Consider the following 260,084-nt stretch of genomic DNA (forward strand, 5'->3'; position numbering starts at 1 on the left):
GTTTCTCCTCCAGGAAGCTTCTTCAGCTCTGTCTGGATGGTGGGGAATGGAGGGATTTATACTCCTTGCAGACAGCTGGTTTAAAAGAACGCAAATGACCAGCTGTCTGCAAGGAGCATAAATCCCTCCATTCCCCACCATCCAGACAGAGCCAAAGAAGCTTCTTGGATGAGAAGCGAAACGCCTTCAAAGAAAAATCAGGAAGTCCTGTTGCCTCTTGGGAAAAAAAGCACCTTTGGTCAGAAGTTATGCAAAATCATAAAAATTCTGTACCACGGGGGGGGGGGGGGTTTCAACTATGAAAACTTTATGCCCTGTGGACTCCCAACTCCCAGCATGGCTGGCTTAGGAATTCTGGGGGTTGAAGTCCATAAGGCGTACAGTTGCCATAATTGCCTACCTCTGACCTATACCGAGGTTGAAGCAGGTTTTTGAATCATTTTGAAAGGTGTTTTGAGCTTGAAATCATTCCAATATGACCAAAATGGGGCGTTTGGTATCCAAAATACCACAAATGGGAAATGTTCTGCATAACCATAGCATATTGGTGCAAGAAGGAAGATCCCAGTTGGCTATTCATTCTTGTAGTTTTGAAATTGTTCTTACACTTATCATAGTTCTTGTATTTTTGTTTTTATTACATTGCAATTGCTCAGAGTTGCTTGGGATAAGGAGCACTGTGACCCGACAAATGCGCGCATGACAAAAGCACACCGACAAAACCGCGGCGCTAAAACCGCGATGTCATCAACGCGCCGACAACAGCGCGCCGACAGAAGCGCGATTTAAGTTAAGGTAAGGGTTAGGGTTAGGTTCAGGGTTAGGGTTACAGCGCACTTCTGTCGGCGCGCTGTTGTCGGCGCGCTTCAGCGCTCATTCGTCGGCGCGCTTTAGAACTCGCGGTTTTTGTCACCGTGGTTTAGTCAGGCGCGCTTTTGTCGTTCGCCCTTTTGTGGGTGAACCAAGGAGCACAATAATAAATAAAACCAGAGCTCTCCTGCCCTCACTCTGAAAAGTGGAGCGATAAATCACTTTTATAATATTTGACGAACCATATGAATTACCTCTATTTTTTGCATCCATCCATAGAAGAGGGAGCAAGAGACTAAAAACTTAAGTACAGGGCGGGGCATAACCTTTTCCTAGGGGGTCACAGCAAGATCGACAGCAGTTTACAACTTCCGCGACACCTCATTTTAAAGCCCATAAAAAACTGAATTGAATGAGCTATTAAATGTTAAATTTGCTTTAAGAATGGCTGGAAAATTCGATTCGGAAGAACAAAGGATCATTGACAGAATAAAATGCATTGCCTTTCGAGAGGCTCGCGATGCTGGAGCCAGATCTCAATTCGCCAGATCTCAATCCGGCAGAGAACATTGGGGCCATAATTAAGGATGAAGTGGAAGCTCTGATGATTCAGGAGCAAGGTCAAAATCGATATTCGGTTGAAACTTTGAGAATGAATTTGGAAACTGTGTTGAAAAATCTGGAAAATCGAACGGAACTGTTTGAAGATTTGTTGTGTTCTTATCCACCTCGTTTGAATGCTGTTCGAAGGGCTAATGGTGGTCATACTGACTATTAAATCGTGTCAATAAACTCAGTTTTTGATGGGCTTTCGAATGGTGTATGAATTATTTGTGTTGTTATTACAAGTGTTGCTGTGACCCCCTAGGAAAAGGTTATGCCCCGCCCTGTATAGATATGAATAGGAAATGTCCTTTGTGCAATTGTCTAAGTCATTTGGAAGGAAGTTAGTCAAACCCAAAGGCTGCACTTTTATGAAACACAAAGAAGCCTTTTCTCTTCAGCATTGAGTGTGATTTATTGAAAGCACATGGTTTACTAGCCATCACGTGCCTGGCATGGCCATGAGATTCTGCTGACTCCCCAAAACCAGATCCTGCTGCCATGAAAAGGATCCACCTGTTGTGTCCCACTTGCATCCAGCAGAGCTGCCAGCAGAGTTGGACAGTGAGGAGGTTGGGGGGGAACATGGGCCAGTCCTGGGGGGCTGAGGAAAGCTCAGACGAGGGCTCTGCGTCGGAGGCAGAGAGGGAGCTAGACAGCAGTGAGGCAGAGGAACAGCTGGAGCCTGTTCCCAGTGCGCCCATGTGCAGAGCCGCCAAAAGACAAGACCAACTAAGAAAGCAGGGTCGACTTAGGAGTAAAACCACACCTTGGAGGTGATTGGCCCCTCCCATAGGACACAAAAGAAGAACCAATGGGGAAGGGGCTTTTGCAGGAAACAATTTGTTCATTCGGTCATTTCAAGAGTGGAAAGTACCGTTAGAGACTCTTTGCCAAGTGTTGCCTTGCTCTGCATTTGGAAACTAGTTATCTGGCAGAGATAAGGTTCGTGCTGATAGATATTCCTCTGAAAGACTGTTAGCCAAGCTTTGCTGACTGTGAATGAAAGGAATTCACAGCCGTGTATCTAATAGAGGTTTTGTCTGGACCAAGATTCTGCTCCTTGCTTTTTAAGGAAGCCTGGCTCAGAACACCACCCACAAATCACCAATCTTTGCTCGGTGGCACGGCTGCCTGGTGAGACTTGAAAATGTTGGCTGGGAGACAGGATCTTGTGATGCAGCCCTCATTTGGAAAGGGGGGGGGGCTGTCCCCAGGGGCCCAACCCAACTGAAAGTCTCGGTTTTGGGAAAAGGAGATGCCTCAAAGAGACGATCTTTGCTAACATCCTTTTCCCAAGCCTTTTCTCCCCATGCTTCAGATCCATTCACAGAAAGGCTAAAGTTACAAGGAGCTTCCTCCCTTTGGCGCGAGGCAAATTGGGGGGCGGAGGTAGCTCAGTCGCAGATGAGTCCTTTGCCTCCAAGGCGGGAGGACGAGCTGCCTCACTTCGCCTGCTTCTGCTTCTTCCGCCACGCCTGTTTTTTCAGCTTCTGCTGAAGCTGCTTCTGCTGTCTTTCCTGCAGGGTCTGGTGGACTTGGCTCTGGAACTTGAGCTTCTTCTTCTTAATCTTGGCCAGCTCGGCTTTCCGTTGCATCTCCAGATCAGGGTCCTGCCGGAAGCAGGGGAAAAAAAGAGATCCCAAGATGCCCAAAAGCAGACCTTGTATGCAGGAGCCCCCAAGCTGCCCCCCTTTCTCGAACCCTCCAACCCCAGCTGTTTACTGTAAGCATTTGCCTTAGAATAGAATAGAACAGGGAATGGAATTAGAATAGAATAGAATAGAGGATGGAATTCCCTATTCTATTCTAGTTCCATTCCCTAGACAGAATTGAGAAAGAGCTATCGATCTGTCAATCCTTTCTGTGTTTGGAGATAAAGTTGGAGACCCCTGTGAATCTAGCAGTTGCTCCTGATCTGCAAGCTTCCATTGATGGGAGGGTCAGGACTGGTGTGTGATTCCCACTTCGCCACTGCCTATCCTGGCAACAAGAGGATTCTTCCAGCTTACCTTTCCTTCCAGGATCATCTGCTTCCGCTTATTTATTTCCTTCTTCTCATCAAAATCGGTCGCCTCCAGTCTCTGAGATTTTTAAAAAAGAACACGTAACATTGTGGGATTCCTTGATTGATATATTTTGACATAGGGTCAGGAAAAGTAACGGATTGGGCCTATCAGGCTCCAAATCCTTACTTGTCCAAGGAAACCATTTGGGGCTTGGGATCCAACTCCTTCCCTCTCCCTCCACTTACGATCTCACATTCCCGTCGGACCACGTTCACTTGGGTGAGGATTTTCAGCACCTTTTGCTCCTCCGTGGAAAACTCCTGAAGCTTCATTTCTAAAGGAGGGGATAAGCCAGACGTTGATAGGGTTTAAAAAAAAAAAAAAAAAAGCAAAGCTTCATCTTTTCACCCCTTGAACATGAGCATCTCTGGCATTTCCTGCTAGGCGGGTAGTCCTCGACTTACAACACTTTGTTTAATGACCATTGGAAGTTACAATGGCAAATGACCGTGTCAACTTGTAAAGCGTTTCCATGACTATTATCAAGTTGACGTGGAAAAGGGAGCGAGAATTCCATGCATACCTTCGACCAGTGTCGAATCTCAGATTTTGACAGCAGGTGTGTGAGGTGCGAAAGTTCACAGCCTGGTGCAGCACCTCGTTGGTGGATGTGATTTATGACACAGACTGAGGGGAGGGGAGACACAGGGGTAAAGTTCAGACACCATTAACCGGAAATCAGATTCGGCTCCGCAGAAGAACATGCCAAAATGTTTCTCCTAATAAATGGCTGGATTTCTTTTGAACTTTGTCTCGAAGCTTGTAAGTTAATTAGGGCATCTTTTGGGAACTTCACAGACCGTTTTTCACACAACTCTTGCAGCATCCCCATAGTCAGGTGATCAAAATTCAGACACTTGGCAACTGACTCATATTTATGACGGTTGCAGTGCCCCGGGGTCATGCGATCCCCTTTTGCGACCTTCTGAGAAGCAAAGGCAATGGGGAAGGTAGATTCACTTAGGAATTGTGTTACTATCTTAACAGTTCACTTAACAACTGTGGCACGAAAGATTGTAAAATGGGGCCAAACTCACTTAACCAATGTCTCACTTAGCAAGAAAATGTTGGGCTCCATAGTGGTCGTAACGTGAGGATGGCCTGTAGAAAAGAACCAAACTGTCTGTCTCCAATGGAGAGAAAGACTTGGGTATTAGGAATATAATCTAATGTTGGGTTGGCAATATATACATCATGTAACAATGTTGTACCTGTTTCCTTAAATCATACCGTAAAATGTGATTGGTTGCTGTTTTCCTCAATCAGCCATAAGAGGGAGCCAGAATGACTGTTAGCTCTCTGTTCGTTAGATGCTGGGCTGATCTGATCTGAGTGTTTTGGAAGCTGGCCAAAGTGCCGTGAGCTATTGTAAGTTTTGCAACTGTTAGCAAACTTTGTGTATCGGACTATTTGTAGCCAAGGTGGCGCAGTGGTTAAATGCAGCACTGCAGGCTACTGCTAGATCAGCAGGTCAGCGGTTCAAATCTCACCGGCTCATGGTTGACTCAGCCTTCCATCCTTCCGAGGTGGGTAAAATGAGGACCCAGATTGTTGGGGGCAATATGCTGACTCTCTGTAAACCGCTTAGAGAGGCCTGAAAGGCCTATGAAGCGGTATATAAGTCCACTGCTATATTTATGGACTATGTTATTTGGATTATCCCTTAACTGAAAGACATTGATGACTGACTGTCTTATCCGTGTATGACTTGGACTGTTTGATGGACTCTGATACCTCTATTTCCACGAAAGTAAAAGCCTATTTAAACTGCAGTGTCTCTGTATGCTGGTTTGTGTGTTCTCCAACACAACTCTCACAACGCTTCGCTGAACGCACTCGCTCTCCCAACGGGGAGCTTACCTAAAATTGGGTTTCAAGCTCTACACACAGTGGATGTGGACTTCCATTTATTTATTTATTTGTAAATTTTATTTGCCACCTATCTCCCCCTAGGGCTCCTCTGCATGTAAACAGAAGTAAAATAATAAAACAATCAAATAATAGAACAATAAAAGAATCAATGACAAAAGAATGCAATGAGAACAAATACATCAACATGACAACCAAAAACATGGACAGGTAGAGAGAGCAGAGATACTTGTCTCAGTCACGGGGCTAAGGTGGGGCTTATTTAGCCATGCACAGATTCACACAACCATTATAAACCATGTGTCAGGCCTCAGCCCTCTTTTCTTTTGGATCTTTGGCCTGCCACACTTTCTATTATTCTACTATGCATTTTCTATTGTGGGAAAATGGGAGGGGGGATTGTACAGAGTTAGATGATATGTAGCCATAACAACATTCTTTCTAGAAAGCCAAGGTCATCCTTTGTGTTTGCACCTCTGCACCTGACTGGAGCTGGATGGGTGGAAGCTGCCAGTATGGCAGTGGGAGATTGGGCCATGTGATGGATTTGTGGGTGTGGGGGACAAGATCTTGAATTTTCAACTAGGTGGGGAAAACCAGGAAACTTTCAGATTCGGAGCTTTTCCCACATGTGCCAACATGGCTCTCTTAATAAATTGGAACTTTGAGCAATACTTTGCCTTGGAGTCTGATTTAATTTTGGATGCTATTTGGAACCCTGATACCATGATTTGCAAACAACAGTTGGGTTTACACATGAGCTGCCCATAACGTGTTGCATTTGGGCTTTACATATTTATTTGGATTTATATTAGAAACGGCCCACCTCTGTCGTAGAGCGACTCCGGACAGGGTACAAGTAGAAGTAAAAAATACAAAAGCTATATATAAATAAATATGATAATAGAAGGCAATCAAAAACAAGTATGAAATAAAAACTATGGATTTAACCCAGTGATAAGAATAAACATCTTCCTCTAAATCTCTAGCTTCAGTACTTTTTTGTGGTTGTTGTTGCATACAAATTTTTGGCCGAATGGAGGTGAGAACCCAGGTGTGTCCAACTTTGGCAAGTTTAGAGGCCTGTGGACTTCAATTCCCAGAATTCCACAGCCAGCCATGCTGCCAACTATGGTAGCAAGTGAAACTAGTATCTTGACATGTTTTTCCAGGCTCTCCACCCACCCCAAAACTTTCCAACGTTTTGCAACTTACTGATCTGTTCTTCAACCGCATGGATGAGATGGATGTCATATTGGGTCACCAGCGTGATGGCAATTCCATGCCGACCTGAAAAGAACGGCCAGGAGAGAGAACCTAAGTGGTGGGCACAGATAGTTCTTCCCCCCCTTCCCTTAAGAAAGCAAAAAGGTCATGGGCGTGATCAAGTGGTGACCCGCTTAACAACCTCGACTTGCAATGATAATTCTAGGTTCAATTACGGTCGGAAGGCGAGGGCTACCTATAAATAGCCTTGAGGTGATGAATGCAAAGAAAAAGCACGTCGGCACATTGAAAAATTCCAGCAAGAAGATTTCAGCACAATGTACAGAATAAACAGCATCTTTCCCTGGGCAAGTTTGCTCAAGGCCTTTGATTAGAAGGTGGGGAATCCCAGAGGGAGGCCTCTTTCTAAAGGCCAGTTCAAACATCAATCAAAGTGGGCTCTGAAGTCCCAGGGAGCATAACCCTTAAGGATTCCTGTTGCTTCCAAAGAGAACAAACCAGAGTCAGAAAGGACAATGTGGATTCGAAGCAATGAAGAGAATCCCCCTTACCAGCTCGGGCTGTTCGGCCCACCCTGTGGATGTAGATTTTGGGGAGTCCAGGGGTGTTGTGATTGATGACGACTTGGACAGTGGGAATGTCGAGCCCCCTAAAATCCGAAAGAAATTGAACGCAGAGAAGATGGTTAAGCTTGGCATCCTACCTAACCTGGGACCCGTGTTCCCTTCTGCACCTATTTTAGCCCCAGACTGGCTTCACTCACCTGGCAGCTACATCGGTAGCTATTAAGATCTTAAAGACACTCGATTTGAATTTTGCCAGCGCTGCAAAACGTTGTTTCTGAGCCCCCAAAAAGAGAGAAAGAAAAAAGAACATCACGAGAGCAGGAAATTGCTTTTATCAAGCTTGCTTTCTCTAGCAATGGTGTTGTGGCCCGCCAGCGGCCAGCGGAGCTGGTAGCAGAGTCGGACAGTGAGGAGGTTGGGGAGGAACCTGGGCCAGTCCTGGAGTCTGGGGAAGGCTCTGATGAGGGCTCTGTGTCGGAGGCAGAGAGGGGGCCAGGGCTGTCTGACAGTTTGGAGCTAGACAGCAGTGAGGCAGAGGAACAGCTGGAGCCTGTTCCCAGTGTGCGCATGCACAGAGCTGCCAGAAGAAAAGAACAGCTAAGAAATCAGGGTCGACTTGGGAGTAAAGCCACAGGTGGATGGTGAATGGCCCCTCCCATAGGGAATAAAAGAGGAGCGAAAGGGGAGTGGGCTTTTGCAGGAAACAATTCGTTCATTCGTTTCAGGAGTGTGAAGATCTGTCTGTGAATCTCAGAGACTCTGTGCCCCGTCTTTCCTTGCACAGCACTTCATTTGGAAAAAAAATACATGGCAGCTTCCCAAGCTAGATAAGTTCTGTGGTCATAATTTCACCTTTGGAAGACTGTTTGACAGGCCTTTGCTGAACGTGAATGAGAGGAATTCACATTTGTTTAATAAAAGGGGTTTTTGTCGACACCAGGAATCTGCTTCGTGCTTTTTGGGGAAGCCTAGGTGAGAACAATGGCCTCTTGCTGGGGATTCGGATGAGAAGAGAGGATTCTGCCGGCCAAAGGATCTGCTTGACATGAGATACCGGGAACTCAACCTGGAACTCCCTACATGTGAATCTGTTTTATTCATTGAGAGATGGACACACTCTCTCTCTCTCTCTGCAAAAGCACAATTGGAGATGCAGCTTAGAAACGTCCTTGGGATGGATGGAAAAAGAGAGGGGCTTGTGAACCTTCTTATGCCCCAGGAAGGCTTGGAGCTGGCATCCGTGGAAAAGATGCTACGTGACAAGGTGTTGCAGATTCGGACAGTGGGGAGGTTGGGGAGGAACATGGGCCAGTCCTGGAGTCTGGGGAAGGCTCGGATGAGGGCTCTGTGTCGGAGGCAGAGAGGGGGCCAGGGCCATCTGGTAGTTATTTCCTGCCTCTGGAGCCTGACATCAGCAAGGGAGAAGAACAGCGGGAGCCTGTTCCCACTGTGCGCATGTGCAGAGCTGCCAGAAGGCAAGACCAATTAAGAAAAGTGTTGTAACATAAGTGTAGGCATGCATAGCTATGCTGGAACACGTATACAACAGCAGTAATGATTATCCATACCATAAGGTCAGTAATACAAACTGCTGACTCTGAAGCACTAAGTAGGGCAGAAGTCACAAACTGTTAACTCTTAGCACTAAGTAGGTCAGAGGTCACAACTTGTTAACTCTCAGCACTAAGTAGGGGTCAAAAGTTTGCATGCTGACTCTGCAGTATTAACTAGGGATCAGAAGTTTGCATGCTAGTAAAAGATTTATTTGCTGACTATGGGCATTCTCTAGGTTCAGAGGTCTACATGGTAGTAAATGAGTTACCATATACCATAGACTTGTACAACCATGATTGGTCCACATAGACCATGTGACTCCACCCTTCCTTTGTGTATGCTCAATAAAAGAGTCATCCAGACTATGCTCTGGGTCGTCTCATCCCGGAGAAAGACCTGTGTCCGAGTCTTCCTTCATCATTGGCCTCATGGGCGACCCACGGAGAAATCGCAAAAAAGGGTCAACTTGGGAGTAAGGCTTGGAGATGATCGGCTCCTCTCATAAGACAAAAGAGGAACGAACAGGGCGTGAGCTTTTGCAGGAAACACTTAGTTCATCTGGTCGGTTCAAGCTTTGAAAAGTTCTGTTTGACTCTGTGCCAAGTTTGGCCTTGCTCTGCATTTGGCAATTTGGTTTCTGGCAGCATTCCCAGGGAGATAAGGTCGGTGTTTATTAACACTCCCCTGAGAGACTGTGGCAACTCGAGCAGACATCTGTCGGAACCTTCACGGACTGTTTGTGAAGCCTTGCAAACTTTTAATGACTACAATTTACAGTCGTATAAATAAAAGAGGGTTTGGGGGACTAAGACTGTGATTTATGCTTTCTCAGGAAGCCGAGGTCAGAACACAAGGAGTCAGTATGGCAGAAGACGACTTGAGGGATTTGGCCTCAAGCGCCAATCTTCCATCCTCTGGGCAGCTGTTGGGAGGCCATCGCTGACTCACCTGTTTCATCATTGAGTGGAGAGCCACGGATGGGAAATTGAACTTCCTGAGCATCATGTTGAGAATTTGACAGGTCCTAAAAAGGGAGAGCAAGATGGGTGGCATGTAAATTTCATAAAAAATGAAATAATAAAACCAGTCTTTTGCTTCTCTCGGGCAGGCAAGACAACTCTGCATCTGCTCAGAAACATCATTGCCCTGTCCATCTAAAAGGATGCGCCAGCTCCTGATGGGGTCCCAAGGCAAGTTTGACAGCTTGGTCAATGCAATTCTTTGAATCCACAAATGATTAAACTTGATAGGTAAGGTGCCAGGCCTGCAGCCATATTCCTTTTGGATATTTGGCCTGCCACACTTTCTGTTATTCTACTATGCTTCTTTGATTGTGGGAAAATGGGAGGGGGGGATTGTATGGAGTGAGATGCGATGTAGCCATAACAACATTCTTTCTAGCAAGCCAAGGTCATCCTTACTCTCTGCACCTGACCGGAACTGGATGGGTGGAAGCTGCCGGTTCACCGACAAATGCGTGCTCAACAAAAGCGCGCCGACGAAACCGCGCCGAGAAAATCGTGAGGTCAAAATTGCGCTGACGAATGAGCGCAGAAGCACGCCGACAACAGCGCGTCTTCAACGAACAACTAATAACAACCTAATAACCCTAACCCTAACTTAAATTGCACTTTTGTGGGCGCGGTTTTGTCGGCTCATTGTTGTGGGCCCGTTTATGATGTCACGGTTTTCTCGCCGCAGTTTCATCGGCGCGCTTTTGCCATGCGCGCATTTGTCGGGTCACGGAAGCTGCCAGCATGGCAGTGGAAGATTGGACCATGTGATGGGCTGGTGGATGTTGGGCAAGTTTGTGAACTTTCAACTGGGTGGGGAAAACCGGGAAGCTTTAAGATTCGGGTTTTCCCAGATGTGCCAACATGGCTCTCTTAATCAATTGGAACTTTGAGTAATACTTTGCCTTGGACTCTGATTTAATTTTGGATGCTATTTGGAACCCTGACATAAGGATATGTTTGCTAACGTTCCGACCTTGCACTGAGATTGGGACAAAGAGGCTGCATTCAACTTTCCTCTATTTTCTACTTAAGGAGAAAGGGTGGCTCACAATGAAATTGTTGCAAATGAGGCAGGGAGCTTTTGGGCCCATTATCCAAGTGAAATTCTCACTTGAACACATAAAGTCCAGGCTCCAATTTTCCTACTTAAGGCATATGAAGCAACAACCCGGCTCTCTGGAGAAAAAAATTCCAAGGCTGGGAAAGTTGGATGGAAAGAGAATGAGATGACCAGCAGCAAAGGGGGATGGGCCCAGTTATACGGTAGCAGATAGAAGAGATTACCGTATTTTGGGGAGTATAAGACGCACCTTTTTCCCTCAAAAGAGGCTGAAAATCTGGGTGCATCTTATACACTGTATACAGCATTTTTTGTCTTCTGAAACCCCCCCCCCCTCTTCGCCAAAATGGCCGTGCAGAGCCTTTAGGAGGCTTCCAGAGTGCTGCTGGGGGCTAGGGAGGACAGAAATGAGCAAAATTGGACCATTTTTTGCTCAATTTTGCATAGCCTTTAAGAGGCTTCTATAAGCCTCTAGGCTTCTAAAGGCTACGCATTCTCTTTTTTTGTCAAAAAACGGGCCATGTTTTTGCTTCGTACAGGCCGCTTTTGGAAAGTGAGGGGGGCTGAATGTCATCTCATAAAGTTGCCATGGTGAGGAAAGGAGGGAGGCGCGCATTCCATGTATACCTTCGGCTAGAGTTGGATCTCAGATTACTACAGCAGGCTTGGGAGGGGTGCACCTCGTTGGTGAATGTGATTTATGACACAGACTGAGGGGAGGGGAGGGACAGGGGTAAAGTTCAGCCATAATTCAAATGAGGCTTAGATCTGACTGCAATAGGGTATTGCCAAAATGGTGTTCCTAATGAATGACTGCTTTTCTTTTGAAACTTGGCTCGAGGTTCATGAATCAATTAGGGCATCTTTCGGAAACCTGACACACTCTTTATCACATTAGACTTCAACATCCCCCAGGTGCTTCCGGCAGTGCTGGATTCTGCACAGAAAGGTGACCTTTTCTTCAATACTTTCGATAGCAAAATCTGATTACCTAATCATTCCAGGAAGTGCTGAAGGAAAAGATATGTCTAGGAGAAGTCCCATCCTACTCAGGGCATAGCGGGTATTTAAAGAATTAAAGGTAAGAAAAGAGAAAGCTGCACTTTCTCCCGTATACAACCTCTTACACTAGATCAGTGGCAGTGAACCTTTTTGACGCTGGGTGCCCATACTGTGCGTGTGCGCATGCCCAAACTAAAAAGTGTGTGCACGCATGAATGCACGTGTATGTGTGAACATGCATAAATGCGTGCATGCGCAGCAGAGACCCGAGGACCAGCTGGCCAGTGGGAGGTGAGGCACCCCAACACTGTCAGCACGGCAAGAGGTAAGATCTTTTTCTTTTGTGAGCTTCTGTTTCGTCGTTTGCAGGAAAACAAACTCACGGAAGAAAAGCCATGGAGATCTGACCTGGGGTGACAGCGCATGTGCCAGCTCTCTGGGCTCTGTGTGCCCCCTCTGGCACATGTGCCATAGGCTTGCCATCATGGCACTAGATACAAACTAAGTCCACCCCACCTGCCTTCTTTTCAAAAAACCAGATTTTTTTTAAAAATCAACCTCAAAAAACTTTAATTTGAATTGATGGGCATGTTTTGGCCTGACTGGCGCAGTGTCCTCCCATTTAAGACTGGAATATCAGCTCTGGGCCAAAAGAAGGGACTGAAGAGAAGGAGAGAAAGCAGAAACGATGGAGGCAAAGATGCTCCGGACAAACTCACTTGCAAGTGTTGGTGAAGATGATGATGGACCAATCCTCGTGTTCATCTTGGAAAGTTTGCACAAGGTGGACCAAGTAAGCGTCTTTGACCTTCTCGGGGACCAGAAGATAACGCTGGTCAAGCTCTTCCACCGTCCGTACCCTGGTGGGATTTGGGGGATGGAGAGAAGGAAGAAGAGATCTTAGTGGAGGGAAGGCCTTCAAGGAGGGACAAGTCAAGAAATAAAGAGAATTGAGAATCTGACGTTTGTAGTCATTTGTAAGAATGACTACAACTTTATTGTTCTAGACCAGTGTTTCTCAACCTTGGCAACTTGAAGATGTCTGGACTTCGCTGGCTGGGGAATTCTGGGACTTGAAGTCCAGACATCTTCAAGTTGCCAAGGTTGAGAAACACTGGTCTAGACAGAACCCTGAAAGGCGGAACGAGCTTCCCTCTGCCTTCTGTTATACCAATACTATAGTTGTCAAATTTAAGATTTAAGATTTAATGAATTTGTATGCCGCCCAATCCCGAAGGACTCCGGGCGGCTTACATAAAATCATGGCAACTTTACGATTAGGCAGTCTACACCAGGGTGTCTCTGACCTTGGCAACTTTATGGCTTGTGGATTTCAACTCACACAATGCGCTGCGGTGGCTGAGGAACTCTGGGAGTTGGAAGTCCACAAGTCGTAAAGTTGCCAAGGTTGGAGACCCCTGGTCTATACAATGTTAAAGAAAGCTGGAGACTTCTGGGAATTGAAGAATTCCCAATCCACACATCCTAAAAGTTGGAAAGTTTGAAAAACGTTGCCTTATACCGAAGAGAAAAAGGGAGGGCAATCTTGAGTTTCTTTCTCACCCTTTCCTCTTCCAAGGGCTGAACTAATATTTAGTCATTCTTGTATTCCTTCCTTAAGTTTATCTCTGTACTCCTCTGCTGTAATACTATGTGGAATGACCTTGGGATAGTAGGCGGAGCTGCTGCCTAAGGAATGGTTAGATAAGAGACAGAGTAACCCACAACTGCCTAATGGTTGGGGCAAGAGACTCACCCTTCCTAGTTTCTTGGGATGGTAAAGAAGACAGGGCGAGGGGCGTGGGGGAATGTCCTTTCAGATTTGCAAGATTCTATCAATGCAGCTTCATAATAAAGTAATATTGAGGTAATTAAGGGCCTTGTTTCCTGGTTATATTAGCAATTAACGATTTTATTTGGTTTCACATACTGTTATTTTGTACTGTTTTAATTATTTTTATGTTTTGTGATACATGGCACCCAGAGTCACATGCTGAGATGGGCAGCTACATGTAGCCCTTGATTTACAACGGTTCATTTAATGGCGATTCCACGTTACAACGGCACAGAAAAAAAACAAAGTGACCGTTGCTAGCATCCGTTGCTAGAGTAAAATAGCACAAAGCTACTTAATTAACTTTATTAATTAGAACCGAGGTGGCGCAGTGGTTAGAGTGCAGTACTGCAGGCCACTTCAGCTGACTGTTATCTGCAGTTCAGCGGTTCTAATCTCACCGCCTCAAGGTTGACTCAGCCTTCCATCCTTCCGAGGTGGGTGAAATGAGGACCCAGACTGTGGGGGCGATATGCTGACTCTGTAAACCGCTTAGAGAGGGCTGAAAGCCCTATGAAGCGGTGTATAAGTCTAACTGCTATTGCTATTGCTATTTATTGATTGATTAGCCCTTTAGGCCATGTCGAAGTGCAAAGTTCCAGAAACAAATTATTACTAAAATTTGATAAAAGCAATTTAAAATGAAATTGGATAAAATACAATTTAAAATGGAATTGGAATAAAATACAAATTAAAATGGAATTGGGATAAAATACAATTTAAAATGGAATTGGAATAAAATACAATTTAAAATGAAATTGGAATAAAACTTATGACTGTTTTTCACACTTACAACCATTGTAGCATCCCCATGGTTGCCTGATCAAAATTTACATGCTTGGTAACTGATAAATTCACAGCGACCGTCATCAATTCATATTTATGACGGTCGCTGTGTCCAGGGGTCATGGGATCCCCTTTTGCGACCTTCTGACAAGCAAAGTCCATGGGGAAGCCAGATTCACTTAACAACTGTCTTATTAACTTAACACCGCAGTGATTCACTTAACAACTATGTCAAGAAAGCTCATCAAATGGGGCAGAGCTCACTTAACAACTGCCTCACTTAGCAACAGACATTTTGGTTGTAAGTCAAGGACTACCATATAGAAATAAAATAAAAGCAGTTCGTCTGGTGAGGACTGTTAGGAATATAATCTAACGGTTGGGTTGGCAATACATAAATCATGTAACAATGTTGTAACTGTTTCTTTAAAGCATACTGTAAAATATGATTGGTTGCCGTTTTCCTCAATCGGCCATAAGAGGGAGCCAGAATGGCTGTTAGTTCTGTTTGTTAGATGCTGGGCTGATCTGATCTGAGTGTTTTGGAAGCTGGCTGTTAGAAAGTGCCGTGAGCTATTGTAAGTTTTGTAACTGTTAGCAAACTTTGTGTACTGAACCGATTATATGTTACTGGATTATGTTATTTGGATTATCCCTTAATTGAGAGACATTGATGACTGACTGTCTTATCTGTGTATGACTTGGACTGTTTGATGGATACCTCTATTTCCACGAAAGTAAAAGCCTATTTAAACTGCAGTGTCTCTGTATGCTGGTTTGTGTGTTCTCCAACACAACTCTCACAACGCTTCTCTGAACGCACTTGCTCTCCCAACGGGGAGCGTACCTAACAAGGCGTTCTCTCTGAACCGCCCTACAATACCAGTATCTACTAAAGAGATTGACGTGAAGGATTTTTAATCGTTCACATCCAGGATTGCCTGGTCTTCTTCCTCCCGCCCCACCCCATCATATTCTCCCCCATGCCCCCCTCCAACAAACAGCTGGCTTCCCAATATAGGGCAGTCCAACAATGCTCCCTACCACTAAGGCCCTCCTTTGCAAGAGCAGCCATATTGCTGGCTGCAGATGTTATACACCGGCTTAACCTTTCCCATAACGGCCCCCCGTTCTTTGCAATATTCACTCACACACACACACACACCCAACAATACATGCAGCCCCCATTTTGCTGCAGTTCAATTATTTATTATATAATAAACAATTACTTCAATCTGGTTTGGGCTGCCTGGTTCATGTTTGTTTTGAGGATAACGTTGCTTTGCGCGATTAATTGGGTTTGACCTTGTTTACTCATTGGGGAGGGTATTTCTGTTGATCATGTCCACTGCACAAAGTCCTTTGGGACTGGGATGGGTCATAAATACCGTAAAATAAACAAAAATGAATCAATGCTAAAGAAGACTCTGCGTAAATTGCTCTGCTCACATGCAGCAATAAGCCCAGCTGCGGAAATTCTGGTTTATTGTTTATTGCAAATGGATTCCATTCGGCTTCGGCTGGTTGGAAGCGCCTAAAATGTGTGCTTTTATTTCTTTGACCTGTTGTAGTGATGTAGAAAATACACTCAAGTATTGGTTTGTTCAGTATTAAAACTGATCCAGGATTTCTGTGTTGTCGTTCTTAAGCAAAGTAGGACCAAAAATGAAGGCTCTGCTTTGGCTTTTTGCCAATACTGACATATCAGGAATCCTGGTTTAGGCTGCATACTGAAGGTTCCTGGTCTGTTTGGCTATTTCTACTGGCAAAAGAAAAATGGCATTAATGTGTACAGGTAGTCCCCGACTTACAGCTATTTGTTTAGTTAGAATAGAATAGAATAGAATAGAATAACAGAGACCTTGGAGGTCTTCTAGTCCAGTGTTTCTCAACCTTGGCAACTTTAAGTCCTGTGGACTACAACTCCCAGAATCCCCCAGCCAGCTGGCTGGGGGATTCTGGGAGTTGTAGTCCACAGGACTTAAAGTCGCCAAGGTTGAGAAACACTGTTCTAGTCCAACCCCCTGCTTAGGCAGGAAACCCTACACCACTTCAGACAAATGGTTATCCAACATCTTCTTAAAGACTTCCAGTGTTGGAGCATTTACAAGTTCTGGAGGCAAGTTCTTCCATTGACTAATTGTTCTAACTGTCAGGAAATTTCTCCTCAGTTCTAAGCTGCTTCTCTCCTTGATTAGTTTCCATCCATTGCTTCTTGTTCTACTTTCAGGTGCCTTGGAGAATAGTTTGACTCCCTCTTCTTTGTGGCAGCCCCTGAGATATTGGAAGACTGCTAGCATGTCTCCCCTAGTCCTTCTTTTCATTAAACTAGACATACCCAGTTCCTGCAACCGTTCTTCATATGTTTTGGCCTCCAGTCCCCTAATCATCTTTGTTGCTCTTCTCTGCACTTTTTCTAGAGTCTCCACATCTTTTTTACATTGTGGTGACCAAAACTGAATGCCATATTCCAAGTGTGGCCTTACCAAGGCATTATAAAGTGGTATTAACACTTCACGTGATCTTGATTCTATCCTTCTGTTTATGCAGCCTAGAACTGTGTTGGCCTTTTTGACAGCTGCACATGGCTGGCTCATATTTAAATGATTGTCCACTAGGACTCCAAGACAATCAAGATGGTGACTGTTTGAAGTTACAACATTGCTGAAAAAAGTGACTTATGAGTGTTTTTCATACTGACAACTCCATGGTCACGTGATCAAAATTCAGGCGCTTGGCAACTGGTTCGTATTTTGTGATGATTGTAGTGTCCTATGTGATCCCCTTTTGCCACCTTCTGACAAGCAAATTCAATGGGGAAGCCAGATTCACTTAACAACAGAGTTTATTAACAACTGCAGTGATTCACTTAAAAACGGTGGCAACAAAGGTCGTAAAGCGGGGTAAAACTCAAAATCTGCCTCGCTTACCAACAGAGATTTCGGGCTCCGTTTGTAGTTGTAAGTCGGGGACTACCTGTAGCAGACACCCGCAATCCGGCTTGTTTACCGCAAGCTAACTTTCTCCGCAAGACTGACCTAAGATCTCTTAAGGACGGTGAGATTGATGCCAGCTGTTAGCGGCAGGAAGTTTGAAAGCACCAGCCAACAATCAAATTTATAAAGAGTTATTTAAGCTTGGTCAAAGCCCATCAGAAACAGAAAGTCAAGAGATTCAAGTCATTACGTGGGGATTCGTTCCAAAGCATTCATTAAGCAGGAGCGGAGGGATATAGAAGAAGCTTAATTAAACATACAGGATCAATTGGTTGAGGACGATTAAGACGGAAATTGTGGCTTGGCTGAGATGTTTAAATAGGCTTATACGGAACCATTTATAAATAGCTTTTTAGCAACTGAATGCATCCTCCCTGCACTCCCCATGACATTCAATTCAGGGAAGGAAACAGAAAGCAGTTTTATTTACCCTGTGTGTATTGGACTTTGAGACGAGAGTGATCCCACAGGGAGCAGTTGGACAATCACTCTGTTTATGGTCACTTTGTGGGATCTATTTTCACCAGTTTGGCGTAGTGGCCGAGAAACCAGGAGATGGCGAGTTCTAGTCCATCCTTGAGGCATCAAATTTTGAGCCAGCCAGTCTCTCTCAAGCCCAATAGGATTGTTGTTGTGGAAGAAATAGGGCATTAGGAATGTTCATTGCCTTGACTAATTTATAAAGTAGTAAAGGCGAAATAAAAATCTAATAATGTCTCTCTCCATCCACCTCTCCATCCATCCATCTGTTCGTGACCCAGCTCTCCTAACCCTCTGAATTTAACTCAAGGATTCCTTAGGAGCGCCAGTAGCCCGGGCAAAAAGTTTCTCTCTCAATGCAGGCGAACAAGTCTGGCCAGTTGGAAGATGAATAGTTTGTCTGCCACATCTATTCATCTCCACCATCCCTGCCTTTTATCCCCAGAGTGAGTAGGGCTTTGCTCGCAGCGGTGGTTCTTCCTTCCCAAGGACTGGCCCATGGATTTCCACAGCTCTCCTCTCCTCTGCCTTCTGTGCATTCGCGCGTCAGGGACTGGACCCAGCTGTTCCTCCTCTTCTTCATCAGCCAACTCCAGACCTAGGGGTTGCTGACTCTCCATCTGAGGGCTGACGGCCGGCCCAGGCTTCGCCTCTGTCTCTCTCTCTCTCTCTGCCAGCTTCACTCCCTCTTCCCCCTCGGAGCTCACAGATTGCCTTGATGCTGACCCCGACTAACATGCCTCCTCTTCCTCCTCTTCCTCGGCTGTTGGGAGGGGCCAGCGGCCGATAGGCCATAACTCCATCCATCCATCCACCCAATTTAGGCAGCACCCATCTCACTATCCAATTTCACTACTAAAGTCTCCTTTCTCCGTGTCTGACATGGCAAGACAGAAGGAAAAGGATATTTAGACAAATTCTGCTGATGTGGAAGAGGAAGGAGCAGGACCAAAGACCCCGTATTCGTTTGATCTCTCTTAAGGAGTTAGGAAATACACCACTTTCATTCATTGTTTTGCCAGGGGTGCTGCGGTTTCTAACGGGCACTTGATGGAAGGTGGGTTTGGGTTCAAGGCCTCTCTAGGAAATGCCAGGAAGGGGTATGATTTGAACCCTGATAACTGCGGTGATGGGACCAAAACTACACAATTCAGGAAGTGGACTGTTGTCTTCTACAGGTAGTCCTCAACTGATGACCACAATCAAGCCCAATTTTCGAATGCTAAGCAGGCGGTTGAGTGAGTTTCACCCTATTCTGTGACCTTCTTTTTTGACACGGTTGTTAAACGAATCTAGCGTCTGCATTTACTTGGCTTGTCAGAAGGGCACAAAAGATGATCCCCAGAACACGGCAACCGTCGTAAATACACACCCAGTCTTTTGATCACGTGTCTATGGGGGTGTTCACGTGATCACGTGTCTACGGGGGTGCTGCAACCGTCGTAAGGGTGAAAAAACAGTCGCAGGTCACTTATTTTCAGTGCCGTTAACTTTGAACAGTCGCTAAACTAACGGCTGTAGGTCGAGGACTACCTGTAGTAAAATAAAGGAACTGCTAACTACTAATTTCACTGTGGTTTCCCTTTGACAGAGGGAGAAAAACCTCTCTCTCTCTACAGCACACAGTTCTGTAAGCCTCTCGGATACCCTCCTCTCGCCGGGCCCCAAATTCTTTCCCCATTAGAAGCCCCCCCCCCCCACCCCCCAAAGCCAAACTCACTCAGATATCGATTCCCAGAAGAAGGGTTTGTTCATGGCGATCTTCTTGAGCTCATTCAGTGTGTCTGTCAGGGTGGCGCTGAAGAGCATTGTCTGCCTGTTGGCTGGAAGTGCAGCCATGATGACTTCCAAGTCTTTGGTAAAGTCGGTGCAGCCTTGTTCTAACAATCGGTCAGCTTCGTCCAGGACCTAATAGAAAAGCAAAAAGGGGACAGGAATATTCTGACGTAAGCTTCCCTCAAATCATGAAGCAAATTCCTTGTCCCGACAAACCCCCCTTTTATTAAGTTACTGTGAATTCCTCTCATTCACATCCAGCGAAGTCTTTCAAGGGAGGATTTACAGTCACAGACCTTATCTGGCTTGGAGAGCTGACAGGCCGATAGCTGCAGAACTTGGCATTTATATTGCTTATAAATAATTCCAAGGTAGTGAACATACCTAATACTCCTCCCTCCTTCTGTTTTCCCTACAACAACCCTGTGAGGTGAGCTGGGCTGAGAATTACCACATAGTTTGGATTTTAATTAATTAATTTATTTTTTGCAACCAAATGAATATTTGTGAAGGTCAAGCTTGACTCCAGGAGTCTTTCAAGGGAGGATTTACAGTCACAGACCTTGTCTGGCTTGGAGAACTGCCAGGCCGATATCTGCAAAACTTGGCAAGGAGTCTTGGAGAGTCACAAACCAATTAAGCGAACTAATTGTCTCCTGCAAACTCCACTCCCCTTTACCTCTTCTTTTATTCCCTACGGGAGGAGCCATTCATCGTCCACCTGTGGCCTTACTACCAAGTCAACCATTGTTCCTTAACTGTTCCCTTCATCTGGCAACTCTGTGCATGCGCACAATGGGAACAGGCTCCAGCTGTTCATCTGCCTCACTAGTGTCTGACTCCAAAGGCAGCTGATAACTCTCAGACGGCCGTGGCCCCCTCTCTGCCTCCGACACAGAGCCCTCATCAGAGCCTTCCCCAGACTCTAGGACTGGCCCAGGTTCCTCCCCATCCTCCTCACTGTCCGAATCTGCTGCCAGCTCCACTGGCCCACCACAACAAGCAAGTGGCTGCAGCTGAACCACCAAAACCTAGTAAGGACCAGACCAAATAGTAAAGGCTGCCCTGAAAGGCAGCCTGGACTGGACCATGTCATCACTGGGGAAATACCTACATCAGAGTAAGACTTGCGGACTTCAATTCCCAGAATTCCTCAGCCAGCACCCTGGCTATTTCATGAAAGCTGACTTTCAGGACAGGTAGTCACCAACTTAGCATTGTAATTGAGCCTAGAATTACAGTTGTCAGTCATGCTGGTTGTTAAGCGGGTGATGACATACCACCAACCCAATTTAATGACATTTTTTGTGGTGATAGTTAAAGAACACCCATTGTCTGCAATGGGTGGGGTTTTTTTCAGTAAACAGGAAGTAAATGCCAGTTTCTGGCAAAATCCATCATAAATTGTGGTCACATGACCATGGGATGCTGGAAATGGCTGTGAATGCAAGCCAGTTGCTGAGCACCCAAAATGTGATCATGCAACCAGAGTGGGGGTTAGACAGCCACCGGAACTTGGAATCCAAAAAGATCACTTTTGGGATCCTTCATAACTTTGAATGGTTGCTAAACAACCAGTCCTACAGTCAATACCTGCATCAGTTCTTTGGTGATCTAAAAATCAAACAAATCCCGCTTTAATCAATGTGACTGCAGCCTAATGTGTTTTTAAAAAATGGACTTAACAAATTGTCTTCTTACAGATTGCACGATTTCAAAACAAATAGTGCTACACGGGGACAAGCTTGGGGAAAAGGAAGTGGAGTGAATAAACAATCCACCAGCAAAATATGTTGGGGCAGCTGTGTGGTCATTGCAGAATTTAGTGCCAGCAGTTTTGATCGAAGCAGAGAATATAGCAATAGCAATAGCAGTTAGACTTATATACCGCTTCATAGGGCTTTCAGCCCTCTCTAAGCGGTTTACAGAGTCAGCATATTGCCCCCAACAACAATCCGGGTCCTCATTTTACCCACCTCGGAAGGATGGAAGGCTGAGTCAACCCTGAGCCGGTGAGATTTGAACAGCCGAACTGCAGAACTGCAGTCAGCTGAAGTAGCCTGCAGTGCTGCACTCTAACCACTGTGCCACCTCGCTGCTAAGCCTTTAGGATTCCAAAAGAGAAACTGCAGGTTGTCCTTGATTTACGACCGGTTGCTTGGCAACCGTTTGAACTTATGACCTACATGAAAAAGGAGCTTGCTGCTCGGACCTGAAGTTCCAACAGTCCCGTCACTCCACACTCACATGACCGGACTTCAGGCCCCTTGCCCACATGTTGCATTTATGGGCATTTGCAGTACCCCCCATGGCCACAACTGCATTTCATAACAATTTTGCCAAACGGCATTTACTTTGCTTTTGGAAAAACCAAACCCAAAGCCAATCTTTAATTGGCTTAATAACCGTGGCATTTTTTTTTTACAACCAGCATGACTGTTTCAAAACTGCCACAAAAAGGTACCGCATTTTTCGGAGTATAAGACGCACCTTCCCCCCCTTCCCCCCAAAAAAGAGGGTGAAAATCTGGGTGCATCTTATACACTGAATACAGCAGTTTGGGCCTACCGAAACCCCGCCCCCTTTGCAAATATGGACGTGCAGAGGGTTTGGGAAGCTTGCAAACTGCTCCTGGGGGCTGGGGAGGGCAGAATTGAGCCCAAAACGGGCCATTTTTGCTTGTTTTTGCTCCCCTGCAGCCCCCAAGAGCACTTTACAAGCCTCCCAAAGCCTTTGCATGCCCCTCTTTCTTGTGAAAAACAGGCCTTTTTTGCTCGTTTTTGTCCCCCCCCCCCCGCCCCGAGGAGCACTCTACAAGCCTCCCAAAGCTTCTTTTTTTGCAAAAAACGAGGCGTGCACTGGGAGGCCTATAGAATGCAAAAACTTTTATTTACCTCTTCAAAATCATGTTGCGTCTTATACTCCGGTGCGTCTTATAGTCCGAAAAATACGGTAACCAAATCAGGCTGGACACGTTTTACAACTGTTACTATTTACAAGCAATAATGGGCAGCTTCCATTACAGTCATAACTTAAGGAGTTCTATATTTATGACTGAAATGCTCCGATTTGCCTAATAGTGGTACAAGCAGATTTTTCTCTCCAGCCTTTTGCTACCCAAGATCCTAATTCTAAATTCAGGCTCTATGCCAGTGTCTCTCAACCTTGGCCCCTTTAAGATGTATGGGGTTCAACTCCCAGAATTCCCCAGCCAAAACTCTGGGATTTGAAGTCCACACATCCTAAAGGTGCCAAGGTGGAGAATCCCCACTCTGAGTAAATGTGTCAAAAGTGCGGACAGTGTGGGTCCGGGGGAGGTGCTTGCCGCCGTCAGCAGCTTAATGAAGCTGCCCTCAGAGTTCTGGTTCGTATATCTATTTAAGATCTTAGATAACTCTTTTTCCATTAAGGAAAAAGTAGGGAGGGACCCTCAGCCAGTTAGAGTCCTCTTTGAAGTTCGTAGCCTTTTTTTTCTTTTTGGCTGCGAACGAAAGAGAGTGAATCAACGAAAGCTGAGTCATTTACTCCGGCCAGATCTTCTCAGCTGGTTTTTTTTTCAGCTCTAGGCGAGTTACTTCCCTCCCCAGAACAAGCCTTTGTAATTAACCCATTTAAGATTAATCCGGGCAGTGAACATACCTGTGAATTTTTCCTTTTTCTCTATTTAAAATACCAGCTTCAATTTTATAAAAGACTCCTTTTGTTTAACCTTTTTTTTTTCTTAAAAAAAAAATGGCGATTTTGTAACTTCCGCATTTGCTATAACGATATATCTTCAACTTCCTGGACAGACTTAAGGGATTACAAACTAATTAGCCCTGTTCCCTCGAAGATTTCTTTTTATTGATTGCCATTAACTCTGTTTGCTTCCCTTTTTATCATGGCACCGAAATCGAAACCCAGACGCTCATCTCAGGCATTTGTTACAAAGCCGCTGTCCTTGCCTTCTACGCCCTCTACTGGAGATTTGCTAACGAAAGAATTTCTTTTTGAAATCCTTAAAGAGTTCAGAGAGGAAATGCAAAAATTTATTTCAGACTTTTATGACAGACTTGATGCCAAGATTGCTCAAACAAAGGAGGATATGATCGAGGTTATGAATGTCATGACAGATTATATTGCTGGAATGGAGGATAAATTGGAACTTTTGGAAGAAGCTAATTCCAACCTGACATCTAAAATTGAAATATTACAACAGGAAATCCAAATTGCGCAAAAACAACTTGTCATGATAAATTATAAGAAGACTGAGTCTGCAATAAGAGTTAGGGGATTGCGTGAAAATGAGCAGGAGAATTTGAAACAGACCTTTTTTGAGGCTTTTAGTTGCTCGGTGGGAAGTCCGGGACTTAACTTTGATTGGCAGATTCAAAAAATCTATCGCCATAATTCGTACGTAGCAAAACAGCGACAACTTCCGAGGGACATAATTATATATTTCGCCACAAGAGAATCCAGAAACGCGATAATACAGGAGTTCTACAATAATAGGCTGCGAATTGATGGACAGGATTTGATTGTTTTCAAAGAAATACCACCTCAAATATTAAGAGCCAGAAGAGACTATGCCTTCTTAACTAAGGAACTCAGAAACTCTCAGATACAATACAGATGGGAAGTGCCGTTTGGTATTACTGTTACATTTGATAACCAAAAACATTGCCTCAACTCTGTTTGGGAAGCCCGAGATTTCTATTACAATATTCTGAAGGCGGGACTTCCTGAATTACCCGGACAGGGAGAAAGACAAGGAGAAGGAGAAGAGAAACAGCGGAACACGTGGCTACAAGGCGAGAGGCATTGCTTTCCCCCTCCGGAAGGGCAGAAGAGTAGAGAATAAAGACTTGGTTATGCTTCTAAAACATTTGCTTAATTTTTAATCTGAATAATACTTTGTGATTTCTGTCTTGGGTAAAACGGTATAGCTGCATACTGACGAAGAGACATTGAGACTGAAAGAGACTGAAAGAAGTGGCGATGATTTTGGAATATATATTGTATGGGATTTAAACAGGATTCGATGGATAACTTTGAATTTCTACTTTAATTGTTCATGATTTATTTTTTAGGGTGAGGAGAGCGGAGATCGTGATCTTCTTGGATTGTGGTTCGGGTTGAATGGAGCTGGGAAGTGTGGGGTAGATGGGAGGGTAGTGAAGGTTTAAGTAGAGTTTATTTTGAGACAGAAAGTAAGCTGATCTTTGTATAAATTGTTATTTGAATATAATGTTTGGAAAGATATACTTATAGAGTCTGCAGGAAGGTGAAGCAAATATAAGAGGAGTACGGATGAAAATAAAATATATATATGGACACGGGTAAAGGCAGGATGGGAGGAGTTGGAAAAGGAAACCGAGAGAAGTATTTGAATGTTTAAATGGTTTAATAGAGAAGGAGGTAAAAGAGATAAATCAAAGGTTTGGATATTTAGATAAAGAGATAAGGCCTTCGCTGGAATTCCATTTAATTAACTTACTTGGTTTCAATATAGTTTGAAATCCTGCAAGTAATAAAATAACTGAAATTAGGAATGAGGTACATTGTTTAAGATTTAAAAATGATGGGAAGCTGAGTTTAATGTAGAGAATTTGTTGATTTTTCCCGTTTTTCCTTTTTTTTGTGTGTGTGTGTGGTTTTTTTTCTTTTTTTACTATTTCCTTTTTTTTTTGTTTTTCATTTATTTTTTATCTTTTAATTCTAAAGTTATTTGATTTTAATATACTCCAGACTGTGCTTGATAAAGAGTTATGCCGGGTATGGGACCTGGGAAGCCGAAAGGGGGTTAGGGAGGGGGGTTTAGGGGGGGAGGGGGGAGGGTGGAAATACAGTCTCAATTTTCAGAACAATAAGAATGCACTTGTATACTGTTGCTCTCTTTTCTTTTTTTTTCTTTTTTTTCTTTTATTTTCTCTTTTTTCTTTTCATTTTTCTTAATTTTAGAGTAAAATATAAACTGAATAGATTAATGAATTGTAGAGATACACCAAAGTGAGGAGTAGAGGGAAAGAAGAGGGAGAAGTAAAGAGGGAGTGAGAGGGGAATGTAAGGAGGGTGAGATGGAGGGAAGGGGAGAAAGGAATGTTTGAGGGGGAAGGGAAGTAGAAGAGGGGAATGTTGGAGGGGAGAAATGAAAGTTGGAGGGGGAGAAGAAAGGGTGTATGGGGGATTGAAGTGCTATGTTGGTTTTCTATGGTGGAAGATGAGTTGTGTTCATTGATTTTCCTTTTTTTTTTAAATGCACAGTATATAAGTGATTGTATAAAATGAAAATGAAAATGAAATAAACAGTTTTAAAAGAGAAAAAAGTGCAGACAGTGTGACTATGTGAGACAACCCAGCAGCGAATACAGTAAACAGAAAATTTGCATTTAAATAGTGGTTTTATCCACAAAGAATATATACATACACATATTTTAGCCAGACCTTAAACAAACAGCAAGGAAGCACACATGGAGAGATCGGGCCCAAGAAGGTCTCTTCTTATTACAGGCTCTTAAACGTGATATCAGCCCAAAAACCTTGCTGACTCATTCCTAGCATTACATCATCATAGCAGCTGGTCAGCTCTTAAATCATTACCCTGGGAAAATGCCTTACCAAGAACTTGATGTTTCGAAGGCTGAAGGTGTTGGAACTTCGCAGGTGATCAGCCAGGCGGCCAGGGGTAGCAACGACAACATGGGGCTTCCGAGACAGCTCCAGGGCTTGAGAGACCATATCTGAAAGTCCATCAAGGGAGAAAATCTTAGCATCTCTTGTAAAAGATAGCATCCAAAGAGCTGGGGGTCTCATCCCAGCGTATAAAGTGGTCAAATAAATATTTTCTGCAGCTTCCCGGGGCTTAAGATAGCTTGTTTTAAAGGGAGGGGGTGAATTCTTGGTTCCCAAATAAAGTTGACGTACCCATTCCCCCGACAATGATGCAGTCCTTTAAACCCAGAGGCTTCCCAAGGACACGGAACTGCTCGGCTATCTGATAGGCCAGCTCTCTAGCAGAGAAGGGGAGGAAAAAGAGAGAGAGAGAGAAACAGGCTCTTTTAAAACATTTATCACCCTTGATTGCCAATATTAAATTCATCTTCCACTGGAACGAAGGCAAACATATGTGCCCCAGGATAATGTTGCAGGATCCAATCTGGGTTGGTAATTTTGGGACCAGAAGTTTTGTCTTCCAAGCTTTCGGATTCCAGAATGTCTCCTTCCTGCCTTCCTTACAGGATTAGGCCAGTAAAGTGGAAAAAAACAAAATGAGATTTCTTCCAACAACCGGTTCTCCGAAGTGCTTAGAAAGTTAACAACTGGTTCTCCCGAATAGGTGCGAACCGGCTGAATCCCACCACTGATCCAGATATTTCTAGAGAGAAGTTCCCTAAAGATGGGCTTCAGCACCAGTCCAAAAGCTCGGAAGACAAAACCCCTGGTCTCGATGGCCGGCTCAGATTGGATCCTACATCATATCCCACCTTTCTGCTTATATAAGCACTCAAGATGCCTATTTTGAGTTTTGAGGCCTCTTCTGACTATGTGTGGCTAGAACAGAATCACAGAATCGTTGGGTTGGAAGGGACCTTGGAGGCCTTCTAGTCCAACCCTCTGCCCCAATGCTGGTGTCTTCATTCCACTCTGGATAAAGGGCTGCTCAATCTTTTGACTGGCTCAGGCTTGACTCAGCCTTCCGAGGAGGGTAAAATGAGGAGCCAGATTGTTGGGGGTAATACGCTCACTCTGTAAACTGCTTAGAGAGGGCTGTAAAGCACTGTAAAGCAGTGTGTAAGTCTAAGGGCTATTACTGTTTCCTTAAAACCCTCCAGTGATGGGCAGCCACAATTTGCAGAGGCAACCTGATCGACTGCTTAAGAGTTCTTCCAGTCAAGTATTTCCACATTTGGAGCTCTCATTATAAAGCTTGTTTTACCCTCAAGGTGCAATGGAGAATAAACCTATTCCCTTTTTCCGTGACATCCCTTCATGCATCAGAAGACTACTTAGCACCCTTTTCTTTCATCTAAAGGAGCAAAGGAGCATGTTGTCATTCATATATTTTATTTAGACACGTTCCCTTGCCCTGCTTAAAACTGTTTGCAGAGGCAGAGCAGACCCTCTGAAGGCTTCCCCAAAGCCTCTGGAAAGAGAAAAATAGCCCAACACGCCAACCAGAAATCTGCTCTCAAACTTCCGGTATGCGCATTGGGTTGTTTTTTGCCCTCCGGAGGCCCGGCCAAAAATGAAGGCCAAAGTCAGCTGGAGCTGACAGGGCAAAGCCTTGCGTGCCCTAACAAATGGCTCCATGCGCCACCTGTGGCACGCCTGCCATAGGTTTGCCATAACGGCCCTACACCATTTCAGACAAATGGGTTGTCGAATCTCTTCTTAAAAACCTCCAGTGTTGGAGCACTGATTAATTGCTCTAACTGTCAGGAAATTCCTTCTCAGTTCTAAGTTGCTTCTCTCCTTGTTTAGTTTCCACCCATTGCTTTTTTGTCCTGCCTTCGGATGCTTTGGAGAATAGATTGACTCCCTCTTCTGGGTGGCAGCAACCTCAGATACTGGAACACTGCTATCATGTCTCCCCGAGTCCCTCTTTCCACTAGAGTAGACATACCCAATTAATCTTTGCTTTGTGCATCTCATTTAAGCACAGACCAAACCAAGAATCCACCTATCCCATCTCTTTGGGATAAGGGTCCTTTCCCAAGCTAGACCTTCCCCTACCTTGTTGGCGTCAAGACCAGGGAGAAGATGCCAAAAGGATCTTCGGAAAGTTTCTGCAAGATGGGGAGCACAAAGGCAGCTGTCTTGCCACTTCCTGTTTTGGCGCAGCCCATGCAGTCACGACCTTCGGGAGCAAGATGTAGAGAGTCAGCTCAATTCAAAGGCAAAAGGTGTGGTGCTGTCAGGCCTGCAATTATATTCCTTTTGGAATTTTGGCCTGCCACACTTTCTCTTATTTCATTATGCTGTTTCATTAGTATAGTTGATGGGAGGGGGGAATAGAAAGGAGTAGGATTGTGGAATGTGGTGTTGTCATTCTTTTCTAGAAGACCAAGGTCATCTTTTGTCTCCGCACTTTTACACCTGACCGGAAGCAGCTGGGTGGAGATGCCAGCGTGGAAGAAGATTAGACCATGTGATGGATTTGTGGGTGGGATTCTGATGTAAGTTCCAGAGTTTAGCAATAGCAATAGCAATAGCAGTAGACTTATATACCGCTTCATAGGCCTTTCAGGCCTCTCTAAGCGGTTTACAGAGAGTCAGCATATTGCCCCCAACAATCTGGGTCCTCATTTTACCCACCTCGGAAGGATGGAAGGCTGAGTCAACCCTGAGTTGGGATTAAACAGATATGCTAAGATGTCTGATTTATTAAATTGGAACTTTAAGGATCATTTTGCCTTGGACTCTGATTTAATTCTACATGATACTTGGAACGCTGACAGGTGCACTTTGTGTGTGGTCAGAGGCATCTGCCAAGTGGATGGATTTTGAACACCTGTCCATGATGCTGCAACAGTTATAAGGATGAAAAATGACCACGGGTCACTTTTTTCCAGGGCCACTGTAACTTCGGTCACTAAACGGAGTGTTGTAAGTCGAGGACTACCTGTAATTGTTCATGCTTGGCATACTGGGGGCAGAGCTACTATGGAGGGGATCAAAAACCGTTACAGGTCCGGTGAGCCTTCCCATTCCTTCAGATGGGGCACGACTCCTGTGCCAAATTTGCTACGAATCACATTGTGAAGACAACAATGAAGGTGTTTATAGGAAGAGGTGAAGGCTCTGGTGGAATAAAAGTCACCGGGTTCTAAATATTAATAAAGCAAAGGAAATCATTGTAAATCATTGTAGGTTTTAGAAAGAGCCAGCTTAGTCATACTCCACTGAGTATCAAGCATGCAGGCAGTCAATGGTATTAAGTTTCTGGGAAGTGCAGATAACTAACAATCTGAACTGGTCTCTTCACACAGCATCCTTAGTGAAGCGTGCAAACCAGCACTTGCATTTCATGCATCGGACGAGGAGAGCACATCTTTCTCCTTATGTCCTGGCCACTTTTTACTGAGGCACGATTGAGAGCCTTTTAACAAACAGCATCACTATTTGGTTTGGTGGCGGCAGTGCCTCAGATAGAAAGTCCATACAGAGAGTGGTGAGGACAGTGGAGAAGATTATAGGAAGCTCGCTTCCCACTATTCAGGATACTGCTTATAAGTGTTCTGTTCTTAGAGCTCAAAGCATTGTTAGCGACCCCACACACCTGCTTCACAGTTTCTATTGCTCCCCTCTGAGAGGAGGTTTCAAAGTATCTATAGCAGGAGTACTAGATTCTGTAATAGTTTTGTTCCTTATGCCATCTGTCTAATCAACATGCAACATTCGTTTTCCTTGCCATGTACATGCACACATCCGAACTAGTGTTCCTTCTCTGTTTCATATAACATATGTGGGTATATGCGTAATTTTTTATTTATTTATTTCATTTCTTTATTATTTATTTAATTATGGTTATGTAGTGTATATTGGAGGTGGAGACCCTTTGAGAGCTGTCGGCAATAAAATTTCATTTTAATATATGCCAATTAGTGTGCATTCAAAATGGCAATCAAGTTATTTTAATTTTTTTTTAATATAAAAAGTTTTTATTTGTTTATTAAATATGAACATTCCATCTTTTTTTAAACAGTGTGTCATCTGGGTACAAATGTCTCTGTGCCATAACCATCAGAGTTTACAACATCATTCAATATATTAATTCTCCAATCTTACAATTATAGTCTATTAAACAGCATAGTAAACCTGTTCACTTTTCCCTCTTGACCAGCGGTTCTTAACCTGTGGGTCGCGACCCCTTTTGGGGTCGAACGACTGTTTCACAGGGGTCGCTGAGACCAGCGCAACTCTAAAGTTTAGACTCCACCTCGTGTTCCTTGAAATCCCCGCGGATGGGCTCCAGAATGGCCGCGCAAAGTATAGCTGCGGTTCCATGTCATAAAAAACATAGGCGCATGCGTACACCCTGTACAATTAGCTTCGGAGACTTCGTAATGGAGGGAAAGTGTTCCTGCGAGGGAGGGAGGGGCTTAGGTGCTTCTCAGGGCTGTAATTGTGTGGGTCGTGCGTGCGGCTATGTTTTCCACGCCGCTGCCAGGTACTTTTAACTATATCTAAATCCACAACCAGACCTGTCATCAAGAGCCAAGCTCCGGAGCCCGAATTGACCCCATTCACACAATGAAAACCTGCTTGCTAAAAGTACCATAAACCATGCACAAAGGAAAAGAGCAAAAAAAAAAATAATGCAATGCAAGATAACAATTTAAAAAATGATACAAGTGGAATTATTATTAGAAATAAAATGTAACAGAGAAAATGATATGTATGAAAATATAAAGCTGGGTTTCCTGAAATGCTACACCGAGAACCCATCAGAAAAAGTAAATAAGCAAGGGCAACAACGGAAAGGAGGAAAGATGAGGAGGGAAAGGAAGAAAGGGTAAAGCAGAGGAAGTAAGGGAGGAGAATTAAGAATAGGAGAGAGGGTAAGAGGGAGGAGAAGAGAGGAGGGGAGGAAAGGGGAAGAAGAAGAAGGGAGGAAAGAGGAAGGAAAGGAAGAAAGGGTAAAGCAGAGGAAGCAAAGGAGGGGAAGTAAGAGTAGGAGAGAGGGTAAGAAGGAGGAGAAGAGGAGGAGGGGAGGGAAGAGAAGAAGAAGGAAGGAGAGGAGGAAAGAAGAAGGCAGAGAAGGGAGGTAGAGAAGATAGAAAGAGCAAGGTTGTTGCAAAATAAAATGGGGTGGCAAGAAAGTGACCCAAACTGTATATTTGTATATTTGTAAGAAAATAACGATTAATGATTAATGATAATGATATAATTAATGGTAATTATAAGTGTATATTTGTGAATGAACTTGAAAAAGAAAATAAAAAACCTTTTAAAAAAAATAAAAAAATAAACAATGCACGACGTTCGCCCAATAAATTAAGGTTAAGCTTAGCACCACCACCAAGATTAAGAGCACTCCTCCAAACAACCCCAAACCAGGTTGAAGATCCATCCAGGCAGGGTAAGCAAGTTTATGAATGCAGCTGCAGGCAACTTAGTTAAGGAGGCTGTGGGAATAAAGCCACTGTGTGTCTCTGTGTATGTGTGTATGATTGTATAGCAGCCGAGATTGTCCATCCTCCAGGATGTGATTCTTTTCAGACCCAAAATTTAGGAGCAGACAAGATGTTGGCTGCCTCTATAAAAAAGATGTGGAGACTCTAATCTAGAAAAAGTGCCAAGAAGCGCAACCAAGAACTTTAGGGGACTGGAAGCTCAAACATATGAAGAACAGTTGCAGAAACTGGGTATGTCTGGTTAAATGAAAAGAAGGACTTAAGGGTGATATGATAGCAGTCTTCCAATATCAATATCTACATTACGATTCACAACAGTAGCAAAAGTACAGTTATAGAGTAGCAAGGGGGAAAAAAATTATGGTTGGGGGTCACAACATGAGGAACTTGTATTAAAGGGTCGGCGGCATTAGGAAGGTTGAGAACCACTGCTCTTGACGTATCTTTTAATAAGAATATAATAATAATAAGCATAATAATCCTCCTCATCATCATACTAACAATTATCATGTTTACATCTCTATCTTAACATATTTTCTATTCTCCTTTAGTCTCCTTCCTCAAGTTTCCTTCTTTTATTTCCAACTTCCATTTTTATTCTCTAACCATGGATAAAATAATTAAACGGTAACAAGAGTTGGAAGGGACCTTGGAGGTCATCTAGTCTAACGCCCGGCTCACGCAGGAGACCTGTGCTAAGGATTCGAACCACCAAACTTCAGACCTTTGCTGATGGACAAGCTCAGTGTTTTAGCCACTGAGCCACCTAGTCGGGTGTCATATAAGTCAGTGTTTCTCAACCTTGGCAACTTGAAGATGTACGGACTTCAACTCCCAGAATCCCCCAGCCAGCATTCGCTGGCTGGGGAATTCTGGGAGTTGAAGTCCGGACCTCTTCAAGTTGCCAAGGTTGAGAAACACTGATATAAGTATCCCATATCATATAATATTCAGTTTGTTCTTTCTTGTTTTTTCAAGTTCTAACTCTTTCTCTGGCTCTTACCTTGCAGGGCGGGAGGGATGCAGGCTTCCTGCACCGGGGTGGGCCTCGACAAGCCCAGCTGCTCCGCCTGAGACGCCAGCCAGGGGTCCAAACCCAAAGCGCGGAAACCGGCCATCGCCCAGGCGAGAAACGGGGCAGCAAACACGCCGACGGGCTAGAAAGAAGAGAGAAATATCCCAAGATGCCCCGCGACGGAGACGCGTCTGATGACGTCACCGCGTTTCTTCCAAAGGGAAAATGTGACGTCATTGTCCAGCGCCGGCTCATCTCTCAGAAGCCATGATGGTTGGGACTACAACTCCCAGGCATTCTCGGCACCGTGTAAGAGACTGCTCGTAGATTTGAGGGAAGGTAGATCTACATAAAATGTAGACGTACCATCAGTAGAGCTACCCGCAAAGTTCCCGTAGAAGCCTGGTGGACATTTATCAACCCAGCGCAGAACTTATAAAAAGTCACGAGGCTACGCTAAGCGAGGAAGATTGTCAAATTTAGTATTTTTGAAGTATCTCTTGGATATTCTTGAACATGAGAAAATGTCCATTCAGGAGCCGACAGTAAAAAAACGAAAATACCTTCCTTATGAACTTCCTCCACCCAAAAATATTATTTTTATTTTTAAAGGCTGTCAGGGGAACAAAATCTTTAAATTCATTAAGTTTTCTTCTTGCTAATGCCGTAACCCGGTTGGAGTATCACTCTAATTTATATCTCTATGCGCCGGGTGAGGGTTAGTCCTTCTTGCCCGACTCCAATTCCCAGGAAGCTTTCCGCCAATCATCCTTTCTTCTCTTTCCGATTGGTCCGCCTAGAGCACTCTCTTCCTCGTGCCAGGCGGGGCCAAAGAGAGCCAGCCAATCGGCGTTTCCCACAGTGCCTTGCGTGGGAAGAGCGAGGAAGGGGACTACGTGTCGTGTTTGCGGCCGGCTGGAAAGGGACGCGGGCGCGATGGCGACTCCCGCGGGTTCCGGCGAGGCCGACGAGCTTTTCGACGTGAGGAACAACTTCTACATCGGGGCCTTTCAGGCGGCCATCAACGAGGCGCAGCGAGTCAAGGTGAGGCCCGGGGGGCTGAGCCGGGTTCAATTCTGGGGGGAAAATGAACCAAGGAAAAAGGCGCCACCGGTTGAACCGCTGCCTGCAACGAGCGTTTTCTCATCCACCCGCGCCCACTTGGATGTCCTCCGGCTGCTTTTTCCGAGTACAATACAATACAATACAATACAATACAATACAATACAATAGCAGAGTTGGAAGGGACCTTGGAGGTCTTCTAGCCCAACCCCCTGCCTAGGCAGGAAACTTTATATCGTTTCAGGCAAATGGCTATCCAACATCTTCTTAAAGACTTCCAGTGTTGGGGCATTCACAACTTCTGGAGGCAACTTCTGTTCCACTGATTAATTGTTCTAACTGTCAGGAAATTTCTCAATGGTTCTAAGTTGCTTCTCTCCTTGATTAGTTTCCACCCATGGCTTCTTGTTCTACTCTCGGTTGCCTTGGAGAATAGTTTGACTCCCTCTTCTTTGTGGCAACCCCTGAGATATTGGAACACTGCTGTCATGTCTCCCCTAGTCCATTAACAAAATCCCAGACCTGGAAGGGACCTCAGAGGTCATCTAGTCCAACCCCCTGCTGAAGCAGGAGACTACCATTTCAGACAAGTGGCTGTCCAATCTCTTCTTAAAAACCTCCAGTGATGGGGCACCCAAATAACATAACCCTATTATTATTATTATTATTATTATTATTATACAATTTTATCACAGCGGCCAGTTGTTTCGCCGGATTTGGCATTGGTTACTAGTCGGGCCCCACCCAGGGGCCTAGGACGTCGTAACGTATTTTCGTAATATGCGTGCAGATCCAAGCAGTGCGGCTTTTTGCATTTGGCTGATGGTGATTTTGTCAATTTTTAACTGTTTTAAATGTAATTCCAGTGCTTTTGGAATTATTATTATTATTATTATTATTATTATTATTATTAGAAATGCTATTGCTTCCTTGTAGTCGTTAATTAGGTTATTTTATGGCTTAGTACCACCTGATCCGGGTTGCAAAAATCCTAGCAACAGAGAAGAGGCAGAAAATCATCTTCAACCAGTTGATGTCACTTGTAGTTCAGTGAAAGGCCTCCAGGTTCAGCGCGAGGATGGGGTGGCAATAAAATGAAGACTAAATAGAAACAAGACCCAACAAATAGCAATAATAGATAGCGGTCAAGAAATGAGCTTCAGAACAAGGACTTGATGGAGTAAATATGGAGGACTTGGGAAATAGGCAGGTAATCCTCAATTTACGACCACTGGGGCCAACATTTCAACAGCAGAGGAAGTATCAACAGATGAACTGCTTTTTTAATTTCATTTTTATAAATTAGTCTTTGACTTACAACCAAAATTTCTGTTGCTAAGCGAGACAGTGCTTAAGTGAATTTTGCCTCATTTTACAACCTTTCTTGCCAGAGTTGTTAAGTGAGTCACTGTTGTTAAGTTAATCAATCAGAGAATACTTTTACTGTTGTTTGGTAAGAGGACATCCATCCACAACTTTTAAATTATATTAAAAATCACTGAGCTACCGTATGTTTCCACATCTTTAAAGACATGTCAGTTACCCTGCTTGTTAACTTGCCTCTTTATGTCTGTGTCAGAAAAGTAAACAAAGTAATTGTTTCATTCAAAAACTGCATTTTTTTTTACAAAGCAGTTTTGAGTAGTTCAAAAATCTGATTTAAACCATATAAAGTGTATTCATTTTTATCCCCCTTGTTTCCTGTGCCTTAACCTTTGAGCTGGCCTGAGGTTGCCTTTTTCTGCTTTCATGTTTACTAATATTTAAAGAGCTTATCAAATGGCTAAGGAACATAGTTCTCGCCACAGGCTTATAGTACTCTGAAATGGGGCTGTGTGGTTACAGGAACAAAAAATGTGTGCTGTTCTATGATATCTTAATTTAGTCCAGAGTGAGGGCAAACAATGGCTTTTTGAATGTTATAACTACAAATCCCAGCATCCATTGTTGTTCTCCATGGTGGCTATGGCTGCTATGAAATTGAAAGAAGGTATCTGGAAAGCACTGCATCCAAAAAAGAGACTTTTTCTATTTAAGTTGATAAAGCAATAATGATGTTGATCCCGACGTGTTCTGAGACTTTGAAGGAATGAGGGTGAGGTCATGCTTTATTGTGCATATGTGTGTATCGTTATGGAAATAATTTTCTTTTCTGTTTTTAGCCATCCAATCCCGAAAAAGAAACAGAGAGGGACATCTTCCTGTATCGTGCGTACATTGCACAGGTAGGCCAAACTTATCAAATGATTTGAGAAACTGCAAAAATGGCAGCTGCCAGGTTTACCTACTGTAGTCTTCTATACATGTGCCTTGAACTGAAATGGGCAGTTTTGTGTTTTGTGTGTTGTTTTTTTCCATTCAGTTTCAAACAGAATTTAACTACCTCAATATAATTGTGATTAATAGCAACAGAACCTTAAATCCTATATTTTGATGATAGCAGCCTCCTTTGATTACTAGCTATTGATCTAGATTCTAGGTGCTTCCTCCAAACTGGAGAATCTGTTATTCTCTGGCTGCAGTTTCCATTGACCCCATGAAACTTGCTCAGTCTATTTTACAGAGCCATTTAAACTAGGTTAGATGTCCACCGCGTATGTTAATGAAGTCAGGATGTTGAGGCAAAGATTCTATTGTACCATCATGGCTACCATCTTGAGTTTTTTTTACCATACCTGGCAGATGGTCCTAGACGGAGGGATTTATAGTTACAGTAGTTTAGTTTAGTTGACTTTATTGTCATTGTACATTGTACAATGAAATTAAATGCCACCTTCAGTGTATATTATAACTAAAAATAAAAACACAAACACACATCCTTCACATGCTATATAATTGAGATTGAAAACCCGATATTGCATTAATATTGCACTATACCGTAGAATTCAATATAGTTACTGCCCTGGGATAGAAGCTGTTTTTCACCCTGTTTGTCCTTGTTTTTATTATCCTATACCGTCTGCCAGATGGTAAAAGTTCAAAAAAAAAGGATGCCCAGGATGAGATGGATCTTTAAGAATGTTTTGAACTTTCTTAAGGCAGCGGGAGCTATAAAGCTCTTCCAAAGAGGGGAGAGGGCAACCAATGATCCTCTGGGCAATGATGTTAACCCTCTGGAGCACTGTCCTATCTGCCACTGCAATTGGCAAACCATACACAGGCGCAGTAAATTAAAATACTCTCTCTGGTGCAACGGTAGAAGGTCACCAGCAGTTTTTCATTCAGTTGTTGTTTCCTGAGAAATCTCAGATAGTATAATCTCTGCTGGGCCCTTTTGACCAGTATTTGATTATGGACCAGAAGATATTCTAGGGTTGGAGTTGGGTTTACATGGCTGTAGTTGTTACAATTGTTGATTCCTTCTTTTTAAAAAAAGGTGGCTTTTTTCTAGGCTCATGTGGTAGTTGGGTAGTTTCAGGGACATATGCATGAAGGGGGTACAAAATGAGTGTGACAACATGGTTATGCCTTAATATTAAATTCATATTAAACTCAAACATGTCATTTTTCCTGGGACCACAAAACCTAATCCTAACTTCTGAAAGATGCAAGAAGAATTCGCAACACCCTTCTGAGGCCCTGTTCTGCTTTGAATCCAAATCACATTTCTCTTATATGTGCTGCATTGTTCCTCCCTGAATAGTCAGAGGAACAAGCCACAGTGTGTTTGGTTCTCTTCTAAGCTTCTTTGTTCAAAATTGATACTTTGTGATCCTGGTTCACATGACATACTGACAAACCAAAGGTTTAGCAATAGCAACAGCACTTAGACTTATATACCGCTTCAGAGTGCTTTTACAGCCCTCTCTAAGCAGTTTTCAGAGTCAGCCTCTTGCCTCCAACAATGTGGATCCTCATTTTACCAACCTTGGAAGGCTGAGTCAACCTTGAGCCTGGTGAGATTTGAACTGACAAATTGCTGGCAGTCAGCAGAAATAGCCTGCAGTACTGCACTCTAACCACTGTGCCATCATGGCTCTTAGTGTCCATTGTTTGTTTGTAAGCAAGAACAAGTGCAACTGAATCATAAATTTTCATTTTGGGTGTTTACTCATTGCAAAGGCAACTTCAAACTTAAAGACTTGAGGGACTACCTCAGTGATAATGTAGTTTGGATAATGAAACGTTTGTAAAAAAAACAACCAAGCTCAGAGAGCACCAAGTATCCCTCATTTCAATCCTGAGCTACAAATGTTATCCTTTATTGATACTCCTTGTCTTGCCTGCAACATTCAGTTTTGCTCAGGGTAGAAATGAGAATCTCTTTTTTCCTCCTCCTTTGCACAGCGCAAATATGGTGTGGTGCTGGATGAAATCAAGCCCAAGGCTTGTCCAGAGCTCCAGGCCGTCCGGATGTTTGCCGAATACCTCTCCAAAGAGAGCCAGAGGTAAGTCTGTGATTTGAGTGTTATATAATCTCCTAAGAGGATCATTCTTTTTTAAAAATATATATATATACATTTTTATTGTTTAAATATGAAAATAATGAATACAGTGCAATTATTCTGGTATTCCACTTACCATAAAACAAAGATAAAAAACAATCTAACATATATACTATTTTAAACAGTGCTAAAGGTAAAGGTTCCCCTCGCATATATGTGCTAGTAGTTCCCGACTCTAGGGTGCAGTGTTCATCTCCGTTTTAAAACAGAAGAGCCAGCGCTGTCCAAAGACGTCTCCGTGGTCATGTGGCTGACATGACTAAACGGCGAAGGCGCACGGAACGCTGTTACCTTCCCACCAAAGTGGTCCCTATTTTTCTACTTGCATTTTTACATGCTTTCAAACTGCTAGATAATAGAAGCTGGGACAAGTAAACGGGAGCTCACTCTGTTACGTGGTGCTAGGGATTCGAACCGCCGAATTGCCAACCTTTGTGATTGACAAGCTTAGCATCTTAGCCACTGAGCCACCGCTTCCCTTTTAAACAGTGCTAGTGCTGTACAATTATTTCTGACAATCATATTCTAGAGTATCACATTATCCTGCAAGGATAATTCTGGTGTCCTCTTCACAAAGCTGCAGGAAATTTTAGATCAAAACGTATTTTGGCCGGTTAAGCCTGGGCTGATTCTTTTGTGAAGTATAATCTTTGTTAAAACATTAAAGCAAGACTGCAAAGACTTGAAAGAGAAAAGATTGCAGTGAACTTGCATGGAACTTAATTAAAAAAAGCCTTAGATTCTATATAGTGGCAGTTGTTTACTATCTGGAGAAAAGACCAATATAAATGATGTTGCAGCACAAAAAAGAAAAGGAATTCACATTGCAGATGATTATGCGAGAAATTCAAAAAATACAAGTAAGAACAGAGATCATTGAAAAGAGAATGGAGAATATTGAACAAAGAACAGGAAGAATAGATGAAAAAATTGAGAATATTCACCAAATGATGATGAAATACGAGGACAGATTTCAAAAAATAGAAGAAAAAGATGAACAAAGAGATAAGAAAATTGAAAATATTGACAGTAGATTGAGCATGGTTGAAAAAGATAAGAGTGGAATATTGGAATGGGAGAGCGATAGATCAGATTTTAACCTCAGATTCCAGAATATAGAATAAGAAAAGGGAGAAAATTTGGCAGAAGTAATTATAGAAATTGATAACCAAAGGGAAGTTGATGGAAGGAAAAGATGAGGGGTTTCGAGTCTTTACAAGATATGCAGTGAAAAACAAGTTGCCCATACAAGATCTACCAAGAAAGCAATTAGAACACAAATACTAAAAATAGCAAGAGATATAAGATTGCACTACTATTGGATGGATACAGGATGATGTAATGCAATGCTATAATAAAAATTAATTTAAATTTAAGAATATTATGCATAAAATGAAGTAATAATAGTTATAGTCAAATAAATGATTAACAATGATAATGTATATATATACTGTATATATACTAGATTGATAATATGAAATTTCATATAAATTGTGAGGACTATGGAAAGGATGCACAAAAGTTTTATAACCAAAGATAAACAATTTTATACAGAATACAATTTAAAGATGTAATATTACTGGATGGTTTTGGGATGATGTGACGAAATGCCATAATGTAAATTTATTCTAAACTTAGAATATCTCACATAAAAGGAAGTAATAATGGTGGTAGCTAAATAAATGTTTAATAATGATAATAATTGTATGCATATATACTGGATTGATAATATGAGATTTTATATAAACTGTGATGACTGTGTGAGGAGGCACAGAGGTTTTGTAACCAATCGACACACTGTATGTAACTGGAGGATGGTTTTTATGTTTTATGTTTGGTTGTTTAAAATAAAAAAAAATTGTTAAAAAAAAAGAATGTTCCATGTTTTTAACATTCCTTCTGCCAAATTTTGCAGGAGGAGGTTTGGGTCTCTGAAAAGCTGCTCATGGTGAATTTGGTGGCTGCTCCCATTTTGGATTGTGGGGGGTTTGGACATTGACATTTATTTGACACCCCCCCCCCTTTTTACAGGGATGCAATTGTGGCAGAATTAGATAAGAAGATGAGCAAAAGCATGGAAGTCACTAACACCACTTTCCTGCTGATGGCAGCTTCGGTCTACTTCCACGACCAGAATCCTGATGCGGCGCTGCGGACCCTTCACCAGGGCGAAAGCTTGGAATGGTAAGCGGCTTTGGGCCTCCCCCCCCCCCTCATTTTCTCATTTCCGCCATGTGCCAGCCTTGATCCCATTGTTGCTTCCCACCAGTTTCTTTAGAACAATTGTTATCTTCATAAGGAAGAATTTATAACTCATCCCATCGATAGGATCACAATCTATACACCCGATTGTTCTCATTCTATATCCCAGTGATGGCAACCATTTTCGGGACTGAGTGCCTAAAAGGGAATGTGCATGTGGGGCACCAAATGCCAAAAAGGGAGCACTTTGCATGCGTTTGTCTGGGCCACGGCCAGGAAAAGGAGCTGCCCTGGGGGCATGTGTGTGCTGGAAAATGAACTTCTAGGTTTCCTGCGTGCGCATGCGCACCAGCCAGCAAGTCTTCCGGTTACTGCTGCGCACATGCTGAACAGCTGGCCAGCACACATTCTCACACCGGAAAATGGAAGAGCAGCTCCTCCAGTTTCTGGCACTGCCGCACACACAAAGGCCAGCTGATTATCACATGCACATGAACACCAGAAACCTGGAAGAGGAACAGGCATTGTGCGTGCCAGGCGACAAGGTTTCAAAGTTTATTAACATTTGTATGCCACCCACTCCCTAGAGACTCTGGGCGGCTTTGCATGCCCCTTTGAGCACACATGTCATAGTTTCGCCATAACGGCTATATCCGATTGATAAGAAACACTTTCTACTCCGAACCGGAAACCTTATATACTCAAATAATGATACACTTCTCTTGGGAGAAGATTCTTTTTTCCCCTCTTAATTTAGTTTGTGAATCACCAAGTAGTCCCCAATTTACGACCATTCATTTAGTGATAGTTATGATGGTGCTTAAAAAAAAGAGAGGTTTACGACTTGTGTTTATAACCATCGGAATTCCTCATGGTCACACAATTAAATTAGGGCAGATGGCATCAGTCACCCTTTTAGAGCAATTTTGTCTCCTGATATCCATTTGTGACCTTCCCAGCTGTCTTCTGACAAAATCAATGGGGGAAGCCAGATTCACTTTGCCACAGTGTGATTCCCTTAACAATAGTATGATTCGTTGAACTATGTAGTGATTCAGCTAATGATCGCATCACTTGGCAACAGAAGTTTAAGTCCTGATTGTGGTCGTACATCAAGGACTGCTTGTAGTACGACAAGTCAAAGGTCAGAGCTAATAAACTACTGACGTGTGAGAATCCATTAATTGATCTCCCATTCATAGAAGGAGCTCAGTGCACAGGATTATTAGATTTTTATGCCACCCATAGTCATAGGGGAGATGGGTAGCATAATAAATAGATTACATAGATTGTATATTATATCATACTATATTATATCATATTATATAGTATTATAGATGTGGTGGCTCAGTGGCTAAGACGCTGAGCTTGTCAATCAGAAAGGTCGGCAATTCAGCGGTTCGAATCCCTAGCATTGCGTAATGGAGTGAGCTCCCGTTACTTGTCCCAGTTTCTGCCAACTTAGCAATTTGAAAGCATGTAAAAATGCAATTAGAAAAACAGGGACCACTTTGGTAGGAAGGTAACAGCGTTCTGTGCGCCTTCAGCGTTTAGTCATGTTGGCCACATGACCACGGAGACATCTTCAGACAGCTCTTCGACTTTGAAACAGAGATGAACAGCGCCCCCTAAAGTTGGGGACAACTAGCATGTATGTGCGAGGGGAACATTCTATTATACTATACTATACTAATAGTATACTACACTACACTAACGTATTTGTGCAAAGGCTGCTGGCTAGCCATGGTTCCCACCTGCTCCTTGAGTACAAACCCCAATGTAGAAGGATTGTCTCCGGGTACCGTTCCAATACGGTGCTCCGGAGGGACCACCTGCCCGAGCTCCTTACCTGTCCTCTAAAGCCTTAGGCGCTTCCACGCACAGCACGTATAGCGCCTGTGCGACGCTCCACCAAGCAGCTGAAGCGTTGCGGAGGTGTCGCTCGAAGGTATGACGCATGTGCGCGTGCCGCGTGGGTTCATGTGGAGGACGCTGAGCCCCGTTTCAACTGTACTGGTTGCAACGGGATCCAGAACCCTCCACTGCATCCCTTAATTGTATACCAGAGTCATTGATTAAGATGGGCAGCCATAGAAATTGAACAAGCAAACAGACTCAGAGTGCATGTAATTCCCCTGTGATCTGCTGCCTCTTAAGGCCCTAAAATGCTCTCTTTCTTTCCAGCATGGCCATGACCATCCAGATCCTACTAAAACTGGATCGTCTGGATTTGGCCCGGTAAGTTTCCCAGCCTGTCAGCATCACTCCTCCTGCCTATTTTTTAAAAAATTTATTGAAATGAATTGAAATATTTTATTAGAAGGGATGGGTTATTTCCTAAATCTTTAGGTAAGGTTCTCAAACTTTTTGAATCAACAGCAAAATATTGAATGTAGCAGTCATTCAATTATAGCAATAACTGAATTATAGCAGTCAGAAAATTATAGACAGTATACATATTTTTAAGACATGGTTTCAGAGGAAATTACACATTTTTTTAGTATCAATACTACATTGACTATATGGGTTATTCAGACTATACATAAAACAAAAATTATTTGAAAAAACTAACATAAGAGAAAAATCTTGTGGTATGCTAGAAACAAGCCCACGGCATACCTATGTGTCATGGAATGCTACAGTGGTGAAAACCTTTTGGGAAAAGTATTTTTGAAGTTTGATGGCTAATAACCACTATTTTTGGAGTAGTACCATAAAATTATATATTGATGGAATCATAATTTAATCAAGAATGTAATGCAACAATGTTTGTTATCTTTATTCTATGAAAGTTTATAGCCAAATATAACCAGCAATAAAATCCAGTTGATAGAAGCAATCATTCAATCTTGGTTTCACATTATAACAATTATTAGTGATAACATTATAACTAAAAGACTTGGTTCACTCCATGGGAAGATGTTGTAAGGCCATAATTCATGCTAATGGTTACCAAACTAGGTATTAACTGACATGGTGATAATTTTTGTATATCTCATTTTTTCTATGGTGATAATTTTTGTTTATCTTATTTTTTCTAGGTGTTTTACTTTTCTTCTTTATAACTGCTATTCTGAAAGCAAATCCTTCATAAAAGTTATTGCATTGTATTCTTGATTAAATTATCTTTCCATTGATATATAATTTTACGATACTACTCCCCCAAAAAGTGGTGTTATTAGTCATCAAACCTCAAAAATACTGTACACTTTTCCCAAAAGGTTTCCACAATTTTGGCCACTACTGTAGTTGAGAATCCCTGCTCTAGGAGACAGCCTGGAGTCAGTAAGGAGAGGCCTAACTTTGCAGTTCCCTGTTTAATCAGACTGAAGACGCTCCTTGGATAAGCAGCGAAACCTTTCAAATCAAAGTGACAGGTCCAGTTGCTATGACTCAACTTCCAGACAGCCCCGTTCAATCCCTCTTCTTGCCCGTTTTAAATGAGGAGGTTGCAGGCAATGAATCGGCATAAAACAGGGCGTCTCCCACGAGTCGTTTGTCATGTGACACCCCACATCTTGCAGACAGACCAGCAGGAGGTTTTTCACTCAAGTGCCTCCCTCTTCTTTCTTCTTTCTCTTCAGAAAAGAACTTAAGAAGATGCAGGAGCAAGATGAGGACTCAACGCTGACGCAGCTGGCAACTGCGTGGGTGAACCTTGCGATGGTAGGTGCCATCCGTGGCAGTTGGCCATTAAGGGAAGTGTTGGACCCAAGAACGACATGTGTTACCTAAGACTAGCTGCCTTTATTATTCTTCACCTGTAGACAGAGTCTCGCCAGATTAAAGCAACTATTTGCATAACTATAGCTATACTGTAGAGAAAGCAAGGGAGGAGCCATTTTAACCTCCTTCCTATCAGCCAAATTTTCCAAGCTCCGCAGCCTCTTGCCTTCTGAAAAGCAGTCCCTCCCACCCACCTGGGAGCCCAGACTACATTCCACCCACCTGGAAGATGTAGCACAGGTGAACCTTTCCAAAGCAACTCACTAGATCCTGCTGAGACCCAGGCAGAAATTTGACCCAATTATCAGCCACCTAGGGAATTTAAACGGTGGAATATAGCAGCTACTAGAATTGCCATGGCTGGGCCATGCTAGCCAAGAATCTTAGGAGAGACATTCTGTTGTGGCCAGCCAGCAGAGCTGGCAGCAGATTCGGACAGTGAGGAGGTTTGGGAGGAACATGGGCTACTCCTGGAGTCTGGGGAAGGCTCGGACAGGGGCTGTGCGTCAGAGGCGGAGATGGGGCCAGGGCCGTCTGACAGTTATCAGCTGTCTCCGGAGTCAGACATCAGTGAGGCAGACAAATAGCTGGAGCCTGTTCCCGGTGTGCGCATGTGCAGAGTTGCCAGACAAAGAGAACAGCTAAAGAACAAGGGCTGGCCCCGGGAGTAAGGCCACAGATGGATGGTGAATGGCCCCTCCCATAGGGAATAAAAGTGGAGCGAAAGGAGTGGAGTTTGCAGGAGACAATTCATTCATTCCTGCATTCTTGCCAAGTATTGCGGCATCTGAAAGATATCGGTCTGGCCATCCTCCAAGCCTGATAAAGGTCAGTAATTGTGAACTATTTTGAAAGACTGTGGTAGAGGAAAGACTTTGCTGGAGAGGAATTCACTGTAAATTAAATAAAGGGTTTATCAGGATGAGGACTTGACTTTGTGCTGCTGGGTTAGCCTAGGTCAGGACAGCTGGTAAAGCTCCACCCCAAACTTTCCTGAACACAGCCGCCCAGAGTCAGTGCAACACAGTCTAACCAACTAAAGCCAATAGTCACCAGAGCTGATTTCACAAGGCAAGGGGGGAGTCTGTAGTTCAGAAACAAGATGCAAAGTCCGTAAGTCATAAACAAGGTTCAAGGTCCACAGGTCAAGATCTGCAATCCAACAGGTAAGGCCAGAGTCCATAGGGGAGAAACACAATTCGAAGCAGAGTTTACGAAGGCTGAGAAAGTGTGTGCCAAAGCAAAATAATTGTTCCCAACAAAGACACATTTGTGAGGGCAGGCAGTTATCTTTCCCCAATGCTGGTGGGGCCTGGAACAGCCTCATCCTCTGGACTCTCCAGACTTTCCAGAGGAGATATGTCAAACTTGGATGGTCCTGATTCCAATTCCGCCTCCAAACCGGTGATTCAATGGGGCAGAGACAGCCAGCTTACTATTGTAATGCTGGGTACAAATACTTATTTCTTGGAATTTGTTTCAATGGGGCAAGGGGGAACAGCTCTGCCAAAATGAGTGGATGAGTTACAGGGTGATTTACAGCAGTGTTTTTCAATGTTGGCAAGTTTTAAGACGTATGGACTTCAACTCCCAGAATGCCCCAGCCAGCATGCTACGTCTTAAACTTGCCAAGATTGGGAACCCCCTACCCTAGACCATCATAATTCTCGTCCAGCTGATGTTAGTTCTGTCAGCGAAAGTATTTTCACATTTGGTGATCATTCTGAAATGGTTTAAATCCTCACCATTGAACTTACGGAGTGGGGCATTTCTTTTTTTTTTTTCCTTTTAAAAAAATGTTTATTCATAAACACTTTTTTGAAAAATAGTGCATTATCCAAGTGTACCATTGACAAATAAAAAAGACCAAAAAAAAAAAAAAAAAGAAGAGTGGTGTTAAACATTGACATACAAGCCAATATCAATAATAATATAGTAACAATAGTAATAATATAACCAAAAATCTTTTAGCTATGTTTTTCCTTAAAGTATTTACATTTTGGTTGATTATTGTAACTGTAATTATTTATCTTCTTATTCAAGTGCTAACATTTATGGTTTTACTTTTCTCTAATTCCTACGTCTTTCTTCTATCCATTCATAGAATTTATTCCAAATCATATAATATTCTGTATCCTCTTGATCTTTAATTTTAAAGATTAATCTGACCATTTCTACAGTCATACATGTTTTGGATTACAGTCTCCTCTGGTGGTGTATTCACATTTTCCCAATATTTAGCATATATGATCCTTGCTGCTATCAGTATGTGTAGAACTAAATATGTGGTCCCTTTATCATAGCCCTCTGGTAATATACATAAGAGACATATTCCTGGTTTCAACTCAATCTTCTGTTTAATTATCATTTATGGTGTGGGGCATTTCTAAGGCACTAACTGCTCATCATGAATATGCATGCCAACTGTTTAAAACAATGTTCTTCCTTCTAAGGATTTCCCAATGTTTCTCTCTGCAGGGTGGCGAAAAGTTGCAGGATGCTTATTACATCTTCCAGGAGATGTCGGAGAAGTGGTCACCCACCCTGCTGCTCCTGAATGGCCAAGCTGCCTGCTACATGGCACAGAGCAAGTGGGAAGATGCCGAAGGGGTGCTGCAGGAGGCTCTGGACAAGGTGGGCTCTGAAATCTGGCTGAAAGGCAATCCTTGCAAAGTCAGGGGGTGAGAACCTTGTGGTTCAGTCTCTAAGACGTGTCCAACTCTTTGCGATCCCATGGACCATAGCAGAGTGTTACACCTCGACACCGTCCTCCACTGTCTCCTGAAGTTTCTCAAATTCATGTTCCTTGAGTTGATGACACTATCTAACCATCTCGACATCATCTCCTGTCCCCTCCTCCTTTTGCCTTCAGTCTTTCCCAAGATCAGGGTTTTCTTTTCCCATGAGTCCTCTCTTCTCATTGGGTGGCCAAAGCATCTGAGCTTGAGACCTTTCGCAAGCTGCTATAGCATCAAAAGTTCCAACTGAAGCCATTGTGTGAATTATGCCATTGTGTACTTGCATTAACATTGTTAATGCATCGAAGTCATGATATATATCACATATCCATGCAGATTCCCATATATATATATGGAAAAGACCTGAATCCTATTTCTGGTCTGCAGTTTTACCTACTCCTTGCAAATTGATGACCTAATCCATTTGTTAGCCTGATTCCTTCCATGATGGGTGGGGTCAGAGGGGAGATATTTGATCAGCCTGCAGAAACACTGAAGTTCAATTGCTAGTATCAAGTTCCCAGTTTATAGGACAGGAGATACCTGACTGGACAGTAGGAGAAGTGAAGAGAATTAGTCAATCAAAAATGGATCATTGATAGCAATAGCAATAGCAATAGCAGTAGACTTATATACCGCTTCATAGGCCTTTCAGGCCTCTCTAAGCGGTTTACAGAGAGTCAGCATATTGCCCCCAACAATCTGGGTCCTCATTTTACCCACCTCGGAAGGATGGAAGGCTGAGTCAACCCTGAGCCGGTGAGATTTGAACCGCTGACCTGCTGATCTAGCAGTAGCCTGCAGTGCTGCATTTAACCACTGCGCCACCTTGGCTCCGACATCACCTGGATTGATCAATCTATTGCATAGCTGCAAAAGAAGCAAACACAATTTTAGGTTTTATTAGTCAAAATATACCTCTAAAACCACTTTTCAATCAATCTTGATCAGATCCCTCTTGAATACTGTATCCTTTTTTTTTGTGGAAAACTTCAAGAATCTAAGAATATGTGTTGAAAAGGTCAGTGAGGTGCTTCAGAAGATTGAAAAAATGAGTTTACAAGGGGTGCTGGAGGAAAATGGGTATGCTTAGTTTTTCCTTATTTTATTGATTGGGTGCAAAAATAGCAATTGCAATTAAAACTTATATATGTACCACTTACTCATCATGAAATCTCCAGAACCGTAAAGCCTACAAACTTGAAATTTGGCATGTATGTTCCTCTTGGCTTCTAGGTGCTCGCTAAGAGAGGATTTTTCAAAATGACCATCAGATCATTAGTATTTCTTATACAGTAATTAACACACTCTGATGCTAAGGAGTTCTACTCTCCCTCCCCACCTGAAAAGAACTCTGTTCCAACTGCCAGTTGCTTCACATTCCGTTACCTCAGCTCAAACTGGCAGACATTCCACTCCTTCACTCAGGAGCAGTCTGGGGCTCCTAACAGTACTAAACATCAGAACCTCACCACAATGTCTACGCCTTCCACTTATGGAACTGCTTCCGGACACAAGGCGGCGGGAGCGATATTCCCTTATGTGGTTTCAATCACTGACCACCACTGAACTAACAGATTGAACCAGATTTCTCCCACATTGCCCGATCACATAGTTTCATCGCGAAGCATGAGTATCCAGCTAGTATACCATAAAGCACTTTGGAGCACCAGTACTTTACAGCCCTCTCTAAGCAGTTTACAGAGTCAGCACCTTGCCCCCAACAATCTGGGTCCTCATTTTACCGACCTCAGAAGGACGGAAGGCTGAGTCAACCCTCAGGTCAGGCTCAAACTTTGAGCAGTGGGAATGCAGTTAGCCTGCAAAGAAAGTATGAGCAAACACACAGGGCACCGAGTCATAGATACATGTGATTGATAGCATTTTTCAGGTGTCAAAAAAGGTATTAGAAGATCCAAAATCAAAGTTTCTCAAACTTATTACCCAGCCCCTGGGGAGTTCTGGGAATTTAAGACCGCACAATTTAAAGCTGCCAAGGTTGAGGAACATTAGATTTAAATAAAAAAAGACAGATTTCAATTGAGTAGTGGGGGGGGGGGGACTCTAAGGATCCGTGGAGTTTAGTAGTAGAAATCAGCCTTGAACAGCTGTCTGAGACAGCTGCCTGGTGGAGGATACTTATTCTTGGATTTCTGCCCTGGGCGGAAATTTTGATGGCAGAAATAATCCCCTTCAATTATAGGATTGTGGAAGTTTCAAATATGGAACCTTTGGTCATTGCAAGCATGATCTGTTCTTCATTGGAATAAATCCTAGCCAGGGGGATCAGATGAGTGGCTAATCCAGTTTGAGTTTTTGCATATCGCTTGTCTGAAAAATGAAATAGTGGCTGCTTCCTTACTTCCTGGCTTGCAGAAATTCTTTGCATCTGTGGTTCAATTTCATTACCAGATCAGTGGCGGATAATTTCTCTGCTCTTGAGTCCTCCAAGACAGAGACTCCTCTGCTACCTCAACCAAGAGCAATGGTGGCGCAGTGGTTAGAGTGCAGTACTGCAGGCTACTTCTGCTGAGTGCCGACTGCCAGCAGTTTGGTAGATCGAATCCCACCAGGCTCAAAGTTGGTTGAGCCTTCCATCCTTCCGAGGTGGGTAAAATGAGGACCCAGATTGTTGGCGGCAAGAGGCTGACTCTGGAGATGGCTTAGAGAGGGCTGTAAGGGACTGTGAAGCAGTACATAAGACTAAGTGCTATTGCTATTGCTAACTTGATGAAGGAACTTCTGTTTGGAAGGCAGCATCATATTGTGGTCCTATTTGTTGCTGATTTTTGTGCTTCTCTCCCCTTTCAGGACAGCAGCCACCCTGAGACCCTGATCAACTTTGTAGTCCTCTCACAACACTTGGGGAAAACTCCAGAGGTAGGCGCTGCTTCTTTGCATTTATGGAGGTGGAGCGGGAAAGCATTTCAACTCTTTTGACCATAGAGGTAGTCCTTGACTTATAACCGGTTGCTTAGCAACCGATCAAAGTTACAGCGGGGGCCCCCAAAAAGATATTTACGATCTGGTTCCCAAGTTCCAACAACCACTCCTGTGGCAACATGGCCACATTTGCAGTATCCCGCACTCACAATCTCCAATTTATGACATTTTCACCAGAAAACAGCATTCGCTCTCAGTTTCTCACAAAACCTCATCGTGAACAATGGGTATCCTTAATAACCTGCCACAAAAATGGCCATACGATGAGGTCAGCCACGTAATGACCTGCCTTATGACTGTCATGACTTACAGCTACAATTACCAGGGACTACAGGCAGTCCTCGACTTACAACCGTTCATCTAGTGACTATTCAAAGTTACAATGGCACTGAAAAAAAGTGACTTATGACCGTTTTTCATGCTTACAAGCATTGTAGCATCTCCATGGTCATGATCAAAATTCAGGTGCTTAGTAACTGGTTCATATTTATGACGTGTGTCTCGGCATGTGATCCCATTTGCCACCTTCTGACAGGCAAAGTCAATGGGGAAGCCAGATTCACTTAACAACCAGGTTACTAACTTAACAGACTCAATGCTTCACTTAACAACTGTGGCAAGAAAAATCATAAAATATGGCAAAGCTCACTTAACAAATGTTTCACTTGCCAGCATAAATTTTGGGCTCAACTATGGTCATAACTCAAGGACTACCTGTAGTTGTGCCTACAACCATCTCTTTTTGGCTAGTATAAGAGTTTCAAGGAGCTTAAATAATTCTTCATTTCTGACCAACCATTTCAGGAAAGTTTCCAGATTCAAAATATGCCATGTTTCCCCCAAAATAAGACCATGTCTTATTTTTCTTGGACCCTGAAAAAACGGCTAGGGCTTTTTGGGGGGGAGGTCTTATTTTTTGGGGGTGCAGGAGGTGGCGAATGCGATCACCTCATGGCTGATCCAGCGAGTGGGGGTAGTTCTGTCTCTCCGGGGACTGTCCTGGAGATGTTTCTGGTACATTCTTGTCAGCCCTAGCCCTGTTGACCTGGGACTGGGGAGAGGGGACAACTCCAGGCGCCCGGAGAGACAGAACTACCGCCCCTCGCTGGATCAGCTGATCCACTGCAGTTAAGAGGCCGAGGAGCTATGAGGTGGCCAGGGAAGGGAAGGGCTGCTTCCTATGCTGGTGACGCCCACACCCTTCACTAGGGCTTAATTTTGGAGCAGGGCTTACCCCCAAAAATCAGGCTAGGCTCTACTTTTTGAATAGGTTTTATTTTGGGGGAAACACAGCACCATCTCTTTGGACAGAGCAAGGATAGACTACTCACAGTTCACAGTTCTCTCTTTTATACTGCAAAATAGTATTTGGGATTGAAAATGAAACTGAGTCCTGCAAGAAAAATGCCAAGGAAAATTGAAATACATTTTTAAAAAAAACATTCTCCAACTCCAGATGAAAAATTTTAGCCATGCAGAATTTGCAGAGGCAATCTTGTTAGTTTTTAATCATTGTTGCCGTCATCTATCTTCTCCCCCCCCCAATGTTACATTTAGCCTTAATCACTAGATAAGAGGAGAGAATAGAATAGAATAGAATTTTATTATTTGTATGCTGCCCTTCTCTGGGAGGACTCAGGGCGGCGAACAATTCAAGGGGGAAAAGGGGAACATTAAAAAAAAAAAAAATGTCCTGATGTGATGTAAGCCAGGATTCTAAATCTCTCCTTCAATCTGTGAGTGATTTCTGCCTCTTCAGGATAACTATAAGCCTCTTTAGCTGTGCCCCCCCCCACCCCCAAATTCTCTTCTACCCCAAATGGGTGAATCCAACATGTTTAGAGACCCCTCACATTCTGGATATAAATTGTTTCAACTCCTACCTTCAAAACGACGCTATAGAGCAGTGGTCCCCAACCCCCGGTCCGCGGACCGGTGCCGGGCCGTGGAGTACCTGGCACCGGGCCGCGCAGTGGCCGGGGGCCATGCAACGGCCGACTCTTCACTCATGCAGCGCCGTCGCCGGAGGGGGGGAGCTGCGCGGAAGCACAGGAGCAAGTGAGGCGAGGAGGAAGAATCCCCCGCTACTACACCACCTCCGCCCCCTCCCCGAGTCAGCCGTCCCCTCAGTGAACGCCTCCGCCTCTTTCTCCTTTCTCGCCTCAGTCGGCTCGCCTGGAAGCGAGGCGAGGAGGGGGCGGACCATGCGCTGGAAGCGGAGCCCTTGGAGGCCACTCTCTTTCTTTTTTCGGTCTCGGGAGCCTCGGGCGCCTCTCGGCTCTCCGCAGGGCCTTCCCTCCGCCGAGGGCGCCCGTGGCAGGCGGGGCTGGACGGCGTCCTCCCCCCTCTCGCCGCTTCCCCCGCCACAACACGCCCCTTCTCCGCGAGGAGTTTCTGCCTCGTCGCCTCCCTCTCCCTCCCTCCCTCTCCCCGGGCTTCCACGCCGCCTCCTGTTAAGTTTCATCAGCGGAGACTTTGCTCGGCTCTCTCCCGTGGAAATTAAAGGGAAGTAGCGTCAACACGACCAAGTTGGTGCGGGCGACGAGATAATGTGCTTTTATACCCATAAATCCGAGTTCCCTTCGGTTTCCTCCACTGTGGGCTGTCCTTGAATATATATATACACTTTTTGCAGTTCAAGACCTCCCCCCCCCCCCGCCCAATCTGTAATATATTTCTATCTTTTGTATATTTTGTACATGCTGATATGTTGCATATGTTGCAACCCTTTTTGCAGCCCACGAGAATGCCTGGTTCTGAGCCTCAAAAAACGAGAGTTCTCTTAAGGCTGCAAAAAAGGAATATACTTTGGTCCTTGAAGCGCTTTTCCTGTTATTTGGACATTATATATATACGTACGTACATACGTACGGTATGTATATATGCATGTATGCATGCATGTATGTATGTATGTATGTATGTATGTATGTATGTATGTATGTATATATATATATATATATATATATATATATATATATGTCTGTAGTCCATAATATAGTGATGATTTAAAAAAAAATTAGTTGAGCACATGGAATCTTTTTTCTTTTAGTATATTTTGGAGGTGGGGGCTCACTTTGTTATTTAAGATAGTATCTCCTTTTATATATGGTAGTGAAGATACCTAATACTCCCACCCCCTATTTCCCCCACGACAACCTTGTGAGGTGGGGGGGCTTAGATAGAGTGAATGGGCTTAATACTGTATTCTTTTTACATTGCTATCCTCTGGCTTATTTAATTTTGCCCTTGCTCTTTTTATCTTTGACCTTGATTAATTCAGCTGTTTATTCCTTAAAATCTACATACAAAATGGAAGGTGGGATATGATTCAGGTGTTGAATTGGGAAGGTGGATTTAAAAAGTATGTTTGTATCCCCCCATTTTCGCCCCCCCACCCCTGCGCGCGCTCAGCGGGCCACGGTAAAATTATCAAAGGCTGACTGGTCCGCGGCGATAAAAAGGTTGGGGACCACTGCTATAGAGCACATCAAGCCACAACTAGACACAAGGACAATTTTTCCCTGAAACGCCATTTGAATAAACAACTAATTGCCTCAACACTGTCGAACTATGTACTAAGTCTGCATTACTATTACTCTTAATCTTCTCATCGTTCCTATCACCCATCTCATCCCACTTATGACTGCAGGACTGTAACTTTGTTGCTTGCATCCTTACGATTTTTATAGATTGTTTCCTAGTATTCGATTGCTTATTTGTATCTTATGACTATCATTAAGTGTTGTACCTTATGATTCGTGACAAATGTATCTTTTCTTTTATGTACACTGAGCGCATATGCACCAAAGGCAAATTCCTTGTGTGTCCACACATGGCCAATAAAGAATTCTATTCCCTTTTATTCTATTCTATTCTGTTCTAAAGAGCAGGGCAAAATCACTCTCTTTAAAATCCAACAAATCAGATTATTTTTCCACGGGTGGAAAAGTCAAACAACAGGACAAGTATCATTGAATACCATTTTGCCTTTGAAAACCTCCTCCCAAACATGCAAATTGGGTGAAGAATTTCAAGGGTCTGGACATTCCTGCGACCAGAACAACACAGTCTCCAGGTAGAGCCAAAAATAAAATAAAATTCATCCTCCTTATTCAAAGGAGGACTTGTTAACTCACCTTCTCAAGGCACTCAGTGGGCACATGGATCAAGCCAACATCTCTCTCTCTGCATCCAGGTGTCTTTTCAATCCTATTGTGCCTTCTTCTTCTTCTTTGGCAAGATTTGTGTTCAGGAGTCATTGGCTGGATGACTTTAAGCTGGTGTTTTTCAACATTGTCAACTTTAAACTCCTCTTAGAGTTGTCCAGGGTGAAAGGCATTGTTCTGTCTGAAGAGCCACTTATGCAAGTTGCTTTAGTGGATTCCTACACACGATGAAATTAAGGCCTTAAATGACTCTTTCCAAGTCTAGAATCCTCAAGACAGAAGAGTAACTGATTAGGGATAATTAATTGCAGGCCTGTCCTTGACGCGCTTGGCTCCTCTCCCCACTGCTATTTTTGGCACGGGGAGCAGGAAGTGGGAACTCATCCCTTCTATCCCTTGTTGGAGCCCTGGCCGTCTCTTTCTCCCTTGACCCCGGGCCACAAGACACTCATATGCAGCCAGCTGTTGCAAAGGAAATGGCTAGGAAAGTTTTCCTTTGCTGTTCCATCAATGATCCTTCCAGCTTCCTCACTGATCTCCGCTCCTAGCCCTCTTCTTCCCAATCCATTGTGAATTTCTCCTGACCTCCTTCCTCTCGTGGCCACGTCTGTTGGGAGTCCCTCCTCTGCGTGGGAAAGGTCAGAGTCGCCCGGTTCTCAATCAGCCTCCCGCTGACATAGGATAATAGCTGGCTGGCTTTTCCCATTGCCTTGTCCTTGACCTCTGGGAGCGGAATTTGCTCTTCTCCTTTTCCGCAGATTTTTCTTTCCCCTTGTTTTTGTTGTTCATCACTTGGTTTCTGTCTCCTCTTCCTTCCTTCTTTTAGGTGACCAACCGTTACCTGTCGCAGCTCAAAGATGCCCATAAAAGCCATCCGTTCATAAAGGAGTATCAAGCCAAGGTAAAGCATCTCTTCTCGTTGGCTTTGCCTCCTGAGAGAGGGGAAGGGAAAGGGAGGGAGGGAGGATTTTTTTTTTAAAAAAAAATGCATTTTTGTTGTTTGTCAAACATTGCAAATTGTGGTTAAATCCTCCATATATTGCTATAAAATACCGTATTTTTTGGATTATAAAACGCTCTGGAGTATAAGACGCACCTTAGTTTTTGGGAAGGAAAATAGGGGGGGGGATTCTGCCTACTAGGTATTCATCTGGTTAGTGTCCTTCACAGCTTAGCACAGCTTCAGCATGTTAGTTTGCTGGTTGTGAGTTTGTGTGCTCTCGTTTTGGTCACACATGCCTCGTTGGTCTGAAAAGCAGCTTCTAAAGCACAGCTGATCATCGCAGGCAGCTGCAATTAGTAAAGCAGGCGAAGCGCGGAAGAGGTAAGAAGGCAGCGGCTGTTCTGGGTTGCCATTTTGGGCTCCGTGCCTTGTGTTTTCAGCCTCCAAACGCTCCGATCACCCCCTGAAAACATGATGCGCAGAGGTGGCGATCGGCGGCGATGTGCTCTGGCAATCCCAGCAGCCTGGAACGAGTCTCAAATGGAGCATTTGGAGGCTGAAAACACGAGGCGTGGAGCCCAAAAATGCAAGCCATTGTCTGTGGTAATCTCTGCAGCCAGGAAGAGGACGTACGGAGGCTGAAGGGTGGGGGCCTGTGGATGGTTGGGGTTACATTCAGAATATAAGACGCACCCAAATTTTCAGACTCTTTTACGGGGGAAAAAGTGTGTCTTATACTCCGAAAAAATAGAGTAAGTGTTTTCATCAGATTCAAGTATGGGAATAAATGATTCTTTTTTTCTTTTTACGACCCTTTAACCCATGGGTGTCAAACCTGCGGCGTCATGTGACATATCGCGACGTTTTCCCCCTTTGTGGAGCTGGGGTGGGTGTGGCCTGCTTGTGACTCACCTGGCCCGCAGGCTGCCAGTTTGACAGTCCTGCTTTAATCCCTTTGTTTCAAGGTGGAATCAAGATGACTGAGTGGAGCTGAGCATTTACTGGCCAAGTGCCTTTCCTGACACCTATGTGGAGTTTGCAGCAGATATTTTCTCTTTGCACCCTGATAGAGAAAAAAAATCTGCTGGTTGCCTAGGAGCAAACTCTCAACCTTCCTAGTTGGGAGGTGTCACTCATTGGGAATAAATGAAATAACGGTTAAAATTTTCATTGAATGCATTCTTGCAGGAGCCCAGTTCTGGGGATTGCTCAGGCAACAGAGAAGCAATACAGGTAGTTCTCGAGTTATGACCACAATTGGGGCCAGAATTTCCATTGCTAAGCAAGGCAATTATTAAACGAGTCGCAGCTGATCTTACAACCTTTGGGCTATATCCCTGCAGTTGTTAAACAAATCATGCAATTATTAAGCGACTCCAGCTTCCCCCATTGACTTTGTTTGTCAGAAGCCTGCAAATGGAGATGACTGTTTAACCACCACGGCTAAAAAGGTCGTAAAATGGGATGCGACTAACTTAACAACCACAACTACTTAGCATTGGAAATAGGGGTCATAAATTGAGGATTACCTGTATTAATAGATTGCTATCATACCTCTTCCGTTTTGCAAAGTAAATGTATCAAGCTCCCTTCAGTGTTTCTTCAATTTTTCTATGTTCCTTTAAAGATGTCATGCCCAGAATGGGACACGACACTCCCAACTGTGAAATAACCAGCGTAGACAAGTGGGACTGCTAGTGTCCTTGGACGAGGACACACAACTTGTATTCATGCAGTTCAAGATTTTACAGGTAGTCCTCGACTTACAACCACAATTGAGCCCGGAATTTAGGTTGCTGAGAAATTTGCTGAGTTTTGTCCCATATTTTGCTTTTCTCGCTGCGTTTGTTAAGTGAATCACTGCAGTTGTTAGATTAGTAATAGTTTTGCAAGTGAATCTGGCTTCCCCATTGATTTCGCTTGTCAGAAGGTTGCAAAAGATGATCACATGACACCCCCCTCCCCCCAGGACACAACTATATGAGTCAGTTGTCAAGCATCTGAGTTTCACACAACCATGGGGATGCTGTAATGGTTGTAAGTGTGAAGTAATGGTCGTATGTCACTTTTTTCAGTGCCGTTGTAACTTTGAACAGTCACTAAATGAATTGTAGTAAGTCAAGGACTGCCTGTATTGCCCTTTTTAGCTGTTGCATTGTGGATTTGACTCTCCCCTTAGAATGTAAATCTATTTTCTTTCTTTCTTTGTGTTTTGGGTTATAAAGGAGAATGACTTTGACCGCCTGGCACTGCAGTACACTCCCTGTGCTTGAGACCTCAAATCTACAAGCATCTTTAGAAGTTGGATTCAGCCCAAGGATCTTCGCAGGAATCTCTTTCTCTGCCCCTAGCACAAAGTGGACATTTCCTTGAGTGGGCCGCAAGCAGCAAAGCAATCCGGGTTTTCCAATGCTGTTTCTCCAGTATCTTTGGGCTCCTGTTTTAAGCAAAGACCGGGTGGAATAGAGACTTGAAAATGCCAAACCTTTTCAACATTCCCAATAAATCCTCCATTAGACCGTTTCCCACTTGAAAATATGAACTACTTTTCTGTCAAAGTATTGATCCTGTTAAGAGAGCCTGTTCCTTTCCCAGGTGGCCCCCGCAGTGGTTTCTTTTGCATTCTTTTCACAGACGTGCATGTTGAACATGGGGGCGGCACGCTTGAGTCTCCCTGGGTATTTTAAGTTCTTATTCATTCATTCGCAATTGAAGCAGCAGGTTCCTTTATGGTGAAAAAAAACTAAGTGATTTTGCAGACATCTTAAGATTTATTTATATCACACCTTTATTATATTTATAAATAACTCAAGGCAGCAAACACACACACACTGCTTTTTTCCTCACAACAACCCTCACAGGTGGGTTGAATGGAGAGTGACTGGCCCCTCATCCAGCCAATTTTCACTAGAACTCACTATATCCTGAGGATTAGCCCAGTCACCCAGACAGCTTTTAGGTCTAAGGTAGGACTAGAACTCCCAGTCTCCTGATGATTGGCCCAAAGTCAAAGGTCGCAGTCGGTGTTGGTGGGGGGGCAGAGATCGTCCCTGAGGCCCCTAACTTATGGGGTGCCGCAGGGGTCGGTCCTATCCCCCCTACTATTTAACATTTACATGAAACCGCTGGGCGAGATCATCCGAAGGCACGGGATAAAATACCACCAATATGCGGACGATACACAGTTGTATCTGTCCGCCCCGTGCCAACTCAATGAAGCGGTGGACGTGATGAACCGGGGTCTAGAAGCCATTAAAGACTGGATGAGAGCAAACAAGCTGATACTCAACCCAGACAAGACCGAGTGGCTGTTGTGTTTCCCTCCCAAAAATTTGACCAACATACCAGCACTCAGGCTGGGGGGACAAAACTTACACCCCTCAGAAAGGGCCCGCAACTTGGGAGTCCTCCTGGACCCACAGCTGACTTTTGACCACCATCTCTCAGCTGTGACCAGGGGGGCATTTGCCCAGGTTCGCCTGGTGCGCCAGTTGCGACCCTACCTGAATCGGGAGGCTCTCACAACAGTCACTCGAGCCCTTGTGATCTCCAGGCTGGAATACTGTAATGTGCTCTATATGGGGCTGCCCTTGAAGAGCATCCGGAGACTTCAGCTAGTCCAGAATGCGGCCGCGCGAGTGATTGTGGGCGCACCACGGTTCGCCCACATAACACCGATCCTCCGTGAGCTGCACTGGCTACCTGTCGATCTCCGGGTGCACTTCAAGGTTCTACTCATCACCTATAAAGCGCTCCATGGTAGTGGATCTGGCTATTTGAGAGACCGCCTCCTGCCAATTACCTCCCTGCGTCCCATCAGATCGCATAGAGTTGGCCTCCTCCGTATTCCATCCGCCAGTCAGTGCCGACTGGCGACTACTCGGAGGAGAGCCTTCTCTGTTGCGGCTCCGACACTATGGAACAATCTCCCCGTGGAGATTCGTACCCTCACCACTGTCCAGGCCTTCCGCACAGCCCTCAAGAACTGGCTAGCCCGTCAGGCCTGGGGATAAGTTTACTTGTGCCCCTCCCGAATGTTGAGTGAATGTTGAGTTTTACTATTTAATTTACTTTTGTGCACATTTCTTTTTGTATTGTCCTACACTCCCTTTCCTTTTTGACTGTAAGCCACCCTGAGTCCCCTCAGGGAAAAGGGCGGCCTATAAATGTCTAATAAATACAAAATACAAAAAGTCACCCAGACAGCTTTTAGGCCTAAGGTAGGACTAGAACTCACAGTCTCCTGATGATTGGCCCAAAGTCACCCAGACAGCTTTTAGGTCTAAGGTAGGACTAGAACTCACAGTCTCCTGGTGATTGGCCTAAAGTCACCCAGACAGCTTTTAGGCCTAAGGTAGGACTAGAACTCACAGTCTCCTGATGATTGGCCTAAAGTCACCCAGACAGCTTTTAGGCCTAAGGTAGGACTAGAACTCACAGTCTCCTGATGATTGGCCCAAAGTCACCCAGACAGCTTTTAGGTCTAAGGTAGGACTAGAACTCACAGTCTCCTGGTGATTGGCCTAAAGTCACCCAGACAGCTTTTAGGCCTAAGATAGGACTAGAACTCACAGTCTCCTGGTGATTGGCCCAAAGTCACCCAGACAGCTTTTAGGTCTAAGGTAGGACTAGAACTCACAGTCTCCTGGTGATTGGCCTAAAGTCACCCAGACAGCTTTTAGGCCTAAGATAGGACTAGAACTCACAGTCTCCTGGTGATTGGCCCAAAGTCACCCAGACAGCTTTTAGGCCTAAGGTAGGACTAGAACTCACACTCCTGTTTCTAGCTTGGTGTCTTAAGCACTAGATCAAACTTACTCTCATTTTGCAAGATGATAGAAGTTCTAGTCCAAACCGTCTGCAGAGCTTGGAGATGTTTCTCTTCAATTTCCTCTGGTAGATGAGGTAATGGCATGTGAAGAGTTAACATTTTAAGAGTGGCTGCGCTTCCATGATAATCCTGATTAGCCCGAACCATGATGAGAAAAGGTTTGTGAATCATCTAGCATCTTGCAGCATCAGGGGTCACAACATGATCTAAATGTCTGTTAATAGAGAGACTGTTAAGTAAGGAACACTTTATATACAAATACTGCACTTTATCATGTCTTTATTAAAGCATAGAAGCCTCCTTCCATCCAGGGGTATGTGACATACATGATACATTGCACTAAACTTGTTGGCTACTCTACAATTTGGCATTGTTGTGGCCCGCCAGCAGCCAGCAGAGCTGGCAGCAGATTCAGACAGTGAGGAGGTTGGGGATGGGCCAGTCCTGGAGTCTGGGGAAGGCTCTGATGAGGGCTCTGTGCCGGAGGCAGAGAGGGGGCCAGGGCCATCTGACAGTTATCAGCTGCCTTCAGAGTCAGACATCAGTGAGGCAGACGAACAGCCGGAGCCTGTTCCCAGTGTGCGCATGCGCAGAGTTGCCAGATGAAGGGAACAGATAAATAACGGGTTGACTTGGGAGTAAGGCCACTGGTGGATGATGAATGGCCCCTCCCAGAGGAAATAAAAGAGGAGTGAAAGGGGAGTGGAGTTTGCAGGAGACAATTAGTTCGCTTAATTTGTTCGTGACTCTCCAAGACTCCTTGCCAAGTTTTGCAGCTATCGGCCTGGCAGCTTTCCAAGCTAGATAAGGTCTGTGACTGTAAATCCTCCTTTGAAAGACTTTGCTGGGTGTGAATAAGGAGAATTCACAGTCAAGAAGGACAAAAATTTGCTTCACTCTTGGGAAGCCTCGGTACAAACCTAGCTACCGATTTCACACATTCTGCTAATTCACAGTATGGTTCCTTTGGCTTAATGGAGTAAGTGCATTCCACCCGTTTGGCGTGTAAACTCTGGTTTACAGCTTAATTTGTGATTTCAGCCAATTGGGGTTTACTCAGTAAAATGAGATAAAAATCATAGCCCAATTATGTGGCAACTTCTTACAAACGTTAGTTCACCTCACAAACCTAAACATGGCTAATACTTTAATGGAGAATCAATAAACCAGGAATGTGGGAAGATTGGCAAGTTTAGAGATAGTCACTGCGAAAGGATTTCTCTACTGTTGTTCATAAGGGTGCTTGGAATCAAGCTTGACCTGAAAGAGACTTCACAAATATTCATTTGGTTGCAAATAAATGAATAAATAAATAAATTAAAATCCAAACTATGTGGTAATTCTCAGCCCAGCTCACCTCACAGGGTTGTTGTAGGGAAAACAGAAGGAGGGAGGAGTATTAGGTATGTTCACTACCTTGAATTATTTATAAGCAATGATCAAGGTGGGAAGGAAGATAGGTGGATAACAGTGGTGGGTTTCAAAATATTTTAGAACCTCTTCTGTAGGTGTGGCCTGCTTTGTGGGAGTGTCTTGCTGGCCATGTGACCGGGCGGGCGTGGCCAACTTGTAAAATGTGGTGAAACTCACTTAACAACGCTCTTCCTTAGCAACTAAAATCTTGGCTCAGAAACTGGCATTTGAAGCACGCAAGTCTTAAAGCTGTCAAGTTCCAAGACCCTTGCACCCCTAACCCTTTAGAAAAAAAAAAACCCAGGGGTGTTCAAACTTGAGAGCTTTAAGACTTGTGGACTTCAACTCCCAGAATTCCTCCTCCAGTCATGTTGGCTCAGGAACTCTGGCATTGAAGCACACAAGTCTTAAAGCTGTCAAGTTACAAGACCCTCGCACCCCTAACCCTTTAGAAAAAAAACCCAGGGGTGTTCAAACTTGACAGCTTTAAGACTTGTGGACTTCAACTCCCAGAATCCCTCCTCTCGCTCTTCATCTTGATGATGTGCGGACGGGCAGGGGAGGGTGCTGGAACCGGTTCTAAACAGCACTGTAGATTTGTGGAACCTCTTCTATAGAAGAGGTTAGAACTGGCAGGAACCCACCCATGGTGGATATAGATAGATTGATAGAGCAATGATACCCTGTTTCCCCAAAAATAAGACAGGGTCCTATTTTCTTTTTCCCCTCCCTGAAATAAGCACTCGGCCTTATTTTTGGGGAGGTCTTATTATTTTTGAGGTGCAGGAGGCACCGAGCAGGGTCACCTCATGGCTGCTGCTGTGTTGCGCATCGCTGGGCCTGCTGCTCTTTTTTGCGGTAGCCATTAGCGTGACAGAAGGGGCACGCTGGCTAGGGTTGCAGGAGCAGCTGTTAGGTAAGGGCATGTGGGGTGTGTGGGGCATGTTCCCCCCCCCCCCGGCCTCGCCTCCTCATCTCATGAGCAACCAACCAGAGAAAATAGCAGGGACCGGTTGTGCATGCATTTAAATATTTTCAGGGAGGGCTTATTTTTGGGAAAACAAGATAAATATAGATGGACATGGAATGCTTGATGGTCCTCAGATGGAAGGCCACCGGGAAGAGCTAGGAATTACATTGGGAAATGGAGGGGGGGAAACTGTGAAGAATACCGTGGCCAACCACACCCCTTTTCCTGCCACGAAAATACTGCGAAATATCCATGCAAATATTTGGCCCTCAGGTTCAGCTTGGACCCTTCCAAATTATGAGCCAACGAAGCCATTTCAGAACACAAATCCTCTTAAGGACCAAGGTGAGGAATTCGAGTCCAGTAGCAAATCATAAAAAGAGAAGGGTTTTCATTTCCTGGCGCAGAAGACGTCTCCCCCCACCCCTGCCCCGCACCCACCCCCTGAGCCCTCCAAGCACTGGCCTTAGCAGAGGGCTCAGGATTTTTAAAAGGGAATGAGGGGATGGAACTCAAAATTCTTCTTGCTAAGCGAGACAGTTAATTTTGGCCCACTTTACGATCTTTCTTCTTGTTAAGCAAATCACTTCAGTTATTAACTAATTACTAACATGGTTAAGTGAATCTGGCTTCCCCTTTGACGTTGCTTTTGTCAGGTCGCAAAAGAGGATCACATGACCCCGGGACGCTGCAACCGTCATAAATATGAGTCAGTTGCCAAGCCGTCTGAATTTTTGATCACGGGTCTGTAGGGCTGCTGCAAAGGTCATGTGGAAAAGTGGTCATAAATCCCTTTTTTTCCCCAGTGCTGTTCTAACTTCAAACGGTCGCTAAATGAAGTACCTGTATACTGATCTGTTCTGACCCCCCTCGTTCCACACCAAAGCACACTCCGAGCCAAAGATAAGTTACGGCATTTAATTAACAGACAGACAGGTCCTTGGAAGTAAACCGGCACAGACAAGCTTGGGCAGCAATAAACAGAGATGAGGCTTGGCAGCAATCCAGCCTGCCAAGCTCATAACAATATTCTCCGACATTCGTTCCTGCGTTGACTTCTACAAGAGGGGAGTGTGCACAAGTAGTCTTTTTATAGTCTGGAGAGGAGCCTAATGACCACCAGCTGAGTGCAATTACCTCCTGTAACTGCGCAACTGTTCCTGACGCCTATTAGGTGCCGTACATCCAGGAACAACTCACTACTGGCTTCCGGCTCACTCTCCCTTGTCTCCTCCCCACTGGTCCAAGGCTCAGGTGCCTCCTGGTGGCCAACCAGACTCTCTGCGCCCTACTCAGAGTCGGAACCCTGTGCAGGGTCCTCCACATCCTCCAGAGCCGACTCATAGGGCCCCTCGCTGTCGGAGTCTGGTGGCAGCTCCAACGGCTCCTGCTGGGCCACAACACTGATCCAAGCAATCCTCCACTCCCTCGGGGCTAACCTTGAAAATGGCTTTGAGGTGCAGAGTTAAGCCAGAAAGCCTCAAGGAGACAGGCTGAGTGAGGCTTCCTCTCTGCCCCACCTTCCTTGCCTGCAAAGCTGCCCCCTCATTCTGCAAAGCAAAGTGCAAATTGAGAAACAGGGCAAGCCAGTCCCACGAACCGTCCCAGATGGCCAAGCCAAACCAAAGTCCTTCTGTTGCCCAGAATGGAATAGAATAGAATTCTTTATTGGCCAAGTGTGATTGGACACACAAGGAATTTGTCTTTGGTGCATATGCTCTCAGTGTACATAGAGAAAAATAAAATAGAATACATTCATCAAGAATCATAAGATACAACACTTAGTGATAGTCATAGGTTACTAGAGCCGAGGTGGCGCAGTGGTTAGGGTGCAGTACTGCAGGCCACTTCAGCTGACTGTTATCTGCAGCTCAGCGGTTCTAATCTCACCGGCTCAAGGTTGACTCAGCCTTCCATCCTTCCGAGGTGGGTAAAATGAGGACCCGGAGTGTTGTTGGGGGCGATATGCTGACTCTGTAAACCGCTTAGAGAGGGCTGGAAGCCCTATGAAGCGGTATATAAGTCTAACTGCTATTGCTATTGCTATTGCTACTAATAAGCAATCAAATTCTACTAGGAAACAAAACAATATAAATTGTAAAGAACAAACAACATAGCAATATAGTCATAGGTGGGAAGAGATAGATACTAGGAAGGATGAGAAGAATAATAGTGATACAGTCTAAGTAAATAATTTGACAGTTGTGGGAATTAGTTGTTTAGCAGTGTTATGGCATTCAGGGGGAAAAAACTGTCCTTGTGTCTAGTTGTTCTGGTGTGCAGTGCTCTATAGTGTTGTTTTGAGGGTAGAGGGTGAAACAACTTATGTCCAGGATGTGAGGGGTCTGTAGGTATTTTCACAGACCTCTTTTTGACTCGTGCATTATATAGGTCCTCAATGGAAGGCAGATTTGGTAGCCATTGTTTTTTCTGCAGTTCTAATTATCCATTGAATCTGTCTCTGGCTTGTTTGGTTTCAGAGCCAAACTGGGCAGTTATAGAGTTTTTTTTTTAGTTTAGTTTCATTTTATTTATATGCCGCCCTATTCCCTACGGGACTCAGGGCGGCGCACAAACCCAAAGGGGGAAAGGAAAAACACAAAAACTACAAAAGTACAGGGCATTTAAAAAACAACCAACAGCCACACGATTCGAGTGGGGAAGGGAACTCATCGATCCCAGGCCTGCCGACACAGCCAGGTTTTAATGGCTTTTCGGAAGGCCTGGAGAGAGGTGAGGGTCCGAATCTCTGCGGGGAGCTCGTTCCAAAGGGCTGGAGCTGCCACAGAGAAGGCCCTCCCCCGGGTAGTAGCCAGATGACATTGGCTGGTAGACAGAACCCGGAGGAGGCCTAATCTGTGTGATCTAATGGGTCTTTGGGAGGTAATTGGCAGCAGGCGGTCTCTCAAGTACCCAGGTCCAATACCATGAAGGGCTTTATAAGTGACGACTAGCACCTTGTAGCGTATCCGGAGACCAATTGGTAACCAGTGCAGCTCGCGGAGGATAGGTGTAACGTGGATGTACCGAGGTGCACCCACAATCGCTCGCGCAGTTGCATTCTGGACGAGCTGAAGTCTCCGAATGCTCTTCAAGGGCTGCCCCATGTAGAGCGCATTGCAGACGACAGACTCAAAAATTCCTCTGTAGAACAGAATCAGCAGCTCTTTGGGCAGTTTGAGCTCTCTGAGTTGGCGCAGGAAGAACAGTCTTTGCATCATGGCTCTCTCCTCTCCTTTGTTGGCATTTAGTTAAAAAGGGGTGGGTGGACAAAAGATGGCATGGGAATTTAGTAGCCTGCCTCTCTCTCTCTCTTCCCCTGGCCTCTCTAGAGCAGGACTGGGGAGCAGGAGGAGGGGAACGTGAAGGGAGGGGGAGATTTAAAACTCCCCCCACGCTTTTGTACCTGACTCACTTGCAGCATTTCTGAATGGCTCCATTGTCATGTTCCCTGGGTTGGTTTTTGGGGTGGGAGGGAGAGCCATGCTGTTCTGGGCGAGAATTGGCTGGTTAGTCCGAGGGTGAGGAATGAATGTTTCCTTTGTCTGCCAGCCTCTGGGCCCTTGGTTAAGGGCCTGCAAGCAATGAATGAAGTTTTAAAACCAGGGAAACAATGGGGACGTGGGCTGTCTTCTCTTCCTGCTGGGGCGATGGTGCAGGAGGCCAAAATTCCCCCTTGTTCGGGAAAGAGAGGTCTCCCGAAGCCGCAAAAAAACAACCCAAAAGCGTTGGCAAGTTTTCCTCTGGATGAACAAGATGAAGAGAAGAGAAGGACCAGGAGAGACATGATAGCAGTCTTCCAATATTTGAGGGGCTGTGACAGAGAGGAAGGGGACATACTATTTTCCAAAGCACCTGAAGGCCAGACAAGGAATAATGGATGGAAACTGACCAAGGAGAGATTCAACCTGGAAATAAGGAGGAACTTTCTGACAGTGAGAACAATCAACCCATGGAACAGAAGTTGCCTTTGGAAGCTGTGGGAGCTTCATCACTTGAGGCTTTCAAGAAGAGACTGGACTGCCATTTGTCAGGGATGGTGTAGGGTTTCCTGCTTGGGCGGAGGGTTGGACTAGATGACCTATAAGGTCCCTTCCAACTCTGTTAATCTGTTAAGATGATTTCATGCCCACAGCAACAAGCCACCAGCCCCAGTTCTTCGGCCTGCTGGAAGTTAAATGGGTGTTTTGTCCAGCCTAAATGGCAATCTTTGAAGGTCATTTCCTAACTAGAGACTAAAAGCTTGAAAAGGGAATGTGAATTCGGATGCAGAATAAATTTGGGGTTTTACAGTTCATTCAAACAAACCGACTTGCGAATAACAACTTAAAGGGTTGGTTTTGAGGATTCCATTAGAGCGGTGTTCTTCAAATGTGGCCACTTCTAAGATGTGTGGACTTCAACTCCCAGAATTCCCCATACTGCATGGCGGGCGGAATTCTGGGAGTTGAAATCCACATATCTTAAAACTGGAAAAACACTGCAATTAGACCTAAATGTGAATGGAATGTATAAAATGGCAAAGGTTTTTTTTTTTTTTTTGCTGCCTCCAACATCATTTAGATGGAAGTTCATTAAATCAAGAGTTTACCGTACAAAAGTTTGACAAAATAGGAGAAAAACATACTGTTCTACCTTCCTGCCTTTTTTGTGGATTTCTTAAGCAATTTAAATCCTTCCAGATGGGCTGTAAATTGCAGAACAGTGTTGATGATGATGAATAGGACAACACAGTAATAGCCCTCCAAGTCTCCATATTAGGAACAGCCCACCTCATGCTATTCTGAAATATCTGGAAATTAAAACGCACAAAAAAGAGAGGATTCATTCATCTAATTTACCATGAGAGTACAGGCATTCCTCAACTTACAACAGTTCATTTAGTGACCGTTTGAAGTTACAACGGCACTGAAAAAGTGACATGACCATTTTTCACACTTACGACCGTTACAGGATCCCTATGGTCACATGATTTATATTTGGATGCTTAACAGCTGGTTCATATTTATGACGGTTGCAGTGTCACAACAAGCAAAGTCAATGGGGAAGCCAGATTCACTTAACAACCGTGTTACTAATTTAACAATTGCAGTGATTTACTTAATAACTGTGGCAGGAAAGGTCGTAAAATGGGGCAAAACTTACTTAACAAATTTCTCACTTAGCAACGTAAATTTGGGGCTCAATTGTCATAAATTGAGGACTAGCTGTAGTTGTTACTGGAGTTTTGGCTCAGCATGCCCTGTAAATGGAGCTATTCTGGTTAAAAACCCTTGATCATGATTTAAAATGTTTCCTGAACCAGCCAATGCTAGCTTATCCCACAATCCGCAGTTAAACTTGACAATTTTCCTGAAATATCATGGAATTGTACTCAGTGGAATTTGGTTCTGTGTAGAAATGCCTCCTGCCGCGTACACACACACACACACACACATCAAATAAATCAACATCAGCTTTTCTGTCACATCTCCTTCCCTTCTCCAATAAGTATACAAAATAGAGAATTCAAAGCCCCATTTTAGAACACATGTTTATTTTTACAATCGTTGGACCTATGTGCATGTTTAAATCGAGAAGTAAATTTTTCTGAATTCCGGAAATGGAATGCATTTGAATTAGAATTAGAATAACAGAGTTGGAAGGGACCTTGAAGGTCTTCTAGTCCAACCCCCTGCTTAGGCAGGAAAAACCCTATACAGTTTCAGACAAATGGGTATCCAACATCTTCTTAAAGACTTCCAGTGTTGGGGCGTTCACAACTTCTGGAGGCAATTTCTATTCCACTGATTAATTGTTCTAACTGTCAGGAAATTTCTCCTCAGTTCTAAGTTGCTTCCCTCCTTGATTAATTTCCATCCATTGCTTCTTGTTCTATCCTCAGATGCTTTGGAGAATAGTTTGACTCCCTCTTCTTTGTGGCAGCCCCTGAGATATTGGAAGACTGCTCCTCTAGTCCTTCTTTTCATTAAACTAGACATACACAGTTCCTGCAACCGTTCTTCATAATCACCTTTCCCCTAATCATCTTTGTTGCTCTTCTCTGCACTCTTTCTATAGTCTCCACATCTTTTTTTTTTACATCGTGGCGACCAAAACTGGATGCAGTATTCCAAGTGTGGCCTTACCAAGGCATTATATTTTGCCCGAAGCTTAGTCTGACTCTTAAACTGAAGAAGGCAGTTGGCCAAACCCGAAGCGTCCTTCTTCCCCTCGCAGTTCACACCTCGCTCTACAATCAAAGTCTCCGGTAGGCAAGTTGGCTCGTACCTGAACCCCTCCGCAGGTTTTGCATCTCTCGGGAGGATGTCGGGGCCGGAGAGCGTCTTCCAACGGAGAACGGAGTGGATTCCCCTGCAGCCGCCGGGCAATCTTGGGAGACCCAGGCAGAGCAGATCATCTAAATCCGATTTAATCGCGGATTTTCCTCTTGCGTTGGAGTTGAATTAGCAGCAGTCCGACGCATGCATACGCGTGCATAAGGCAAGCCCGCCTTAAATCCAGGAGGATCTTGAGAAGGAACCGCGATCAGCCTCGCCGCTTGCAGGGGGCTGCGATCCACCCGCGCCTTTACTCGCGAGTCAGCCCCGCCGGGGCTCTTTTGACAAGCGTGTTCTTCCAAAACGCAGGCTTTGCCGGGCGCCCTCTAGCGGTCGCACCGCGCGGGCGGCCAGGTGGGCTTCGCTTTTTTCCCCCGCTAGTTCAGGTCCTGCGGTTGCGCAGAGCGGGCCCGCCGCTGTTTCCAGCTGCCAACAGCTGGCGCGGGACCGGCGCGCGCGCTGATGGGCGGCTGCAGCAGGAGGCAGCCTTGCACTTGCCGCTGGTGCTTGCGCGACGAAGCCGCGAGCGGCCGGGGAAAAGGATGCAGGCGGCCGAGCCTATGCCGAGCTACGAGCAGCTGGTGCGGCGGAGTTACCGGAGCCTAGTCGGGGCGCTGCGGAGCTGCACAGATTGCGGCTGGGAACTGTCCCTCCGGACGTGGGCCGAGAACGCCCGGCTGGCCTGGACGGAGGCGCTGCTTTTTCTCCTTTGCGCCTTCGGTTGGACTCTAGCGCGCAGCGCAGCCTCTCGCTACCTCTTTCGGGTCAGTGGAATCCAGATCGAGGAAGGCAGGCAGGAGGGGGGGGGGATTTTCTTTCTTTTTTGGGGGGGGATTATCCGAAAAGCTCGCTGCATTACATTGCAATCTGTCTCGTTGTGTGTTTGTGTTGGGGTGGGTGGGGGGGAAGGACACTGCGAGGGAGCCAAGTTGGTCCATGCTTGCAATGGCTCGCGGAATCATTTTATTGATTTGCCTTTTTGGGGGAGAAAAGGCTGCCTTGCCATTTTTTGGTGTGTGTGTGTGTGTGTGTGTGTGTGTGTGTGTGTTGAATTCTCCCCTGCACCATGTAAAGAGATCTCTTATTTTGGTTGCGAACGAACCTGGATTATTCACTGGGAGCCAAGAAATGGGGGGGGGGGGTTTGCGTATGTGGTGTCTGTGTGTCTGTTGTAATGCGTGCAAAGAGAACCGGGTAGCAAGGATATTGTTGGTCCTTGCGTTGTTTTTGCTCGGGGAGGGGGGAAGGGGGAGGAAATCGGCCTTTGCCGGTCGTGCATGCACGCCTGTGAAGACGGGGCGAAATGAGGTTGTGGGGAGGGGGGATCAAAATTGGCCGTGTCATTGCATTTCAAGGTGGGGCGGGGGGGGGTGCGTATGTGGAGAGAGAAACCGAAAACTGCGGAGTGCTTTCGAGGACGCGCAACAAGCCACCGGCTCGGCTTTGGCGAGGATATAAATGGCCCGTTGGATTGCATTGGTGGTCCCCCACCCACCCCCAGAATTGCGGGAAGGGGAGGCGGTGGGTCGAAATCCAATTTTGCGCGGCCTGAGAAAGAAAGAAATGAACGGTAAGCGTCCTGGCACTATGTGCGTGTAAGCGAGAGAATGTCTTTTTGCGCATATATGGAATGGGCCCAACTGGTCACCGCGATTTGCGTTGCGTTGGTAAAGTGGGAGAGGGCAGAGAAAGAATCAGAGGCCCTTTTTTTGGGGGGGGGCATGGTCTTCGATGTTGGTAGGTGTGAAGTGCTGTATGCCCTTCACTCAAAAGCCCTAAGCTTCGCTCCAGATTTTAACAGATTTTAACAGTTGGAAGGGACCTTGTAGGTCATCTAGCCTAACCCTCTCCAAGCAGGAGACCCTACACCATTTCTGACAAAGGGCAGTCCAGTCTCTTCCTGAAAGCCTCCAGGGATGAAGCTCCCACAGCTTTCCAAAGGCAAGCCATTGGTTGCTTGTTCTCACTGTCAAAAAAAATGTCTCCATATTTCTATATTGAATCTCTCCTTGATCAGTTTCCATCCGTTAGTCCTTGACTGCCCTTGGTAAAATTGGCTTGACCCATTTGGTCAATTTAGCAATCAGGATTGAAATAAGCCATTTTTCTCCCAACCTCAATAAGTTCAAATTAAAGGTTTAAGGTTCCCCTCACACATATGTGCTAGTCGTTCCCGACTCCTGGGGGTGGTGCTCATCTCTGTTTCAAAGCTGAAGAGCCAGTGCTGTCTGCAGACATCTCTGTGGTCATGTGGCTGGCAGGACTAAACGCCAAAGGAGCATGACACATTGTTACTCTCCCACCAAAGGTGGTTCCTATTTTTCTACTTGCATTTTTACATGCTTTCGAACTGCTAGGCTGACAGAAGCTGGGACAAGTAATGGGGGCTTACTCTGTTAGGCGGTGCTAGGGATTCGAACCGACGAACTGCCGACCTTTCTGATTGACAAGCTCAGCGTCTTAGCCACTGAGCCACCGTGTCCCTGTTCAAATTAATTGGCATTTAATCTGTCAGATGGGATTATTTAGAGCAGTGTTTTCAACCTTGGCAACTTTTAGGATGTGCGGACTTCAACTCCCAGAATCCCCCATCCAGCCTGAGGAAACCACTACTATAGTCCAAATATTTTCCTTGGTTAATTTTAATCCAGGTTTCCCTCTATACTTTGGGGGGGGAAACATCAATCAGGAAATAGCAATACTGATTTAAAACGCCCTTGTAAAACTCCTAGTGTACAGAACTGGGATCTAAAAATGGTGACTGACAGGAATCAGAGTTTTGCTCAGGCTGTTACAGTTTTTAGCAATGCCAGCAGTAGTTTAAGGCAGTGTTTTTCAACCTTTTTTGTGCAAAGGCACACTTTTTTCATGAAAAAAATCACGAGGCACACCACCATTAGAAAATGTTAAAAAAATTTAACTCTGTGCCTATATTGACTATAGGCAGGTGTTTTTCCCACGGCACACCTTACACTATGTCACGGCACACTAGTGTGCCGCGGCACAGTGGTTGAAAAACACTGGTTTAAGGTACCAGGCAAGAAACTGGGAGACATTTTTTGGGAAGGTGATCTGATCCAGGTGTCTCCAACCTTGGCAACTTTAAGACTTGTGGACTTCAACTCCCAGAATTCCTCAGCCTTTGCTGGCTGAGGAATTCTGGGAGTTGAAGTCCACAAGTCTTAAAAAGTTGCCAAGGTTGGCGACCCCTGATCTGATCCTTCATTGCAGAAGACCTACCTCCTGAACGAGATGTGCTAGATCAGACAACCTTGATATTCAGGTAGTCCTCAGTGGCTGTTCAATGGTGACAAAAAAAGAAACTTTCCAACAACCATCCTTGCGTTTACAACCTTCAGAGGTCTGTAAAGCAAGTTTGTAAACAGTTGTGGCTTCACTTTCAGACTGCTTTGCTTAAGGACCAAGTTGAAGGTCCCAGTTGTGGTCACTAAACAAGGTCAGCCTGTATCCCAGTTTAGATTTACTTGATCATGAAAGCCACAGTTTCATGCTTGATTCTCTAGGTGGACATATAGTTAATAGATATATAAATTCATTTATTTCCCGCCTTTATTATTTATACAAGTAAGGCAACAAATATATCCAATACCCCCTATTTTCCCAAAAACAACCCTGTGAGGTGAGTTTGGCTGAGAAAGAGGGACTGGCTCAAGGACACCCAGCTGGTTTTCATGGCCAAGGTGGGACTTGAACTTATGGTCTCTTGCTTTCTAGCCTGGTGCCTTAACAACTAGAACTTTAGCCTACAATCCCGTTTTCATAGTCCCCACTATTCTAAATGGACTAATTAAACTAGTAATTAAAAGCAGCTATCCCAGCAGACAGAGGCAGCTAGTTGACCTTGGTTGAATTTAAAAGATTCATCAGGGTTGGATTTGAGCGGACAGGAGACCACTAAGAAACCCCAAGAGTATACTGCGTACATTGGTGGTAATGGTGGTCCCCATTGTTGCCAATTCCTCTCTTCCACACAAATACAGATTATGGAATAGAATAACAGAGTTGGAAGGGGCCTTGGAGATCTTCTAGTCCAACCCCCTTGCTTAGGCAGGAAACCCTACACCACTTCAGACAAATGGCTATCCAACATCTTCTTTAAAATTCCCAGTGTTGGAGCAGTCACAACTTCTGGAGGCAAGCTGTTCCACTAGTTAATTGTTCTCGTTGTTAGGAAATTTCTCCTTAGTTCTAAGTTGCTTCTTTCCTTGATTAGTTTCCACCCATTGCTTCTTGTCCTGCCTTCAGGTGCTTTGGAGAATTATGGTTGATTCATCTTTTCTGATTCCCTTTAATAACAATTGCTTCATTGGAAAAGGTGGCAAAAGGCCAGAAGTGGGCTAATGCCGATTCGGGCTGGTACCAAGAGTTCCGACCAGCGACAGGAATCCGCCCCGGAGCTAACCCGTCCTATATAATCGCCGTGTGTTTGACGCCGGCCACATGCTCGCATTTTCAGTCCTGGACGAACCGATTGTGACGCCCACCTCTGCACAAGGCCGTGATTCTTTGCCTTCCCGAAACATAACAAAATACGTGATGTATCCCTGCTGAGCATAAAGGCTGCTCTGAAGAAGAGCAGATGTGGAGAATTGGAGAAGAAGGTTGAGGGAAGCAACCGATGCTGGAGGATGACAAAAATGCAGAGGAAGCACCTAGTCGAGGTGGCGCAGTGGTTAATGCAGCACTGCAGGCTACTTCAGCTGACTGCAGTTCTGTAGTTCGGCTGTTCAAATCTCACTGGCTCAGGGTTGACTCAGCCTTCCATCCTTCCGAGGTGGGTAAAATGAGGACCCGGATTGTTGTTGGGGTCAATATGCTGACTCTGTAAACCGCTTAGAGAGGGCTGAAAGCCCTATGAAGTGGTATATAAGTCTAACTGATAACTGCTAACTGCTAGTCAAACTCCCCCATCCTTCTATGCGCTTGGCTGGGACTCGGCTCTTGGCCCAGGCAGAGAAGAGAACTGGTTCCTTAAGGTAGAAAGCCTTGCTTAGTGGAAAGGAGGCAGCAGAGACTGTGGTGTTTCTTACATGCCCACAACTAAGCCTGGAGCATTTACTGAGAGCATTGGGTATAAGAACAAGCCTCTAATTGCCGCTGTCAGATGTTGACCTTGGATAAACCCTTCCAGTCTGAACCTGCAAGGAAGTTCTTGGGTTGGACCACTGGGGCTCCTGGCCTCTGTTTTGGTTTTAGCCTCTGTCTCTAAATGGTTCAAGGCACTAGGGCAGTGGTACCCAAACTTGGCAACTTTAAGACTTGTGGACTTCAACTCCCAGAATTCTCCAGCCAGCTGGAGAATTCTGGGAGTTGAAGTTCACAAGTCTTAAAGTTGCCAAGTTTGGGAACCACTGCCCTAGGGAGAATGAACGTCTCTGCATCTTTTTTTAAAAAAAACCAGTGTTTGCTTTCTGTTCCTCAAAAGTCACCTGTCCACAAAGGGTAGTATTCAGCTGGTTCAGACCATTTCGAGCAAATCGCTAGAAGAGATCGTGGGTAGGCCCACCCACCTGCCCTGGCTTTATGTACCGTATTTTTCGGAGTATAAGACTCACCTTTCTCCCTCCCCCCCCATTCCCAAAAAAAGGGGTGAAAATCTGGGTGCATCTTATACACTGAATACAGCATTTTGGACCTTCCGAAACCCTACCCCCTTCGCAAAAATGGATATGCAGAGGGTTTGGGAGGCCTGCATAGTGCTCCTGGGGGGCTGGGGAGGGCAAAAATGAGCAAGAAACGGGCCATTTTTTGCTCGTCCCCCCCCCCCCCGTGCAGTTCCCAGGAGCACTCTATAAGCCTCCTAAAGGCTATGCATGCCCTTTTTTGTCAAAAAATAGTCGGTGGCTATGATGCTGAATTTGTTGATCAGAAAGGTCAGTGGTTCGAATCCCTAGTGCTGCATAATGGAGTGAGGTCCCGTTACTTGTCCCAGCTTCTGCCAACCTAGCAGTTCGAAAGCACGTAAAAATGCAAGTAGAAAAATAGGGATCATCTTTGGTGGGAAGGTAACAGTGTTCCGTGCGCCTTTGGCGTTTAGTCATGCTGGTCACATGACCATAGAGACGTCTTCAGACAGCGCTGGCTCTTCGGCTTTGAAACGGAGATGAGCACCACCCCTTAGAGTAGGGAACGACTAGCACATATGTGTGAGGGGAACCTTTACCTTAATATGTTCCAAGGCCTGGATTTAGTACATCTGTGAGTATCCCTGTTGTGTTTTTGTTAAGATAATCCAGCAACTCTGTTTTGTTCCTTGCTTTTCACTGCTTTGAATGTTTAGATATTGTAAGCTGCTCCAAGACTTTTAGGATGGGTGACTGTAATACATTTTAATGATAACAATGGTAATAGGTGCCTTGGGTCCTCTCCCAAAACAATCAGAACATCCCTTGAACACCGTCAACATTGACAAAAGCAGCTTTATCCCTTATCCCCTCCAAAAGAACATATATTCTTGAGTAGGTTTATTCCCTTTGCCCTTCACCAACACTGTTTTTATAAAATCCCCCCATATTTCATTATAATTGTTTGCTTTAATCATCCTTTTTAAAAATTTAATTACTGTTGTTAATTTATCATTTGTTGCCATACTCTAAATTTCATTATACCACCCCATGCCATTTCCAATCTCTTCTTAAAAACTTCCAGTATTGGAGCATTCTCAACCTCTGGTGGCAAGTCGTTCCACTGATTAATTCTTCTAACTGTCAGAACATTTCTCCTTAGTTCTAGGTTGCTTCTCCTTGATTAGTTTCCATCCATTGCTTCTTGTCCTGCCCTCAGGTGCTTTGGAGAATAACTTGACTCCCTCTTCTTTCTGGCAGCCCCTTAGATATTGTATCATAAATTCAGATACATTTGATCACCAAGCCAGAGTTTCCCAAATTGATTTGCAAAGGAAAAATCCAGATTTTTCTTTTTTTTACTTTGCAAAGAAATATCGTTCCTGTTAGCCTATTCAATTTATTATCAGGCACAAGAACGGACTGGAACCAAAATCCCATCCAGCCTAGTTCGTGAGATTTGAAGCTTTTAAATAAATTATTTATGTGGTGGGAACGTTGAAAACGTTGGCGGAAGAATAAAATATCACATTCAAAGAAACCACCCAAGTAGATTGAAAAGGAAAGCTTTCTGTGGAGAATTTGGACCCGCAAAATTTCCAGGGTCACAGCTCTGCTTATATGGCCTTGAGAGAAAGCCAAAATCCTCATAGGTCACTTTCAGTATAATAAGATTACTGATGCTTGAAATAAAGGCTTTGGTATCGTAGAGAAGAGCTGGCACTGAAGCTTCTGCCTCTGAATTATCGCTTAAGCTCCTTTGATGTCATAGAACAGTGGTCACGCGAGAAAATGTTGGTAGTCTGCAGAAAAATCTTTGCATTTTTGCATTTTTTTTATATTGCACTAAATCAAGGCTCCTCAAACTACAGCCCATGGGCCAGATACGTCCCACTAAAGCAATTACTCCCGCTCGCTGACGGGATAAGGTCCTTCAGGCACTTAGCTTGGCTGCCTTAGCTCCAGCCCTTCCCTCCCTCCCTCGGAGTCCAGGCACTTCAGTAAGAAACTTCGGCCGGCCTTCTCAAAAGAGTTTGCAGGGAGCAATCTAGTGCCTGGACTGGCTACAAAACAAACATTCATTCTTGGCCATATGCGAGATTCCTAGCTGCAACGTACAGCAAACCTAAGGATGACTCTGGGTGCTTCTCTCCGCTAACAGGCAGCCAAGTTAAGTGCCTGAAGGACCCCATTGCATCACTAATTCATGTTAGTGGTCCACGCAGCGAATGCTGGCTGGGGAATTCTGGGAGTTGAAGTCCGGACATCTTTAAGTTGCCAAGGTTGAGAAACACTGGGTCCACGGGATTTAAAATTACGAATTTAGTGGGCCCTGAGGTCCGAAAAGTTGGTGACCCCTGTCATAGAAGATATTTCATCAACCTCTTCAGAACCTCTGCCCTGTTTCTGGAAGAAAGGAAGCCTACATGTAGCCCTCGACTTACGACCACAATAGAGCCCAACATTTCCGTTGCTAAGTGAGGCATGGGTTAATTGAATTTCGCCCCATTTTTACGATCTTCCTTTTCACCATTGTTAAGCGAATCACTGCCGTTTGATAAGTTAGTAACCTGTTTGTTAAGTGAATCTGGTTTCCCCATTGACTTCGCTTGTTAGAAGGTCGCAAAAGTGGATCGCATGACCCTGGGACACTGCAACCATCATAAATATGAACTGATTGCCAACATCTGAATTTTGATCACACGATTATGGGGATGCTGCAAAGGTCATAATTCTGAAAAATGGACAATTTGGAAGGTCACTAAATGAACTGTCGTAAGTCGAGGACTATCTGTATTCCACAATCTGTATTTGAGGACTATAACTATATTGGTGGGAATGTGCAGGTAGCCCTCAATCTATGTCCACATCTGGGACCAGAATTTTAGTTGCCAAGAGAGACGGTTGTCAAATGAGTTATGTCTGATTTTACAAGCTTTTTGCCCTGCTTGTTAATCGAATTACGGCAGTTGTTAAGTGAATCCTGCAGTCATTAAGGAAATCCAGCTTCCCCCATGGCATTTGCTCTGAGAAAGTCGTGAATGGCTATCACATGACTCCAGGACACGGCAACACATATGCTGGTTGCCAAGCATGCCAGTTTTAGTCATGTAATTGTGAGGATGCTGTGATGGTTGTGAGTCATTTTTTTTCAGTGCCTTGAAGCTTCAAAAGGTATCTAAATGAATGGTTGCAAGTCAAGGATCACCATATTTTTGGAGTATAAGACGCACCGGAGTATAAGACGCACCAAGGTTTTGAAGAGGCAAATTAAAAAAAACACAGGTTTTTGCACTCTGCAAACCTCCCAAAAACGGCTCATTTTTTGCAAAAATGGGACTGTTTTTATTTTAAAAAAGGGCATGAATAGCCTTTAGGGGGCTTGCAGAGTGCTCCTGGGGGTTGGCCCCACATAGACGAGCAAAAAACGGGTCAAAAAAATTGCATGCATAGCCTTTAGAGGTTTATAGAGTACTCCTGGGACCTGAGGGAGGGGGCAAAATTGAGCAAAAAATGACCCGTTTCTCACTTGTTTTTGCCCTCCCCAGCCCCCAGGAGGTCTCTGAAAGCTTTCTACAGGCTCTGCACGGCCATTTGGTGAAGGGGGCAGGGCTTCGGGAGGCAAAAAATGCTATATTCAGTGTATAAGACGCACCCAGATTTTCAGCCTCTTTTTTGAGGGAAAAAGGTGTGTCTTATACTCTGAAAAATACGATAAATGGGTATAAAATCAAATTCATGTGAAGAATGCCAATATTTTCATGATGTTTTTTTAATAAAGGGACAGCTAGTGGACTCAATAATTTGAATTGCAATTGCACAACTGTAATAGAAACCTATTTGATAGGAAAGTTAAGAGAAAATTGCTTTACATTACCAACCAAATGTCTTTATTTTGTAAAAACAAGAAGATGGAACAGCATCTTTCTATAGGATTTAGATTTAATACTATTTTAAGGGATTGAGGGAGTTCAGTGCTAATGTTATGAATTTTTAAACCTTAAATTCTAAAACTCAAGCTTTAAAAACTTGAACTATAATTGCTTGCTATAATTTTTCTCACTGTTGTCACTGTCATTTTATTTTTATTATATTTCAATAATTTAAAAAAAGCAAAAAGATTATTAAAAAGATTACCAACTTCTTAGCGTTTGAAGAAAAGTAAAAGTTTCGAACTTTGCATTATTCCAACTGAGAAATTATTTATGGTATATAATTCTACATATTCTATAGGACTTGCTGCAGGCAGAGGTTGGATTTCTCTTAAATAAAAGGCTTTAATAAATTTGGTATGCTTTAATCCGTTAAATAAAAATAGAATTCTTAAACTAGATAGACACTCTTGTTAATAATTCAGATTCATAATATACGTTATATAGGTTAATTCTGAATTTTGAGTAATATTGAATATTGGCTTGATCTTAATAACGGGTTTGAAGTTGGATATTACTTTGACATTTTTACCCAATTTTCTACAACTTGCAATTCACTTAAATGTTTTTTTTCTGCACTTCCTCTTGGTAGTGTTTTCAAACATCTACCAAAATGATTTTTAAAACTAATCTAGATCTTCCTTCTTAAATGGAGTTGCTTTTGTTTGACGTATTTAATACTTTCTTTATTACAAATCTCTGTGCAGTCCAAATGTGGTTTTACACCACATCCTTTCTAGTTTTCTTACAGGTGGGATGAGTGTTTAGAGGACTAATTTTCTATATGCAATGTTTTCCTGTCGTGCCTTTTTTTCATTTAAAAAACCAAATCAAGCTTATCGCAACCATGATGGAGCTGGATTTGAAACCAGTCTAAGGCCTTAAAATTATGATTTTAAATAGATGTATAGAAGAGGAACTTTAAGAGAAGTAATTCCATATTGCACCCCGATAAGCAAGAAGAGTAGCAAGCTGTATCTTCTCGCTTATTTTAATTTATAGATATGGCAAGCAACACATTTTAAAAAATAAAAATCTATTTTGTTGTTGTTAGTTGCAAAGTTGTGTCCGAGCCATCACAACCCCATGGACAACATTCCTCAAGGCCTTCCTGTCCTCTACCATCCTCTGGAGTCCATTTAAGCTCAGGCCTGCTGCTTCAGTGACTCCATCCAGCCACCTCCTTCTCTGTCGTCCCATTCTTCTTTTGCCCTCCATCTTTCCCAGCATGAGGCGCTTCTCCAGTGAGTCCTTCCCTTTCATTAGGTGGCCACAGTATTTGAGTTTCATCTTCAGAAGATAGATAGAATGATAGATAGAACAATAGAACAATAGAACGATAGATAGAACAATAGATAGAACAATAGAGATAGATAGATAGATAGATAGATAGATAGATAGATAGATAGATAGATGATAGATAGATAGATAGATGATAGATAGATAGATAGATAGATAGATAGATAGATAGATGATAGATAGATAGATAGATAGATAGACAGACAGACAGACAGACAGACAGACAGACGGACAGACAAACGATAGATAGATTTGTTGTTGTTAGTTGCAAAGTTGTGTCCAACCCATCACAACCCCATGGACAACGTTCTTCCAGGCCTTCCTGTCCTCTATCATTCTCTGGAGTCCATTTAAGCTCAGGCCGACTGCTTCAGTGACTCCATCCAGCCACCTCCTTCTCTGTCGTCCCCTTCTTCTTCTTTTGCCCTCAATCGTTCCCAGCATTAGGCTTTTCTCCAGTGAGTCCTTCCTTCTCATACTGGTGTTAAAAGATATTACACTTCTCATCTCATGTTTTAAGCGCAGCTGTGCCTAAGGACTAGAAACTTATCTCCCATTGTAAAAACAAGTGTATTTTTTTTTCTAATTCCAAAAATATCCCTTTTTTGAGAACTGCAGATTTCTGACTTTATTTTTTTCTTTCTGTGGCTGGTTTGGTAAAGGCGGCCTTCCAGGTTCTGTGCAAAGGGATAAAGGATGCTGAGAGACAGCATGGTGCAAGGCGGGAATGTCACACTTTGCTTCCTTGCTTCCTTGTTTCCCTCTATCCTCTTAGTAGTGAAAAAACAAGCGTGCAGGTGTGGTAGGAGGAGAGCTGGGTTAGTCTATGGGAGCAAAACGTCAGGAGTCTAGGAATACACCTTTTCCAAGGAGCCAATACCCAGAAGGACTGTTCTCAGTAATTTGCTAATTGCTGTTTTCGTTTTGCTCTCGCCTTTCTAGTAACTAATAGATCTTAGGCACTGGGTAAGCTAGACATGGATTTTTCTCTCTAACTCAGAGAAAGGAGCTGATGTCTCACTTGCAACAAGGGAGAGTTTGCAACAACAGCGTGAACCCCGGGGTGAACCCTTTTCCTGTGGCCATTTCAATTTGCCTTCCGCCTGTACCGCTTGCCAGAAATGGTAGCATTAAGAGAAGCCAAGCTGCGTTTCAGAAATGACTTTGCAAGAACTAAGCGAGGCTAAATCTCTGAGAAGCTTATGAGTCAGTAGGAAGACAAATCACTTGACCTACCATTGGCCTCTCTCTGACCAGCTGGCCCTTGAGGATGACTGCTGTGGAGAATGGAGGCTTTAAGGGCCCCAGATCGCTGAGGACGGGTTGCATACAAACATATTTACGTTATCTGTGCAAAGGATCAGCCCATCCTGAATGAATGTTCCATTCATTGGCGCAGAAGGCAAATGCATCAGTTTGGAAGAAAATAAAATGTGCCCTCTGAAGAAAACATACTCGGTAAAAATTGGGCAATTCCAGTACGGGGCAAAGGCTGCACACACGTGCCCGTTTGCGTGCCAGGGTGGGTATTTTAAAGACGTAGGGAAGAGTTCTTCCTCTTCAAGAGTATCGGATGTCGATGCCCTGACTCTCCAGGGTTGAGGGTGTCAGGTATCAGCCGTACCTGTGAAAGTCTAGGTTAAATAAGTCATGGTGTGTCTTAATGGGGAGATCAAAGAAGGAAAAGTCCACATTTGGAGATTGTCGTGTTTCTTTTTTTTTTTGAGGGACGGTCTGTCTCCCATAACATTTCTCCGTCTTCACTCAGTTCTGCTGGGTTGGTTGGTTGGTGGATTCTGGATTTCTTCCATTAAACAATGTCATTTTATTGGGACTCTTGGAAGCAGACTTTCTCCGTGGCAGTGTTTGCCCTCTGCAATGAGGACCCCCTCCCCACCTCATGGGCAAGATCTGGGTGGCCCCCTACTCTATCTATCTATTTATCTATTTATTTATCTATCTATCTATCTATCTATCTATCTATCTATCATCTATCTATCTATCATCTATCTATCTATCATCTATCTATCTATCATCTATCTGTCTGTCTGTCTGTCTGTCTGTGTCTGTCTGTCTATCTATCTATCTATTTATCTATCTATCTATCATCTGTCTATCTGTCTATCTGTCTATTTATCTGTCTATTTATTTTATTTATTTATTTATTTATTTATTTATTTATTTATTTATTTATTTATTTTAGTTTTCAAATATGTAAAAGATAACAGGTATAAGTATAAACATCACCCAGGCCTTTGCCCCCTGGGAGAGTGAGCCCCATTGCTTCGTTCCACCTGGTCTGCCACCCCCTTTGCTTCTTTCATTTATTTTATTGCAATATTTCTTCATTCGTAGTCCCTGGGAGTCAAACGGATCAAGATCATTACATGATCGCCGTCTTCTCTTTCTGGTTTAAAAATATTTTATTTCCTTTTTCATAACACACACTCTTCTCTTTCTGATCAAATTCTTGCCTACATCTGCTTTCCTGTTGTTGGATTTTTTTATGGACTTTGAGCCAAGGGCGTGGATGTGTGCTTTTTTTCTCTCTTTTGGGGTACCGTTTCCATCCTGCAACACTTATCTGCTTTTTTATCTTCCTTATTTTTAAAATACAGAATTACTGACCTTTGCCAGCTGAGCTCAAGAAGGCTGCCCAGGATAGACAGAATCAGAGGTGGCCAAACCAAACCCTTATCAAAAGGAGAGTGATCAGAGAAGCCCATAATATAAAAAAGTTGACAAGCCCAGAACTATAACGATAAGCTGTACAGTTTTATTTGTTTTGTTTTGATTATTATTATATTATATCATATCATAACATATCGGTAAATTTGTGTAGCCCTCCCATCTCACATATATCATAGCAGTACTACTTAGACATATAGCACTCCATGGTGTTTTACACCACTCTGCCTGGGCAATTTACAATGTCAGCCTATTGCCCCCAACAATCTGGCTCCTCATTTTTCCGACCTCAGAAGGATGGAAGGCTGAGACAACCTTGAGCCAGTCAGGATCGAACTCCTGGCTGTGGGGAGAGTTATCCTGCAATATTGTTGCTCAGAGCACCAACAATCCCTTATTTCAACCATGAGACACAAATATTGTCCTTTGTTGGTTTCATAGGCTGAGTCAAACCATTCATTCATTCATTCATTCATTCATTCATTCATTCATTCATTCATTCATTCATTCTCTTGGGGACATTTTGTTATCCAACCTTTTCTTCCCTCTGGTTCCACCCAAGAACCTTGTGTGGCCCCCAAAATCTAAGAGGATAGTTGCTGGATCAGGTCCCACTTCCTATACTGGGTACCTAAAATGCTGTAGCTTTTTCCAGGTGTGAATCTCCAGGGAGGCACCGAGCACATTAGACTTCATCTGAACATGGAGGTTCTCTTTAGCTGTTGTCACTAACAGCCCTGGATAGAGTTTCTCCTCCATAATTTTGAATTAAAGCCATCTAAAGTAGTGATGCTTGCCACATCCTGACTCATAGAGTTTTCTCTTTGCGAAGCTGTGTAGTCCTTTGTTGCTCCCAAATTGCCATCTCATACCAGAAGGGATGAAAAGTTTTCAATCTGCACAGTACAAAATTCTTAGATTTTTTTTCCACTTCAAGGGTAGAGAACTTACTCAACTTCATGGATGTAACTAATAAACAGTGAGAAGCCTTTCCCCCCCCCAGATATGTCTTTAAAGCTCATATTTTGCCCAAGCTAAAAGTTGCAATCTTCTTGTACTAGAGCAGGGGTATCAAACTCAAGGCCCATGGGCTGGATTCGGCCCTCAGGGTGCTTAGATCCGGCCTGTGGGGTCACCCTGGAAACAGCGAAGGACCGGCCCCGTGGTGACTGCTGGTGAAAATGAAGCTCGGGAGGGCTGTGCATGACCCTCCCAACCTCGGTTTTCAGCTGTGACGGCCCTCTGCCAGCAAAAATGGAGCTTGGAAAGGCCATAGGCCCTCCCGAGCACCGTTTTCACTGGCAGAGTGCTCGGGCCACCACAGGCGCTCCCGACACCACGAGTGACGTCAAGCTGGCCGTGCCCCTCCTGGCCACGCCCCCTGAGGTGAAACACAAACCTGATGGCGGCCCTCAGTGAAATTGAGTTTGACACCCCTGTACTAAAGATTAGTTCTTAGTGACTGCAAGAATGGGGCCCTAAAGTTTGCTCAGGTAACCATTGTCTTGCAACCATTCATTTGGCAATTTGCTCAAAATTACGATACCACTGAAAAAAGTGACTTGCAACCGCTCCTCACACTTATTGTAGCATCCCCATAGTCACGAGATCAAAATCGGGATAAGTATTTATGATGATTGCACTGTCCCGGTGCCACATAATCGCCATCTGCCATCTTCCCAACTGGCTTCTGACAAGCAAAGACAATGGGGGAAGCCCAATTCACTTTAACAACCACATGATTCACTTACCAACTGGAGTGATTTGGTTAACAACCTTGGCACAAAAGCTCATGAAATCAGGCATGACTCACTTACCAGCCGCTTTGATTAGCAATGGAAATTCTGACCCTACTTGGGATCCTAAGTCGAGGACTCCCTGTATAGAAAGGATTTCCAGTGCTATCTGAGAATTTTTTCCCCAAATCCCAGACTAGCCTCCAATCCTGGGATCTCCTGGTGGTCTTTCATCCAAATATTAAACAAATCTGACTTTGCTTTAATCAACCTGGGGCTGCCACCTGATAAAACACTGGACTCCAAGAATGTCAATGTGTCTTTCCTTCTTGAAGTGATAACTTGCAACATCCTGGACAAGTTTTGTACCTTCTCTTTTCTAATGTCTCTTTAAAGTGAGACATAAAATGGCTTGCTGGACATTTTGGGAAGTTGTTCAAATGGGCAAGACTCTGAAAATGGGAAAGGAAGTTGAGAGACGTAGGCTGCACATGTTTTACATGTCAAATTAGTAATGAATCTGCAGAGGTTTCTAGTCCACAAGATTGTTTGCTAAGCTAAAAAGTAAATCTCCAAGTTGAGTTTGATTCCGGGGGATTTGTTGAGTGAGTCCTGTTTTGTTTCCTCTGCAGTAATACAGAAATGTTTCCCCTTGGCCATCTCCCAAGATATTTCCTATCTTAGCCCAGAACTCTTAATCTCTTGGTGGTGTCCCATCCAAATGTCGACCAAAGTTGGCACTCCATCTGCTGGTGAAGGGGTGGTACTCTCCATTCTCTGACCAGTCATACGGAAATGTTTCCGAGAAGGAGAAAAGAGTGGGTGTTCTGACCGAGGCTTCCCAAGAACATGAAACAAACTCCTTGTCCCGACAAAAAACCCTTTTATTAATTTACTGTGAATTCTGCTCATTCACATCCAGCAAAGTCTTTCAAGGGAGGATTTACAATCACAGACCTTATCTGGCTTGGAGAGCTGACGGGCCGATAGCTGCAGAACTTGGCAAGGAGCCTCGGAGAGTCACAGGCTTAAGCGAACTAATTTTCTCCTGCAAACTCCACTCCCCTTTTACTCCTGGGAGGAGCCATTCATCGTCCGCCTGTGGCCTTACTCCCAAGTCGACTCCTGTTCTTTAGCTGTTCCCTTCATCTGGCAACTCTCCGCGTGCGCACACTGGGAACAGGCTCCAGCTGTTCTTCTGCCTCACTGATGTCTGACTCTGAAGGCGGCTGATAACTGTCAGATGGCCCTGGCCCCGTCTCTTCCTCTGACACAGAGCCCTCATCAGAGTCTTCCCCAGATTCCAGGACTGGCCCATCCCCAACCTCCTCACTGTCCGAATCTGCTGCCAGTTCTGCTGGCCGCTAGGAGACCACAACCGAGGTCTAGAGCCGAGGTGGCGCAGTGGTTAGAGTGCGGTGTTGTGTCTTTCCGACGCAGCCGGCAGGCGGGACCAGAGCCAAAGGATCCTGATTGGCCTGGGCGCACCTGCTGGCTGGCGGGACAATCACTAGCCGCTGATTGGCCAGCCGCCTGACAGCTGTCAAGTATAAATAGCTGTCAGGCGGCCCGCGTGCTGTCCATGTTCTGAACTAGTTAGTTGCTGTTGCCTGTTAATAAAGACGTTGACTTTTACCTCACGCCTCGTACTTTAAATGCAGCACTGCAGGCTACTTCAGCTGACTGCAGTTCTGCAGTTCGGCTGTTCAAATCTCACCGGCTCAAGGTTGACTCAGCCTTCCATCCTTCCGAGGTGGGTGAAATGAGGACCCGGATTGTTGTTGGGGGCAATATGATGACTCTGTAAACCGCTTAGAGAGGGCTGAAAGCCCTATGAAGCGGTATATAAGTCTAACTGCTATTGCTATTGCTACAACATGAGCAAAGACAAAAGACTTGGGTGCAATTAGGTGTGACATCCAACACTTCCTTGATTTGCCTCTGAAATGCAGAAACAAGGCCTCTCAGCATGGGAGGGGGAAGCCATCTTGCTGCAATGGATGTCATTATTTCTCTCCACACACATACTTCTACATGGTGCAGCTTCTTCAGAAACGTCACTCCCTTTAAATATAGGGTAGGGTTTCTCAAACTGGAATGACAGCAGTGGGATGCCAGCCCACACCCGTTGCCATAGCAGCAGCACAGGAAGACCTCTGTTGCCATGGCAACCCAGACTGCAGTGGGAGAGGCAAGTTCCGATGCCTTCTTTCTTGCAAGCAAGTGCAGAAATTTAAGGGGAGATAAGATTCTTGTGAATTGGAAACACCCTTTCTCTGCCATTTGAAGAATGCTAACTTTACAAATTTAACCCTTCTGTACTCAGAATCTCTCAGTTATGTTGAAAGGAAGGATAAGAAATACAAAAAATAACAAAATTTCAATAGAATTCAACATAAATTCAAAATAATTCAACAAAATTTCCTTCCTTCCTTCCTTCCTTCCTTCCTTCCTTCCTTCCTTCCTTCCTTCCTTCCTTCCTTCCTTCCTCTCTCTCTCAAAACTGAAGAGACTTCTTGCCAAAATAAGCAAGATAGTTTGGCATCGGAACTGCAGTGAACAATTCGTTTGTCTGTTAGATTTATAGCCCTTCTTTTTTTCAGCAGCTCAGGGTGTCAATTTACTTGCTCAAAATTGCCAAACTCACCCAGCGGTAAATGAATTTGCTTATCCGAGTAGAAAATTTTCCAGAGTTGGAGAAAAAAGGATGGAGACATTTGGGGGTGGGGAGTGCAAACATTGGTAGAAAAGTAATGAGTTCTTGAGCAAAGTCAATGTTTTGTTCAAAGAGCAAATGTCAAAAAGAGTGCATTTTTGCTTGTGCCATTATTATAGACGTGAAAAGTGTGTGTTGAGATTTTAGTACATGTAGTCCTGATTTATGAACATACCTGAGCCGGGAATTAAAAGTTGTAGGTTATGGTGGTTGCCAAGCATCAAATGACGGGTGCCTGATTTTACAACCTTCTTTGCGTTAAGTGAATGCCAGGGTCGTTATGCAAATGCATTGTCCACAATGGGCAGGTGGGGTTTTTTGGGGGGTGGGGTGGGGGGAAAACACTTAAAACCAATCGTGATGTGACTGTGAGACGCTGCAAACAGTTGTAAATGCGAGCTGGTTGCCCAGTGCTGAAAATGCAATAACGTGACCGCAAGCGATGGGGATGTCGACAGCTGTCAGAGCTTCAAAATTGAGTCATTTAGTCCCTTTATCGGGGTCCATTGCAGCTGCCAAGGGTCACTAAGCGACTGGTCATTAAATGAGAACTGCCTGTGATGTAAAACTCAATGGAACGCTTTTGGTTAAACAGGAAGTGAGAGGATGATGAAGAATGAATGGACATTAAATGAATGTGGATGATGCAAGAGGGTTTACCTCATAAAGCGAGAATGAATAAGGAATACATGGACAAGGACATACATGTGCAGTAGCCCTCGTTCTATGACCACAATTGAGCCCAACATTTCTTTTGCCAAGCAAAGCAGTTGCTAAGTGAGTTGTGCCTCCTTTTACGCAGTTGTCAAGTGAATTGTGCGGTCATTAAGCGAATGAGCAATTTCAACCAAACTTGGTACACAGATGATTTACTTTCTGGAAAACAAATACTGTGGAGGTAAGACATCCCGAGAAACTCTCGGGGGTGGTGCTGTTCTGTTAAGATACAGCCTGTTGTGCCTTAAAATGGCATCTACTGCATTGCCGTAAAATGGCTTCTACTGTACAGCACAGTGGAGTTGCAATGATAACTTCACAGTACTGCACAAGGGGGCTCCTTCTGGTAAAGGGAAAATCCAACATTAGAAATTACGTTTGGTCCGGACATTTCCCCCCTATAAATAAATACCTGGGCAACGCCGGAATATCTGTGTGTGTGATTGTGTGTGTGTGTGTAAAATATATCTTAATAGAGGGTTTGGGACATGCTATTGCTTAGGACAAACTTTTGATAGACCTTTTTCAGACAATAGAAAAGAAGCTCTCAATTACATGTAGTTTCCTAATTAAAATCAGGCAGTAATTTTTGTGTGTCATTGAAGGGGAACATGAGGCAGAACCAGACATCTGGGCAATGCGCAAATATATTTCTTTATTGTAAATGCCAACCATTGAGATCGTAACCGAATCCCGTTCACCTCCCTGCCCTAATTCCTGTCCTCTGATGGGGAGGGAATTTTGAAGGAGACGTTCAGAGGATCCCATTTTTAATTTTATATCAATCCAGCCTCTTTATGCAACGGATGAAGTGAGCTCCTACTCACGAAGGCCGATGCCTTTATTTTAGTACATCTTATTAAACATTTTACAAAAAGTATAAAAAACTAACAACTCAAACTAATAATAGCAGTTAGAGCTATTGCTTTAGAGCAGGGGTCTCCAACCTTGATCACTTTAAAGACTTGTGGACTTCAACTCCCAGAGTTCCTCAGCCAGCAAATCAAAGCTGGCTGAGGAATTCTGGGAGTTGAAGTCCACAAATCTTAAAAGTGGTCAAGGTTGGAGACCCCTGCTTTAGAGCAGTGTTTTTCAACCACTGTGCTGCGGCACACTAGTGTGCCGTGACATAGTGTAAGGTGTGCCGTGGGAAAAACACCCGCCAGGTGTTTTTGCCTCGGGACATCTCTGTGTGTCCCGAAAGTTGCTTTCAGGACACAGGGATGCCTCTATTAAGTCCCTGCGGCCCCGCGTTTACTTTAAAAACGCGGGGACCGCCGGGAGGTAGCGCACGCAGGGATGTCACTGATGTCCCATGCGTGCGCCCATAGCAACAATCGCGGAGGATTCAAGAGAATTACTTTATATATAGTCAATATAGACACAGAGTTAAATTTTTTAACATTTTCTAATGGTGGTGTGCCTCGTGATTTTTTTCATGAAAAAAGTGTGCCTTTGCACAAAAAAGGTTGAAAAACACTGCTTTAGAGCACTCTCTAAGCCAGGGGTGTCAAACCCATTACAGTCACATGTGAAAACCAGTCAAGTCACTTTTTTCACTGCCATTGTAACTTCAAATGGTTGTAAGTTGAGGACTACTTTTACAAAAAAAGAGGGGGTAGGGGAGAGACGCAGCATTTTCCATTTTTTTTCCTAATCATCAAAACCACATTTCCCCCCATTTCATGCAACAAGTCTGTAAGTCAACCATAAACATAGATATCATTTTTTCCCCCTCCAGAGAAGTTAGGAAAAGGGGAAGAGAAGCATTGGCTTCCAACTACTTTTGATGCAGTAGAATAAGACAGTAATATAAAGCCTCAACTTTGCCCTTTTGTACGATAATATATACTAGCCATTTCTGTTAATAACAAACCTGTCAAATCAGCAAAACCCAAAATCAAAGTTTCATATTTTTTCCCACCTTAGGCATAAAGTCCTAACGCGGTTTCCAGTTAGCAACAACAGGAATAGTGTTCTTTTCTTTAATAAAAGCACTCGAATTAGCACTGTTTAGCTACGTTCTTGTAGCAGGGGACAAGGTCAGTTTTATTTAAATCAAGTCGGTTTAAATCACGATTTAAATCGTGATTTAAATCACTAGTAAAAAGGCTTGTTTTAAATCAACGTGATTTAAATCCTAATTTTTAAAGAGCAACTGTCATCTCTGTCCCGCAACAGCTCCACCTCTGACCCGCTGTTGACTCACCGACAGTCCCATTCACTTTATTTTTTTTATAAGTAATTTTTTATTAAACTTTTTACAAAACAAAACATAAAAAACCAAATTCAACATCCGTTCTTCCCATTCCTAAGACATCGGTATATACAATACAATAGCAGAGTTGGAAGGGACCTTGAAGGTCTTCTAGTCCAACCCCCTGCCTAGGCAGGAAACCCTATACCGTTTCAGACAAATGGCTATTCAACATCTTCTTAAAGACTTCCAGTGTTGGGGCATTCACAACTTCTGGAGGCAACTTCTGTTCCACTGATTAATTGTTCTAACTGTCAGGAAATTTCTCCTCAGTTTTAAGTTGCTTCTCTCCTTGATTAGTTTCCACCCATTGCTTCTTGTTCTACCCTCAGGTGCCCTGGAGAATAGTTTGACTCCCTCTTCTTTGTGGCAGCCCCTGAGATATTGAAAATTGCTATCATGTCTCCCCTAGTCCTTTTTTTCATTAAACTAGACATACCCAGTTCCTGCAACTGTTCTTCATATGTTTTAGCCTCTAGTCCCCTGATCATCTTTGTTGCTCTTCTCTGCACTCTTTCTAGAGTCTCCACATCTTTTCTACATCGTGGTGACCAAAACTGAATGCAGTATTCCAAGTGTGGTCTTACCAAGGCATTAACACTTCACGTGATCTTGATTCTATCCCTGTTTATGCAGCCTAGAACTGTGTTGGCTTTTTTGGCAGCTACTGCATACGGCTGGCTCATATTTAAATTGTTGTCCACTAGGACTCCAAGATCCCACTCACAGTTACTTTTGTTGAGCAAGTTACCACCTATACTGTACCTGTGCATTTAGTTTTTGTTGCCTAAATGTAGAACCTTACTCTCTTCACCAGGGGTAGTCAACCTTTTTATACCTACCGCCCACTTTTGTATTTCTGGTAGTATTAGAATTTTCTAACCGCCCACCAGTTCCACAGTAATGGTGATTTATAAAGTACGGAAGTAACTTTACTTTATAACATTTATAAAGCAGACTTACAGCAAACCCCTACCACCCACCATGAAAGTGGAATGCCCACTAGTGGGCGGTAGGGACCAGGTTGACTACCACTGCTCTTCACCATTGAATTTCATTTTATTAGATAGTGCCCAATGTTCAAGTTTGCCCAGATCCTTCTGTATCTTAAGCCTTTCTTCTGGAGTGTTGGCTATTCCTGCCAGCTTGGTGTCATCTGCAAATTTGATGAGTTCCCCATTTATTCCCTTATCTAAATCTTTGGTGAAGATGTTGAAGAGTACTGGGCCCAAAACAGAGCCTTGGGGTACTTTTTTAGATTTTAGATTTTATTTGTGATTTATAGGCCGCCCTTTTCCCTGAGGGGACTCAGGGCGGCTTACAATTCATGGGAGGGGGAGTGCAAGACAAAACATAAGACAATACGTGAATAAAAAATAAAGCAATAAAACACAACTTTCATTCAACATTCGGGTGGGGGCGAATTAGAATCTTATCCCCAGGCCTGACGGGATAGCCAGATCTTAAGGGCTGTGCGGAAGGTCTGGACGGTGGTGAGGGTGCGAATCTCCACGGGGAAATCGTTCCAAAGGGTACTCCACTCCATACTTCCCTCCATGAAGATGCAGTTCCATTGAGGACTACACGTTGAGTGCGGTTGGTCAGAATCCATCTGGTGGTGATGCTGTCTAACCCACATTCTTCTACTTTATCTAGTAGTAGGTTATGGTCTACCTTATCAAATGCCTTACTGAAGTCCAAGTAAATTATATCGACGGCATTCCTCTGGTCCACTAATTTTGTCACTTTGTCAAAGAATGCAATAAGATTAGTCTGGCATGATCTTTTTTTGACAAACCCACGTTGGCTTTTGGCTATAACTTTGTTTGCTTCTAGGTGCTAATTCATTGCTTGATTATCTTTTCCAGAACCTTTCCTGGTATTGAGGTCAGACTGGCAGGTCTGTAGTTTTCTGGATCAGTTTTTTCCCCTTTTTTGAAGATGGGAACCACATCAGCTCTTTTCCAGTCCTCTGGTAGTTCCCCGGTGCTCCAGGATCTCTGAAAGATATAGTTCAGTGGTTCTGAGATCTCGTCTGCCAGTTCCTTCAGAACCCTGGGGTGTAATCCATCCAGTCCTGTTGATTTGAACTCGTCCCTATTTCAACTTGTGTTCCTAATCTGATTTTTGTGGTGCTGTTTTTGATTTTGTTTTATCCCTTTGTGTAAAGACAGATGCAAAACATGAGTTAAATAGTTCTGCTTTCTCCCTGTTGCTTGTCACCTTCTTGCCACTTTCTCCCAGCAATGGACCAATTGTTTCCTTAACTTTTTTCTTGTTTTTAACTTGTTGGAAGAAGCTATTTTTTGTTATTTTTTACTTTTGTGGCAAGCCTTTCTTCATTGTGAGCCTTAGCTTTCCTCACTTCATCTTTACATGTTCGGGCTATTTGCTGATATTCTGCCTTAGTTATGTTCTCCCCCCCCCCCCTTTCCACTTTTTATACTTATCTTTTTTGTCTTTCGATTTGTCATTTTGTTTATCATCTTACATACTTTCAATTTGTTTTACGTTTACAATTTCCTGTATAATTCCTACAACCTAATATTTACATGTATAAATATTTTACTTTCATTCGTTACTCCTATTCTGTAACCACTGATACCACTTATCCCATACTGTATAATATTCTTTATCTTCTTTATCTTGCAGTTTAAAAGTTAGTTTGACCATTTCTGCGCAGTCCATTATTTTTTTTAATGATCGTGTTTTTGGAGGTATGCTGTCTAATTTCCAATTTGGGGCGTAGTGTTATTCTTGCTGCTGTCCCATTCACTTTAATGGGGTGGCTGGTGATTTGGCAGTGACACAACAAGGTGAGGGACCTGGCGGGGCAGCAAGTTAGTGGATGCCCTCTAACAGCCGCTGCCATAATGGATCTGCAATGACAGGTGCTCTTTAATATATTTATAACCTGCTTAGAAGGTTTCACTTTCATTTTTACTGCTTGCCCTTCCTCCTCACACTTAGAACCTGGTGATATGGATGCATTTCTGCACAATCCTACAGTTTGTAGTGTACGTAGAGTTGCAAAACGATGGGCTAAAGGAATATTCCTGAACTTTGTTTTATGATTTATCTCATGGTTACAGGGAAATTGTGTGAATACATCAATGCGCAGTGCGTGTTATCTCAGCTTGCAGAGCTTGGATTCATTGAATGGGTTTACCCAAAAAATGTCAATATTGCAGAATATACAGCCTCACGCTACATAACTAAGCTCCATTTCATGCTGCATAAACTAAATTATTAATGTATCATAAATAGAAAAGTAGATAGATTTTTACTCCAAAAGCACTTTATTAAAATAAATTTGATAAAAATCTGATTTAAATTTTAAAAAATCTATTTCATTTTTTTTTTAAAAAATTAAATTGATTTTTATCCACCCTGGCTGAGGAGCAATTCTGGTTCACACTGATGCAGCCTGTGGATGTACCAGCAAAACCTGAATGAACTCAGCCGAGAATTGCTATGAACTCAGTCCAGGTTGTGGTATCCCTGTGCTTAGCAGCTGGGATCTTAATATAGCCTTGTGAGATGGAGCCAGGCTGGGAAGTCGCTGACTGCTTTTTTAAAATTTCCTGCTCCTCAGGTTTCACTCTCAGCTACCAGCTCTGTAAACATTTTTATTTTGTTTCAGGAGATGAGTTGACAAGAATGGAGGACTAAGATATTGGGGTGAACTGGAAGGAGGGCATATCGGGAATCAAAGTAAACCCTCAAATGTTTATTTTCCTTAGGCTGGCAAAAATGATATGATTGTTTATCTAGTAGGCTGAGATAATGTACATTGGAAAAAGCAGTCACACACACACACACACACACACACACACACTACACACACATATAGATGACTTACTCTCTGGAAAAAAATACTGTGGAAGTAAGACACCTCTAACACCCCTCGGTGTGTGTGTCTGTGTGTGTGTTCCAGCATAACTCTGGAATGCCTGGGCCGCTGAAATGAAAAGGAATGAATTATATCTATAGCAGTGTTTCTCAACCTTGGCCCACCTGAAGATGCGTGGACTTCAACTCCCAGAATTCCCCAGCCAGCGAATGCTGGCTGGGGGATTCTGGGAGTTGAAGTCCACGCATCTTCAGGTGGGCCAAGGTTGAGAAACACTGATCTATAGTGTCAAATCACAGTAGTTTTGACAGTATAGTGTGCACTTTGGATTCAAGTTCTGTTAAGATACAGCTTGCTGTGCCTTAAAATGGCTTCTACTGTACAGCAAAGTGGAGTTGCAATAATAATGGGCTCACAGTACTCCACAAGGGGGCTCCCTTTGGTGAGGGGGCTTTGTTCCGACTTTTCTAGAATCCTCCATGATCTCTTACATTTTTCAACATTTCAAAACAAAGCTGTTTCTATTACACCGTTTCACCAAAACCCTTGCAGTAAGCACCCTCGTTATCATTGGGAATAAGGCCCACTATTGTATCATCTGCATACTTCACGGTACCGTTGGTGGCAAACCAACATGACCCCAGGAGTCTGCCACCGTCATAAATGTGAGTCGGTTGCCAAACATTTGGATTTCGATCATGTAACCAGAGGGACGCTGCAAGGGTGATAAGTGTGAAAAATGGACATGTCACTTTTTTCAGTGCCATTGCAACTTCGAATGGTCACTAGATGAATGGTGGTAACTTGAGGACTTCCTGTACCATAAAAGCAGTCAAAGTAAATCATCAGTTGCAGCCCTCCCACTCCACAAATACTTTAGGGCAGTGATGGCGAACCTTTTTCACCTCGGGTGCCCAAAGCACGTCCGTGCGTGTGCCCACCCCCATAATTTAATGCCCCCATCCATGCAGTGCCCCCTGCACATGCGTGTGTGAAACCCCCCCTCCCGCTGTCCCTTGCATGCGTGCATGGCTTTCTTGGAGTCTGGGGAGAGTCAAAATGGCCTCCCCCACCCCCCAGAGCCCCTCCGGAGGCTGGAAACGGCCCATTTTCTGACTTCCGGTAGGCCCTCCGCAGTCTCTAGAGGCATTCTAAGAGCCCGGGGAGGGTGAAAACGGTCTCCCTCCCCAGGGGCCCTCTGAAGGCCGGAAACGGCCTACTTTCTGACTTCCAGTAGGCCCAGTAGGTCTGTTTTTTCACCCTCCCCAAGCTCCAGAGGCTTTCTAGGAGTCTGGGGAGGGTGAAAAACAGCCCAACTAGAAGTTTGGGAACAGACTTTCGGGTTGCCCGTTGGGCCATTTTTTCTCCCTCCGGAGGTTTCAGGAGGCTTCCCTGAAGTCTTTGGAGGGTGCAAAACAGCCCAATGTGCAAACTGGAAGTCCGTTCCCGAACGGCAGAATATCAAGGCTGAAAAGGAGCTGACAGTGCAACGCCTCGCTCCGTGTGCCATATCTTCGCCACCACGGTTTTAGGGTGGATTAGTTCATCAGGGAGCTTTGTGGCAAAACATGTTTCGAACCTCTTGGTCCAATTTCAGCATTCTGGACTCCAGCAATTTCAAATATGTTTTAAGGCACCAGGGGCTTCCTGCAGCAAATGTCTTCTTTTTATATTTTCTCACTTATCTAATATTCCAAGCTGACATTCCAATTTAATTCTGCGGACTCGGCATAACAAATGAAGCAGAGAGGTAAGGCTTCCATTAGCAATGACGTCAAGGAGGCTGCCTGGTGGCTGCCAGAAAGCCAGTTCAGTGACTAAATAAAACATGAAAACTAGCTAAATCAGAGAGATGGGTGACATTAAACGGAAGAGTGTTGGAAGGGACCGTGGAGGTCTTCTAGTCCAACCCACTGCTTAGGAAACCCTAAACCATTTCAGACAAAGCTGCCCAATCTCTTCTTAAAACCTTCCAGTGTTGGATACCCACAACTTCTAGAAGCAAGTCGTTCCACTGATTAATTGTTCTAACTGTTAGGAAATTTCTCCTCAGTTCTAAGTTGCTTCTCTCCCTGATTAGTTTCCATCCATTGCTTCTTGTTCTACCCTCAGGTGCCTTGGAAAAGGTGGCGCAGTGGTTAAATGCAGCACTGCAGGCTACTTCAGCCGACTGCAGTTCTGCAGTTCGGCTGTTCAAATCTCACCGGCTCAGGGTTGACTCAGCCTTCCATCCTTCCGAGGTGGGTAAAATGAGGACCCGGATTGTTGTTGGGGGCAATATGCTGACTCTGTAAACCGCTTAGAGAGGGCTGAAAGCCCTATGAAGCGGTATATAAGTCTAACTGCTATTGCTATTGCTAAAATAGTTTGACTCCCTCTTCTTTGTGGCAACTCGTGAGATATTGGAAGACTGCTGTCATGTCTCCCCTAGTCCTTCTTTTCTTTAAACTAGACATACCCAGTTCCTACAACCGTTCCTCATATGTTTTAGTCTCCAGTCCCCTAATCCTCTTTGTTGCTCTTCTCTGCACTCTTTCCAGAGTCTCCACATCTTTTTTTTACATTGTGGCTACCAAATCTCACAGTTACTACTATGGAGCTAGGTACCACCTATACTATACCTGTGCATTTGGGTTTTCTTGCCTAAATGTCTGCCTTCTCTTCTGTATTTAAGTAGTTCTCCACTTACAACACAATTGGAACCGGAATTTCTGCTGCTAAGCAAGATGGTTGTTAAGTGAGCCGTGCCCGATTTTGCAATCTGTTTGGCTGTGATTGCTAAGGAGTTCACTGCAGCTGTTAAGCGACTCATGCGGTGGTTAAGCAAATCCATTCCCCACCACCACCAGTGAACTTCGATTGTCGGACTCCGGCCTGGAAGGTTACAAATAGTGAACGCAGAGGCTGCAACTGTCATAAATTCATGCCAGTTGCCAAGAGCCTGAATTTTGATAACACCTCTTTATGGGGATGCTGCAGGAGTTGTAAGTGTGAGGACCAGTTATAAGTCACTTTTTTCTGTGCTGTTGTAATTTCCAATAGTCACTAACTGAATGGCTGTAAGTCATTGACTACCAGGAATACTAATTAATATATCTTTTTGTAAGGATAACATTACAGGTGGTCCTCAACTTACAGCAGTTCATTGAGTGACCGTTCAAAGTTACAACGGCACTAAAAATGTGACTTAGGGCCATTTTTCAGTTACGACCTTCATGGCATCCCCATGATGTGTGATCAAAATTCAGACACATGGCTACCGGTTCTTATTTATGGCCGTTGCTGTGTGCCCAAGACCATGTGATCCCCTTTTGCATCCTTCTGACAAGCAAAGTCAATGAGGAAGCCCAATTCACTTAACAACCCAGGTGACTAACTTATCAACTGCAGTGATTCATTTAACAACGAGGGCAAGCAAGGTGGTAAAATGGGGCAAAACTCACTTAACTTAATTAACCGTGGAAATTTGGGGTTCCATTATGGTCGTTAAGTCGAGGACTACCTGTATCTTGTGAGGGGTCCTTGGTGCTCTCTGAGCTTCCGTTTTCTTGCAGAGGTTTCACCAGCACTGATGATGTTACCTACCTGGGTAACGAAACGTCTGCAAGATTCTTAGGGAGCACCATGGATCCCTCATGCTACAAATATTCTCCTTCATTAATAAGATTACTGTAGTTTTGCAGTGCTGTTAGCGGCCTGTGTTTCCTTGGCGCTCATCCAATGGAAACGTCCAAAAGTCTTCGCTTGAGGCTGGCTTCCCTAAGAGAAGCTTTTGGAAGAACACAGAAATAAATGCAGTAGCACATTGCAGTAAAATCAGCATGCCTCAAGCTTTTGTGTGCGAATTCCCCCCCCCCACCTTTTTTTTTGTCTAGTGCAAGCAGAATCACGAAGTATAAAATGACGTCTAAGGATTCTGTCTGCGCTAGCAAAAAAACCCCCCAGAAAACCAGATTCTGCACGCACAAGGCAACTCGTACCAATTTTACAGCATTTGCAGGGTGGGGTGGGGGGGTTCCCAAAGAAGGCAACTCTTTCTGGTAAGCTACCTTGTTTCCTCAAAAATAAGACTTCCCCGGATAATAAGCCCAATCAGGCTTTTGAGCCCATGCACTAAAACAAGCCCTCCCCAAAAATAAGCCCTCCCTGAAAATATTGCAACGCAGCAGCAACCATGGGCTGACCACGCTTGCTGCCTCCTGCACTTCAATAATAATAATAATACCTCCCGAAAATAAGGCCAAGTGCTTATTTTGGGAGTCAAAAGAAAATAAGGCCCTGTCTTACACGATATATGAAAGGCTGAGCCCCAAAGAATGGAGGCCTTTGAAGTCTTCTTCTGGAGAAGACTCCTGCGAATCCCTTGTACTGCAAGACGATCAAACCGGTCAGTCCTAGAGGAGATCAACCCTGACTTCTCTTTAGAAGGCCAGATCCTGAAGATGAAACTCAAGTACTTTGGCCAACTAATGAGAAGGAAGGACTCCCTTGAGAAGAGCCCAATGCTGGGAATAATGGAGGGCAGAAGAAGAAGAAGGGGACGACAGAGAATGAGTTGGCTGGATGGAGTCACCGAAGCAGTAGGCCTGAGCTTAAATGGACTCCAGAGGATGGTAGAGGACAGGAAGGCCTGGAGGAACATTGCCCATGGGGTTGCGATGGGTCAGGCACGACTTCGCAACAAACAACAGTATGTGAGCATCTGTGCCATTATCTTGGCAAAAGTACGAAGTGCTTTTGCTGTGATTTTATATTCCTGGTTGATTTTTTTTTTTTTTACTTCTGTTGGAAGACATATCCGTCTGGATCCCGTTCCAAGTGGGGAGAAAGACACTGGAAATATGGGAGGCTGATTGGAAAGATGGTTTATTGAGGGACAGGACGACACGGGTTTGAAGTCCTGGGCAGCTGAGCACATGGAAGAGAGAGAGAGAGAGAGAGGTATTTATACCCTCTCTTGGGCCTTGCCCTTGAGCTTCCTGTTCCTTTGGAAAGGGCATGTATTCTATTGGTTGCTGTCAGACTCCCATGCAGGGTTTATGCAGAGGTCATAGGATGTCTGAGCTCCCAGGTTTGGTTGAAACTTGGAGGGTGATGTAATGTTCCCAGGTGATGTGCTGATAGATATTCCTATAGCAATAGCAATAGCAGTTAGACTTATATACCGCTTCATAGGGCTTTCAGCCCTCTCTAAGCGGTTTACAGAGTCAGCATATTGCCCCCAACAACAATCCGGGTCCTCATTTTACCCACCTCGGAAGGATGGAAGGCTGAGTCAACCCTGAGCCGGTGGGATTTGAACTGCAGAACTGCAGTCAGCTGAAGTAGCCTGCAGTGCTGCATTTAACCACTGCGCCACCTCGGCTCCTTATGTCCTGGAGGGTCATGTCTTAATCCCATCACCCTGGAACTGAAGGCATAATTGTCTTGTAGATAGGCTGGGCCAGTGTTGCTCAATGGGCACCAAATACCTGCAGGGAGCTGCTCTTTTCTCATCCAGGGAAATATAATATTCTGCCTTTTTAGTATTTCCTAGAATATTTCATTCTTCTAGGAGAGCGGTAAGTGCTAATTTTCTACACTTCCCAGTTTAGCCTAAAGCCACAGGTGTCTTCCATCCAAGAATGAACTGGGATTCAACTCTATTTAGTCTTTTAAAATCAAAGTTGGCTTGATGCTGCCTCCTGAGCGCAGGCTATGTGTTGTGGCCCGCCAGCCGAACAAGTAGCAGACTCAGACAGTGAGGAGGTTGGGGAGGAACCTGGGCCAGTCCTGGAGTCTGGGGAAGGCTCTGACGAGGGCTGTGCATCGGAGGCAGAGAGGGGGCCAGGGCCATATGCCAGTTATCAGCTGCCTTCTGAGTCAGACATCAGGCAGACGAACAGCTGGAGCCTGTTCCCAGTGTGCGCATGCGCAGAGTTGCCAGACGAAGGGAACAGCTAAAGAACGGGTCAACTTGGGAGTATCCACAGGTGAACGATAAATGGCCCCTCCCAGAGGAAATAAAAGGGGAGCGAAAGGGGAGTGGAGTTTGCAGGAGACAATTAGTTCACTTAATTGGTTTGTGAGTCTCCGAGACTCCTTGCCAAGTTTTGCAGATATCGGCCTGGCAGCTCTCCAAGTCAGATAAGGTCTGTGCCTATAAATCCTCCCTTGAAAGACTTTGCTGGATGTGAATGAGCAGAATTCACAGTCAATTAATAAAAGGGGTTTTTGTCAGGACCAGGAGTTTGCTTCATTCTCTTGGGAAGCCTCGGTCAGAACACTATGTTTAATAAGGGAGCATCTTTACTGTTAAATATATCAGTGTTGCACGAATGCATTGCTTATATTCAGCACAGGTATTCCTGTGGAGTCCCTGATATTCTGTGAGATTGGTTAGTTGCTGATGATGCTACCCTGTAGATAGTCCCTGACTTACAACAGTTTCATTTAGTGACCGTTCAAACAACCGAAAAAGGTGCCATTTTTCATATGACCATTTTTCACACTTGTGACCCACGCATGGTCTCCTGATCAAAATTCAGATGCTTGGCAACTGACTCATATTTGTGATGGTTGCAATGTCCCTGGGGTGTGTGTGACCTTTTGACAAGCAATGTCAAGGAGGAAGCCATATTCACTTTACAGCCATGTTGCTAACTAAACAACTGCAATGATTCAATCAACAACTGCGGTAAGAAAAATGGTAAAGGGAGGCAAAGCTCACTTAACAATTGTCTCACTTCGCAACATTAACTTTGGGCTCAATTGTCGTAAATCGAGGAGTGGTTTTAGTTAGATCATGAAACATCTGCAGGCAAACAGCTGTGACAGCACCAAGGATCCTATAGTTCAACCCGAGCTATAGGGATTCTTTTCTACTGCGACAATATACAATACAATAGCAGAGTTGGGAGGGAGCTTGGAGGTCTTCTAGTCCAACCCCCTGCCTAGGCAGGAAACCATATAACGTTTCAGACAAATGTCTATCCAACATCTTCTTAAAGACTTCCAGTGTTGGGGCATTCACAACTTCTGGGGGCAACTTCGGTTCCACTGATTAATTGTTCTAACTGTCAGGAAATTTCTCCTCAGTTCTAAATTGCTTCTCTCCTTGATTAGTTTCCACCCATTGCTTCTTGTTCTACCCTCAGGTGCCTTGGAGAATAGTTTGACTCCTTCTTCTTCCCTTGAGATATTGGAAGACTGCTATCACGTCTCCCCTAGTCCTTCTTTTCATTAGACCTGACATACCCAGTTCCTGCAACCGTTCTTCATATGTTTATATGATATTTATTCCTTTTCTTATGATTGCTGTTATTACTGTATGATATACAGGTAGACTTTGATCTTCAATTTGTTTAGTGACCGTTCGAAGTTACAGTGGCACTGAAAAAAGTGGCACATGACCATTTTCCACACCCATGACCATGGTCACATGATCAAAATTTGGAATGCTTGACAGTCGGCATATACTATTTTTGATAGTTGCCATGTCCTAAGGTCATGGGTTCTCCTTTCGTGATCTTCTGACAAGCAAAACCAATGGGAAAGCCAGATCCACTTAACAACGGTGTTTACTAACTGCAGGAATTCATTTAACAAAAGTAAAATGGGGCAAAACTCACTCAGCAACTGCCTTGCTCAACAACAGAAATGTGGGCTCCATTGTGGTCGTAAATCGAGGACTACCTGTATCCACAGATAACACTCGGGTGAGAGCCAGTAGAAGTCCCAGTTGTAAACGAAGAGTTGAAGATGAGAAATCAACTGGTCCCACTGATCTTTTTCTCTCTTTTAGCCCATCGCTGAGCAGTGTCACTTGCCTTCCAAGGATGCTACTAAGATGCCCGAAAGTGCCTGGAAGCTCTCTTTCTACAGCATCTCCTGGTTATACGGCACTTACTTGCTCTTCTTTGCTGGATACCCATTTTTCCATGATCCACCGTCTGTCTTTTATGGTATGGTAAGCATTGTGGCCATATTGGGGGTTGGGATAGGTGGGAAAGCTTTTGTTTAGGGTAGCAGTGTCCACCCTTGGCAACTTTTAAGACTTGTGGACTTCAACTCCCAGAATTCCTCAGCCAACATGGCTGGCTGGAGGATTCTGGGAGTTAAAGTCCACAAATAGCCTGGCTGGGGAATTCTGGGAGTTGAAGTCCACAAAACTTAAAAGTTCCAAGGTTGGACACCCCTGATTTGGGGAATGTTTGATGTTGGGTCATTTACATTTGGTAAGTTAGTGTCTAATTCTGCCTCTGCAGTTTGAAAGGAGTCCTCATCTATATATATAAAAGCCAAATACCACTCACTCATCACAAAATCTCCAAAACTATAAAGCCCACAAATTCAGCATGTATGTTCCTCTTGGCTTCTTGGTGCTCGCTAAGAAAGGATTTATCGAAATGACCATCAGATCATCAGTATTTCTTATACAGTATTATATTAACACGTCGATGCTAAGGAGTTAGATGTTCTACTCCCCCTCCCCACCTGAAAGGAACTCTGTTCCAACTGCCAGTTGCTTTATATGGGTGTGGCCAGCGTGTGATTCATCCGGCCTGGCCGCATCACATGGTTTTTTAGCAAAGCACAGGCATCCAGCTAGTATAGAAGCCGAGGTGGCGCAGTGGTTAGAGTGCAGTACTGCAGGCCACTTCAGCTGACTGCTATCTGCAGTTCGGTGGTTCAAATCTCAGCGGCTCAAGGTTGACTCAGCCTTCCATCCTTCCGAGGTGGGTGAAATTAGGACCCAGACTGTGGGGGCAATATGCTGACTCTGTAAACTGCTTAGAGAGGGCTGAAAGCCCTATGAAGCAGTATATAAGTCTAACTGCTATTGCTATATAATGTAATCCAGGAATTTGGAAGGAGACCTGCCATGTAGCCTCAAAACCTTGTTTGTTTCATCTGACATGCTTCTGGGCTTAATTGCGGGGGGGGGGGAATGGATGGGGAAGAGAGCATCCTTAGAAACCAGTTCCTCTCATTCAGGAGAGCTCTCTCAATTTGGAAGCTTTACACCAGCAAGTTTTTGTAGCAGAAACAAAATTATTAAGAGATTTGTAATTTAGTCTTCACATTTTTAAAGTGAAGTTGTGCCTCGACAGGGTGCCTGATTTATTTTAACTGTAAGCTACTAAAAGTTTGCAGAGATAAAAAATAGATAAATATACGGATCCCTTTTACAAAGGCATTTTTTTCAGGTTGAATGCTGCTCTTTTACTTAAGAGTAGACAAGGAGAGTTAATAGGGTTTTTATCTGAGCTACCTTCCAGAAGTGTTAGATTTCCAATGAGATGAGGTTGCTTAGCTGAGCAGGATGGGATTTGTAGTGCAGGTTAGAAGTATTTCATAGAATAACAGAGTTGGAAGGGACCTTGGAGGTCTTCTAGTCCAACCCCCTGCTTAGGCAGGAAACCCTACACCACTTCAGACAAAGGGTTATCCAACATCATCTTTAAAACTTCCAGTGATGGAGGATCCACAAGTTCTGGAGGCAAGTTGTTCCACTGATTAATTGTTCTAACAGTCAGGAAATTTCTCCTCAGTTCTAAGTTGCTTCTCTCCTTGATTAGTTTCCACCCATTGCTTCTTGCCCTGCTCTCAGGGGCTTTGGAGAATAGCTTGGCTCCTTCTTCTTTGTGGCAGCCCCTGAATGGCTTGTTAGTCTGAAAGGAATGAAACCAACAGTTCTTTCTTGAGGAAATCTCTATTTATTTAGTGTAAATAAATGAATAAAATGGCCATAAGCAATGCAACATGGCTGCATTTACATCCATCTGCAAGGTCCCACAGCCACATGACTGTGCTTTATGGCGGTTTTGCTAAAAGCCAGCACTTGCTTTTGATTTTTGGCAAAAGTGTGCCGAAATTAATGAATTAAAATAGTTGTTTTAAGCAAGGAAACTTTTTTATTTTATTTTTTTAAACACCAATAATACAAACAGTACATATACAAACTGGGTACAAAAAAGAAAGAAAGACAAAAGACAAAAAAGGGAAAAAACACATATTACCCAAGAAAATTGTAATAATAAGCTTAGGTATTTGTTCTGACCCCCTCTGTCCGGTGATTAACACCAACACAGGCTTAGTAGTTTGCCACTCTTTATTAACAGCAATTACAATCTTGTTGGCTGAAAGCCCAAACACGACTCACAGGCAAGACGTTGGCAGCAACCCAGACTCCAACAGACACGGGAACACAAGGCAGACCAGACAAGGAGCTCTCCAGATTAGTACGAACGGTTGTGTCCTGCAAAAGGGCTCCTCCCAAAGTCTCTTCTTATATACTCTCTTGGGAGGGGCCAAGCCACAACCACCTGGGCTTGATTATCTCTTATGAGTCTGCCTCCGTAACTGCTGCCTCCGTTTCTCCGCCCTTCTCTGTCTGGCGTCAGGGACCAACTCTCTTTGATCTTCCCCACTGCTCCATGCCTCAGGCGCCTCCTGGTGGCCAACCAGCCTCTCTGGTCCCTGCTCTGAGTCTGAACCCTGCCCAGGGTCCTCCACATCTTCCATAGCAGACTCATAGGGGTCCTCGCTATCGGAGTCCATCGGCAGCTCCAACGGCTCCTGCTGGGCCACAACAGGTATTAATGGGCTAAGCGATTGGTCGTAAGTCGAGGACTGCCGATACCTACTTTTGCAAATGAACGTTTGGTCCTGATCAAAGCAATTGGGAGGAAACTTTGCTGTGTAACAGTAGCCTAGAGGGCGCTGCTCATCCCCAGTGAGGGAGTTCAGGTCTACGGTCTGGTGTCATTGTCATTCTGCGCATTTTGGATGCTGCAGGTGTGTTGAGCTCACCTTCTCTTCTTTTTCTGCCTGGCTTTCCAGATTGGGAAAAGGGAATGCAGGTGCCACTGGATATTGCCCTCGCCTACCTAACGCAAGGCAGTTTTTATGCCCATTCTATCTATGCCACCCTTTACATGGATGCCTGGCGCAAGGACTCCGTCGTGATGCTTATTCACCACGTGGTCACACTGACCCTCATCGCCTTCTCCTATCTTTTCAGGTAATTCTCACGGCTTTTCCCGGTTCCCACCGTTGGCTGCTCTGCTGCCAACGGGCTGTCCTCATTGGCTGAGCTTTTGTGACATCACAGTTATGCTCGCACTACAGGTAGTCCTCGACTTACGAAAACAATTAAACTCCAAATCTTTCCAAAATGGAAGCCAGTTGTCAAGTGTCCAGATTTTTAATCACGTGCCCGTGGGAATGCTGCAACGATCCTAAATGTGAAAAATGTGGTTTATAAATCACTTTTTCCAGTACAGGTAGTCCTCAACTCACAACAGTTTGTTTAGTGACTGCTCAAAGTTACAACGGTACTGAAAAAACCATGACTTAACACCGTTTTTCAGTTGTGGCCTTTGCAGGATCCTCATGCTCACGTGGTCAGAATTCAGATGTTTGGCAACTGGTTCATATTTATGACGGTTGCAGTGTCCCCCGGGGTCACGTGATCCCCTTTTGCGACCTTCCGACAAGCAAAGCCAATGGGGAAGCCAGATTCACTTAGCAAGCAGGTTGCTAACTTATCAACTGCAGTGATTCACTTAACAACTGTGGTGAGAAAAGTCGTAAAATGGGGCAAAACTCACCAAATGTCTTACTTAACAACAGAAAACCTGGGCTCAATTGTGGGCATAAGTCAAGGACTACCTGTAATGTTGTAATTTTGAATGATCACTCAACGAATGGTTGTAAGTCGAGGACTATGTGTAGAGGGCAGATCAGGGTTGAAATACTCCCAGTTCAGTTGGGAACTGGCAGGGATGATTGGCATCAGTTCTCCGAACCGGTTGCAAAATCTCTGGTGGCCCCGCCCATGCTCACTTGGTCGCCCAGTTGCCGCTCACCTCTTCCCGCTGCTCGCTCGACCCTTCCGGTTGCTCGGCCAGCCCACCCAATCCAAACGTTTCTCCCTCCATTCACAGCCGAGTTGCTGCAACCTGTCCCTTTAAGATAGACCCAGGGAGGGGTGGGGGGGCATAAAGGGAGCAGCAGCTCCGCTGTGAACTGTGGGAGAAACCTCCGGATTGTCTCTGCTGCATTTAAGATTGAATTCTGTGGCAGAGAGAATCCAAATGTTTTCCCCTCCGTTCACAGCAGAGCTGCTGCAGCCTGTCCCTTTAAGGTACTCCGACCCCTGGGAGGGAGGTTTGTCAGGGGGACCATAAAGGGAGCAGCAGCTCTTCTGTGAATGGAGGGAAAAACGTTCAGAGTGTCTCTGCCACAGAATTTAACGTTAAATGCAGCAGAGACAATCCAAACGTTTCTCCCCTCCATTCACAGCAGAGCTTCTGCAGCCTGTCCCTTTAAGATACTTCGACCACAGGAGGGTGGGGGGGACCATAAAGGGAGCAGCAGCTGCACTGTGAATGGACTTATACAGACATTTTTTCCTACAGGGTTTTGATGATGGTGGGGGCATGTGACTGAGTGGGCATGGCCATGAGTGAAATCGAGTTAACCACTCAGTCACAGGACCCCACCACCAAGCCACACTCAGTGCCGAAAAGATTCGCCATCACTGCTATAGGACATTCTCTCATTTTGTAACAAGGAATGATAATCCTCAGTTCATGACATTAATTGAGCCTGGAATTACAGTGGTAGGTCATGCTCATCTTTTAGCAGGTTACCACATGACTCCCAATTTTGCGACCGCTTGTTGCATTGGTCATTAAGCAAACACCACGGTCATTAACCAAACCTACTGAATTCAATGGGCGTTTTGTTTTTGCAGCAAACCAAAAATATACATGACCAATTGTAAGTTGAGTGTCAGCGTTCCAAATATCATGCAGAATTAAATCAGAGTCCAAGGCAAAACTATCCCTAATGTTCCAATTTAATAAGACAGACATGTTGGCAACAAACTGTGGAATCCCAAATCTAAAAGCTTCCTAGGATTCCACCCAGTTGAAAGTTCATGATCTTATCCCCACACCCATAAATCTATCATATGGTCTAATCTTCTTCGGCCACGCTGTCATCTCCACCCCGCTAGTTCCGGTCAGGTGCAGAGGTGCAGAAACAAAAGATGACCTTGGGCTTCTAGAAAGGAATGACAACAACACATTCTACAATTCTACTCCTTTCTATTTCCCCTCCCAATTACTATACTAACGAAACAGCATAGGAAAATAATAGTGTGTGTGTGGCAGGCCAAAAATCCTAAAAGGAATATAACTGCAGGCCTGACATTGAGTATACAACTCTCCTACTTGCCGATGCCAAGTCTAGCATGTCCAGTACTGTAACAAGCCTCTGTATTGTTCTGTTTTAAAACCTGCTGTCCAATTAAGATGCACTGACGTGATTTTTGTCTGGGTTGTTGGAGGAAGGAAAAATGACAGGCCTCTCGCATCTGCGGCCTGCTGAATTGAAACGCTTGGGCCTTTTCCATGGATAATAATGGTGCTTTTCTCTTCCTCACAGATACCACAACATAGGGATTCTTGTGCTCTTCCTTCATGACTTTAGTGACATCCAGCTGGAGTTTACCAAACTCAACGTTTACTTCAAGTACCGGGGCGGCATTTACCACCGTTTAAACGACACCCTTTCCAATGCTGGCTGCGTCTCCTTCAGCGTTAGTTGGTGAGTCTGTAGGGTAGCCTTTATTGCAGTGGTGGGTTTCGGCTCCCGTAGCAACCGGTACGCTGCACCACAGGCGTCCACGCTGCGCATGCATGCGCACCCACCGCCTACGACGCTCCAGCTGCTCAGCGGAGTGCAGGCACTGTATGCTGCGCGTGCGTGCACAGATCGCCCGTTTCCTTCAAATACAGGTAAGGAACGAGGGCGGGCGGGCCCTCCAAAGTACCGTTCCGGTATGGTGGCTGCTGCTTCTGGCAGGCACTGGTACACGCATAACGGGGCGTACCACCTGCAACCCTCCACTGCTTTATTGTCATTGTACATCATGTGTACAACGAAATTGATTCTGGTCCTGAGATCTAACGGGACCCAGCCTAGAAAAGAAACTGGAGGGGATATTATGAATTATTGCAGGTAGTCCTTGATTTACAACCACAGTTCAGCCCAAGATTTCTATTGCTAGGCAAGAGAGTTATTAAGTGAGTTTTGTCCCATTTTACCTCCTTTCTTGCCACAGTTGTTAAGTGGATCTGGCTTCCCTGTTGACTTTTGCCTGTCAAAAGGTCGCAAAAGCAGATCATAGGACACTGCAACCATCATAAATATATGCTAATTGCCAAGCATCTGAATTTTGATCCCATGTCCCTGGGGATGTTGCAATGATTGTAAGAGTGAAAAACTGCCATAAGTCAGTTTTTGTGGTAGCCATGAACGGTCACCAAATGAATGGTTATAAGTCGAGGACTACCTGTATTTGGCTGTTGCTCCAGTTGAATCTTCTGTAGAACATGGTGGCCCTGTCTTCAACTCCTTTTAAAATAGGCTGCTCTTAAGGAAAAAGCTTTCTGGTAGCTGTAATTGTCACCAGTCTTAATTCTTAATTCAAAGCCCAAACCTGCTTCTGAATGTTTGGGGAGAAGAATATGGCAGCCACAGAAGTGACAGTGCAAAAAGGGTTAATGATAATAAGAATATTAAGTCCAGTAAACAGAGAAAGCATGAGAAGGAAGCTCAGAATGGACTCACCATAATTTACTGAGGTATACAGTAAAGAAGGGGGCATGACGGCTTTACAGTTAAAACAGTGGGCTTATTGGCTGGAAAGTTAACCGCCCAGATTTGAGACCCAAGCACTGCGGAACATGGTGAGCTCCTATTCCTTGCCCCAGCTGCTGCCCATCTAACAATTTGAAAGCATGCAAATGTGAGTAGATAAATAGGTACCACTTTGGTGGGAAGATGCGAGTAGATAAATACGCGCTACTTCGGTGGGAAGATGCGAGTAGATAAATACGCGCTACTTCGGTGGGAAGATGCAAGTAGATAAATAGGTACCACTTCGGTGCAAGTAGATAAATAGGTACCACTTTGGCGGGAAGATGCGAGTAGATAAATACGTGCTACTTCGGTGGGAAGATGCAAGTAGATAAATAGGTACCACTTCGGTGCAAGTAGATAAATAGGTACCACTTCGGTGCAAGTAGATAAATAGGTACCACTTTGTCGGGAAGATGTGAGTAGATAAATACGTACCACTTTGGTGGGAAGATAACAGCATTCCATGTGCTTCAGCATAGACATGCTGGCCACATGACCACAGATGCATCTTCCAACACTGCTGGCTCCCTGGGTTAAGGAATGGAGATGACTACTGCCCCCTGGAATAGGACACGACTGGACAAGGGAAACTGTTACCTTTACCAATGCAGTAAGGAGATAAAGGAAAATAGGCTTTTCTGATTGAGGTCAGCCCTTCCAGAAAGGTGAAGTCAGGTCAGGAAATCCTGACTCCTCAAGTTCAGCTTGTCGGATGTTTGGAGCAACCTACGAGCCCTCTCAATAAATAGCAATCGGAGAAAAACTAAAATTAAAATGTCCATCATTTAAACCAGGGTTGTCCAACCTTGGCCACCTGAAGACTTGTGGACTTCAGTTCATGGCTGGCTGGGAATTCTGGGAGTTGAAGTCCACAAGTCTTGGTCGGATACTCCTGGTTTAAATCTCTGTTGGAATGTTACAGCTTTCTTCTTAAATCTGGCAAACCACCGTGTGGTTTGGTGCACTTTTTCCCTTTCAACTGAATAGAACTTGGACTCCTATCACTTTGGCAGCCTTTATCTGTAAGATTGCTTATTTTAACTACTGTGTTTCCCTGAAAATAAGGTGGGTCTTATATTAATTTTTTCTCCAAAAGGTGCATTAGGGCTTATTTTCTGGTTAGGTCTTATTTTGGGGAAAATACAGTTTTCAGGCTACCGAAAAAACGCCCTAATTGATTCATGAGCCTTAAGCCAAGTTTCAAAAGAAAACTAGTCATTTATTAGGAGCACCATTTGACGACCTTATTGCAATCAGTTCTGAGCCTCGTTTGAATTATAGCTGAACTTTACCCCTGTTCCTTCCCTCCCCGCAGTCTGTGTCATAAATCACATTCCCCAGTGAGGTGCACCCCTCCCAAACCTGCAATAATTTGAGATCGGACTCTAGAAGAAACTGTGCGTGGAATGCGCCCCCCCCTTCCTTATCATGGCAACTTTATGAGTTGACAACAGTACTAAATGCATCCCTCTGGCTGACAATCTTAACTGGTGCTTATTTTGGGGGTAGGGCTTATATTAGGAGCATCCTGGAAGATCATGCTAGGACTTATTTTCTGGTTGGGTCTGATTTTCGGGGAAACGGGGTAGCAACTGACCATCCTAGGCATATGAGAGCCGAGGTGGCACAGTGGTTAAATGCAGCACTGCAGGCTACTTCAGCTGACTGCAGTTCTGCAGTTCAGCTGTTCAAATCTCACCGGCTCAGGGTTGACTCAGCCTTCCATCCTTCCGAGGTGGGTAAAATGAGGACCCAGATTGTTGTTGGGGGCGATATGCTTGCTCTGTAAACCGCTTAGAGAGGGCTGAAAGCCCTATGAAGCGGTATATAAGTCTAACTGCTATTGCTATTATTGCTATTGCTGCTATATGTACAGAGAGGTCCCTCCTACCCTGGTCTAAATTTGCGTCCACTGCTTTGCTGTCTTTTTTCAGGTTCTGGTTCCGCTTGTACTGGTTCCCCTTGAAGGTGCTTTATGCGACCTGCCACACCAGCCTCCAAACTGTCCCCAATATCCCATTTTATTTCTTCTTCAACGTGCTGCTGTTTATCCTCATGCTGATGAATATCTATTGGTTCTTGGTAAGTAAAGGGCTCCTGTCAGAGGCTAGCCCAACTTTTCACCGGCTCCACATCAACCACTGTGAAGTACAGGTAGTTCTTGACTTATCGCCATTCATCTGATGACCATTCAAAGACAACGGCATTTTAAAAAAGTGACTTAAATGGCTGATGAAGTCGGGGCGGCTCCAAAACGGAAGGATATGGAAAGAGAAAGTGTTTTCAGCTGGTGAGAAATTTTTACTGCTTTAAAAGTGACTGCCTATAAAAAAAAAAACCCTTAAAATTAATTTAAATTAGAGAACAAAAGAAATAAACGGCGGAATTAAATTTGGACTGGTTTTGAACAGTGGGTTATCCTACCTTTTAAAGGCTACCTTTACGGATGGAATTTATGCAAGCCTTTTAAAACGAACGGATTAAGTTTCCTCCTCCTATTTTTTTTTCTTTGACTATTCTCTGTAATCTATGGACTAAAATTCTCTTTCGCTACTATGGGTGTTTTTCTGGTTCCACCACAAAAGCGCGGTAGACAAAAGCGCGCTCGACGAAAGCGCGTACGTGACGTCATCACAGCGCGACAAAAACATCGCGCTGTGATCGATAAATGTAAAATTAAAGCGAAAACCTTACCCTAACCCCCCCAAACCTAACCCTAACGCTAAACCTAACGCTAACCCTTAACCTAACGCTAAACGTAACCCTAACGCTCTAAACCTAACCCTAACCCTTAACCTAACCCTAACCCTAACCCTTACCTTTATGTGAATCGGCTTGCTTTAATTTTATTTTTATTTCAATTTTTAATTTTTTTTGTCGCGCTGTGATGACGTCACGTACGCGCTTTCGTCGAGCGCGCTTTTGTGGACCGCGGTTTTGACGGGTCACGGTTTTTCTAACTCATTTAAGAATCGGACCTTTTTTTTAACTTGAAATACAAAAAGATACAAAAAGAAACAAAGAAATGGTAACATTGTAACATTATAACACTGCTACTCAGAGGCTAGAGGTTTGTGTATTGGAAACGAAATACTTTTTTCACTGATTATCCTGGCTTGGCACTTCAAGGACTCACAGCTTGTTTATAGAGTGTGTAGTATAGTCCTAGTAAATATAATAGTGCTCTTTTCATGGGCCTTTTACAGGCAGTTCTTGACCTGCGACCACAATTGAGCCCAAGATTTCTGTTGTTAAACAAGACAGTTCCTAAGAGTTTTGCCTCATTGTACGACCTTTCTTGCCATAGAATCGCTGCAGTTCTTCATTTAATAGCCTAGTTGTTAAATGCATCTCGCTTCCCCTTTAACTTGGCTCGTCAAGAGGGTCGCAAAAGGTGATCACACAATTCCAGGATGCTGCCATTGTCATAAATATGAACCAGTTGCCAGGCAGTTTATTCCCGTGACCGTGGGGATGTTGCCACGATCATCAGTGTGAGAAATGGTCACATCCCTTTTTCAAGTGCCATTGTTAGCTTTGAATGGTCGCTAAATGAATGGTTGTTGAGTTGAGGACTATCCGTAGCCAGTTGTTATTTCCAGATTGTTTTACATTCACACAGTTTTGCACAGAACTACTGTTCTCACAATAGTTCTATGGAAACCACTACTGTTGGGCTGCAGTGGTCTAAAACACACGTGTTAGGTGTGTGTCTTGTCTTGGATCAAATTTCCTCCTGCTGCAGACTGATTCTAAATGCCCCGATCACACATTATCCTCACATCAGCCTTGGGAGGTAGGCTAGGCTAAGAGAGAATCCTAAATCCTTCCATACCATTGAATGTAAACCTGAATCTGAGCATGAATATATCCCCCCCCCCCCCATGTGCTAAGTTGAGCCAGCAGGCTGATGAAGCAGGTAAAAAGGCCAAAAAGTATGATGGCAAAATCTGTGATCCAGCAAAGCTGATTGGTTCCTCCTCTTCTTCTCTCGGCAGTACATCGTTGTTTTTGTGGCCAAGATTTTGCTGGGACAAGTGCAGGAAGTGAAGGACGTACGGGAATATGATACTGATGCTGCTTCTAAGAAGACAGGCAAGGAGCTTCATCTCCACAACTCTTGGAAGGAAGGGTAAGGACGTCTGGAAGCGATGGAATTCTCTTCTTTCTTTCCCTCAGTGTCAGGGTTCCAAATAGCATCCAAAAGTAAATCGGAGTCCAAGGCAAAGTATTGCTCAAAGTTCCAATTTATTAAGAGAGCCATGTTGGCGCATCTGGGAAAACCTGAATCTGAAAGCTTCCCAGTTTTCCCCACCCAGTTGAAAGCTCAAGATCTTGACCCCCACACCTGCAAGTCCATCACATGGTCCAATCTCCCACTGCCACGCTGGCAGTTCCACCCATCCAGTTCCGGTCAGGTGCAGAGGTACAGAGACCAAGGATGACCTTGGATTTCTAGAAAGAACGTTGTTATGGCTGCATAGCATCTCATTCCTTACAATCCCCTCTCCCATTTTCCCACAATAGAAAATGCATAGTAGAATAATAGAAAGTGTGGCAGGATCTAAAGATCCAAAAGAAAAGATGGCTGCAGGCCTGAAACTCAGTTTCTTCCTCCTAACAATGGCCAGTTGGTTGCTTCTGAGTGGCATACAAAAACAGCGTAAATTACAACTTGAGTCCTGTGATACTGTTGTGTCCCGCCAGCGGAGCTGGTGGCAGACTCAAACATTGAGGAGGCTGGGGAACAACATGGGCTAGTCCTGGAATCGGGGGAAAGCTCTGATGAGGGCTCTGCGTCAGAGGCAGAGATGGGGTCAGGGCTGTCCATCAGTTATCAGCTGCCTTCAGAGTCAGAGATCAGTGGGGCAGAAGAACAGCTGGAGCCTGTTCCCGATGTCCACATGCGCAGAGCTGCCAGGAGAAGGGAGCAGCTAAGGAACAAGGGCCAATTCGGGAGTAAACGCAGTAAACGCACAGGTGGGCGGAGAATGGCCCTCCCATAGGGAATAAAGAGGAGCAAACAGAGTGTTAGAGTTTGCAGGAGACAGTTTGCTTAATTAGTGTGAAGATTTGTTCAGACTCCTTGCCAAGAATTTTCTTGTACAGGGTTGCGTTTGGAAGATATCGGCCTGGCAGCTCTCCAAGCCTGATAAGGTCTATGGTTGTAAATTCACCCTTGGAAGACTCTTTGCTGGATGTGAATGAGAGGAATTCACATTAACTTAATGAAAAGGGGTTTTGTTGGGACAAGGAGTCTGCTTCGTGATTTCGTGATGCCTAGGTCAGAACAGATACCAAATACTTTTCCAATTCCTCCAAATAATTCCCTTTGCGCCAACCCAGGTCCAATACAACTAAAATTTCTCCAAAACAGATTGCAAATACGCTACGTTCTGCACGGAAAGAAGAAATAGGGAGGAATAGCGAGTCTTATAGGCTGACGGAGACCATAAAAAGCATCACTTCCATTGTTAATTATGGAATCTAGCTCTGGCCAGATCCGTTTTTTAGGGAGCAGTGTTTCTCAACCTCTGTAGCTTTAAGGCTGACTGGGGAATTCTGGGAATTGAAGTCTACATAGCTTTGAAGATGCTGAGGCTGAGAAACACTTGACTTGAGAGCAATGGACTTGTTCTCACGTAGGCTTCCCCAGCAGCACGAAGCTGAGTCCTCGTCCCGATAAATCCTTTTTATTTAATTTACAGTTTCCTCTCCAGCAAAATTTCCTCTCCCAGAGTCTTTAAAAATAGGTCACAATTACTGACCTTTATCAGGCCTGGAGAGTGGCACCACAATACTTGGCAAGAATGCAGGAATAAATTAATTGTCTCCTGCAAACTCCACTCCCCTTTTGCACCTTTTATTCCCTATGGAATAAACTTCTACCTGTGGCCTTACTTCCAAGTCAATTCTTGTTCCTTAGCAATAGCAATAGCAGTTAGACTTATATACCGCTTCATAGGGCTTTCAGCCCTCTCTAAGCGGTTTACAGAGTCAGCATATCGCCCCCAACAACAATCCGGGTCCTCATTTTACCCACCTCGGAAGGATGGAAGGCTGAGTCAACCCTGAGCCGGTGAGATTTGAACCGCTGAACTGCTGAACTAGCAGTCAGCTGAAGTGGCCTGCAGTACTGCACTATACCCACTGCGCCACCTCGGCTCTTAGCTGTTCCCTTTGTCTGGCAACTCTGCGCATGTGCACACTGGGAACAGGCTCCAGCTGTTTGTCTGCCTCACTGATGTCTTGACTCTGAAGGCAGCTGATAACTGTCGGACGGCCCTGGCCCCCTCTCTGCCTCCGACGCACAGCCCTCGTCAGAGCCTTCCCCAGACTCCAGGACTGGCTCAGGTTCCTCCCCAACCCTCCTCACTGTTCAAATCTGCTGCCGCTCTGCTCTGCGGGCCACAACAGGACTTAACAACCTTTTAAATTCTACCCTCCTGAGGTGAAGACCAAGAATAGTATCTGTTTCAACTACCCTTCCTCTTTCACTTTCTCAAGGAGGCACTTAGTAGGAAACGGCCCGCACATTTCTTTTAGAGCTGCTGCAAATGATGGAACAGATTAAGGGGGAAGAAAATACTTTCTTACTCAGAAAGTATATTTAAAAAAATAATAATATTTAAAAGTACTGTACACAACCTCAGAGTTAAAAACCGCTGCTTCAATTTCATTCTGCAGTAAATGGGAGAAACTAGTTATTGGGTCTTTTAGGTTAAGCAGGAAAGCCTAAAAGCAATATGACCAGAAATGTCTGAAAGGTGACTTAAGCCAGTAAAAGTCAGGAGTGGAGAATTGGACAATGGAGAGGATATTAAGCTCATGTAGGAGAAATGCCAAATGGTGGAGAAATCCTGTCACTCAGGGCCAAAGACTCCACCCTCTTACACTTTTCCTGAACACCAGAATGATGTTCATTGACAGCTATCTCCGGATTGATCCACAACATACTGCACATTCCTTGGATTGTGGCCTTATGTATCTCAAGTATGGACTTCAGACACTTATTTATGAATTACTAGCCGATAACCCGGCATTGCGCAGGTATTTATTTATAGGGGGCAAATATCCGGACCAAATGTAGGAGTTTTTCCCTTACCAGAGGGAGCCCCCTTGAGAAGATGTTACTATGACAACTCCACTGTGCTGTACAGTAGAAGCCATTTTACAGCAGTACAGTATAAGTCATTTTAAGGCACAACAGGCTGTATCTTAACACACACACCCCTGAGGGGTGTTAGGGGTCTTTTGCCCCCACAATATTTTTCTCCAGAGAGCACTCCCTTCTGTTCCGTTCATGTTAGTAAGGACTTTCCTTATCCCTCCATCTGCTGCCTTCAAGAGGTTCTGAATTCAAGGGGTCCCATATCCCGGTCACCTATTTTATAGATCACAGTGTATCATCAAGAAATCAGTTGCCCTTCCCTATTAGCCCCGGTTCCTACATTAATATACCCTCCATTATTAAGCAGGTTACAAATCAGCTACGGTTTATCCATCCATTCCAACCAATTGTAAGAAATGAAAATAGACCTTGATTTTAAAAAATACTCAATTATATACTTATGGATAGATATGTACAGCTATGCCATACTGGTAGTCCTCAATTCATGACTCCAGTTGAGCCCAAAATTCCTGTTGCTAAACAAGACAATTGTTAAGTGAGCTTTGTCCCATATTACGACCTTTACTGCCAGTTGTTAAATGAATCACTGCAATTAAGTTAAATAACACTTAAGATTCACTTAACACAGTTATTAACAACCACGTTGCTTAGCGACTGAACGTTTTGGTTCCAACGGAGGTCATAAGTCAAGGACTACTCGTATGAGGGGCGATTCCAGGGCCATGCCCACTCCTCTGCATAGCCACGCCCGAGGCCAATGGTCAGAAGGCACGACCGAATAGTAAAAGCTGATTTTTCCTCCCCCACCAATTGTCCTTTTGTTTCTCCTCCATAGAAATCACTTAAAGAACGGCATCGTGAAAGACAAGCGGTTATAGAGGCACTCGCAGAACCACAGAGCCGAATTCTGGAGAAACCCGCAAGGAACCATTCATTCAAACTCCAGCCTGTTCAGGGGTGAACTGAAGAGCTGCCACCCTATTCCGCCCAGGGTTGACAACCAAATTCTAATTGAGGAGCAATCTACAAATTTTCTTTTTTCTTTTAAAAGCCCCCTGGAGTTGGATTTCAAGCTGGATTTCCATTAGCAGTGATGGAAACGAGGAGGAGGAGGTCCATGACGCGTCGTTTAGCCGAGTCAGATTGGAGCAGGGCATTAACACACACACACACACACAAAAATAGCTACTTCCATCCTCTGGTGCATCAATGGCGCCTAGTAGGAAACATTTCCCATCAGGATAGAGGGACGAGGAACTGACAAGTTTTCTGTGGCTTCTGCGCAGCAGGGCCTTCTCTGTGGTGGCCCCAAGAAGGCAGAACTGTTTTCCCCCCTTGGTTCAGGACTCCTGATTGGTTGAAGAGCAGGATGGGCGGAAATCCCTTCAGGATCTCCAGGTGGCAAAAAGCAATGATAGAAAAAGCACATGTGTGAATCGATGAATTTTCAGCCTTGCAAGTTGGGGTTGGAAAGGAGTATCCCACAATGCCCTGCGGCACTTTTTACCCCTGTTCCTTTTTCTAAACCCTGTTTGTTTTCCCCCTTTGTTCTGGTTGGGAGAGGAAAAAGGCGGCAGTACTGTTTTGTCTTAACTGCGTGTATTTGGAGAAGTTGTATATAAAATAAGGCTTGGATTCACAAGATGACGCTTTCTGAATTGTCTTTGAAAACAGGTTTTTTTCTCTTTTGTTTATCTAGCAATATTTATAGTTACACTATACACTGATAACCCAGTGTTGCCCGGGTGTTTATTTATAGGGAGAAAATGTCCGGACCAAACATAATTTCTAATGTTGGATTTTCCCCCTTACCAGAGGGACCCCCACTTGTGGAGTACTGTGAAGCAGTTACACTGTACAGTAGAAGTCATTTTAAGGCACAACAGGCTGTATCTTAACAGAACACACACCACAAGGAGTTTTAGGGGTGTCTTACCCCCACAGTATTTGTTTCCAGAGAGTAAGTCATCTGTGTACCAAGTTTGGCTGGAATTGCTCAAGGCATTCCAGAGTTATGCTGGAACACACACACAAAACACACACACATTTTAAATGTATAGATGATGACAGAGGATGCACCAATCCATATTTAGTTTTCATTTCACAACTCCTGTCGATCACTGCAGTGTTTTCCGGGCAGAGTGATACTCTCTGTCAGAGGCAATCTCTCTCTCAAAATTGAGACATAACTTGGAATAGGAGAGAACAAGAAACTGCAAGCAAGCAGACCTGGAACCTCATTGCTGGGTGATTTTTTCCTTGGTGCCATTTAAATGGTTGGATTGGTTTATTTTAACCATGCTGGCTGAGGAATTCTGGGAGTTGAAGTCCACCCATCTTAAACTAACCAAGATAAAGAAATGAGAAACCGTGCGAGGATGATGGAGGTATGCGTTGCAAAACTCAGAGTGGCTACAATCGTGATTGAATTTCTACTTCCCTCTTTATTTATTTTTTTAACCCAAATCATAATATGACAGGGTTTCAACTGCGTGATTGTGGAACTCTTTCTTGTAATTTTGGGCACTTTTCTCCCTGGACATCCAAGTCTTAGAATCTACTTTTTTTTTTCTTTTTTTTAGAATGAGCTACCATATCCGGAAAGTTTAGAGCAGTGTTTCTCAACCTTGACAACTTTTAAGATGTAAGGACTTCAATTCTCAGAATTCCACAGCCAGCATGATTTTAAAAAGGGAAAGATTCTAATATCATGCTTTCCCAAATACGCATTACAGGTTTTTGGCAGCAGAACAGAAATTGTTTTATCATTGCTTTTCTGGGGTTTTCATACAGCTCTCATACAGCTAAGTTTTAACCTGGATAGTTACATTTTTTCTCTTGCAACCAATGAAATCGATGCCATCTGCTATGGTTTAATCCATATGTATTTAGAATTTCCCATTTCACACCAGAATGCTACTGTGAGCATTAAGGCGTTGAGTTGTGCTTAAAGATGAACATATGTTTACTCACAGCCATGGAATTTCAGGGGCCAGTCTTTCTCTTCGTTTCTTACCCATTATAGCACTGCTAAAAGGTTGAAATCGTAGAATGTTAGCGTTATGCTGGGAAAAGGGGGGGGGGGATTTCAATAAAATTTTGGAATGTTTCCAAAGATTATAACAACTGCAACATGATACAGTTAAAACTGCACATCTCAACATAGACAGTATTTGCATATTACTCATTCAATTCACATGCTATCTCAAAAACGCTTTTTCCAAAAGGCAATTAAGACTTCTTGGGTTTTTTTTTAACTTTTCATCCAAGATGTTTCTTCAGTTCTGAAGTTTTTAATTGAAGAAGTGAAACATTTTCAAAGGGAAAAAAAAAACCTCAAAGATGTCCAGTTGTCTTTTGGAAAAAGCACATTTGGAATAACCATGACCTGGATGATTTGAGAATCTCCACAGACGTTGTTGTTGTTAGTTGAGAAGTTGAGACGTTCCTCCAGGACTTCCTGTCCTCCAGCATCCTCAAGTCCATTTAATCTCAGGCCTACGGCTTCAGTGACTCCATCCAGTCACCTCATTCTCTGTCGTCCCCTTCTTCTTTTGCCCTCCATCTTTCCCAGCATGAGGCTCTTCTCCAGGGAGTCCTTCCTTCTCATCAGGTGGCCAAAGTCTTTGAGTTTCCTCTTCAGGATCTGCCTTTCTAAAGAGCAGTCAGGGTTGATCTCCTCTAGGACTGACCAGTTGGATTGTCTTGAAGTCCAAGGGACTCAGAGCAGGAGTCTTCTCCAGCACCAGAGTTCAAAGGCCTCCATTCTTTGGCGCTCAGCCTTTCTTATGGTCCAACTTTCACAGCCATACATTTCAACTGGGGAAACCATAGCCTTGACTATACACACTTTTGTTGGCAGGGTGATGTCTCTGCTTTTTAGTATTTTTAAAAAACATTTTTTTAGTTTTTGCCCTAGCTTTCCTCCCCAGGAGCAAGCGTCTTTTAATTTCTTGGCTGCAGTCTCCAACTGCGGTGACCTTGGAACCCAGATCCAAGTCTGTCACGACCTCCATTTCTTCCCCATCTATTTGCCAGGAATTGAGAGGGCCGGATGCCATGATCTTAAAGTTTTCTTAATGTTGAGTTTCAAGCCAACTTTTTTTCACTCTCCTCCTCTATGAACATAGATGATTCATATCCTAGGTTTTTTTTAAAGGAGCTCAAGGAAACTTACATGGGGGGGGTCCTTTTTATCCCCACAAGTTTTGGGAGGTAGACTCTGCTGAATGTGTTACTTTAACCTTCTGTACTTGAGAAGGATTTGAACCCAGAGGATCCCACTGCCATCTTTCCCTCTACATCTGATTGACTGAGAAGGTGGGGCTGTCCCAAAGTCAGCCAATGAACTTCTGTGGCTGGAGGGGAGCGGGAATTCAACCTGGATCTCCTCCTTTCTAGCATCCCGGAGAAATTTTGTCCTGCTCTGCTTTATCTTCACGTCGGCACTGTAAAGTTGCCCAAAGAGTTTCACAGATTTTTCAAAGCATTCTTAGTTTCTCCAATAAATCACTTAGCTTTGTGGCTTAATAGGAACAGCCGTTAAGCAGATACCGAACTGGCATCCCTCCATAACCAACCAAAAATACTGGTGCAGCTGGCTGCAACTACACTTTTTTGGGGGGAGGGGGGGCAGAACCGCACCAGGGCCCCAACCCCAGAGGTTGACAGGAAGATGTTCTTTTGGCGAGACTTCCACAGGATGGAAAAAAAATCCCGACTTTGATGTCTGCAAAAGTTAGGTGAGGTAGATTAGATGAAAAGGGGTGGAGTGGCAGCAAATTTGCAATCTGCAAGATTAGGATCACAAAGAGCTTTGAAGTGCATAACTAGAACATTTTTTTGCATGAGAACTGGTTGCATCAGGGGGATGTGAAGATTCACTGCAACCACCACAAAAAAAGGGGGGGGGTGTCGTCAAAATGGCATTTCCTGAGACATTAAGGTGGGCAATTCCTTTTCGAGGCTGTGAGGTTGATCAGGAAAGATGCTGGATTAGGCGATGGGAGGTGTAAATTGCAAATCTGTCCTCAACCATAGAGAAACACTGCCTCCCTCCTACTCCAACTCACCTCATGGGATAATTGTGAGGAAAAAAATGGAGGATGAAATACAACATTCCTTTGCTTGAAATCTTGAACTATATGACATCTAATCGAGTTTCTGAAACCTACTGGCCAGTTTTGGCAAGCATTTGCAGGCAGAGGGATGTTTACAGATATTCCTCGACTTACAACAGTTCATTTAGTGACCATTCAAATGGTCACTAAAACCATGGCATTGAAAAAAGTGACTTATGACCTTTTTTCACACAGCCAATGCAGCATCCCCATGACCACGTGATTAAAATTCAGAACCTCGGCCACTGTTTCATATTTATGACGGTTGCTGTGTCCTGAGGTCATGGGTTCAACTTTTACAACCTTCTGAAAAGCAAAGTCAATGGGGAAATCAAAGTCATTTAACAACCATATTACTAACTGAACAACTGCAATGATCCACTTAACAACTGTGGCAAGAAAGATCTTAATTTGGGGCAAAGTTCACTTAACAAACGTCTCACTTAACAACAGAAATGTTGGCCTCAATTATTTTGAGGACTACTTTTAATTTCTTTTAGGAAGATGGAGGAGGGGGGGATGATGAGACTGGAGACTTGATTTTTCTCTGGTTTGGGGTGATCCATTTTTAGAGATTAATTTTCATTTTTCATGATCTTAAGCCTTTGAAGAAAAAAAAATATCGCTGGAAGCAATACTGCAAGAGTTATAATGCAGTCTCGAATTACCACTTCCTTATTTAACTAAATTATATACCGACCATTTCATTGTTTGGGGTCAACTCTGGACAGCTTACAATTTTAAAAAGAGAAATATAAAAATTAGGAGTGCTGTGGGTTAAACCCACTTTTTGTTAATGCCTCTGGTGTTTCTTCAGCAAAAGCTAAATGAAGGCAGGCAGGAGAGGCCTTTGTAATGCAAATAGACGTACTTCCCCTTCAGGCAAGTTCAGGGTTTTAAAAAAACTACTAAGGTTGTTGCAGAAAAAAGAAGAAGACAGACCTCTAGAAAAGATAGTAATATATCTAGTCAATCAATGTTCATGGCATCACGTTTTTCACAAGAGTTTAGTTCACAAAAGCCTTTCAGGGTGCTGGATTTGAATAAGTCTCTGCAAGATCCCTGCAGCTTTCTTATCAAGCATTGTCCTTTCTTCATCTTTTCTTTCCTTTCCTTCAGCCACAACTGTACATATGTAATTTTTCCTTCCTCTGGATGATGTTCTATCTAAATGCTCTGTGATTTGCAAATACTTTATCCAATCAGTATTATTGAGGTGTGAAGTTTCCACAAGATCCTAACCCTCCAGAGTCCTCAATGTGACCTTCTCCTATTTAATCTCTTTTAAGATTATCTGAAGGAAAGATAAAGTGGGAAGCCAGCAAAAGCTGCAAAGTAAAAACAGCCTCAAGCACACTCTGCATTTCTAAAGTGCTTCAAAGTTCTTCAAAAAGTTCCATCAGGATTTTAAGGGTTTTATTTTCACACAAGTCACTGGACCCAAGTTTATTTTTCGCTCACCTTATTTTTACAGGTAACGCAAGCTGGCAAACATACCTAGTACTCTTTCCTCCTCCCATTTTCCCATAACCCTGAGAGGTTGTTTGGGCTAAGGTGACTGGTTTAAAGTCACCCAGCAGGCTTTTATGCCTAAAGTGGGGCTAACAGCTTCCAAAATTCAGGTCTGGTGATTTAATCCCTAGGCCAAACTCTTCACAGAATGCACTGGCCAAGATATTAAAAAAAAATAATACACTTAAGTCCCAACCAGGATGCAAGACTTGGCTTTAACCTTGGTGTATTATTGTTACGTCCATGGAGATGGACTATGGTCCAATCATCTGGACTATGGTTTTTTTCCTCCTATGAACATGTTTCGCTTTTCTTCTGAATTGAAGAAGCTCCTTGGATGAGAAGTGAAACATTTTCAAAGAAAAAAAACAAGGAAGTCTAGTTTCCATTTGGAAAAAGCATCTTTGGGACAACCAGACCTGGATGGTTGAGAATAGACATAATAAAGGTAAAAGGTTCCCCTCACACATGTGCTAGTCATTCCCGACTCTAGGGGGCAGTGCTCATTTCTATTTCAAAGCCAAAGAGCCAGCGCTGTCCAAAGACATCTCCTTGGTCATGTGGCCAGCATGGAACGTTGTTACCTTCCCACCAAAGGTGGTTCCTATTTTTCTACTTGCATTTTTATGTGGTTTTGAACTGTGAGGTTGGCAGAAGCTGGGTCAAGTAACGGCAGCTCCCTCCATTACGGGGTGCTAGGGATTTGAACTGCCGACTTTTCTAATTGACAAGCTCAGCATCTTAGCTACTGAGTCCAATTAATCAGTGGAATGGCTTTCCACTAGAACTTGCAGGTGCTCCAATACTGGAGGTTTTTAAGAAGAGCTTGGACAGAGCTTTGTTTGAAATTGTATACTGTATAGGGTTTTCTGTTGGAGAAGGGAGCTGGACTAGACATAATACACCAAGGTTAATTCCAAGCCTTGCATCCTGGTCCCAAGGTTAATTCCAAGCCTTGCTTTCATAAGTGAATGGGAGACCACCAGAGTCGGAGCCAACACTCTTTTTGCCAAGGAAAGGACACATGTGGTGTCAGCACATAGGCAAGGGCCAAGCTCTGTGGACTGTATATTTTTTAAATAAGCACTATGATTGATGGGTTAATGGTGGATTAATCTAGATTGTTTTTCCTTGATTAGTTACCATCCATTGCTTCTTGTTCTGAAGGCAGAGCAAGACACCATGGGTGGAAACTAATCAAGGAGAGAATCAACCTAAAACTAAGGAGAAATTTCCCCGATAGGGAGAACAATTAATCAGTGGAATGGCTTTCCACTAGAACTTGTAGGTGCTACAATACTGGAGGTTTTTAAGAAGTGCTTGGACAGAGTTTTGCTTGAAATAGTATACTGTATGGCAGTTGTCACCATCTGGTGGTCTATGGCAGTGTTTTTCAACCTTTTTTCATGAAAAAAATTACGAGGCACACCACCATTAGAAAATGTTAAAAAAAATTAACTCTGTGCCTATATTGACTATATATAAAGTAATTTTCCCACGGCACACCTTATACTATGTCACGGCACACTAGTGTGCCGCGGCACAGTGGTTGAAAAACACTGGTCTATGGACCACTGGTGGTCCTTGAGGAAACTTTGGTGGCCCGCAGCAAAATTATTTGCATTTTAATAGCACTAAATATACTATTTATCTTCTTTAAAAAATTCATATCAGTGGTCCGCAGGATTTAAAATTTATGAATTTAGTGGTCCCTGAAGTCCAAAAGGTTGGTGACCCCTGCTGTATAGTGTTTCTGGTTTGAGCAGGGGGCTGGACTAGAAGACCTCCAAGGTCCCTTCCAACTCTGATATTCTAACCCCCACCTTCATAGATTGAGGTTTGCCTTTATTTTAAACATTGGTATCTGTTGGTGGCCTTGAGGGCCTCAGAGGAAGCCAAGCCCCACTTTCCCCTCCCCCATCTTACCTGAAAGCCACCCCTGCTGGGGAGGGAGGCCTGCCCGTACATTCCCTCAGGGCCTGTTCTGCCCCTCCCCAGAGACCCTTCGGAGGTGGTGGTGGGGAGGGGGTCCACCTCCAATGCTTAAAAGGCTGGATCTCTCCTCCTCTCTCACTTTCTCAGATCGCCTTCCTTCCACTCTCCAGGAAGGTCCTTCCCTGCCCAGGAGCCCAGCGCGCCTCGGCCTTTCCTCTCCAAGCCGACGCCATCGTCCTCGCCTTCCCTCATGGGAACTCTGGGCCTGGGAGTCCTGTTGGGGCTCGGGGTGCTGCTCTGGATCTTCCCGGGGGTAGGGTCGGCGTTGCACCCTCAGGAAACGGTGCTCCTGAGATCCCTGGGGCTGAAAACCAGGCCCAGCCCCAGGTCGCCTGCTCCGGTGCCGCCCTGGCTATGGAAGATGTTCCAGACAAGAAGCGAGGCGTCCAAGGAGTCCCGGAACCCGTGTTGGGTGGAGGAATTCCAAGTCCCTGGAAACGTCATTCGGGTTTTCCCCGACCAAGGTAAGCTCAGGGGGGGGGAACCGGGATGGGAGGCGATTGTAAAAACGTGCGAGCGCGCGTTAAATCCTCACTCCCAGCCGGGCCTTTTTCCTTTAATCCAAGGAGTAGCGCTGAAGCGATGGAGCGCGCGCGCGCAACGCGCTTGGTTGCAAACCCGGCACGTGGGAATCTGCTTTCTGACCTCGTGGAACCCCGAATCTGTGGTCGGATTTCCCAGAAACTGACCCAGGGGAACCCCTGAGTACGTGCACTGCGACTTGCAACCGCTTGATCCTTTCCTTTCGGAGGTTTATTTAGGGGGGAACCCGGGCGCGCGCTTGCAGAAAGATAAGCGCCTTCTTTATTACCTTTGCATGCTTCCCGGTTTTTTTTCTCCCCTGTTGCAAACCGCTTGATTTTTTTTTTTCCTTTCTCGGGTTTTATTTTAGAGGGAGCCCAGGCGCGTTTGCAGAAAGAGAACTCCTTGTTGATTAAATTTACATGCCTCCCGGTTTGTTTGTCCCTTGTTACCCTGAGTGCGAGCAGTGCGCCTTGCAACCCGCTTCATCCTAACTTTCCGAAGTTTTAGAGGGAGCCCAGGCACGTTTGCAGAAAAATAGCGCCTTATTTATTAAATTTACATGCCGCCCGGTTTCCCCCCCCCCCTTCCTGTTTCTGGATTCCGGATGGCTAGTTCTTCCTTTTCTTTACGGGGATTTGCGCTTCGTTATCTCAGCCTTCCAGTTACAAAACAACAAATGCCACGTGAAATCAATGAAATTTGGGCGATCAGTGCCCAGCAAAATATTAACGGTCAGTTGTCCTTATCAGTGGCATGGTTATGAAGCTCGGCTATTCCTATTGGGTTGCGGCAGTTGGTTTCCAATCAAGTTGGCGGGTAGGGAGAAATGATTGGATTTGGAAAAGTTTTCCTTTGGAACGTGCGTACTTGGTTTGCAACTTGCGTGGGAAGCTGAAGGAAGCGGCCGTGGCACTTGTAACAAAAATGGGCGATTGTTTTTAAACGAATTAACACAGAGGAAAAACAAGGCGGGGGTGGGTGGGGGGGAGGAAGCGGTCACAGAAAAACCCACAATATATTTCTGTAGGTGACAAAAGTATACCTTGGGATACAATTGGAACTGCTAATATTTGAGCCGTTTTAGTTAACAAGGAGAAAATGGAGTGGGGGAAGGAAAATTAAATTAATCCACATTTCAAATTAGTCTTCTAAATGAGGATTCCACCAATAAGATTTTTTTAAACTCTACTTGGAAGATGCGATATTTCTATTCCCCCAATGTTATCACTTTGAGATCCCAAAGAGGAAAAAGTCTCAAGCCATCTCCCTGCCTCTTGTTCCATTCATTCCTTGCCATTTTTTTAAAAAGTCACTTTTAACGTTAATATCTACAATTTTAATGTTTTTTCGTGTTGTTTTTATTTGGTGGTAAGTCCATAGAGTCACCTCTAGGCGAGATGGGTAAGCATATAAATTTAATAAAAACATAAATAAAAATGTAACAAAGGAATAAAATTCTCTTTTTGAAGGGTAAAGTTGTAGCTTTAAGAAGGTACCTTTCTAATTGCTGCTAAACACAGCTCCTGAAATCTGCATTAGGGCAGCCCTAATTAATTCAATTAATTAATGGATTAAAAGAAAAATGCTCAGCCAGAATAGTTTTCAAATTGGCTGGATTTCCTTTATTTTTTTTCCTTTTTCTTGCATCTGGCCAACTAAATTCTCATTTCATGAGTTTCCAGCATTGTGGAATGTGCATCCAACTTTTTCCAGAGAAAGACCAAACCAAATTCAAACCCATTGCTTGACTAAATGACCTTGGTGACTAGGTCATAATAGTGGAACTAGGACAAACTTGAGCTCTTTCTAAGAAAAGTTAAATCAACATACAGGTAGCCCTCGACTTACAACAGCTCACTTAGTGACCTTCAAAGTTACAGCAGCACTTTCTGAGTAACCTGTTGCTTTTTTTGTCACCATTGTAGCTGCAAATGGTTGCTAACCCATCAAGTTACGTTAAGTTGGGTGGCTTATACATTTTATAAATAAAATAAATGAGGTAGTCACTAAACCAGGATTACAGGTATATTTACAAGGGATCTCTTCCACCTTAGTTTTTCAGAATGACTTTGCCTCTCTATGGTAGGCTGGGATAGAAGACGGATTAAAAATGTTAAGGTGCTAAAAATAAATCAAATTCTTTCAGTCCTAAATGTTTAGTGAGGGACATTGTTGTTTGTCTGATAGTTGCTCCCTTCTCCCCTTACCCCAAATGCTTTCTGTCTGGTAACATTCTGATAACCCCAAAGTGCTTTTGATTTCTACACCCACTCTAGGACAATTGATCCACCGAGAAGAACCCCCAAGTTGGATATGTTTACAAAAACGGCTATATTTTAATTTCTCTGCCCTGGAGGAAGGGGAGCAGTTGACCCTGGCCCAGCTGGAGATTCAGTTCAGCCACAACCAGTACCAGGGTTCCAGCTCCGTTCATCCCTTCGAGTTAAGCCTCTATCGGGCTCCCCAGATGACCTTGCGTGGCATGTCCGCCCATACTTACAGCCGCCAACTCCTGGTGGAGCAATCCTTCGTCCACCTGCGCAAGTCCTTTGCCTTCAACCTGACCGAGCTGGCGAAGGAATGGCAGACTCCATCCAAGAACTTGGGCTTGCTCCTTGAAATTAGCCTCCCAGCGTCACCCGAGAGAAGCTTATGCTCCAAGCTCCATTCCATGCTCAGCACCTCCCTGTTGGTGGTTTCCCTCACTCCTGGGCAGTGCAAAAGCCCCAGGAAAAGGCGCAGCGCTTACTACAGGCCAGTCTCCGCCAGCAACATTTGCAAACCCCGCCGGTTGTACATCAGCTTCACCGAAGTCGGTTGGGAGAATTGGATCATTGCTCCACAGGGTTACCTGGCCAACTACTGCCTCGGCGAATGCCCTTTTCCCCTGACCGAGGAACTCAACAGCACCAACCATGCCATCTTGCAAACCATTGTGCATTCTCTGGACCCCGCTGGGACCCCTCAGCCTTGCTGTATCCCCGTCCGCCTTTCCCCAATCTCCGTTCTGTACTATGACAACAATGATAACGTGGTGTTGAGACATTACGAGGACATGGTGGTGGATGAATGCGGCTGTCGGTGAGATGATTCACCAGATTCTCCTTGGTTATTGCTGTTTCATCAACCTCTTCCTGCTGTATCTTTAGTTGAGCCACCAGATGTTCAGTTATGGTCATCTAGTTCATAATCTCCTTATGAGTGGCTAGAGGAGCCACATAGTTGAGGGGCATTAAAGTGGGATGTAAAATGCTTTTGTCCAAAATTGCTGGAGTTGTGTACAATTTATGGAGAGGCTATGTCTTACAATTTATCACATACCATTTATTTTTAGATGCAAGTTAAATAATTTGTTAATTGTTCCTAGGATCAAAGTCATCAGAATTGGTTTTACAAAAGTAATATATTATTTTAAATCGCTGTACGGTTTATTTTTAAAATTTCTTTATCAATGATCTTGGTTATTAAATAAACAAAAACTGTGAAGCTTGTGTTATTTAGGATTGTCCTTCAAACCAAATTCCATCAAATTTGCTTGCGTGGGAATGCTTGATTTCTAAAACAAGACCAAACACTTATCAAAAGAACATGGGAAGAATCTGCTAGACCAAAGTCTTAATAAATTTGTGTACAGTGCAGCTGATACTTTTTTCTATGTGGGGCACATAGTATTTGATATTTGATAGTATTTGATATTTGCATTATTTCTGCAAATGCAGATGCTGCCATCTAGGGCTTCTGCTGTATGCATTTCTTAAAAGCTAGCAGCCACCATAATTGGATTATATGAAAATTCTGAAATTTTCATGCTAGATGTGGAGGGCCACTAACAAATGTAGAGTACATGTTTTTTGGATTCTGAATCTTCACCTTTTACTAACTAGTAAATGCATTCTGAAGAGAGACTGCAGACAGGACTGGATTTTAAAACTGTGATATAAAGTGAAGCATGTCCCTAGTTAACAAAAAATCAGGAATGGCCAATGTTAAAAACACAAATTATTCCTGCATATACATTTGATGCAGAGTAAAGTAGTGCACAATACTGTGTAAGAAATTCCAAGAGAAACTTCTTCCTTTGCCCCTGAGTGCTGATTGCACGAATATGGTATGCTCTTGTTAAATACCTTTCTTAAGAGGGGGATCAGCAAAAGCCAATACAATTTTAAAAAATACAGAATGAATGTTTGTGTGTGTGTGTGTGTGTCATATTGAACTGTTCTGACTGAAAGACTCCTTGTAGGTTTATTGCTAGACATCTTAACAACTAAACATCAGAATGTTGAGTCCCCAGGCACAGAATGCAAGCATTTTTTATTAATTTGATGAGAAACAGATTTTAAAACAAACTGAGACAGGAAAAAAAAATCAGCACCCCGCTAGCACTGATGTTCTGGTGGGGTTTTGCATTGAAACTCAGCATTTTATAATCGCTACAAAGGCGGGCGGGCGGGGAGGTCAACACAAAGAGGCAAGCATTTGCTACCTAAGTGAAATGTGAAGAGGGAAGGGGAAGGAGGTGAGGAAGACAGTGGAAGGACGAGGGAGCTACATTTACTCAGTGGATTGCATTGCACAGAGGTTTAGCGCTTAAGTCTAGCTCAAAAATCTACACGGCCACACAGCGAAGGGGATGGCAGAAGAAAAGAAATTTAACAAGCAGTTCTCCAACAGTCTGAATAAAGATTCCACGTTTCAGGCAGGAAGGTGGCCTGTCTCCCTTTCCCATACACATGGTAGAAGTCTAAACTCTGGAGACATTTTCAATTAATAAGAACAATTGCAGATTTTCAATTCATGTGTCCCCCTCTTCCAGAACCTGCAATATAAAGCAAGGCCCAGTGAATGCTAAACAGGCAAAAGAAGCCAGATAGGCTTTCTTGCATAACGGTATTGAGGTTGTGGTGTTTTTTTTTTTTTGGGGGGGGGGGGGGAAGGGCAAAAGTGGGAATGAACATTATACAAAATGTCCAATTTTTTAAAATAAAAAGGAGGTGGTTCTAAAGTTCATCCATGTAAAGCTAGGGTGGGGGGATTCTTCAACATATACAAAAAGTTAAAATGGACGCTTACAGCCCTTTGGTTGGAAAAGAAAGCTAAATTAATTCTGTTTTTTTGTTTTTAAATCGCACAACTGGGCAGTTGGTCAAAAGTGTCTTGGTTAAAGGAAACCCCACCTTTGGTGGCAAGAAAAACCAAACCAATCATAGGCTAAAGAGGCCGGCGGTCTCAATATTTTTAATGCAGAGATGCATGCTTTTCTGCTGTGAGCCAGGGTGACTTCTTTGTGGGTGTTTTTTCTTTCATTCTTCAAAAATTGCCCCTTTTTCCAGTTGGGATTTGAAATGATAAAATCTGACTGAGGGTCCTGCACCTTCATGTGGTCTCCAGCTTTGTTTAAACTTCTGATGCTCATTCTGCAGCTGAACGTCAAGAAAAAAAAATAACCCTCCATGCCAAAGATAGATTTTTGCCCCAGAGTGGCCACCCCTTAAAATATCTGCCTGCTCTTCCTCCCCAAACTATCTCAATATATCATCAGAGAAGCTTTACTTCAAAACCAATATAATCCCCTGTTTCCACTACAGTTTTCCCAATGTCGGCAGCAACTAATAAAAAAAAAAGCAGATCAATCCCAGCGTTCTTCCTTCTCAGGGGCCAAAGGGCACACGCTCCTCCTCTCCCTTCTGTAAAGCAGATACCTTAAACCAACAGCCCAGAGAAGAGCCCAGGCAGGAACCAATTAAAACTTGACAAACACCGTTCTCATTTCTCCACTGCACTGGCAGGATACATTGGGTTCCTTGCAAAGATACGCCTCTCCCCCAAGAAGAAGAGTTTGATTGACTGAAATCACACACAAGAGATTGGTATTCCTACTTGCGTTAAAACGTACAGATATAGATAATATATATGTATCTTTTATGGTTTCGTTTGTTCTTTTTTTTTAAGCATCTCAAAACAAGGATTTTCCTCCAGGTCCACTACTAAATTTCAGAGACAAACTTCTAAAAAAAAAAATATCCAGTGCTTCTTTGAATTTCTTTTAAAAGAAAAAAGAAAAAAAGAACCACCCCATCATCTTGCCATTCGGACTGTGGGTGAAGCCGCACAAGGCTCAAAGCCAGATCTTGGGACAGCAAAACCCACATCATCTCAGAGTCGAGTACCAGTCACAGCTGGCTTCCCCACAAGCTTCAGGACGTTTTCTCTTGGATGGTGTGCTTGTTCCTAAAAAGGCCAACAAGGTCTTCCTGCCTTCCTTCCTTCTTTTCTTTCTTTCCTTCTTTTCTTTCCTTCTTTTCTTTCTTTCCTTTCCTTTCTTTCTTTCCTTCTCTTGAAAACAAAAAACCTGGAGAGATTGGTACATGAACAACTCTGAGATGGGGGTTTTTCCTCTTCCCCACCTGTTCTAACTGTGAAACCCTGCTTGCAATACGAACGGAATGAAATGATTCTTCTAAGACCCTTCCTCTCTTTCTCAGTGGGTGTGTTGGTGGCAGGGGAGGGGACAGGGAACTTCGCTGACCACTCAGTTCTTCCAGGGCGAGTTAGTTCTCCCTCCCAGTGAGGTGCCAGTTGGTCCTCCGGTGCTTCTCTTCCCATCTCCGGTCAGTCTCCTTGCCTCAGTGAGCTAGCAGTGGGCTCTCTTCTTTCTCTTTCGCTCTCTCGCTCTTCTTTCTCCTCCTCTCCGTTGGTTTCTCTCTTTTTATCCCTCTCTCTCCTGTTGCTCTCACAGAGTCGCTTCAGTTTTAGCAGTGGAAAACAGGTATCCATTTTATTTTATTTTTATTACCCTGAATAAATTGCTGTTGAACTAAGCTCCACATAAGCTTAGCTCTTCTCCTTCAACCTAAAGGAAAGACAAAGGGGTCATTAACATTGCAAGGTCTGGGTTAAATTTCTGAAAACTTTCTTTATCAAAAATAGTTCAATGAATTGAGCATAGCCGATCCATAATATATTATCACTGCCATAACAATGCCCAGAGCCATAACGGGCTGGGACAGCCTATAAATGTTATCAATGAATTAGTAAAACTACAGTTAAATTTTAAAAACCAAGAAGACAGTGCCACTGCTTCCAAAGTAGCACTTTCTCATTCATCTTACTCAAGATTTTCTTCAAGAGGCCCAAACATACCCAGAAGCAAATCATAAACTAAGTTGTTAGTAGAATGTTTGTTTTCACAGTTGTAAAGAACCAGGCCCTTTACACAATAGGTAAAGGTAAAGGTTCCCCTCGCACATACAGTACTGTGCAAAAGTTTTAGGCAGGTGTGAAAAAAGGCAAAGGGTGGTCACACCAAATATTGATTTGATTTAGATTTTTTTTGTTCACTCACTTTGCATTTTGAAAATTGACAGAAATAAACAATCATTATTTATATTTCTGAAAGCATTCTTTGTTTACAGCATTTTTTCATACCTGCCTAAAACTTTTGCACAGTACTGTATGTGCTAGTCATTCCCAACTCTAGGGGGCGCTACGTATCTCTGTTTCAAAGCTGAAGAGCCAGCACTGCCCAAAGACTTCTCTGTGGTTATGTGGCTAGCATGACGAAACGCCAAAGGTGCATGGAATGCTGGTACCTTCCCACCAAAGGTGGTCCCTATTTTTCTAATTGCATTTTACATGCTTTCAAACTGCTAGGTTGGCAGAAGCTGGGACAAGTAATGAGAGCTCACTCCATTACGTGGCGCTAGGGATTTAAACTGTCAACCATTCTGATCGACTACCTTAGAATCTTAGCCACTGAGCCCTTACTTTACCCAATTAAAAAACCCAAAATGATAGAAACAATTGATATGTGAGTCTTGCCTCTACTTGCATTTAATATGGAGAAAGAAACTGCCTCTCATCCTGACAATTCCATTCAGATAGCCTGATCAACAGCCATTGTTTAAATGCCCATCTATTAAGGTTTTCAATGTTTGAAAGATGGTCTGTTTATTGATTTTTGTCAGTTTATTAGCTGTCCAACTCCAATGGAATATATGTTGTGGCACAATGCCTCGTATGAAATGCTTCATTTGATTAGACATAAATTTACCCATTCAAATTTCACAGGGGATTCCCAAACAGAGACTTAAGAGACAGAGAAAAACATTTTGTTTTGTTTTTTTCAAATCTCAAAAATATGATAAAAGCAAGGTGTTTTTCTCAGCAGAACCTAAACCCGAGGTTGCATTGCATCTGAAGAAAAAAAGGGGAATGTAATTTTGTGATCTTGGAACTTTTTCCTAAGTTGGGGACTAAAACTCAAAGCGAATTGGAAACTAGTCAAGGAGCGAACCAGCCTAGAACTAAGGAAAAATTTCTCAACAGTTAGAATAATTAAATGACTTCCCTCCAGAAGTTGTGGTGCTCCATCACGGGAGATTTTTTTAAAAAAAGTTTGAACAAACATTTGTCTGAAATGGTATAGGGTTTGCCTGAACAAGGGGTTGGGTTAGAAGACCTCCAAGGTCCTTTCCATGTCTGTTATTCTGTTATAGCCCTCAGCCTCTTTCTGTCTTCCTAAAGTAGTTGAATGTTATTAGCACCTTCAAAGCTACAAATTAAGTTAGCAATCTTAAAGAAGCAAAAAGAAGCAAAACAACCTATTTACAAACTCCTCTCATGTATGGGAGGCTTGAGTGCTCAGAGCAGCTGAGAAGGCAAGAGATACTGATGAGACTATCAAGCTATTTTTTACCCCTTAAAGCACCTTACACTCTAATACTGTGACAGCCCCGTCACTCCATGTTGATATGCGCGTTCCCCCTGGTAAGTTGAATCCTGCGACAGGGCCACATCAATCTGAGATTTAAACTCATCACCAAGGTAACTATCCTGAAGAGAGAAAAAATGAACAAAATTTTAAATGTGCATTTTTTTTTCATCCAGAAAGATCTACTGAGCTACGAGGTGAGGGATACCGATAAAACTACAATATAATACACTATATCCCAAGTCTAGTACACAGCAACCGTTTTACGGAAAGAATGAGGAAACAAGCGACTCAGAGTCATTCAAGATAAAAACTGTTGATTGATGATTCAAAACTGTTTTAAGAACCAGCTTAGCAGATAACTGGAGAGCTATTTCATAATTCTGATACCATCACAATGGCTTATGATACTTTAGCCAACTTGTGCAGGATAGTGAGTAAATTTCTCAAATAAAAAATTGGTTAGAGGTGGTTCTTAAGCACTAGTCACAAGGCAATTTGAGGCAGTCTTCCCAATCATGTACTCTTCAGATGTCAGGTTCACAACGCTCTCTACATGGGGCTGCCCTTGAAGAGGACCCGGAGGCTTCAGTTGGTCCAGAATGCGGCCACGTGGGTTATCATGGGGATATCTAGATGCTCCCATGTTACATCCCTTTTAGGCGGCCTACAATGGTTGCCGGTTGTTTTCCAGGTGCTATTCAAGGTACTAATTATGACCTTTAAAGAGCTCCATGGCTTAGGCCCAGGGTACCTGCGAGACCACCTACTGCCACCAGTAGCCTCCCACCCTCCAGTGCGATCCCACAGAGTTGGTTTCCTCAGGGTACCATCGGCCAGACAGTGTCGGCTAGCGACCCCCAGGGGGAGAGCCTTCTCTGTGGGAGCACCTTCCCTCTGGAATGAGCTGCCCCCGGAGCTTCGATAATCCCCGAACTCCGGTCTGTCCGACACACCCTAAAAAGTTGGCTTTTCCAGCAAGCCGGTCTGGCCTGAACAGAATAAAATAAATGATTAATTTGTTAATTTTAATCTAATTTTTAAATTTTTATTGTTAATATTAATTGGGTTTGTTTTTGGATACTTAACTTTTGTAATATGTGTTGTTGTTTTTTTAATGTTGTATGCCGCCATGAGTCCTTTGGGAAAAGGGCGGCATATAAATCCAATAAACAGCAAACAACAGCAACAACAACTAGCATTAATGGGGGGCAAATAGTCTTAAGGTATCTTGCTTACAACAGATAGCAAAAGATGTTTGGCCTTTAGAGGAAACCTCTCTTGGATCTTAAACCAAGAAGATTGTGCTACCACTTAGGTATTTTTCGGAGTATAAGATGCTCCAGACTATAAGATGCACCTTAGTGGGGAGCAAAATAAGAAAAAAAATTCTGCCTCTCCCTACCAGCATTCATGGTATTCAGCTGACTAGCTTCCTGACTTGGAACACATGTTAACAAGGTCAGCCAATAGGCATAGCAACTGTCAGCCAATGAGGGCTATTTGGACTCTGAAACAGTATTTGCCATGTGGGTAACAAGGAGACAGGAAGGAGCCTGGCTTAGCTGAGAACTGAAAGTGAAACTGCTTGTGTTTTGCTTGTATTTACTGCTACCTTGGAAAACCTGTTTCTGTTATTGTACTGTATATTATTATTATTTTGAATCCTGCTTACTTGTGTGTGCTTTCTGAATGTGATTGCTACTGCAAACTCTTACCAGCCAGGTCAGCTTCAGAACTTATTGCAGCCTGATTCAGCACAGCTGATTGGCGGGTGGATCAGACTGCGGGAATAACCCCAATCAGCTGTTCCAGGCTGCAGGGATTGCCACAGACCATCGCTGCCTCCATGCCTCATGTTTTTGGCCGTGTGTGTGTGTGTATATGTGTGTACACATTCGGTGTATAAGACGCACCCAAATTTTCACCCTCTTTTTTTGGGGAAAAAGGTGTATCTTATACTTTGAAAAATACCCAACATCTCCGTAGAATTTACTCAGAATCCCTTCCCCAAGCAGCACCCGAGAAGCAAAACTTGTTACCTGTGACAATTCTGGCTGGGAGAGGCCAGGCTGGCTCATCTGTGAGGGTTGGCTCATGGAGATGTAACCCTGAGTCAAGGGGCCCTGAGAGAAAGGCTGGGAGACCACATCTTGGCTGGCCTGGCTGTTGGGGAGGTTCGACTGGCTGGCTCCCGGAATCCCAAAACGATTCTTCTGTCGCCCACCACGGCCAGTTTTGCCTTTCAGGTTTCCACGTCCTGCAAGGGCAACCAAATCTCAATAGGGGCAGTCCTTGACTTACGACCATAGTTGAGCCCCACATTTCTGTTGCTAAGTGAGATATTTGATTAACTGAGTTTTGCCCCATTTTGCGACCTTTCTTGCCACAGATGTTAAGTGAATCACTGCAGTGGATAAGTTAGGCTTGCAGTTTGGGAAAATTAATTGCCTAGAAACTCCCAACTAAAAATCTACCTTTCCAGCTAAAAAGTTACATACAAATCTCTTAAGCAGAATATGTTGCTGAGTGTTAACTTCCCTCCCACACACAGCAATTGTCAGCGATAATTTTATTTCTCTGACAAAACATAAAAGAGTTGCTTTCTGGTTCTGAAGTAAGCAAGATCAGAACAAGTCAGCTGCACAGAAATTTAAGAGTTGGCTTCATTTACAAGGGCCTGCTGATGGAGCACGATGCAACCTTGGGGGTAAACCTCCTTCAATGACCATGTATTTTATTTCATATATATCACACTGTTCTATTACTTCTGGAGGGCATCGGAGTTGTGATGCCCTTCAATGATTTATAGCAGAGGCACCCAATGTTGGGAACTTTAAGACTGGTGGACTTCAACTCCCAGAATTCCCCAGCCAGCAAGGCTGGACACCTCACTTATGGTGTTTATTTGTTTTTTCTTATATATTTTTTCTGTACTTTTTTTTGTAAACGGATACTGCTGAGAATTCAGAGATTGTGGTGGAATGAAAAAAAATTCAGTCAATTGATCAATACATACATGTGTACTGAACATGATGAATGCACAGCAATCTACAGACATGATATTTAATGACATCTGCCAGAGACTGCAAATTACAATCCTTTCTCTCTCTCTCTCTGCCGCCATCCCCCCCCCCCCGCCGCCACAAACACATTCACTTGATGGACATATAACAAAATAATTTGCACCTGCAAACATCCCACCTGCAGCTGGTCCATTGGGCTGTCCAAAGTACCCTGGTGGTGGCATGGGAGGCATCACCAAGTTGAATGGAATAGGAATGTTCATGGTGGTGACATGACTGGGCCCAGCACTGATCATCCCAATCTGATCGTGTGTTTGGAAATACATGTTGGATGGCCGGCCTGAGAACATGCGGAGAAAGATGTTGAGTAGTTTTAAGATAAGATAGCTACTCTAATATATTTCTTTTTACCCGGCTCTTTTTCTCCTAGCACAAAATGGGATAAGGAATTATTTGCCTCCTAACTTTTGATTTGGAATGGCATATGGAAAATCCATAGTGTGTATCCCACCGTATCTACTGGCCAAAGGCGAGTTGCTCTTGGCAAGCAACCCCACTAAACAAACTAACAAATCAGAAGGCAGAATATGACTAGTTTAGGAGTTTAGCTATTTTGTGCCTAAGAGCCAATGTATCACTTATCTGGCTTACAGAAAGTCTTAACACCTCTTACCTTGGCTGCTGCGATCATAAACTGATCCAGGGATAATAGCTTCACGGGCATCATACATAGCAGTTGTCATAAACCGGGCTCCCTAAAACAGAATGCAAATTAAAATTTATGAAGAGGAAACCAAAACTATTTTTGTTCTGTCACAAACATCTGGAATAGCTTGAGAGAGAGAACTTCTTGCCTCTAGGTGAGATGGGCGGCATATAAGTCTAATAAATAAACAAACAAAATTTCCTTACAGGATTGTTGAATACATTTACAATGTGCTGCTATATGGCTTTCTTCCCAGTTCTGCAAAGGGCTAGAATTTTGCTATAAAAGATACATAGGAGATGCCCCCAAAGTTGCTGCTGGATGCTGCTTTATGTAAGATGACTCATGATCTGAATCAGCTTAAAGCAGATGTTTACTTAATTTACTGATTATATGGGTGGAGCGACTAACTTATCATGTAACAGAAATGGAAGGCATTCTCCAAGCCACTGAGTCCAAATTCATCTGTTTGAGTATGTGGAGTCCTTGGTGCTCTCTGAGCTTGGTTGTTTGCAGATGTTTCATTACCCAACTAGATAACATAATCAATGCTACTAAATGGAGGTGTGGGTTTACTCCCTGTTTATATATAGTAGTTTGTCCTAATAATGTTGTTGGGGTGAGGGTTTTCTCCCTCGTAGTTCCTTCATTAAGGCACAGTTTTTTTTGCTTGATTGTTTTTCCTGGTGTTAATATCCATTTATCTGAGTATTCGCTGATGGACAGGATGTTCTCTGGTGTTTTTTTGTTTTGTTCTTAGTGTTGTCTTTTGAATGGCATGTAAATGTGACTTATCTCTATGTGTTTATTGATTTGTCTGAATGGCAAACTTCCTGAATTCCTTAGCATTTTTGCATTCAGCTTGGTCTAGGATGCTTATAGTTTCCCAGTTGAATCTGTCCATGTGGACTTTTCATCCTATCTTCTGACAGTATTCTGCCGGTCTTCTGCCTGCACTTTGCTGGTCTTCTGCCTGCATACATAGAAGTTGTGACAGTTCTTACTATATCATAGATGATCTTCTTCTTGGGCTACTGGGTCTTTTGATTTACTAAAGATGTTTTCAATGGCTATAGCTGGTTTGCATGCTATGGTGATGCCATCTGTTTGTAATAGTCTGTTGGTTATTTCCGAGATCTTTTTGACGTATTGTCATGTTATTCTTTTCACATCTTGTTAGTTTTGCTGTACTGGGCTGAGTGATCAAGAAGAAAATAGTACCCTAATCAAGGAACTAGTAAGGAAAAGATTACACTTCCCCAACACGCAAAAATTTAATCCTGAGCTACACAGATTCTATTTCTTGTAAAATGTTTCTTGGATAAAAAAGTATAATTTTAACTTTCTGCTTAAGTAATCATGGAAGTTTCTCTTTCAAAATTTCTCTGTATGGTAATGATGGCTGATTTTAAAGTATTCCATTGGGCTACAATGCCCTAGAGAACAGTGTTTCTCAACCTTGGTGTCTTTTAAGATGTCTGGACTTCAACTCCCAGAATTCCCCAGCAAGAATTCCAGGAGTTGAAGTCCATATATCTTAAAGTAGCTAGGGTTGACAAACACTGCCCTAGAATACAATTCATCCAAGCCTGGAGATTTAAACTTATTCAAAGAAAATAATCACGGCTTGTTTCTTTCCATCCAATGTTCAAGCCTAGTCCTTGATCTCACTTTTCATAAGTGCTTGTGGTGGCTGTTGCTATATTGTTTTCCTCTCCCCTTTATTTTGAACATATAGAATTTCAAAAATCTCTTTAGGATGTCCTTGGCACCTTTTGCCAATCCCAGCTAATTCTGAATTTTAGCTTACTTGAAACAACTTTGACTCTCCCAGGTAACTTAACAAGCATTCTTGCTGGTAACTTGTCCTTCTATTTTTTCTTGTAAGATCTTCACAAAGGTTTTTGCACAGCCACATTTGCACTTTCAGTTGTCTTCCCTTCCCCCCCCCCCTCATTGGAATTCTCATTGTCATTGTGTAATTATATTCCTTTATAATAGGGTCTTCATCCCAAGTTGAGTCTTTTCCCACTTCATGAAATCCTGCGACTGGTTATGGGAAGCTTTAATAATCCTTAAAATATATTAAATAGTTATTTCCCCCCACTTTTCCTATCATTTTCATTTCAGTCAAGTCTTCTAATTGAGTTAGAATCAGATCCAGATTAGCGTACCCACTTGATTTCTCCTCACTGCTATTGTTTGTTTGAAAAATCTGTACTTTAAAAAAAATTGGAGAACACTACCTTATCTTCTCCTTAGTATGGTGTGTATAAATTAATATTAATAGCAGACTGACTTATATTTGCTTCTTGTTGTAGCCCAGATATTCCCAATATCCCTATTTGCTTGGATTTCTGAGCAAGACTGGTTATTTTAACATACATTCCAATTCTGTCTTTCTACTTCAGTAAACTGCATTCTTAACTGCCATATTCCACTTGGAGAATTCCATCTACCAACTCTCTAACTAATAAGCAATCTCTATTTTTCACTGAGCATTTTGGAAAGCCTCATTAAAATTGTGCATCTTTCTAACATTTGCTAGTTTTATCCAAGTTCCTTATTTCAAGACTTTCAGCTTCAAGCCACACCAGTTAGTTTAAAATCTTCTCAATCAAGTTCCCTGTGCTTTAAGCTGAGCAGTTTTGATTTGAACGATGTGACCCAACTTCTACCACAGGGTCTCCCTAACTTGACAACTTTTAAGGCTGGGGAATTCTGGGAATTGACATCCATGCGTCTTAAAGTTGCAATCTTTGGGAAACCCTCTTTTATCAGCTGCCTAGCTAGTCATTCATTTGCAAATATTCCCTTTCTGGTTCTCTTCCAGGGACTGGGAAGATAAGAGGCGGCGGCAACCCATGCTTCCAGGTTCTTGAGCGTCCATCTTCAGAGTTCTAGCAGGAGCACTGCGCATCTTACATGGATTAAGGGGATTACGACGAAGGGATAACAGTCAGCAGACTTGATAAACTTTGGAGGTTGCCATGTCACATGCCTGGAGTCTGCTTTTAGCACACAGAAGATTATGAAACATACCTTTGCTTATTTCTAGCACTGGTGAGATGGTATAAAAGCAAGTATCATCAGTGCAGTATTAATGTTGAGTTTTAGGTTGTCTGTACCCTCTTTTGTATGCCCTTGTACACGTGGTCCTTGACTTACAACAGTTCATTTAGTGACATCAGTGAAAAAGTGACATGATCGTTTTTCACACGACCATTGCAGCATGCTCATAGTCACATGATTTACATTCGGATGTTTGGCAACAGATTCATATTTATGACGGTTGCAGTGTCCCAGGATCACATGATCCCCTTTTGCGACCTTCTGACAAACAAATCAATGGGGAAGCCAGATTCACCTAACAATCATGTTACTAACTTAACAACTTAACAAATGTGGCAAGAAAAGTCATAAAATAGGGCAAAACTCACTTAACAAATGTCTCACTTAGCAATATAAATTTTGGACTCAATTGTGGTCAAGGACTACCCATATCTCATGGTGCATTTCAAAATACACAAATGTGCATGTTGCTTTGGAGGGATTTTTGCTGAATTTTATGTTTGACTGATCTCCTGTCACCTGATACTAAGGAATACACATGAGTTTTGTTCATTAACTACATGGCCTAAGGACACCACCACAAGATAGGTATCATCCTTCACAATTGATCTGGGGCTCAGTGACTTGCAGTCCATGGTACTGTTAGCAAAGGTAAAGATTCCCTCGTGTTAAACCTAAACTCTGGTGATTACACCCATTCAAGCTTCTTGAAATCTCTCCTCCTTTTCTCTTGTTTTTTCTCAAGGTTTGATTGTATTTATTGATTTAGAAAATTTTCACAATTATAGGCTATTATTGGAATGAGGACTGCTAATTCTTTTTTTTTTTTTTTGGTCAGTGAAATATTATCACTCTTAATAATCTTATTTAACTTTATTATCACTTTCCCTTTATTGCTTCTATTTCTCCAGCATACTAACCAACTTTTATAAACTATTCAAAATCACAACAGCACTGAAAAAAGACATACAACCAATCCTCTAAATTGTGGCTATCAAAACTTTATGTGGTTACAAGATTGGGATTCAGTAGCTTGGCAACTAGGAAATATTTATAACAGCTGCAGCATCCCACAGCTATATGATTGCCATTTGTAACCTTCACAGCTTGTCTCCAACAGCCAAAGTCAAAGGTAAAGCCAGTAGAAAGTCACAATTGATGGTCATGTGAACATTGCACTTAATGATCATAGGTGATTCTAATGACCAAAGCCAGAACTGCTGTCATAAGTCAGGCATGGTCATATGACTTTTCATTTTATGACAAGTCACTTAGTGAAAGAGTTACCAGTCTCAATTGTGGCCAATAAGTGAGGACTACCTATATTCTTAAGCCTAAAAAAACAAACTGTCACTTTTACTTGTTTGGTCTCATTTTTAAAATCAGAAAAACTACAGGTTGAAATTATTTTTTGTGTTAAAATTTAACATTATTCAATATGTTCACCATCCAGTTTTTACTTTCATAATGAGCTCATATGAGTTCTTCACTTTCAGTGAAGTTGTATCATCCATACAACAGCTGTGTATGGATTCCTACTTTGATTCCAGCTATCATCTTTTTCCACCCTAACTTTCTTATAATAAATGCACTACACAGGAAAAATAAACACAAAGGTAGTATTGTCTTAATCACTTTCTCCAAACTCAGTTCTTAAAGCCATTTATTCTTTATTGTAGGGGGCCTCTAGAATAAAACAGGTAGTCCTCGACTTACAAACACAATTGAGCCCCAAATTTCTGTTGCTAAATGAGACATACATTTTTTTTTTTTGCAATAAGCTCAAAAAGAAGATTGCTCTGCATGAAACTTACTGGATTGATAGTGTTGACCAGTTTTCGGGGCTTGCTGAACTGCATGAGGCTCTCACGGAGATTGTTCAATGGTCCCTCCACCAGGACCTTTTGCTCCTTGTAGTAGTTCAGAAGGTGATTCCAGAGAGGTTGCTTGGAGAGTGCCTTTGGATTCCCAACAATAATGACCCCATATCTAAAAAGACAACAGTAAGATATTATGAAGGGTTATTTGCCTACCAACTCATTCACACTTCAAGTTACTTGTTGTTAATGTTGTTGAAAGGATGACCTACTCTTGAATATTGCCCATTTTATTTCCTTTAAGTCAGGCAGCTAATAACTACAGAGATATGGAAACATCATATATGGAAATGCCTTCAGGACCTTCTTTGCCTGGGCCTTCCAAAAATATCACCTAAGCTGATTTTAATCTAATGGTAGTATTCTTTCTCCTACTTTTAGTATGTACTTTGATTTTGTTATTTTTGTAGGCCTATCATACTATTTTCTTTGGTATTTGATTTAGATTTATTCAGCACTGTAGCTTTAACACTAACAGCTTGTCCCTGGCTTGCAACCATTCGTTTAATGACCAAAGTTACAACAGCACTAAAAAAAAGTGACTTAGGACTGTTTTTCATACTTTCAAACTTGCAGCATCCCCATAGTCACATGATCAAAATCTGGATGCCTGACAACTGGCTTATATTTATGATGGCTGCATGTTGCAGGATTATACAATCACCTTTTGCAATCTTCCAACAAGCCAAGTTAATAGGGAAACTGAATTCATTTAATAATGGTGTGACTAAGTTAATAACAACAGTGTTTTTACTTAACAACTCTGGCAAGAAAGATTGTAAAATGGTGCAAAATTCACTTAACTACCTTGCTTAGCAATATAAATTCGGGGTTCAACCGCTGTCATAAATTTTATAATTTTAAACCAGTTTTTATATTTGCAATTGTCAAGTGTTTGTGTGTTTTATCTTGTTGTAAGCCATTCAGCGTTGCCTTGAATTGTGAGATGGGCAGCAAACAAATTTGATAAGTAAAAATCACAAGCATGTCTTATACATTTACCCATAAACACTTGAGAAAACCAAAGAAATATCACACACATTCTTGTCTTTTTATCTTTGATTTTGCAAATAACTCTCAAGATTGCTTAGCTAAATAATGTATTTAAAATGAATATGAGGTGAAATAAATAATACACCTGAAGTTTAAAAAATTTGGTAGAGCTACAATTCGTAGCTGCCTGAGCCAGTGAACTTTTTTTTTCAACTTGAAAAATCTCTTTTCAGATTGAAAAGCGTTTTTTTTTTCAATTTAGCTCCATCCAAAATGTGTAATTAAGAAATTCCGAAAGCAGAGATTCTATCTTGGATGATTCTGGGAAGTCCAAACCTTGCTCTTGTGAGAGCCACATTGAGACGCCGGGGATCATTCAGGAAACCAATGCCTTGATGCTCGTTGGCTCTAACACAGGAGAGGATAATGAAGTCCTTCTCTCGCCCTTGGAAAGCATCAACACTAGCGATTTCAACTTCCTGTAAAAGGGGGGAGGGGTAGAAGAGAGAAAGACTTCTCAAATTTCTCATTCTCCCACATTTCAGTAATGCTATAGAATACTGTTGTTATATATTGCATGAATACGGAACAGCTCTTCAGGATTCTAACTTTGAGATTCAGTATTTCAAAACACGCTGGAATCCCTGAAATAATTTCATCTTTGGGGGTGGGGGAAGTGAGTGCACCCGCACATTAGAAAATGTTTTATTTCAATCAATAAACCTGAAATGGAGGGGAGGGACGGGTTTTCTCTCACTGGATGAAATACAAGCCTCTCTCCAAAGCAAATAAGAATTACAGACTTAAATAGTTATCTTTTCTAGGTGGAAGTTAAACTACATAAGTTTCTTTTTTTTTTTAAAGTTCCTAACTATACCACTTCAAGTAAAATATTTGTAAATATAGCACACATGCTTTGAAACAAATGCAAAGACCAAGTGGTTTCTGCAAACCTGGGAATACAAAGAATCAAGAAAGAAAAGCACAAATGACTACCTGATAAAGCTTGGTATGCAAAGATCCACTAAACTGCATGTACTGCACCAAATATGAACGCTGGCCCTCATAAGGGGTGATGATACCAATCTGATCTGGCTTTGCACCAGCCTTCAGTAGCTTTGTGGTTATTTTCTCCACATTGGCTGCCTCTGTTCTGTAAGATAAGGGAGGAGAGGAAAGAAGAGTCAACACAATTTCTCATCTAAGCTCATATAAAGTTTGTATGTTTATTCAAATATTGCAAAGCATTTTCCCAAATATTAAAATGAGGAAGGGACAAGATTTTATTTACTACATTTTCCCTCACTTTTATTACTTTGTAAGTAATTCAAGGTAATGGACTTACCTTTCCTCCTATTTTCCCCAGAACAACCCTGTGAGGTAAGATGGGATAAGAGCGAGGAACAGGTCCAAAGTCATTGGCTTTCATGCCTAAAATAGGATGAGCCTCAGTGGTGCAGTGGTTAGAATGCAGTATTGCAGGCAACTCCTGGGGACTGCTGGCTGCCTGCAATTTGGCAGTTCGAATCAAGCTAGGCTCAAGGTTGACTCGGCCTTCCATCCTTCTGAGGTGGGTAAAATGAGGACCCAGATTGTTGGGAGCAATAGACTGAGTCTGTAAACTGCTTAGAGAAGGTTGTAAAGCACTGTGAAGCGGTATATAAGTCTAAGTGCTATTGCTATTAAAATACACATTCTATTGCTCAAGGTTACCCAGCCAGTTTTCATATCTAAGGCAAGACTAGAACTCAAGAGTCTCCTGGCCTCTAGTCCAGCATTTTAACCATGAGACCAAACTGGCTCTCACCATTAATAATGTTAATCTTTATCTACTGACTTAATTGCATTCTCCTGTTTTTTGAATAGATGGACTGTATTAACTTTAAAAAGAGAGATGCCTTGCATGGCCTACCAAGAGATCAACCGAACCTCTGCCTTCTTTCGCATACATTGGTTGCCACTGACCTTTCTTTCTTTCTTTCTTTTTACCTGTTCAAATAAGAAGTGCCAGAACTTGCAATTTCTTCTTGTCCTTGGGTCACGTAGAAAAACATGGGCTTGTCTGGCTGAGGCCATTGGAAGTCAAACCCCTTCTTCACACGGTCTGCTGCAGGAAAGATGGGACTCATTCATCAGTATAAAGGTCTTCAGTGAATCCTATTTCATTTGATTAAAATGGAGGTTTTTCAATCTCAAAGAAGCATCTCAGCAGCATCAACCCCTTCCCCCCCCAATAATCAACTGTATCCTAAGGTCAATACCAGCGTTTCTTAACTATGGGAACTTTAAGAGGGATGAACTTCAATTCCCAGAATTCCCCAGCCAGCATAGCTGGCTGGGGAATGCTGGGAATTGAAGTCCATCCCTCTTAAAAGTTCGCACAGTTGAGAAATGTAGGTAAATACAATTGACAGAGATGCTTCTTGGATACTAAAGCCTGCCCTATACTCATAAATTCCCTGAAATCTAAATCCCCTCTGCACACATATCCAAAAAAACCAAAAAACACCATTTACCTGCAGTGACACCATTCTGAAGTGACCCTTCGTAAAAGATGTTGGAAGGAAAAGCACTCAGGGCTGGGTGCATGCGGTACTGGACTTGCAGGCGAATGGGCCGAATGCCCAACACCACCAGTCGCTCAAAGAGGGACTGTGACAGACCTGCTTTAGCTGCCTTCTTGCACATTACGACAGGGCCAAGCTGGCAATGATCGCCCACCAGGATCAACTAAGAAAAAAGGGAGATCCGGTCAATGCACGCACACACCTGCCATCTGCAGAAAGCCTAGATACTGAACATCAGGTGACAATCGAAAGGCAAGGACCGAAAGCAGCTTTGAATGGTCCATGTTTCCAAGCGGTAACGAGGAAATGGAGGAGCGTTCCTGTTCATCCGCCTTTGATTTACAGGTGGTCCTCGACTTATGTCCACAACTGAGACCAGAATTCCCGCTGTTAAGTGAGTCACAGCCGATTTGATGACTTTTCTGTTACAGTGTTAAGCAAATCACTGCAGGCGTTAAGCGAATCATTCAGCTGTTTCAGCAAAATCTGGCTTCTCCCTATCGACTTTGCTTGTTGGAAGGCAGCTGGGAAGGTCACAAATGGGGTCACATGACCATGGGACATTGCAACTGTCAGTTGCCAAATTTCGACCATATGATCCTGGAGGTGACTGCAACACTTGTAAGTGCAAGGACCAGAAATGTCACTTTTCTCCCATGCTATTGTAATTTTGAACTGTCACTAAATGAATGGTTGTAACTCGAGGATTAATGCCTCAGCAATTGAATGGGTGGCCTTCACTTATGCCTGTTTAATCTCCTGACATAGAAATCCAGAGTCACCCTATTGCAGAGATGGGCAGCATATAAATTTAATAATTTAAAAAATAAAGCTACTTATTCTTCTTCTCTACAACCATATCAGTTCTACCATAGCCTTTGGTTTTCTTCTCCCCTCTCCATCCAATTTCATACTGTTTTTCAGACTTTGTCAATTGCCTCATTCTGGATTCCCCTTTCCTCAAGCAGCACACCAAATTTTAATTTTGACAGAAATTTTAAAACAACAATTTAGCATTCGCATGCGGGCAATTGTGCAATGTGCCTCCGTATCTAAAATCTCCCTTTCAAACAATCTGAATTCTTTTCCTGAAGCTTCATGCAGGCCCATCCATTAAAAAAAAAACCCACACATAACCAACCTGCTCAGTACAAACAAAACTCAAAAAGAAAAAAAATACTTAATAAAAAATGGAATTTCTAAATGTTTATTTACTTATTCCTTTATTAAAGTTCTTAACTGCCCATCTCCCTCATAAATGGGCTCTGGGAGGTACGCAATTTATTCAATGAAATTAAACTTTAAAAACCCAATAATTTAAGATTTAATTTTTTTAAGCAGCCTACCTGTTTTGCCCCAAGAACAACAGGCACCATACACTCTGGCTCAGTGGCCTGTGTGCTTTCATCAATCAAAATGGAACGAAATTGCATTTTAGCAAGTCTTGGGTCGCCAGCTCCAACACATGTGCAGCAAATGACATCTGCATTCTAAGGGCGATAAAACAGAAGTGTTTCAGGATTGTTGAACCCCTGCTGGCCCGGGAATCAGACAGGGCCCCTGGCCCGCAGAGTAGGAGGTGCGGCGCCCCAAAGGGCTCTCCTATCCCATGCAAGACAGAAACAACTGTCCCTAGGGCAGCAGCTGAGATAAATTTAGCAATTTAGAATATCCAATTAATCCAAATTTTAGTCAGGTTAACAATAATTTTTCCTACCCAAGAGTCAAAGCAGTGCTTGGGCCAAAAGATTGAGAGGAAACCCGGAGCCAATGGGAAATGGAGGAGTATTATTAGAAATTTCCCCCAGTCTATGGACCAATCAGGCTGTGACAAAACCCACATGTAACCCCTCCCTCGATTCTACTGGAAAATATGGCATATTGCTACGACCAACTGTTCCCAATTCTCTATACCAGTGATGGCTAACCTTTTTGTCCTCACGTGCCCTACACCCATAATGCAATGCACCCCACCCCTCTGCGCATGTGCACATGACGCTCCCGCACATATGCCCTCCCCCGCACCCCGTTTTGGGCCTAGTAAGTCTCCCTGAAATCTCCTGGGACCAAAAAAATGGGGCACGGGGGGGGGGACGACATCGCACCTCCCGCCCTCCCAACGCATGTGCGTGATCCCCACCCCACGTTTGTATGACACCCCCCGCACGTATATGCGCATCTCCCAGGCGCAGAGATCCAAAAATCAGCTGGCCACCAGTGGAACTGAACTGGGCGACTGCTCAGGTGAGGGCCCTGCATGCCACCTGTGGCATAAGTGCCATAGGTTCGCCATCACGGCTCTATACTAAGCTATGATACGGCTTCCTTGCATTGTGTGCTGTACCCGCCAGGATTTCATTGCTGAAGAGTGTTTGGAGATAGGATCACTCTTTGTTTTTGCTGCCCTGAAGATGAACAAGGACACAGCTTACCTATCTGCATCAGAGGAATCTTGAGCACAGAGTAATCAAGTCCTGTGAGGAACCAGGACAGCAGCTAAGTACAAGGAAATGATTACCATTAGCAATTCCCGCTCAGCTGTTCGTTTAAGTGCTCGGTAGCGCTTCTCATCAGCGGATGACAGTTCCCCAGTCTCATCTTTCAGTTGCTGCAGTTTCTGGAGCTCTGGCATGCTGAGAAACAAAATATGCACTACTTAGGATGCTGTAAGGGCAGGAAATGTTACAACTATCCTTGTTTCATCAAGTTGCATCCTGCTTTTAAGGTATCACAATTCAAAGGCAACAAGAACAAAACACTGAGGTGTTAGCCACAATAGGAATAAAGGCAGTACTTAAGACAAAAAATAAATGCAATCTTCGGTCTCAAAAGCTAATCTGCAGACACAAAGAAATTCTTTCCTTTTCATAAACTCAACCCTAGAGCAAAGAACTCTTAGCAGAATATCTAAAGCTTAAGGCTTGTGGAAAATATGAAAATATGATCCATCAGATAATACACTTGATCTTAGCCAAAAGGCTGAGAAGTGAATGAATGAATGAATGTAAGAATAAAAATACCGGCAAGACCATTTCCAGTAATGTCTTACCTATCCATATTCCTGATCTGGTTATGCAGTGCTAAGAAAGAGACAGGTGAATCAATGGCCTCGCGGCTCTTTGCACACAGACGCACCACCTTCAACCCCGTCTGATGTATTTTTTCGGTCAGCTGGTCCACAGCAATGTTACTTGGGGCACAAACCAGCACAGGCCTTTGAAAACAGCACGAAACTATGATTAGGTGAAAAACTGAGAGCAAACAATTCCATCCAACCAAAACGTTCTCCTTTTTTATTATATTTGGGTAGCACTTGCAAAAATATAATTTTAATGCAAATAAAGGACTAATAGAGATTACAAAAACAGATCTGCCAATATTAGATTTTTATCTTGCCTTTATTACTTGATAAATAATTCAAGGCAGCAAAAGTACATAATACTTCCTCCTCCTCCTATTTTTCTCACAACCACTACCCTGTGAGGTGAGCTGACCGAGAGAAACTGGCGCAAAGTCACCTAGCCAACATTCATGCCTAAAAGGGGACCAGAACTCACAATTTCCTGATTTGTAGGCCAGCTCCTTAACCACTACACCAAAGTGGCTCTTATTAAGGACAGCACACAAGCGTCCACAATGAAGATTAACAGATTCATGGTTGAGTGAAAAATGCAACCACACTTAGCCCATCTCTGACCTCTTGGCATCTGAACAGAAGCATTTAGACTTTTTGAAAGTTTTGATAGGATGTCAGAGATGGCAGCTGCATGGTCAAAATCCCATCTCCTTTTATGAGTGTCACATCCACATTCCAATGCACAGATCTTTAATCATAGATTACAGTAAATCTATTCTGCCCTCTGGGTTGTGAACTAGTGTGTCCTTTCTCTCTTACCCATTCCCTTGCCTTGCCAGGTGATACACAATTGTGGCTGATGTCACAGTCTTGCCTGTGCCAGGGGGCCCCTGAATAAGACTCAAGGGACGCTGCAAAACAGTCTTCACTGCATACACCTGACAATAAAAGGAAAGAAGACTGTGAAGTCAAACAGGTTATAAACCCAACACCTGAAACTCTTTAATTCCAATTCCTGGGTTTGCTGTGGAACAGGACAAACCTGAGAATGGTTGAGATCAGGAAGTCCTTGTGCTGTGAAGCGCTTTGGCAACTGACATTTAATTATAACGTCTTCCACCTCATGACCCAGAAGTTTGTGATAGATGTAGCCAGAAACTGATGTTTCATCCACAGCAAATGTTTTTAGGGCACTCTGCATTCTGAAAAAGAGAGGCACAAGTGTGCACTTTGGCCGTCTCACCCTCTCCCAAAAAGCAAAATCAAGAGTTGCTCCCCAACTAAAACTGCACCAACCTATCAAAGGATGTTGATTTCCATACAAAATCCACTTGGAAATTGTGAGTCACTTCCACAGGAGCACCAACACTACTTCTCAACTCAATTGCAATTTCATCACCGTAATCTACGAAAGCTTGTTAAGCAGTAATTTCAGAAAAATATAAGGCACTAGGTGCCTTCTCATTGCTGCACATAGACTGATACATAGCTTTACAGAAACATATTTTATTTATTTAATTCATTATTTACATGAAGGCTCATAGTATATTATTAGAATCTACAACCACTATTAATGGCCTGGAAAGATAACCAGGCAGAGAATTATAGCTAAGTTGAATGTTAACAGAGGCAAAACCAACAAGTTAATTTAATTTAATTTTTTGCATGACCATCAAGTTCTAAGATAGTGCAGGGAAAAAAGATATTGTCATTCACAATTCTACTACAAAAATCTGGCAGTAGATCCATTTGCCAGCTAGTACATTCTCATTCTGCATCTTCCTCCATCTTGTGAAATTAAAAAGGATACTATCAGGAACTTTAATCACATGGCCAATTCCTTTCCACAGTGGGGCCAAGTCTCCTTTGTATCTCAGGCAGATCTCATCCCCTTGCATCAAACGCATATCTAAGGAGACAGTAAATAACTTTGAATATTTTTTGAAGATAGCACTGTATATGGTATCATCTGCCCACTGATTTTTATTAACCCAATCCACTTCTTTAAATTTATTGATATTGCTAATTCCAGTCTGACCTGAATCAGTCTTTGGCAGGGTGAAGTAGGCAATCCTTTTCTTGTTCAAACCAAGATCCCATCTCACAGTAATGTTGTCTTGAGTCTAAAATAAAGAAAGATTAATTCTTTATTTTTTTATTCTTTAACTAGAATCAAAGCTAATATGGCCTTTTGTCTCCTATTTTATTCCAATGAATGGATCACTTATATAAAAAGATTTGTAATCTTCTTTGCTGACTTTTTTTTTGAAATATGCTCACTTCAATGCTTGCTGGAAGATTTCAAATGCATCGGTAAGAACAATATTAAGGGGACTGATTAATCTGATTAATCCAGTGGAGCTGCTTCTCATTCATAGATAACTGCTCTTTTCTTTTCCTATTCACTGTCTAGTTGTCTTCTTCTCATTTGATTATTTGCAAACGCACAGAATCCACATGCAGCTTTAGAACTATCAGACTGCCCACTTCTAATCTATTAATAGCCCACCTTTTTGCCAGATTATATTTGCTGCAATGCCTGTTGCTTTCTACTGAAGAACAATACACGCATATAGCAGATCACCCTGTCTGTACTCAGAGACTTTAAAATAGAACAGAATACAAATTAAATAATTTGGAAAAAAATATTCTTCAAGGAATACAGAACAACTCTCTCAACAAACCACTCATCAAAAGCAGCTCAACTATAACAAAAACAATCTGTAAAAAATATAACACTGAAGCTACCAATAGAGGCCCATGTATTCATGATGCTGAAATGAACATGTAACCATTTACAATGCCCAGTGCAAGCAGATAAAGTTGCATTACACAAGTTGACATTTCCATCTGTCAAGATACAAGCTTCACCTATTTGTCTTACAGTGAAAGCTATGGCTTTCTCAGCAGTAATGCATGGCTGTGAGAGTTAGACCATAAGGAAGGCTGAGTACGAAGAATTTAGGCTTTCAAACTATGGTGCTGGAGAAGACTCTTGAGAGTCCCTTGGACTGCAAGGAGATAAAATTAGTCAATCCTAAAGGAAACCAACCCTAACCGTCCTTTGGAAAGAGTTGAAGCTCAGATGCTCTGGCCACCAAATGAGAAGAGAGGATTCATTGGAAAAGACCTGTATATTGGGAAAGATGGAAGGCAAAAGGAGAAGGGGACAGCAGAGGAGGAGGTGGTTAGATAGTGTCATTGATGCAATGAACATGAATTTGGGCAAACTCTGGAAGAGAGGACAGGGGAGGCTGGCATTCTATGATCCATGGGTCTCGTATGGTATGGGAGCAGCTCTGCAGCGGACAAAAAAGCTCTACAGAGAATCATTAAAACTGCCCAGAATATCACGGGGCTCCAGCTACCAACCCTGGATGACATCTTCGCATCTCGCTGATTGAAGAAGTTGCAAAACATTCTCAGGGACTCTTCCCATCCTGCTTATAATCTTTTTAGACTGTTGCCTTCTGGCAGAAGATACAGAACAATTAAAACTAGGATCACAAGTCTTCTGAATAGCTTTTATCCCAGAGCTATAATTGCACTCAACAATGAATTCAATGGCCACCATCAGTGAGCTATTGGACAGCACTACTTGGTCTCTTGTGTGGATGCTTGGGTGGTTTAGGGGCAGGAAAGTTTTTTGATGGGTGGGTGGGTGGGGGTGTGTGTTTGGGGATTGTGTGTGTTGGGCCTGGTCTCTGGGTGTTATGTGAATTTTGTTGTATGTGTAAACTGTGTATATACGTACAATGACAATAAAGTAAAGTAAAGAGTTGGACATAACAGCAACTGATCAAATCTTCTGCTTAAAAATTATATCAGACAAACATAGTAATAACTACCCAACATCAACACCAGGACTCAATGACTAATGGAACTATGGATATGGTGCTTCAAAATATTTATATCAACTATATTTCAAATCCCTTCTAAACTTACAGTCTTTCAAAAGCTTACTCTCACAACCCACCCACCCCAACATACTGTTCAGGGTCACCAATCCAAACTATTTCAAGGGGCTGCTTCGTTTTATCCATTTTACCTGAGATTCCTTCAATTTCTTGTCATAGTCTGCTTCAAGCTTGACCAGAGGACCAAAGATGTTCTGGTATTGATAAGCATCTTCATATCTAAGGAGGACATGCTGTGGCTCTTCATCAACCCCAGGCTTTTCCAGGTCCTCCAAAGTAGCAGATGGGTTCTCCTGCAATCACAGACAACAGGATGCTAAACCCAACTTCTCCAGCTGGTTTATGGGAATCCTTCTAAGATGAGGGAACTAAATACTAGGAATATCTTATCACATACATTAAATCACAAAACAATGAAATGCAAAGCATGCCCATTTAAATTACTAAATGTAAGGATATTTCAAAGAAAAACAGGCCATATCCACTTTTGACAAAAAATCACCCAGAAATCCTAATTATATACTACAGGAAAGAATACTGTTGTGCAGATTGTGCAAATTCTCCTCAATCTGCAGAATTCATCTTTTGCTGATTAGGATGAAGGCATGAATCTAGACAAAGCTTCAAACCCCCAACAACTGGTCTTCTTATTTAACCACCTTGCTGGTTTTAGTATTCAAAACTTTAAGAGCATTCTTCACAGTCCAAAATCTTGATTTAAAAAGAAACCAAGGATACTCAGGAAGCTGAATTCTGAACCCAGTATTATCTGTCTACCTGTCCCAAATATATCTGCTTTAGCTCCCATTTTCTCTCCATTCACAGCCTGAATCTCTCAAACACACCTTCCACAGTTCTTCTAGTTTATTAATTTGCTGAGCTGTGATCTGCCGGGCCCTCAGTTGTTCCTGTTCTGAAGGAATTTTGACTAGCCAGGAAAGGAAGCAGCGATCCTGAATCAAAGGCTGCCACTGTGAGCTGTCCCAATTGATGTCCTTTAAGCTGCTCTGGCTGGCACAAGGCTGCCTGCACAATTAGGATATGAGAGACATATATTAGACAAACACAAAAAGTATAACTCAATTAAAAACTACATTAAAATATATACTTAATAGTTTCTTGTGATCATCATTCAAATAATTTATTTCTAAAAAGCAAAAATTCTTTTACCTGCATAACAAAACGACCACAGAGTCAGCTTTGGCCGGGATGAAGCCAAGAAGAAACACATTACGGCAGCCACAATTGTAGCATTCCAAGACAGTCTCGCCCAGAGGACCATCCTTATGAAGAGTCACTTCTTTGCACTTGGCTCTCACAAGATGGTTCACAATGTGACTGACAAAAGACAGAAACATTGCAAAACAATGATTGCACAACAAAAGTTTTATTTGAAATGTTAGCAGAAAACTATTTATATTGGAAAAACAAAATAAAGTACAATTCAGAGTAAAAGAATTGGAAGGGACCTTGGAGGTCTTCTAGGCAACCTCCTGCTTAAACAGGAGACTCTATGCCATTTCAGACAAACGGCTGTCCAGTCTCTTCTTAAAAGCCTTCAGTGATGGAACATTCTTCACAGTCCTCAACTTTTGAAGGCAAGCCATTCCACTGACTAATTGTGATGTTAGGAAATTTCTACTTAGTTCTAGGTTGCTTCTCTCCTTGATTAGTATCCATTGTTTCCCGTCTTGCCTTCTGGTACTTTGGGAAATAGGTTGAAACACACACACCCCTTCTTTGTGGCAGCCTCTCAAATATTGGAAGATTGCTATCATGGCACCCCTAGTCCTTCTTTTCACTAGACTTTCTTCTTTTCACTAGAATTCAAGTAAAGAGGATATTTATTTTATATCCTGTCTTGTTTTACAAATTAACTGGGTAACAGGAGGAACAATGTGAAGGTCTTACTGAACTTCCTGAGACAGTCATGATTAGCAAGATATATCAGCCAGCTGATACTCCATGTTCTAGTCCTGCCTTACCCATGAAAGCCAGCTGAGTGACTTTCGGCCAATAGCTCTCGCTCAGACCAACCCACTCCACAGGGTTGCTATTGTGGGGAAATAGGAGGAGGAAGGAGTATAGTGGATGTTCAACACCTTGAGTTATTTATAAAAATAATGAGGAAATATAAACAAATAACATGTGGCAAGTGAAGCCTTCAGAGATATACTTTTCCTCAGGCACTTATGCACTACCACCATTCAAGTTAGATGATTTAACAGAATTTACTTGCAAATGCCTTTGGAAGTAGTGCTTAATGCAATTAGCTCAGCTGTTCATGGAAAACTGGCAGCTAAACCGTGTGACACTAATACAGTATTCATTGCATTGGTTATTGATGTATCTTCAGATCCAATTCAAAGTGCAGTTTTTGATCTTTAGAACCATAACTGCCTGGACCCCAGCTCTCAGGCCAGCTACATCTGTGTCAAGAGTCTTGCTCTTAAAAACCTTCACAAAGGCCCTACTAATGAAGAGTGCTAGTGCCAGCAATTTGATAGTGTTGAAAAAGGGGGCTTTTCAGTACAATCCCCATGCTCTAGTATAAATTGGTATGTCCATCTCTGCAAACTTTCAACAGCAGCAAAAACCTATTTGCTTTGTGTTGTTTCTTGACTACTACATGATACATATACTGTAGTCTGTTAAGTTGTTAATTTTAACTTGGTTCACGACACAGGTAGCCTTGATCACAATTGGGTCTGGAATTTCCACTAATAAATAAGGCAATTGTTAAGCGAGTCATGCCCAATTTTACCACCATTTTGCTCTGGTCATTAAATGAATCAGTTATTAAGTCCACTCAAGTTCCCCCGTAGATTTGTTTGTCGGAAGCCAGCTGGGAACGTCACAAATGGCAACCTGACCCAACATGTTGCAACTGTCATAAATATATGCCAGTTGCCAAGTGCTCAAATTTTGATCAAGTGATCATGGGGACAACGCAATAGTTACAAGGGCAATGAGCGGTCATGTCATTTTTTTCAATGCCACTGTAACTTCAAACAGTTGCCAAATGAATGGTTATAGGTCAAGGACTACCTGTATTTAAGTCAAATACTATTCATTACTGATTCCTACTGCTATTGTTATTTCTCTATATTGTATTTATAATACATTAAGGGATTATATGTTATGAAATACTTTTGTGTACATAATAGAAAACACCCTTATGGGGACTTAGCTCTAACAAGTGTGCCCTACTAAAATGTTGGTAAAGTTAAAGCCATGTTGTAGAAAGCATTTTGAAGCGAGACTGAATTTTTGCAGAAACTGAGAAGTCCCATAATTCAACAATAGAGTACAAATACTTATATTCAACAGGGACCTAGGATCAATTGGCACAAGTTCTCCTTCAAGATTTTAAATAGTTGCTAACAGCGAAAGTGGATCAATTACTTGAATTAGCACCTGAAAACTTTCTATGTTCATACATTTAACAGAAGTGAATTATGTTCTCTTTGTGAATGTGAATATTTACCTGCCAGAGGTATTCCCACGTCCATTGCAGAACCACTTCTTGCTGGTGTTACAATAGACCACGCAAGCTGGATCATGGATGCCACAATAGCTAAAGAAAACATAGAGGGACCATAGCTGTAAATCAATTCTACTTCAAGGAAAGGAAATCAATGACACTCGCCCATACAAACTGATTAAGGAATTACAAAGACTACTATGTCACTGTTTCTGAAAGCTGGCAGCAGCATTAACAACGTTTTGGACATTATACTATCCACAACATGCCCTCTATGGCAATAAAGCTCCTTGTGATCAATGCCAAACATCATAGCATAGCATCAGTGGTGGGTTGCAGACAGTACACCCCGGTGTGCGCATATCGGAGCCAGCCCGGAGCACCGGATACCATTCTGGTACAGTGCTTCGTAGGGCCCACCCGCCTGAGCTGCTTACCGGTGTTTAAAGGCTTCTGCGCTTCCGCGCAGGCGCATACAGCACCTGCGTGATGCTCCGCGGAGCAGATGGAGTGTTGCAGAGCATCACACAGGCACTAAGATGCGCGCTGCGCACGTCCATGAGGACGCCGTTGGCCCCGGAACCACTGCCGTTGGCCCTGGAGCGGGATTTCAAACCTACCACTGCATAGCATACTTTATTGGCCAAGTGTGATTGGACACACAAGGAATTTGTCTTTGGTGAATAAGCTCTCACTGTACATAAAAATTTATCCATCAAGAATCATAAGATAAAACATTTAGTGATAGTCATAGGATACTAAAAAAAACCAAATCATACTAGGAAACTAAATAAAACAATATAAATCATAAAGATACAAGCAACAGGGTTATAGTTGTAAGTAGGAGGAGATAGGTAATAGGAAGGATGAGAAGAATAGTAATACAGTCAACATAAGCACTGCAGCTTAAAAAGTATGTTCAGACATTCAAAATGCATTGTTAAGAGAATTCCACTTATTCAGCTAAACACTGCAGAGTATGGCATAACCAAACCAATTTAATCTTCCGAGCTTCAGAAAAACAGAATAATAGAGTGGGAAGGGACCTTGAAGGTCTTTTAGTCCAACCTTCTGCTCAAGCAGAAAACTATACCATTTCAGACAAATGATTGTCCAATCTCTTCCTAAAAATCTCCAGTGTTAGAGCACCCACAACCTAAGGAGGCAGTAAAGCATAAATGCAATATTCTTAGAGAGCCAGAAGCAAGGTGTTAGAAAATGATCTGATGCACTAAGGCATCTTAAAGGTTCTGATATAAAACTACATAAAACATAGAATAAGAGCATTTAGGTTCAAAAAAAGGCAACAGCAATCCCATCTGAATAAAGGACTGGACCTCATACAAGATCATTAATTTTAATATAACCTAACAGGAACCTACTGTAAATCCTTTAATCGACTGATAAAAACCATTTTCTCAATCCCGGCATACATGTGCAGGTTCTATGTGAGGGCATAAATATATCCCAGAAGCCTAAGGAGAGAGTCACTAGATACTGGTTCTAGATTATGATGGCAAAATGGCATGGGAAATGAAAAAGTAAATCACTCACTAGCCACAGGGAGAAAGCTTCCCCAATGTGTTAAACTGATGCCCTATTCTTATAACACCAGCCTCTACTATCTCACCTGCAGGCATGTACAGGCAGGTCCTTGGTGTAATAAGTGTCTTCCTCGTCTTCTTCAAAATTGAGCTCAGCAAGAAGTTGGCTGGTTTTAGGCACATTATCATCCACTGCCCCATTCTGGAGGATGCCATCTGGTCCATTTACCTGGAGTTACAACAAAACAAAACAAAAAGTAATATATGCAACTGTAATTTATTTTTTTTAAAAGCAAGTCATACAGGTTTTTTTTAAAAAGGATACATCATACATCAACGCCAATTTACAAGCATGTGTACAGAATCTTGAATTATGTTCAATAAACATTGTGATAACCTTTCAAGAAATGCTATTTTTTAAACAGAAGTGGAAAAAAAGTTTTCTGAACAATAGCAACATTTGGTTCTGATTACTGCCCCTTTGTTGTATTTCCTCTTCTATCAGCAGTTTCAAATCCTACCTTTTCTTAAAGTATCCACAATACACTTTAAGAATTATGCCACTAAAAGAAAAACAGTCTCCTCTTCAGGCATCTATCCTCTTCTAAAATCACAGAAAGAGATTTCACCAGGTTCTTCCTTAATTCTATTGCTTTGATCTACCCCGTCACAAGGCTATCTAGAAAGCCCCAATTCACAAGTTTCCTAAGCAATGATATAGCATCACTGAAAATTTTGAAATCCACCCATAGATTTTATGAGACCGGAAAATTTTTGCCTTCTAAACAAGCATGGGAACATCTGCAATTATTTAAACATTTGTCTGGTATACATTTTTTGTCTGGTCACTCAGAGTTAACAGAACTGAAGCAATGGCTAAAGTGCTAACAATATTGACTTATTCTTCCCAATTTCTTTAATCCCCCTCACACCCCAGTACGTGAAGGTTAGCCCTTGGGAAAGGCCCCAATTTAGGAACCCTAATCTTGCTGGTGCATAATAATGATTTCCTTCAGAAACTCTCAACATAAGTGGATCTACCAATGTTTCATATATTCTTCAATGAGAAATTTGATTTCTGCTTTCATCTCTTATATGGTAAGTCATTCTGATTCAATGTGTGGGTGGTCCTGGAAGTCAAATAAATACTAGCTATCACTAATGGCAAAAGGAGGAATCTCATTATTTATATACATACATACATATATAGTTACATCTTCAATAAGAGATTGGGTCAGATCTTTTAAAGGATTATAGTCTTAGAGAATACTATATTTCAAGAGGCTAATAAAGGAATAATTATCAAAACAAATAACCACTAGAATTATAGGAGGGGGAGAGAACGTAAGGCCAACAAGTGCCATCCTTAATGCCAAAAGCTCTCCATATTCATTTAAAAAATTAAACAAGTGTTAGTATCAGCTTTGTGGTAAAATATCCCTAGGTATTACATAGGCTATATAAGTATTATTAATTATAAAAAGTGATGGTTATCAATCTTGTTTGGAAATACCAATTAGATGAAGTCACACTAAGGTGTGCAGGATCAAATCTACATATATTCATTAATGGTCTTGCAAACCATTTAAATATGTTCTTCAAAAAAAAAAAAAAAAAGGAGCCAGAAAAACTTCAGCACTGCAGTACCATTTTAAGAATCAAGGGCGCAGCAGCAGTACCAAATTACATGAACTTAAATATCATTTTACTTTATTACATATGCAACTCCAGTCCCCCCCATTAAACTTTCTAATACCTTCCCCAAGAAACATGATTTTTTAAAACCAGCATGGACTTACTGTTGGTCCATAACATTATGCACCATAACATTATTGTGCAATAATGTTTTTTACAAAGCTTTTCCAGTTCAGGAAAATATTGTTAAGAAAATTAATAATAATAAATGGCTGTCAAAACAAATATATTATGTAGATCTGGCAGTTTCAAAGTTTAATCAATGTTTTTTAGACTACTTCAACGAAGTTAGGAGAAAAACATGTCATTATGAATAAAACTACAATAGAGTTAGAGAATAGTAATTCCTAAAAGTTCATCCTGCAACTTAACATATATTTACTTAGAGAAAAAAATTGAACTAACTTCTAAATAAATATGTTCCTCAAACATCTACAGCATATGAAGTTTCCAAAAGAAGCAAGACAAAACAGTTTATAGAGCAACCTATGATTGCTCCTTCGGCAGGCAAATCTAAGAAGGGACAGCACCACAAAACTCAGGTACAAGATATAATTACACATAATCAGATATATGGAGACAATGGATGATCCAGAAGAGATTCAGAATGGCAATGGATGATCTCAGTTTCTAGCAACTGCAATAGCTACAAGTCTGCAGGCACAAAACAAAATTAAAATATTGTAGAAAACAAATGATACTTTACTAGTTTACTAGGTAATTCTTAAGTTCAAAATTATGTCTCAAGCCCATCCAATCTTTAGTCATAAAACACAGTAATCTGACAAATCCATTTGAGGAATACAAATGTATGCATATGTAACTATAATTTCCATATGTAATTTACATAAGCAAACTATAATTACATGCAAAAGCAAAAAATTGCTCAAACATGGGGCTCACTCTTTCCCTTCCATACAAATAAGAAAAATAAACTAAAATCTAATATGTTGCTGTATATTTGATGAACACTTTTTGGTGATGATAGACTGCAGTTAACATTTTTGGATAGTATATTAAGAAACATGGTGGACAGGGTATTCTGGAATTTTTCTTTCATTTTTTGGATTACCAATATAATTAAGCCTATTTTAAGATTCATATTACAGATCTTTGTCTAAATTTCTTGTCAAAATAGTAGAGTAGCCCATGTTGGATTGGGCTCTTCAGACCACAAAAAAGGATTTAGTATCACAGATTGCCTATTTCCTTCATGATGAACAGTAGGCTATAAAAACTGCCTGCTTCCCCCCATCTGTTTGAGAAAGCCATAATTATCTTTAAAACAGATTTTCTAATCTTATGTAAAGCTAAATAAAGACTCTTCTAACTTGAAAACCAATTTATTTTTTCCCTGTTATGTTAGGTAAGGAGAGTGAAAAGCAATATTAGAGTTCTGAGGACATCTTCTTGTTCATATACATAATATTGCAATTTTGTATTATATGCAATTCAGGGTAATATTTTCAGTTTAAAATAAGAACATTTTGTAAAAATATTGCCCCCATGATTTTTAAAGGATTATATCTCTCAGATGCCTTAGCCTACACAGCTAATTGATCAAAACCATCCCTTAAAGCCTCAGCATCTGAAGTGACCTACACCGACCTACCCATAACCATGAATATTATAACCTATTAGTGTAAGAAAGCCACTGAAGTAGTTATTTACTTGATTTTCCAGTAGTGAAAAATTATGGAGAAGATCAAAAGACATGTAGACATAACATGTTGAATAGAAAGCTGTGCGCCTAAGTATTTTACTTGCAGGGTTTTCCATTCACATTTTTTATGAGCCAGCAAATATAACAATATGTTTAATTCTTTCCATGTTAAGGCAGAATACATGCAGAAGTACTATCTGTTACTTATACAGATGTAGTACAGAAAATAGCAGAAGTTTTAAATTTCTGAATCTTGCAAACAGCTGTTGCTAGGTAAATCAAACACCAGTATGTTTATTACCCTAACGTAACCAGATTCTAATTTTTAAAAATTATTTCAAGATTATTCAGAACCGATTCCTAACTTAGTCTGGAGTACTCATGTTGAAAAATACTGGAAAAGATAGACTGAAGACTTTCAAAATCAGAAATAATCCAATTCTCATTCTTTACAGAAATATTTTTTCCCCAAAAGGATCTTTGAGAAAATCACTTTCCCAGAATGAATGTCTGAAAAATTACTTAAATGCGAATATATTTCCCATTCCAAATGTTCTGACAGCCCAGGCATGGGAATCTCCTTATTTCCATATTCAGCTATTCTGTAAGTAGATGGAGATTTTAAGACTGTGATGGGAAACTTGCTCAGATCAACACCAGAAGCCATAAATATTGTGACTATATGTACCTTCATCCAATTCACAGAGCTAACACTTTTGTTTTGGTAGGAGGCAACACAGAAACTAAGCAGTGATAGGTTTGGTTAGCATCTCTCAGTCCTCTAGGGCAAGCCTCGGAAGTAAAACAAACATCCTGGAAGAAAGCAATGACAAGCCACTTCTGTATGGCTGCCCAAAAAACTATTTAATGAAGACAAAGGTGATTTTCCTTTTAACAGGAAACAGTACAACACCATGTCTTGTGTTACTAACACTTAAAAAATATACCTTTCATCATTAGCCAACCTGAAGACCCTTTTTATTAATATAGCAATAGACTTTCCACAAACAGCATACAACTGCTTTAAGTTTATGATGGGTTTCAATAGTGAAATTGAGTTTAGAGAAAGAAAATAACCAAGAGTAAGGAAAAAGAATATGCTACATATAGTCTCTTCTTGACCCTGACGTCCCCTACACATTTCAAAACCCTCTTCTGGGGAATTAAGCAAGCATACTATGTTTTGAATGCCATTCCTATTTTATTCCTATATGGGAATTAAATCTGGCGAAGAAAATGAGGCAATGTTCTTCATTACAGCAGTGAAACTACAAAACAGAAAATTTTAGAAAGGCACCACAAACCTATGGCATATCCATAAAACTCACATCTGTATGGAATTCTATCCTTACATATTCGCAAAACTTCAAATGACTTGTCCAGAACAAGATGATTAAACCACCTAAAGGAATTACATTAGAGAAAATCTGACCTAAGATGCAAAACTGAGTACTACACTCTACTGTTAAACAGAACAAAGGACAAAAATGCAGATTAAAATCATCTCTTTAACAAGGTGGCATTTCCTTGGAAAAGGTGTTAATTATACATGTACACACCTTGCCCCCAGTTGAGGCCTCACCCAATTACTCAGAAGTTAAAGTACTATCTTATGCTGTTCTAGCCACAATTAATACCTATGATAGAACACCTTATCCTTAATTGAGAGATAAATCTTCCCTTAATCTATAAAGAACTTCTGTGGGTACATATTCTACTGCCACTTGTCTAAAATTATGTTTTTCTCCTTTTTTAAAAAATTGGTCAACCCAAGGCGGCAGGCACACTTTATACTACAATTTTCCTTACCATGATAAAATATTTTTATCACAATACATATACATTTTTCCATTTTCCAAGTATATACATAATCCCCAGTTGTGTTTTTACTGCTTTAAGCACTAAACGTTTAGAGTTTAAATCCAGATCCTACATTCTGTCCCAAAGATGATTTAACAAGTTATCTTTACAAGAATTCTTAAAAAGGCCATGCAAGAAAATCACAGAAACTGAGAATTTTCCAATCACTTTCTTGGAAACCACTATGCAAATTCAATGCCTCACTGACTTCAATGCAGTCTTCTGTCAAACAGGTGCACATAATGCTACTTTAAAGTGTACAAAGAAGGTACAAGTTAATAACAGCTTGAAGACAAATGATTTACACACCAGCCTGAAATCAAACTTAGTTGCCACTAAGACTCATTGAAAAGCCATTATAATTCTAGCATCTAACTAAACTATTCCAGCCAATTTTCTCACTACTAAGCTTTGCCTCTTAATCAGGGGAATGAGTTTTTTTTTTAATTTAGCAACTTCCGCAGCCTGAAACAGTTTGAAAGTCACTGGCGCAGCAAACAGGTTCAATGTATCATTGGGCCCTTTTCTTTTGATAAAAGTCATAGTTACCCAACTGAAACACGTAGATAGGTGTAACTGGCAAATACACATAAATCTACACATATCTGAAAGCAATTCATTACTTTCATACTTAATCATATCATGCATGGGCATTATAATTCTGTAATGCACGTTGCCCGCATCTGTTCCCTTCCTAGAAAAGGCTACTTTGAGCAACAAAATATAAAAAAATAAAATAAAAGAGGTTTTATCGGGACGAGGAGTCTTTTCATGATCTTGGGAAGTCTAGAACAGAAATATTAGTCTGACGTGGCAGAGTTCTCTGCTTGAGCAGAGGGTTGGACTAGAAGACCTCCAAAGCCCCTTTCAAGCTCTGTTATTCTGTAAATGTACATACGAGGAATATCTCTCTGGCGTATTCTTTTCAATAAGCACTAAGGCTAAAGTTACAGGCTTTCCTATTAAGCTCTGGGGCAATTTTTAAACAAGTCTAGAATCCAAGCTTCTAGAAGCAACTCAACCTCTTTGCCTCTCCCACTCGGGACCTGCAAGCTGTCCTTTTATCCCGCGCCAAGTGCCACACATACAAGACGTGGAGTTTAAAAGTTAGCCTCCCACTCGTCCCTTCCCCCCCATCTCTTCCCCGCCTGGCGGTTCCAACTCTTCCTCACCCTTCGCGGGCCTCACCTGGGCATCCAGCTGTCCCGGAGCGACGACGGAAGGCGCCCCCCCTGCGCCCACTCCGACGCCACCCCCCGGGAGTCCCGGGGTCCCTGGCGCGACGACGCCTCCTCCGCTCCCGGAGCCTCCTCCGGGCGGCGTTTGAGTCTGGCTGGGCAAGGTGAAGTCGGTGAACTCGAACTCGGAGCCTTGCGTGTCAGCGCCCAGCAGCTCGGCCTCCTCGGTGTCGAGGAAAGTCAACGTCTGCGAACTGGGCCCGTAGGCTTCCACACTCATGATGTCGGAGGCGGCCGTTCCAGGTCTTCCTCGGCCCTTCTTTTCTCTTTTCCCCTCACGGAGGAGGAGGTGGAGGAGACGACGGCGGCGACCGCGTTGGCAACGGCAAGCTTGGCGGGTTTCCTTCTTTTTCTTGAGGCCCCGTCAGAACGAGCGCGAGGCTTATTACCTTAGCCGCGTTCTGCGCCTGCGCAGAACTTTAGGCCTCAACCGTCGACCCGAGCCAGACGCTCTAACAACGGATGAGCCAATGAGCAGGCGGCTGACCGTACGCCCGAGAGCCGCGAGCTGAGATGAGAGAAGGGAAAAAGATTAGCCCCCCCCCTTCCTTAGTGCGCACGCGTCTTGGGCTCCGCGCGCCTGCGCCAACTCAAACTGGCTGAGAAGGCTAGTGAGTACAGTAGGAAAAGGAGGTTTTGAGAGGTGGCAGCCGCGCAGGTAAAAGCAGCGGAACGAGGGGAGAAGGGGGCGACACGCTCTTTTATAGCTCCGCCCCGGCGCGTTGACGCACACGTCGACTCGCCAATCAAACTCTCACTGGGGGGGAAAGGAGTTGTCTCCGATGGCCAATCAGAACAGAATTCGAAAGTCAAGAAAAGCGGGGTGAAGGTAGAAGATCGATCCACGCGGAAAAGGGAGAAAGGCGGGAGAATAAGCACCGACTAGCCAATTAGGACGCGCGAATCCAAGAAGCGCGCGTATGAGACAATATGGACACGTCCTCCCAACACGCCAATCAGCTTTGCCCCGCCTATTTTATCCCCGCTTCCTCAAGATTAAAAAAAACCCACCTATAACATGAACTGTTTTTAACTTTTATTAAATAAACATCATGACAAAGCCAGAAAGGTCGCACTATGTCCAATGTTTTAATGTAACATGAACTTTTTTGACCGCAAAAGGCCACAGTGCCAAACGGTTTGGAATCTCGTCAGACTGGATTTGCTTCGAATAAACTTACTTGTGGCTTTTTAGCCACGTTAAACTCTGGCCGAGAAGCGGGGGGGGGGGTAAAAAACCTCCACGAACTTCTAACGTAAAGACGTACAGCGCGCGTGGGTTAGTACACGCCTCAGCGAAATAGAAAGCCCCACAATGCGCATGCGCTAGATCACGGGGCGGCGCGAAGCTGAACTTTCATCAGTTAGACTGTTAGAAAAAGCTTCCTGGAAGCCACGCCCCTTCCCTGACGAGCCAAGTGAAGTTGGGGGAACACGACACAAGCTGAAATATGATTGGCTAATTAACGCTATGGCTGTGTTTCCCAATTTTGGCCACCTGAAGATAGGTGGACTTCAACTCCCAGAATTCCATAGCCAGCATGTTCAAAGTTGCTAAGGTTGAGAAACGCTTAGCAACGTTTAATGTAATTTAAGGGTTGCTCCCGCTGCTCTGTTGTGGAAGGAAAAAGTTAATAAGGCAGTTTTTGACTTATGACCACAATTAGCACCGGAATTTCAGTTGCTAAGTGATGTGATCCCTAATCGCATCATCGCAGAACCAGATCCAATTTTATTATTATTTTTACCGCAGGCATTAAGCAAATTATATAGGCATTAAGCAAATCTGGCTCCCCCTATTGACTTTGCTTGTTGGGAGCTGGCTGGGAAGGCCGCAAATCACTTGATCACAGAACACTGCAGTCATTAACCTGCAGGCACATTGCCAAGCGCCCAAATTTATCCCTTGACTGTGCGGGTAGAGTACTGGTCATAACTTCGAGGACAGGTCATTTTTTTTAGCACTGTTGTAACTCTGAACTCTTAAACAAGACCTAACTGTAACTGATTCTAAGAAAATAAGACAAAGATAGGAATATATCGATATTCGGTATAGTGGATGGATGGATGGATGGATGGATGGATGGATATTAACTCCCAAACTGGGTACTATCCTTGAAGGGGGAAGTGCAACCCTATTCTAGATCCATGTCGGTATATCTCCAGATGCATGGGATCCTTAGAGCTCTCTGAGCTGGTGGTTTTCTTGCAGACGTCTCTTTACCAAACAAGGTAACATAATCAGTGTAATTGGTAGGACGGAGTCAAAGATAATTCCTCTCCATCAAAACCTGTCCAGCCTCAGGGCACTGAGATAGGATACTTGTTTGTTGGCTAGGGAATTCTGGGAGTTGAAGTCCACACATCATAAAGTTGCCCCGCTTGAAAAACAGTGCTCTATGTAAATGTGTAGCATAAGTAATATCATAAGTTTTGTTTTTCATGCAGCAGGAATGGCCGGGGATGGTGCATTTTTTTCACTCACCCAAGCCAAATTTTTGTCTTGGACATTGTGCTAAAGACTCAATTTTTGTGCAGGATATTCCCCCCCCCCCCAGGCCTTTTGTATCCAGCAAGGGGAGGTTGCTGTCTAAGGTGCTGAAGCTGTGTGATGCCAAAACCCACTCCCCCCCAGCCAGGCTGCCCATTTCCAACCGGCACTGTAGTTCAGCTATGGGGAAATCAGAACAGAACAATCAGAACAATAAATAAAATATTCCAGGGAAATGTTTTAGTTCCACTCATTGTCTTGATTTATTTCATCTATTGTATTTATATCTTTTTGCATTACTTCCATTTTTATGATTCTGTATCCAGCAAAAAGGACTGCACCGCCTTTCCTAATAGAATAATAATTGGTTCTACTGGGAGAATTAATAATTGGTTCTACCAGGAGAACAGAATAACAGAGTTGGAAGTCTTCTGGTCCAACCCCCTGATCGAGCAGGAGACCCTATACCATTCCAGACAAATAGCTGTCCAATCTCTTCTTAAAAGCTTCCAGGGTTAAGAGCACCCACAACTTCTGGAAGCAAGTCATTCCACTGGTTAATTGTTCTTGCTGTCTGGAAATTCCTCCTTAGTTCTAGGTTGCCTCTCTCCTTAATTAGTTTAGCAATAGCAATAGCAGTTAGACTTATATACGCTTCATAGGGCTTTCAGCCCTCTCTAAGCGGTTTACAGAGTCAGCATATCACCCCCAACAACAATCCGGGTCCTCATTTTACCCACTTCGGAAGGATGGAAGGCTGAGTCAACCCTGAGCCGGTGAGATTTGAACAGCCGAACTGCAGAACTGCAGTCAGCTGAAGTAGCCTGCAGTGCTGCATTTAACCACTGCGCCACCTCAGTTTCCATTCACTGTTTCTCATCCTGCCTTCAGGTGCTTTGGAAAATAGGTTGACCCTCTCTTTCTTGTGGCAGCCCCTCAAATATCACTCCTGGTCCTTCTTTTCACTAGATTAGACATACCGAATTCCTGCAACCATTCATCATGTGTTTTAGCCTCCACTCCTCTAACCCTCTTTGTTACTCTTCTCTACACTCTTTCCAGGGTTTCAACATTAGGAAATATTTAGGAAATATCTGGCCACAGCGGGGAATTGGATATTCACAAGACTAATAGTTGTCTTCCTTGCCCAATGGGAGCAGGAGCAGTTGCATATCTTGTAAAAAACAGAATCCCACAATTAGCAACATCCACAGCATAGGACAACAAAGTCATGATGTTGCCTGTGACTACACAATAGAAAGCTGCATCTTAACGTTTTTGCTCCCGTCCCCTCGAAAGCTTCCACCAACATTATATCTGGAGTACAGCATCATAGGGAAAGCTGACTTAGATTTTTCATATATTTTCTGAAGTTTAAACGCTGGGTTTAAACCTTAGTGTTACTAAGGTTCGTAAACCCTTACGAAGGGTTAAGGAAACAGCCAAACACAGAGACGGTTTGAAAATGGAGTTTGTTTTCCTCCTGCACAAACTGACCAACAAAGCACTTAAGGCAATGAATAAATGGTCTGAGCTGACATCCGAAAGCCATCGCAGTCAAAAATAAACATCGAGCTGGCCAGGCCCCTCCCCAGCCCCCAAAGGCCAAACACAACCCGGATGCAGCCCTCAATGGAATTGAGTTTGACACCCCTGGTATAGAGTGAGGCCTTCAGATGGAGTACAACCCATGCTCATCTCATCTATTTTTATTTATTTATCAAATTTGGAGACTGCCCATCTCACTCACGGAGAAATTCTTGAGGATTCCCTACAGATCAGGAGTCTCAAAACCTAACAACTTTAAGACTTGGGGATTTCAATTTTCAAGCTATTCTGGCTGAGGAATTCTGGGAGTTGAAGTTAACAAGTAGTAAAAGTTGCCAGGTTTGGACACCTGCTGTAGATGATGCTCCAAGCTCTAGGTCCTGGAGATGTTGGTAGCTATCTGCTCACCTCAAATCGCTGAGCAAAACCTGGGAAATAAAGATTTGAATCCAAAATTCCCTGCTCTGCTCTGCTCTGAATGGATCACATTTGTGACTTTGCCAGATGGAATAAAATTATAGTTCCGTTGAAGTGGGATTTATAAAGCAAACATCCATATTCCTGCTCAGCAACAGTGACAGTAACATGACCAAGCATGTAGACTCACACAACCCATTAAAACATGAAACTGGGTTAACAAAACACAAATGTTGGGTTCATATAACTTCAATGCTCAAACCAACCCAATGACAACATTTATGTGATGGCTTGGTTCCTCCAACATACTAAAACCACAAGTTAGACTACATAGTCCTTCTCTTTTTCTTTCCACTTTTCGCACATTATTCTGTGGTGGCACAGTGGTCAGAATGCTGTATTCTTCTGACTGCCAACTGCCAGCAGTTCGGGAGTTCGAGTCTCACCGGTTCAAGGTTGACTCAGCCTTCTATTCTTCCGAGGTCAGTAAAATGAGATTGTTGGGGGGGGGGGGGGGGCAATATGCTGACTCTGTAAACCGCTTAGGACTGTAAATCCCTGGGAAGCAGTATATGTCTAAATGTTACTGCTATTGTTAAGTGCTATTCCACCAATTCCACATTAAACTCTCTTCTTCAGGGAGCTTGGTCTTCACAGTATGTGTCCCAAGTGGGATAATTTGAGCCTAGTCATTTGTACCTTGCGCGAGAATTCTTGGTGGATTTATTCAATTATCTATGAGTTGTTGGTTTTTTTTTAATATTGTTATTATACATTTTCCTTTATGATACGTCACATTTCCAGTTTTGCAACAAAAGTGTGCTGACTGTACAAAGTCCTTTTTAAGTAAACATAGTATTATACACCCTGATTGTCACCATTGTTCTTGTAATCATACAGTGTAGTCTCTTTTAAATACATAATCTTTTATGTCATAGTTATAACTTATATTTTCATAGTTGTACCATAACAGTCTATACATTTGTCACTCTGTACTTTTTAATCTATAGTCACGTACAGTCCAATAGTAATATTGCTTGCAATATACATACATACATACACACACATTGTTGATCTTCTTTTGTTATTAAGTTACTAATCTTTGCACCTGTTATCTAACCATTATGAACAATAGCTGCAGGGGTGAAGTCGCTACTGGTTCGCTTCGCTTCGACATGCGCACCACAGGTGCTAAGAAGCCTTTTCGGAATCTGCAAAGGTAAGTAGAACAGTGAGAGGGGGGAGCAGCTGTGCTGTGTGATTTAGATTTTGAAAGCAGGATTTCCTGCTTTCTAGCTAATATAAATCATATGGCACAGCTGATTAGAAATAGCAATAGCAATAGCAGTTAGACTTATATACTGCTTCATAGGGCTTTCAGCCCTCTCTAAGCGGTTTACAGAGCCAGCGTGGCACGACAAAACCGCGAAGCCCTTATCCGCGGAGACATAAGTGCGTCGCTAAAGCTGCGACGTCATCACCGCGCGTCATCACTGCCGCGACAACAGCGCGGCAACAGAAGGGCGCTTTAAAACGGCACCGCGGCAGAAAGCTGATTTCAATTAAAGTAAGGGTTAGGATTAGGTTTATGGGTTTGTTTTAGGGTTTGTTTTAGGGTTTGTTTTAGGGTTTGTTTTAGGGTTTGTTTAGGGTTAGGTTTAGGGTTAGGTTTAGGGTTAGGTTTAGGGTTAGGTTTAGGGTTAGGTTTAGGGTTAGGTTTAGGGTTAGGTTTAGGGTTAGGTTTAGGGTTAGGTTTAGGGTTAGGTTAGGTTAGGTTAGGTTAGGGTTAGGTTTAGGGTTAGGTTTAGGGTTAGGTTTAGGGTTAGGTTTAGGGTTAGGTTTAGGGTTAGGTTTAGGGTTAGGTTTAGGGTTAGGTTTAGGGTTAGGTTTAGGGTTAGGTTTAGGGTTAGGTTTAGGGTTAGGTTTAGGGTACTGAGTGCTTGGGAATGCGCGATTTTGCCCTCCGCGATTATGTCATCGCGGTAGGGTCGCGTTTTTCCTTAGCGCTTCGAACGGCGCGAATTAGTCTTCGTGCTTATGTCTCCGCGGATAAGGGCTTCGCGGATTTGTGGTGGAACCCAGAGCCAGCACATTGCCTCCACAGTCTGGGTCCTCATTTCACCCTCCTCGGAAGGATGGAAGACTGAGTCAACCTTGAGCCGGTGAGATTTGAATTGCTGAACTGCAGATAACAGTCAGCTGAAGTGGCCTGCAGTACTGCACCCTAACCACTGCGCCACCTCGGCTCTTCTTGTCACACAGCTGATCGTAGGAACATTTGTTTTTCATTTTTTAAGCACTTTTTTACTACCTGTTCTCCTGAATGCTTTAAAAATTTTTTTTTAAAGAAGGAAAGAGTATAGAGCAGGGGTGTCAAGCTCAAGGCCCATGGACTAGATCCAGCCCATGGGGTGCTTAGATCTGGAAACAGTGAAAGACCGGCCCACGGTGACTCCTCCAATGAAAACGGAGCTTGGGAGGGCCGCATGTGGCCTGCTGAGTTCCTTTTTCACTGGCAGAGGGCTGCAGGAGGCCGTCGCAGTCGAAAACAAACATCAAGCTGGCCAGGCCCCTCCCCAGCCCCCAGAGGCCAAACACAGCCCTCAATGGAATTGAGTTTGACACCCCTGGTATAGAGTGAGGCCTTCAGATGGAGTACAACCCATGCTCATCTCATCTATTTTTATTTATTTATCAAATTTGGAGACTGCCCATCTCACTCACGGAGAAATTCTGAGGATTCCCTACAGATCAGGAGTCTCAAAACCTAACAACTTTAAGGCTTGTGGATTTCAATTTTCAAGCTATTCTGGCTGAGGAATTCTGGGAGTTGAAGATAACAAGTAGTAAAAGTTGCCAGGTTTGGGCACCTGCTGTAGATGATGCTCCAAGCTCTAGGTCCTGGAGAAGTTGGTAGATATCTGCTCACCCTAAATCACTGAGCAAAACCTGGGAAATAAAGATTTGAATCCCAAATTCCCTGCTCTGCTCTGCTCTGAATGGATCACATTTGTGACTTTGCCAGATGGAATAAAATTATAGTTCTGTTGAAGTGGGATTTATAAAGCAAACATCCATATTCCTGCTCAGCAACAGTGTCAGTAACATCACCAAGCACGTAGACTCACACAACCCACTAAAACATGAACCTGGGTTAACAAAATACAAATGTCAGGTTCATATAACATTTTTTTTCATTTTTTTAGCATTTTTTTACTATTTGTTCTCTTGAATGCTTTAAAAACATTTTTTTAAAGTTCCGATGATCAGCTGTGCGACAATTAGCTGTGCTGCGCAATTGTCGCAACTTTAAAAAAAAACATTTTAAAGATTTTTTTTTTACTACCGGTTCAGGCAAACCGGCCTGAACTGGTAGCATTTCTCCCCTGAATAGGTCCCAAATTAAGTAATATTCTGTTTCCTTTTTATCCTTAACCTCCATTGTTAACCTGTCCATTTCAACACATTCTAATATTTTCTTTATTAACTTCTCATCTATAGGTATACTTGCATTTTTCCAATTTTGTGCATATGTGATTCTAGCTGCTGTTATTACATGTAACATTAAGTATGTAATTCTTTTATTGTATTTCCCCGGTAGTATACCTACTAAGAACAGTTCTGGTTTTAGATCTATTTGTTTTAGATCTATTGGGGTCCTCCTTTTTATCTTCAACCAATATTTTTTTGCCGTCAGATAGGTCCACCACATATGATAGTAGGACCCCAATACCTGCTTATATTTTGATCTATGGGTTTGTGTTGTGACTCAGCAGACGTCTTCTGTGAGTCTTTTCAGGATGCAAGGTCAACGATGCAGCTGGGGCTCATTAGTGGGGTTCTGGTGATAAAAGAGCGGATAGTGCCACGCCCTGGTTGCAGGAGTCAACGTTCATACCTTGGTTCGTTCAACATTGATTGATCATCGGTCGTGGTTTATGTAAGATACACTTGGAGAAGTTCTTTGTTTTGCTGTAACCCTGATTCAAGGATACACTTGGAGAAGTGCCTTGCTTGTAAGAGTTTTGGTTTGGTATTTTGATATCTTGTTAGAGACTTTATTTATGTTATTTTTGGGCTCGCAGCCAGACTGAGCCGAGAACTGATAAAGAGAGTTTCTTTTAAGTTGTTTGCCTGTCGTCTGTTATCGAGCCGAGAAGGGGGGACAGAACAGGTTTGTTTTCTTGGCTGTCCACAGGATTCCCAGAAGTCTTCTCCAATGTTCAAAAGCATCAATCCTCTTCGTTAGCAAAGCTGATTTTAGCCTAGTTCAGGGTTCTTGTGATGACCATATGACATCCCATAAAGAGAGGGGGCCTATCAGCACCTCTCCATTTAGATAATTAGGAAAGAAAGACCACGAGACTCCATGCGTGGAAATCAAGTGTACTTTTACTAATTAAAAATGATTAAAGGCATAGCGAAGCGAAGTCTGATTATTTAGGCACGAAAGCGATTGATATATAGAATAGCCCATTCCCCACCCCTTGGCATCACAGTTACAGTCCAATCATAATTCTCCCAAGTGTCAGGTGCGAGATAACTTCAAAAGGCATCACGAAGATGGAATGTCGGTGCCGTTAGTCCTGGCGGGAAACTCCCACGCATGCGTAGTCCGATCAGCCGGTGAACTCCAGAACCTTCCTCCAGCACAATGAGTAACCCCTCCCAAATACCATGCCCTCCCTCCCCGTTTCATGGCAGCCGAAGCAACAGCAAAGCAGAGGCTGACAGGGCCCTTTAAACATGGTATTCAACTTACAACCACAAATCAGAAAAATAAATCTGTTGCTAAGCAAAACCATGTTTTGCCCCATTTTGCAACCTTTCTTGCCACATGAATCACTGCAGCTGTTAAATTAGTAACATGGTTGTTAAGTGAATCTGGCTTCCCCATTGATTTTGCTTGTCAGAAGATCTCAAAAGTTGATCAGGTGACCCCCCAAAAACCCTCCCAACCGTCATAAATGCATGTCAGTTGTCAAGCATCCAAGTTTGGTCACATGACCACAGGGATGCTGCAACGACCATAAGGGTGAAAAACAGTCATAAGACATTTTTCAGCGCCATTGTACCTCCGAGAGGTCACTGAACGAATTCTGGTCACTTAACAGCAGTGGCAAGAAAGATTGTAAAATGTGGCAAAATGCACTTAACCGCTGCCTTGCTTAGCAACAGAAGTGTTGGGCTCAATTGTGGTCGTAAGTCAAGGCCCACCTTGTATATTATCAGGTCATGCACCTGTGAACCTTTTCAGTGATGGCGAAACAACAACCTTCATCATTCTTCCACTAGAGGGCGCACTGAAACAATATTGTAAGAAGAAATTTCGTGCCAATTTTATATTTCACTCCCTTCTCTTGTCTCTTTTCCTTCTTTCCCTCACTGCATTCAAAATCAACAAGGGACAAAAAGAAAACTCAACAAGAGAAGTTTTTGATTGTCCTCCGACTTTTTCTATCACACCGCCGCGCTTCCCTTTGGTGGGAAGCAGCAAAGCAATTTTCCTTTGCAGAAAACTTTAAACCTTGGCCTGACCCAGCAGAGCAGTGCCTGCTCCAGATGTTAACCTGCTCATCCAACACATACATGAAGGAGCCATGTTAGTTTAGATCTATACTAAGACACACTCCGTCATGAATAATTGTCTGGTTGCGGTGGGGAAGGGGGGCGGTCAGCAATCTGTACTTTGCAGAATAGGAAGGGGGTTTATTTTTAGATGGATATATATATATATTTATTCCACCTTCATTACAGGTAATTCTCAAATTACAACAGTTCATTCAGTGACCATTCTGTTGGAAGAAATGTCCATCTGGGTTCAGTTCCAAGTGGGCAAAAAGACACTGGAAACATGGTGGCTGCTTGGAAAGTTTTAATCAGAGGTGGTATTCAGCCAGTTTTCACCAGTTCGCACGAACCGGTAGCAGAAATTTGGCATGGGGTGCTGAACCGGTAGCAATCGCTGGCTGGCCACGCCCAGTTGACACTTGCTCACCCCACCCCGCCTGCTTGATGCTCACTAGCCTCACCCACCAGCTCGATGCTCGCTCACTCCTCCTGCCTGCTCGATGCTTGCTCGGCCCATCCGCCTGCTCGACACTCACTTTAACGCTCGCTTGCCCCACCCATTCGAGCCCTATATATGTTGCCTTTGCTTCGCCACATGGCCCAGCTACATCCCTTGCCAGTCGCCTCCGTGCCTTGCCCATTCTGCTCAGATCACCAAAGGTAAGTAAGCATGCCGCCCACTCGCCCTTCACCTTGGATAGGAGGCCGAGACCCCAGGGAAACACCATTCCCCAAGGCCCCAGAGCCCCTGCCCGCTTGCTGCCCACTCACCACCTGCTTGCTGCCTGCTCGCCGCGCACTCACCATCCGCCCTCCGTTCACCAGATGCACGGGTCACCCCATTTCCCCTCCTTCAGTGGGCCCAGCCCTGGCCCTGCTTCCTCCCCGCCACCACCTCTTTGTTCAGACTGCTTACCTTCCTCTTGCAGCAGCTGGTCCAGACTCTGGAAGGCAAGTTGACCTCTGGTAGTTTTCGGCAGCCCCCAGCCAGCCGCCGCTGCTGGGAAGCAGCTGTTGAAGAGGAGGCAGCTGGCCGCAGGCCATTGAAAACTACTGGAGGTTACCAAAAAAGTCGCTGCTGTCGCCATCCTGTTCTTCGTGCACACGCATCCCATTGCAAGTCTGAGCCAAGCAACACTGGGCTGGGGGCCGCTGAAAACTACCGGAGGACAGCTTGCCTTCCAGAGTCTGGACCAGCCACCGCAAGAGGAAAGTAAGCAGCCCAAACAAAGAGGCACGGGCTGGGGGAGAAAGCGGGGCTAGGGTCGAGGTCGCTGAAGGAGGGGAAATGGGGTGACACCAGTGCAACTGGTGAAGGGAGGGCAGAGCGGCATGCAGGTAGATAGGCAGGAATTCATAAAAAAAAACCTACCTTTTTCTGCAGGCGTGGCTTGGTGGGGAGGTCATGTTACTGAGTGGGCGTGGGTGTGAGTGATGGTAAATTTGGCATACCCACTCAGTCACATGACTCCCACCCCGCCTAGCCACGCCCACCCAACTGGTAATAAAAATTTTTGAAACCCACCTCTGGTTTTAATGGAGGACAGGATCACCTGCTTCAAGATCTTGAGCGAAAAGGGAAGAGATGCTGAGAGTGCTCTGGGCTCTTGAATTTGAGCTTGTATTCTGATTGGCTGTCAGACTCCCATAGGGCCATGCAGGGGCAACTCTGTGGGCTGTCCTGATTGGGTGATGATGTAATGAAAGGGATTTGGGATTCCTATTATGGCTCTGCCTGAAGGGGGTAGATTTTTGTTATGTAGAATAGACTGGCCCAGGCCTTAATGGTGGGTGGGGTGGGGTCAGTGGTGGGTTTCAAAAAAAATTCGAACCTACTCTGTGGGTGTGGCCTCCTTTGTGGGAGTGGCTTGCCAGACATGTGACCTGGTGGGAGTGGCTTGCCGGCCATGTGTTTTCTTTCTCTCTCTCTCTCTCTCTCTCTCTCTCTCTCTCTCTCTCTCTCTCTCTCTTTCCTTCCTTTTGTCTCTCTGTCCCTTTTTCCTTTTTTTCTTTCATCTTTCTCTCACTTTTTCTTTCTTTTTTTCTTTTTTCTTTATTTATTTCTTCCTTTCTTTCTCTTTTTCTTTCTTTCTCTGTGTGAGTCTGTCTGTGTGTGTGTGTGTGTGTGTGTGTGTCAGTGGTGGGTTTCAAAAAAGTTTGGAACCTCTTCTGTAGGTGTGGCCTGCTTTCCGGGTCCACTGGTGGAACCTCTTCTAACCGGTTCGATAGATTTGACGAACCGGTTCTACTGAACTAGTGCAAACTGGTAGGAACCCACCTCTGGGTGGGGTGGGGGGATGCGTTTCTGCCTCCCCTTTCAGGGGAAATATTCTGCCCTTTTAATATTTCCTAAAATATTTCAGTTTTCTAGCAGAGGGGAGATATTTATACCTATTTCACTTTTAGGGGAAATGTAATATTCTGCCTTTTTAAAATATTTCTCCAAATATTTCATTCTTCTAGGAGAGGTATATGGGGGGGTAACTTTCTAGGAGATGGATGGGCTTCTTCCAGATGTTGATCCTCATTTACTGTATATTCTCAAAAAGGAGGTAAGTTTTGAGATGAGGATGAGCCACCAGATCCATGCCAACCGGCAATTGGCCCAAGTTACCCAATCACCTTCCATGCCTAAGACAGGACTAGAACTCAGGGTCTCCCGCTTTTTAGACTTTTGCCTTAACCACTAGACCACCTTGCTTAGCAATGAAAATGCTGGCACAATTGTGGTCATAACCTGTGTGTCTTAGGAGAATAACAGATGTGGTTTCTGTGCCTTTATAATGGCAAGGAAGCAATCAAGCAAGGTTGGGAATGCCTTCCATGGAGTTCAGAACAGCCCTTTTTCATATTCAGAATAGCATTTTATTATGAAGAGCCCCAGTTGGCAGGTTACGTCAAAATCTGGACTCCATATGTTCATTTATATGTTTAATTTCCCAGTTTGCCTCTTGTTACATAATAAACTGACTTAACTATTAAAAATGTAATTGTTAATGAGTAGGAATAGATATCTAAAATGTAAAATGGAATGAAACAGAATAGAAATGGAAGAAATAGAAATAGAATGACAGAGTGGGAAGGGACCTTGGAATTTCTCTAGTCCAGGGGTGGGTTGCTGTCAGCATTACTGCTGGTTTTGTGCCGGTAAAAATTTAGCTCCCCGCGTATGCGCATTTGCACATAAATAGGTCTGTGCACGAGCAAAATGTTAAAAAATGGGTGCGGGGAAATTGCAATGAAAATTGCAATTGCATCGAGATGCCGCCGTCGTAGGAGAATCGATCTGAATTGGTAGGAACCCACCACTACTCTCATCCAACCCTCTGCTCAAGCAGGAAACCCTACACCATTTCCAATGGCTGTCCAATTTCTTCTTAAAAGCTTTCGCTCTATGGTGGTTACATCCACAACTGCACCCACAACTTCTGGAGGCAAGCTGTTCCCTCAATTAATTGTTCTTACTGTCAGGAAATTTCTCTTTATTTCTCGGTTGCTTCTCTCCTGCCCTCAGGTGCTTTGAAGAATAGCTTGACTCCCTCTTCTTTGTGGCAGCCCCTCAAATATTGGAAGACTGCTATCATGCCTCCCCTGGTCCTTTTTTTCATCAGACTGGACATATTCCAGCAAGCGGAGAGCCTTTTCATCAGACTGGACATATTCCAGCAAGGAGGAGAGCCTTTTCGGTAGTAGCTCCGACCCTTTGGAACGAGCTCCCCGTGGAGATTCGTACCCTCACCACCGTCCAGGCCTTCCGCACAGCCCTCAAGATCTGGCTATCCCGTCAGGCCTGGGGACAAAGATAATCGCCCCTCCCGAATGATGAATGAATGTTGCTCATTATTTTTACTCTATGTTTGTCTACGTTACTGTTTGTACTTCCCTCCCCTGAGCTTATGTAAGCCGCCCTGAGTCCCCTCAGGGAAAAGGGCGGCCTATAAATGTTAATAAACTCTAAACTCTAAGCGTTCTTCATATGTTTCAGTCTCCAATCCCGTAATCATCTTCGTCGCTCTTCTCTGCACCCTTTCTAGAGTCTCTGCATTTAAGTGAATCACACGGTTGTTAAACAAATCTCACTTCCTCGTTGACTTTGCTTTCAGAAGGTGTCTGGGAAGGTTGCAAATGGTGATCACATGACCCCAGGACATTGCAACCATTTGTAAATACATACAAGCTGTCTTGCCAAGCACCCGAATTCCGATCATGTGACTGTGGGGATGCTATGATGGTCAAACGTGCGAGTTGTAGGTCACTTTTCTTCAGTGCTGCTGTAAGTTTGAACTAAATAAAGGCTTGTAAGTCGAGGACCACCTGTAACACGCATTGGAAGCTAAAGCTTCTTACCGTAGCTGTTCACAACCTAAAAGTAGAAATCTTGTGTCCTGATTTTGCGGCCTAATCCTTGTGGGGGTGTATCTGTGTCCCGAGAAGGACAAAGTATTCCCTTATCCAATTTCTCCAAAGGCATATCTTATGTAATGTTGAAGTTCTTCTGTAACTTTTGATACCGCCTCCTCCCCCAAAAAAATCCATTAGCCCTTCTAGCATTGGTGACGTTACCTAGCTGAGTAATCCCAAAGGGGCTTTTTCAAAAGGCAGCTGCACTTTGTTTTTGCTTGAATAGCATAGCATAGCATAGCATAGCATAGCATAGCATAGCATAGCATAGCATAGCAATAGCAGTTAGACTTATATACCGCTTCATAGGGCTTTCAGCCCTCTCTAAGCGGTTTACAGAGTCAGCATATCGCCCCCACAGTCTGGGTCCTCATTTCACCCACCTCGGAAGAATGGAAGGCTGAGTCAACCTTAACCCCCTGAGATTTGAACCGCCGAACTGCAGTTAGCAGTCAGCTGAAGTGGCTGCAGTACTGCACTCTAACCACTGTGCCACCTCGGCTCTTATAGCATAGCATAGCATAGCATAGCACAGCATAGCACAGCACAGCACAGCACAGCACAGCACAGCACAGAACAGAACAGAACAGAACAGAACAGAACAGAACAGAACAGAATTATTTATTGGCCAGGTTTGATTGGACACACAGGGAATTTGTCTTTGTTGCATATGCTCCCAGTGTACATAAAGAAAAAAATAAAATAGAATAGATTCATCAAGAATCATAAGATACGAAATCTGAAGATCTGTTATTAAAATCTGTTATTAAATATTATGGATGTTTAGCTAGAATAGGACATAAGGGTTCAGTGTTATTGGAGGATTTTAGAAATATTAAATGTCTGATAACAGCCTGGTATATATAGGCAGCGATGCTTTGTTGAAAAATGAAGGAATAAGATCTCTGTTTGAAGGTATGAAATGCAAGGATAACAATGAATATAAGTATACTTTCTGGGGAAAAATAATGCTAATGTTAACTGAATATATTGTAGAATGAAAATGAGGCCTTTAGTTATATTAGATGAAATATTTGAGACGGTAAATATTATTTGAAGATGCAGATGTTAAAACACTTGTAACCAAACGACATGCCGCATGTGATTATGGTTTTTTTTCTTTTTGGTCTTTTTTTCCTTTTTTTTTTTTAAACCCTAGGTTATTGTGGTGTCTATTAAATATACAACAGAGAGATACGGGATGTGTGTATGGGGGGAAACGTAGTAGGGATGCACCTGTAATCAAATGACATATTGTATGGGATGATGGGGTGTTTTTTTTCCTTTTTTTGTGTGTGTGTGGGGTTTTTTTTTTTTTTCCTTTTCCCTTTGCCTTTCTTTTTCTATTGTTATGTGATTATGTTGTCTATGTAATAAAAAATAAAATTAAAAAAGAAAAAAAAGAAAAAAAGGAATATTAAATGAAATGCCAGTATGTGGTTATGTATTAAGTTTCGGTATATTTTATGATGAAGGACGTTTAAATAATTATAGTCAAATATAAATGGAGGTATAAGGGTAACATGTATAAATATCTGAGTTAAGATACTTGAGTTAATATGAATTATGCTTGACGACTGTGGAAGAGATGCACGAAAACCTTTTGTAACCAACTGATACACTTTCTACAGTATGTAAAGAAGGAAGATTTTATGTGTTGTGTTTGTTTTGAAAATAAAAAATAATATTTTTTTTTAAAAAAAGAATCATAAGATACAACACTTAGTGATAGTCATAGGTTACTAATACGCAATCAAATCATACTAGGAAACAAATAAAACAATATAAATACAAGCAACAAGGTTGCAGTCATAAGTGGGAAGAGATAGGTACTAAGAAGAAAATGAGAAGAATAATAGTAATACAGTCTTAGTAAGTAGTTTGACAGTGTTGTGGGAATTAGTTGTTAAGCAGAGTGATGGCATTCCGGGTGGGGGGGGAACTGTCCTTGTGCCTAGCTGTTCTGGTGTGCAGTGCCCTGTCGAGTCGTTTTGAGGGTAGAAGTTGAAACAATTTAGATCCGCGATGCGAGGGGGTCTGTAGATATTTTCACAGCCCTCTTTTTGACCCGTGCAGTGTACAGATGCGTGGCACGACAAAACCGTGCTGGTTAAAATCGCGGCGATAAAATCGCGGCGATAAAGCCGCGACGTCATCACCGTGCGTCATCACTGCCGCGACAACAGCGTGGCAACATAAGGGCGCTTTAAAACGGCGCCGCGGCAGAAAGCCAACTTCATTTAAGGTAAGCGTTAGGATTAGGTTTAGGGGTTTGTTTTAGGGTTAGGTTTAGGGTTAGGTTTAGGGTTAGGGTTACGGTTAGGTTTAGCGTTAGGTTTAGCGTTAGGTTTAGCATTAGGGTTAGGTTTAGGGTTAAGTTTAGGGTTAGGTTTAGGGTTAGGTTTAGGGTTAGATTTAGGGTAAGATTTAGGGTAGTGAGTGCTTGGGAATGCGTGATTTTGCCCTCCGCAATTATGTCATCGCGGTAGGGTCGCATTTTTCCTTAGCGCTTAGAACGGCGCGATTTAGTCTTCTCGCTTATGTCTCCGTGCAGAAGGGCTTCGCGGATTTGTGGTGGAACCGTACAGATGAGATGTTTCACTTCTCATCTAAGAAGCTTCTTCAGTTCAGTCGAGTTCGCTTCTTGGATGAGAAGCAAACATCTTCAAGGAAAAACAAAGGAAGCCCAGTTGCCTTTTGAAAAAGCACCTTTGGGACAGCCGTGACCAGGAGGATGACTGAGAATCTCCTTAGACATCCAGTTGAGTAATGAAATGCCTGCAGGCGAACAACCCATCTCAGAGAGCATCAAGGACCCCTCAGTTCAACCCTGAGCTGCAAATAGCCTCCTCTGTTAAATCCATTAATATTTAAAACTTTCCTCCTACAGAAGTTGCTCCATCCTTTTGGTCATCTAGATTAGCCCTGGAGGGGGGAGGGATTTCCCCCCCCCAATTAATTCCCTGGAATTTTCCCCAGATGATCAATAGAGCTTTGACACACTTTGATGGCTTGTAGTGCAAAATTGCCTCTAACCAGATCCCGACAGGAATAGAAAGCTATGGGAAGATCACAGCAACAGCTGGAATGCAACGGTTTGGCACTAACCCGGTCCGGATTTTCCTCCGTAGTAACAGACCAAACCAGGGCAAATTCTGGAAGGGGAAAAAAAAAATCCCAGCCAGGAGGTGAGGAGGGATGGAAAATTAAGCTGGGCACCATCCCGTTCCCGCAGACAGTTATACAAGACCTGTCTTGTATAAGATGACTCTCCGGATACAAGATGATCCACAGAAGAGCTGGCAAAATTCAGAGAGATGACCCCAGCATTCAGTCTATACTGAACGATACTGTAGAGTGATTCTTGTGCTGCAGAATTAAACCTGGGATTATGCGGTGCTGAATTCATCTGTAGAAAGTCTGAATTATTGCCTGGGCAAACATAGGAGGGTTGCGGAGACCCTGTTGCTAAATGCAACCTGCGTAGAGTCCAGGTGAAGTCTGAGAAGTGTTCAGAAATCCAAGAATCCTTTCTGCAGCGTTTCATCTCAGGAACATTTACGATGTGTGGATTTCAGTTTCTAACTGGCTGGGGAATTTGGGGAATTGAAGCCCCCGTGTCTTAAAGCTCTTGAGACTGAGAAATGTTGCCTTATTGGTAATACTTTGGTTTTAAGATCAAACATCACCTTACTGGGTACAACAATATCTTGTTTTTAAGATCAACCAAAATAAGAGAGAAGAGCACACAATTTTCCAAGTTTCTCAGAATTCTTCAACAGACAAAATACTACCTGTGTTTTCCTGAAAATAAGACAGGGTCTTATTTTCTTTTGACTCACCCGAAATAAGCGCTTGGCCTTATTTTTGGGGAGGTCTTATTATTTTTGAGGTGTAGGAGGTGGCGAGCGTGGTCACCTCATGGCTGGTGCTATGTTGCAATATTTTCAGGGAGGACTTATTTTAGCACATGCACTCAAAGACTCGAATGAGCTTATTATCTGGGGAGGTCCTATTTTCAGAGAAACAGGGTACAAGAAGAAGGAAAGAGAAAAAGCTAGGGAGGAGGAGGAGGAAGTAGTAATAGTAGTAGTAGTAGTAGTAGTAGTAGTAGTAGTAGTAGTAGTAGTAGTAGTTTGATGGTAGTGCTACAATTACTGTTCAAAGTTGGTCTTTGAACAGTAATTGTAGTTGTTTGTAATGAGATTGTAAACAGGCTACAGTTATAATATTATCACTCTCAGTGTTCAAGTACAGAAGGAAATTCTGGTTTTCCCCATGTTTTTGTCACTGTATGGGAGAGCCCGCAATCCTGATGTTCATTCTGATGGTAGCTCTCCAGGGTTTTAAGGAACAACAACAAAAATAGTTTCCCAAAATCTGCTGAAAACTTGCTTATTTTCCCAGGTCTTGGAGTAGGAGGGTCTTGTAAGAAATGGTTTGGTTTTGATTGCTTCTTTTTTTCCCAGATGCACCCTTCCTTCCTCCCTCCCTCCCTCCCTCCTCTTTCTTTCTCTTTCTTTCTTTCTTTCTTTCTTTCTTTCTTTCTTTCCAGCTTTTTCATAACCAAAAGTGCCCTGAAACATTGGGAATCAGGCATTCTTTCAACCCATTGAAATCAAAATAAAGCCTTTTTTAAATCAAGATCATGAGAAGTGATCATATAATTTTATATTGCACTAGTGAGTCCACACTTGCAAGTCTTGCATCCAGTTCTGGTCACCACAATATTAAAAAAAAGTGCTGAGGCCCTAGAAAGAGTGCAAAGTAGATCAACAAAATGATAAGGGATCTGGAAGCTAATCCATACAACGAACAGTTAAGAGAACAAAACATATTTAACCTAATGAAGAGAAGACTCAGGAGAGATCTGACAGCGGTCTTCTAAAACTTGAAGGCCTATCACAGAGAAGGTGGTTTTGATTTGTTCTCCAAAAGGCCAGAGGACAGGGCAAGAAGTGATGGATGCAAGCTTGTCAGAGGGAGATTCAACCTGGAAATAAGGAGAAATTTTCTAACAGTGAGAACAATTAATCAATGGAATAGCTTATCTTCTGCAGTTGTGGGTGCTCCTGTGGGAAGTTATCATCCAGCCCTCTCCCAGAAAAATTAAATATCCTAGGAAATATTGAAAAGGCAGAATATTTCTCTGGATACGAAAAGAAAGAAACATGTTTTAAAAGACAGAATAGTTGCCTGTAGCTTCCTGCCCATCCCCACTGTTAATGGGCCATTAAGAAGGCCAAGCTAGTCCCTTTTACATAATAAAGACTTCTCCACTGCAGCCCCAGGGTGGGATGGGAGTAAAGGCATGATAATATTGGCCCTTTACTCAACTAACCACATGGCATCGGAGAACTCAACTAAACCTGGATTCAAAACACAGCCTAGAAAGTTGCCCCTGCATGGCCCCATGGGAGTCTGACAACCAATCAGAATACATTTCTTACACAGGAACAGGAAACAGAGAGGTGGGACTGAACAGGTTATAAAAAGCCTAGCAAGCCCCTCCCTCGGCCCTTCACTTCTTCTCCACCAACATTGAAGTGTGTGATCACCTTTTCTGTTCAGGGCTCAAGCCATGTGGTTCTGTCCACCAATAAACCATCTTTCCAAGCAGCCTCCATGTCTCCAGTGTCTTTTTCCCCACTTGGAGCTGAACCCAAAAGGACATTTCTTTCATCACTCCATTGTTGGAAATTTTCAAGAAAAATCCGGACAATCATTTGTCTGGGATAATATAAGAACTCCTACCTTGGGCGGGGGAGGGGGGGGTTGGAGTGAAAGACCTCTAAGGTCCCTTCCAGCCCTACAACTAAATGGAGATGCTATTGATGCAACTTTGGATTTCTGGTAAAGTGACCAGCACCCCTGTTGTGGTTGCTGATCTCCAAGGACCAAAATGTACCCGTGTCGTCAAAACAGGGGGCATCCAGGAAGCCAGTAATGTGGGTAACATTTTGGAAGAACTTTCCGAGATGATTGGGACATTTCCTGGCGGCTCGGCTGGATTGTTTGGCGGGTGGTTCTTTGCCTTCTCTCCACTTTCCTAATGGCTTCTCGTAATGAAATTTGCAGCCAGCGGAGCAGAGATTTGCCAGGACCTGCTTTTCTTACCCCTACCAAAGCCGCCGGAGGCATAACCGTCCACCGAAAGGACTTGGTGAGAAAGGCCTGGCAGGAAACGTCAGACATTTTTTCCTTTGCGACTCACTTCATTTTCAACAACAACAAAAAAAGACAATTGCCTTTTTTTTCTTAAAAAACACTGGCTCCAATCCCGGGGACACTCAAGGGGCTGTTTAAAAGGAAAAATTAGTAGGAACAGAAAGGCTGAGCGGGAACAGGTGGGAAGGAATTCGAACCGGATGAAATGATCCAAACACCATCGCCCACTTCTCTTGCGGTCGATGCCTCATCCAACCTTCCCTCCCACCCCCCCACCCCACCCCCAGACTGCTGGACGTCTGACCGGGTTGCAAAACAGACTTTGGCCCTTTGGGACCCCCCCCCTGTCTCTTTCCAGAAGCCAAGGGTTGGGTTTTTTCCCCCCAACAGTGGCACTGTTTCTGCCCACTTCCCAACAGATTCAGCCTGTTCTTTCTTCCCTGCCATCCGATCCTGACTTTAAATGTGGGCTTTGGCGTTTGGGTTTCTCGTTTTGTCGGTTGCTTTATGAGATTTATAGGGCTGTCTATCTCATGGCCGTGAGCCTGGGCAGCGGGAGAAAAATTAAAAAGGATCCTTTCCAGCCGTGTTATTTTTTTCTTCCAAACTTGGCAACTTTAAGAGGGGTGGACTTCAACTCCCAGAATTCCCTAGCCACCCACTCTTTTCACTCTGCATGTTTTCCTTTGTTGTTTTTTTACTGGAACAGAGTCATTACTGGCTCCCGAACATTCTGCTTGTTCTAGCTTCTGTATGGATAGGCTCGGTTTTCAAACAGCAACACAGGGGAGAGATCGGCAAGTTCCCTGACCCAACAGAAGAAGGATGCATTCCTTTTTCCAAGGAAAATAAAGGAAGCGAATGATCTCACCCTGTAGGGACGCTGTGTGCTCGGCAAAAACATGGCCAGAGGCTAAGCACTGGCTACTGGGCCTGGCATGCTCGTTGCCGAGCCCCGTACCACAAACTCAGGAGCAGAAAATAACTTCCAGATTCATTCCTAGAGGAAGGAAGAAAAGCATCACGCTGTTACCAAAAGGGCATGTCTTGGAGCTTCACTCGTCCTGTTTCCTGATTATTTGATCTGTTCTGCGAGGGTCTCTGAGCCTAAGAGGAAGTTAAACCTCTGCCTCTCAGCCTCCATTGGGGTCTGCTGAGTGGGTCTGGCAAATTTAGGAAGGCCGAGCAGGGCATCTCAAGATAGCCTGCTAGTCCACAAAAGTCTTTAAACGAGAAGATGAGGTGAACTTCCCTGCTCGTGGTACAGCAGCTCACCAAAACAAGCATTGAAACTGACTCAGTATTCGATGTTTAGTCTAAAACAATGTTTTTCAAACTTGACAACCTTAAAATGTGTGGATTTTAATTCCCAGAATTCCCCAGCTAGCCTTGTCAGCCTCGACAACCTTAAGATGTGTGGACTTCAATTCCCAGAATTCCCTAGCTAGCCTTGTCAGCCTTGGCAACCTTAAGATGTGTGGACTTCAATTCCCAGAATTCCCTAGCTAGCCTTGTCAGCCTCAGCAACCTTAAGATGTGTGGACTTCAATTCCCAGAATTCCCCAGCTATCCTTGTCAGCCTCAACAACCTTAAGATGTGCGGACTTCAATTCCCAGAATTCCCTAGCTAGCCTTGTCAGCCTTGGTAACTTTCAGGTGTGTGGACTTCAAGTCCCAGAATTCTCCAGCCAGCCAGGAATTCTGGAAGTTGAAATCCACACATCTTAAAGGTGCCAAGTTTACAAAACACTGGTCTAAAACATTGGATGCAAAATCATATTTTGTCATCTCTGGTTGGGTTTAGAGACGTAAGTCTTAACCATCTTGTGATATGCTGGTTTCAGTTTAGTCTGTTGTGGGTGTGTGATTTGCAAACTGTTATTTATAGATTTGCCTAATATCGGAAACCATTCAGCTGATTTTGAACAAATGGTGGTTTAAGGTTATATCTGAATTCTCAAGAACCATTCAGCAAACTATGGTTAAATAAATTGCAGGTGTACAGGTCAAAGTGTTGTTGCATGTAGCCAAAGCTTCTTCTATAGTCGTTGTATTACCTAAGTTTGATATCATGCAGAATTTGTGAAAAGGTGTCTGGGGTAAAATAAATGTAAAAAATGCCCGTGGCTGTGTGATTACAGCATAACCTCCATTTTTATATGTAGAACCATCAACTCGAGACCCAGTTTTGTCTTGTGGTTAAGGCATCAATCTAGAGAACAAGACACCTGGAGGGTTGCTGCTATGGGGAAAATAGCAGGAGAAAGATATGTTGGCTATCTTGGTCACCTTGAGTTATTTATAAAAACAATAAAAGCAAGATGCAAATAAATAATAGACACTTTTCTTGAATCCAGCACCATTGAAAAGCCTCGCCTGGAAAAAAATCATGTGGAGAGCCAGTTGGTCTAGTGCAGTGTTTCTCAACCTTGGTGACTTTAAGTCCTATGGACTTCAACTCCCAGAATCCCCCAGCCAGCATAGCTGGCTGGGGAATTCTGGGAGTTGAAGTCCACAGGACTTAAAGTCACCAAGGTTGAGAAACACTGGTCTAGTGCAGTGGTTCTCAACCTCTGGGTTGGGACCCCTTTGGGGGGTCGAACGGCCCTTTCACAGGGGTCGCCTAAGACCATCGGAAAACACATATTTTTGGAAAAAATATGAAAAACATATAATAATTTTATGGCTGAGGGTCACCACAACCTGAGGAACTGTATTAAAGGGTCGCGGCATTAAGAATGTTGAGACCCACTGGTCTAGTGTTTAATGCACCAGGCTAGAAACCGAGAGACCGTGAGTTCTAGTCCCACCTTTGGCATGGAAGCCAGCTGGGTGAATCACCAGATGAATGTGAGTTCTACCCTGTTTCCGTGAAAATAAGACCTCCCTGGATAATAAGCCCAATAGGGCTTTTGAGTGCATATGCTAAAATAAGACCTCCCCCCAAAATAAGCCCTCCCTGAAAATATTGCAGCACAGCAGCAGCCATGAGGTGACCACGCTCGGCGCCTCCTGCACCTAAAAAATAATAAGACCTCTCCGAAAATAAGTCCAAGTGCTTATTTCGGGGGTCAAAAGAAAATAAGACCCTGTCTTATTTTCGGGAAAACACGGTAGTCGTGCCTTAGGCATGAATGAGAGCTGGGTGGCTTTGGGCCAATTGCCAGGAGACTGGGAGCTGTAGTCCCATGAAAGTTGTCTAGTGGCCAACTTTGGGCCAGTCACCCCCTCTCAGCCCAACCTACCTCACAGGGTTGTTGTGGAGGAAATAGGAAGACAAAGGAATGCTAGGTATATTCACCACCTTAGGTTCTTTATAACATTAAGAAAGATAAGATAAAAATAAATAAGAATAGAATAGAATAGAATAGAACAGAACAGAACAGAACAGAATAGAATAGAATAGAATAGAATAGAATAGATCTTAGGTAAACAGTTGGTGGCTGGAAGCCATCTTTAACATTTGGGGTGGGGGACATGACATGTAATTTGCATGATATAAAATTGCATGAGCCGTTTTATGCGTGATACCAGGCCCAGATTTTATTCTCTAGATATAATGGGGATGATGTCTGTCTCTGTGTGTTTTTAATTACCTCAAACCATTTTCGGGCTTACATTACAACTGTGTATTTCCTGCCTCAAAGTGACAGGAAACTTTGTCACCAATTTTCAGCAACCTGATACAAGGAAATTCTGAGAACTGTAAAAAAAAAAGTATCTCAAAATTGTGGGAATTAAATCATCAAAGTCATTTTCCGAGGAAAAGAACTTGGAACGTCTTAGTGAATGAGGTTTAACTGTTTCCCCAATTCTTGTTTTTGAAGGCTTTCTCCTCCGCTTGGCCCACAGACATTCAAGCAGATTAAATTTAGAGCCTCTGCAAAGAACACTTTGAATCTGGAGTGGTCTTTTTAGTCTCAAAAATGTGTCTCAAGGCACAGGAGCAGAGTTGGAGCAAATATTTGGCAACTTCAAGCAGCAATATTGCATTTTCCTGTCTCCGTCAAAGGACTATAACAGAATGTAACCACAACATTTCCTCCCTTTTACAAAAAGTCCGACCTTCAAGATTTAAGGAGAGAAGGCTTTCCAGAAATCCTTTAATACTTGATGAAAAAAACAAACATCGTTCCACTTTTTCCACCAGGCCTCATTTTTGTTTATTTTTTGGCATTGCACTGAATGTTTCCAATTCTTAAAGTTTCTTCATGATGCCCTGTATGAATGGGTGGTTAAGGCTTCAGCGGTTGAGCCCCAAAGCGTCCAGAAATTGTGGGTGCTTCAACACGGAAGGCTTTTAAGAAGAAATTAGACAATATGTCTAATAGTTAGAAGAGCTCCAAGGTCCCTTCCAACTCTGCTATTTTGTTACAGGTAGTCCTCAACGTACGACCAGTTGAGTCCTAAATTTATGTTGCTAAGTGAGAAATCTGTTAAGTGAGTTTTGCCCCATTTTATGACTTTTCTTGCCACATTTGTTAAGTGAATCACTGCAGTTGTCTAGTTTAATGAAAAGAAGGACTAGGGGAGATGTGATAGCAGTGTTCCACTATCTCAGGGGTTGCCACAAAGAAGAGGGAGTCAAACTATTCTCCAAGGCACCTGAGGGTAGAACAAGAAGCAATGGGTGGAAACTAATCAAGGAGAGAAGCAACTTAGAACTGAGGAGAAATTGCCTGACAGTTAGAACAATTAATCAGTGGAACATCTTGCCTCCAGAAGTTGTGAATGCCCCAACACTGGAAGCCTTTAAGAAGATGTTGAATAGCCATTTGTCTGAAACGGTATAAGGTTTCCTGCCTAGGCAGGGGGTTGGACTAGAAGACCTCCAAGGTCCCTTCCAACTCTGCTTTTGTATTGTATCATATTGTTAAATTAGTAACAGAGTTGTTAAGCTGGTTTCCCCATTGACTTTGCTTGTCAGAAGGTCGCAAAAGGTGATCACGTGACCCCGAGACACAGCAACCGTCATAAATGTGAGTCAGTTGACAAGCATCTGAATGTAAATCACCTGACCATGGGGATGTTGCAATGGTCATAAGTCTGCAAAATGGTCATAAGTCACTATTTTCAGTGCCGTTGTAACTTTGATCGGTCCCTAAGCGAACTGTTGTAAGTCTAGGACTACCTGTATTCTGCTGTAACCTTTTAGCATTTTCTCCAAGCTGGTGCCATCCAGCCCAATGGGATTCTGGGAGTTGCAGTCCCAGGACATCTAGCTGGATACCTGGACTTAAAAACAGCTTGTCTTGCCCTCCTTCCTACTCCTATTCTTGTCACCTTGATCGTTAATGGCTTCCCTTCCCCAAAACCAGACAAACAAGCATCTCTTTAAGAGCCATACAAAGGTTCGTTCTTGCTAAAAATGTTCTGATTTGCTTTTCTTTTTCCCTCTCTTTCCTTTCTTTTTTAGGTAGGTGACATGATTAAAAGTTAAGTAGGATGGAAGGAAAACATCTTTTAATAAAAGGGGGACACGATTAAAAGTTAGAATAAGAGATAGAAATAAGAAAGGGGGAATATTAGTGTATACTAAAAATGTATACACTAATATTCCCTCTTTCGCTTAATAATAACTCATAATAAAATAAAAGCAACAGCAAGAGAAAACATAGAACAATTAAATAATGATAGAAGATAGCTTAATATAAGCGTGTATTATTATTAGAAATATAATATAAGTTGGTTGAACGTAATTAGGATTAATTCTACTAGTTCTACTGTATTAGAATGTATGACACCCAGGTGCCACACTGTTCATGCATTGACACAAATATATAAAATAAAATAAAAAAAATTTGAAGAGGGAAAAAAAAGAGCCATACAAAGGTTCTTTGAAGAATTGGGCCTGCTGGCAGCTGCACCATATTACAGCGGGTGGAAGACCTTTTTCAAGCTGACATGCCAATGGTACGAACGACAAGGCGACTACACAAACTCCCGATTTTCCGTCCTTCTCTGCAGAACAACCTGTGTGTCTTCAGCCTTTCCCACTATTTCCCATTCTCCGTCTATTTTTGCATGCAAACTTTAGCCATTTCAGAAGTCTGGAGATGCCCTGCTGAGCTGTGCCAAAAGTCCACTTGAACCAAAGTCCTTTTTTCAACGGCAGCCAAGCCGGATCCCTCAAAGGAGACCACCCACAGGGCACGTGGAGAGAACCTCGGTGACCTGAAACTGGGGGCTCCTTTCATCTGGAGCCAGTCAGATGCTTCTGGAAAACAAGAACAGGGTCAGCTCTGCTACTTTGGTCTCCGGTTTCTGCTATGGAGAAGCAAATTTGCAATTTCTTTCTACCTTTCTACCTCAGACCAGATGTCCCGGTGGGCCACAGATTAAGCATGAGCCAGTAACGTGCTCCAGGGGACACAAACAGTCAATGCAATTCCATGCTGCACCAATACCATAGCATTGAGTCACGGGAAGGGTCTGTCCCTGGAATACTGCGTCCAGTTTGCATCTGGTTCACCGAACCTGTTGTTGCAAGGACCGGCTAGCCCCGTCCACCCCTCCCCTCCCCTCCCAGGAGTCTCCACGTGGCCCTTTCATCATGCCAGGTAAGTACAGGTCCTGTTGGGCTAAAAAATCTCTATGGTTCTTCCACTTCGATGATTCAATGTTTTTGTTAAGATGCCCTTTCAGGCAGCAGTTGTGAATTACTTAAACACATCCAACATTCAGTAACATACCCCATTATCTCAATGAGTTGTTGCAATTTGTTATGTATTATTCATTTCCTGACTTCCAGGATAATAAACTTCACAAGAGTTTATAAAAAAGTATATAAAGACTTGTTTTTTAAAAAGCCTAATTTAAAAAATACACAATATGGAGAAATAGACTTCTGGAACTGTTACCACAGGACATTTGGCATCGGTGGGGGGCACAATTTTGTTATCCCTTCCCCGCCTTCTCCATTACAGGAGTAATGACTTGTTATAGTATGGGTCCCTGAAATCTCACAATGGTCTCACAATGTTGCCTCGTTTCCTTCCCCAAAACAACATCCCTGTAAGGTAGGTTGGGCTACATGAAGGCGATTGGCCTGAAGTCACCCCATAAACTCCATGATCAAGGGAGGACCTGAACCTAAGTCTCCCTAGGCCAGGGTGTGTCCAAACTTGGGAACTTTAAGACTTGTGGATTTCAACTCCCAGAATTCCCCAGCCAGGGGAATTCTGGGAGTTGAAGTCCAAAAGTCTTAAAGTTCCCAGGTTTGGACACCCCTGCCCTAGGAAAAGCCCCAAAGTTTAACCAGACCATTACATATAGTCCTTGACTTACAACATTTTTGTTTAGTGACCATTCAAAGTTAAAATAGCACCGGGAAAAATGTGTTTTATGACCGTTTTCCCAAACTTACAACTGTCACACTTGCAAATGTCACATGATTAAAATTCAGATGCTTGGAAATTGACTCATATTTATGACAGCTGCAATGTCCCGGGGTCACTCAATCACCTTTTGTGACTTCTGACAACCAAATCCAATGCAAAAGCCAGATTCTCTTTGCAACCATGTGACTGATTTAGCAGCGGCACTTAACAACTGTTGTGAGGAAGGTTATAAAATGGGGAAAAACTCAGCAACAGAAATTTTGAGGACTACCTGAATATCACTGCCATTAAATGGAACTGCCATGAGCTTCAGTGGTGCAGTTGTTAGAGTGCAGTACTGCAGGCTACTTCTGTTGCCTGCTGACTGCCTGCAATTTGGCAGTTCGAATCTCATCACGCTCAAGGTTGACTCAGCCTTCCGTCCTTCCGAGGTGGGTAAAATGAGGACCCAGATTGTTGGATGCGATATACTGACTCAGTAAACCACTGTGAAGATATGTGTGTGTATATGTGTGTATATGTGTGTGTGTGTGTGTGTGTTTGTGTGTGTATACTACTGCTATTTATGATTATGTTTTGGTGCATTTTCTGGTTCTCAAATGTTAGGTTTAAGAAGAGGCACCAGCAAATTCCAGGCATTTCACCTAAAAGGCATCTGCTGGTTAATGTGGAGACTCTAGAAAGAGTGCAGAGAAGAGCAAAAAAGATGATTAGGGGACTGGAGGCTAAAACATATGAAGAACGGTTGCAGGAACTGGGTATGTCCAGTTTAATGAAAAGAAGGACTAAGGGGACATGACAGCAGCCTTCCAATATCTCAGGGGCTGCCACAAAGAAGAGGGAGTCCAGCTATTCTTCAAAGCACCTGAGGGCAGGACAAGAAGCAATGGGTGGAAACTAATCAAGGGGAGAAGCAACTGAGAACTAAGGAGAAATTTCCTGACAGAACAATTAATCGATGGAACAACTTTCCTCCAAAAGTTGTGAATGCTCCAACACTGGAACTTTTTAAGAAGACTGTTGCACAACCATTTGTCTGAAGTAGTGTAAAGTTTCCTGCCTAAGCAGGGGGTTGGACTAGAAGATCTCCAAGGTCCCTTTCAACTCTGTTATTCTATATTTCTTTTACATCCCTGGGTTAAAAATAGAGCCTCTTTAGTATCTCATGAGGTCTTGGAAGCTGAAGGACAGTAAAACCATTGAGAAAAAATGGCCAGGCTTCAGTCTTGCCAAAACAGTCACCAAAGAGAAACGGTCCAGGATGATTATCTGCTAATTCTGGAGAAAGGCTGGGAGTTGGCTGGAATTCGTGGCAGAAGCTCCACTTGCAGTCATGCGTAAGGATTTCAGACGGGTCTCGGAAGGAATTTCAGGATTTGCTTGATGAGGAATTACGGGTAATGAATGTTCATTCTGGACAGGAAAGAGGGAGGAAAAGATCTAATACGAAGGTTCAGGGAGTTAATCCAATAACGAGCGTTTGTCACGAACCTTGAGAAATACGACAGTATTTTTTTGCGTGTTAGATTTTCTGAAATTTATACTATTGCTCTTCTCGCAAAGCAAGTGACTTTATAATCACATGTAAGCAAGTATGAGGGGCGTGGTGCTCAGTGCCAAAGACGCTGAGCTTGTTGATCAGAGAGGTCGGAAGTTCGGTGGTTCGAATCCCTAGCGCCGCGTAACGGAGTGAGCTCCTGTTACTTGTCCCAGCTTCCGCCAACCTAGCAGATCGAAAGCATGTAAAAAATGCAAGTAGAAAAATAGGAACCATTTTTGGTGGGAAGGTAACAGCATTCCGTGAGCCTTTGGCATTTAATCATGCCGGCCACATGACCACGGAGACATCTTCGGACAGCACCGGCTCTTCGGCTTAGAAACGGAGATGAGCACTGCCCACTAGAGTCGGGAACGACTAGCACATATGTGCGAGGGGAACCTTTACTATTTACCTTTAAGCAAGTATGATTTAAAGAAAAATTTCATCGTGGTAGGATCTGTATCCAACTAAGGACTGGAATGAGACAGTACTCCCAACTTCCCGTTTTTGCTGGCTGCGGGATGCAGGAGGCTGTCGCAGCTGAAAACAGGGCCTGGGGGGATACGCCCAGCCCACCCAAGTTCCGTTTTCACTGGCAGAGCGCTTGGGCCACCACAGGCACCCCGACACGAGGGATGTGAATCTGGCCATGCCCACCCTGGCCACGCCCACCAGTCAGATTCAACCCTGATGTGGTCCTCAATGAAATCAAGTTTGACACGCCTGGACTAGATGGTCTTGGTGTTCCTTCCCACTCCACCATTCTGATTCTTGACACTGAAATGATAGAAATGTTGGCCCATCCCTCTTGAAATTACCATCTAACGGGATGTTTGCTTGCTTAATGTCACCAATACATTATTTAAACATATAATGTAACAGGAAGAGAAACGGGCGCACTATTGTGGCTGCCATCTTGACTTTTTTGACACCTCCATCCCATTATTTGGATCAGTCCTTTTCCTCATCACAAACCACTTACCGAAGAATAAAAAGTGAGTGACTTGTCCATGAGATAGGCAGCCATATAAATTTGATAAAAAAAATAAGGAAGCCCATTGGCCTCGCTGAATTTTCCTGGTTTAACATCCAAGCTTGTTCAGTTGCTTTTCAGTCCAAAGATGCAGCTTGAGGAAGATGATGACTTTATGATCCACAGAGATACCCAAATAAAAGATTCCTTCTACACAGGATCTGTTAAGTAGATATTCCATAAACTACCATTCTTTACTCCAGACCAGTGTTTGTCAACCTAACCAACTTAGTTTTGATTAAAACAAACAAGAGATGTTTATATACTTTAGAGCAATTTTCTCAATCCTGGAAGATTTAAGTTGGGTGGACTTCAACTCCCCATAGCTGGCTAGGGAATTTTGGGAGTTGAAGTCCATGTTGAGAAGACAATTTAATGGGAGAGATCAGATGACACTGAAGATGGCAGGAATAGACAACAACCCAGAAGACAGTCTTAAGATACAGAAGGATATTGACAGACTTGAACATTGGGTGCTATCTAACAAAATGAAATTCAATGGTGAAAAAAAGTAAAGTTCTACATTTAGGCAAGAAAAACCGAATGCATAGTATAGGTGGTATCTCACGCAATAGTAGTAACTGCAGGAGGGATCTTGGATGGACAACCACTTAAATATGAGCCAGCTGTGTGCTGCAGCTGCCAAAAAAGCCAACACAGTTCTAGGCTCCATAAACAGAGGGAGTGAATCAAGATCATGTGAAGTGTTAATACCACTTTATAATGCTTTGGTAAGGCCACACTTGGAATACTGGATTCAGTTTTGGTCACCACCATGTAAAAAAGATGTGGGGATTCTAGAAAGAGTGCAGAGAAGAGCAGCAAAGGTGATTAGTGGACTAGAGGCTAAAACATATAAAGAACGGTTGCTGGAATTGGGTATGCCCAGTTTAATGAAAAGAAGAACTAGGAGTGACATGATACAGTTTTCCAATATTTGAAGGGCTGCCACAAGGAAGAGGGAGTCAGCCTATTCTCCAAAGCACCTGAAGGCAGGACAAGAAGCAATGGGTGGAAACTAATCAAGGAGAGAAGCAACCTAGAACTGAGGAGAAATTTCCTTGAGTTAGAACAATTAATCAGTGGAACAACTTGCCTCCAGAAGTTGTGGATACTTTTAACACTGAAGATTTTCAAGAAGAGATTGGCTAACTATTTGTCTGAAATGGGTATAGGGTTTCCTGCCTGAGCAGAGGGTTGGACTAGAAGGCCTCCAAGGTCCCTTCCAACTTTGTTATTCTGTTCTGTTCAGCCCATCCTGAAAAAAGCAGATGAAGAACAGAGAGCGAGTGAGGTTATTTGGGGAGGAAAATACTGCAGATTGTCCTGAGGGTTGCTATGGAAGAAAAACTTCATTATATATTTTTAAAAAACCCTGCCGTAATTCAGAAAGAGTTTTTCTTGATGTCTGTCTGGAATTCAATTGCAACGGCATACATCACTCCCCCCCTTTCCCTCTTCCCTGTACATCCACAGCGTAATCAATGCAGGCCGTTTTCCTTAATGCTTTTCTCATTCTGTTTATTTTTCTAACAAATTCTCTGTCTCTCTTTTTCTACCCCCCCCCCCCAAAAAAAACCCCCCAAGAGCCAGAAATGACGTCTCCTACATCAGAAGGGAGAAAACTTAAGTTGAGCGGAATGCGGCTTCATAAATAACAAACCACAAAACCCTTGACGGGGGCAGCAGAGGTGAACTATTCAGGTTTACTAATTCCAAATCTTTTTTTTTAAAGCGCAAGGGGGGGGGGAGAGAATATTTAAAAAGGTACAGGGGCCACCCTTAAGTTTCATAAGCTCTGAAAATGAGGGACATCGGAGTTTTTCTTTCCCTGCTGGCCTTCGTCTCTTATACATCAGGTCAAATGCCTGGTGGGAGAGGTAAGTAGAATTCAGTTGTAGAACATAGAATTGGAAGTGCTGGAAAGGGACAATGGAGGTCTTCTAGTCCAACCCCCTGTTAAGTAAGTCTAGCTCTTATCAAAGAGAAGGGATTAGGGTACTTGAGAGATTGTCACAGACAAGAGGGGATCAAATTATTGTGCACAGCAGATGACAAGTCGAGAAACAATGGATTGAAATGTTCAATAACTACTCGGATTAACAATGGAAAACTATTTCTGGAGTTGAATATGCCACACTATAAGTATTGTATACTCTATGGATGATTAATATTAGCGGTAACTTGAACTCATAATGCTCAATGATAACGATGCATTTAGTTATGTTTGATGGATAACCAGTGGTCTTATTTTTAATTGTAAAAACTGAGGCACAAAAGTTTGTAACCAAACAACATGCTTGACGAAATTGAGGAAAGTTTTTTGTACGTGTTGTTTTGTTTTTGTTTTTAAAAAAAATAAAAAATAAAATATTTAAAAAAAAAAGAAATAATGGGAAGAGGTTTGTTAATTAGAATCCAGCCTGGGATTTTTTTTTTTTTTTTTGACAGTGATGACAATTAATCAATCGAACAGTTTGCTTCCTGGAGTTTTGTGTGTTCCATCACGGGAGACTTTCAAAAATAGACTGGACCAACATTTGATCAGGATGGCAAGGAGTTGGACTAGAAGATCTTCCAGGTCCCTTCCAGGGCTTAGTTTTAGAAAACAATTTCAAATTTCCAGGCTATAAATCTGTCCTTTCTGGTGGTTGGTCTTTTTTCCCCTTCTATTTGCTTGTTTAATAAGAAAATTTAATAAGAAAATTCTGCTGCTGTTTTATTGATTTGGAGTTTTACAGACATGCTTTAAGCTGGCAAGTAAATATATTTAAAGCAGTACACTGTAGCTTCTCTCCCTGATATCTAAGTTTATGATTTGGCTCTTCAAAGTGTGGCAGAAGCGTTATGCTGTGTTCTGAAGTTAAACTTTTGAGTTTTCAATCATGTACTTTTGTTATACTTTATGGCCACACAATATTTAATTGTATATACCTAATGAACAACTTATGTGTTACAATGTAAGTATCGTTAATGATTATATACAACTACATAGTCTAACAATTTTTTTCTCTCTTTACAATTCACATGCCTACAAAAATTTAGGAAATTAATCTAGATTTGGGCAGAAATAAGAATTGAATGGAATTTAGAAATGGAAAGCAGAGAAAAAAGATTGTTCCTATTTTCCTTATCTTATTCCATGGACCATGGAACCCCCTGCTACAAGATTTGGTGGTCATGTTTCTTGGAAATTGAGAAAAGCGGAAAGGTTGGATGCTCAATGGATAACAGCTGCCTGCGAACTGCCGTCTTCACACAACCAGGCAAACTATTGATGTAGTAGTCAGATTAGCAGAGTTGGAAGGGACCTTGTGGGTCATCTAGTCCAACCCCTTGCTCAAGGCAAAGACCTTATACCATCCTGATCAGGTTGTACATGTTAGTCCTTGTCTTAGGACCACAATTGGAGTCAGAATTTCCGTTGCTAAGCAAGGTGGTTGCTACATGAGCCACACCCAGTTTTATGGCATTTTCTGCCACAGCTGTGGAGCAAATCCCTGGAGTTGTTAAGTGAATCATGCAGTCATTAAGAGAATCCGGCTTCCCCCATTGACTTTGCTGGCCGGAAGCCGGCAGGGAAGGTCGCAAATGGCGACCACAACTGTCGTAAGTGCATGCCAGTTGCCAAGCAACCTGGATTTTGGTCACATGACCCTGGAGAGGCTGTGATGGTTCTACGTGCAAGGACCTGGCCATAAGTCACTTTCTTCAGTGCCGTTGTAACTTTGAACAGTCGCTAAACAAATGATTGTAAGGTGAGGACTATCTATAGAATGTTTCTCAACCTTAGGAACTTTAAGAGGTGTGGACTTCAACTCTCAGAAGCCGTCTGGAGTGTCCATGGAGATTCTCAGTCATCTATACAATACAATACAAAAGCAGAGTTGGAAGGGACCTTGGAGGTCTTCTAGTCCAACCTCCTGCCTAGGCAGGAAACCCTATACCGTTCCAGACAAATGGCTATCCAACATCTTCTTAAAGACTTCCAGTGTTGGGGCATTCACAACTTCTGGAAGCAATTTGTTCCACTGATTAATTGTTCTGTCAGGAAATTTCTCCTCAGTTCTAAGTTGCTTCTCTCCTTGATGAGTTTCCACCCATAGCTTCTTGTTCTGCCCTCAGGTGCCTTGGAGAATAGCTTGGCTCCCTCTTCTTTGTGGCAACCCCTGAGATATTGGAAGACTGCTATCATGTCTCCCCTAGTCCTTCTTTCTATTAAACTAGACATAATCAGTTCCTGCAACTGTTCTTCATATGTTTTAGCCTCCAGTCCCCTAATCATCTTTGTTGCTCTTCTCTGCACTCTCAATCTAGGTCATGGTTGTTCAAAGGTGCTTTTTCAACTGGACTTCCTGGTTTTTCTTCGAAGACATTTCGCTTCTCATCCAAGAAGCCAACTGAACTGAACTGAAGAAGCTTCTTGGATGAGGAATGAAACAACTTCTAGCAAAAGCAAAGTATAGTATAAATCTTTACTACGGTCAAAGGCCAGCAATACGTACACATTACTTTTTACAATATATTAAAAAGTACTGATATTAAAATATAATTAAAAAGTATTGACGTTAAAAGTGGATAATAACATATGTACATGTTTTCAAATTGTTCGGGCCACTCCCTGGTTTACATGGGTAAAAAGCCAATAAGTATGGGAGTAAATACAATGGTCCAGAAATTGTTAGAGATATGAAATAATTGGTACAAGATGACAACTATACTTCTGTAACCAATTTTTTTCTTGTGGACATTGCAGCAACACAGAATTTTGCCACTGCATACGTGGTAGCCGGGTTTGTGTCCTGGAGGAGAAAGCCTACAAAAAACTTGGCTGCCCTCCCTGGCAATCTTTCTAATAAGGGGAGAATATATGCAGACATACAAACTCTTTATAGCTCACAGTGTAATAGAACATGTGAGATATCTTCAACTGCTCCTTTACCACATATACAAACCTGTTCTGCTATTGGTGTTCTTTTTTTAAATAATTTAATTTACAAACATGTAAAATACACATACACGCAAAATTTAGACGTACACCACATTTACACAATACAATACGAACAGGAGCTTCCTGTTCTTTCTAATAGCAATTATCAATCGATACCGCTCACCTTATATTATTTCCCCTTCTATTGTATTTCATTTGGATTTCACCATTCTTAACCCTCTTATTTTACTCATAACTATTATTTTTTGAGTTTTGCTATATTCCTTCATTGATTCTTGTTTCTTTCCTCCATCCACCTATACCATTTATCCCGTATCTGGTAGAATTCTGATTCTTCTTTTCCCTGGATTTCTTTTGTTAGTTTGTCCATTTCAGCACAATCCATAACCTTTCTTATTATTTCATCTTCGCTTGGAATTAATTTGTTTTTCCATTTCTGGGCAAAGGCAATCCTTGCCGCTGTAATTATATGTAGTATTAAATACTGGATTTCTTTTTTGCATTTCGCAGGCATTATTCCTAATAAAAGAAAAACTTCAGGTTTCCATTCTATTTTAACCCCTGTTATTGCCTCCAGCCAATTTTTGATCCTTTTCCAAAAATTGTTAGCCTCCTCACAGGTCCACCATAAATGGTAATATGTTCCGTGTATTGATTCGCATTTCCAACATTTTGGGGAGGTATTTGTTAAGATTTTAGCTAACCTTGTTGGTGCCAGGTGCTATTGGTGTTCTCTTATACCTGCCCTGGAGGAGTGCTGAAGGAAGAATGTTAAATCTGGCTCTGAAGAAAGCTATTCTTTGTTTTGGGAAGATCAGGTCATTTAGATATCTTTTTTTTTCTCCGTAAATGTGTTTTTATTTTCCATTTTCATTTCGTACAGTCACATATATACTGTGCATAACCGGGGCCATATAACATTAAACAATAAACATAGCCATTCCTCTTGTCAACAGTACCCCCAAAAATAGAAACCCAATGTACCTCTTCAACCCTCCATACACCCTTTCTTTCTCCCCCCTCCAACTTTCCATCTTCCCTCCAACATTCCCCTCTACCCTACTTCCCCTCCCCCTCTACCACTCCTCTCTCCCAGTACACTCCCTCCCTTCCTTCTCACCCTCCCTCCCATCCTCTCTCCCACCCTCTCTACCCCTCTTTCTTCTGGGAGGTCATTTAGATATCTTGACGATTCCCACACTCCCTGTTTGATTCTGTCCCTACTGTGGAGAGGCACAGCAAAATCAAAGTCTCATTGCCTTTTGAAAAAGCATCTTTGGGATTACTCAGCTAGGTAACATCATCAATGCTAGAAGGGCTAATGGGTTGGGGGCTTTTTTTGTGGGTTGGGGTGTCACAAGTTACAGAAACACTTCAAAATCAGCTGAAGACACTTCTTGGATGAGAAGCGAAACAACTTCAAAGAAAAAGCAGAAAGTCTGGTAGCCTCTTGAGAAAAGCACCTTTGGGATGTACCTCTTCAAGTTCCCAAGCTGAGAAACGCTGGTTTAGTAAACGCAACGCGCCATTACAGTGTCCATTTTTGCCTATTGCTAACTTGAGTTTCTTCAGACGTTAGTTCGTATGCAGGCACAAACCAGTGGTGGGATTCAGCCGGTTCATACCTATTCGGGAGAACCGGTTGTTAGCTTTCTAAGCAGTTCGGAGAACCGGTTGTTGGAAGAAATCTCCTTTTGTTTTTTCCCCACTTTCCAGGGCTAATCCTGTAAGGAAGGCAGGAAGGAAACATTCTGGTGTTGTTTCTAGCCTAATCTTTATTGCCCTATTTACAGAAACTGCCTCTCCAGTTCATCCTTATTACATTGTAACAGCTAAGGCGAAGCGCCCATTGACGTGAGTGACGTTGAGTTGGCCACACCCACCCAGTCACATGACCACCGACCCCCTCCTACCCAGCTGGTCATTAGGGCAGAGAACTGGTTGTTAAATTATTTGAATCCCACCACTGGGACAAACCCAGACAAAGTGGGTTAGATCAGAACCAAATGAAACGTCTTCTGCAAATAAAAATCCTGTTTAAAAAAAAATATTGACTCATTCTAAGGATGCTTTTCAATATCAGATCTAATTTATTCCCGAAAAAAAAAGGGGCCCGAGTGTCCATGGGCCAGTCTTTCTGGATTACATGTATACCGCATGTTCCTGAATTAATCCATTTTCTGCAGTTGCAAGCTAAATAACCATATTATTGTCTCTTCACAGCAGTGTAAACACAACCCGTCCTTTAGCTGGCATTGGCCTTCATACGCATTCAGCTCTTCTCATACAACCAAATGTATCAGTGTAGTTTGTGTGAGGATCCAGGCAGTGTGAGGTCTTTTGTAATTACCAATGGAAATTTTGTCAGTGTGCACAGTTTCTAATATTTTCTAAATTTTGTCATGGCACCCCGTGCGCCGATAAACCCTGTGACCACTATGGCTATTTTACGCCATAATCTTTCAGTTTTGATTTTCAGATCTAACTTTGCGATCTTCTCTAATTCTTTATGTTCTCTTCTACCATCTCCTGCTAATGCCACATTAATTATCCACACTTTTTTCCTTTCAACCGCAGTTAAATCTGTTGGGTTCTGAGATCAAACATTTTACCAGATGTTTGGACTGGATTTGGCATTTTTGTCCACTTTTTGAGTCCTTCCCAAGGACCTGGGATAGGCAGAAGTTGTTGTTTGATGATGTCAAAGGTATCACCTCAGGATGTAAAACTGTTGCAAGTTGTTATTTGAACCAAAGGACCAAAAGAGTGGGGAACCTGAATACTTTTAGTCCTGCATGTAAATGCAGTAACCAGCTTGTTAACTTTCTTAATAGCTTTGGGGGAGTTTACAGCCACCCTCACAGGGTTCTTGTGGGAATAAAATTAGAATCTGCCCTGTGTCCACAGCAGTACCATATTTTTCAGACTATAAGACGCACCTTCCCCCCCAAAAAAGGGTGAAAATCTGGGTGCATCTTATACATTGGATACAGCATTTTTGGCCTCCCAAAACCCTGCCCCCTTCACAAAAATGGACGTGCATAGGCTCTAAGAGGCCTGCAAAGTGGTCCTGGGGTCTGGGAGGGCAAAAACGAGCGAAATATGGGCCATTTTTTGCTCATCCACCCCCCCCAGCCCCCAGGAGCACTTTGCAGGCCTCTCTCAAACTCTCTGCATGCCCCGTTTTCCACAAAAAATGAGGTGTGCAGAGGGTTTGGGCCATCTACAGAGTGCAAAAAATATATTTTTTAATTTACCTCTTCAAAATCTTGGTGCGTCTTATACTCCGATGCGTCCTATACTCTGAAAAATACGGTATTTTGCTTTCAGAGAAATGACAGGATATAAATACCTTACTGGAGCCACATCATCACTTCCTTGTAACCTGCAAGACAGGGGTGAAATGCTACCGGTTCGGATCGGTTCGCCCGGACCGGTAGTAAACATGCTACCCGTTCACCCGAACCGGTAGAAACAAAAATGCTACCAGTTCGGACGAACTGGTTTTTCCGACAATCAGCTGTGATGCGCTATTTATATTAGCCAGAAAGCAGGATTTCCTGCTTTCTAGCTAATCTAAATCGCGTGGCACAGTAGATCCCCCCCCCTCGCTGTTCGCTTACCTTTGTAGGCGTGCTCTGCGCATGCATGGACAGTCCTGCACATGCTTGGAGGTGGCCAGTAGCAAAGGTAAGTAGATTTCATCCCTGCTGGGAGAGACGCTCTGCATTTCTGAGGCTGAGAGAAACAGCTTTTTTCAGGAGCTTCAGAGCAGAAGAGCAAACATGCGTTTTACAGGGAGGTGTTTGTCTTAACAGGAACCCACATGTAAGAGAAAGATATTCCTGAGCCATTTTCTTTGCAAGCCAGGAGGCGCAAAGCTGCCAAACCTAACTAGGGCGAAATGGCTTTGATAGGACACGTAGTTGTGTGGTGTGCACACAGACCTGCCCTTCACACAGAATTGCAGGTAGGAACCACGCAACATCACTGAGTGGAGAGCATTTCAAAAAGGATATCATTGTGGCACCAGAAAAGAGGCAGAAGAACTAAAACGACGGCAAGATGACAGCTGACTTGCTGATCCAGTGGTTAAGGCACCAGGCTAGAAACCAGGAGACTGTGAATTCTAGTCCCATCTTAAGCCTGGGTGACTTTGAAATGGCTTTGAAAGAGATGATATATAGCTAGATAGAGATCAATTGAAGGTTAATTATGTGTGGACTTCAGCTCCCAGAATTTCCCAGCCAGCCATGGGAATTGAAGTCCACACATCTTCACTACTACTACTACTACTACTACTACTACTACTACTACTACTACTACTAATAATAATAATAATAATAATAAAAAAATACCAGGACTTAAAAATCGAAATTCAACGACTATGGCACAAACCAGCAGTGATAATTCCAGTGGTAATTGGCACACTGGGTGCTATTCCAAAAGCACTGGAATTACATTTAAAACAGTTAAAACTTGACAAAAATCACCATCAGTCAAATGCAAAAAGCCGCACTGCTTGGATCTGCACGCATATTACGAAAATACATTACGACATCCTAGGTCTCTGGGTGGGGCCCGACTAGTAATCAATGCCAAATCCGGCGAAACAACTGGCCGCTGTGATACAATTCTATAATTGAATTGAATTGAATTTGAATTTATTATATTTCTATGCCGCCCTTTTCCCCAAGGGGACTCAGGGCGGCTCACAATCCAAGTCAAGGGGGGGGGGGGTGTACAAATATGGAATAAAAAAGACGAACAAAACAATACACAATTTAAAAGCACACAACAACCATACCATTCGAGGGGGGACAAAAGCTCATTAGCCCCAGGCCTGCCAGAACAGCCAGGTTTTAAGGGCTTTGTGGAAGGCCTGGAGGGTGGTGAGAGTTCGAATCTCATGGGGAGCTCGTTCCAGAGGGCCGGAGCAGCTACAGAGAAGGCCCTCCTCCGGGTGGTCGCCAGTCGGCACTGGGCAGCGGATGGAATTCGGAGGAGGCCTAATCTGTGGGATCTAATCAGTCTATTGGAGGTGATTGGCAGCAGGCGGTCTCTCAAGTACTAATAATAACAACAACAATAATAGTAATTTTGCAAACCTTGGGCAAATATGGATATTTTCCCAATCCCTTTTAGATCTTCTACTCCCTTCAAGAAGAAAATATAGGAAGCAGAGATTTTTAACATTTTACAGGTTGTCCTTCTTTATATAGCAACTGCCTGAAGTTACAACAGCACTGAAAAAAGTGACTTACAACCAGATCTCGCACTTACGACCATAGCAGAATCCTCTGAGTCACATGATCAAAAGTTGGCTCTTCCTAGCCAGCTTCTGACCAACAAAGTCAGTGGGAGGAGCTGGATTCGCTTAAGGACGGCACACGATTCTCTTAACAACTGCAGTGGTTCATTTAACAACCATGGCAAAAAGGTTGTAAAGTTGGATGTGACTCACTTAACAACCACCTTGCAAGGCAATGGGAATTCTGGCCCCAGTTATGATCATAAATCAAAGAACACCTGTAAATCAAGTCCCGCTTTTGAGGCAGGAGCTCAGAGGGGAAAAATCCATGCTGTGAAATTTCAGTCTTCCTCAACCGGTGCCCACATTGGTTGCAATAGATAAAATTCCACCCCTCAGGCTATGAAAATATGCAGAAATGAGGTGGGAAGTCTCCAGAAGAGCCACGTAGCTCCTCATAGCTGCTTTTTAACCCATTTAGCGTTTCTCTTCTGGTCTAGGAGGCGACCTCTCGCCCCAAATGCTAACGGAGATGAAGGAAACGAACAAGGCACTGAGAGAAATCAGAGAACTGCTAAAACAGCAGGTAAGAAGGAAAAAGACGAGTCTTTCCTTTGCGAGTACCTTCATTTTTCTCTGCAACGGAAGCCAAACAAAGACCTGGTGTGTTTTTAAATTAACCCCCTCCTCTAAACTGACTTGCTGGGAGTTCACTTAGGGAAAATATTACAGCAGCTACATATACAAAGCATTGCACGTGGGTTGAAATGAGTAGCTTGCAGGTTTCGCATGACAGAAGGAACAACCAACACGTTAATGAGATAATTCAATATAATACAATAGCAGAGTTGGAAGGGACCTTGGAGGTCTTCTAGTCCAACCCCCTGCCTAGGCAGGAAACTCTATACCGTTTCAGACAAATGGCTATCCAACATTTTCTTAAAGATTTCCAGTGTTGGAGCATTCACAACTTCTGGAGTCAATTTGTTCCACTGATTAATTGTTCTGTCAGGAAATTTCTCCTCAGTTCTAAGTTGCTTCTCTCCTTGATTAGTTTCCACCCATTGCTTCTTGTTCTACCTTCAGGTGCTTTGGAGAATAGCTTGACTCCCTCTTCTTTGTGGCAACCCCTGAGATATTGGAGCATTGCTATCATGTCTCCCCAAGTCCTTCTTTTCATTAAAATAATTCATTAAATTCACATGTCACTATGCTACGAGAAGAAAACTTTAGCCCAAACCCAGCCTTTTTTCAACTTTGGCTGCTTTAAACATTGTGGACTCCAATTCCCAGAATTCCCCAGGTGGGGAATTCTGGGAATTGAAGTCCAGACCGTTTAAAGTAGCCAAGGTTGAGAAACACTGCTCTAAGCACATGGAGCAATTTTTCCAAATGCAAAAAAGCTTCATTTAAGGATTTAATCCTTGGCTCAGACCTTTTTGGGGACCAAGAAGGTTGAATAAATTCTGGTCCTTTGGGGAGGTTTGTGCTTCAGGGTAAGGATGGCACCAGAGAGATTAAAAAAAAAAACACAAGATGGCGGCCCCAACCATGTGACTGAAGCCCCGCCCCCTTTAGATGTGCCTTGTGGCAGATATTAAAAAGGGGGTTCATTGAATGATTGAACTGCCATCTTGACTTTTTTGACCCCTCCCTGCAGACATCCTTGCATGGCCCAGAAAATGGGCTAATACTAAGCAAAGGAGTTTACACAGAGTGGCAATTTCACTCAGTGGTCCTCATTGTTAGGTAAGCTCCCTGTTGGGAGAGCGAGTGCATTCAGAGAAGCGTTGTGAGAGTTGTGTTGGAGAACACACAAAGCAGCATACAGAGACACTGCAGTTTCAATAGGCTTTTACTTTTGTGGAAATAGAGGTATCTGAGTCCATCAAACAGTCCAAGTCATACATGGATAAGACAGTCAGTCATCAATGTCTTTCAGTTAAGGGATAATCCAAATGACATAGTCCAGTATCATATAAACAGTCCAGTACTCAAAGTTGCTAGCAGTTGCAAAACTTACAATAGCTCACGGCACTTTCTAACAGCCAGCTTCCAAAAACACTCAGATCAGATCACCCCAGCATCTAATAAACAGAGAACTAACAGTCATTCTGGCTCCCTCTTATGGCCAATTGAGGAAAAACAGCAACCAATCACATTTTACAGTATGATTTGTTACATGATTTATATATTGCCAGCCCAACCGTTAGATTATATTCCTAACACTCATGCAAATCAAATGAAAGCCCCTGAATTTTTCCACAGAATAAAAGTAGTCCTTGACTTACAACCATTCATTTAGTGACCATTCGACGTCACGTCACTGAGTCCCCTCAGGGAAAAGGGCGGCCTATAAATTCCAAATAAATGGGGGAAAAAATGAAAATGAAAAAAAAGTGACTTTTTGCCTTTGTTTTCCACACGATGCTGCCGCTTCCCCATGATCATCAAAATTCAGACGCTTGGCAACTGACTCGTATTTATGATGGTTGCAGTTTTATGACCTCCTGACAAGTAAAAGTCAACGGGGAAGCCAGATTCACTTAACATTACAGCCGTGTTGTACGAATGAAACAACCGCAGTGATTCACTTAACAACTGTGGCAAGGAAGGTTGTAAAATGGGGCGCAATTCAGTTGACAACTGTCTCACTTAGCCACGGGAAATTTTGGGCTCAATTGTGATCATAAGTCAAGTTCAGAGTGCGGATAGGCATCCTTCTCTCAAGGCTATGCCATACCCAACTGCGATATAAGAGAACTAAAAGCTGAAAAAATCAAAAGCTTAGTTTCTGGGAAGATACAAAAGGTGTCTTTTGACAGTCCCTCCCTTGGGCTTCCAGAATCTGGCTAAAAAAAATAAAATAAAAAGTGAAGTTTCTTAGCCCTATATACTAAGTGGAACCTCCACAGGCAGGAGCAGTTTACCTTTGGCAATGAAAATTCCGAGGCGGACAACTTCCGGCCTTCGTGCCCTACTCATAGATTTGCCCGAAGGACTCAGATGGCCGCTTCTGACCTTTTCTGGTCCTGCTGCGCCTGCCTGCCTCTTATGCAACGCCACATTCCTCTTTTTCTCCCGCTCTTGGCTGTGGCCTTTGCCTACCAGCTAACTGGAAAAACAGACGGGCAGACCCTGGTGCCAGGACAAACTCTCGGCAGCAGCACAAGAGCTGTGGGAGGGGATGGATGTGGGGAGGTGGCTGCCCTTTTGGCTTTCCACTCTTGCTTTGTCCTACATAAAATCTGCAGCAGTCCCGGGTAGCAGTTGGGGGAGAATTCCAGAGGCAGCGCTGGATACTGGGGAGATCTTGTCTAGTAGTCACCCACACATACTGCAATTCCCAGCACCCAGGCCATTTCTGTCAGCCTACTCGATGAACGGATTCAACTTTAAGACACGTGGACTTCAACTTCCAGAATTCCCCAGCTAGCACGCTGGCTGAGGAATTCTGGAACTTGAAGCCCATATATCTTTTTAACGTTGAGATCGAGAAACACTGTGAAGTTTAGAGTCATCTTAATCTAGGACGGTAGAGCCTCCAAGCACAGGAACAGACTACCCTGAGGTTGGGAGGATTTCTGTAGATAGCCGAATGTTGAACCAGCTGGACTTTCATCAAGATCCAACAAGGCAGTTCTTTATCCCCGTCCCATCCCACCCTGCTTTTTCCATTGAGGATGACGATGTTATTCATTCAGTCGTGTCGGACTCTTGGCAATTCTGTAGATCAGGCCCCTCGGCATCTTCTGATCTTTTTCCATTACACAATTTCATTTGCTGCTTTTCCATGGAAGGAAACTCACATGCAATTCCCATCTTTCCTTCTAGCTATATGCGTTCTGTAATCTCCTGTCTTAAAAAAAAAAAAAAAAAAACCCATATTTTTCGGAGTATAAGACGCCGTATTTTTCAGAGTATAAGATGCACCTTTTTTCCTCTAAAAAGAGGCTGAAAATCTGGGTGCATCTTATACCCTGAATACAGCAATTTTTTGCCTCCCAAAGCCCCGCCCCTTCACAAAAATGGCTGTGCATAGCTTATAGGAGGATTTCAGAGAGCTCCTGGGGGCTGGGGAGGTCAGAAATGAGCAGAAAATGTGCCGGTTTCCCCCCCAGCCCCCAGCAGCACTCTATAAGCCTCCATAAGGCTATGCATGCAATTTTTTTGCAAAAATGGGCCATTTTTTGCTCGTTTTTGGCCCCCTCTACCTACCTACCTACCTACCTACTATCTCTCTCCCTACCACCTACTGTATTTCTCTCTCTCTCTCCCTCTATCTATCTATCTATCTATCTATCTATCTATCTATCTATCTATCTATCTACCTACCTACCTACCTACCTACCTACCTACTTACCTACCTACCTACCTACTCTCTCTCTCCCTATCTACCTACTATAGTTCTCTCTCTTTCTCTCCCTCTTTATCACTCTATCTACCTACCTACTTTTTAAAAAATTTGCCTCATCAAAACCTTGGTGCATCTTATACTCTGGTGTGTCTTATACTCCGAAAAATACGGTAACTTTTTAACAAATGCATTGCCCTTTTTTGTCCTGGGAAACGACCAGGGGTGAGATTCATCCGGTTCGGACCGGTTTGTGCGAACCGGTAGTTCCAGCTATCAGTTGGCCCCCAGCCACCCATCCCTGCAGTAGTCTGTCCTGTATTCCCTTTGTTTGAAGCCCAGCTGATAGGCCTGGCAGAGCGGATTTTACTCACCGGGGCTGCAGTACAAAATAAGTTTTAGAACTGTTTTCAAATGCACTGCGCATGGGCGGAGCACACATTTGCTGTGCTCCACGAACTGGTAGTAACACCGGTTGAATCCCACCACTGGAAAGGATACGTCTGTCCTCTCCAGCCTCCCTACCGGGAGTGGGGCAAGAAAGCTAACTCAGTTCTCCTCTGTCCCTTTCTCCAACAACGTCTGGATTTGATTAAAGATCTGTGGGGGGGAACCCAAATTGTATGAGAAACGTTTACACATTTACTAGAGAGCTAACTGTCTGCACTTTCACCAGATGAGATGGATGCTCACAAAACCACCTTTGTTCCCCTGTATCCCTCAATCTTTCTTCAATTGAAGAAAGAGACCAGCCCAAGTCCTTGACTTATGACCTTTTAATGACTGTTCGAAGTTGCAACGGCAATGAAAATAGTGACTTATGACTAGTTTTCAGACTTATGACCTTTGCAACGTCCTCATGATCTCATGATTGTAATTCGGTGCTTGGCAGCTAGCATGTATTTATGACAGTTTGCGACAACAAACAAGGGAAATAATTATCAATTTGGGGTTAGAGCTGTGTTGTGGCCCAGCAGGAGCCGTTGGAGCTGCCGATGGACTCCGATAGCGAGGAACCCTATGAGTCTGCTATGAAAGATGTGGAGGACCCTGGGCAGGGTTCAGACTCAGAGCAGGGACCAGAGAGGCTGGTTGGCCACCTGGAAGCACCTGAGGCATGGAGCAGTGCGGAAGATCAAAGGGAGTTTGTCCCTGACACCAGGCAACGGAGGGCGGCAAAACGGAGGTAGCAGTTACGGAGACAGACTCATAAGTGATAATCAAGCCCAGGTGGTTGTGGTTTGGACCCTCCCAAGAGAGTATATAAGAAGAGACTTTGGGAGGAGTCATTTTACAGGACACAACCGTTCGTACTAATCTGGAGAGCTCCTTGTCTGGTCTGCCTTGTGTTCCTGTGTCTGTTGGAGTCTGGGTTGCTGCCAACGTCTTGCCAGTGAGTCATGTCTGGGCTTTCAGCCAATTATAATTGCTGTGAATAAAGAGTGGCAAACAGCTAAGCCTGTGTCTGCGTTCATTACCAGATGGAGGGGGGCCAGAACAGAGCTGGAAGATTGTTACCTGGTAGCTTGCAAGAGGAAACAGGAAATGTTAGTTTCTCTAAGCCACCTCTTTTCCAGGTGTTCATAAGAAATGCACGTTAATCACAGGACATTTCCCATCCAACATCTGACCAGGTCTAATCCTGCTTAAATGTTCCAAACCCTGCAATAGAAGAAAATATCTATAACTCAGAGCTGAACTTTGATGCTCTCTGAGCTCAGTATTTTGTTAGACATTTCATCACCCAACTAGGTAACATCACCAGAATGAGGGAGTGTGGGGTTTGTTTCTTGTTTATATACAGTAGCTTGGTGGGGTGTTGATTTTCTTCTGATGGTACCTTGATTAAAGTGTTATTTTCTGCTCGTCTTGGAATAACATTGGACAACAATCAAGCAGGATTAACACTAATTGTGGCGTGACAAACTTGGAAAAAACTTTCTTATTCTAAATAATACCAAGTTTTGCTGTTACTAAAGACTATGAACTTTTTCCGATTATGATTTTCCGCAGGTCAAAGAGATCACCTTTTTGAAGAACACAGTGATGGAGTGTGACGCCTGTGGTAAGTCCACTTGAAAAGCATTGTTGCTTTTAAAACCCATGTTTTGAGTTTTGTAAAAAAAAGAAAGAAAGAAATGAAAGGAGGAAGAAAGGTTATCTTGGCCCGGACCTCAGTCTTGAGCATTATCACTTGGATGTTTCCTGCAGGAATTAGATGACTGAGAACCAGAGCTATTAAAACACATTGAGCCAAGGTGGCGCAGTGGTTAAATGCAGCACTGCAGGCTACTGCTAGATCAGCAGGTCAGCGGTTCAAATCTCACCGGCTCAGGGTTGACTCAGCCTTCCATCCTTCCGAGGTGGGTAAAATGAGGACCCAGATTGTTGGGGGCAATATGCTGACTCTCTGTAAACCGCTTAGAGAGGCCTGAAAGGCCTATGAAGCGGTATATAAGTCTACTGCTATATTGCTACCATATTTTTCAGAGAAGATGCACCTTTTTCCCTCAAAAAAGAGGCTGAAAATCTGGTGCGTCTTATACACTTAATACAGCATTTTTGGCTTTCCGAAACCCTGCCCCCTTCACCAAAATGGCCGTGAATATCCTTTAGGAGGCTTCCAGAGAGCTTCTGGGGGCTGGGGAGGGCAGAAATGGGTGAAAAACGGACCGTTTTTTGCTCAATTTCCACCCCCAGCCCCCAGGAGTACTCTATAAGCTTCCTAAAGGCTATGCATGCAATATTTGTTTTAAAAAACTGGCCATTTTTTGCTCGATTGGGGGGGCACCCCCCCAGGAGCACTCTACAAGCCTCCTAAAGGATATTCATGCCTTTTTGGGGGGGAAAAACGGACCGTTTTGGGGAGGTTGCAGAGTGCAAAAACTTTTTTTTTTAAATTTGCCTCTTCAAAGCCTTGGTGCGTCTTATACTCCAAAAAAACACGGCAATAAAAGCTGGCAAAAGTTAAGGGAGGATGGATTCAGCAGCTAAGCCAGGTTTCAGATCAGAAACCTTTTTAATCACTTTTTCCCGAGTGAGATCTTGCACAGCTCTCTCAAACTTCACTTTGGTAGCACAATCGATGCTAGTGAAGTTAAATCAGTGATGGCAAACCTTTGCCGAAAAGGTTGAGTGGCAACGTTGCATGCGCGTTTATCAGAGCCACAGTCCTGAAAAGCCAAACTTCCGGGTTCTGGCGCGCATACGCACCTGATGTTCAGCTGGCTGGCGTGCATGCGCAGGCCGGTCGTCGGTAGTGCTGTGTACGCAAAAAGATCGTGTTCCAGAGAAGCCCAAATTCTGGTTTCTGGCCCGCATGCGCACCCAACAATCAGCTGACCAGCACACATACACATACTGGTTTTCGGCACTGCTGCGTGCGCGAAGAACAGCTGATCATTGCCAGAAACCCAGAAGACCAACAGGCAAGGCTGTGTGTGCCAGGCGACGTGGCTTCACATGCCACTTTGGGCACACGTGCCATTGGTTCACCATCACGGGTATAGGGCTTCCTGCCTGAGCAGGGCGTTGGATTAGAAGACCTCCAAGGTCCCTTCCAACTCTGTTATTCTGTTAGGAAGGAGTATTAGATATGTTCGCTGCTTTGAGTTATTTACAAAAATAATAAAGGCAGGTAGTGGTGGGTTCCGGATCCCATTCCAACCGGTACAGTTGGAATGGTCACGGTGTCACCCACATGGACGAATGCGGTGCGTGCACACGCATGGCGCATGTGCATGCATCGTACCTGCCTGCAATGCCTCCACAAGCCTCTGCTCAGCAGAGCATCGCATAGGCGCCGTATGTACCATGCGTGTGCGCGGAAGCGCCAAAGACTTAAAGGACAGGTAAGGAGCTCGGGCGGGCGGGTGGGCCCTCCGGAACACCATACCGGAACGCCGGAACCACGGCGTACATCCTGCAACCCACCACTGAAGGCGGGACATAAAATAATATAATAAAATAATACAATACAATACAATACAATACAATACAATACAATACAATACAAATAAACAAATAAAAAACTGACTTGCTTAGCAAAGGAAATTCTGGTCCCAACTGTGCTCATAGGCTGAAGATTACTGTACTTTCTTTAGACGTGTAAGAAATATATTCCAGCAGTACCTAAAATGATATTAAAAGATCTAAAATTATGTAAAACACATCTGCCTAGCAGGAGCTTGGCTTACAGAGGACTGGTGGTTCTTACATGCTGCTGTGCAAAACACAGCCATATGTGCCGTGGCTATGCGATAAATGGCATTTCATCTGTAAGCAGCATCTGGAACCAGGCTGGGTCTAAGTGAGCAGGATATTTGCTAATCGGAGGGAGGATCCTATTGGTTGTAATCTGCAGAAGACGAAGAAGAAACAGCAATCTGGTGAAAAGCAGCAGAGAATCCCCCCCCCCCCCGGCCCTCCTCCTTTGCAATTTCCTCCCTGCCAAAGATTGAGCCATTTCCATTTAGGATCACAATATTTGTCTCCCACTAATCAGCTGTGAATACAGGAGAAGGTGCCTTATACTCACTGATAAGATTAAATGGTTGAATAGGAAGGAATGAGCAAAAACCTCAAAAGTTACAGACATTCTTACTGCTAAGAATGGGTGCCTTTAAAGCAGGAGTGTCAAACTCAAGGCCCGGGGGTGCTTAGGTCTGGCCCGCAGGGCCGCTCTGGAAAGAGCAAAGGAACAGACCACTTCTGCCAACGAAAACGGAGCTTGTGAGGGCCACGGGTGGCCCTCCGGAACTCTATTTTCACTGGCAGAGGGTTGCAGGAGGCCATCGCAGCTGAAAACGGAGCTTAGGAGCCTGTTTTTGCTGGCAGAGCACTTGGGCTGCCACAGGCGCCCCTGAGACGTGTGACTTCGAGCTGGCCATGCCCCCCCCCCCACACTGAGGTCAAACACAACCCTGATGCAGGGGTGGGTTGCTGCTGGCATTACTGCTGGTTTGATGCGCGCAAAACTGCGCACGCTTTGCACATAAATAGATCTGCACATGCGCAAAACATTAAAAATGAAATTTGTGCAATGAAAATTGTTCTGCGCATGCGCAGAACCAAAAATCAAGATGGTGCTGCCGTATGAGAACTGGTTTGAGGGTGTGGCAAGCCTGGGTCGCTGCCGGTTCCAGTGAGCCAGGTCACCAAACCACTACCGGTTCGGCCGAACCGGTCCAAACTGGTAGGAGCCCACCACTGCTTTGATACAGCCCTCAATGAAATCGAGTTTGAAACTCCTGCTTTAAAGGCTGCCTGGTGGGGGTTTTGAGTTCAGGAGGTGTCAGAAAAGTCAAAATGTCAGCTACAGTGATGCAATCAAAGCCTGACTCCCTTTTTTAAAATATGCAATGAATGTGTGATAAGTTTGGGAGACGAGGAAGATACTACAGCCATGGATTTGATTTGATTTGATAAATTTATAGGCTGTCCAATCCCGAAGGACTCCGGGCGGCTTACAGAAAATACATTTTAAAAAAGTGAAGAGTTAAAAAAAAACAGAGGAAACAGATTAAAAGAAAAACCACATCATGCACCCATCGGGGCAGCCCCAGCCCTGCCAGAATAGCCAGGTTTTGATAGCCTTTCGGAAGGCCATGAGAGTGGGTAGGGTCCGGATCTCTGGGGGTAGTTCATTCCATAGGGTCGGAGCGGCTACAGAGAAGGCCCTCCCCGGGGGGCCGCCAGCCGACATTGTCTGGCTGATGGCACCTGGAGAAGGCCCACCCTGTGCGATCTTATCGACCGTTGGGAGATATGTGGCAGAAGACGGTCTCGCAGATGAAGACAGTCAAACAAGAGAAATCTCTGTCCATAGAAGGAATGCGGACCTAGTTTTCTGGAGAATAAAAGTTAAGGAGGGAAGAAATACTTTTAGACTTGCAAGGTTGCTAGAGATGGTAGAGTGAGTACATTTTTGTTTCTTCATTACTTGGAAGGGGAAGGAGAAGGGGGGGAAGGAGGAGGAGAAGGAAAGGGAGAAGAAAGGAGAAGGAGAAAGAAAGAAACAAAGAAAGAAAGAGAAAGAGAAGGAGGAATGAAAGGGTCTGGCTAACTATGCAAGCAATCACAACAATAATAATAATGGAGGTGGCCAAATCCCTTTCTCTCTCTCTCTCCAGGCTTGAGTACGGGAGTGATCGGCCCTGGGATCAGTGTGATTGATTTCAACCACTGTTCTTCCAATCCGTGCTTCCCGGGCGTCACCTGCACCAACACTCGAACCAGTTTCCATTGTGGATCCTGCCCTCTGGGTTACACAGGCAACGGGACTCACTGCACCGATATTAATGAGGTCAGAATCGGCTTCTGCTCTGGACAAGTGACCTCACCACTAACTAGGAGCCTCCAGAAAGAAAGGGCTGAGATTGGGGGGGGGGAGGAAGGGGGGGCTGGCTGTTTTGCAGGGACAAAGAGTCTTTCTTGGATCTAAGTCAGATTTTTTTTCCCCTCTGGAAGAAAAATAGGAAATTTCTTACTGTCCCTTAAATTGTGAATTCTAGTCTGCCCTTAGACTTGAAAACCAGCTAAGTGACTTTAGGCCAATCACCCAGAGCCTGTGAGTTCTAGTCCCGCCTTAGGTATGAAAACTGGCTGGGTGACTTTGGGCCAATCTCCCGGAGTCTGTGAGTTCTAGTCCTGCCTTAGGCATGAAAACTGGCTGGGTGACTTTGGGCTAATTCCCCGGAGTCTGTGGGTTCTAGTCCCGCCTTAGGTATGAAAACTGGCTGGGTGACTTTGGGCCAATCTCCCGGAGTCTGTGAGTTCTAGTCCTGCCTTAGGCATGAAAACTGGCTGGGTGACTTTGGGCTAATTCCCCAGAGTCTGTGGGTTCTAGTCCCGCCTTAGGCATGAAAACTGGCTGGGTGACTTTGGGCCAATCCCCCGGAGTCTGTGAGTTCTAGTCCTGCCTTAGGCATGAAAACTGTCTGGGTGACTTTGGGCCAATCCCCCGGAGTCTGTGAGTTCTAGTCCTGCCTTAGGCATGAAAACTGGCTGGGTGATTTTGGGCCAATCTCCAGGGGACTGAGTACTTGTCCCGTCTTAGGCATCAAAGCCGCCTGCACTATTCCAGAGAGTCAAGTTCTGGAAAACAGGAGATTTTTGGCTTCCCAGCCAATAGCATCCTACCCCACTTGTGGGCCAAAGAGATTCAAGATGGCTTTAAGTCACGGTCTTGAGCTTTGCTGGCTCAAGAGCCGAGGTGGCGCAGTGGTTAAATGCAGCACTGCAGGCTACTTCAGCTGACTGCAGTTCTGCAGTTCGGCTGTTCAAATCTCACCGGCTCAGGGTTGACTCAGCCTTCCATCCTTCCGAGGTGGGTAAAATGAGGACCCGGATTGTTGTTGGGGGCAATAGGCTGACTCTGTAAACTGCTTAGAGAGGGCTGAAAGCCCTATGAAGTGGTATATAAGTCTAACTGCTATTGCTAATTCTGGGAGTTGAAGTCCTCCAGGCTTAAAGTTGCCAAGGTTGGAGACCTCTGCTTTAAGCTACTTTATAGTTCTTTCAGGTGACTGGGGTCCAGGTGGGGACATCCTGCCCATCTCAGGAATGCCCACTCCCAACAGGGCATCTGAATGGTGGGTGGACAGCCAAGCCACAGTTGCCGCCGGTCCCCAACGAGTGCCACTTCTCTTTGCAGTGCACAGCCAACCCCTGCTTCCCCAGAGTCCGCTGCATCAACACGGTGCCTGGTTTCCACTGTGAGTCATGTCCTCCTGGCTACCGAGGACCAGCGCTGGAAGGCGTCGGCTTAGCGTTTGCCAGGGCCAAGAAGCAGGTAACAAAGATCATCTTTTCCTCTGGGGCGAATTTGTGACATTGGCAGCACATGCAAGTAGTCCTCGACTTACAACCATCAGTCATGTCAGTCGTTAAGTGGGTCACCACATGACCGCAACTGATTTTACTACCATTTGTGCAGTGGTTGTTAAATAAATCAATTGACTGGAAAGTTTCTGGCGAAAAAAATGCAAATTGTAAATTGTGGTCACATCACTGAGGATGCTACAAATGGCCACAGATATGAGCCAGTTCCCAAGTGCGCCCCTAATGTGATCATGTGACCTTAGCGGGCGGGCAGTCATTTCAAACTTCAAATATGAGTTAGAAGTAGCCCTTGGGAGATTTGTTTACTATGGGTGGTTTTGGGTAGAGCCGAGGTGGCGCAGTGGTTAGAGTGCAGCACTGCAGGCTACTTCAGCTGACTGCAGTTCTGCAGTTCGGCTGTTCAAATCTCACCGGCTCAGGGTTGACTCAGCCTTCCATCCTTCCGAGGTGGGTAAAATGAGGACCCGGATTGTTGTTGGGGGCAATATGCTGACTCTGTAAACCGCTTAGAGAGGGCTGAAAGCCCTATGAAGCGGTATATAAGTCTAACTGCTATTGCTATTGCTATTTTTTTTTTGCCAGAAAATAGAAAGAAATGCTGATTTTCAGCAAAAATGTCATGCATCACAATCACGTCACAGTGGGATGTCGCAAAGGGCGATGCCAATTGGTTGCTGAGCACACAAAATGCAGTCACATGACCACGGGGAGAAGGTTGGCCTGGCTATTGAAACTTTTGAGGATTCATTGTGGTCTTGAACAATCGCTAAATTTGGACAATCACTAATTTGAACAATCACTAAGTCATAGATCAGGCCGTCCTTGATTTACAACCAGAATTGAGCTCAAAAGGTTTGTTGCTCAGTGAGACAGTTAAGTGACTTTTGCTCCATGTTATCACCTTTCTTAAGGGACGCAGTGGTTCAGCGGCTAAGAATGGTTGGCAGTTCGAATCCCTAGTACTGCGTAATGGAGTGAGTTCCCATTACTTGTCCCAGCTTCTGCCAACCTAGCAGTTCAAAAGCATGTAAGAATGCAAGTAGAAAAATAGGGACCACCTTTGGTGGGAAGGTAACAGCGTTCCGTGCGCCTTCGGCGTTTAGTCATGCCAGCCACATGACCACGGAGACGTCTTCAGACAGCGCTGGCTCTTCAGCTTTGAAACTTCCCCCCCTAGAGTCGGGAACAACTAGCATATATGTGCGAGGAGAACATTTACCTTTACCTTGTCACCTTTTTTGCTACAGCTGTTAAGTAAATCACTACAATTTTTAAGTTAGTAACATGGTTGCTAAGTGAATCTGGCTTCCCTGTTGACTTCGTCAGAAGGTCACCAAAGGGGATTGCATGACACCGAGACACTGCAATTGTCATAAATACGAACCATTTGCCCAGGGTCTGAATTTTGATCGTGTGATCATGGGGGAGGCTAAAACGGTGTGAAAAATTGTCATAATTAAGTCATTTTTTTCAGTGTTGTTATAACTTTCTTTTTTATATATAAGTTTTTATTTTAAACACATAAACACATCAACAAAAACAAAAACATGACTTAAGGCAACATAGGAACAAGAAGTTCCATCATATATCATACAGCAGTTCCGTATCGGTTTCTTTGCAGTTAGTGTTTTCCCTTTCTATACCTTTCTATCTTACATTCATGGTCTCTTTATTCTTTATCTGTGCTGTTATAACTTTCAATGAATGGTTGTAAGTCGAGGACTGCCTGTACGGTGTTCCCATCCAGCCCTTCCTCCTGATCCCTGTGTGTTTCTTTTGCCAAACAGATCTGCAATGATGTCAACGAATGCGAGGAAGGGACAGCCAGAAACTGCGTGGCAAATTCCATCTGCATTAACACTCCGGTAACTGTCCTTCAACACTCGGTCACATACCTTCTCAGACCTGGACTTTATTACCTCCAGAGTGGCTGGGGAAAAATTGGACCAGCCTTCTCCAACCTGGTGTCCCCCACCCCCACCCCCAAATCCCCCATGTCTCCTTTCTTCTCCTTGCAATGTGATCTTTATGGGTTGCTTAGCTTTCCAAGATTAGCAGATCTCATCTAAGAGCCACCAGCTGCAGGCAAGTTTTCTGACTCACTGCTTTCATCCCATTGATGTTTCAGAGGAGACGGTCTGGTGTCCAGCCAGCCACACTGGCCTAAACATCCTGTTGTGTCTGTGTTTGGGTGAGCGTCAGAATGCACGTTCCATCGTAAGGCGTGAATGGCTTCCAGAGTTGGATATACGTTCACTGAAAACCAGGGAAAGAATCTTTTTGAGTTTTGGTTCCATTTGCGCATGTGCTGCAAATGGAGCCAGTGGGATTCTATGAATCCCAGAGCATTATCACCCTTTGGGATGCTTTAATCCAGGGGTGTCCAACCTGGGCAACTTTAAGACTGGTGGACTTCAAGTCCCAGAATTCCCCAGCTAAGCTTGGCTGGCTGGGGAATTCTGGGAGTTGAAGTCCACAGGTTTAAAGTTCCCAAGGTTAGACTCCCTTGCTTTCAATGAACAATTGTTCTTTTAAATAAATAACCAGTAGAAGGATTTGCCTCCAGAAGTTGTGGGTCCTCCAACACTGCAGAAGAGATTGGATAACCATTTGTCTCTAATGGAATGAGGCAGTGATGGCGAACCTTTTCAGCACCAAGTGCCCAAACCAGAATGTGCGTGCATGTGCCAGAGCACCAGAAACCCAAAGATCAGCTGGCCAACATGTGCCTGCCTGTTTTGGGGCCATTTTGAAGCCATTTTTCGGGCTGTTTTCAGGCCAGTTTCAGGCTGTTTTTCGGGCCATTTTGTATGAAAAATAGCCTGAAAACAGCCCAAAATATGGCCCACAAAATGGCCCAAGAAACAGCCTGGAAACGGCCTGGAAGCAGCCTATTCTGGGGGCGGATTTTTGGCCGGTTTCAGCCCATCTTCCGGTGCTCCGGAGCTGTGAAGATCAGCTGGCGATGGTGCGCATGCCCACAGAGAGGGCCATCAAGAGAGCCGAGGTGGCGCAGTGGTTAGGGTGCAGTACTGCAGGCCACTTCAGCTGACTGCTATCTGCAGTTCGGCTGTTCAAATCTCACCGGCTCAAGGTTGACTCAGCCTTCCATCCTTCCAAGGTGGGTGAAATGAGGACCCAGACTGTGGGGGCGATATGCTGACTCTGTAAACCGCTTAGAGAGGGCTGAAAGCCCTATGAAGCGGTATATAAGTCTAACAGCTATTGCTATCACAGGTATAAGGTTTCCTGCTTGAGCAGGGGGTGGACTAGAAGACCTCCAAGTTCCCTTCCAACTCTGTTATTTTATAAAGGATGGAAAAGATGGAGAGGACATGAAGGTGGAGAGAAGGTTTCACAAGAGTAAATGGGCTGGTTTCACCCTTCTGTTGTGGGGGGAGGAGACGAAGACACAATCCAGATGGTTGACTCCCCTATTTCATCCTGCAGGGCTCCTATAAATGTGGGCCATGCAAGAGTGGCTTTGAAGGGGATCAGCGTTCTGGCTGCCGCATCCAGACCAAGCGACGTTGCCCCAATGGTCAACCAAGTCCTTGTCATGAGAAAGCAGAGTGCATTGTCGAGCGGGACGGGACTCTCATCTGCCAGGTGAGTTGGAGGTTTTCTCTGGTTCCTCACCGACTTCTCAAATAGTCCTAAGATTTGGGGAACAGATGTTGTCATTTCTCAGTTGCGAATGATGGGAAGGCCTGGGTTTGTTACTCAGAACCTAGTCAACCCTGGAGCATACTTTGTCTCTGCAGTACCGAGTGACTTTCAGTGCAGAAGATATCAAATTCCAGCCAGAATCCATCTGTAGATGTATTAACCTCTAGGTCATGGGTTCTCCTTGCTTTGTCAGCTGTACCAGGAAGGAGTGTTTTTCCGGTCTATCAAGGCAACCTGGTCTACCCAAATATGAGATGGAGCATACTGCTTCTGCTTTCTGAGCTTGGTTGTTTTTTTGCAGACATTTCATTACCCAACCAGGTAACATCAGCAGTGCTACATGTTACCTATTGAGTAATGAAATCCAAGGTTACCTGGATGAAAATAACCAAGCTCAGAGATCATCAAGGACTCCACAGTTCAATTCTGAACTACAAATATTCTCTTTTCTTGGTAATTCAGGGCTTGATCGAGTCCTTGTTCCCACATGATGGTGATAGTAAGGATAATTTGAATTTGGTCCCCACTTCCCTAGCAGGACTTTCCCATGTCTGAGTCTGTCACAATTTAGAGCCAATTTCTTTTTTGGTATTTCTCTTGGGAGATGGTGGCAAGGATGGGCATTCACGATTCCTTCTGCTTCTAGTGCATCGTCGGATGGGCAGGAAACGGCCACATGTGTGGAAGAGATACTGACATTGATGGGTTTCCAGACGAGAAGCTTCGTTGCAATGATGAAAAGTGTCAGAAGGTAAGAGACTTTCTTTTGAGTTAGGGTCCTCAGCCCATGGATTGAAAGACTTCTGGTTTCATCCATTTCTCCTGCTATGATGGGGATCAAAATAAGAGGCTGAGACCCTAGAAAGAGTCCAGAGAAGAGCAACGATGATGATAAAGTATCTGGAGGCTATATAGTATGATAACGATTGAGATAACTAGGTATGTCTAACCCAGTGTTTCTCAACCTTGACAGCTTGAAGTTGGATGGATTTCAGCTCCCAGAAACCGCCAGCCAGAATTCTGGGAGCTGAAGTCCACGCATCTTCAACGTGCCAAGGTTGAGAAACATTGGTTTAACCAGGGGTGAAATTCAGCAAGTTCTGTCAGGTTCTGGAGAACCAGTAGCAGAAATTTTGAGTAGTTCGGAGAACTGGCAAATACCACCTCTGGCTGGCCCTGGAGTGGGATGGGAATGGAGCTTTTACAGTATCCTTCCCCTAGAGTGGGGAGGGAATGGGGATTTTGCAGTATCCTTCCCCTAGAGTGGGTTGGGAATGGGGATTTTGTAGTATCCTTTCCCTGGAGTGAGTTGGGAATGGAGATTTTGCAGTATTCTTTCCCTGGAATGGGGAGGGAATGGGGATTTTACAGCATCCTTCCCCTGGAGTGGGGATTTTACAGTATCCTTTCCCTGGAGTGGGGAGGGAATGGGGATTTTGCAGTATCCTTTCCCTGGAGTGGGGAGGGAATGGGGATTTTGTAGTATCCTTTCCCTGGAGTGGATTGGGAATGGAGATTTTGCAGTATCTTTCCCCTGGAGTGGGGAAGGAATGGGGATTTTGCAGTATCCTTTCCCTGGAGTGGATTGGGAATGGAGATTTTGCAGTATCTTTCCCCTGGAGTGGGGAAGGAATGGGGATTTTGTAGTATCCTTTCCCTGGAGTGAGTTGGGAATGGAGATTTTGCAGTATTCTTTCCCTGGAATGGGGAGGGAATGGGGATTTTACAGCATCCTTCCCCTGGAGTGGGGATTTTACAGTATCCTTTCCCTGGAGTGGGGAGGGAATGGGGATTTTGCAGTATCCTTTCCCTGGAGTGGGGAGGGAATGGGGATTTTGTAGTATCCTTTCCCTGGAGTGGATTGGGAATGGAGATTTTGCAGTATCTTTCCCCTGGAGTGGGGAAGGAATGGGGATTTTGCAGTATCCTTTCCCTGGAGTGGATTGGGAATGGAGATTTTGCAGTATCTTTCCCCTGGAGTGGGGAAGGAATGGGGATTTTGTAGTATCCTTTCCCTGGAGTGAGTTGGGAATGGAGATTTTGCAGTATTCTTTCCCTGGAATGGGGAGGGAATGGGGATTTTACAGCATCCTTCCCCTGGAGTGGGGATTTTACAGTATCCTTTCCCTGGAGTGGGGAGGGAATGGGGATTTTGCAGTATCCTTTCCCTGGAGTGGGGAGGGAATGGGGATTTTGTAGTATCCTTTCCCTGGAGTGGATTGGGAATGGAGATTTTGCAGTATCTTTCCCCTGGAGTGGGGAAGGAATGGGGATTTTGCAGTATCCTTTCCCTGGAGTGGATTGGGAATGGAGATTTTGCAGTATCTTTCCCCTGGAGTGGGGAAGGAATGGGGATTTTGTAGTATCCTTTCCCTGGAGTGAGTTGGGAATGGAGATTTTGCAGTATTCTTTCCCTGGAATGGGGAGGGAATGGGGATTTTACAGCATCCTTCCCCTGGAGTGGGGATTTTACAGTATCCTTTCCTTGGAGTGGGGAGGGAATGGGGATTTTGCAGTATCCTTTCCCTGGAGTGGGGAGGGAATGGGGATTTTGTAGTATCCTTTCCCTGGAGTGGATTGGGAATGGAGATTTTGCAGTATCTTTCCCCTGGAGTGGGGAAGGAATGGGGATTTTGCAGTATCCTTTCCCTGGAGTGGATTGGGAATGGAGATTTTGCAGTATCTTTCCCCTGGAGTGGGGAAGGAATGGGGATTTTGCAGTATCCTTTCCCTGGAGTGGATTGGGAATGGAGATTTTGCAGTATCTTTCCCCTGGAGTGGGGAAGGAATGGGGATTTTGCAGTATCCTTTCCCTGGAGTGGATTGGGAATGGAGATTTTGCAGTATCTTTCCCCTGGAGTGCGGAAGGAATGGGGATTTTGCAGTATCCTTCCCCTGGAGTGCGGAAGGAATGGGGATTTTGCAGTATCAGTAGCTGCCTCCCCCACTGAACCAGTAGTAAAAAAAATTGAATTTCACTACTGGGTTTTACCTATCTAAAAGAAAAGTTAGTGGGAGCATGATAGCTGCCTTCCAGTACTTGAGAGAATTGATTTATTCTCCAAAGGGCCAGAGGGCAGGACAAGAAGTGATAGGTGGAGGCTTGTTAAAGAGAAATCTAACCTAGGAGGAGAAATTTTCTGACAGTGAGAGCAATTAATCAATGGCTTGCTTCCAGAGTTCTGGGTGATCCATCACTCAGGAGGTTTTCAAAAACAGAGTCGACAATCGTTTGACCAGGATTGGTATAAGGTCTCCTGACATGAGCAAGGAGTTAGACTAGAAGACCTCCGAGCTCCCTTCCAGCCTTGTGATTCTAGCAGTAAAGCCCCCTCCATGGCACGGGAGTAAGAGGCAGGGAGATAAGTTTGGGAGGCCCCTAATTCATTAGTGTGATTTTTGATATTTTGAGATGGGGCAGAAAAATCATATCTGATATTATGGAGAGAAACACAGACTTAGAAGCATCACCTTAAAATTTGCCACAGTGGTTCGAGTGCAGTACTGCAGGCTACTTCTGCTGACTGCCGACTGCCTGCAATTTAGCAGTTTGAATCTCGCCAGGCTCAAAGTTGACTCAGCCTTCCGTCCTTCCGGGGTGGCTAAAATGAGGAGCCAGATTGTTGAGGGCAAGAGGCTGACTCTGTAAAGTACTTAGAGAGGGCTGTAAAGCACTGTGAAGCGGTATATAAGTCTAAGTGCTTTTGCTATTTGTTCTATATTGGTAGTTCTGACTTACAACCACAATTGTGACCAGAATTTCCATTGCTAAGCAACCAGTTGTTCAACAAGTCATGCTCAATTTCCTTTTCATCATGGTTTTTAAGCAAACCACTGCAGTTGTTAAGCGAATCACATGAGAATTAAACAAATCTGGTTTCCTCCGTGGACTTTACTCGTTGGATGCCTGCTAGGAAGGTCACAAATGGTGATCACATGACCCTGGGATGCTGCAATTATTGTAAATACAGGCTGTTTGCCGAAAACTTGAATTTTTATCATGTGAATTTGGGGAATGATGCAATGGTGTAAGGGTGAGGACCGATTATAAGTCTTTTTTTTCCCAGTGCTGTTGTAATTCTGATGGCTGCTAAATGAATGGTTGTAAGTCACAACTAACTGTATGCATTAATGAGCCAATTCCAAGAACAAGGCAATTTTATGCAGTCCTTCTTCAAACACTCTTAGAGGAATTCATTGTGCACAAAACAAAATGATTTATTGTGATTAAATTCATGTAAACACCCCCTGGAAATTAATTCCACATGGCTTAAGCAATCCTCTGCTGGTTTTACCAAGATAGGACATCCAAATTCCCATTCTGGAGGTCATGTAAATAAAATAGCTTTGTCTTCGGCTTCTTTAATTTTTTTTACATGAAAAATTTACTGGCTGTAATTAAGTCCGCCAACACCTCTAACTGCAGCAATAACATCTGGAGCAAATAGACCAAATGACAAATGTTGAACAAACTGCCAAGAAAATATTCTGAGGTAAATGAACCTCATTTTTAATTCTGCGCAGGCCTTTCAAATGGTTTTTTTCCCCCCTTTGGAATGAAGTTAATTCAAAATAATAAAACACCAAGAGGCCCAGTTTACTCTTAGCACTCCCCACCATAGATGTAAACACCATTTTAAAACTGAAATTGTCTTGGGATGTAACTGTTCACAAATAAACAGGATGCAGTTATAACTATGACCCAACCATTTCCGTGTAATTAAGGCATCCCAATATTTATTAGCTTTTAAGTGGGGTCAGAAGAAGCCTTGAGTTGAAAACAGAGCTGAGTTGTGAAGTTTGTTACTTCAGCCAGCAAGTAAAGCTGGGATAAACTTCATGGTTATTTGAAAGTGTGGAAAATTAAATCCACCTTTCTCGATTTATACCTGTACAATTGGGACAATGAAAATTTTGCAGGATGTCTTTGCCAATCATATGCACTCAATATCCTATACCTTTTTTAAAATAAATACGATGAGAAACCTACCATAGGTTTCCTGCCTAGGCAAGGGGTTGGACTAGAAGACCTCCAAGGTGCCTTCCAACTCTGCTAATAAAGTAGAATAAAGTATGGATTAAAAATATAAGAATGAAGACGTGGCATAAAAAGGATAGTTAGAAGCTTGCTTAAAGGAAATGTCATCAGCCTCTAACCACAAGATGTTCCAGCCAACGTCCCTATGTCAAAAGTCCAAACCACAAGGTTCAGATAAAGTTCATTAATGACACGTAGTCCATATCTGTAACAAAAGGAGAAGTAAGACCCTCATCTACTCATAAGGCTTTCCCCCCAAAATAACCAATAAGAAATGAGTTAAGTATTTCCGTGTTGCAATGCTTTTGAGAATGCATAAGAACGTGTGCTTCGATAATAAAGGTTGTTCAGAACTTGCAATGGTCTAGCTTTCTGAACCTGGCTGCCAAATAAACTTTTCCTGTGTCCTGAGAAGTCTAAAGCTGTCATTTTCTGCAACACTATTGTATTGTGTTGTATTCTCAATAAAGCAGAAACAGGATATATAAAGAAGGTTAATCAACAATAGCCATTGAGCTGAATTCATCTTAATCACATTTCTCTTAAACCCAAATACGCCAAGAATTCTAAGTCACCTTTACAAAACAGTGTTTTTCAAACTTGGCAACTTTAAGAGGTGTGGACTTCAAGTCCCAGAATTCCCCAGTCAGCAAAATCAGGATGGAGGCCATGTCAGTGAGATTAAAGCTCTGTGATACACACACACACACACACACACACAAGCGCAAGGCTTAGTTTGCACTGTTTTACCCGCCATCTTGACTCTTTTGACCAAATCTTGCAGATATTCCTAGAATGGCACTTCTTCGATGTATTTTTGGGATCTGAGTTTTTTTTTTAAAATCAAATAATTGGACTCAGTACACTTCTGAGATCAGACTGGGGTTGTGCAGAAGTCACAGGAATAAATAAATATCTTAATTCAAAAAATAAACCTCTTAATTTTCTTGGCACATGGACCAGCATAGTTCAAATCTAATAACCGTGCAACTATTTTGCCAAGTAATTCAAAGTCAGCTTCAGGGAAATTGCATCTTGCGTTGATGGCTCGTGCTCTCAGACTAAGAGGAAATCTCTCCCAAAACGTTTGGTCTAGCAGTTAGCGGTTAAGGCAACAGGCTAGAATTCAGGAGACTGTGAGTTCTAGTCCCGTTTTAGGCATGAAAACTGGCTGGATGCCTTTGGGCCAATCGTCGGGAGACTGTGAGTTCTAGTCCTGCTTTAAGGATGACTTTGAGCACTCAGCCCAACCCACCTCACAGGGTCGTTGTGGGGAAAATAAGAGGAGAAACAGTATTGAGTTTCTTCACTGTCTTGACTTAATTAGAATAAAAAATAAAAGTGGGATATAAATTTTTGTTTTAAGTGACATTTCCTCTTTTTGGTCCTTCAGGATAACTGTGTGACGGTTCCCAACTCCGGCCAAGAAGACGCTGACAGGGATGGGATTGGTGATGCGTGTGACGATGATGCTGATGGGGACGGGATAAAAAACTCCGAGGTTAGAACTCCTCCTGACAGTGACTTTCAGCCCGTTTTTCTCCTATATTGCCTAAGACCCAAGAATCCTTATTCTGATTTCAAAGTGATCCATTTAGCAGGGGTGTCCAATCTTGGCAACTTTAAGGCTTGTGTGTTTATGTTTTACTGACAAAGAAATAAGGGGAGACTAGTATAGATCTTGAACTCTGGTGCTGGAGAAGACAGCAAGGCAATCAAACCGGTCAGTCCTAGAGGTGATCAACCCTGACTGCTCTTTAGAAGGCCAGATCCTGAAGAGGAAATTCAAATTCTTTGGCCACTTAATGAGAAGGAAGGAATCACTGGAGAAGAACCTCATGCTGGGAAAGATTGAGGGCAAAAGAAGAAAGGGACGACAGAGAATGAGGTGGCTGGATGGAGTCACTGAAGCAGTCGGCCTGAGCTTAAATGGACTCCAGAGAATGATAGAGGACAGGAAAGAACGTTTTCCATGGGATCGTGATGGGTCGGACACGGCTTCACAACTAACAAGTATAGATCTATTTCAAGCTATTTAGCTCTCATCAACTAGCCATATCCTTCTGGGATTTGAACCCAGGCTACTTAAATATTAGGTAGATGTATTAACCTCTAGGCCACTGTCTCTCTTCCCTTTGTCAGCTATGCCAGGGGAAACATTTTTTGTCAGGGCAACGTGGTCTACCCAATTATGGGACGGAGCATACTGCTTCCGTTTTCGCCTTTTAGCCCCAATACAGGAGCCGTCACAGGCAGTCACTTTCGCGACAAACTATTTTTATGTTTGTCGTGAAAGCGACTGCCTGTGAAGGCTCCTGGATTGCGGCTGAAAGATGAAAATGGAAGCAGTACGCTCCATCCCATAATTGGGTAGACCAGGTTGCTCTGACAAAAAAACATTTAAGACTTGTAGACTTCCAACTCCCAGCATGACTGGCTGGGGAATTCTGGGAGTTGACGTCCACAGGCCTTAAAGTTGCCAAAATTGGACACCCCTGCATTATAGCTTGTATGATACCTAAAGAGAACACCAACAGTTTGGGAACACGATGTTCAGTAACTCAGCAGGAGATTCCCCCAACCAGTATCCTGCTTGCCAGCTTTCCTTGAAACATCTCACTGTATTGCAGGGAAAAGCCAACATCTCAACAAGCAGGCTTTGTCAGCTACTCCAAGTTTTGCAAAGCCAAGCTGGTTTCCCCATTTCTTTCCGACTTACCAATCCTTCCCCCTGCAGGACAACTGTGTGTTTGTGCCCAATGCGGACCAGCAAAACGTGGATCTAGACAACTTTGGGGATGCTTGTGACAACTGCCGGAATATCAAGAACAACAACCAGTGGGACAGCGATGGCGACGGATGGGGAGATCTGTGCGACAACGATATGGATGGAGACAGTGAGTTTGGGCAAGAGCAGTATTCTGCGGAACCAGTTTGTCTTGCTTTGCTGAAGATACGAGGCAGTCCTCGACTTACAACCGTAACTAAGCCCAGCAATTATGGTTGTAAAGTGAGTCACCGCTTGAGGGGACCTGATTTTAGGACCCTTTTTGTAGCAGTTGTTAAATGAACACTTAAAACTAAGCATCTCCATTGTTCGTTATGAGATGCTTTTTTCCTGAAAACCAGAATTAAATGCTGATTTCCAGAAAATACGTCATAAATCACTGTCACGTGATTGGTGAATATGGGGCTGTTGTCAGGTACCTGAATGTTGTTATGTTTCTATGGAGGAGGGGGGTGAAGATTGGAATTTGACAGCCAGGTTATAAGCTTTTGGGAGGAGGGGGTCCATTGAAACTATGAATGATCGCTAAGGGACTAGTCGTAAATCAAAGATTATCCCTACCATTTTTTAGGCATACTATTTTTTGGTTGCTGTTCGTTAAAAGAAACATCCCAAATGTATCCGTGCCATGATCCACATAATCTGGCAAGTGGGATGCTAGAGTCCTCCCAGTGGTGGGATTTGAATAATCTAACAACTGGTTCTCTGCCCTAATGACTGGCTGGGTAGGCATGGCTGGATAGTCATGTGATTGAGTGGGCATGGCCAACTCAACGTCACTCATCACACCAGCCTCACCTCCCGGCCACTCGCCTCAAAGACCTCAACAAGGTACAATTTCCCTCTCTATTTATTTACTACTATTGAACATCCAAAATGCCCTGAAAAAAGCCCTGAAAAACAGCTGTGGGCGGGGCCAGCCAGTGATGACATTAGCCAAACTAGGTAGAATTTTAACAACCGGTTTACCTGAACCAATCTGAACAGGCTGAATGCCACCAAAAATTTCCCAGCCTTTTCACAACTGAGGCTTAAGACCAGAGATCTCATTGTATTCTCTGGGCCCCAGCAGCTCCCCATATTCTTTGCTTCTTATGGCTGATGTTTCATTCACTCCCTCTTCTCCAGAAATTAAAAATGTCCTGGACAACTGTCCGAGGATCCCAAATACTGACCAGAAGGATACCGATGGGGATGGAGTTGGAGACGTCTGTGACAGCTGCCCCTTCATCAGTAACCCAGATCAGGTGAGACATTGACTTGGCTTCATACAATATGCTAATTTAATCACTTAATGACTTAAACGGCGGCACTTGCTAAGGAGAATAGCAGCAGCATTTATATACTGTCCCATAGTGCTTTGCAGCACTCTCTGGGAAGTTTACAATATTTGCATTTATTGTGCACAGTAATTGGTGTTAGAAAAGGATAGAATTCTGTGAGCTGTTTATATTGCTCTCTTTAGAGCAGTGGTGTCAAACTCGATTTCATTGAGGGTCGCATCAGAGTTGTGTTTGACCTTGGGGAGCCAGGGTGGGCATGGCCAGCTCGACGTCACGTATCAGGGGTGCCTGTGATGGCCAAGTACTAAGGCAGGACTTCCTTCAGACTCTCCCTCACCCTCATTATAATCTCTCTCCTTCCTTCTTTCCTTCCTTCCTTCCTCCCTCCCCTTCTCTCTTCCTTCTTTCTTTTTCCTTCCCCCTTTTCCTTCTTTTTTCTTTCTTGCTCTCTTCCCATCTTTCCTTTTTTTTCTTTCCTTTTTTCCTTTCTCCTTTCCTGTCCCTTCTTGGGTGCTCAAATGCAAAAGGGGAAACATTTCTTCTTTCATTTTGTTTTTAGTTTGATAGCCCTCTGTCAGCAAAAAGTGAGACTGACCTGTGGTGCTTCTGCCAGCAAAAACGGAGCCCAAGAGGGCCGTATGCCATCTTCCCATGCTCCATTTTCGCTGGCAGAGGCACCTCAGGCCAGTCCTTCACTGTTTCCAGGGCGACCCCGCAGGACAGATCTAAGCACCCAGTGGGCTGGATCCAGCCCACAGGCCTTGAGTTTTACATTCCTGTTTTAGTGAGACCTATCCTGGTCTCCAAATACTACTGTCAGCGTTCCAAGTATCACGTAGAATTAAATCAGAGTCCAAGCAAATTGATCCTTAAAGTTCCAATTTAATAAATCAGACATCTTAGCACATCTGTGGAATCCCAATTCTGGAGGTTACATCAGATTCCCACCCAGTTGAAAGTTCATGATCTTATCCCCACACCCATAAATCCATCACATGGTCCAATCTTCTTCTTCCATGCTGGCACCTCCACCCAGCTGCTTCCGGTCAGGTGCAGAGGTGCGGAGACAAAAGATGACCTTGGGCTTCTAGAAAAGAATGACAACAACACATTCCACAATTCTACTCCTTTCTATTTCCCCCTCCCAACTATTACACTAACAAAACAGCATAATGAAATAAGAGAGTGTGTGGCAGGCCAAAGATCCTAAAAGGAATATAACTGCAGGCCTGACAACTACCTGCTTTAGCTCTGCTCTGGATTATTTGCTAAGTTAGCCAATTACAAGTAGTCCTTGATTTATGACTATAATTGAGCCCAAAATTTCTGTTGCCAAGTGAGACACTTGTTAGTTTTACCCCATTTTATGGACTTTCTTGCCACAATTATTAAATGAATCCTTGCAGTTGTTAAGTTGGTTACAGGGTTAAGTGAATCTGGCTTCCCTTTTTAATTTCTGAAAATTTTCTCTGAAATAATTTCTTCCCCGTTGACTTGCTTGTCAGAAAGTCACAAAAAAGTGATCACAGGACCCTGGGACACTTCAACCACCATAAATATGAGCCAGTTGCCAAGTGTTCTGAATTTTGATCGCATGACTACGAGAATTCTGCAACGGTCATAAGTTGAAGAACTGCCACTTTTTCATTGTTGCTCAGGACACCAAACACAGGTGTTCTTCACCTTACAATCATTTGTTTAAGTGACCACTCAATCCAGAGAGTGAAATGGGGTCTCTCCTCTTAAATCTCAGTTGTGACAAAGCTAGGAAATTTGGGGAATCACACTTGCCGAATTATATGTATCATGGCATGGATGTGGTTAGCACATTTTACATTTGTTGTAACCTTGAGTAGTCACAAAACAAATGGTTGTAAGCAGTTTCAAAATTTTTTACTACCGGTTCTGTGGGTGTGGCTTGGCGGGCGTGGCAGGGGAAGGATACTGCAAAATCCCCATTTCTTCCTGATCAGCTGGGACTTGGGAGGCAGAGGATAGGGGTGGGGCCAGCCAGAGGTGGTATTTACCGGTTCTCCAAACTACTCAAAATTCCCACTAGCGGTTCTCCAGAACTGGTCAGAGCCGAGGTGGCGCAGTGGTTAGAGTGCAGCACTGCAGGCTACTTCAGCTGACTGCAGTTCTGCAGTTCGGCTGTTCAAATCTCACCGGCTCAGGGTTGACTCAGCCTTCCATCCTTCCGAGGTGGGTAAAATGAGGATCCGGATTGTTGTTGGGGGCAATATGCTGACTCTGTAAACCGCTTAGAGAGGGCTGAAAGCCCTATGAAGCAGTATATAAGTCTAACTGCTATTGCTATTGCTATGGTCAGAATCTGCTGAATACCACCTCTGGTTTGATCACCATCGAGCATTAATCATTGTCCAAGATCTTGAAAAAAACAGCTGGTTTTCCCAACCTTTTTTCCAAATAAATTTTTGGGACAGAGATACCAGATTTGGTGTATGATAAAAGGTTTGCTTCCCAGCTGTCGCCCGTCCCAAATTAAATCGGAGTTCTTTGAGAAAAGCTGCAGAAACGTGAATTCTACCATCATTTCTGGAATTACAGAATGTCCACCTAAAAAATTGATTCCAAGATCTCTTCTGTCCTTCCAAATCCTTCCAATCAAACCTTCCCTTGAAGTGTAAAGGGCTGTTTTAATTGGAATTTCATTACTCATAATTTGGGATGGTGCCCTGACTTTTTCATTCTCCTGGGTGAATGAGCCTGGAAAATCTAGCACAGGATAAAATCTTTTGACTTTTGATTGTGGGAAGCCACCTGCTTCAAATCTTTTTGTAAACAACCATCGTTTAAACAATTCAATAGAAATGTAGGTTTAGAGCGAGAGTACGTTTAGGAACATGAGACTTCATGGAAAAGATTTTGAAGATAGAAGTGGAAAATATTTTATTCAAAACATTCAAGAATTCTAAGTCTGCATTTGATAAAAGCATCTTAGGGAGGTTTCCAAAGGAAAGTAAATTTAGAAAAAAAAACAATTAAAACGGTTATGTTGTTGGTTTGAGTTCCGAGCTTGGAATTTGGTTGCAAACATTTTGCCCCTGTTCATTTGTGACCAAATCGCAACCCAATTGTTTGCAACCAAATCGTCAACCTCAGAGCTCAAACCAACAATATATCTATCAACCTGAGCTTGTTGTTGTTAGTTGCGAAGCCGTGTCTGACCCATTGCGAACCCATGGACAACGTTCCTCCAGGCCTTCCTGTCCTCTACCATCCTCTGGAGTCTATTCAAGCTCACGCCGACTGCTTTGGTGACTCCATCCAGCCACCTCCTTCTCTGTCGCCCCTTTCTTCTTTTGCCCTCCATCTTCCTCAGCATGAGGCTCTTCTCCAGTGAGTCCTTCCTACTCATTAGGTGGCCAAAGTCTTTGAGTTTCCTCTTCAGGATCTGGCCTTCTAAAGAGCAATCAGGGTTTAATCTCCTCTAGGACTGACCGGTTGGATGGCCTTGCAGTCCAAGGGACTCGCAGGAGTCTTCTCCAGCACCAGAGTTCAAAGGCCTCCATTCTTTGGCACTCAGCCTTTCTTATGGTCCAACCTTCACAGCCATAACTTTGCAACTGGGAAAACCACAGCCAACCTGAGCTATTAATATTCAAAGACATTTCAATTAAAACTGTTTTCTACTTTTCGTTACTTAGAAAGATACTGACCACGATCTTGTTGGAGACCCATGTGACACCAACCAGGACAAGTGAGTTGGAGAATATATGCCTTCATTTCACACGTAGCAAGGTTTGAGTTTCTGTCTGCATCCTTGCAAGAATAATTGCTCTATGAATCCCTTCTAGGTGGGAGACAAGAGTGGTAAAGTCACACAGAGATGCTGCGGTCAGACTCTCTTGGCAACACACAGGACAGAAAGCTGATATAAAGACCTTCTGTCTATGGAGATTCTCAGTCATCCAGGTCATGGTTGTCCCAAAGGTGCTTTTTCAAAAGGCAATTGGACTTTGTTTTTAGAAAGGAATAACAGAGTTAGAAAAAAAGGAAGCTGTGGCTAAGACACGGAGCTTGTTGATCAGAAAGGTCGGTAGTTCGGTGATTCAAATCCCTAGTGCCACGTAACTGAGTGAGCTCCCGTTACTTGTCCCAGCTTCTGCCAACCTAGTAGTTTGAAAGCACATAAAAATGCAAGTAGAAAAATTAGGAACCACCTTTGGTAGGAAGGTAACAACGTTCCGTGCACCTTCCGCGTTTAGTCATGTCGGCCACGTGACCACAGAGACGTCTTCGGACAGCGCTGGCTCTTCAGCTTTGAAGCAGAGATGAGCATCGCCCCCTAGAGTCGGGAACGGCTAGTATATATGTGCAAAGAGAACCTTTACCTTTTTAACAGAGTTAGAAGGGACCTTGGAGATCTTCTAGACCAACCCTCTGCTCAGGCAGAAAACCCTACACCATTTCAGACAAATGGTTATCCAATCTCATCTTAAAAACTTCCAGTGTTGGAGCATTCACAACTTCTGGAAACAAGTCATTCCATGTTTAATTGTTCTGAGAGGAAATTTCTTCTTAGTTCTAGTTCTTAGTTCTTTTTAAGTTCTGAAGAACTGAAGTGAAGAAGCTTTTTGGACAAGAAGCGAAACATCTTCAAGGAAAAACCAAATCCAGTCACCTTTTGAAAAAGCGTCTTTGGGACAATGAACTACTCTTTCTCCAAAGAGGTGGAGTAGAAGATCCATGCAGATAATTGCATTGCTACATCCTGGGCCATGAGACCATTCAGTATTCTCCTAATGTCAAACTCTAGCAAAGCACTAAGCTAAACTGATTGGAGAACTTCATACCGATGTGCAATTGCTTCATTGAGAAGACGGCTGGCTTAGTCTTGGGAATCTGAAGGGAATTCAAATAGGTGTGCCAACAGTAGTTCTTGGGAGCAATTTAGGGGATAAAGAGCTTGGATAAAGATCTCCCTTTTCTACCATTCTCTTATTTCACTCGTTACCCAATTCTAAATTTTCTTTCCTGTTGGCAGAGATGGAGATGGGCACCAGGATTCCCGCGACAATTGTCCTTCGGTGCCCAACAGCTCCCAGCTGGACTCTGACAAGGATGGGCTTGGAGATGAATGTGATGATGATGATGATAATGATGGCATCCCAGATCACAATCCCCCAGGGCCTGACAACTGTCGTTTGGTCCCCAATCCCGGCCAGGAGGACACAAACCGTGAGGACAACATGCTTTCTCTCTCAACTTCTTGCTTTATAAGGAAGCACAAACATGGAACAGTTGCCCCTTAGTGTCCACAAGGGAGTTAAAATAATAAAATCACATAAAATATATCCTGGATTTGGGAAAAGGCCGTAGTCTATCCCGCTGATCAGTGTAGAATTCACAAGAACAGGGGTCTCCCAAGTTTGGCAACTTTTAAGACTTTAAAGTCTTTGGTCACCCTTAGGCCAGAAAGCTGATATAAACTGAAATAAATATATAATATATATTTTGGGAGTTGGAAGTCCACAAGTCTCAAAATTTGGAGACCCTTGCACTAAAACAGCATTTCTCAACCTTGGCAATTCTGTAGACTTCAACTCCTAGAATTTCCCCAGCCAGTTTAACTTGAACAAAGTATGTGTGGATACGACTGGAAAAGGTTGCTTTCCTTCTTTCCCAAAGGGGTGTGGTTGAGACCTTGTGGAACAGCAACTTGGAACGTTAGGGAGAGACGCTACAGCTACTCCCAAGGAAAAGTTAAGGATACTGGAAGGGTTTGTCCAGTGTTTTTCAAGCATAGCAGCTTTAAGAATGTTGGTGGTCAAAATTGACACACCTTAAAAGTTGCCAAGCTGGAAAACATTGGGTTAGTCTAGGCTTTGTAAAACCACAGACTAACAAATATAGCTGAAGATGCTTGGCAGGTAGAAGCAGGAAGAGAAAGAGATAAAATTAAACAGAGAAAGGAAGAACAGAGGTCTCCAAGGTTGAGAAACACTGCCTGGAGGCATCTCTGGCTGTTGGAAAAGTAGAGGTGGAGAATTCACCAGTTTAGGCTGACAGATCAAAGATAGGACGCAGTCGCTCAGTGGTTAAGATGCCGAGCTTGTAGATCAGTAGGTCGGCAGTTCGAATCCCTAGCGCCGTATTAACAGGGTGAACTCCCATTACTTGTCCCAGCTTCTGCCAACCTAGCAGTTAGAAAGCATGTAAAAAATGCAAGTAGAAAAGCAAGAGCCACCTTTGGTGGGAAGGCTGGTGTGTGATGCTTGTGGCCCTAGTTCTGCCTTTGAACCCAGGGCAACTGTAGGAAGCTGATTCCCCACTCCCTCTTCTGCAGGAGACGGTGTTGGAGACGCTTGTCAGGATGACTTTGATAAGGACCACGTGGTTGACCGGATTGACGTTTGCCCTGAAAATGCTCAGGTGACGCTGACTGACTTCCGGGCCTTTCAAACCGTTGTGTTGGATCCTGAAGGAGACGCCCAGATAGACCCCAACTGGATTGTCCTCAACCAGGTTAGCTATCAGCTCTGAGGTTGTTTGGTGATTTCCTGGTGTGCTTGTTCTTGTTTTTGGCCCTGATGATGGTTTGCAAGATTGAAAACTCTTCTGGCCCTGAAGAACGATTGCATTGCTCTCAAACATCTATGGCAGGGATGTCCAAACTTGGGAACGTTAAGACTCATGGACTTCAACTCCCAGAATTCCCCAGCCATGATTCCCCAGCCACCATGGCTGGGGAATTCTGGGAGTTGAAGTCCACGAGTCTTTACGTTCCCAAGTTTGGACATCCCTGGTCTATGGAGATTCTCAGTCCTCCAGGTCATGGTTGACCCAAAGGTGCTTTTTTCAAGAGGCAACTGGACTATCAGGTTTTTGTTTGAAGATGTTTCGCTTCTCATCCAAGAGACTTCTTCAGCTCTGACTGGATGGTGGGGAATGGAAGGATTTATATGCCTTGCAAACAGCTGGTCCTTTGCATTTTTTTGGCATTCTTTTAAGACTCGGTAAGAGGGGCTTGGTGGCTCAGTGGCTAAGACGCTGAGCTTGTTGATCACAAAGATCGAGAGTTTGGCAGTTCAAATCCCTAGTGCCGCGTAACGGAGTGAGCTCCCGCTACTTGTCCCAACTTCTACCAACCTAGCAGTTCGAAAGGAGGTAAACAATGCAAGTAGAAAAATGGGGGCCACCTTTGGTGGGAAGGTAACAGCGTTCCATGCACACTCGGAGTTTAGTCATGGCAGCCACATGACCACGGAGACGTCTTTGGACAGCACTGGCTCTTAGGCTTTGAAACAGAGATGAGCACTGCCCCCTAGAGTCGGGAACGTCTAGCACATATGTGCGAGGGGAACCTTTACCTTAAGACTCACTAAAAGAATGCAAAGGACCAGCTGTCTGCAAGTAGTATAAACCCTTCCATTCCCCACCATCCAGTCAGAGCCGAAGAAGCTTCTTGGATGAGAAGCGAACGGTCTTCAAAGGAAAACCAGAAAGCCCAGTTGCCTCTTGAAAAAAAAACCCTTTGGGATTACTCCCAATGTTCTGATGAAGGGCAAGTCCAATTCTTCTAGTCTTACACACACTGGAGGCTTCTCCCTCCAACAAAGACCTCATGAGAAGTGGCACCATCATTTTCACAGCTGCACTTTCCAGCCAGCACAGCCGATGGAGAGGTTGACAAGGCATTATGGGAGCTCTGCCAACCGTATGACTGGGAATTCTGGGAAGTGAAGTCTAATTTGTCTGCAACAGCTTCAGGTTGGGAAAGGCTAAGTTTCCGTAATGGGAAATATGTTGATTGGAGGAGTTTTATATCTTGCTCTGGTGTGGGATATCACTTACCTTCTTGGGTGAAGAATGATTCAAGGCTGCTGGGGTGAACTCTCGGCTGCAAAGACGTAGGTCTGTTCTTTATCCAGTTCATGCTGCAGAAGAAAACCAGGGTCTGGTCCAGGGCAACTCCGTTCTCAACAATTTTGGGAGACTTCCTCCTTTTTCAACTCCCCTACTCTTCACCAAGTCACCCCAGTTGGGGAGTAACAGAAAAGACTTGTAGCCCCATCCAGCTAAAGCATAATTTCTCAACCATGGCACCTTTAAGAGGTGTGGACTTCAACTCCCAGAATTCCCCAGCCAGCTGACTGGGGAATTCGGGGAATTGAAGTTCACACCTCTTAAAGTGGCCATGATTGAGAAACACTGGCCTACAAAAAGACCACAAGTAGTCAGGTGGCTCAATGGCTAAGACACTGAGCTTGTCGATCAGAAAGGCTGGCAGTTCTAGTGCTGCGTAACTGAATGAGCTCCCATTACTTGTCCCAGCTTCTGCCAACCTAGCAGTTCGAAAGCACGGTAAAAATGCAAGTAGAAAAATAGGAACCACCTTTGGTGGGAAGTTAACAACATTCCGTGTGCCTTTGGTGTTCAGTCATGCCGGCCACATGACCATGGAGACGTCTCTTTGGCTTTGAATTTGAGATGAGCACTGCCCCCTAGAGTAGGGAACGACTAGAACATATATGCAAGGGGAACCTTTACCTTTACCTAGTCAGGTTTAATAGAGAGTGTCTTGTTGAGAAACTACAGGTAACATTCTGTGAATAAAAAGGGTTTTATAACATCTTCCCAATAGCCACCTTGTCGAAGGGTAAAAATCCCATTTTACTATTTATCATTCTCTGAAAATACCCGCCTGTTCTCAAAATTCCAGATGGAGGTTGGAGTCTTCATATCTATAGCATTAAAAAAAAGAAAATTCTTATTTTTGCAGGGCATGGAAATTGTGCAGACTATGAACAGTGACCCAGGTTTGGCTGTGGGTAAGTTACAGTTTAAGCAATCACGTTAAAGAAAGCGATCTTTAAGAAAGCAATCACGTTAAAAAGATTTGCAACAACACAAGGTAGTCCTTGACTTATAACCACAATTGGGCCCAAAATTTATGTTGTTAAACAAGACAGTGATTGGGTTTTGCTTTTGCCCCATTTTATAACCTTTCTTGCCACAGCTGTTAAGTGAACCATTGTTAAGTTAGTAACTGTTGTTAAGTGAATCTGGCTCCCCCATAGATTTCGCTTGTCATAACCCAGGAAGGAGAACGCAAGGGTAACATACAGGTAATCCTTGACTTGTTGTTAAGTGAGATGTTGGTTAAGTGAGTTTTGCCCCATTTTACGACCTTTCTTCAGTTGTTAAGTGAATCACTGCAGTTATAAGTTAGCAAACCAGTTGTTAAACGAATCTGGCTTCCTCATTAACTTTGCTTGTCAGAAAGCCGCAAAAGGGGATCCCATGACCTCAGGATGACAACGGTCATAAATACGAACCAATTGTCAAGCGCTTGGATTTTGATCACATGACCATGGGGGATGCTACAATGGTTGTAAGTGTGAAAAACGGTGAAAAGTCACTTTTTTCAGTGCCGTTGTAACTTTGAACAGTCACTAAACAAACTGTTGTCAGTCGAGATCTACCTGTACACGATGCCGAAATGCTCCTTCTTGAGGTCCTCATGCTGCAACGTTCACGTTTGAGAGACAGTCTTAGGGAAGAAAATTGCAACCCTTGGGAGCCAAGAGTTAGAACTTGGGGTCACTGCACAGCTTCTAAATGGACGGGGCCAGGTCAAATTTTTATTTTCATCTGGCCCGACTCAAACTGAAGGAAAAAGTCATTACACAGCATGGAATAGGTTTACTTCCATGTGATCATTTCCTTCTTCAGACCCATTACAAGTAGTCCTTGGCTTATGACTGTAATGGAAGACTGCCCATTATGTTCAGAAGTTGTGATGGTTGTAAAGTGGCTCACCCATGGGATCAACCCAATGTGACGGTTTTTGCAGTTGTTGTTAGGCGAACCAGTTGTTTGCTATGGGGTGGGTTGTTTTTTTTTTGCTAAAAAACGGAAATAAAGGCCAGCTTTTGGCAAAACCATCGTAAGACATGGACATGTGACGGCGGGAGGCTGCAAGCGGCAGTTGCTGAGCACTGGTATATGGTCACATGACCATGGAGGGGCGGTAGCCGTTGGAACTTCAGAACTGGGTTGTAAATACCCTGGTAAATACCCGTTCGTGACTCTCCTTGCCAAGTTTTGCAGATATCAGCCTGGCAGCTCTCCAAGCCAGATAAGCTCTGTGACCGTAAATCCTCCTTTAAAAGACTTTGCTGGATGTGAATGAGCAGAATTCACAGTTAATTAATAAAAGGGTTTTTTGTCGGGACTAGGAGTCTGCTTCATGCTCTTGGGAAGCCCTCGGTCAGAACACTAACTTTGAATGGTCGCTAAGCGATCGGTCATAAGTTGAGGGATGCTTGTAATGACAATTGGGTGAGGATTGTGGGCAGGGCTTGCAGGAAAGCAACATGCAATCTGCGGCTTGAACTTTGCATCCCCAGATAGCTTCCCCAACCTGTGAGCTCTGTTTGGGAGCTCGTGTGAGGAGAGCAGGACTGCTACAATGGAAGGGTTGCGTAAAACAGAATTAACAGGATCTGCCGGGGGTAGGTGGGGAGGGAGGCTGTTCTCAGCTTCAGTTACTTGAAATGAGGCATGTGCATATCTTGTAAGAAATGTACACACCAACCACAGCCTGGGAAAAGGCAGGTGGAAAAGCACAGGGTTGGGAACAAAAAGGCTACTGCAATGCGCTCTACATGGGGCAGCCCTTGAAGAGCATTCGGAGACTTCAGCTCGTCCAGAATGCAGCCGCGCGAGCGATCGTGGGTGCACCTTGGTACACCCACGTTACACCTATCCTCCACGAGCTGCACTGGTTACCGATTGGTCTCCGGATACGCTTCAAGGTGCTAGTCGTCACTTATAAAGCCCTTCATGGTATTGGACTGGGTACTTGAGAGACCGCCTGCTGCCAATTACCTCCCAAAGACCCATTAGATCACACAGGGTGGGCCTCCTCCGGGTTCCGTCTACCAGCCAATGCCATCTGGCTATTACCCGGGGGAGGGCCTTCTCTGTGGCGGCTCCGGCCCTTTGGAACGAACTCCCCGCAGAGATTCGGACCCTCACCTCTCTCCAGGCCTTCCGAAAAGCCGTTAAAACCTGGCTGTGTCGGCAGGCCTGGGGTCGATGAGTTCCCTTCCACTCTCGAATCGTGTGGCTGTTGGTTGTTTTTTAAATGCCCTGTACTTTTGTAGTTTTTGTGTTTTTCCCTTCCCTTCCCCTCCTTCGGGTTTGTGCGCTGCCCTGAGTCCCGCAGGGAATAGGGCGGCATATAAATAAAATGAAACTCAAACTCAAACTCAATTCTAATGCCTAATTTCCATTGGGAAACCAAGCAATGATGAAAGTTATCTGGAATTCTTACAGCGGAAAGAGTAATCTCTTAGCATTTGGTTAGAGAGGAAGCATCTCAGATTGAGCCTCCCTAGTTCTCTTCCACATAATTGCAGGAGGGGGGAGGGACATATCAGAATAACAGAGTTGGAAGGGACCTTGGAGGTTTTTTAGTGCAGCCCCCCTGCTCAGGCAGGAAGCTGTTATCATTTCGGGCAAATAGTTGTCCGATCTTTTCTTAAAAGCCTTCCAGCGATGGAGCACCCACAATATCTGGAGGCAAGCCGTTCCACTGAATAATTGTTTTATCAAGAAATTTCTCCTTAGTTCTAGGCTGCTTCTCTCCTTGATTAGTTTCCACCCATCGCTTCCTGTCCTGCCTTCAGGTGCTTTGGAGAATCAAAATCACATGAAGTGTTAGTACCACTTTATAAGGTCTTGCTAAGACCCATACGTGGAGTACGGCATCCAGTTTTGGTCACCACAATTAAAAAAGATGCGGAGACTCTAGAAAGAGTGCAGAGAAGAGCAACAAAGACGATCAGGGGTCTTCCTACTCCTTCGAGGCTGCTCTTTCCAGGGTCCTTGGTGAACTCTGACCTTGATTATTTTCTTGCAGATGTTCCGTTACCCACACTAGGTTACATCATCAGTGCTAGTAAGGAGTGGGGTTTCCTCTCAGTTGAGAGAGGGAGGGAGGGAGAGAGAGAGAGAGAGAAGAAGAAGAAGGAGAAGGAGAAGAAGGAGAAGGAGAGGAAGGGAGGTTAAAGGTTTATTGCATTTATATGCCGCCCTATTTCCGGAGGGACTCAGGGCGGCTAACAAACCCAGGGGGGGGGGGGGTAGTACACACCAGGTAACACAACAAACAAATACAGAGAAAAGTTTAAAAACAATCAACAGTCACCCAATTCGAGCGGGGAAGGGAACCCGTCAACCCCAGGCCTGCCGGAACAGCCAGGTTTTAACGGCTTTACGGAAAGCCTGAAGGGAGGTGAGGGTCCGGATCTCTGCGGGGAGTTCGTTCCAGAGGGCCGGAGCAGCCACAGAGAAGGCCCTCCTCCAGGTGGTTGCCAATTGACATTGGCCTGTAGATGGAATCGGGAGGAGGCCTAATCTGTGGGATCTAATGGGTCTTTGGGAGGTAATTGGCAGCAGGTGGTCTCTTGAGTACAGGGAGGGAGGGAAAGAGAGAGAGAGAGGACCTCACTCCTTACTAGTACTGATGATATTACCTAATTGAGTAATGAAACATCTTCAAGGAAACCACCAACCTGGGAGAGCCCCAAGGACCCCTTATTTCAATTCTGAGCTGCAAATGTTCTCTTTCATTGCTATCCTCGCAGTCTTTATGCCATGAGCCACAAGAAATAAAAATGCAATATATCATCGTGACACCCTTTTGTCTTCTCCCCACTCGGGTTCAGGGTACACGGCATTTAATGGGGTGGACTTTGAAGGCACCTTCCACGTCAACACGGTCACAGATGACGACTATGCAGGGTTCATCTTTGGTTACCAGGATAGCGCCAGCTTCTACGTGGTGATGTGGAAGCAGATGGAGCAAACCTACTGGCAGGCCAATCCTTTCCGGGCGGTGGCAGAACCTGGCATCCAACTCAAGGTAAGGGCAGAGTCCGGCTCCCCTCTCATCACAGCTCAACCAGGGAAGAGGAGCAGGAGAAAAAGCTGTCTGACCTAGGCTTCCCCAAAAAGCCCAAAGCAGATTCCTGGTCCCGACAAAACCTCTTTTATTAAACGAATGTGAATTCCTCTCATTCACATTCAACAAAGGCCTGTCAAACAGTCTTTCAAAGGTGAAATTATGACCACAGGCCTTATCTAGCTTGGAAAGCTGCCATGTCAATATTTTCCAAACGCAGTGCTGTGCAAGGAAAGACTGGGCACAGAGTCTCTGAGATTCAGGGACAGATCCTCACACTCCTGAAACGAACAAACGAACAAATCATTTTCTGCAAAGGCCCACTCCTCTTTCGCTCCTCTTTTATTTCCTATGGGAGGGGCCATTCACCGTCCACCTGTGGCTTTACTCCCAAGTCCACCCTGTTTTCTTAGCTGTTCTTGTCTTCTGGCAGCTCTGCACATGTGCACACTGGGAACAGGCTCCAGCTGTTCCTCTGCCTCACTGCTGTCTATCTGCGTAGGCAACCTGATCACAGAGCCCTCGTCCAAGCCTTCCACAGCCTCCAGGACTGGCCTATTTCTCTCCAACCTTCTCACTGTCCGATTACTGCTAGCTCCACTGGCCGCTAGCAGGCCACAACAAAAGCATTTCAGGACACATCCTGAATCTCTCTGGCAGCCTTCTAAAAATTCAGGAGAAATGGTGGTGTGTTCCACTACCCTGGCACTGTAGCAGGAGTGGGGGAAAGGGCCATTAATACAATACAATACAATAGCAGAGTTGGAAGGGACCTGGGAGGTCTTCTAGTCCAACCCCCTGCCTAGGCAGGAAATCCTATACCGTTTCAGACAAATGGCTATTCAACATCTTCTTAAAGACTTCCAGTGTTGGGGCATTCACAACTTCTGGAGGCAACTTCTGTTCTACTGATTGATTGTTCTCACTGTCATTATTCCTCCTGCTTTTCTCTTTCAGGCGGTGAAATCAAAGACTGGTCCTGGAGAATACCTGCGTAACTCTCTCTGGCACACAGGGGACACAGTTGACCAGGTCAAGTTGTTGTGGAAGGACCCTCGGAACGTCGGCTGGAAAGATAAGACTTCGTACCGCTGGTTCTTACAGCACCGGCCCCAGGTGGGCTACATCCGGTAAGGAAAGACCGATAGAATCTCTTGCAGACCTTTCATTACCCAACTAGGTAACTTCATCAATGCACTTGACTGCACTTGGAAATATAGGCTGCTTATGGCTGTTTGCAGCGTTCCATGGCTACGCGACTATATGTTTTATGAGAGTTTTGCTGAAAACTGGCACTTCCAGTGCCCCATAGCAAACAGTGGGGTTTGTTTAATAACCAGTGTTTAACAACTGGTGCAAAAAAAAAAAGGTTGTAAAATTGGGTCAATATTATTCCATTTTGGGCTTCGGGGGGAGGAGCCTGCCGCCGTCGGGAGCTCAACGAAGCTCCTGTCAGGATTCTGGTTCGTATATCTTATAAGATCTATAGATATCTCCCCTTTCTGGCAGAAAGGGGCAGGGAGAAGGTCAGTCGTTAGGATCTCTTTGTAATTCATAGCTTTTTTTTGCTGTGAATGGAGAAGAGGTTCAACATTAGCTGAGCCTTTACTCCGGCCAGTTTTCCGCGCTGCCTTTTTTGCAGCCCCAGGCAGATTGCCCCCCCCCAGGACAAAGCTAAGCTATTTAAAAGTCAATCCGGGCGGGGACCATTCCTGAGGAATTTCTTCTATTACTATCTAAAATACCAGCTTCAATTTCGCAAAAGGCTCCCTTTCTTTTTTAGCTGCGTCACAAGATGGCGATCTCGTAGCTTTTGTGTTTGATGTGACGTACTTAGTCAGCCCTACCCTCCTGAAGGCTTCTCCGTACTAATTGCTAAAAGATTAACTGAGGGGAGCAGAGACTTTGATTTTTGGCTCGCTTGATTGCTTGTCTTTTATTTTTACTCTGGAATGGCTCCCAAATCTAAACAGAAGCGCTTCCTTAATAACATATTTCCAAAAACTGCTATGAAGCCGCTACCCTTGCCTCCTACACCCTCCACGGGAGATTTGTTAACACAAGAATTTCTTCTCAAAACGCTTAATGATTTCAGACAGGAAATTAATCAACTGATATCGGATTTATATGATCAATTTGATGCTAAAATTGCTCAGGCAAAGAAGGATATGATCGGAGTAATGACAGTCATGACAGATTATATTGCTGAAACGGAGGACAAATTGGAACTTTTGGAAGAAACTAATCTTAATTTGATATCCAAAATTCAAACATTACAACAGGAAATTGAAAATGCTCAAAAACAACTTGTCATGATAAATTATAATAAGACTGCCTTTGCAATAAGAGTTAGAGGATTGCGTGAAAACCAACAGGAGAATTTGAAACAGATCTTCTTTGAGGCTTTCAGCCGCTTGGTGGGAAGTCCGGGATTTAACTTTGATTGGCAGATTCAAAGAATTTACCGCCAGAATTCGTGGGTAGCAAAACAGCGACAGCTTCCGAGGGACATAATTATATACTTTACCACAAGGGAATCCAGAAATGAGATAATACAGAGGCTTTACAGCAAGAGGTTGAGAATTGATGGACAGGACTTGATTGTTTTTAAAGAGATACCATCTCAAATATTAAGAACAAGGAGAGAGTACGCTTTCTTAACCGAAGAACTCAGAAATTCTCAGATTCCATACAAATGGGAAGTCCCAGCTGGTATTACAGTTACATTTGGCAACCAAAAACACCGCATTAATTCTGTCTGTGAAGCCCGAGAATTTTACTACGAGACCCTGAAGGCGGGACTTCCTGATTCATCCGGACCTGGAGAGAGACAAGGAGAAGGAGAAGACAAACAGCGAGACACGTGGCTACAAGGCGGAGGGTGTTGCTTTCCTCTTCCGGAAGGGCAGAAGACTAAAGAATAAAGACTTAGCGATGTTCTTAAAGCTTTATGATTTCCGTCTGGGATAAAATGGAAAAGTTGTATATCGATGATGAGACATGGAGACTGAAAGAAGCGTTGCTGATTGTGGACACATATTGTATATAAGATTTGTCTGAACTCTAACTCAAATTGCGCATGAATTATTTTCCTAGGCGAGGAGAGCGGAGATTGCGATCTTTTTGAGTTGTGGTCTGGGACGAACGGAGTTGGGAGGCGCGTGGGAGAGGGAAGGGTAGCGAAAGCTTAATTAGATTACCTGGGGCTAGAATGCAAGCTGATGTTTGTTTGAGTTGCTATTTCAATATAAGGTCAAGAAAGATTGGTCGGAGAGTCTTCAGGAAAGTGGAGTAAATATGGGAGGAGCAATGGATGCGGATAAAATATATATGTGGATATGGATAAAGGCAGGGTGGAAGGTAAAAAAATTTACATGTGGAGGTGGGTAAGGATAGAAAGGGAGGTGTTGGAAATGAAAAATGAAAGAAGTACTTGAGTTTAATGGTTTTATAGAAAGGTTTGGATATTCGGATAAAAAAGAGATAAATTAAAGGTCTGAATAGATAGACAAAGCAATGAGACTTTTAGTTGGGGAATCCTAATTGATCAACTTACCTGGCTCTAATACAGTTTGAAACCCTGCAAGTAGTAAAATAACCGAAATTTGGAATGAGCTACATTGTTTAAGATTTACAGATAATGGGAAGCTGTGTTAACGTAGTGGGTTTATTGACCCTTCTTGTTTCTCCTTTCTTTTTGTGTGTGTGTGTGTTTTTTTTTTATTTTGTATTTTTTACTATTCTCTTTTTTTTTCTTTGGCTTTACTTTTATTTTATTTTTTTAATTTTAAAGTTAGCTGGCCTTATTATACTCAAATGCTTGTTAAAGAATTATGCCGGGTATGGGACCTGCGAAGCCGTAAGGGGGTTAGGGAGGGGGGATTATAGGGGGGAGGGGGGAGGGTGGAATTACAGTTTCAATTCTTAGAACAATAAGAATTCACTTGTATACTGCGGCTCGTTTTTCTTTTTTCTTTTTTTCTTTTTTTTTTTTTTTTTTTTTTTTTAAAAAAAAAAACAAACTGAAATGTATGGATACACCAAAGCGAGGAGAAGAGGGAAAGAGGAGGGAGAAGTAAAGAGGGAGTGAGAGGGAATGTAAGGAGGGTGAGATGGAGGGAGGGGGAGATGTCTGAGGGGGAAGGGAAGTAGAAGAGGGGAATGCTGGAGGGGTGAAATGAAAGTTGGAGGGGGAGAAGAGAGGGTGTATGGGGGAATGAAGTGTCATGTTGGGTTTTTTTTTTCTCTTTTTTTTTATGCACAGTATATAAGTGATTGTATAAAATGAAAATGAAAATGAAATAAATAAAATGTATTTAAACAAAAAAAAAATATTATTCCATTTTGCAACTGTTACGACTTGGGTTGTAACTGCAGGACTATCTGTAGTCAAGGCTAATTGACTTTTTTGAAGAGAATTTTATATCATTCTAAGATTTCCAAACTGACTTTCAAGGGAACATTGATGGTTTAACAGTTTGTAGAACACTGAAGGCTTTTAGAAGATGCCGAGAGGTAAATTTTTCTTCAGAAATTTCCTGAAGTTTGTCAAAATTTCCTCCCAACATTTTACAGCTGCATTTTGTCAGCTGAAGCAATGACATCTCTTAAATTCCTTTGTGAAGTGGTGGAAAATACCTTAAGAGTTGCTCAGAAAGTCTTCAGCAGGCCCTACAGGAGGCTATTTCCCCTTATTAAAAGATATTTATCTGCAACAGAAGGCTCTGAATTATTTACATAATTAATGGGCAATCAACCTTAGTTTATCCCTTTTCCAGTTTCAAGATAAACTTTCAAAGTAGTCCAAGGTTTAGCTGTTGTGTTTTATTCGACACCAGGAGTCTTACAGGATAGGGTCAAACAAATCAAGATGGTGGCCAATGATAAGTGTAATTGAAGCCCCACCTACTTCTATGTGCATCACAAAACACACAAAATGGGTGGAGCTTTCTTGCACATCACTGTTCTGACCAAGGTTTCCCAAGAGCATGAAGCAAACTCCTTGTCCCGACAAAAAACCCTTTTATTAATTGACTGTGAATTCTGCTCATCCACATCCAGCAAAGTCTTTCAAGGGAGGATTTACAGTCACAGACCTTATCCGGCTTGGAGAACTGCCAGGCCGATATCTGCAAAACTTGGCAAGGAGTCTTGGAGAGTCACGAACCAATTAAGCGAACTAATCGTCTCCTGCAAACTCCACTCCCTTTTCGCTCCTCTTTTATTTCCTCTGGGAGAGGTCAATCATTGTCCACCTGTGGCCTTCCTCTCAAGTCGACCCCTGTTCTTTAGCTGTTCCTTTTGTATGGCAATTCTGAAGGCAGCTGATAACTGTCAGAGGGCCCTGGCCCCCTCTCTGCCTCCGATACAGAGCCCTCATCAGAGCCTTCCTCAGATTCCAGGACTGGCCCATGTTCCACCCCAACCTCCACATTGTCCAAATCTTTTGCCAGCTCCTCTGGCTGCTGGCAGACCACAACAATCACATCTAGGACTCAGGATAAACCTTGTGACTCTTAGGAATAAGCTAACTCCTTCTCCTGATTTGTACTTCAGGACTCGGTTCTATGAGGGGTCTGAGATGGTGGCCGACACTGGCATTGTCCTTGACACAACCATGCGAGGGGGCCGTCTGGGGGTCTTCTGCTTCTCCCAGGAAAACATCATCTGGTCCAACCTGCGGTATCGCTGCAATGGTGAGTGAGGCTCGACCCAATCCTGTCATTGGGTCCCCAGAGCCATTCTGACTCCATTCGAGGGAGGTATCGGGGCATCAAGAGCAACGGCTAGAATGCAGTCCTGCTGGGCTAACTCACTGCTCACTCCGGGAGTTCGATTCTGAGCAGCTGAAGGTTGACTCAGCCTCCCACCCTTCCAAGGTTGATAAAATGAGGACCCAGATTGTTGCGAGCCCAATAGGCTGACTCGGGGGGGGGGGGGGAGTATATAAATCTATCCCTGGAGGAAGCATAGTCCACAGCTGGAGGATCTGCATTCACGCTCCAGAGGCTGCCTTGCTCTGGATGGTGCAGAGGCCTTTGGCATCCCTCTGAGGGGTTCCCCCCGGGAGCCCCCATAACGTCAGAGCATCTAGGCCTGCATTCGGCTGCTGACTTTCCCTTCTGGTTCACATGCTCCACTCTTCCTCTTCTCTTTCTTAAGACACGATTCCTGAAGACTACGAGGCTTACCGGAACCAACACGACTACTAAATGCTACTGCCGCCAGCTGAAAGAGACTTGTTGCACCCGCGCTGCTTCTGCTCCCTTCAAGATATAGCAAATGGTGAATTGTCTCTTCGTACGTGGCAAGCACCGTGTCCAGCAGCCCCTGTAGCATCCCCACTACCCTTTCTAGAAGCAACCTCACCCGAGATCTGCTTCCACAGGACTCTGAAAATTCTCATTTTTTCTCGACATAGCGCAGAAGAGCCGTTCCTGCTCCGTGGCAGCTGCTAACAAGTCCACAAGGATGGACTTAACTAGGGGACCCTCCTGGAAGGCTGAAGGGTCACCACCAGAGATGTGGCTTTCTTGGGCATCCTCCCCTGGGTTGTCTCCTGCCCTTGTCTTGCATCCTTTTGGGTCAGCCACCACTGATGCTGAGGTGGGACATGGGCAGCCACCCATTGTGGTCTCCTGGATTTCACTCCATGACCTCTGCAAGAGGAGGAAGGGGCCTCATATGTATGTATATATGTATATGTATGTATATGTATATATACAGGTGGTCTTCAACTGACAATTGAGCCCCCGCATTTCTGTTGCCAACCAAGACATTTGTTAAGTGACTTATGCCCTATATTTTATGACATTTCTTGCCGCAGTTTTTAAGTGAACAACTGCCTTTGTTAAGTTAGTTATCACGGTTGTGAAGTGAATCTGGCTTCCCCATTTTTGTTTGTCAGAAGGTTGCAGGTGATCACATGACCCCGGGACTCCACGACGGTCATAAAATATGAACCAGTTGCCAAGCATCCAAACCCCCCAACCATGGGGATGCTGCAACGATCGCGTGAAAAATGGCCGTAAGCCACTTTTTCCAGGGCTGTTGCAACTTTGAACGATGGCTAAGCAAATGGCTAAGTCAAGCTGAGGCTTCCGTTTGATGCAGGAATTCACCAGCGCCACTCCCAACAGCTGATGGGAATCTGCCTGGTTTGGAAGCCACGCGGGCGGCCTTCAAAACTTCCAAGCATTTGGGGCAGGGAGCAAAACCTTAATAGTAGAATGCCGGCTTTGCACAGAGAAGGAAGTCCACGGGGCCACACCTCCAGTTAAGAGGACCAGAGAGCAAGTGATGAGCAAGTTTCTCTTGGCTTAAGTGCTGGAGAGTAAGTGCTTCCTGGGCTAGAGCCGATCTTGGATAAGGCAGTTTTCTAAACTTATTCACTTAACCCAATAATCCAAGATGAGTGGCTTGTTCCACTAGAGCAGGGGGTCTCCAGGCTTGGCAACTTTAAGACTTGTGTACTTCAACTCCCAGCGTTCCTTGAAGTCCACAAGTCTTAAAGTTGCCAAGGCTGGAGACCCCCTGCACTACTAGAGCAATATTTCTCATCCCTGGTGACTTGAAGATGTGTGGACTTCAACTCCCAGCATTCTATTCAACCCAGCTATGCTGGCTGGGGGATTCTGGGAGTTGGAAGTCCACACATCTTCAAGTGGCCCAAATTGAGGGGGGAATACTGCATTTAAAAAAATGCAGCTCTTCATTGTTTAGGAGAAATTCGGAGAGATGTTTGTACAAATACAGACTTGTTTGGTTAATAAAATAAGATTTGACTACCCAAGGTTAAGCTGTATTTATTATCTGCCGCTGCTCCTTTCGGAAGAGGGTTTGGAAAAGGAAGGGGGGGGGGGGAAAGCTAGTCAAGCATTCAGCACAGGAGATGCACTTCGAAACGACAAAAACGTCTCTATTTTTTTTTTTTTAATATAAAACACTTCGATGAAACATTCTTTCAGAAAAGCAGAGCTGAACAGCCGGAGAGAAAAACAGCTTAACTTTATTACATTTCATTTACAAATAATGCAAAGTTACAAAGACAAAAAAAAAAAAAAAAAAAAAAAAGCCTTCACGGAAAAAAAGGGAAACAAACAAACAAACAAACGAAAAAGAGAAGTTGAAAAGAATGTGCACAGAATTTTGCTTTTGTTTCCCCCCCCCACATCGTCATGTTCTTAAGTTTGCAAAAGGAAGAACACACGCACACACATACATACATACGCACACGCACACGCTTACAAAGCCATCTTCAGGGCTTTTTTTTTTTTTTTTTTGCCAAGAGAGAAAAAGCCACAATAAATTAAGCCTCAATGCTCCAGAGTTCGCAACATTTTACTCCTGCCCAACTCCTCCCCCCTCCCTCCCTCCCGCCCCTCTCCCAGAAAAACCTGTAGCTCAACGGTAGGATTTGCATATATCGGTAAAGTCATTCTGCTAGTCCTCATGGATAAAAAAACAAAACCCCTGTAAACAGGATGTTACACAGTTCAAATACAAAAAAAAAAAAAAAATAGACTGTTCTCTTCCCCCTTCAGTTCACCCCCAAATATGAAGTGTATATGTTGTTTTAGCTGCCTGTCAATAGGAGAAGCTGCTCTGGGAGATAAATTTACATTATTCAAAGAAAACTTCTTTTTTCGGGCTTTCAGATACCCCCCGTAAGAAATTTAGGGGGGGGGGGGGGAGACATGAATTTCCTCCCCCCAAAGAAAGCCATGTCTTAAGAGCTACCACGCTACAGCTAGAAATAATTAGATTTTAACTTGCTAACTTTAGCTTAATGTTCTGGATGCTTCCAGTAATACAGTTCAAACTTGTACTACAAACACAGATAAACGTTAAATGTGTGACTGCTTATGCCCACAGTTAGGAACTACTCAGTGGTGGGATCCTCCTGGTTTAACAGCCGGTTAAAATTGCTGTGCGCAATTTGAAGAAATCTTCACTTCCAGGTTTCTTCGGAGGAGAAACAGAGCTGATTCGCGCGGCAAGCCACTCTGCCGCGCGAATCAGCGGAGGAGATAAAGGTAGGAAAATAGCACAGTCGGACAGGTGGACCCATCGCTCCCAGCTGAGCTACCGGTTCACCCAAACCAGTCTGAACCGGTCGAATCCCACCCCCTGGAACTACTTATGGTGGAAAATATTGCATTCCCCAAGAAATGCAAAGCCTACAGAATAAATACTGGTTGTTCTGAACTGCAGTGGCCTCTCAGTTCATCCCCAATTCAAAATAAATTCTGTGGAATCGGTGGGCACTTCAAGCACCGATTCACATCAACTGCTTGTGCTGGAGGCGCTGGGAAAGTCTGCAGTCCGTCCATCCCCCGTCCTCTCTGCATCTCATTTTCACTGCCTTTGATCCACAACAACCACCAAGAGACAGTATATGAAGGCCACACACCTTATAGTCAAGTCCCTTTGTTTTGTTTAGTCTCTCCCCACCACCACCTGGAAGCTTCCTACAGAATAATAAATAACCTTCCTTTCACAGCAAAAAAAGCCCCCCAAACCTTCCAAAAGAAAAGGAACGACACGAGCAGAATTGCAAAGAGTCCTTTTGCCTACAATTATTAGCAGCTGAAGAAATTTAGTCGTGACCTTTTAGAAACAGAACGCAAAATCATCTCATATAACCTATATTGACACTGATATGCAGCTGTATCGGAACAAAGAAGAAGACGTACACAACTAGTGGTGCAACTACTCCTTATGCTTTTCCACAATCCACTAAAACAAGATCAATTTTTTTTTAATGAAGTCTCCCCCCCCGCCCCAAATCCATGGACAGAGCCAAGGCTTGGAAAAGGCCGAGCAGAGTTCTCACCTTAGATCTCCAACCCTTAAAATTAGATGTGCCTCCTTCCCCTTTCCAAAAAGCCAAGTTTCCCTCTATCTCTGGAGCTTCGCAGTCACCCGGGCTGTCCCAAAGGTGCTTTTTCAAAAGGCAGCTGGGCTTCGTTTTCCCTTGAAGACGTTTTGCGTCTCATCCAAGAAGCTTCTTCTGTCCTGAACTGAAGAAGCTTCTTGGATGAGAAGCTTCATGTCTTCAATTGAAAAAGAAAGTCCAGTTGCCTTTTGAAAAAGCATCTTCCCTCGGTTAGCGGAAGCTTTGCGTATGCCCACAACGTTTAAGAGTCTACTTAAAGAATCTGTGCCTCCGCGGCGACGCCAAAAGGAAAAAAAAATGATATGTTTTGACTTCAAAGTGAGACTAGCGACCAAATGTTCTGAGCGCCACAAAACAGGAAATTTTACTCCACCTTGTTTGGAGGCCACACAACTGGCTGGATTTTTACTTAAGTAATTCTTTCAAGCTACTGAAATTGAAAGGAGAGGACAACATCAAGGGGAATATGGTCACCCTAAGTTCTACATCTCTGGGGCTTTCTTTTCCAAGGAGCTAGCCAAGCGAACCAGCTACACAATAGACAATTGTTGATAGCAATTCTCAAGCCACCAGCCAGAAAAGGATCATCTTGTTCCTGTTGTGTTTTTCGGGGGCATCGGTGGAGGCTTTGTTGTTTCTGTGCTGGCTCATTTCTTGCGGCTGGCAGTTTATGTGGGCAGGGGCTATAAAAATATTATACATATATATGCTTCTATTGCTTGATGTGGAAATTTTATAAATGCTTTAAAAAAAAAATACATCCCCTTGGCCAATTTTTCTTTGTTTACGAATAGGCCTCGGCATGTATTACAACCCGAGGCTCCCACTTGACCGGACTTGATGTTATGGCATTTTTGTGGCAGCCATTATGCTTAGCCTCCCTTTTTATTTGATAAACCAGAAAGTGGTCAACTTCACAATACTTCTGGAGTTCCCCCCCACGCCCCCAATTAAGGCTGGGTTTATACAATCTACTAATCCCATGTGAACAAAACACACAAGAATTGTGTTTTGTAACATGCTACGCTAAAGGAAATCCTTCTAACATGATGACCTAAGAGTGGTTGGATTTTGAACGATACACTGAAGAACGCACTACTGGATCCGGCACAAACACAGCAACTGAACTGCTCTTATCGTATCATTTAACCCCTGTAACCCACAGATGGGATCCAGTCGTCTTGCGTTTATAGGAAGCTGCTCTAAAGTCTGCCAAACTTCAGAGGGTTTAGATACACGGGAGAAATGCCAGCCTAGAACAGGAGGTGATGCTGAAAAATCATCCACTCTCAACAGCCAAGATGTTATTCGGAATATTCTTATTTAGGCAAGACTTGAGCTGCAGCTTTCCCAAGAGTCCAGGATCTGCTTAAATACGTTCAAACAGAGCGCCCATCTTTTCCTGAAATAGCTAGGATTCACTGCCACATGGCCCTTGATGGGGCGGAAATGTCTCCTCATTTTTGGCACCACTCGGCTCCCTTCTGTTTCCAAGTGCTTATTCTAGCGTCTTCTGGAATAACAGAAAACAAGCCCATCCATACAACATTCCTGTTGTTGTTGTTGTTGCTCAGTCGCTTGCGACCATTCACGACCTCACAGGCCAAAGTACGCCACACCCCACGCCATCCCGTCTCCTGGAGTTTGCCCAAATGTCCCCTTCTTCCTTTGCCTTCAAACGTTCCCAACATCACTCCGACGATCCCTCTCTTCTCTTCTGGCGGCTAAAACATCTGAGCTTCAGCATCTGCCCTTCCAAAGGGTAGTCAGGCTCAGTTCCCTTTAGGATCGACACATTTGATTTACTTGGCAGTCCAAAGGACTCCATATTCTTGGGTCCTCCTTGATCTCTTCCAGTCTAAATGCTATAATTCATATAAGTCCTGGCTGCCCAGATTCTTAGGGCTTTTTCTCCTCAGGACAGGCTTCGGTTTATTTTATTATTTATTACATTTATATACTGCCCATCTCACTGTTTGGGAAGGCTCTAAGGCGCTTTTGCCAATAACCGCTTAGAAATGTGGAGTGAAGAATGTTCCTCCAGATGTGCCTTCCAGCACAGAAGGGAAGGGTGGCTATGTGGATGCTAACACATTTCCAGCAGCCACACTTGTGTTTCTGGGCCAGGGGGAAGAGGGGGAACAACATTAAAAAAAAAAAAAGTTTGGAGGGGAGGCAGTTTGGATTTTGAATGTTACAGCGAGCAGAAGCTGTATTTTGGAGCCTTGTCTCAACACTTCTTTTTGGTTATTCGTTTCTCAAACAAAATAGGTTGTTTCTTAACCTGCTTAACGCACGTTAACAAGCCTAGCAGATGCATTCACACAACATACTGTGCTTGGTTAGCTCTCTTTGGGGGCCACTTGGCTAGTTTATGGTTCAAGAATATTGAGCCAACCCAGAAAACAACATTCATATAGCGACCAGGTTAAGCATCTAGTATAAACACAGTGAGATTTGTACTAAACTTACAGAGACTTAATGCACCCATTTTGCCATTTTACTTTTTTTTAAATATGAAAAAAAAACCATGCCACATGAATTCAGCAATTTGCCATCAAATTTCTATGGACAAGCAGAGGGGGGGGGGGGACTATGATTGATAGATATACGTCATTTTCATGCATTGTGATGTGCTTGGCTCCTGGAGCCTCTGAAAAGCTTCTCAAAGAAGATACCAAGACAGGGTCTCATACCAGGAAGGGGGTACTTCAAAGGGAATAAAGATGAAGGCAGACCAAAGAGTATTTTCAGCCCTTAATGACTTGCAAAAGCTCTCCCTAAGAAAACGAAGAGTTGAACTGGACCAAAATGTTCTGTGCCCCCCCCCCAAGCGTATTTATAGGCCGGTGTTTTTTCAAACTTGGCAAATTTAAGTTGTGAGGAATCCTGGGAGTTGTCCTCTACTACTTAGCTGGTTATTGTCATTCTGAGCATTATATTTTATTTTTAAAGTCAGTAAATTATTATGTCATTGATTTCAATGGTTTTTTTTTCAGGCAAAATAGGGCAATCCTAGTAACTTTGCAGCAAATTTCTTTCTTTGCGGCATATAACTTAAATGTAGTGTTAACAGAGCTTGTTTTTAGAATAGAATAACAAGAGTTGGAAGGGACCTTGGAGGTCTTCTAGTCCAACCCTCTGCTCAGGCAGGGAAACCCTACACCACTTCAGACAAATGGCTATCCAACATTTTCTTAAAGACTTCCAGTGTTGGGGCATTCACAACTTCTGGAGGCAACTTCTGTTCCACTGATTAATTGTTCTAACTGTCAGGAAATTTCTCCTCAGTTCTAAGTTGCTTCTCTCCTTGATTAGTTTCCACCCATTGCTTCTTGTTCTACCCTCAGGTGCTTTGGAGAATAGCTTGACTCCCTCTTCTTTGTGGCAGCCCCTGAGATATTGGAATAGTGTTCCTACATCTTAAAGTTGCCAAGCCTGAAAAACAGTTATAGACTGTTCTGTGTTCATGGGACACAGATGTTTTTGAGAAATTTATAGAGCCTCTGCCAAATATGCCTTGTGGATACTGACTCTTACTAAATTTTGCTTTAAATAAAAAAGAATAATGCTCTGTCAAACAGTGACTGTGTGGGGAGTGTGCTTGCATCTCCAAAGAAGTAATACATAAGCATCCCTTTTTTGTTTTCCCCACAGTGAAAACTGGCCAATCTCACATTTATTTTTATATACAGACATATCGCGCCAAAAGAAAGGAAGAAAGGAAAAAGAAAGCACAAACAGATCAATAAGTCCCTTGATGTAGTGTTTATGATCCTTCCTGCTTTTTTTCACATCTTGCCACAGAGAACCACAAAAATGATAAAAGTGCTGCTTTTTAAAAAAGATAAAAATGATTCCGAATATGCTATTAAATGTCATTGTGGCAGCCTTGTGTGGGTGTGAACTGTAGCATCACACCCACCGTTGCTACTCCCTATAAAACACAGAAATGGGTTCTTTTTAAAATATTTGTTTTCTTTTTTTTTTATTAAAAAAAAGAGGTGTGCATACGTAAATATTTAAATTGCTCTTTCACAATGTCATCACAGTGACAAGGGAGGTGGGTTATTTTCTTTTCCTTCTAAAATTAAAGCGCCTTCACGGTTTAAAAAAGCACAGAGCTTGATAAGGTCAGGGAAATCTGCAGCCTCATATTTTGGAACGGTTCAGCCAATGGAGGGAGGGAAATGAAACAGGGAGGTCGCAAAGCATCCATCCATGAAAGAAAAAAAAAACAGAAATACTTATCTTCATATATATATATATTTATATATCTTTATATATAAATCTCTTGGGTGACTACTTAAAAAACAGAAACAAAAACAGGGATACCTGGAGACATTATGCTCACGGAGAACTAGGTTTCCAAGGAGACGAAGCCCAGAGTTTTGTTAACATGCAGCAGTAGCAATAACAAGATGCAGTTTCTTTGAACATGCAATAGCTTGGCCTTGAGCAAAAGGCAAGCTGTTCCCTTTGCCCAACTTCATCCGAAACGTGCTGCTGAAACACACAAGGGTCTTTCCCCCCCGCCACCTCTAAGACAGTTCCAGGGTCAGGTGTCTTGCAACTGGGATTTACCCTTGAGCTGGAATTCAGGGGGAAAGTGCCTCTATAAGGCCGTCTTTCTCAACTCTAACCACCTGAAGATGGGTGGACTTCAACTCCCAGAATTCCCCAGCCAGCAGCGCTGGCTGGGGAATTCTGGGAATTGAAGTCCACCCATCTTCAGGCTGCCAGGTGAGAAACACCACTGTATGGGGATGTCCCACCCTCTGGCTCTCGTCCTCTTTTTTTCCAAACACAAGACTAGACATGATTACACAGAGCAATAATTCATCCTCCTCTGCACTGTCAAAACTCAACTTGGACCAAATCTCCGCTTCCCCTGAGAGAAAGGATTATTTACACCAAACTCCCCTACTTCTCAAATCTTAGGGTCACCCCGACCAACAGCCAAGTAGAAAAATCAACAATATGTCAATTGAAAGCAAACCCCTGGTGAACATTTTGATGTCGTCGTCCCCCCCCCCCCCGGGAGCGTCAAGAGACCTAAAGATGTCAGTCTTCTTGTTTCTTCAGAGGCCCAGAGTGGAAGAGGAGAAAGGAAAAAAATTTGGCCATTTGGTACCCTGCTTTCCCGAAAATAAGACCTCCCCGGATAATAAGCCCAATCGGGCTTTTGAGCGCATGCACTAAAATAAGCCCTCCCCAAAAATATTGCAACCCAGCAGCAGCCATGAGGTGACCACGCTCACCGCCTTCTGCACCTCAAAAATAATAGGACCTCCCTGAAAATAAGGCCAGCTGCTTATTTCTGGGGGCGAAAGAAAATAAGACCCTGTCTTATTTTGGGGGAAACACGTTAGTTAGGGTAGACAGGCAATGCACTGCTTATACCACCCAGTCCTTCACTAACCAGCTTATTAAGAGAGAAATGAAGGGTTTCTTTGAAATGATATGGAAATAATAATAATTTTAAAAAAGCCTCCGGGGAGGGGGACAAGTTATTTTCCAGCATGAAGAAAATACCGTATTTTTTGGAGTATAAGACGGAGCTTTTTTCCTCAAAAAAGAGGCTGAAAATCTGGGTGCATCTCATACACTGAATACAGCATTTCTGGCCTCCCGAAACCCTGCCCCCTTCACCAAAATGGCTGTGCATTGCTTGTAGGAGGCTTTCAGAGTGCTCCTGGGGGCTGGGGAGGGCAGTATTAAGCAAAAAATGAGTTTTTTCCTCAATTTTGCCCCCCCCCCAGCCCCGAGGAGCACGCTATAAGCCTCCTAAAGGTTATTCATGGCCTTTTTTTTGAAAAAAAAAAAAAGGGCTTGTTTGTAGCGAAAAACGGGCCATTTTTGGGAGGTTTGCAGAGTGCAAAAACTTTTTTTTTAAATTTGCCTCTTCAAAACCTTGGTGCATCTTATACTCCGGTGCATGTTATACTCTGAAAAATACGGTAGTCTCCAAAAACTTCTTAGAAGGGATGCCTTTATTCACAAAATATCCTTCATTCTGACATAATATTCCTTCAGTCTGACCTTCAGTGGCACGCTGAGCTTGGCTTTAAGGACAGGAGGGGAATTAAGGCCATCTGGCAGGGCAAATTAATGTTATGTCACCCCAGTCCATAGGAATCGGGTGTCTACCTAACGAGTGGCAGCCTGGAAGCTGATAGACACAGCAGAAGTTCTGAATAATAGGCAACCTGGTGGTTTCCAATAGAAGAGAACAAATTGTAGCTCCAACTACGAGCTGCAAAACTGAACTTGCGGTCCTTAGTGCTCTCTGAGCTTAGTTCTTGTCTTTCAGACATTTCATTACCCAACTAGGCAACATCGTCAGTGCTAGAAAGGAGTGGGCTTTGTTTATATACTAGTGGCCTAACAGCCTGATGGTGGTGTGGAGATAATAACTTGATCCTTAACGCAAATAAGACCAAGGAGCTTATAGTGGACTACAGAAGGAATAGATCAGACATCCCGTTGTTGCTTATCAATGGAGATCAAGTAGAGCAAGTGGCCAGTTTTAAGTTTCTGGGTGTTATCCTAAAGGAGGACCTGACCTGGGATAATCACATTGCAGCACTGGTCAAAAGGGCCCAGCAGAGATTATACTACCTGAGACTTCTCAGGAAACAACAAGTGAATGTTGACCTTCTACCGCTGCACCATAGAGTATTTTAACTTACTGCGCCTGTGTATGGTTTGCCAATTGCACAGGGGCAGATAGGACAGCCCTCCAGAGGGTTAACATCATTGCCCAGGGGATCATTGGTTTCCCTCTCCCCTCTTTGGAAGAGCTTTATAGCTCCCACTGACTTAAGAAAGTTCAAAACGTTCTCAAAGATCCATCTCATCTTGGGCACTTTTGTTTTTTGGAACTATTACCACCTGGCAGACGGTACAGGACAATAAAAACAAGAACAAACAGTCTGAAAAACAGCTTCTATCCCAGGGCAAAACCCATATTGAATTCTACGGTATAGTGCAATATCGGGTTTTCAATTTCAATGATATAGAACGTAAAGGATGTATGTTTGTGTTTTTGTACTTGCAATGTACACAGAAGATGGCATTTAATTTCATTGTACCATGTGCAGGGACAATAAAGTAAACTAAATTAATCAAGGAATCGGAAAGAACACTTCCACCAACACTGACAGGGCAAGCCACTCGTATATAAAGAGAGAGCAAGCACTGATGATGTTACCTAGCTGGGTAATGAAATGTCTGCAAGAAAACAAGGAAGCTCAGAGGGCCTCACAAACGGCTGGTTTTCAGATGTTTTTGGGTGGCAAAAGCCACAATCCCTTGCCACTCACCACGTTGGCAGGATATTTGGAAATGGACAGGAGAAACACCCAGAGAGCCTCAGGCTCTGGATTTTACTATCTGACTCAAACTGGAAATACAGGAGCTTTTGCCCCAAAACTTACTTAGTGATCTTGGGCCAGAAATTTTCTCTTGGCTGAGGTTCTCTGTTGTGTTGATTATGAAGCTAAAATGAAGAAACAGGGCAGAGAATTGTCAATACTGCCCCTAACTTTGTGGGGGAGGGGGGGGAGAGAATGAAGTCAGATTTTAAAGAATGAAAATAAAGAAGGACCACTTCACAACTATGACCAATGTGGGGTCAAATCCAGATCCAAATTAAGCTCACAGTTAAGACATATCTGTTTTGTTTTTAATTTAAAGTCTTAATTCTCTACCTAAAAAACAGGCACCACTTTTTGACAGATTCTTCACCATCCATGCAGACATCAACAATCATAAAAAGGCTTATTTTCCCCAGACAATTCTCCCCCCCCCCTCTTTTTTTCTTCAATAG

The 260,084-nt window shown here is 43.5% G+C and overlaps 6 protein-coding genes, 1 long non-coding RNA gene and 1 pseudogene across 11 annotated transcripts; 4 read left to right on the plus strand and 4 right to left on the minus strand.

Annotated features, from left to right (window-relative positions):
* Positions 1–2,294: 2,294 nt before the first annotated feature.
* Positions 2,295–32,954, minus strand: DDX49 (DEAD-box helicase 49). The gene is made up of 13 exons (XM_032216597.1): positions 32,768–32,954; positions 28,361–28,484; positions 26,552–26,637; positions 26,246–26,367; positions 19,593–19,780; positions 12,496–12,636; positions 9,647–9,722; positions 7,342–7,418; positions 7,130–7,227; positions 6,567–6,641; positions 3,668–3,756; positions 3,426–3,497; positions 2,295–3,026 (listed from the first exon to the last, which is right to left on the minus strand). The coding sequence occupies exons 1-13, from the start codon at positions 32,880–32,882 to the stop codon at positions 2,859–2,861; spliced, it is 1,431 nt and encodes a 476-aa protein (XP_032072488.1). The 5' UTR covers positions 32,883–32,954; the 3' UTR covers positions 2,295–2,858.
* Positions 32,955–33,634: 680 nt separating this feature from the next.
* Positions 33,635–57,527, plus strand: COPE (COPI coat complex subunit epsilon). Its single transcript, XM_032216716.1, has 10 exons — positions 33,635–33,823; positions 36,004–36,066; positions 38,129–38,229; positions 40,318–40,470; positions 42,673–42,726; positions 44,073–44,154; positions 46,693–46,848; positions 49,764–49,832; positions 54,888–54,962; positions 57,230–57,527. The coding sequence occupies exons 1-10, from the start codon at positions 33,716–33,718 to the stop codon at positions 57,275–57,277; spliced, it is 909 nt and encodes a 302-aa protein (XP_032072607.1). The 5' UTR covers positions 33,635–33,715; the 3' UTR covers positions 57,278–57,527.
* Positions 46,856–51,819, minus strand: LOC116508248. The gene is made up of 4 exons (XR_004255304.1): positions 51,779–51,819; positions 51,227–51,288; positions 47,732–47,822; positions 46,856–47,499 (listed from the first exon to the last, which is right to left on the minus strand). It is a non-coding gene; the product is annotated as an uncharacterized LOC116508248 (long non-coding RNA).
* Positions 57,528–69,079: 11,552 nt separating the features above from the next.
* Positions 69,080–116,767, plus strand: CERS1 (ceramide synthase 1). The gene is made up of 7 exons (XM_032230147.1): positions 69,080–69,302; positions 101,105–101,264; positions 104,146–104,326; positions 106,759–106,920; positions 109,953–110,100; positions 112,017–112,150; positions 115,986–116,767. Exons 1-7 carry the CDS (start codon positions 69,081–69,083, stop codon positions 116,026–116,028), a joined length of 1,050 nt encoding a protein of 349 aa, XP_032086038.1. The 5' UTR covers position 69,080; the 3' UTR covers positions 116,029–116,767.
* Positions 116,768–123,916: 7,149 nt separating this feature from the next.
* Positions 123,917–127,387, plus strand: GDF1 (growth differentiation factor 1). The gene is made up of 2 exons (XM_032233810.1): positions 123,917–124,241; positions 126,579–127,387. The coding sequence occupies exons 1-2, from the start codon at positions 123,968–123,970 to the stop codon at positions 127,385–127,387; spliced, it is 1,083 nt and encodes a 360-aa protein (XP_032089701.1). The 5' UTR covers positions 123,917–123,967.
* Positions 127,388–129,223: 1,836 nt separating this feature from the next.
* UPF1 (UPF1 RNA helicase and ATPase) lies at positions 129,224–164,403 on the minus strand. 5 transcript variants are annotated; one of them, XM_032216985.1, is made up of 24 exons: positions 163,684–164,403; positions 157,364–157,506; positions 155,737–155,826; positions 153,420–153,587; positions 153,095–153,275; positions 152,381–152,542; positions 150,371–150,455; positions 150,143–150,241; positions 149,629–149,746; positions 149,375–149,534; positions 149,152–149,270; positions 148,306–148,470; positions 147,775–147,889; positions 146,603–146,746; positions 145,206–145,419; positions 144,679–144,796; positions 143,686–143,842; positions 143,026–143,168; positions 141,634–141,808; positions 136,715–136,796; positions 136,205–136,381; positions 135,058–135,275; positions 133,013–133,137; positions 129,224–131,155 (listed from the first exon to the last, which is right to left on the minus strand). In XM_032216985.1, exons 1-23 carry the CDS (start codon positions 163,951–163,953, stop codon positions 133,021–133,023), a joined length of 3,420 nt encoding a protein of 1,139 aa, XP_032072876.1. In that variant the 5' UTR covers positions 163,954–164,403; the 3' UTR covers positions 129,224–131,155; positions 133,013–133,020. The 5 variants fall into 5 exon arrangements, with proteins under 5 accessions (XP_032072876.1, XP_032072957.1, XP_032073033.1 ...); XM_032217066.1 differs by having other exon boundaries at positions 133,018–133,137; positions 149,629–149,737; positions 163,684–164,402; XM_032217142.1 differs by having other exon boundaries at positions 133,018–133,137; positions 136,220–136,381; positions 163,684–164,402.
* On the minus strand, positions 148,084–148,247 carry LOC116523751 (annotated as a pseudogene).
* A 31,643-nt stretch (positions 164,404–196,046) lies between the features above and the next one.
* On the plus strand, positions 196,047–248,567 carry COMP (cartilage oligomeric matrix protein). The gene is made up of 19 exons (XM_032214364.1): positions 196,047–196,122; positions 204,945–205,030; positions 210,812–210,863; positions 214,930–215,102; positions 216,453–216,590; positions 218,428–218,505; positions 220,091–220,249; positions 220,956–221,060; positions 226,741–226,848; positions 228,085–228,244; positions 229,264–229,382; positions 233,087–233,139; positions 234,427–234,620; positions 235,729–235,907; positions 238,165–238,213; positions 242,120–242,316; positions 243,313–243,485; positions 247,912–248,051; positions 248,518–248,567. Exons 1-19 carry the CDS (start codon positions 196,047–196,049, stop codon positions 248,565–248,567), a joined length of 2,289 nt encoding a protein of 762 aa, XP_032070255.1.
* Positions 248,568–260,084: the final 11,517 nt, after the last annotated feature.

The sequence above is a fragment of the Thamnophis elegans genome, chromosome 1, assembly GCF_009769535.1.
Source record: "Thamnophis elegans isolate rThaEle1 chromosome 1, rThaEle1.pri, whole genome shotgun sequence".
Lineage (NCBI taxonomy): Eukaryota > Metazoa > Chordata > Lepidosauria > Squamata > Colubridae > Thamnophis > Thamnophis elegans.

Excerpts from the sequence above, each read along its gene's own strand:
- DDX49 (XM_032216597.1), bottom strand. The coding sequence starts at position 32,882 with ATGGCCGGTTTCCGCGCTTTGGGTTTGGACCCCTGGCTGGCGTCTCAG. Across the intron at positions 28,485-32,767 it reads CATCCCTCCCGCCCTGCAAG|GTCGTGACTGCATGGGCTGC; the intron begins GTAAGAGCCAGA and ends TTGCTCCCGAAG. Across the intron at positions 6,642-7,129 it reads GGGCCGAACAGCCCGAGCTG|GTCGGCATGGAATTGCCATC; the intron begins GTAAGGGGGATT and ends CGTTCTTTTCAG.
- COPE (XM_032216716.1), top strand. The coding sequence starts at position 33,716 with ATGGCGACTCCCGCGGGTTCCGGCGAGGCCGACGAGCTTTTCGACGTG. Across the intron at positions 36,067-38,128 it reads ATCGTGCGTACATTGCACAG|CGCAAATATGGTGTGGTGCT; the intron begins GTAGGCCAAACT and ends TCCTTTGCACAG. Across the intron at positions 54,963-57,229 it reads TAAAGGAGTATCAAGCCAAG|GAGAATGACTTTGACCGCCT; the intron begins GTAAAGCATCTC and ends TGGGTTATAAAG.
- CERS1 (XM_032230147.1), top strand. The coding sequence starts at position 69,081 with ATGCAGGCGGCCGAGCCTATGCCGAGCTACGAGCAGCTGGTGCGGCGG. Across the intron at positions 69,303-101,104 it reads CCTCTCGCTACCTCTTTCGG|CCCATCGCTGAGCAGTGTCA; the intron begins GTCAGTGGAATC and ends TCTCTCTTTTAG. Across the intron at positions 104,327-106,758 it reads GCCTTCTCCTATCTTTTCAG|ATACCACAACATAGGGATTC; the intron begins GTAATTCTCACG and ends TCTTCCTCACAG.
- GDF1 (XM_032233810.1), top strand. The coding sequence starts at position 123,968 with ATGGGAACTCTGGGCCTGGGAGTCCTGTTGGGGCTCGGGGTGCTGCTC. Across the intron at positions 124,242-126,578 it reads TCGGGTTTTCCCCGACCAAG|GACAATTGATCCACCGAGAA; the intron begins GTAAGCTCAGGG and ends CACCCACTCTAG.
- UPF1 (XM_032216985.1), bottom strand. The coding sequence starts at position 163,953 with ATGAGTGTGGAAGCCTACGGGCCCAGTTCGCAGACGTTGACTTTCCTC. Across the intron at positions 153,276-153,419 it reads GTGGTCGTTTTGTTATGCAG|GCAGCCTTGTGCCAGCCAGA; the intron begins GTAAAAGAATTT and ends CTAATTGTGCAG. Across the intron at positions 149,747-150,142 it reads TGTGATTAAAGTTCCTGATA|CTTTCGTAGATTACGGTGAT; the intron begins GTATCCTTTTTA and ends CTGCTTAACAAG.
- COMP (XM_032214364.1), top strand. The coding sequence starts at position 196,047 with ATGAGGGACATCGGAGTTTTTCTTTCCCTGCTGGCCTTCGTCTCTTAT. Across the intron at positions 235,908-238,164 it reads ACTGGATTGTCCTCAACCAG|GGCATGGAAATTGTGCAGAC; the intron begins GTTAGCTATCAG and ends TTATTTTTGCAG. Across the intron at positions 242,317-243,312 it reads AACCTGGCATCCAACTCAAG|GCGGTGAAATCAAAGACTGG; the intron begins GTAAGGGCAGAG and ends TTTCTCTTTCAG.